Source organism: Cyprinus carpio, chromosome A20 (genome assembly GCF_018340385.1).
Source record: "Cyprinus carpio isolate SPL01 chromosome A20, ASM1834038v1, whole genome shotgun sequence".
NCBI classification, from domain to species: Eukaryota; Metazoa; Chordata; class Actinopteri; order Cypriniformes; family Cyprinidae; genus Cyprinus; species Cyprinus carpio.
The window spans coordinates 6,818,662-7,076,968 of NC_056591.1; the positions used below are offsets into that span (position 1 = coordinate 6,818,662).

The window sequence follows — 258,307 nt, forward strand, 5'->3', positions numbered from 1 at the left end:
CTGTCTTTTCTGAGTAAATCATAAAAACATTCATTCAACCGGATTTTTTCAAAACAATTATTGGTGTCTCATTTAGAAGGCAGTCATTATTTACTCACCCTGGTATTGTTCAAAAGATATATGGTGACTTTTCATTTTCACAACACAAAGACAAATAAAAATTCCCCGCTCGAGCTTGTCCACAATGTGAACGATGATCTTCAAACTTTTAAAACAGGATGGTATATTTTGCATTATTTTTTTAAAGCTTAAAGAAGGTGACCATTCACACATGTGCGAGCAAAACATTCAATGTTTAACTTTAATCTTCATCATAGGCTAACCTTTATATATATGTATGTATAAAAAATTATTTATATATGTATATATATATATATATATATATAAATTATACTGTGTGTGTGTGTGTGTGTGTGTGTTTACCCAGCAGCTATAGAAAAAATATGAGGATAGAGTAATTCTACATTTTTAGAAGATAAAACAAAAAAATCTTCTATATTTGCAAAATGATAAAACGGAATGTTCCTATAGCTTCATATAACCAATCATTTTTATTATTGTTATTTTTAAAATGCACAATTTGAACGTTCAGAGAACATTCAGAAATAATGTTTTCATAACTTAATAGGAGCTTATCAAAAGGTTCCTTGAACATATTTTTATTAGCCTTGTAACTGGACTTTTGACTCAAAATCCTGTAGCCCCGTCTCCTTTACACGGACGTCTCTACAGTGCTATACTATAGCCTACTATGTATATACTCTTCTAAACATTTAACCTTAAAAAGTGCGTCCACCTGTGTGCTCTATGAGCGCAGTGCACCTGTGTTGAAAGCTTTTAAGAGGTGTACGCGGGTATTTTTCCCCTCTGCAAATAGCAGGACACACAGACATTGTGTCAGACTCAGTGCAACAACCTCCCTCTCTTTCTCACTCACTCACTCACTCACAGCTGCAGAGAGAAGCAGCGCAACACACACCAGAGTGGAGCCGCCGTACAGCAGCACACACAGCGCAATGGTGCGTCTCAGGACCGCGTCGCGCAACTTAACTGCGTCAACGCCGAATGAAACTTATGGACTTGTGAGGAAAGTCAGTTCAAGCGTTTATCCTTGAACTAAGAAAAAATCACAACAAACTATTTTCACAACACCGCAACGAATGAACTCATGGTGATCTCCACAGAACGGACTAAAGACGCGCCAAGCACGGTCACCTTCGCTGTTGAGGAGACTTCCGAGAGGATCCCAAGAACAGCATCGGCTCAGTAACACCGAAACATTCCTGCCCAGAAGCAACGACCGATCCGGATCCCGCAGATCAATGAAGAATGCGCGAGCGCACTCACAGTCGATGAAGCCGGCGGCGGGATCATGCGTGTTCTGCCCGAGCCGAGCTTGCAGTCACTGCGGCTGGTGTTCCTCTTCGTCTTCGTCATGGATGTAGCTCCGTCCCCGGCTCTGACAGCCGGCTGCCCGGACCGCTGCGTGTGCGACGACCAGCTGGTGGTCCAGTGCGCGGGACAACAGTTAAGCGACTTCCCCGTGGACCTCCCGTTGGCCACCCGGCAGCTGATCATCTCCAATAACCGGATCGGCGACTTGCCGGCGCTGCAGCTCAACTACCTGTCGGACCTGGTGTACCTGGACTGCAGCAACAACTCGTTGACGGAGATCTCCGAGTCTACTTTTGGCAACCTGCGCAAGCTCGCCTACCTGGATCTGTCTTTCAACAGCCTGACGCAGATCGAGGACCGGACGTTTGGCCCGCTGGCCAGCCTGGTGATGCTGAGGATGACGGATAACCCGGGGCTGTCGGAGATCCACCCGGACGCGTTCGCGGAGAACGCGGCGCTGCAGGTGCTAGACGTGAGCCGCAACAACCTGACGGCGCTCAACATCAGCTCTTTGATCGCGCTGCCGGCGCTGCGCTCTCTGGGGCTCAGCGGGAACCCCTGGAGGTGCGACTGCGACACGGAGGACCTGTGCCTCTGGATCCAGATAGAGGGATTCAAGTTCCAAGGTCAGATGCGCTTCTTGTCTTTAACAGCTCTGAAAACTTTCCAAGTTCAATTAACGGCTTATAACCGGCAGCAGGGGTTGCCACAACTTTAGCGTATAAAACAGTCGATGTTACAGGCATTTTGAGAACTGTATGCGCCATTAAGCTATATAATGGCATAATAACAATATCTGAGCTATTAAAACCTGTTTGTTACTGTGAAAGCACATGTGGATTAATATAAGTTTTTAAAATGTGATCACAATGACTCCAGTAATTGCGTCATACAGTTATAAATAAAGACAGCAGAAATGTTATGGTTCGAGGGAATTCTTCCAGATTACAAGGTGATGTCTAATATATATATTATATATTATATTTATATTATATTGTTTTTTTCTTTAAAATGATTTCATTTCGTTAATTTCATTTCCTTTATCTGTGAAGCACTTTTCAACTGCTTTACAGCTCAAAGTGCTGAACAATCATGAAAAATTCAATGGACATAAAAAACATCAAACATAACACATCAAAACACAAATCAGCACCCCTAATTAAAAGCCAAATAATACAAAAAGATTTTTAGCCAAGCTTTAAAACTAGAAATACTAATGGCTACTTCATAAACCATTCCATAATTAAGCCCCAACAACAAAACTATGAACAAAGTTTTTACTGTGTATCATAGATCAATATAACAAAATTGCCAGTAAGTAGTTGTTTAATAATTAAATGACTTATAATGAGAAGTTACTCTCTATGTATAGAGTACACTCTATACATATAGAGTATAAACAGACAAGCACATTGGAGCAGGTTATATTCATCTCTTTCAGCTATTAGCCGAAGTCTTTAACCACTGCTATATTAACAAATGTTATTGCCTTTCCTCTAGGCATCATAATTGAACGTAATGGAAGTGCTGATCGTTAATTAGTCATTTAGCTGATGATTTTATACAAAATGTCCTTGTACACATATTATACAGTCTCCCAGGGGTAATTTGGAGTAATGTTACTCGATCAAGGGCACTGTGTGTCACCACTAACAAGCAATGAAGTAGCCACATTTTCAAGGTTGGATAATATAAATGTAATAATTAAAGATTCAACCATTTCAAATTAGTCAAGCACTAATCTGCAGTCAATCAACTGAAGTCTCACCAACAACCTGCCTAAATTAACCAACAGAATACATTACCAATGCTTTTTTCCTTTTCCTTTGAGCTACACTGCAGAATGTAGAAGTTCAATGTTAAATAATTGTCAGTGAAATCTAATTATTTAAAAAGTACATAGTTTGAGATGATTTCAATTCATTCCAGTCAGTGCCCAACAAATGACCTTACACTGAAGGAGAGAGAGGAAGCCAATGAAAGCCCAGCTAGTGATCTCCACCATCAGACCTCAAGAGTGAGAAGTTCTTTATCAGTCTTATCACCCCAGTTTGCGTTATCGAGTTATTCAGGCTGTTAATTTGATCTGAAGTCAGAGTCTCGGTGGAACAGAGGGCAAGTCTCAGGGAGACCCTGAGAACACTGTGGCTTTAGAGGGCAAACTCTGTTTACAGCATTACGACCAAAGACGTGAAAGATGTGGACTAAAACAATATGTTTGGTGAGAAAAACAAGCTGGTCGTTTGCTCATTTTAGAGAGGTTTTGGGTACTTTAATTTTTTAAGCTAAACCAGCAGAACAACTCATTGGCCAGGCTTGGAGACCAGCTAGGCTAAATTAAACCAGTTAAAGCCAGTTTAGTCTTAGGGCAAATGGACTTTAATGTTAATCTCTGCACAAATGTGACATTTTGAGCTGAATGCTCATCGTTATTTTTAGTCGAGCAGCTGTAATTGAACTTCAGATGTATATGCTTCACATGATCCATGTCACTGTGTGTGAATCATGCTTGCGTGTGCATAGGCTTATCCATTTTTTCCTGCCAGTTTAAAACCTCGCATTGGTGCAATGATTGATTGACAAGGGAGTAGGAGGAGTTTTGGTGTTGTCCCAAATGCATTAGGGCAGATTAGCATTTACATTACCGAATGGTTTTGAGTCATTTAAATTCTCAAAACTTTTTTGGATCTTTAGGACTCACTGTCCACACTGGCATTTTGAAAGTGACAAAATGTGTCAATATCTGTTTGATTAGCAATAACTGAGAGTTACAGTGTCCTTAACTATTAACATGTTCACTCATTCACTATTCACTACATAATGAAATCTATATCTTTAATTTGATACATATGCAAATTTTCTGGTTGAGAACCATTGGGTTGAATTTGATTTGAGTCTAAACAAAGCCTAATTTTTTTTTTTTTTTTTTTCAGAGCAGGTTTGTTCTTGGTGCTTTATCAGCTGTTACATCATAATGAAGCTGTTAAAGATAGAACATAGAAAGTATAGAAAGAATAACAATCTGCCCAATCCATCTTTCCAGAAATAAGTCAATATAGTCTGGGAACTTAATAGAGAAAATGGAGCTTTTCCATGAGATTGAACATAAGCTCTATGGCCTTTCCGTTATCAGGAAGCAAAACCCCAAGAATGCAAAAACCTCATATCTCTCAGTCTATTCAAAGACGCGGTGTCTGTCTGCTCATTGTCTCTCTCTTGATTAGACTCTCTGACGTTCTGGTGTTGCTGCGTCCACTGAGAGCAGATGGCTAATTATGTCTTTTTTTAAAGTGGATATGAGAATTCTTGTCCCATTATATAATCCTGTCCAAGCACTCCGGCTGCACCATCTTACAAGAGCACTGGTGCGTCTCTCTTAATCACCAAATATCACCGCTTCAGATGAGAATACTCATTCTAAAATGATAGTTCACCTTTAAAAATATATATATATTGTCAGCATTTACTCACGAGCATTATGTTGTTGCAAACCTGTATGACTTCAGTGGAACACAAACTGAAACATTTTAAAGGATGAGAATTGGAGCTTTCAAGCTTTAATTGGATGCAAGATCACCATAAAAGTATCATAAAAGTTATTAATATGACTTGTGTGCTATATTTCAAGTCTTCTAAAGTTATTCATCTTGACTTGAGAGAAGCGATTTCTGATTTATGAATGAATCGTTCAATGTTTCTCACATAAAGCCATTCTATAACTTATAACACTTAGTATGTAGCACAGAAGTTGTGTGAGCCATTTCTATGATATTTATTATGATGAAAACACCAGTCTACATTCATTGCAGTTTTTTACAACAACATAAAGGTAAGTAGTCTTCCCAGACCTGTGTGATTTTCTTTATTCTGTGGAACAAAAATAGAGGAATTCTAAAGGACATTGCACAGTTGAACTACTCTTTTAATGCACTCTCCTATGTCTACTTGTATCTACAAATGTAGAAAGGAATGCTTAAGTATGTAATAATACTCTTTTGTGTGTGTGTCGGTGTGTATAGAGTCTATTAAGTGTGTGTTTGGTGCAGACTGAGTGACCACTCTGTGTGATTCACACCACTTTAGCATCTGTGAGTCATTTCGCTTTCTCTGCCTCCCTCTTTCTCTCTCTCACCCTGAAATATTCGCAAACAGGCCTTCAAAATGCTTCTATTTAAATCAGCGTCTTAGTCCGGTGCAGTATGCTAATTACAATTCTCAGCGCAGGGTTCCCTAAGAAGAGAAAGGGCCGAAACCAATACTGTGGGATTGACGTCAGCCTGAGCTCTAAATGTAGGACGAAATCCTGATTCATCACCATTGTCCTTCAGCTTTGGATATTATTGATCTTCAAAGATCTCTCCTGCGGTTTATATGCACAGAGAGACATTTATGTGAGGTAAAGCAGTTTCTTTGGTTTCACACACATACCATCATTCTCGGCTTGTGCTGTCATAACCACCCCTTGAAATGATCTTATGAATGTAAATGGATGAATTTCATTCCCGTGTTGACATAATTACTGTTGAAACAAGAGGACATATTGAAGGGCTTGTCCTTTTCATCAAACAGCAGTAGCCTTTAGTTAACATTACAGCCTGGTAAAACTATGATTTGCTCACTAGTTAGTGGTGGTTTGTAATGGGTTGATGTTTGATTAGTTACCACAACCCAGTTAGCCACTATAACTACATCTTCTGGAGCTAAAAATTATATTTCTCTATTAAATGTCAAAATATTAGGCTGATTAAATGAAAAATAAGCAAGAAGCAACATATATCATGCTAATATTTCATTATAATACTGATTTTACTCTTGTTAACCTGCTGCTTTTCGCGTCACTCCAGCTCTAAATGTGAAAAGAATAAAAATCTATTTGCAACAATTTCATTTTACACAATTTACTTTATGTCTTGCAGTTGCAAATTTGTTTATTGTAATTTGCGACTTTTTAGATGTCAGTGTAATTTTTTCTTTCAGTGTCACATTGTCTCCCAATTGCAGCTTTGTTTCTGATATTTTTATTAGACTTTATTTTGTGTAATTGTGATTTAATATCATACAGCTGCGATTTACAACTTTGTTTCTCAAAATTGTGACTTAATATCTCACAATGTAATTTCATATCTCATAATTGCAGCTGTATATCTCACAATTGACTTTATTTCTCGCAGTTGCAGCTATATTTTTCATAATTATAATCACCTGGGTGTGATTTATGTCTTCCAATATGACTTTTTATATTTCACTCTGTGACTTTATTTCTCTCATTGTGACTTTATAAATCTCATAATTCTGACTTTTTATCTCTTAGTTTCACATTGTCTCCCATTTGCAACTGTTTCTGATGACTGACTTTATAACTCACAATCTCTACACAATTTCTCTTTATCTTGCGATGTCTCAGTTGCGACTTTGTTTTTAATAATTGACATTATAACTTGCAACTTTATTTTGCATAATTGTGACTTTATATCTTATAACTGCAATTTACAAACTCTGTTTCCCAAAACATTGACTTTAAACTTTCACAATTACCATTTTACCATATTTTAATCCCTACAATATATCACAGTGCAGGATAGTTGCTGACTCCCCAGTGAAGAGTTTGGGGCTGTGCGGCACATAATTTTTCAAGGTCTATAAAGTCTGCAATTCCATCTAGGCTTGGTCATTTCATTTCTTCTACAGCGACAACAAACACAGGCCAATAGCAGCTGTTTATGAAGTCCCAGGCTGCTATAATCAGCCTGTCAGCCAAAAATTATTGGTTGAATTTTCCCTTTGAAATCACAAGAAAACTAAAGAATATTAAGCAAGAATATTTTAGCTGTTTTAGGCCATACAATGAAAGACAAAGTGCTGCTACATTTTTGCAAAAATACAATAATGTATCTGGACATGACACTGTAGTTTCCAGCTGAAATGAAAAGTAAAACACTAAAAAACCTTTTTTCCTTTTCACACACAAATTGATAACAGTGGCAGACTGTTGATGAATAAAGACTAATTTTAGTGCGTTTCCCTGCAAAATACTGTGTTATGACCTCAAAACACTTTTAGTTCATGATTCATGATTTGTAAACTATTTGACATTTGAATCGCTTAATCATCTCCATATTTATGGTTTTTCTTTCATACTAAACTTACTTGATCGCATACCTGGTACATTTCATTGCACTTGCGATTCACAATTACCATTTTACCATATATTTATCCCTACCATATGTGACCTTGGACCACAAAATCAGTAATAAGGGTCAATTTTTCTAAATTGAGATTTATAAATCACGTGAAAGCTGAATAAATAAGCTTTCCATTGATGTATGGTTTGTTAGGATAGGACTACATTTGACCGAGATACAACTACTTGAAAATCTGGAATCTGAGGGTGCAAAAAAATCTAAATATTGAAAAAGTTGTCCAAATGAAGTTCTTAGCTAAGCATATTACTAATCAAAAATTAAGTTTTAATATTTTTACAGTATGTATGAAATATACAAAATATCTTTATTAGAACATGATCTTTACTTAATATCCTAATGATTTTTGGCATAAAAGAAAAATCAATAATTTTGACCCATACAATGTTTTTTTGGCTATTGCTAAAAATATACCCCACCGACTTAAGACTGGTTTTATGGTCCAGGGTCACATATATCACAGTGCAGGATAGTTGCTGACTCCCCAGTGAAGGGTTTGGGACTGTGCGGGACATAATTTTTCTAGGTCTATAAAGTCTGCAAATTCCATCTGGGCTTGGTCATTACATTTCTTCTACAGCAACAATAAACACAGACCAATAGCAGCTCTGTTATGATGTTTTATGTTTTCTGGCTTGATTCATTTTGTGTTTGTAGGTGTGCGTATGTGTTGTGTGTGTGTTTGTTCTCATATCTCTGTTCTCTATTTGTCCTGGGCCTCGGAGAGCCACCGTTTTTCATTAACTCACACACTGAAGGCTTCCTCCTTTGGGGATACCTCTGCTCCAGTTGTTTAGTGTGAGTTTGTGTGAAGTGTGTTGTCTTGTGCTGAGAAACTAAGTTTCACCAACTTTCAGAGTTCAGATGAAGTTTTACACCAAATAAACTTAGGCTTCATAACACAAACATTCAATTTGAGTTGAAAAGCAGTTTCATGCTGCTCTCTGCATCCGTGTTTTTGTTCTGTAACGTGCTGAAGTGTTGACACATGGATATGGGTGTTTGGATGATCAGATGTGAGAGGTAATTGTGAGTCCTCTGGCATAGTAAATGCAGCGTATGGGAGTGTGGGTGTTGCATACTGAGTGGATGCAGAGGCATGTGGCGACGCCAGATGCTTCTGCTAATAGGGTCTGATTTAAAGGCAAGCCTGGGGCGCACGGTGAGTTCGTTAAGTGCCGCCTCATTCTGTGGGCACTAAGCTCTGAAAAATGAATGCGACAATTGTCCGTAGTATGTTTAAAGACATCATTTACACTATTGAGTATGTGACAAATACACTTAACAAATACAGTTTATAAAATAGCAACTATTTGTCAGAGGATAGCCTAATATACCAGTAACAGTTTGTTTACACTTTATAGGGTTTCACTGGAATGGAGAGTGATCAGGTGAAGAATATTGAAATAGAGCTTGTTTCTGTGAAATGGGGCATCAAGTGCAACCTTAGAATTATACTACTGGTTAAAATTTGGACACTTTTAAATGTTTTTGAAAGAAATCAAGGAGAGCTGCATTTATTTATTTGAAAGAAAAAAAAGCAGTTAAACAGTCATGCAAAATATATATATATTTTTTTATTTTAATGTTTTAAAATGTCATTTATTCCTGTGATGCAAAGCTGAATGATCAGCATCATTGCCCCAGTCGTCAGTGTCACATGATCCTTCAGAAATCATTCTAATATGCTGCTCAAGAAACATTTCTGATTATTATCAATGTTAAAAACCATTGGGATGCTTAATATTTTTTGTGCAAACCATGATGTACTACCATTCAAAAGTTTGGGGATTTTCTTTTAAACAAAAATAAGTGAATACTTCAGAGGACCAAAAAAATACAAAAAACATCAAAATAAAAAAAAAAATCATACAATTTGAACTTTCTGTTCATCAAAGAATCCTTTTGAACTTTCTGTTCATCAAAGAAAACACAAAAAAACAAACACACACACAAACAGAAAAGATATAATAAAAACAGACACACACACACACACATTAAGATATAATAAAAACAGTTTTCAATATTGCTAAGAATCATTATAAATAATCAGCATATAAGAATGACTTCTGTAGGATCATGTAACACTGAAGACTGGAGTAATGATGCTGAAAATTCAGCTTATAATGTATTCAAATAAAAAAGTTATTTTAAATTATAATATTATATTTCACAGTTTTAATGTTTTTACTGTGTTTTTGATTAAATAAATGCAGCCTTGGTGAACATAAGAGACTTTTGACTGAATTAATTACCTGACACGAAATACAGTATTTCATGACAAATTGCAATTTCTTAAAGTATTTTGTACGAAAAGAAAAAGACAGTTGCATTTTGTCAGCACAAAAGTATAGGGTCAGCACTTCATTTAGTGCACAGAATTTGAAAGAAAAAACTGTAGTGCCTGCATTAATTCAAGTTCTTTTTAATTTGTGCACACAATGAATTCGCATTTCATTTAATAAAAACACTTTTTGGGAACAAAATGCACTCAGCAGGTCACAGTGGCTCCTTGACACATGTATTGCATTGACTCTTTATTAGAGGAATTTAGCAATTAAAATAACAAAATAAACACAGAATCCACCTATACAAACTATACACACAGTTCACTCAATAAACGACACAAAATATCAAATATCTCACCAATCCAAACATAACAATTTTTTTATTTTTTTGTTTGTTTGTTTGTTTGTTTGTTTTTTGAGAAAACAAAGTCATTTTTATAAAGTCCCAGGCTGCTAAAATCAGCATGTCAGCCAAAAACTATTTGTTGAATTTTCCCTTTGAGAAAGAAAACTAGAAGAAAACTAAGGAATATTAAACAAAGAATATTTTAGTTGTTTTTGACCATACAATGAAAGACAAAGTGCACGAGGGTACGAGTCCAATGAAATATGAGTCACAATTAAAGAGCTTAAAGACTTGTAGCTGAAATGCCATGGTTGCTTGGGTTTAGAGTAGGTAGACACGTTATTTTCAAACACAATAGAACATAACGTTTTTTCCCGTCACTTAACAGACATTTAATTTCTGGACTGGCGTGATACGTAAAACAAACAGTTTAATAATAAAACATAGCTATGTGTCGTAAATTATGCATAAAGCACGGTAATATCATTTTGCAGAAATGTTGCCATAGTCATGTTTTCCCAGTGAGCGCTTTATGTCAACCAGTGTCTCTTCCTGTCTAAGTGGGCGGCTCTTGGCTAGAATAAGCTGCGATGTGGAACAGACTTTATGCTGATAGTCAAAAGTGTGGCTACACAGGACTACTGACAAGCACAGAATAAAAATGCTCATTTTTTGACTGGTGAATTGTGGCAGTTCATTGTATACCTCTCACTGCTTAAGTCTATAGGGAGCAGAACTTGTAACCAAGGGTCTCATCAGGATATGAAAGATTACTGCTGGCTCATCATCTATTGCACCTCATAATAAATTAGCGCAGGCGATTTGATTGTGTATAATTGTGATGTAGTGTGTCAGAACGCATTATGATATTTCTTAGCGGCTCTATTGTTTGTGGATCATCTACTGGAGAGGTGACGGTTCTCCTCATTGTCAGCACTTTCACAGTGTTGACTAACAGAGCAAGAGAGGAAGAAACTGTGAGGGAGAAACAGGACCATCTGACAGAACAGCATTCTTCCTGATTGACACTCACCCAGAAGACTTTATTTCAGTCTGACGTCATCAAAATCACCTAATGTCTGAGACATATTAGCTCCGGTCCAAACTCTATAGTGAGCTGCCTACCTATGCAACATGTTAGACTTGGAATAGACAGAAAGACTATTCCAAACAGAAGGCTGTAAAATTGTGCTCACTTATATAATACCTTGTTTTGTCCAAATTCCAAGGCAGCACCGCACATAAACGTCATCGGTAAGGCAGTCCACTAGGGGGAGCCTATACTAGGATGCTTTTGGCAATTGTTTGTGTGACAATATTAAGAGGAAAAAATGTTACGAAGGAATACATGAGGACATTTTAAAGAAGGATTTACTCACCATTTGAAACATTTCAACTTAGCTGTTTTTTGCTCTGAATATTTAATAAAAGTATAAGTTCATTTTAGTTGTACTTCGTAAGAGTTCATTTATTGCTTGGTTTGTTAATTTTCTTCATTTTTGTCGAGCATATACAAAAGTCTGTAAGATTTAAGTCTCTTATACTTACCAAGGCTGCATTTATTTGATCAAAAATGTAGTAATGCTTTAAAATATTATTACAATTTGAAATAATTGTTTTCTACTTTGAAACATTTTATAGTCATTTTAATATGCTGATTTGGTGATCAAAAAGCATGTCTTGTTATTTTCAGTTGAAATATTTTTTTTTTTTTTTTGATGAAAAGAAAGAACAAAAGAAGATCAGTTTAATGCATCCTTGCTGAATAACAGTATTAATTTCTTTTCTTTTTTTAATGTACAGTAGTATATCTGATGGAGCTAAACTTACTTTTGGGCACTTCTGACATGAGACGTGAATTATGCTGTGAGTGAATGACAGGATTCGAAGACTAATTGTCTGAACAAATGAACGCCATTTAATAATATAAAAGATACACAAAACATGCTCGTAACTGAATTATTGTAGTATTTACTTAGATAATAATGACGTTGTATTCTGAACTGCAGCATATAGTCAGAAGATCTGTATTATACTAATCTCATAACCGGTATGCTTTGTACCGCATATTGCATATATGACTTAGAAGGACGATAGATTAGTCCCATGACCTCCATCCATACTGGAAAAAGTGACTGAATGCCCTTAACCTCACGTGTCCTCTGATAGCTGAAGTATATGTGTCTACGGTTGTGTATGTGTACGTGTGAGTTTTTTGAGGGGGCAGATCTGGAGAGAGTATTAGATTCATATCTGCAGCAGTGAGTGCGATGCCTTCCAGCAAGCGCTGTTTGAAGGGAAAGAGAGCAGCAGTTAATGTCACTGAATGCTTGTGTTGTTCTCTGCAGTACGGTATTGCTTTCCCTCTGTCCCAGTCCCTTGATTTTTAAACCCTGTTATTCGCTCTGTCTTGCCCTGGTGAAGTGCACTGATTGGCTGAAGGGTATCTGGTCCGGCCAGGCTCATAGGCACAGAGCCAAAGAAGTGGGCGGTCTCAGGATGAGAGTTAAATATTCATGAAGAACGGGATCAAAGCACAAAGAGAAAAAACGAGTCAGTAGCAATAGACAGAAATATAGATAAGGAAACAAATATACAGAAGTGGAACGTTATGGCTTTTAGAAGGTCTTATAAAGCTTAGATCATTTGTAGATACCTTCTGTTATTTTCTCTGCTAGTCATTCGTTGTCATGATGTAGATGTGGTTTTTAGATGTGACACAAGTGTGTGATGTGTTTGTCAATGACCTCAGCATACGCCGTAGTAGCTCATACTCTGCAGACTCAAAGGAGGGTCACCAGACAGATGCTGAATGTAATCTACCTCAGCTGTTGTCATTGGTAGGAGTGAATGATATGTTCTCAAGGGCTTGCTGTGTGTGTTCCTTTATTTAGTATACCTGCAGTTGACATTCAGGAGAGTTTTACACCACTGTTGTAGTCCAGTCTGAATTCTCCTTACCAAATTATAAAATATTGTCATTCTCCTCAAATAAAAAGCGACAAAAGTATCACATTTTGTACACGGCAGGTGTAGACATTCACACTGTACTACAAGGTCATTGGAGGACAAATGAAATACAGCACAGTATCACAAAACCATACACATCTGTGATTTACACCAAAAAAAAAAAAAAAAAAACACAACAGGGCTGAACCCACTTTATAAAGAGCTGCTGCATGAGCTAATTCCTGCACAATAATTTTCTCTCCACTACACACTTATCAGAAAGTCCATCCACAGTGAGATTCAGGATGAGAGTGGGAAAAAGTCTCCCACCTCCCAGCACTTCATCCTCTTAAAGATTAACATATGCAATTACATAATTAGTGGGCTTTAAAAATAGCAGGGTGCTCTCCTGAATGTATTTGAACTCACCCATGTTAGATTAATACATGCACTGTTGTTAGAGAACTTTATTAGGCATGTTTAGAAAATGCTGCCATTTAGGGAACATAAATGGGAAATTAGTCATTTTAGGTTAATGTGTGTCATTTTCTTAATATTCATTTATTTAATTGTTTTCTTCTATTAACTTTTAATGCATCATATAGTATTACTTTACTATAGTTACTTTAATTTATTAGTTTTTTTAATAGTTTCATTTATTAGTTTTTAGTTATTTTATTTATTTATTTTTTTAAGTTCTTCTAAAAGCATGGAAAGAACTTGAGTTGAATGCTTCCAAAAAGTGTGCCCAAGACATTTTATTAGTATCTTGGTATGGAAGAAGTAAATTCAAGGTTTAAACATCGTCAAGCCCAGGTCCTGAGCCACAAACAGGTGCATGTGAGTTCTGTTCTGTGTTTGGCAGGAAAGAACGCAGGCATCTGATATTTGACAGCCGTTACACATGCTGTGTGTTGATGCTCCCAAACATACTGACGTCCCTACCAGGCTTTTTAACTAGAAAGAATGTGCTTGCTCACCTGTATGTTTTTTTTTTTTTCTTTTTTTTTTTTTTGGTGAACAATATGCAAGAAACAACAACACCAACAGACTAGTAATAAACCAGACTGGACTAGCCTAGAAATTCATTCTATGCTGAAGTTGACTGCGCTGGTAACTGGTGGGCAGGCCATCGTGAGGATTTAGTCATGAAAGCCACGGAAACACAGAGATATTCATGAATCATGTTTTAGATGATGTCATTTTTCCCGAAGCACATTTTAATAAGCATTGAACTGCCAGCACACCTTTTATATTTTTGATATGTATTAAAAGAAACTGTAAATCCGAAGCACATTTTAAAGCTAAGCATTGAACTGTGTAGAACATCCCTGTTAGAAAATGCATTAGTGTAGAGCAGCATATACTGAAAAAAAAAAAATTATCAGAGGAACATCCCTGTTAGAAAATGCATTAGTGTAGAGCAGCATATACTGTATAGAAAAACAGTGCTGCTGATTCATCAAACAATATGTATTTTTCCAATCTATTATTACAAAACTATAAACATTAATTTAAAAAATATATAAATACAAAACATTAAAAATGCAGTTTATTCATACAATGACTTATATCTCTTCTATGATTAGCATTTTAGTTATTTATATTTTTCTGTTTCAAATAAATATTATATAATATCATAATGAGGAAAATTATAAGAATTCTTAATTTAGTTTGGCTTAATTTTTTTTTATAGATATAACATATACAAAACTGCTTCACAGCTTATTAGAATGAATGATTTGTACAGCGAATGAATGAGCTTATATTCATTCATTCTGATAAGCTGTGAAGCATAATAAAATTCGAACCCCTATTTGAGTCTGCCAAACAAAACCCTTATTAATATTTGAACTGTATAATAAAATTCGAACCCCTATTTGAGTCTGCCAAACCAAAGTCAATAATAATAAAATCTATAAATACACAAAAAAATAAAAAATTATTTTTTTTATACGTCATACTTCAATATTTAATATATAACAAACACACAAAACCCACAAAAAAAAATTTATAAAAATTAAAAAAAAAAAATTGTGATTAAAATATGTAAGGAGGTGTAAGGAAAATCTTACTTTATTTATTTATTTATTTATTTATAAATAAATTTATTTTTGCCACTTTAAAAAAGCAAAATTATTTCCTCAATACTTATTTATTTATTTATTTATTTATTTATACTTTTTATACCATGATATGATTTAGAATCAATTAAGTAAAACCTTTCTTGAAAATGGTTTCAAAGTTTCTCCATGAATAAAAAAAGCACATTTCTAATAATATATTTTAAAAATATAATATATTTTTAAAAGATTTTGCATTTTCTTCATAATGCACTCTTATATGTCATTGACAATCATACAAAGGCAATGAAAATTCATGAAGAAGTGAAAAAAAAGCATCACTTTTCCTCATCCTGAAACTAATTGGCGGTTAACTAACACTCCCTGAACCATTACCTAATCATTAGCTGTTTTCCAGTTTCTTTCAGAGACTGTAATCAGCAAATGCACCTTACGGGAGTTTGACAATAACCTGCATAAATATTGTAGCGGCTGAAGCAAGACTAATGATAAAGCCGCAGGGCGTTCTTTAATTGAGGGTGACAGGACAGTCTCTACCCTGCACACTCAGCATTATCGACACTAACCTTGAGCAAAAGTGTCACACAACAGTTAAATGAATAATTCACAGCCATTAACACCACTGTGGCACTTCAGTTAACTTATTGCTGAATAGAGAAATGTTTGTTTTTGTCTTTAAAGGTACAGTTCACCCCAAAATATCTGCTTTTGTGTTCCACAGAGGAAATAAAGTCAGGTTTGGGATGAGATGACAGTGAGTAAACTATGACAGATTGTTCATTTTTGGCTGAACGATCCTTTTAAGTGAACTTAACATTTGTCGAATGTATGATATTACATACAAGAGACCTTTCCAATCTTTTATTGTTTAAGTCCCTTGAAGAAACGTTTGAAAAACACTGATGAAAAGAACTTGAGTCATCAGTTCTCTGTCAGACAGATGGTTATGGATATCATTTCTCTCTGTCTGGTAGTCACCTGCTGTTCACATGTCTGCAAAATGAAATCTGCTCAAATAATTACACAGTCCCTTTCAAGACCTGCCACCTGCCACCTGCACCTTTCCAGAACTTTATGTCCGATAACAGTTAAAAACATCACGGCTCCAGAGACCTAAAATAATTAGCATCTTTGAAGGAAATGCTGATGATAAAACAAGACACTATAACAGCGTTTGTCTGACACACTTAATCAGGCTTTTGCAAATGGCAGCAGATGTTCCATTACATTTCTTCCATCATAGTAGCAGGTGTCTATAATAAAAATAATGAAAATAACGATATGATGAAAGCTTCCTGTAGACAGCACAGCATCTGTGGAGCGTTTCCTGTAAGGAACTGGCAGATACAGAGGATGTTGCTCTGATTCACTGTGGGTATGTGTGTGTGAAGGTATGTGACAGCTTTGACTGGAACATTAGCATCACTACGTCCTTCTGCTACTAATAATGAAGAACTAATGATCTAATTAGGCTGAGGGTACACTTTTTGGCCGTACCAATTAACGGTTCCAGCACCCTGAGGATCCGTTTTTTTTTTTTTTTTTTTTTTTTTTATGCGTGCATGTTTTAAAAAGTGAGATACTATACTATATTTATTCAGATTATACAATCAAAATTATAAAATTAAGTCCCTGCTGAAAAAAAACAACAACAACAACTAAAACCAGTGCTGGTTGGTTTTAGGGGGAATGCCTCATCAAAAAAAAAGTGAAATCATAAAAATCATTATAATAATACAAAAAATGGGACAGGAGGAAAAATTATATTTAAAATGCTTTTGCTTTTACACTCCGTAGGTCATCAATGTGCTAGTGTACTCCTATGACTCATCCTAATCCTATGACTCAATAATTTGTCTTTACTAATTTGTCCCTCCTTGCAATGCCACTAAAAATCTGATTTGCAGTGGCAAGTAAATCATGTTCAACAGCTTTGAAGTAAGCTAAAGGCTATTCTCTATTTGAAAAGGGAATTAGCCCTTCACTAGTTTCTGTGGGTGAAATGTCAGTAAAGGAAAGAAATCTACTTAAAGGTGAATTGTCTTATTTCTGTCAAGCATCACAAAACAGAACAATAGTTTTATTAGAACGTCTGCCATTAGTTAGAAAAACATATTGCTGAGTATTACAGAACACACAACACCTTTAAAGGGGTCATATGATGCAATTTAAATTTTTCCTTTCTCTTTGGAGTGTTACAAGCTCTTGGTGCATAAAGAAGATCTGTAAAGTTACAAACACTCAAGTCTCAAATCCAAAGAGATATTCTTTATAAAAGTTAAGAGTCAACCACACCCTCCTAAAATGGCTCGTTCAAACACGCCCCCACATATCTACGTCACTATGTGGAAATATTTGCGTAATGCCGCCCAAATATACATAAAAAAAAAAAAGACATAGATACAGAAACAGCAGTGTTTGAAGCAGTCATGTCAGGGAGATGCTGTGTGTATCTAGGCGAAAGCAAAAGCACTTTATTTGGCCATTAAAGCATGTCAGCATATTCTGTTATACCAAATACACAAAATAATGATCTTTAAAAAAGCATCATATGTCCCCTTTAAGTTAATAAATGTGTTTACTGTATAAAAGAATAAATCATGAATGTAGGGAAGAAAAATCACCATGAGATTGTGATTGTTTCTTCTAAACAGCAATGATATCAAATGAAGATGAAGCAATAGGAGGAAAAAAATGAGAGAAGAAAACAAAGATTTTTCCAAATGTATTTTAGGGCTATAAAAGTTAATGTATTAACTTAAAATTTGTATGAACATGTTTAACATATTGCCAAATTTGGTTATTTTAATTATTGCATTCTGCTTTCTAAAGACTGGTCAGAAAAAAAAATATTGTTTATGATTAGTGCTGTTGATTAATATATATACAGGTGCATCTCAATAAATTAGAATGTCGCGGAAAAGTTCATTTATTTCAGTAATTCGACTTAAATTGTGAAACTCGTGTATTAAATAAATTCAATGCACACAGACTGAAGTAGTTTAAGTCTTTGGTTCTTTTAATTGTGATGATTTTGGCTCACATTTAACAAAAACCCACCATTATTTTAATTTTTATTTTTTTGTGGAAAAACTCAATGTCTTATGATTAATAAGTTAAAGTGAAACATAAAATAAACAAACCAGAGTTTAATTTAATTAGCTATGAAAAGCAGATGTATGAAAAGGACCTCGGTAGAAATCGCTTCCTGGGAAGGGGGGTTCCCCCTCGGCTGAAATCGAGTTCGGGGGGTTGGGTGGTGTGCTTACCAGAGTTGAGGGGGCACATTGACCTAGGTGGCGCCGACGCAGGTATGCAGCTATATGAAGCGGGATGGATGGACAGACAGTCCCCTCACAAGGTGTTCAAACTCCAATTTGCAGCTCTATTTACCCTAGCGGTACCCAAGACATTTGAAGAAGGCATATCTGACAGGACTGTCCCCGGTGGCATTGCCGGGAGTGACCCCTTTCTGAGACCATAATTACTTCAGCTGACTGAAGCTGTATGAGTAGGCAGGATGTCACTCTCTGTTCAGGTTTATCTGGCTGCCATTAAACCCATGCAGGGTGTTCCATGAAAATAGTTCCCCCTCTGCCCAGTCTTCTCACAGGCTCATACTCAGTAGAGCAGTGCGTTTTGCTACCCTGTTAATTTTTAGTCAAAGAACCTAGTGGGACGTTAAAGAACAGGCTTCTAGGTTAATGTTGCATGCTGCTGATGCCCCTTGTTCATGTTTGATTATCTTTAAAAAATCCCTTAGATATTTTTTCAAGTACATAGTGCTTTCTAGAATGGTGCTTGGCATTGCAAAATTATCCGGCACAATGCTGGACTGTCACTAGACTTAGGTGTTACGAGTTTATAAGAATTGCTAGGATGTTCTTGGTGGTTGCTAGGCTGTTGTTAGGTGGTTTATAGGTTACTAGCCCAAGGCAAAAGAACCCATGCCCATTTCTCTATTATATTCTGTTTTTGCTTATAATTTGTAATCTGTTCTGTATTTCATTACTTATGGTTTACATTTTTATTTTTTGAAGAAATGTTTATGTGGAATGAAATTTCATGTGTGTGTGTGTGTGTGTGTGTGTGTGTGTGTAAACTGTGATGCTTTTTTTCATTTAGGAATCTATGATGACTAGAAGTTTCAAAACAACAGCATTTCTGTCATGACAACTCTCAGAGACTTTAGCAATATAAATGGCAATGTTAATGTGTTTGGTCTTGGCAGAACAGATCTGCTACGCTGCTGCTTCTGTGGCAAAACAAAGTACAGAGACTTGCTACTGGCAATACATCCACAGACATGCTGCTGTGAGCATGTGGAAAATACTGCTGCTGCACATATAACATATATGAAATAACCCCCATAAATAACATGAAATTAGCCGTAGCAGATCTATACAGGTGGAGCTGGGGAAGGTGGAGGGTTTCTGAAGCATACTGCAACTGCTACAGCAAGCACTAGCCAAGTATCTGAATGTTGAGCAGCTGATTGGCTGCTGATATGAAAAGAACCAATCAGCTGTGCCATGTGAATAATGATGTCATTATGTGAGATTGAGGTAGAACCTATCGACCTGCGCCATCTAGAGTTTCATGACAGAATTTTGTATTTATTTGAAATAAAAATCTATGTAACATTATAAATCTCTTTACTGTCACTTTTGATCAATTTAATGCATTCTTGATTAATAAAAGTATTAAAAACTATCTTACAGACCCCAAACTTTTGAACTATATAGACAAAAGTATAGGCTCAACTGACTATTACACTGAAAGGGACTTTAATGACATTGCATTCTAAATACAGACATTTTGATTGGAGAAAATGATATAGAGTTGTTCGCTCCTTTGCAGTGATAACAGCTTCCACTCTCCTGGGAAGGCTTTCCACAAGACTTTAGAGTGTTTCTTTGGGAATAGCTGCTCATTCATCCAGTAGAGCATTTGTGAGGTCAATCACTGATGTTGGATGAGTCCACACATACACTTAATGAAGTGTACAGGGCTTAGATTTTTACAGCTGTAATAATGTCCAATTTCGAACATCAAGAAAAATAGCTGTACCTCTGGGGTGAGGGAAAATGGTGACTTGTGGGTAATTTGACGGCGTGCACAGTGAGATTATCTCTGTAATGACACATTCTGAGCAATCTAATGAGCAATCAACCTCTTTCAGCGTGTGTGTGTCACAGATGATGACGCAAGAGACCGTGGTTTGAACTAATATGCCCTTGAGAAAAGAAGGATGGATGGAGAGAGGAAAAAAGAATAAGAAAGAGAGGCTAATTATAGAGGGAGGAGGACAGATTACACATAAATGACAGAGTTATGGTTATGGGACTTTAGATATTGAGAGCGAGTGATGTGTCCTCACACACAGAAACCCCTCTAGTCTGGGATGTAATGTAAGGTCATACTTTGGGCAAGGGTTTGAGAAATGTGTGTGTGTGTGTGTGTGTGTGTGTGTGTGTGTGTGTGTGTGTGTTGTCACATTCTATTTGCATCTTGGTTCGTTCATTGAAAATTCCTTTCTGTATTAATCTCATTCTATTTGCATCTTGGTTCGTTCATTGAAAATGCTTTCTGTATTAATCTCTGATTCATGCAGCGCTTCAATAACGACACTAAGAAACACATTCATTTCTGTCACCACAGTGCTTCCTTTCAGACCAAACCATATCAGCCCTAGTGCATGTGCCTGAAACACAGCCAAATATAGCTTGTGTGTGTACGCTCATGCAATCTAATGTCCTGTCAGTATGAACTCAAATAGTCTTATGAATGCTTAAATCGAAGCATGGATGTGCGTGACAGAAAAGAGACTTACAAGCTCCTTGTTCTGCCATGTGCTATTAGGAAAAGAGTTATGTTATAGAGCTAATTGGAAAACGTTATTGCCTTTAAGTCCTCATGCTTTTAACATGGCTATTTATTATGTGTTGCCAAATATACCTTAGATTTAGGGGTGTGCAATATATATTGTCTAAGATAATCAGGGGCGCCGCTATGGTTTCTGGGCCCACTGAACAACATATTGACTCAGGCCCCCTCCGTATCGGACCCCCCATCAACATCAAACACTCTCTTGTCAGGTCTCCCAGCCAGTTCTATCAAACCTCTGCAGCTAATCCAGAATGCAGCAGCAAGAGTAGTCTTTAACGAGGCGAAAAGAGCATGTCACACCTTTGGTCATTCATTTACACTGGCTACCAATAGCTGCGCGCACTAAATTCAAGGCATTGATGTGTGCCTACAAAACAACCACCGGCTCGGCACCCCTTTGCCTAAATTCACTACTGTAGACTTATGTGCCCTTCATAAGTTTTCATTCTGCCACCCTAAAGAGGCACAAAATCACTTTCACCGTCTTTTACCTTAACTGTTCCCTGCTGGTAGAATGACCTGCCCAACTCAATCTGATCGGCTGGGTCTCTAGCCATCTTCAAGAAAAGGCTAAAGACACATCTCATCTACACTTGACCCTCTAACACTAGAACTCTCCATTCTATTTCCATTCTATATACTTGTTTTCTTTTTAATTATTATGAAAAAAAAAAAATTAACTTGACCCCTCTAACCCACCAGCTCTATCTGTTCTATCTCTATATCTATATTGATAAAAAAAACATCACATAACATTTAAAACTCCTGCACAAAAAAAATTTGTTATTTAAGCTGTAGATTTGTCCAGAATTATCCTTCGCACCTTGATTGCATCTTGAAGGACACTGAAAGTTCAGACTTGATCTTTTTATGATCGGACTACTCTCTGTTATAAAAACCATACCTCCACAGAGCACTCATTTAAGATACCATGTGGCTAATATAAAAACACAGAGCACCTCAGATAGTTCCACATTTTCCTCATTTGTCCTGGTATTACCTCATGGCTCATATGACTGTAGTAGGAGACCAACTTGACAGCAAATAATGCACAGAGGTCGCAGTGTCTCTACTGGGGCAGGTGGTTGTTCCTGGCCCAGTTCACAGGGTACGGGACACACTAATCATCATAATGACTTGCATAATGTCTGTCTGCTATTTTTGCCTGTATGGGAGAAGATTAGTTACCTGTAATCCCTGTCTTTAGCACCAGGTGGTCTTTTCCACGCTTCTCCATTGAACATGGGTCAGATGTTGGGTTTTGTGTATGTACATGTTTCTAGGCAAACAAGCCTAATGGAAAGCTTGAGGGATTCTAATGTTTTTGTTATTTGGAACTAATTGCGAACTCACCCTATTGGAAAATATTTTCAAAATCTAGAAAATAGATATAGCAAGTACATAAAAAGTAATTCCATTAGTTCCTTTGTGATTTCATCAGTGACATTAAACAATTGTTAATTGCATTTCTTGAGACTATCCAACATATTTGAATGGACTAGAATGAGATTTGAAAGTGCTGAATGGAAAATTTTCAACAAATAGCAAATTAAAATTTATATACAGTCTGATTTTGTGGTTCTCAAACAGGGGAATTAGCAAACTTCCAAAGGGGCCACATGACTTAAAATTATATATATAAAATAATAAAACTTAAACACCTACATTCCTTATAACAACTGTTTTATTATTATTTCAGAATTCTGAAACTTATTTTAATATTAAAGGGCTCATATGATGCTATTTCAATTTTTCCTTTCTCTTTGGAGTGTTACAAGCTCTTGGCGTATAGAGAAGATCTGTAAAGTCGCAAAGACTCAAGTTTCAAATCCAAAGAGATATTCTTTATAAAAGTTAAGAGTCAACCATGTCCTCCTAAAATGTCTAATTCTAACACGCTCCACATGTCTACGCCATGATGTGGGAAGATTTGCATAATGCCACCCAAATGTTCACGCAAAGAAAGAACGCCTCTGGCATGTTGTGGAGACTCTGTGTGTTTTGTTGTGAAAGTGAAGCTATTTTGTTTGGCATTCCAAAGGAGGACACAACTAGAAATCAGTGGTTAAGTTGTATTTACAACACTGTTCCAGAACAGTTCAACCCAAATATGGAAGGCTTAAAATTCTTTTTAAGGGGTCACAGACTGACTGACTGCTCAAATTATGGATTGTGAACATTTTATTGCAGGGCTTAACAATAAGGATTTTTCTGCTTGCCCTGTCAGGCTGTAATTTTCACATTGACAAAAAACAATATAAATATTAATATAAATATTGATGAATAATAATAAATATTATAATATACATTAAACAATTCAAGTGTATTTGTATTGTGCTTTTTATTATACAATTGATGCAAAGCAACTTTACAGAAAATTAAGTTTCTACAATATTTAGTAGTAGCTTATCAGTGGTGACTGTCAGTTTATGTTAGGTGGGGCATAGAGGAGAAGCAATAATGTACAGTATGTGGAAAATAATGTTTTTTTTTGTTTGTTTTGTTTTTTTTTTTACCTTAAACCACATTAACGTCATTGCATTACACCAAATACACAAAATAATGTTATTTTTAGCAGCGTCATATGACACCTTTAAAACTTATTTTAATATGGACATTCCTAGTTTCTGTGAATTGTAAAACATTTTGAAACGCAAGCATGTGTTTGTCTCAGGTATCCAAACCACCTCAACTAAATCATCTGGCATTTTAAATACTTGGTTTAAAGGTCATCTGAGTTTGACGTGATTTTTAAAGAAACTTTATACATCATGCTTGACTGGTGCCTGCTTTGCGTGTGAGCCAGTTCTTTTTTTTGGGGGGGGGGGGGTTAATTTTAATTAAAACATAATGAAGTGTGCTGTCAACTCACTGAGTTTTGAAGTACATTTGGCTGGTCAAGGTGCTCATTAAATCTCTGCTGAATGCAGGACTCTTTCCAGGACAATCAAACCCAGTGATGACTTATTGCCACCACTATTCTCTCACAGTATCTTCTCTTCTTTGTAATGAAGGAATTGGTGGTTTTTGATTATAGGTGAAGCAGCATAATTTCTCCTAACAACTCACACTGCCAAACAACCAGACATCAGTTAATAAGACAAAAGAAACTGAGTGGAATGTTAAAAAGACAAATTAATTTTTTTCATTATTATTACATACCCACTGTATGTAATGATAAACTGAGGATCTCAGAAGTTGAGCTGTGGCCGGCCTCAGTCTCAATATGAGTGTGTTTGTGGGTCATTCTGTCAGGCTGATATGTTGAGCTGACAGGCTGATGCTCTGCTGGGCTCAGACTTAAAGATGGAGATGATGGTTACTGGCCTGTTTCTTCCTCAGGGCCACTACTGGTGGGATCAAGACACTGTATGTGTGTGTGCGTGTTTTTGTGACATATCAGGACACAACTTTGTATAATGACATGGGTATGACACAGGTATTACAAGGAGAGGGTGACTTATGAGGACATAACCCATGTCCCCATTTTTCAAAACGCTTACTGTATAAACAGTACAGAATGAGTTTTTTTGAGAAAGTTAAAATGCACAATGTTTCCTGTAAGGGGTAGGGTTAGGTGTAGGGTTGGTGTAGGGCAATAGCACATACAGTTTGTAAAGTATAAAAACCATTATGCCTATGGAATGTCCCCACAATTCACAAAAACAAACATGCATGTGTGTGTGTGTGTGTGTGTGTGTGTGTGTGTGTGTGTGTGTGTGTGTGTGTGTGTGTGTGTGTGTGTGTGTGTGACAGAGAGGATGAAATTGTGTCAGAATAAAAGACAAGAAACAAAACTTGAGCACGTTAAATAGCAAACATCTTGTTTTTTTAGGTTTTAGGACACTTGCTAACATGTATATGCATAAATAAACACTCATATTATGAATCATAAACATATCTGTATTTATTGGTAACAACTTTTCCAAAAGGTTCCGTTCAGACTGATGTTCCAGATCAGTGTTAATTTTGGCAGACGTTTTTGATTTAGTCTTAGTCTTAGTCTTGAGACGAAAATGCTTAATAGTCTTAGTCACATTTTAGGTCATTTGAGTCTTTCATAGTTTTAGTCTAGTTTTAGTCGACGAAAAGTCATTGCATTTTAGTCAACTTTTAGTCACTACTTTTAGTCAATAGTTTTAGCCAAACTGTAGTTACCAAAATTTATTTTGGAAGTGATTTTATATGTAGTTTTTCAAATTAAGATAATCATTAATTCTTCTCTCTTTAGACCAAATAAATTAAGCTTATGAGAAATTTGAATCAAGGACTGAATTTGGAAAATCTTGAATAAATTATGAAAATTTTCATTTTTGGGTGAACTTTCTCTTTAAGTGAAAAAGGAGCAACTTATAAAAATAGTATTTGTCTTATTGTGCTTCTTTAAATATATATATATATATATATATAAAGAAACACAATAAGACAAATACAATAGAGATACAAATTAAACTCATTTTTCAGATACTGTAGGTTTTACTTAACATGTATACATTTATTTAACATCTTTTGTTGGTTAACATTAATGACAGATAGGTATTTAATTTGGAATGCTGTCCTTTTAAGACGGAAGGCATGCATAAAATACTGACACACGTTCAGTTTTCACCCCACCTGTTCACGTTCACTTAATCCATAACCTATTGTATTTACGTTAGATACTCTACACGATAAACATTTAGACTGCTTTGTGTGTATTTGAGCACTGAGAACTGATCGCGCGCTGTATATGAGAACTGAGGAAGTGGAGCGTGACAGAGAGAACACTTCTATCAGCGTGATTCAGCCTATCCCGCCTTCACTAACTTTAAGTTAATCGACAACGAACTGTGCCTCCCGGGAAAAACGGGACGTCTGGTTACCTTATCCCTACCCCTTCAGGTGCTGAGGCCATTGTTTCAGATCGCTAGTTCGCGTTTTTGTAGTCTATCCATCCACTGCGGCTGCCTGCTATACTGACTAGATATTAAAACGGCCCTTATCCGATCGCAATCCAATGACAGGGGCGCACATTTTGAAAGACAAAAGCCTATAGGATGCATTTTGAATGTCCGGTAGTCCTCAAATAACATTATAGTCCGGTCTCGTCTAGTTAACGAAGACGCGGCATAAATTTCGTCATAATTTCTTCATCAGATATTATTTTTAGCTCGTCAACGTCTCGTCTTTGTCACAGAAAAAATGTTCGTTAACGAATATTTTTCGTCGTCGTCTTCGTTAACGAAATTAACACTGTTCCAGATCACTGCTCGTTTTATAAGAAAACAATGACGATTTTAATAATTTTTTATATTGGTACATTTATATAAATGTACTTACACATGAATCACAGTTGTGTGAAACAGACAGTGTACATACAAATTAGTAAGATATTTCTTTGTTCATAACACCATTCTAATTACAAAATCATAAACATCATCATGTTTCGTCATTCCCATCTAGCACCTATGAGTACATAATATATTAATATTCTTATATGCCTACGTTTTTTTCAGCATCATTATTCCAGTCTTCAGTGTCACATGATTCTTTATATATATATATATTTTCAGTGTCACATGATTCTTTAAAAGTCATTTTAATATTATGCTAATTTACAGTTCAAACCAGCATCATTATTCCAGTCTTCAGTGTCACATGATTCTTTAAAAGTCATTTTAATATTATGCTAATTTACAGTTCAAACGTAGTTAATGTAATTAGTAATGTTGACAACTGCTTAATATTTTTTTTTTTTTGTGGAAACTGTGATACTTTTTATTCAGGATTCTTTAGTGAATATAAAGTGAATATTTAAAAAGACTGCATTTGTTTAAAATATAAATTTTTGTCATATAATAAATGTCTTTACTGTCACGTCTGATCAACGTAATGCATTCTTATTGAATAAAAGTATTATATATATATTATAATATCTTGCAAAGCAAAAATCTTAGATTGTTGCTGTCCTACCCTCATTCTCACCCATCCACTCCTCTCACTTCCTGTCTAGATGAGGGGCAGACGGTGTGCCAGGGGCCGCCGGACATGCTAGGTCAGCGCCTGGCGGAGCTGGGCATGCAGCTGAGATCGGAATGCCACCAGGGCCTGGGTTACTGGGACTACCTGTTCTTCATCGCCATCGGCTTTGTCATCTTCAGTGCCGGGACAGTGTCGGCGTGGGTGATGGGCATACTCATGGTTCTGTACGAGCGCTACAGCAAGAGGAAGAGCGAGGAGTTTGACAGCGAGGACGAGGAGGAGACAGTCACCCGAGGGGCAGGAAGTGGAGGAGGAGGGGGTAACCATGGCAATGGGGACCTGAGAAAACCAGGCATGCAGGTGTGACCAGAGGACATAGGGATGCTAGGAAATCTTTGATGAAAAGAGAGCAAGCTGCGGACAGAGAAAAGGAGTTTCCTTCAAGAGGTTTTAAGTGCACTTTTTTTAGAATGTGTCAACATTAGTTTTAGTTTAAGAGAAGGGCAGGACAGACAGATTAGATTTATTTCTATTCTTATAGGTGGACTCAGACAGACAGACAGACAGAGAGACAATTTAGAGGGACACAGTGAACTTGCAGCTGGAAAATGTTGCTGTTTCTGACAGATCTGAGGGTGGATCTTGGTTAAATGCATAGAAATAATGCTCACACACACACACACACACACACACACACCAAAAAAACACTCTCCCCAGTGTTAGTAATGTAATTGGGGCAGGGTGATAACACTGTGTTTCACACTTAATAGAGAAACCATGAGAAGTAAAGAAAAGGAAAAAAAAGATAGGTAGAGAGGCTTGGAGACTTGTCCAGTAATCTCAGCTTTTATTTACTAGCTCGGTCAAAGAAAGTAATGTAAATGGAGGATATACAAGGCAGTCTCTCAAGACTCATGCAGTGTGAAATGAATGAATAGAAGATGGAAGACTTTTCTACACTGTCTACACTCCAACTCCATGGAAGGCTTAAAATTCTTTTTAAGGGGTCACAGACTGACTGACTGCTCAAATGATTGATTGAGAACATTTTATTGCAGGGCTTAACAATAAGGTTTTTTCTGCTTGCCCTGTCAGGCTGTTATTTGACAAAAAACAATATAAATATTAATATAAATATTTTACATTTTACATTATATTATTATAATTATAATTATAATACATTTAAAAAAATATAAAAAGTTTTTTTAAAGAATTAATTCAGCAAGGATGTATCATGATCCATCAATGTATCATGATTTCCACAAGAATATTAAGAAGCACAACTGTGTTCACCATTAAAAATAAAAATTGATAAGCATTAATAAGTAATCATATTATTATAGCAAATCATATTAAAATGATTTCTGAATGATCATGTGACACTGAAGACTGGAGTAAAGATGCTGAAAATTCAGCTTCGCATCGCAGGAATAAATTACATTTCAGACTCTTGTAATGAAAAAAACACTTATTTAAAATTGTATTAATATTTAACAGTATTGCTGTTTTCACTGTATTTTTTATCAAATAAATGCAGCCACAGTGAGCATAAAAGACTTATTTCAAAAACATTTTTTTTTAATCCAAATTTTCAATATATGGATCAGCACAATTTACTACATTATTCAGTATATATATTCACACAGTATTCACACAAATATTCAATATTCACACAAAACCAAATGTTCAAGTTTGCAAGGGATAAAACCATGTGTGTAACAGCACAGCACTGGCCCAACAGAGCAAGTAAACTGTCCAGAAACCTTCTCACTGGCCCCAGGCCATCGTACCATCCTTATTGTTGAGCCTTGTATCGGATTGGGACATTATTGATCTCAGTAAGCCTGTATGCACTGCACCGAAAAGCCTTACATACAAGATGTAACCAGTCCAGCAATAACACCTCCAATTTATGTGTGTGCTGATAGCAAAACACTAAAAGAGCATGGCACAGAATCAGAAACCATCTATCCAAACTGTGTGTGTGTGTGTGTGTGTGTGTGTGTGTGTGTGTGTGTGTGTGTGTGTGTGTGTGTGTGTGAGTGCATGTGGCTCGCCGCAGCAAAACTGCTATTGGTAGGGAAGAATTAAGTATGTCAGCATTCTGTAATTTTGGCAAGGCTTTAATTTTTATTTAATCAAATGTTATTCCTCCCGTGGCTACCACATGCCACTTAAGGGCAGAGCTAAAGTGACCATTCTCTCTTCACACTGCACCATCAGCACTGAAGAGGGAATTGCACCCACTGAGAGTGTTGTTTTAGTTGGTGTTTTAGTTGTTTAACACAATTCTATAAAGAAATTATGATAATGGCATGTTCTGAATTCAGCACAATTCCTTATACTTAGCAGACTACTACAATTTGGGATATAGTTTGAGATTTGGTATTCAGCAGAATACTACAATTTGGGATACTTAACAGTATGGCATTACTACTGCAATCCAGACACCTGAATTGGCTCTTTACAGTGCACTCAGCTGCACAGCATGTCTGAATTTATAGGTATTTTCCATTATTTGATCATCACTGGATGAATTACTGCTGCCATAATCATTAGAAAATGTACATAAAAACATCTTGTTTGAACAGCACAAATTTCTCACAATATACCAACACAGTTAGCACATGGTGATGCTGGATTGTTGATGATTAGTGAATTGAGCAGTTTCACTCCTGAATTACCAATGGAAAAGAAGATGACAAAACTCTTCTAGAAAATTTGGCCATTTGTCTTAGCATGTTTTATCCCTATATTCAAACTAAGACTAGAAGATTTATAGAGCAGTCAAGCATTGGTAGAAATCCTGGGGTGGATCGGGGACAGGACCACCCCATCTGAGGGTTGCCCCCCCCTCTAAAAATATGATTAAAAACCATGCTGTGCATTGTAAATAACAAAGCTTCATACTTTAAATAATTGTCTAAGTAGTAAAGCAACGCAAATGGGACAAAAATGCATTTTAAGTTTAGAATCATTTTGAGCCTCCCCATCCCTTTCCTCACTGCTTTGGTCTGACTCCAAATGCCTGCTTTCCTCTTTTACATCACCCACACAAATACAAGTCTGGTGAGAGAGAACAAAGCCAATAGTTGTGGAACTCCAGTAAGGCTGTCAAGGCTATTTTATTAACTTAAACACCAGATGAAGTGATTATTTTCTCTTTAATACAGATGATGCCAATGTATTTTTTTATGTGTTAGCATTAATAACGTTACCTGCTTGACAGACAGGGTTGCCAGCTTTCACACAGCAAAACCCACCCGATTGCTACTCAAAACTAGCCCAAACTAACCACGTTCCAAGGGCGTCTCCTGGTAAAATTGGCATTCCAGGGGCTAAAAATCACGTTATTGGGGTCATGTCAAACCTGCGGACATATAAAACAACCTGGTGGCAACAGTGATAAAGTAGCCCAATTCCACGGGAAAACTGCGGACTTGGCAACACTGTGACAGATAGTAATGTCTACAATGGACACTAGTGCTGTTGCGCGCAACCACAAGTGCTTGAAGTTGTCTAATTTGGCACGGTCTCCCTGCTGCACTAATAGTAGTAAGGCTTTCCTCTGTGTATACATATCCTTACAAGTACAATTTTAGCTGTATTATTTGTGTCCCCTTCAAAAATTGCTCTGGAGAAATTTTATGTTCATTGTCCCCCCGAACTGTTAGATGAAATTTACATCCCTGCAGTCATGTCCTCTCTTCTCTGGAGTTTTTAGCAGAGAGGGAAAGCTGGTTTTGGGGTGTTGTGTGATTGACCATTGCTAAATCTATCTGTAACGGGTTGAAGAGTTTAAGAGAATAATGCTTTTATAAATCTACAGATTTAATATTATATATACTTATATATTTCAGATATTTTATGTAATATATTAAACAGTTTTTTTCAATATATCTTTTCAATATATTAAAAATACTCTAAAATTAGCCCATTATATGTTACCCTTATGAGGTAGTGGCTTACAAAAAATGCACTCCTCTCGAGTCAAAATGATGCAGCTCCACTCCACTTCTCACATCTTACATACTGTCTCTAATGGTGCAGAAATTATACACTGTGTCTGTAAACCTGCACATACTCACTAAACCCTGTTTAAAATTGAATTTGAATTAAGAAGTCTAGAAAATCCAAAACCCAACAAGCTGGTCTTTTCAGCTGGGAAGTCTCAACTTCAGGTCACAACCCTGGACTGAATGTGTGTGTGTTGGCACATCCATCTCACATCCTTCTCAGCTTGTCATTCACTCTCTCTCTCTCTCTCTCTCTCTCTCTCTTATTCTGTCCTCTATCACCCTTTAGAAGGTGGGCCGTTTTAGATTACAGGTTACAATGGGATGTCACCATGTCAGCATTATTTCCAAAGTGTTAACCCCATCCTGAGAAAGACTAATAATACCATGTCTTCAGGGGAACAGGATTATGTGTGTACAGTTGAGCCAGGAAAAACCTGGAGAGACATCCTCAAAAACAAAAGAAAGATAAATACAGCTAAAAATTGTATGACAGAAACATACAGTAGAGGTCAAATGAATCAAGCTGATGTCAACATCATGGCAATATAAGGATGGACAGTAGAGGTGGTAAACTTTATAGCAACACACTGCAGTGTGAGCGCCATTTTCACCTGCTGTGAACTCTGAGAGTGATCATGTGTGACTATGTCATCACCCTTTAGAAGAAGAGAGAAATTAGGGAGGTGTCGTATTGGTATTTTATGCCTCTATGAATATTAATGTTTAACATAACAAGTGATAAAGGGTATGAGCCCTAGTGCTATCCAATAGTCAAGTTTAATGTAAGAGCAGGACTTTATCTAAGTCTCCAGGCACTAACAATGCTACAACACTGCAGTCTGCTCAGCTCCAAAACTGCAAGTACCATCACCAATGCAGCAGGGGTGGCCTGTGTCAGGAAGATCTGTTGAGATATTCACACACATATGCTCAACAGAACGCTAATGAACTAGCAGCACAACTCCTGCTATATCTTTGTGAATTTACAAACAAAACATCAGCTGCTAGCAATAAAACAGAAAATTAAAAATAGAGGCTGAAGTATATGTAGTATGCAACAAAACATTTTCAATCAGATGCAGCTAGAACCCCACAGTGGTCATTAGCGTAACCTTTTTTAGCATTAGCTTAATTGTTCATGCTTATCTGTGGCTAAAGCTAATGCTTCCTGGAAAGTTGGAAAGTTGAAAGGTGACACATCTACATTTAGATCCCGAAGGAGTTGAGTATGTGTGTAGAGTAAAAGGTAAGCTACCAAATTAATCAGCTAACAGTGTCTTAAGCTAGCACACTGAGTGATTGGGTTGCAAAACATATAACAAGAAATCTATATCTTTGGTTATATTCTATAATACCCTGTCATAAAAATGTGCAAACAATTGTACATTTAGCGATTTGACAACTTGTCACTCGGACAGTACTCTTTAAGGGACAACTTTGTACCTTATCTGCCCCTAAAAGGTGGATACCTTAGAGTAGTAATACGTATGTACCCTTAAGGTACTACTATGACTCCTTTAGGTGTAAATGAGGTGCAGAATTGTCCCTTTGAGATTACTGTCCTAGTGACAAGCTGTTGTGCCACTAAAAATAGTTTTCTGAGAGTGTATTTCTAATCAGGTAATGAATTGAGTACTCATTAAAAGTTCTTTTAGCCAACTTATCTAACAAATTGTTCAAATTTCCAAATTTCCAACTTGCATAAAGTCGGTGCTCTTGCAAACAACTGCTACTGCTGTGATTTTGTTTCATTATACATCACCTTCCTAGCAGAACATTTATGGTTGGAAAGCTGATGTTTGAAGTAGGAAAATCCCATGACAAATCTTGAATGGAACACTCTGCTTCTCTAGATAAAGAACTGGCAGTTTAGGCATCGCACACTCTCATAAATTTACAAAAGTTGTACCTTTATGGGTACAACAGCTTGTCCCTCAGCAACTTTGACAACTTTGTACCTTTTTTAACCATAAAATATTCATCAAGTCAAGTCAAGTCTGCTTTATTGTCAATTCTTCCACATGTACAGTACATACATACTGTACAGAGAATCGAAATTGCGTTACTCTCAGACCCCCGGTGCATACAGATAACACTAACAGTAGAGCCTAAAAATCTAGATCAAATATAAAATATAAGATAAAACTATACAATAAGGGAATGTAAAAAAAGACATAATAGAAAAAATAAAATAAAAATAAGGTTAAATAAAAGCAGCGCAACGCACGTGGCAGATAGAGTGCAAACCAGTGAACAAACCAGTGCAGATAAAAAGATTTTTAGTGCATAAAAAAATAGCTTATTCAGTCTGATTAAAAGTGACAAAGGGCTCAAGAGCAGTTATTTTATTAAACTGACTAATGAGGTGGTAGAATGATGTCAGTTCCATGGTGAATGATTGTGAATGAGGTAGTGAGCAGACCACTGCTGCACAAAGTGACTGGTGCATGACATCGTATGTTAGAGGGAGGGGGGGTGGAAGGACCTGGGGATGTGGGACCTGGGGGGGGGGGGTTTTCATATTTCAGTGGTGCCTGAGGCAGAAGAGGGACGGGGGGGCAAGTTCGGGAGCGAGTTAAGCTTCCTGACAGCCTGATGAATGAAGAGGTCCTTTAGTCTGCTGGTCCTGGCCTGGAGACTCCGCAGTCTCCTCCCTGATGGCAGCAGACTGAAGAAGCTGTGTGACGGGTGAGTGGGATCACCTGCAATGCAGAGGGCTTTTCGAGTGAGACGGGTTCCATAAATGTCCTGGAGGGAGGGGAGAGAGACACCAATGATCTTCTCAGCTGCTCTCACTATGCGTTGCAGAGTCTTCCGGCAGGACGCGTTGCAGGCGCCATCCCACACAGTGATGCAGCTGGTCAGAATGCTCTCGATGGTGCCTCTGTAGAAGGTGTACATGATGGAGGGTGGGGCTCTGGCTCTCCTCAGTTTGCGGAGGAAGTAGAAACGCTGCTGTGATTTCTTGGCCAGTGCTGCAGTGTTGTCGGTCCAGGAGAGGTCCTCTGTGATGTGCACACCCAGGAACTTGGTGCTGCTCACTCTCTCCACAGTCGCACCGTTGATGGTCAGAGGAACATGCTGAGTGTGCGCTCTCCTGAAGTCAACAACAATCTCCTTCGTTTTCTCCACGTTCAGAGAGAGATTGTTGTCACTGCACCACCCCGCCAGGCGCCTCACGTCGCTCCTGTAGTTTGTCTCATCTCTGTTGCTAATGAGACCCACCACAGTCGTATCATCCGCAAACTTAATGAAGAAGTTGGAGTTTTGTGACGGTGTGCAGTCGTGGGTCAGCAGAGTGAAGAGGAGGGGGCTCAGCACACATCCTTGGGGGGCCCCAGTGTTCAGTGTGATGGTGCTGGATGTGTTGCTGCCGACACGCACTGCCTGAGGTCTTCCAGTCAGAAAGTCCAACAGCCAGTTGCACAGCGAAGTGTTGAGCCCCAGCTCGACCAGTTTGTGAATGAGCTGTTGAGGGATGATTGTGTTGAATGCTGAACTGAAGTCTATGAACAGCATTCTGACGTATGAGTCTTTTTTCTCTAGATGTGTGAGTGCTGAGTGGAGGGTAGTTGAGATGGCATCATCGGTCGACCGGTTGGACCGATATGCAAACTGGAATGGGTCCAAGGAGGGGGGGAGGGCAGACTTGATGTGGTGCATGACTAGCCGTTCGAAGCCCTTCATGAGGATGGGAGTAAGTGCAACAGGACGGTAGTCATTGAAGCAGGATGGAGATGGCTTCTTCGGGACTGGAATGATGGTGGTAGCTTTGAAGCATGTGGGAACAACAGCCTGACTAAGTGAGAAATGTCTGTGAAGACATCAGTGAGTTCTGCTGCACAGTCTCTCAGTACACGCCCAGGAATGTTGTCAGGTCCCGGAGCTTTGCGTGCATTGATCCTGCTGAAGGATCTCCTAACGCTGTCCGGGGTCAGCGTCATCACCTGGTCCCTGGGAGGAGGTGGAGTCTTCTGTGCAGTAGAGCTGTTTTGTGCCTCAAAGCGAGCGAAGAAGGTGTTCAGCTCGTTCAGCAGAGAGATGTTGCTGTCACAGGTCCGCTGTGGGGGCTTGTAGTCCGTAATGGTCTGTATCCCCTGCCACAGGCTCCGAGTGTCTCTGCTGTCGCTGAAACGATGGGCTATCCTCCTGGAGTACTGTCTCTCAGCCTCTCTGATGCCGCGGGATAGGTTGGCCCTGGCTGTTCTCAGGCCCCCCTCATCTCCAGCTCTGAAGGCAGCGTTACGCGTCTCCAGGAGTCTGTAGACTTCCCCTGTCATCCACGGCTTCTGGTTGGCCCGGACAGTAATGGGTGATGTAGGCAGTGACAGTCTCCGAGTACTCCTGGAGGTCAGTGGAGTTATTGTAAGTGGCAGCCTGCTTAAACATATTCCAGTCAGTTGTATCAAAGCAGTCCTGAAGAGCGTCAGACGACCCTTCTGGCCACACTTGAATCTGTTTCTGAACTGGTTTTGGCGACTTTAACGAGCGGTCTGTATGCAGGCATTAGCATGACAGTGATGTGGTCTGAGGCACCGAGGTGGGGGAGGGGGAGGGCTTTGTAAGCTCCTCTCTGTGTGGTGTAAACAAAGTCTAAAATGTTATTACCTCGTGTTGGAAAGTTTAATGTGTTGGTGTATTTTTGGAAACACACTCTTTAAGTCAGCATGGTTTGAAATCCCCAGCTATGATGAGAAAAGCATCGTGGTGTGCTGTCTGCTGCTCACTGATGTGCTGGTACAGTTCATTTAGTGCATCGTTCCTGTTGCTGTTGTTGTTGTTCGGGGGAATGTAAACCGAAATGAGCAGTATGGCAGTATATTCCCTTGGCAGATAGAACAGCCGGCACTTAATAATCATGAACTCCACCAGGGGTGAGCAGTGTTTGCAGATCACAACAGCATCGCGGCACCACGCGTCATTGATGTAAACACAAAGCCAGCCGCCGCGGGTTTTTCCTCCCGCGACGCAAGCTCTGTCTGCTCGATAGCACGTCAGCTGGTCGAGCTGAATGGCGCAGTCCGGAACGCTGTCGCTGAGCCATGTTTCCGTGAATACAAACACACAACAGTCTCTTACAGTCCTCTGAGTTGAACGTAGTAATCGGATGTAGTCCAGTTTATTGTCCAAAGAGCGTACGTTAGCCAGTACGATGGTACTGGCTAATAGTAATTCATAGTAGTGCTTTACAAATTACTACTACTGCTATGCACCTTTTAGAGATAGATTTGGTGCAAGGTTGTCACTAAGGCAGTATCCTTAAAGGGCCAAGCTGTTGTGCCCCTTAAAGGGTCAGTTCACCCAAAAGGGAAAATTTGCCCATAAATTACTCACCCTCAAGGCATCCTAGGTGTAAATGACTTTCTTCTTTCAGATGAATCCAGTTGGAGTTATATTAAAAATTGTGTTAGATCTTTCAAGCTGTTTAATGGCACTCAGCGGGTGTTGCAGTGCATCAGTCCAAAAGAAGTGAAATAAAAAGCTCCCATCCATAATAAAAAGTGTCTGACACGGCTCCGGGGTGAACAAAGGCCTCCTGTAGCGAATTGATGCGTTTTTGTAAGAAAAATATCCATATTCAAAACGTAATAATCACATTAATGTAGCTTGTGCCAACAGTTGTACACGGAAGCAACTCCGGGCTGATGACGTATGAGGTCAGCACTGTGCATGCGCCGGTGAGTCTCGTGAAAATCAACTTTTGTTAACAGGAGCAATGGAAGCAAAGTTTCCTTACTTTAGCAAAGGAAAACCAGTCTCCTCTTGGCTTATATCTAAATCCTCAAACATTCTTCTTTACAAATCCTCACTTTGTACTTCAAATACATGACCATTGGTTTGTTTTGATATTCTGCGCTTCCGCGTTCGTCTCTTCTGAGCGGCGCATACACAAAGCACCCGCTGAGTGCCATTAAACAGCTTGAAAGATCAAAGACAATTTTTAATATAACTCCGACTGGATTCGTCTGAAAAAAAAAAAGTCATATACACCTACTGTGTGAGTAATTTATGGGATAATTTTCATCTTTGGTTGAACGAACCCTTTAATGTACAGTTTCATTCCTGTCAGTAGATGCATTCTAGTTAGGATTTGAGACATAGCAAAGCTTTTCTCTTTCATTCTCAATAACCAAAATGAAAGTGTGGGTGAAGGCTCAGTTGAGTTTCAAATTAGATTTGCGTACAGAGAGTAGCTGATATTAGGAGTGTTTGTTTCAGCTTTCAGTGCAAAGTCTAGGAAATAATATTGATTTGAGTTCTTCTTCTCTTTTACCCCCCTTTTTCCCTTTTGGTTTGGATTGGAGCTTTGGGACCAGAGGTTCTGCTGCAGACTTCAGGTGTTGCTGTTGTTTCAGCAGCACAAGACTGAAGTTGTTCTCTGTGAGACTTTAGATTTGCTGAATTGATTTGCTGTCTGCGGAGGTGTGTCTGTCATGCTCTGTCCATCATGCATGAAGCTCTGCAGAATTTCCCCAACTGAGAGTCGCTAACACTCTCTTCTCTCCTCTCCTCTCTTATTTGCCTGGTTACATCTAATCACTTCTCTTCATTGTTGTGGCTTGTCTCATCTCATCTCCTGTTGTGTCTTCTCCTCTTCATTGTGTCTCCTCTCTTCCTTATCTTGTCTTTTTTCTTTGTGTTTCTTTTCATCTGTTCTGTTCTCATCATTTGTCTTTTTAATTTGTCAACTCCTCATTTGTCTTGTCTCTTCTTTTATACTCTCCTTTTCCATCCTCTCTTCTTTGTCTCCTTGCACCTCTTCTCTTCTCTTCTCTTCTCTTCTCTTCTCTTCTCTTCTCTTCTCTTCTCTTCTCTTCTCTTCTCTTCTCTTGATTGTTGTGTCTTGTCCTATCTCATTTTGTGTCCTGTCCTATTTTCTCTTTGTCTTGTCTCTTGTTTTCTCAGTCTTGTTTATTCTCTTCTGTTCACATTTATCTTTTCTTTTCTTGTCATCTTGTCTCATCTTGTCTCATCCTTGTTTTCTGTTCTTGCCTCATCTTTTCTTGTTTCATCTCATCTTCTGTCCTCTCCTCATCCTTCTCTTTGTCTCATCCTCTCTCTTCCTTATTTTGTCTTATCTTGTCTCTTTTTTTCTTCTCCTGGTCTCATTTTATCTGTTCTCATCATTTTTGTTTCATCTCTTGTCTTCACCTCTCCTCCCCATCTTGTCTCCTCTACTTGTCTTATTTTTTCATTTCTTCTCTCCTCGTCTCATCTTCTCTTTTCCTCTATTCTCTTCTTGCCATTTGTCTTGTCTTATTTAGTCTTGTCTCTTGTCTTCTTTTTTTCCTCTCCCACCTTGTCTGGCCTTTTCTTGTCCCTTGTCTCATCTCATTTTGTCTTTTCCCATATTGTCTCTTCTCTCTTCTTGTCATTTTTCTTGTTTTGTCTCATTTTTGTATCTCGTCTTCTCCCCCTTTTCTAGTCTCTTCTTGTCTCTCATCTCATTTTGTCTAATCTCTTGTCTTACCATCTAGTTTCTTCTTGTCTCCTCTGCAGTTGGCTGCTCTGTTATACCTCTGTTTTGACTCCACATTCATATCTCTGCTGTGCTGGTTAAGTGAGGGTGATGGCATAAAGGCTGCTGTAAGACGTCTTTCTCTGTCTTAAGGAAGAGGAGGACTAAATCTGAGCGGATGACAGGTTTCCACTGGGGACCAAAGCTTAGAGACTTTCCTCTGCCTTGACTCACAATGCTTTCATCCACTTCAAGCTTTGTGTGGATTTTCCCATTAGCAGTAGGGTCAGTGTGGGTAGCTTAAAGATTTTAACTCTATTTTATATAATTACCTCATACAAAAATTTGAACAGTAGTGTAAATACAAAAAATATATATATATATATATATATATATATATATATATATATATATATATATATATATATATATATATACTGTATGTATTTATATGTCTGCTGCATACTTCTGAAGAGGAAGCTTGTCTTTCTGAGGATGATCACATCCTTTTATAACCCATTATCCATTATCCATTACAGAAGAAAGTATGACAGCTGCTCTCAGCACTATATGTTCTCATAATTCTAAGGTGACCTTGTATATGGTGCATCATCAAATGGCATCATAGCATCATTTGGGGAACATTCTTCGAGCCTGAAATAATATCTTCCACATTAGTCCAACACATATGGTCACTGATAATTTTTATGGGGTGTGTGACAGTTCACTGGGAAATTTAGTGAAGTCAGATCACCTCCCTTGCCAAACACTCGCTCAGTGTGTGTGAGAGGACCGCCGTTCTGATAACCCCTCTTGAGCTCTTGGCATCCTGTAACACAGCGGAGGCTCGACTGCAGTGTGACAACAGCTTAGAGCAAGAAGAGAACGCTGATGCTCACAAACACACACTACAGAGCCGGATTAGCCCTTTATCATCTCTGACAGACTGAAAACTTTTATTTATTAGTTATTGTCTTTTTCTCCCTCCCCTATATGTCTTTGTGCTATTGGTGCACATTCAGAATCAGAGTTTCAGAAGCTACTTTAAAACTGCAGCTCGTCAAGCTACAGACTAGTCTTGATTAGCATGACTAAAATACAGTCACTATTCCCTACAAAAAATATATTTTCAAGGATATAATTAGTTATCATTGGTTATCATAATATTATTTTCATTTAAACAGAATTTGAACAAATCAATTTACAATAAATATAATAAAAAAAGAACATTTTAAATCACTAAACTGGCAAAATTCAATTTAAGTATTTGTATAGCGCTTTTTACAAAACAAATCGTTGCAAAGCAACTTTACAGAAAATTAAGTTTCTACAATATTTAGTAGTAGCTTATCAGTGGTGACTCTCAGTTTATGTACATATGGCAGAAATGTACGGAAAAAATCAATTAAAGACGTAGTCAAACAGACGATGAACACTATTAACAACAATTATTATATGATGCAATCAAACTTATAGCAAAATTTGGTAGTTCTGTATATTGTTTCAGGGTTAGCATCATCTGAGGTCCTCTGAAGGGTTGGCATCATCTCTTCTCAGGTGTTCTGGATCCAGATTGGAGCTTGTGTAAATCCTAGTTACCACGGGATGTAAATCCCGTGGCAAAACAGAGAAACAAATAGAGACATAATTAGTGTAGCTGTTGTTCCAACCAAGTAAAATTCATTAGTTTAACCCAAGCTAAAGAATAATAATGCACATTTGATCAGATATAACTGCATTACAAGATTATGAGATGCATTATTTGAATGCTTGGCCAAAGAGATGTGTTTTTAATCTAGATTTAAACAGAGAGAGTGTGTTTGAACCCCGAACATTATCAAGAAGGCTATTCCAGAGTTTTGGAGCCAAATGTGAAAAAGCTCTACCTCATTTAGTGGACTTTGCTATCCTAGGTACTACCAAAAGTCCAGAGTTTTGTGACCTTAGGGAGCGTGATGGATTGTAGCGTGGTAGAAGACTAGTTAGGTACGTAGGAGCTAAACCATTAAGGCCCTTATAGGTCAGTAATAATATTTTGAAACTGATATGGAACTTAATAGGTAGCCAGTGCAAAGACTGTAGAATTGGGGTAATATGATCATATTTTCTTGACCTGGTAAGGACTCTAGCCGCTGCATTTTGGACTAGCTGTAGCTTGTTTATTGAAGATGAAGGACAGCCACCTAGCAGTGCATTATAATAGTCCAGTCTAGAGGTCATGAATGCATGAACTATATTTCTGCATCAGAAACAGGTAACATGTTTCATAGCTTGGCAAAGTTTCTAAGAGGGAAGAATGCTGTTTTTGTAACATGGGAAATATGGTTTTCAATAGACAAGTTGCTGTCTAATGTAACACACAGATTTTGACTGTAGAGGAAGTAACAGTACATCCGTCTAGTTGCAAATTGTAATCTACGAGATTCTGTGTACTGTATTTTGGTCTTATCCGAATTTAATAGGAGAAAATTATTGGTCATCCAATCTTTTACATTTTTAATGCACTCTGTTATCTTAGATAATTTAGAAGTTTCATCTGGTCTTGTTGAGATATATAGTTGAGTATCGTCATCTTAACAGTGGAAACTAATCCCATATTTTCTAATAATATTACCAAGGGGCAACATGTATATTGAAAATAGCAGAGGACCTAGGACAGATCCTTGTGGCACTCCATATTTTACTGATGATGAATGAGATGACTCTCCATTTAAATAAACAAAGTGGTAGCCATTGGACGGGTAGGATCTAACCAAAGTGAATCAAACTCAGATAAATTGCTGATTTTTATGATTCTTTTAAACATGCCATGTGAATGAACCAATAAATCAAATTTTCCAAATAATGCAAAATGTGTTTATCAACAAGTAGTGTAGGCAAAACCCCCATATCTCTATATAACAGCTGAAAATCACACTGCTGAAAAAATGTGGTTAATTAGTAGCCTCACCACTTATAGTTAGTTCCTCCTCAGCACTGCTCATAATACTGCAGTCAGGAGGGTTAAAGCAGAGGACGTCTCTCGGGAATATTCAAAGCATCTGATGTAATCAGTCAATAACTTCGTCACACACACACAGTCTACCAGGAGCAATATACAGGAGACTTTGAGGCCTCAGAAGATGTCAAAGTTGTTTTATGACAAGACAGAAAGTGAGGCTGGAGAGGGTTTTCGTTTGCAGTTGTTTTCAAGAGCAGAAAATATTCGCGAGCATTTAATCTCTACTTACTGACATTCACATGTGAGCAGATCATTCTATAAATGCAAGTGCTTGCATGTACATTGACAATTGCACATTCAGTAGGGATTTCATGTGAATCTTTCAGACAGCTGCCTGCTCGTTGTGTAAGGGGTGACACACAGGGGCCCAAGGGGACCCCTGACCTATTTACATCCCCTACCCCACTGGTCACACACAGCCACACACACAAACACTGAGTCTGTCACATTTCTACACAAAAACATACACAAATTAACCTTCCTGGGGATTTGTACCTAAAATAAGGGAAAATGTGTGAGAATGGCTGTGGAAGACTAAACTAAGATCATCACATTAGTAGTGGTCCACTATTAAGGAACAGAGAAAATGTTTAGTAGTTTAGTAGAGGGAAGTAACATTTAAGTTGAAATGGCCAAGTTTAAATGTTAATTAGGAATGGCAATAATCTCAAGGTGGCCAAATATAATTCAACTAGTTGTCCTAGTCAAGATATAAGTCTATCATGTGTTCCCTCTGTTGTTCTGCTTTTGGCACTTTCAAATGGCAATTTGACTTTCACATTCAAAAAGTACAAGAAACTTTAATATTCAGTAGGCAATGAGGCCCAATTTACTCTTAAAGGAATAGTTAAAAAAAAAAAAAAATCTGTCAGCATTTACTCACCATTGAGCTTTTCTAAACATGTATGACTTTATTTCTTCTGTGGAATTTTTTTTTTTAAAGAACTACTTTTTTTTTTTCATACAGTCAAAGGCAATATGGTCCAAACTGACATTGAATTGGACCCAACTGACTTTATTGTTTTGACATCTAAAAATTGGAGACATTCCTCAAAATGTTTTGTGTGTTTTCCACAGAAGAAAGAAAGTTCTACAGTACTGGTATGAATTGATACTTCTAATTTTTGAGTGAACTGTCATTTTAATTACCCATCATGCAATGCAGTATTCTTCAAAACAGATACATATACAGTATTCCCTAATGACAATGAAATCCCCACATCACTGCAGCTTCAGTGTTTAGATGGTACAAGTAATTCTTTAAAGTGTAATGGTTCTTGAATGCACCTCAATGCAGTAAATCAGATGCTGAATGTAAAGTCGCTGTTTTATGAATATGCTTCATGCTTTGGGCTTTATATGATTTGTCGTACTGGGATTCTGCTCTGTACTGGACTGGTGAAGTGATAAAGTACATATGCTTCACACAATTTGGTGTTTAGGAAACCAAGTCAAGAAACTCCTCACCATATGAACATTTAGGGCTCTTTCAGCTCTGTAATAAGTTATGTCTATTTAATAAAACTATAGTAACTTATATTAAGTAACATATACCTTTTACTAAAACAGGAAAAAATATGGATTGTTGTTGTTGTTGTTGTTTTGTTTTGCTGTTTTATTTTCTTACTCTGGTGTGAAACATCACCTGTATTAGCACAAATGAGGAAGACGCAGGCAGACAAGATCAACAGTTTTCTTCTGGCTGCCCCTTTTGCTTTGGTGCAGGGGCACTTAGACTGAACAAGTGAGCCGTGTGTGTGTGTGTGTGTGTGTGTGTGTGTGTGTGTGTGTGTGTGGGCATGTGTGCGCGTGCGCGTGGTGTGTGTGTGTGTGTGTGTGTGTGAGCGGACATGGCTTGTGTTTTGTGTGTGTGTGTGGCTCACGTGTCCATGCCTGCGCTTTGTATGGCCGGAACATTAAAGTCATATGAAGAAAGTAGCTCCTCCTTGTCTTATGCTTTTCATGTCAATGTGTCTTTTATAACACACACACAGTAACATTTATAAGGTCATTTGAGTGAAGGCTAAAACACTGTGTGATCCTTGTCTTATTGCTTTTCATTGTAAATGTTTTCTGTCAAATATTTTTCTTGCACCAAAAACAGTAATCACTCATTAAAAAACCATACCATGCACATTCTGAAGTTTTGAATTAAAAATAATAACCAAAAACAGTAATTTTGTAGTAAATGACCATTTTTCACTCTTTCTGAAGTTTGACCATGCAGAATTTTTGGATCTGAATTAAAAATAATAGTCTTTCTACTTCAAAATTCCACTTTTAATTAATTGTGTTACTTGCCATATCTTTGCAATTATTCATGAAATTTACTGGCACTTTCTGAGTGAAAATTGTTTCACCACCATTTTTTAAAAAAAAATTCCAGAGTAGAAAACTTTAAAAAAATATAGAAAATATTGTAGTGTAGAAAATATTTCTTTAATATATTTTGGTGGACATTTGTTTTGTGTGGATATATCCGTACAATCATTATTCATTTATTTTACCATGAAGAATAAGCGCAGGGTAATGGCTGGTTCACGATTAGCCAAATATCCATGCAACTCCCACTAGGGGGCAACATGCAACAATTGTACGTGAGACAGTGGAAATGCCGTTTTAGAATTCAACATGCTATTTTTGACACAGTACTTTTAAGACTTATATATGTAAATGATCTCTGTTATGACTGATTCACTCATTTGCATAATTAGACATTTATCAAGGTTGGTCAAGTTACTGGATAAACGTTACAATTTAAATGTGGAGAGTTACATGTTAAAGGGGACATTGGATGCCCATTTTCCACAAGTTGGTATCATTCTTTACGGTCTTCATGAAATGTCTGTAACATACTTTGTTTAAAATTCCTAAATAGTCGTGTCAAAAACAGCTCTGCTCACAGCGACCCGTTTCGGTGCATGTCTCTTTAAATGATAATGAGCTACTGCTCACCCCACCCCTGCATGAATTGCTGGCTTTGACTCCATATATGGCTCCATATATGGCTCATAGTTCATCTTATTGAAGTATCTAGCTGTCTACATAGAAACCGGCTGCAAATTGAAGCAGCTCGCTGGATGACAGTTTCAGACTCAGACAGCCCATAACAAACTGGCTGCGTGTTTTCTTTTCAGCTTTTCTGAGCTGACAGACACACCAGAAATCTAACTAAATGCAAAAAAAAAAAAAAAAAAAAAAAAAAAGTGAAAATTTCATCTGATGTCCCCTTTTATAAGCTTGTAGTTGTGATGTCATGACAATTTCTGAATGATGCTTTCATGCAGCTTAGTTCAATTCTATTTGGTACTTTAACAAAGTAAAAAAGGTCAAATTTTGATTCTGATGTTAATGAACCAAATTTTCCATTGGACAAAAAGTGGCGACCTAACACAGTACCACAGTTGTTTATGATACACATTTTTGATGGTTTTATGCTTTTGACTGAGGAGAACCTTTGTCTATATAGTATATCAAACATAGTAGATCGCATAAGAAGACACAAAAAAAATCCTGTTTCCAAACCTTTAAGCTTGCAGTTCAACTATGACCTTGTACAGTAAATAGTTTTTCTGTGGTTCCCATGTAAGTTTAGCACCCAGAGATAGAGGCCAGTGCTTTGGAGTTTAATATGTACGCATGCAGATCTCAGCTCCAATATGAGTCATAGTGGCAGATAAATGGGTCAGAGCACAGACACAAACAAATAACCACCCTGGAGGAAATAAATGTTATACCTTACTCATGGGCAGTGCAAAGCTCAAAACACATGGTTACTATCAGACAAATATTTGTTTAGGTGGACGGAGAAAGTGAGAAAGTGCAAACAGTCAGTAAGTTACATACCTGCAAATAAAAACACGATTTCTGTAATAAGTAGAATGTTTGACAGAACGTTCATCTTTTCCATTCAATCAATGCAAATATGACCGTGAGCTCACAAGTTCTATATTTCTACTCTTCAGAAGTAATACAATAGCTTTGTGTGAGGAAAATTCAAATTGAAGTCATTGTTCACTGAAAATCTCATTTGCAATTCTGCATATTCAATCTTGCAGGATTGTGATTGGTTATGTAACGGCTGGACAAATCAGACATTATTATTTGTTATATTTTGTTCCTGTGGCTCAGTGGTAGAGCATTGAGTTAGCAGTGCAAAAGGTCATTTCCCAAGTAACAAATGAAAATAAAAAAAATAAAAAAATGTTAGCCTGAATGCACTGTAAGTCGCTTTGGATAAAAGTGTCTGCTAAATGCATAAATGTAAATGTAAATTTAACAAATAATCCAACAGACCCCTCACACAACAACTGAACTGGGTGTTGGGATGCCTGTGAAGCCACACCTAACAACCAAAGGCAGAACAGGCCTCTGGTTACCATAGCAGAAAGGAAACATTAAAAGATAAGACAAGATAAGAAAGTTAATAACAGTTGATATATAATATTACACTGAATGTTTGCTGGACGAACAGGTTAGTCAATTTCAATATTAAATCTGCTATTGTTACTTCTGGCAGGTGAGATAAATCATTATAATAAACAATAATTAATTGTAATTACTTATATACATTTATCTTTTGAGCTAATTTGCTACAGTTACAAAAAGTGAGAACCAATGATGGTATCATTAACGTCAAACCTGGCAAGAAGGCTATGAATTTGCAAGACTGAAAGCACATTATTGAACAACATGAGGGTGGGTTAATGAATTTTCATTTTTGGCTGAGCTATTACTTAACCAGTACTCATACATATTATATGCACATATACCTGCCCCCGCATACTGGCCCTTGCATTTTTGTCTTTCCTGTCTTTCTCTTTCACTATTTCTTTGTCTCTCCTTATCTTCTAGAAATGCGTAACACGCAAACACAGGGGTATTCCAGGCCTTGTGTCGACTGCCAGTTCACTGGAAACACAATTGCAGCTGACAGTTATGTGTGTCATGAGGACAACGGCACAGTAGGGCAGAGATGGCAAACACACAAATCCACCATACAACACATAAACAGAAACGTCTTCATTCCCAGATTTATTTACACACACACAAAGACATTTAATTTGGAAAACTGAAATGTTTTGGAACCATTCACACCCACACAACGCTTACAGTCGAACAGAGGGCTAAACCAGTAAATCCTCAGAACGTCAAGCTGAACTGAGAGAGGTTATTAATACGAGACAGACGGCTGGCATAATGCCCCAAATGCTATTTAAAAGGGCCAAGTCCGGCTCTGAGTCTTTTGGACGGAGGGGAATATTACTAAATAATGAGAGGGAAAACAAAGAAAAATAATTCTACACTCATTCATGTGGAAAGTGCTTTCAAGATGTACTTTTTATCTAGACTTGTATTATGTGGGAATTAAACCCACAACCTTAGTATTGCTAGTGCAACACTACCAACTGAGCAACAGGAATAAAATACATAAAAAGCTTGAAAAACAGAACAACCTTGGCATCTACTCCTTTTGCCCCTGCATGATGGCAACACTCTGGTCTGACCTCCCCTCCACTCTCCTCTTCATGTACCTGGCTCTTTTTATAGCAGGCCATATTCATTAATAGAGAAGGTTCCTCCCTGGAGAACAAAGCTCATTAAAGAACTGCACATCCTTTGGGTGCTCTCTGGATCCACGTTTGGGATCTTTCTCTGGCAGGTCGGCACCTTTTCCCGATTTGGACAGCTTTGGCAAGAATTCCCCACCTCAATCTCCACTCTTTCCTAACTTAACTACTCCACAGAGAATGTAGGACAGAGAAACATCCGTCTCTTAATGAGTTTTGCTAATGCAAGCCATTTGCCATGTCATCTCTACAAACACAATGCAACGTTTCCTTCATTATGACATCAAGATATATTAAACTTTTCAATGCACAGTCGAAGATTGGATAAGCTCATATCTTTGTTTGCTTAATCATGGTAGATAATAAGACAAATTTTGAATTGACTGGGCACTTTTAAGAAAAAAGGTTTAAAGCTGTCACTGGGGCGGTACCTTTTCAAAAAGTACTAGTATTTACCATTTAGGTACTACATGTCATTTAATTTTAGGTACTAATATGTAACTTCAGGTACCAATATGTACTCATTTGTGCTAATAACTGTAGGTACTAATATGTGCCTTCAAAGTACTAATATACACCCTTTAGTGGTAAATAGGGTACAACGATGTACCTTTTAAAACTGTACTGTCCCAATGGCAGTGAAAGTGGAATTTTAAGATTCTTTAGCTTAACTGGCAGAACTTTGCATTAGCAATGCCAAGGCTGTGGGTTCAAATCCCAGGAAACACACAAATTGTATACTTTGAATGCACTGTAAAAGGCCATTCATACAGAATACATTTTGCACTGAATTTGAATTGTTAACAATATTGTTAACAATACCTGTCGATTAAAAACTGTATTTTAAAAGCTGTATTTGGCACAGATAATACCATGTTGCACTGAGCAGCCATATTGGATTCTGAAGTTAGAGTTGTTGCAATTTCTCCAAGATTCCAAGTCAGAACAACTTGGAGGGCGTTCCAATTAAAAGTTCCTACTGGGAACATGGAATTTCCAGCTTCTGAGTACAAATCGAATGCGCCTCAACTTCAGTGCATCAACAGAGAAGAAACAGTAGTAATAAATTTTTTATTAGCACTTATGTTTGTCTGTGTCACAATAAACTCAGTGGTGTCCACAGTACTATCCAGCCTCTATTTGTGGACATACTGTGGTGTTATCTGTGCATAACGCCACTTTTTATGTGTTTTTAATCAACTGGTATTGCTAACAATGGATGCGCCCTTCTTGGTTATCTGACTTCTCTACTAGAACACGATCCACTTGAGTGTGATTTCATTCCCAGCTCCAACCAACTTCTGAGGTAAATTAAACACAGCATCAGAAGGCATTCCAGTTAAAAGTTCCAACTTCCGAGTACAAATTTTATCTTGAATGTTGCATTTTTAGAACAACATGTTTCACGTGAGGCACTGCAGACACAAGCACAGCTGTCAAACTGGTGCATGTTTATATGGAAAGAAAATGGAAAAGTAGCACAGAATGCATGTGTTTTCATTTTGGAAAGCAAAGTACCTGTCAGTTGAATACATGTAAATGTAATCTCGAAGTACAGCAGCTGTATTGACATATTGACAAATTTAAACTCAGATCTATTACGCAGCATACAGGATTCCTTTGTGATGGCCTGTAACATGTTACTCTTTGAGCTGGTGTCAAATAATTGGCTGTACATTATGTGGTTGCAATTGCCAGCATGTCATCCTTGTGTGTGTTATTCACTGTGCGTTGAGGGATTTCTATCATTATCACTGAACAATTATATTCTAAATATAACTGTGACGCACACACATGCACAGTGACCCTCAGGCCTATAAAGTGTATTGCAGTGTATAGAGGAGCTAAAGTATGTAGATAACCCAAATTCATCAGCGTCAGTGCAAAAAAGACACATGATGTTTTAAAAACAGAAGACTGGGTGCCTTAAATAAAAACGTAAAAGGCCTCAACTATCTACCCTGTTTAAGCACACTCTATGCCACCCAGCTCTAAAACATAAACTAGTTTAAATAACTAAATTAATATTAAAATCATCCCACATAATTATATTTATTTATATCACCAGCTTAAACTTTGGGGTGAGTTGTAACACTGTGTTTAGTCAATTTTTAAATGGGCTATAGGAGTCAAATCACTATCATACATGACCACCACCCTCATGAACTTATAAGACTCTGTAAATATATATAAATGTAAAAGGATATACAGGGAAATTTTTTTTGGAAGAGTATTAGAAACTACATAGCACACATAGCACATCTTCCACCTAGTTAAAATAAAATGTCTTACTCCACTTACCGCCATAATTCTGATTGCTATATGGAGAGCATAGAGTATATTTTAATGGTTATATATATATATATATATATATATATATATATATATATATATATATATATAATATATATATATATATATATATATATATATATATAAGCAAAATAAATACAGTAAATTAATAATAATAATAAAAAAGTGAAGATGAGTAACAAGTCTTCAGTGTTGTTAATTCCTAAAACTAACTTTTAACTAAAACTAAAATGAAAAAAAAAATCCATTTTGTTAACTGAAATAAAGCTGAAATAAAATAAAATAAAATGAAAAACTTAAAATGGATGAAAAACTTAAACTTAAAAGATTAAACTTAAAAAAGAGAGAGAGAGAAATGATGCCCTGGCTAACTAACTAAAATGAAATTAAAGCTAAATAGAAATATAATAATAATAATAGTAATAATAACAAATAATAATTAGAATAAGAAATACATAAGAATTCATCCATCTATCTATCTATCTATCTATCTATCTATCTATCTATCTATCTATCTATCTATCTATCCTGAATGGACCTACAAGTAAACCATATCGTGTTCATAGCTGTGACAATTTAAAACTTCCTATTTCAACAGGAAATTCATGAACACAGGAAATAAAACTGTACTCGTCAAGGAATTGCACAGAAATTTTAAAAATGCATCAGATCAACCCAGTTTTTGTAGTCTATTTGGTTATTTAGCACACAAGCCCGTTTCAACCTAGTGCTTGGAATAATCTGTTTATCGAAGGCCTCTGGCGGAGATACTGTAATAGTGTATAAAAGCAGCTTGAATCTGTGCTCACATGAAAGCTTCTGGGGGTAGCCGAGCGAAAGAGAGAGAGGTGGGGTTAGAAAGCTCGCCCTGTGCTGCGGGCGTGTGCTAAAAACAGGCCTGTTGTTCCATGCTTTCAGGATCAATATGAGAACAGAGTGAGCTATGAAGAGCCAAAGATTAAAAGGCGTATATCCCACTGATGGGCCCATCACTCATTCTTGAGGGAATTACGTATTGATTTGGATGAAAATATAATTGTTTTTGTGGGCGAGGCTGCGTTTTTGTGTGTGAGCTCTGCAACTTTTTGGAAAAAGTAATAGTCTACAAGTATGAAATATTGCTATTCATGATCTTTACAAAACATGCAGGTTTTAACAGACCGATCTTTACAAAACTAATGTTTACTTTACCTAACAGATATGAGAATTACGAGCTCCTGTAAAAAAATGTTTAAATACATTTTAATTAATATATGGCCTATAACAGTGACTTTTTAGTGACTATTTTGTTAGTTTATCATTACGCCAGTAGATGGCGACAACTGTCGTTATTAGCTAGTCATTGAATAAACAACCATTATTCATTCAGGAACAAATGTGTTTCTGGGATACTCAAAACTTGCAAGGCTTGTTTGCGTTTCTGCAGTACTGGGACACAGACCTCCCATCCCAAAAATTTCCCCATATTTTGATAATATTATGTATAAAGACACATCTCTTCCATCCACACTCAACCCTCTAACACTTGGACGCTCTATTTTATTTCTATTCTATCCACTTGATAATCCAGTGCTCCAAGCTGGCTTTTTGATAAACACTTGTGCTTTCAGCTTTTCTTTATTGTGATTCTCAATGGGACTAGAGATTTGCCATTACAAGACATTCCAAATTGGTCAGATCCTATTAAAAGTTAGCTTGAGCCTGCTCATGTCTGAAAGAGAGAAGTGTCACGGGCCAAACTTAAACCCAGCTCACCGGGGAAAAACAAAACATGGTGTGTGTCAAACGGTAATATGGTCATTTATGGAGAAACATACCTTGAATTAAACATGAGGGATATTAGAAACTCTTCAGTTCATGAACCTCCACCAGCATTTGTGAGCTGGGTTTAAGTTTGGCCAGTGACACTTCTCTCTTTCAGACATGAGCAGGCTCAAGTTAACTTTTAATAGGATCTGACCAATTTGGGTAAGTCTTGTAATGGCAAATCTGCTGTTGAAAAACCCTCATATACCTGAGAATCAGAGGATTTTATCAAAAAAGGGCACATAAAAATTACAATTCCAGAGACAAAGACAACTGTCACTCTTTATAATAACTATTTTGTGCACTGTAAAAAAATGACAGTGATTTTAACAGTACAAAACTGTAAAAATGCTACAGCAAAAACCTGTTAAATGGTTAACGGTAAGTTCCCCTACTATATACGATGAAAAACTGTACTAGACATTGCATTTTACTGTAGTATACTGTTTTTGGAAGTGAAAAAGAATGTATAATTTACAGTGAATAACCATAAATTGACATTCAAAGAATTCCCTTTTACATTTAAAATTTGTTGTTTTTTGTTGTTGAAATAAATGTTTCTTCTTAGTTTTTTCTTATCAGTTTTGTACATTAGGGTTGTGTATTAATGTTTATTGCATTATTTAAGTTTCATGTGTGTTACCATGATGGTGTTTAGTGTTTGTGTGAATAACACTGTGCACCTTCTATATATGTTAATATTTAAAAGCTGCTTGTTATAGGCTTTGGTTGATCATGTGACTCTCATCGTCACCTGCTTTTGGTGGTGATCAGTGTATTACAAATGTACAAAGCAGATTTCAGTACTTCAGGAGGTTGGTATATTAACATTATATCAGAAATTACGGTATTTAAATGTAAATTCAAGTTAAAACAGTAAAGCCTAAAATGTTACTACCATATTTTTTACAGTAAAATTCTGGCAACCACAGCTGCCGGTGTTTTACTGTAAATTTTAATCTTTTTTCTTTTTTCTTTTTTTTTTTTACAGTGTATAGTAATAGAAGGAATTAAAAATGTGTATATGTTTATGCAAGTACATAAACATATCTATAGCAATACAGCTATAGCATCTATCTATATAAATCTATAGCAAAATTATTGGTCAAAATAATGTGTGTATACAGTATATATATATATATATATATATATATATATATATATATATATATATATATATATATATATATATAAGAATAAAATAAAAAAAAATAAATCAGTTCAAGGTAAACAAAGTAGTAAAAACTACAAAAGACTTTTAATGTTTTTGAAAAGTTCTTTTGTAGTTTTACTACTTTATAATATATTATATATATATATATATATATATATATATATATATATATATATATATATATTTATATGGTATTGACACATTAAAGAATAACTACTGTATTTCTTTTGTAACAACTGTAACTTTCACACTGCATTAAACACTCTGAGTTTGTTCTCATTACATCCAAGTAATAATTACCTCCCAAGGAATAAAGAGTCAGCGAGAGGGAACTCAACCAGATCAGGTTAGGTAGCTTTTGTTTTTCATCAAACCTTGAATGATAATTGCAAACAATGGGACTGCTTAGTCATGTTTACACCATTACATTATTACATTCTTTTAATGTCATTATTGTGGTAAAATTTATCAGATTACATAATGATAAGCACTTAAAGCAAATGAAATTGCAGAACATTATAACACACTTAGAGTACAATTTATAAGCTACTACCAGCATAAAAGCTTTGAATTACATCTGCTCTAAAGATGTATCGATTAAAAGAACAGGCTATAAACCTGCTTTGATCTTCCCCTCTTTATCCATGTCGGCCAATATAAATGTGTGCTGGTATCCATGGAGAGCTCGTCATTGTCATTGGTCACTGGTCATTATTTTGTCAAGAGCCCTAGTTACCCTTAGTAGCCATCTGGGTGACAGAGGAGTCTGAATAACAAACTAAAGAGAAGACATTGTGTGCATCTCTGAGTAACTACAGCCCTGAGGGCTCACACATGCTCTTCATTTAGTTAAAACTAAGATTACTTTGGATTATTCACTGTTTTTTCTCCGTATTGCATTACATTTAGGATCAAACTTTTTTCACTTTCTAGCACTGGAAGATGAATCCCATTTCTTAGTTTGAAATCTGTCACTTTTCAGGACTGGCATTAAGCCGGACAGACTTTACAGTAAGTTTTTTATGATTTTTTTACCATTATGAACTACTTATGCCTCAGACCTTATCATAATTTGTATGTAAAAAGGATTTTTGTTTAATGAGAGCACTTCAACAAATGCTGCTGTGTCTTAGTGGTGCGCACTAAAGCCTTTTTAATCCGAGACTGTCATTGAAGCTCTTGATGTGTGTGTGGGGGGGGGAAAGCAGTTTTTCCCATTAATGTGCCTTTGACCATTTAACGATTTGACTGAAGATGAGGAATTTATTTCAAATGGTCGTAATGATCGCTAATTAAAATAGGTATATTAAAATGATTTTCCTGTCCTTGCTGGTATCCATTTATGATAGAGACTAATTGCTCTTCATGGCCTCTTCAAACTTAATACAATCTGCTGGTGATATCTTAGCTGATGAGTAATATGCACTGCTGAAAAAAAAAACAGAATCATTATCATGTTTCATAATCCTTCATTTTTTTTAAATTGTTTTTGTTTTTAAAATTTTCATGCTTTAAGGTTCTTTATGGTTAATATTTATATATAATATTTTATAATATTATAGTTAACATGAAATCAGAATTGATCCTATTTGCTTGCGTCTGGTTTTATTGTGAATGATTCATCAGTGCACATTATTGCAAAAAAATAAATAAAATAAAATAAAAAAAATTCTCAGTTGATCAATTTTTTTTTTTTTTTTGTTAAATATCCTGTTTTGGTCAGAAATGCATTATAATGCAGAAGAAAAAAAAGATTGTGAAGGCGGTTGATTTTAATGTGTCACTGGTTATGTGAACACAGATCTGAACTTTTCTCTGAGATTAGAAAAACAAATATTAGCTTTGATAGCTCTGACTTAATCATTAATAGAGATTTCATATGTGATGTGCAAAGGCATGAATAAACTGGTCTAAAGTAAATATTACCACAGAGATCTGGTATATGAGCAGAAGGGAGATGATAGAGAGAAGGAGGAATATTTTACTGACAAAAACATATTAAGATCAGTACTTTGATTAAAGAGAGTTTAAGGGAAGATTTAGAAAATCAAAGAGTTGATATAGAGGTGTTCATTATTGATTATCAAGTGATTATGATAACATTTCACTTTACATGCACAATAATACCTGTGGAAGCTTGTTTTATAGTAAAACAGTGAAAAATAATAACACCACCTATCACACAAAAAATCTGTCTTTTTTTGCTCACAATTATGAGAAGTCAGAATTGTAATATAAAAAGTCACAATTACCTTTTTTATGACCAGCTTAGCAAGTCATCTTACTAATTGATATACACAATTTTTAAACCAAATTACAGTAGAATTCAGGCTTGCAAATACTTCAGTAATATTGTCTGATAGCAAAACCCCCTGTCCATAGAGTTAAACTGATCTGAGGATCTTTTCTGTGACTATATAAACTTATATAGGACAGTGAAAAATGCTTTACTTAATTTAGATTGGTTTATTATGTATCAGCAACCCTGATCAGTTACACCAAGGCCGACAAAATGTGATTAAAGACCAGACACCGATAGTTTATATGTAATCAATTACAAGCTAATAGGCCCGATGGAACAGAGAGATTAGAGTTTTATCGGGCAAGTGCTTCTATTTTGATTTATTCAAGTCCATTACTCATTCACAATGACCCAAACAGACTGAAAGCAGCTTCCTCATATACAGTATAACTGATGAACATCATCAAAGAATTGCATCACCAAACCTTGTATCTCTTATCCTGCTGTGGTCCTGTCTCTTTCTCTTGAATCCTTGATGTTGGAAAGGCCTGTTGCATAAAAGTGTTCTGCCCATGTTACATGTGTCTTTAAAAACTTTTTACAAATTATTGGGTGTGTAAGTAATGTAAGATTGCCATTCTGCTGAAGACCAAATTGTTTTAATTGTCAAATTTTCACAGAAGCCTGTCACTGGTTGTCCTTGGTAGTGTTTTCTATGTATGTATGTATTTATGTATGTTTGTATTTATTACACACTATTTTTAATTAGCTTTTATTTTTAAAGTTTTAGTTTGAGACATTTTGTTATGTGCTTTTGTCATTTTTAATAGTTTTGTTTATATATATATGTATATATGTTTATATATATAATATATATGTATATATGTTTATATATATAATATATAATATATATATATACATTTTTATTTAGGTTTATAGTAATTTTAGCAAGTTTTTATAGTAAGTTTACGTTTTTTCACAAATATCTATATTTTATTCGATTTCAGCTTTATTTAAATTAACAAAAACAATTTTAACAGATTTAGTTAACAATTGCAATGGAATAACAGACAGAAAAAGCTAAAGAAGTCTTTAATTTGATTAACTTTATCACATAACACTTTAATAATATATAAATATTAATTTCAATGTCTATGATAAGATAGGTCACTAGGTTTTGGAACAGAGCATTTATGTCCTTGAGTGACCTTGAAGAAACATGGGTCACTCTGGCAGCTGTCGATATAAAGGCTGAATTAATGATCAGACTCTAGATCAGATTTTTAGCAGAGAATGATAGTACAGTGTTCCCAACTATTCAGCCTTAAGAATCTCTTTAGCTGACCCAGTTGTCAAAAAGCAAATGGGGATTTGAGTGAATGAGATGCTTTGAATAATTATATTCTCTTGGCAAGTGGGATGGATGTGCTGAATATGGTTGTGCATAACAATAGAGTGAGTAACAAAGTCAAGCTTGACATCCCAGAGAGCCCATCGAGAGAATATACTCTATTTAATATGAGCGCTTCTGTATGTAGGTGGATGTGTTTTCCCCAGTACAGTGCTGGCCTACACATGGTTTATATTTTGGATTATGTATTTGAAAGACATTCTGCAAATAATGAATTTGTTGCTGATGTTTTGGTTTGAATGTGTGTTTTTTTGTTTGTTTTTTTGTATGTGCATGTGTACTGTACTGATGCATCTCATGAAAGACAGACCAGGGAAATATTTGAGAAACAGGAGAAACTGCAGAGACTGTAGGAATGAGCCAGTAACCTTTTTTGTATGCATATTAGCTGGGTCACCATGATTTGCACAATTTATGATTATTGGTACATTTGAACTTTATATACAACCGCTATAGTCGAGCGATATTGTCGCATGTTTCCGGTTTTGTCTTGTGTTTGAAGTTTTATGTTGTAGTCCTTGTTTTCTTGGTTTTCTGTGTAGTCCTTTTTTAGTTTAATTTTTGATTCCTTGCCCTTGATTGTGCCCCAAGTGTCCCTCGTTTCCTTGTTAACCCTTGTGTATTTAAGCCCTGGTTTCTCTGTGTTTGTTGTCAGTTGTTATACGAGTTTTGGTTCCCATGGATTCTGTTCCTGATTTGTTTTCTTTTGATTAATTTGCTTCCGCCCCTGAGTTCTCCTCCTCCGTGGTGGTCAACTGTTCTGCTGTAGTCTCTGGTTTCACTGTGGTTTCCTTTTCTGCCAGCTCCACCATGGCCTCCTGCCAGCTCCATTGTGGCTCTGCCGTGGTGGTCAACTGATCCCTAGTGGCCTTCAATGACTCTCAATGAGTGAGTCATTGAAACGATCACTCGACTGATTTCAAAACACTGTATCATTCAGATATGAAATAAGTGACTGAACTGAGTCACTCAAAAACAATGTGAAAGCACACACAGGTATAAGTTTTGTTTATGATGAAGCAAAAATGGGGAAAAGTAACAGACAATATTGTGTATAACATGCAAGTTAGTTAATAACTTCTTGTTCACTGAACTGTTGTATGAAAGCAATACTCATGCTGTTGGTCTGAATTTAGCTTGTTTTTTGTGTGTGTGTTTTGTTATGGTATTGCTTTTTATAATTTTTGTGATATCGGTTAAATATATTAATGAAATCATCATCAGGCATGCGTCGTGGAGACTGGTTGCCATGGCCCGGTGAGGTTCAGAGACGAGACGAAAGGAGGGCTGAAGCCAGATTGGCTGAGGGTCTGCAGAGACTCGACCACTAAAAAATAACAACCCAAAAACCTCAAAACAGAAAACAGCGCGCTACACAAAAAACACATCATCCACAAAAAAACATGCGCGAGAAAAAAAAAATCTCTAAAAAAAGAAATAGCATCAAATAATAGATTAAGCCATATCTGTTTCTTGTCAGGTAATCCCTGGAAAAGAGGACTCCATAGTTTGGGGCTGCGACCCTCAAACTATGATGTTGGTCACCCTGCTGCATCTTACAAGAAGACCCTATTACCCATCATCCCAATGGCAGGCAAGGAGACAGACAGTCACAGGTGAGACCAGGGTTTGGTTGTATTTTCTCACTATCTTCAAATTCAAAGTTTTAATAAGCAAAAACAGAGGAAGTGAGCATGAACAATTAAATATACAATGTTGACTGATACCAATAAACAAAAGAATCTCAAGTATATGGCAGAAACAATATAGTACAGATATTTTGTGCATCTCTAAATGGCATTTAAATATTACATTTCAGGTATTTTATCCAAAAAAACATACATAGCTGGATGCAACAACTCTGTATACCTCTGTCAGCCAAGCCTCTAATAATTCTTTTCAAAGAAAGTGTGATGTGCCAAGATGAAGCTAATCTCTTTAGTGCCTCATTATATAACATGGCTATCCAGCTCGTCTTCCCCTGTTTCCCAGCTACAGCTGTGGAACGTACCCCACTCTGCAGTTAGGCTGGGGTTGGCATGGATTTAAACAAGTAATGAGAGAATTTATTTCACTTAATACTTGACACAGCACAACTTCAAACAGAATGTGGAAAATGAATCCTTTGCAATTAAGATCTCTCCTTCAGGGTATGATCCTAAAAAGGAAGCTAGACGCCTCCCTCCTATTCTATAAATGTTTGATAAGAAACAGGGAATACGTTTACAGTTGAAGGAGCCCAAAGCAAAACGTCCCTACTATCACTGAAATACGTGTTCTTGGAAATCACATGTCTATGTTGTAAATGGTAAGTGTTTGCCATTTCAAAAAATTTGAGTTTGAGGCAGGGCATGAGGCATGTTTTTCTAAAATGTGTGGCAGATTGGACCACTGGTTAGCTAACATGATCAATGAGCAATACATTTGTTACAGTATTTATTAATTTTTGTTTAAGGTAATGAAAAAACAACTGTTCCTTGTTAGCTGAGGTCTATTAATTATATTAAGAGATTTTGGCTTTTTAACACTAAGATTAATTAGAAATAAATCATTTCATTTGTTAGTTTGTGATAACTAATGTAGTTAATTACAGTTAATAAATGGGACCTTATTGTAAAGTGTTACAAATAAAATGTGGGGTGAGCAAGAATATTTTGTCAAAAAATATTTTGTAAGGCTATCCGTTCGGCTGTACTTACAGTATCCACTAAGAGTTCATAACAAAAATTAAATATACTTTGGACTTAAAGGAATAGTTCACAAAATAATTAAATTTTGATGAAAATTCACTCATCATCAGGCTGTTTAAGATGTCGATGAGTTTATTTCTTCATCTGGACAGATTTAAAGAATTTTAGCACTACATTACTTGCACTACATTACCAGTGGATCCTCTTACAGTGAATGGGTGCCGTCAGAATGAGAGTCCAAACAGCTGATAAAAACATCACAATAATACACAAGCAATCCACACGACTCCAGTCCATCAATTAATGTCTTGCGAAGAGAAAAGCTGCATGTTTGCAAAAAAAAAAAAATTAATCATGAAGGCATTTTAACTTTAAATCATTGCTTCTGGACAAAAAATAAGCCCATAATCTTTTGTAACTCTTCCAGTGAAAATGTCCATCCCCTGTTGTTCTCACACATCAAAATCCACAGACAAATTTGTTTATAACTGTTAAATACCTGTTTTTGCTTGAAATCTCTGTTTTCTCTCCTGATTCAGACAAGACAAATATTCCCTGCAGAAAACAGCATTATGGACATTCAATGAATATATTAGCCACAATCAATCATCCTTTCACTTCACAAGACATTATGATGAATTTGTTTCTTATGCAGCTTGGGGTGGATTAATGGACTGAGTCATGTGGATTATTTGTGGATTATTGCTTTGTTTTTATCAGCTGTTTGGACTCTCATTTTGACGGCACCCATTTACTGCAGAGGCCACAGCTTTTAGACCTTCAGCTGAATAGTCCTGTTCTATACTAAGCAATGGATATATTATGAAAATATGTACATTAAATATTCAGTAAGTAGCATCTGAATCTGAACAGGCAAAATGTTAGGATTGTGTGAGAAGATCAAATTATGTTTTAGCATAATAGGATGATGGCGAGCATGTGTGTGTGTGCATATGTGTGCTGTATGAATGTGAATGTGGAGATTATCCCCCCTAATAAAAAAAGAATCAAACATTGTGTGTGTGTGTGTGTGTGTGTGTGTCAGTGTGTGTGTGTGTGTGTGTGTGTGTGTGCGTGCTGTGCGTGCGTGCGTGCGTGCGTGCGTGCGTGCGTGCGTGCGTGTGTGTGCACGCGTGTGTGTGTGTGTGTGTGTGTGTGTGTGTGTGTGTGTGTGTGCAGTGATGGACATCTCAGTTAACCGCACCAGTGAATCTGATGATGGGATAATCACATACACACACAGAGCCATCCATCCTCAAACACATACAAATGACTTAGTAAAAGATTTATTAGGTTTTAGCCCCCTACATTGATATGTTCATCTATTAATATATATTTACAATGTCTTCTTCTCAGATTTTCCTTTCTCAGATTTTCGAATAAAACATTTAAAGAGATGAATAAATGAGAGTGAAGGAGGAGGGCACTATAAGATTTAAAATGCAATGTAGTCAGTGTACCAAAGAAATTGTGAAAGGCGCGGTCATCTAACAGTTAAAGAGATCTGCTAATGAGACTGCAAGAGAAATCTCTCTCCTGCCTGTGCCCTTAAGCAAGACACATCTCAGGTATAGCTCCACTGGAACTGTCCATTCAATTAGTGAACTCAATGTTGCTTTGGATGACAAGCATCTGCTAAATAGCAAGGAAGAAACAAGAGAGACAGAAATAGACAGTGTTTTGACCGTCTCCCTCTCCCACAGTGCACCGTCTGCACTTCCTGTAACATCTACTGCAGCCTCCTTCTGTCTGTCTTTTCTGTCTCTCTGTGGACCTGAAGGGAGGTTGGTGGTTCTTCGTCTTTATGCTTGTTAGGCAGACAGCCTGTAGGCAACCAACTAGTGCCTACTTCACTTTACTTCCCCTTATTTCCTGATTTCCTTCTCTCTTTCTTTCTTTTCTGTATCACTCTTTGACAGAGACACTCTGTCTTTTATGTTTGTTTCCTCTTCTCATTCTTCTTTCCTCTTGTCTCCCATCTCCTCTTTCATTCTGTGAAACAGGAAGTTTTGAGCTGCCCATTGTAACATGTAATATATATATTACATAAAGGGTCACTATGACATATGATAAAAGAGTATATAAAACAATAAAAACAAAAAAAACCATAAAAAACCTTAAAAAAAAAAACTTAAAACAAAAAAAAAAAAATGTAATCCAAGTTGTTAGAAATGTAATCTTTGTTTTCTTTATGGATTGTAAATCATTTTTGAAATAACTTTCAAGAAAATATCTGGTGTTAATTAAAAAGTAACATATTTTCCTTACTTCATGTGCAGATGTTAATTACTACTTTCAAGGTACCACTTTATAAATAACATGAATTATTTATTCACAAATATCAATGAGTTTTTGGGGAGCCACACAACATGTTATTTTTCAACCTGAACTAACCTTGACTCATCATAAAAAGGTCAAATTATCTGATATTTTAAGAGATTTATTGACCTGGACAAACATTTCCTGTTGGTTGCACCACATGACATTTTCAAATAGGTTTTCTCATATATATATTTATTTTTATAATATGTAAATACATTTTATTTTCATTAATTTAATAAATTTAATTAACATTAAATTAATCATTATAATCAAAATACATTTTATTTTCATTAATTTAATTATTTTAATGAAGTTTTTATGATTCGTTATTTTCAGAAGTTGTATCATCCTGATTTTTTGTTTGCTCCCTCACAAAATATCAAAATTAATTTTATTCAGAAATGACATTACTCATGATGTATTCTCAGGTGTTTTCAAATCATTGTAGATATTAATTGCTTTAAAAAAAAATATTTGGTAATACAGCAAGTTTCCATTTGTAAATATAAGTTAATTGCATTAGTTAACATGAATTAACAACTAAACTTTTAAATTTAAATTAATATAATTAAAATATAATAATAAATAAATAAAAAATAAAAATCAAAAACAGTTCCCGTTTATATTAATTAACATAAACACAGATTAAAAAAAACAACAAAAAAAATTATCTAAGATTAATAAATACTTTAACAAATGTACCACTCATTTATTAATGTTAGTAAATGCTTAAACTAACATTAGTTATTGAGATACACTGAACAAAATTAGATACAGACAAAAAAAAAAAAAAAAAAAAAAACAGCATCATATCACCTAAGCAGTAGCGGTATCTCATTTCACCTTCTTCTTACAAACTTCTTCTCAACTCATTTTCTTTTACAACATACCACCCTTTGCCAACCTCAAACTAATTTACAGTCTCTTTCTGAGCATTTGAAACTGCTGTCTAGTGCGGTAGGTTGAAGAGATGAGGAGGGGTGTAAGATTTACTGTTTACCTCAGCACTGTCCTGACATGACCGTAGACAGCCAATCAGTGCTTGCTGGATATGGACAGCAAACTGCCGCACAAGACTGCCATGAAGCCAGCGTGCCTGTCTGAGCACTTTCTCAGCTGATCAAAACATCTGACCTCATGCTTTGACTGTCCTACTGTCACAGGAAACCAAAGTGATTTGGGGCATCTTTTGTCATGTGTATAAGGACTCACAAAGATGTGAAAACTTTGCAGTTGGCAATATGCCGTGACTTTTACGGCATTCATTTTTTCTCCCATTCACGTTGGGTCCGAGTCCACCTTGTTGACACAACTTTAACTTATCTTAATTTTACGTCTATGTCAAATTGGAGTACAACAGATTTGCCTACTATACAGTAGGAAAGTAAGCATATTTGGATGTGGCAGCCCCTGTGTGTCAAACCACTTATAAATGGCTGTAACAATAGATAAGGGAACACATACAGTACTCCTTATTAACTTAGAGTTTACACCTCAGGTAAACCTCCTAACTGATAGTAAGGTAGCTGTTGTAGTAGTTATGTTTGGATATTGGGTAGGGTTAAGGGATCTAGACTATGGGTCATGCATATTTGCTTTATAAGTACTAATAAACAGCCAATGTGCATGTTAATAAGCAACTAGTCAGTAGTGAATAGTGTTCCCTAATCTAAAGTGTTACCTGAATAACTTATTTGGAAACTCATCAACTCTGCACTGCACAAATAGCATTTTTCATGTGAAGCAAACGAGACATGCAGCCCACAATTGATTCCAGTTGAATCAGACATTAGCATGTTGCCAAAGCTCACAGTATATAAACTCTAGTGAGCATAAAAACAAGCTCTTACAGGTGCTACATTATACAACGCGCATGACAAAGGGGTAATCCAATAAACAGTCTTTAATAATAAATCCACAGAGCAAATAACCAGGAGAAACGCAGGAGCAGATGTAGCACACACAAAACATTACAATAACCAGAAAAGGACTGAACAGAACAGGGAGTATTATAAGGAGATTAATGAATTAATTAAATGAACACTGGTGAACAGAATGACAAAATCAAGACATGGGAAAACTAGGTCAACAGAACTAAACAGGCTCGCAAGTTCCATCGTTACCAACATAGTTCAACGATTCGATGTTTTCTTGAAACCATAGTTCAAAACAAACATTCATAGGTTGGAAATACAGCTTGTCAAATAAGAACATATGGACTTAAATAAATTGTGCTCTTGGGCACAATAAGCAAGCTAACATGCAGTACAATCTATATTTTCTATTCTATCTAAATATATATACATTTTAATCTATATATATTTGCGCACCCTCAATAAGTGTCGTTTTTTTAGGAGTGCGCATGTGCATATAAGGGGACCCCGTAGTATGACATAAGAGGGAACCCACGATGAATCAAACATCAAAAAAAGCAAAATGACAGGCAACAAGAAATAGTAAATTAGTTATCAGGTGCCATGTTGAACACAACAGCATCTCAGAGATCTCGAATCAGTTAATTAGCATAAGTTATTACTCCACCACATGCGTGTGACGTCATTAACTATGGCCCTATATTGTTGAACTAATGTGGTTCAAACGACGGAGATGCGACCGTGTTCGGGAAAGAGTCATGACTAGCTAGTTAGTTGCCACAACAATGCATCGTACTATGGTAATTAATCAGCGAGTTTCATTGTTGTACGGGAAACACATCCTGGACATGAGAACAGGAACAGGGAAAAAACACAACTAAAAGTTCATATCTGTTACCGTTTGCCCCCTCCTGGGAAGGCATGTCCTCATGCCACACAGAGTCCAACTGAGGAGGGAGGGCAGGAGGAGCCAGGTGTTGGTCCAGAGCAAGTCAATCAGACCCCAACAAGGTAGTCCAAGGGAAGCTATCTATTGTATACATACTTCACACAAAACACCAAGGACAAGCAATGAAGACAGAGCTGCTGAAGGTGGACACCCAGGTGGAGCGGAGCAGACAGATGGAGACACAGTGACAACACCGAACACAAGCAAGACAGCCAAAGAGAAACAGACAGCTCATTACAAGAAATTCCCTTAAAGACCCAGAACAGTGGAGTTCGAGAGCTTCCCTTCAAGCCCTTGAACTCCACAAGCACTCCCTCAGGCATGTACAGTGTAGCTGGCTCAAACACCTGGGCAGACATCTCTTGAGGCTCAGGGGCGATGATCGGCTCAGTCACAGGTTCTCACACTGACTCTTGTATCGTGGCTAGTCACACTGACTCTCCATCTGCGTTGCACTCCAGCGATTGCTCCGTGCAGCGTGCTGACGGCTGGCTGGTCTCTGGTTCGGAAGTGGGACTGGAGATGCCCTCCTCAGCAGGGCAGACAGAGAAATACAGTCCATTATTCTCCAGCACCCACTCCACGAAAGCAGTGTAACTCCCTTGAGGACCATCCCCAGACAGCTTTGCCTTGGATGAGGTGTTCAGTCCGATGTAATAAAATGTACACATGCAGCTGTCTGGGTAATGAGTAAGATACACAAAATCTAAAAAATCCCTCATGTGGTCCTCGAGGGAGCAACAATTCCCCTTGCTCCAGGCAGAGGAGCATTACAACAGGGGTTGTCCATGGTGGGGTACAACCAAAAGGCAAGGGGAAAATGCCACTAACCTTTTGTAGGCCGGATATTCTGTTACAGGTGCTACATTATACAAAGTGCATGACGAAGGGGTAATCCAATAAAAAGTCTAATAAATCCACAGAGCAACCAGGAGAAACACAGAAGCAGATGTAGCACACACCAAATATAAAAATATAACAAAACAATAACTGGAAAAAGACTGAACAGAACAGGTAGTATAAATAAAGAGACTAAAAAGTTCATTACATGAACACAGATGAACAGAATGACATAATCAAGACAGGACAGGAGAACAGGAACAGGGAAAAACACAACTAAAAGTCCATAACCGTTACACAGTTCATCCGATTTTAATTAGATTGAACTGTTTTTATCAATATCCTTCACTATAAGAACTTTACCTGGAGGACCAGACATGAAATCTGCTGAACACTACCTTAAAATTTGGCTAAACCAAGGAGTCAAGGATTAGCTTATTAGCATGGCCCAGTTAATCTCTTCATGTAGATGCCATAAACTTTGTCTTATGGAACTAAAAGCAACTTCAACAATTTAAAAAAATAATAAGTAAAAACCTTAAAAAGCAAAACATAAATATAAAAAATAACAAAATTAACAGAGTACGTCATTATGAAGTCAATAAGCATTGTCAGGATGTCATTTTATGCATTCTGACTGCTGACTTTTACACTTAAATTTTTTTCTCTATGTCTTCTCAGTGTCTCCAGGTCCTCTACTCTGCAGGCTCGTGTTCAGGAGTTTATCAGCAATGGAGAGAAAAGGGCAGAACACTCCTCTGAGACGCTCTGTCTGCCGGACCTAAAACGGCAGCCCGTCATCTCTCTAACCAGTACAAGAGCAAATACAGAAAGAGAGGAGAGCAAGGAGAGAGAGATGGATGGAGAACAGGACAGAGAAAGAGGGGCACACACGGAGGTAGGGGAGGTAGTGAAGGACAGAGAAAAAGACAGCCAGAAAGAGAGGGAATGGATGCTATTAAGGGAACGAGAGAAAGATAATGAAAGAGAAGCTGAGATAAATGGGAATAGGTGTTCATCTTCTTCTGTTTCATTCCCCTCTGAGATGCTGGCTCCAGATGGACATTTAAGAACAGTACACACATTACCAAACTTTGCCCATGCACTGGCCGAAGCCCGAAAAGCAAGATACATCAGACACAGAGGACAACCGCTGTGTGAGCGAGAACTCACCATACGAGAGATATTTGCTCGGAATTCAAGAGCTCCTGCTCACTGAGGCGCTAAAACAGTGGTTCTTGACTGGTTTTGCTTCAGGTCCAGATTTTCCAGAGCAGCAAGTTGCCATCAAACACAGTGCCCAAAGTTATACGTACTGTGCTATGTAAAAATGTATTGAAAAATTGAAACAAGTTGTATTTTTGGAGCATTCACACCATGTTGTAATTACCATAATTACTAGATAACAAGCTGTCCTGGATGTTCTTCTCAGAGTTGTTCACATCCTCAGACTTAAAGCCCAAAGATTACTTCAGTTTTGACGCAAATGCTTGCCATATTCATACAGCCGAATGCAAAGCCTTTCAATATATACTTTGTTGTGCAGAAATACAAGAGCGATACATGCGCAAACTGAGCAAACAGAATAGGCTACACACAATCTGTCAGCTGTCTAATTTCCTAAAAGTAACCATTATAAAATTGTCTTATTTAATTTCCTAACTTCTTTCTTACTTTGCAATATAATGGTTATTTTCCTAAACGGGGCAGCCTTATGTGGCCAACAGTGCGAGGCTGTAGCCTTGGAAATGAGACGCAGCTACGTTTAGAAAAAATCTGACAGCATGCTATGCGAGCATACTATGCTATAACCTGGTCTACACATAAAAACTGAAGTATACTTTGGGTTTAATATTATGCTTTTTATGCGAGTGCTTCTGTGCCAGCAAAAATAACGGCAAATTAAAACAAGTACCAGTCATTATAAAAATGCATTATTAATAAACTTTTGTTTGCTTATCTTAGCAGGACATTAGGGATTAGTTATCCAAGACTGTGCTGGCTATTTTAAACTGTATTATGTCCTTACAGTAAATAATTACGGTAATTCATATTGTGAATGACATTTTTATTATTTGCATTTACTGTCATTCAGTACAAGCACCTTATAATATATTTGTTTATGATTAATATCCAAATGAAACAAACCAGTTTAGGCTGTTTTAACCATGTTTTTATCGGTAAGCAATTATGCAAATAAAAAAATTTAAAAACACAACAACAAAGCTGCATTGTTTTGCATCTTCTGTCACTTCTCTCTCCTGCATTTCCATAATGATTGCACTTCATTTTTGTCAGTAGAGCTCTGCTGTAGTTATGAGACTGACCCTCATATCACATTACCGCCCTCTGCTGATGGTCCTCACCTTTACGCAGTGTTGTGGTCTACAAAAACATCTCATTTTACGCTTAAAGGGGCGCGTCGCGTCAGACGCGTGAACTGAGTATTTGATTCCTCGTTGCATTGTAGTCGAGCGGTTTTCGCTGTACGCGTCGAGTTAATAAGAAACTTATTAGAAGTGTTTGGTATGCTACAGGCGAACGTTAAATGTGAATGTACACATAAAATACACATTAGACTGTCTGTCTGTAAGCGTCCAGTTGAAATTTGTAAGTTTATTCGAGGAAGTGAGAAGTGTAGAACAAAAAGAGAGAAACTTGTGGCGATGGCGTTTCGCAAAACGTTATAATCTCCCACAGGGCTTATTATTAACGGCGGCGAAACCACTGATTTAAATCCGGGTTATACGGTTTCAGTGTTGGTTTTTAAGCCAGCAAGGGCAGTTTTACAATACAACTTGCGAAAAGACCTTATGTTATCAATGAGTGTAGTGCGCAGAGCTGTAATGAGGGACTGGGAGGATCGTCGTTCAGCCCTGTGTGGAGGTGAGGTCAGCGCGCGGTGTGTGTGCGGGGCCGATCAAGCGTCTTTTCCCTCTGGTTAGTTTTACACAGACCCGCTCGTGGTGCTCTGATGGACCAGTTTGTTGATCGGGCTGAAGCACGGCTGAACCGGCTCGATGGTGAAGACAAAGGTAAGTGCAATCGTCTAAATCATGTAATACTGTACCTGTCTGCTGACGCGTACAGAACACCTGACTACACCTTACAGGCGTGCGGTAGAGTTGGTGTATTAAGTGGAAAAAACATTCATACATAGGTTAATAGTACCTCCAGCATTTTCTTTTTACTGGTAGAAACAGGTGTTGTTATGGCACCTGTATTATATTCAGTAACGCACAACATACACGACTTGGATTTTAGAAAAGTCATTCTGTGAAGTTTTAATTCTTTTTTTCTTTTTTTTTCTTTTTTTGAAATATGCAAATCTATAAAATGTCCTGGTCATGTGACCTCTTATTGCTACACCCACTGTATTATATTCACAAACCGTTTTCTCAAACACCTCTCATGCAGTTGTTTGTGGAAATATGTCTTTGGTTAACTTATTTTTAAAATAGTTATTTATTCTCATTATTTTGTATATATAGCTATACACACACACACACACACACACACACACATATATATATATATATATATATATATATATATATATATATATATAAACATCTCCCATGCATGCTTTATTTTAGGGAAATAAGATTTTGTATTGTACCACAATGTTCTCAGTACATGAACATTTTTTAATCAATTATATTCGAATGGTCATGTGATCTAATAATGTAATTTTGCCTGTAATATCTCTGTAAAAAATGGCAAATCGTCAGCTTGGATATGAATAATCAAAAAAAATCAAATGTTTTAGCAGAAAAGGTTAACTAAGCAAAAAAAAATAGATTTTGTACAGATCCATTAATGTGTAGTGGAGCTTTCCCTTTGAAAGTTGTCCATGGCTTGTAGTATTTTGAAAATCTCGTGAAATTATACATATATTGAGCAGAATTTCACCTGATGTGGGCATGAATGTAGGGTCCCTAAACTTATGTTTCATCACACAAACAAAAATATGACACCACCTGAACATTGTAACTTACATTTTGAATTATTAATAGATAAATTTGAGAAAGCCTTACAGACAAAGCAGAGTTAATAGTTGTAGGAATGAATGGTACAGTGGATTGTGCACTAGTTGAGGCTTGTTGGCTCAGGGGGACCCAGGTTCAAGACTGATAGGAATTATGTCCTGATTTTATTCTCCCACTGTTGTTCCTGCATACACTGCACCCTTCTAAAAATAAAGAAGAACCCTAACCAAATTATGATTGTTCTAACTTTTTCTACATAAATTTTCTATTTTTGCATTTCTCAGAAAAATGCCATTGAGACATGGACCCACCAAATTACACAAGGACTTACAGTACAAAAAACACTATATTACTACTTCAATAAATGTTTGATAGGCACATAATATTGCAATGTAAATATTTTTGTATGAGACATTTTTGTGAGTATGAATGAACCAGCCTTGTGTAACAATATCAGGTCACATGAACAAGAAGTAAAAAGGTTTTCAATAATTCAAATAATTGTCTAAAACAACAACTATATTTTCAAAAGAAAAAAATATGAATGTACATTGTGTGAAAGATGTTTATAAAAATGAAACAGTGGGTGTGACACCATGGGGTCCCATGATCAGAGAGTTATTTAGATTTGAATATTTCAAAAATTCACCAAAAATACACAAAATCATATTTCCAAAGTCATGTATAATGTGGTGTCGGACTATTATATATTATATATATATATATATATATATATATATATATATATTTTTAACTATATATTATGATATGTCTATTTATATTGAAACAACCACAAAGATAAATAGATTTAAATGACGGGAACAAACAAACACACTCGTGAAACTCCATTGCTGTCACAGAAAAACAAACTGCATCCATTGTTCCCTTAACGCTGGTTTCTTTGGAAACAGGGTCATCTTTTCCTCACATCCAAAAACACACTTCTTTTAAAACAATCTTCAAATCTGCAGCACTGCCGATGACTTCTGTAACCTGAATGAAACATGTAGATGGGTGTGCTCTTGCTCTCCCTCTGTTTGCTGTGCGCGCATGCTCTTCTGGGAGAAATGCCCAGACAAGGAATTTCGCACTTCATGACGACATGAAGGGCCATGGACTATAGACAAGATACAATTTGGCACAGTATGAGGGCAAGGTGGATTCAATCTCTGAGCTCCCCTCAGGAACTTAATGACCAGGGCGTTTCTCTGCCGACTGACTGGCCAGCCCACGAGAGAAGGTTAGCAGGACTGGTCACACTCGTCGGGAGCTGCAAAGGCTAATAAAACTGCCAAATAAAACGTTTCACTTGCAAAGAAGGTCCTTCCTCAATGGTATTGGCCAAGGGGCTGCTAATAGCATCTGAATCAACTAAGGGAACCATATCTGATTCCTCCAGAGTGGGGCCACGAGGAGGACTGAGCATTCCCATCTGTCTCAGAGGGGGAAGAGCCGTGTCTATTCACGTAAAAGTGCGTGGGGCCAGAGACAATCTGAATGGCAGGAGTGTGTACTGAATGGGTCTGAGCCCGCCATCTTTGGAAGTAACAGCTGTCAAAGCCTAACTCCCTGTTTGTGGGTCCACTATCACAGCAGTAGTTTGCTTGGGCACGCTGAACAAGACCAGCTAGACTAGAGCTTCCATTGCTTAGTGTTGAATGGAAGGATGGAGAGTGAACACGTGCTTTCTTCGAGGGAGTTTTGGCCTCAGCGAGAATTGACACTCTCCTCTTCCTCTCTGCATGCAGATCAGGACGGCTTCTGAGGCTCAGGGTCTGGCATCACTCTGAGGCATCACTTCGGAAACAGGTAGCATTTCGCCATCTGAAGCCCGGGTTCATGTTTTGGCTGGGGCAGAGGCGGGGTTCCCTTTGCTCTTTTAAGCACCGTATGGGCACAGCAAAAAGCTTCTCGCGTCTTCCTCTGCCGGGGCTTCTTCTACGGCAGCAAGCAGCAGGCTGAGCAGAGCTTCTTCTTCAGCTTCTTGATTGCAGAGTCAGCGAAGAGATGATCTCGTCTTGTAACTTCACAAATTTTTGATGAAATGAAAGGGAATTCTGTTTTTTATTTTAGACTTCAGGTTTTTCATACTGTAAGTTGCATAGATGATCCACACCATCATGAAAAAATGCTATAGAATTTAAATTGTTAATTATAAAAAAATCTTGGAAATTAATAGAAGAAATTTAACACAACACACATACACATACACACACACACACACACACATACACACACACACACACACACACACACACACATAGAAGGTTCCCAAAGCTAATGGGAAATTGTTATGGGAAAGTCCTGGAAATTGATACAAACTTTATGGCAGTTCATATATTTATCATTTAAATGTTACATTATTCATTTATATACTGCGCTGATGGCGACCCGGGTTCGAGTCCCAGCTCGTGGTCCTTTGCCGATCCCGCTCCCCTCTCTCTTCACCAAAAACACTTTCCTGTCTACTCTACACTGTCCTTTTCTAAATAAAGGCATAAAAAGCCCATAAATAAATCTTTAAAAAAAATAATAATAATTATATATTTATAATTTAAATATTAAAATAAATAACAAATATTACAATTACATCAAGTAAATTATACATATTATGCATATTAGTATGACAAACCTGATTCCAAAAAAGTTGGGACACTGTACAAATTGTAAATAAATAAAAAACAGAATGCAATGATGTGGAAGTTTCAAATTTCAATATTTTATTCAGAATAAAACATAGATATCAAATGTTTAAACTGAGAAAATGTATCATTTTAAGGGGAAAAAAAGTTGATTTTAAATTTCATGGCATCAACACATCTCAAAAAAGTTGGGACAAGGCCATGTTCACCACTGTGTTGGCATTCCCTCTTCTTTTTATAACAGTCTGCAAAAACGTCTGGGGACTGAGGAGACAAGTTGCTCAAGTTTAGGAATAGGAATGTTGTCCCATTCTTGTCTAAAACAGGCTTCTGGTTGCTCAAATGTCTTAGGTCTTCTTTGTTGCATCTTCCTCTTTATGATGCGCCAAATGTTTTCTATGGGTGAAAGATCTGGACTGCAGGCTGGCCATTTCAGTACCCGGACCCTTCTTCTACGCAGCCATGATGTTGTAAAATTGATGCAGTATTTGGTCTGGCATTGTCATGTTGGAAAATGCCTCTTCCCTGAAAGAGCCGACGTCTGGATGGGAGCATATGTTGTTCTAGAACTTGGATATACCTTTCAGCATTGATGGTGCCTTTCCAGATGTGTAAGCTGCCCATGCCACACGCACTCATGCAAACCCCATACCATCAGAGATGCAGGCTTCTGAAACTGAGCGCTGATAACAAACTTGGGTCCTTGGGATCCTCTTTAGTTCGGATGACATGGCGTCCCAGTTTTCCAAAAAAGAACTTCAAATTTTGATTCGTCTGAACAGAACAGTTTTCCACTTTGCCACAGTCCATTTTAAATGAGCCTTGGCCCAGAGAAAACGCCTGCGCTTCTGGATCATGTTTAGATATGGCTTCTTTTGTGACCAATAGAGTTTTAGCTGGCAACGGTGAATGGCACGGTGGATTGTGTTCTGCGACAATGTTTTCTGGAAGTATTCCTGAGCACATGCATCCATTACCATTACATTACCATTACACAAAGAGATGCAGTGCCGTATAAGGGCCCGAAGATCACGGGCATCCAGTATGGTTCCTTGACCCTTACACACAGAGATTGTTCCAGATTCTCTGAATCTTTGGATGAAATTATGCACTGTAGATGATGATAACTTCAAACTCTTTGCAATTTTTCTCTGAGAAACTCCTTTCTGATATTGCTCCAATATTTTTCGCCCCAGCATTGGGGGAACTGGTGATCCTTGACTTCTGAGAGACACCGCCACTCTGAGAGGCTCTTTTTATTCACAATCATGTTGCCAGTTGACCTAATAAGTTGCAAACTGGTCCTCCAGCTGTTCCTTATATGTACATTTAACTTTTCCGGCCTCTTATTGCTACCTGTCCGAACTTTTTTGGAATGTGTAGCTCTCATGAAATCCAAAATGAGTCAATATTTGGCATGACATTTCAAAATGTCAAAATCTATATTCTATTGTGAATAAAATATAAGTTTATGAGATTTGTAAATTATTCCATTCCCTTTTTACTCACAAAGTGTCCCAACTTTTTTGGAATCGGGTTTGTATTTGTTATTTTGCCTTTAATTTGGGGAAGTGAAGCAATGTGACAAACAACGTTTAAGGGAACAAAGGCCAAGGAGAGATAATGTGTCTTTTATCACACTAGCACACTGGTTTTCAAACCTGTCCTCTAGGACCCCCAACCCTGCACATTTTGTATGTCTCCCTTATCAGACACACCCAATTTAGTTCTTGCAGTCTTTACTAACGAGCTGATGAGTTGAATCAGTTGTGTTAGATGAAGGAGACATACAAAATGTTTAGGGCTGGGAGCCCTACAAGACTACAAGGACTATATCATATAACTGCATGTCAGTATGATACACAATGCATTAACACCGGTGTGCTGCTTAATCACCTTTCATCCATTATTTCTTACACTTGCAACCTGTTTTATAAGGACCCATGAAGGGTAGTTTAGTTTACACAATGAAAGTTTGGTCTTATTTCAGTCACTCAAGGATTTCGCAAGGGTGAAATGCTAACCCCAGGCAGATTTTGCAAAAAAGTTGTCACATGTTGACCAACAGAAAGTTGCTTGTTTGGAAAGTGACTTCTTTGTGAGCTGCACTCGTCACTAGACTATTGACAGTAGACAATGCACTTGTTTTTACAACAAAATTTCATTGACATGAAAGTACAAAAAACAAAAGAATTTTCAACCATAATTTAATATCCCATGTGAAAAGTTTAGCCATAGTCATGCCATAAGAGTAATTACTTATTTAATTTAGCATCATTTTTCCATGCTGTCTGTGATCGCATCACATCAGACTTGTCACCCATATTTGGGTCACAGCCCACCAGTTAGAACCACAACCATAGCTACAGCTCCGGTTTCTCTTTTCTCTTGTCTGGTTAGGTATAGTGGAAGTGCTGATGTGTCGTGAAAGGGCGAGGAGGAAACTCTCTGGGACGTGTGTTTGTGGGTCAGGTGAGTGTGCAGAAAACCCCCCGTCCTACCAGCATCAAGCTCAAAAACATGCGGGAAGCAGAAGATCTAAGCATGAACTTTCTATCTGCCCTCTTTTCTGATTTTCATCATAATAATTCAGCCCTATACTGGTGTGTTAGATTTCCACCACATGTCACAAGGAATCATTCTTTTTGTGCTCTTTAGAGATAAAAGATTCATGTAAATAAATAATAAATACGTTTTAAAGAATGTATGGTATGACTGTGTATATAGCCTTTAACTGTTCATCATGCAACCAATCGCTGGTCCATTTTTTTTTTAAATATTAACTTAATTCACTTGAGCAACAGATGGTCCATTTCTGTCTATTTTCTTCTTTTTGTTTCCACAAAGTAGTATAAGGGCTTTTTTTTTTACATTTGTATTTGATCAGTTTATCCAAAGAAAGTTTGGTAAAAGTGTGTCAGGCTTTATATAAATAACAGCGTACAAAGACAAAAAATAAATCGGGCATATCTCTCCCAGAATTCTGCCTCAAATCAATATTTCCTGTTTTTATCTTTCTATGTCTATATATGCATCTTTCTCTTTGTAGATGAGAGAGCTGGTGTCATCGTTGCATCATGATGCAGCGGTTCGTGTGGTGGTCTTCAGGAGTTTGATACCCGGAGTCTTTTGTGCAGGTTTGTAAAGGATTCTGTCACATAAAACCAAAGACAGCATTGCCAGTATACTTTAAAGATGATGTCATTTTTAAAATACTTTCTCTTGCTCATATATTAGTATAATAAAGAAGAGCTGAAGCAGATATTTGCAAACGTCATAAATAGTCTTTTTGTGTGTTAACAGGGGCAGATCTTAAGGAGAGAGCTCAGATGAGTAACCCTGAGGCAGAGCTGTTTGTACATGGCCTACGATCACTAATGAATGACATCGGTGAGGCACGAGGATGGTGTTTCTCATGAATATTGCAAAATGACTATAATCCTGCTCAGAAAGTGATGATAACACTGAATTCAGATAGTGTTGCACTGAAAAGGTAATTGTTTCCCAGCTGCAAATGCGATTATGGCTGGAGGTGAGAATGATTGGATATGCATAATAATAAACTCACAGTAGGTGAATTTTCTCTGTGCCCTCAATTTTTGCATAAGTTTGCAAATAACTTTTAGGAAAATGCTACTGTTTTGTGAGCAGAAGGTTGAGAAAGAATCTTCTCTATACAATTTTCTACTAGCATTTATGAGTGTCTATACACAGTGGGAGTGAAATGCTTCTAATTTTAAACATTTTATATATATATCTATATATATATATATATATATATATATAATATATATATATATATATATATTAAAAAAGTTTAATTTTAATAAAAACTAATTTTAATTACTAACTTATTTTAATAGCCAAAAACATATAAGTAAAAAAGTTTCATTTTAATAAAAACTAATTTTAATTACTAACTTATTTTAATAGCCAAAAACATATGTATCTGTGTACCACAAATGCATGCAATCCAGTTACAATCCAGTTTTCCATTCCGTAAAAAATTGCATCACCCAGGAAGTGACATCATTTGGACCCTTTCTACAACATGACAGGAAGACAAGTAAATAGTTACTCAATTTTTACACTGATGGTTTTATGACAGCGTTTGACAAGCTTAAAAAAAGTTTTCAACATTGATAATAATAAAAGAAATGTTTCTTGAGCACCAAGATCAGTGTTTTTCAATGATTTCTGAAGGATTGTGTGACACTGGAGTAATGATGCTGAAAATTCAGCTTTGCCATCACAGGAATAAATTACATTTTAAAACTTATTCAAATAGAAAACAGTTGTTTTGAATTGTATTATTAGTTGAGACGCAAAATGAAGTTTTCTGAGAGATTGAAAACTATTCATTGAAATTCACTATTCATTTAATTAATATATTAAAACATATACAAACTCCCATGAATGTGATCTATGACCTGTCCATTATGTGCCAGCTGCGCTGCCCATGCCAACCATCGCAGCAGTGGACGGCTTTGCTCTCGGGGGCGGTTTGGAATTGGCACTAGCGTGTGACCTTCGCACAGCAGGTGAGTGGCTGCTTTGACCTTCTGGGGGTAGATCACGACAGGTATCACAACTGTGGGTGTGGGTTTGCGTGATTTGTAGTCATTCTGTCTGGGACGTCATGGAGTGGGGAATCTCTGCGGTCACAGCATGCAGAGGCTGGGTCCTTCAACTGACCTTTTTCTGTGGTTGTGTGTGTGTGTGTGTGTGTGTGTGTGTGTGCGTGTGTGTGTGCGTGCGTGTGTGCATTTTTGTGTGTGTGTGTGTGTGTGTGTGTTGGTTGTGTGTGTGTGTGAAAAAAAAGAGCACATTCTGCACAGATGGGCCTGATTGAAACCACGCGAGGATTACTCCCAGGGGCTGGTGAGAAATATTAATGAATAGATAGAGCGACTGAATTAATAAAACAACAGACAGCTAGATGGCAGTCCCATTACAGAAGAGAGAGAGACAAACAGGAAGTAACAGGACAGATAGAATTAACCGGAAGAGTGAAACAACACTTTTTGAAAAGCTTATACAATCCCTGTACTTTTTTAATTTCATGACATGTTAGGAAATTATACTTAACACAATAATAAATATATATATAATATTTCAGCTTGCTACCAAGGTGACATTTCTCAATTTTTGTCACATCATTTTTAGTAATATTTGTATTTATTTTATACTTTATTTTTTATATACATATGTATTATATATATATAATACATATGTATTATATATATATATATATATATATAGATATATATATATATATATATATATATATATATATATAACTAAATCATCAATCAAATCTTTCTGTATATATGTGTATCAGGAAAGTCAAAGGTTATTATACTTTATATATACTTTTTTTTAATATAATATGTAGTATATATATATATATATATATATATATATATAATATTTATATAATATATATATATGATATATATATATATATAAAACTAAATCATCAATCAAATCATTTCTGTATATGTGTATCAGGAGGCAGTCAAAGGTTGCCCCGGACGGTCGGCTTTGCCATCGCGAAGGAGCTGATTTTTACAGGCCGGCGTGTCGGGGGAGAACGAGCTGCAGAGTTGGGGCTGGTCAACCGCTCCGTGCCACAGAACCAGACGGGAGACGCGGCCCACAAAGAGGCTCTTAGTCTCGCACGAGAGATCCTGCCTCAGGTGAGTCTGTAGGACATTTACTTCTTCACTCACTCTCAGACACTTTCTTGCCTCTGCTACTGTCTCACTGAATTATACTCTCTTCTGTTGTGAGCACACTCCAAAACTATAGGTACACTCTGATAGTGTCCTGTGAAGTGGGCTCCAGAGGGTATTCAGACATTGTCTCAGATTGTCGGGAGTGTATATGCTTAGGCCAAAGGGTGCTGCACACTGCATAGAAAACCACTGTACATCAGTATAGACAGGGAAATTTACCCATCAGTCATTGCACACCACCGCATTGTGACTGTTACAATACCATTATCATGAACAGTTAAGAAAAATGTGTTTATTCCACTGATCTATAATATAGAACATATATAGATCAGTGGTTTATTCTAATATCAATAATATAATAATGTTTTTGGGGAATTTTTTTTTTTTGTGTGCTCAACAAGACTATTTATTTGATCAAAAATACTGTAAAATACCAAAAAAAACAGTAATACTGTGAAATATTATTATTAGTATAAAAAATAACGTTTTTCTATTTGAATATATATTTCAAATGTAATTTTATTTCTTTTTTGTATCTTATAAAAGCCTTAATGGTCATTTTTGGTTAATTTAATGCTACCTTGCTTAAAAATTGTAGATTTGTGTGTGTGTATATATATATATATATATATATAGTAATTTATATATATATATATATATATAATTTTGTGAAGTAAACATCTACAGAGGCTGTATAGGGACCCTGTTTATGTGTGTGTGGTTAATTTAGCAGGGTTTCTCATCATTTGATAAGTGTAGCTCATAGATATGATTTTTATGCATCTATGATTATATTTACGTTTGTATGTTTCTGTGGTTACGGAATTGTTTGCATACTAGTTCAGCTGTAGCCACAGGCATTTCATTGTGTACTTGAGTGCTTTAATCTCATTTGCGTCATGTGACACTGTACTGTCACATAGATCGTCTCACATCATGACTCAAGACGACAGGCTGGCCATGAATATGTATATCCTCAAGACAGACCTGGCTCAAATGTGCCAGTACAGTCTTCCCTCAGGCCCACTAGTGTCCAGAGCACACCATTAACGCGATAAACAATGTAATGGTACAAAAGACACGTGCGTAATCGAGGGCATGACCTTGTTATTCATCGCCTTTGGCATGATCCTGAACATGTGTCATATCGTCGTCATTATATGACTTTGCACGTGGATTTGTGGAACTGGAATGTTCTGTACTGTACTTAATTGTCACGTGACAACGAGAACATCCTGCTTTTCTGGTTTCCCCCATGATCGCCAAGTCATTATTTTAGATTAAAATGAAGATGGCCTATTTCGGTGTGGGAACATGCAGATTTTACAGTTGCAGTGAATAAACAGACAGAATAAACATTATTGGCAGACTTACACTTCCATTGAAGAAAAAATACTTCTATTCAGCAAGGATGCGTTTTATTGATTGACAGTAAAGATGTTTACATTGATACAAATTATTTCTGTTTTAAATAAATGCTCTTATTTTGAACTTTTTATTCATCAGAGAATCCTGAGAAAATGTATGTTTCAGAAATGTATCACAAATCAGCATATTATAATGATTTCCTAAGGAATCATGACACTAAAGACTAAATAACCATCACAGGAATAAATTACATTTTGAAATAAACAAAAATAATAATAAAAAAAAGAGTTCTTTTATATTGTAATATTTATTATTTAAATATTTTTTATGAACAATAGTAATAGGAATGTTGGCAAGAAGTACACAAATAATTATATTTTTAATTTATTAGTTTTTAATTTATTTAAAAAAAATAATGTAATTTTACAATATTACTGTTTTTACTGTATTTTTGATCAAATAAAACAGCCTTTGTGAGCATAAGATACTTCTTTGAGAAACATTATAAAAGTATTATTTTTAATTTATATTTAAAATGAGTTATTTTTGTACTTCCGGCCAATTTTAATATTGTTCATCAACACTGTTAAAAAAAAAAAAATAATAATAATAATAATAAAAAAAAGTGAAACAACAAATAAACAGAATATAACAATATAACAGGTGGAAATAAATGTTTTAATTTTGTTTTCAAGTGTTTGAACAGATTTATTTTTGTTTTCTTCTCTCCTCAGGCCCCGATTGCCGTGCGAATGGCTAAAGTAGCCATGAATCGAGGCTCTGAGGTGGACATCTCTTCAGGAATGGCTATTGAGGGAATGTGTTACGCCAGGGTGAGTGTTATATATAAACCATATAAATAAAAACATCTGCACAATTTCATTTTGTTGCAGTATTTTGTGTCCTTGGTTTGACTTTGAATATTTTGTGGTTTCTCAGCTCATTCCTACACGGGACAGACAGGAGGGCATGGCTGCGTTTATAGAAAAGAGGCCTCCAAGGTACACTGGAGAGTGAAAGTCTGACTCTGCAAAACACGTTTCAAATCCACATGGTACTACACTGGGTTACATGGCGTTACTGCATTGTACCCAGTGTTGGGTTTCAATTTCCTTTAAAATCTGAGCTTTGTAATGCCTAAAAATTACTACCACAAATAATTTCAAAAGGACTTTATCATGTTGTACCTTTTTCATTTGTAAAAAAATGAAAACCAATGTAAAATTTTGAGCTTGGATATTCTTCAAATTTTAATGATACTTTAATTTGAAAAAGTACTTTAAAATGAATGTATTAATAAAGATTAACAGCAGACCGAAGCAGCAGGGGTTTTACATTCTTTATTCCCCAAACATAACTTGCATAAATCTGAATCTGAGCAGCAGTATGACACTAGTTTACTCTTGTTTTGCTGCTCAATCCACATATGTGAGGAAGTGAGGAAGAGAACAGTAGTGTGGCACAAAACCAAAAATGGAAGGCCACATACATGATGAGGGTCTCCACGCTCGGCCTGTAGAGTCCAGTGAACTCGTTTGGTCCATTTACACAGCGGCAGATTCAATTTAACGTCAGTATTTGTTAATGTTGAAGCTGAATCCAAAAACGGGCATTGTTGTGATGTATTTCAGGTGTATAAACCTGGCCAAAGATTTACAGTACAAATTTTAACAAATACTTACAGTATATATTTCATGCAATCTGCAAGAACAGCTGCATGACACAATAAGATTTTCTGGAACAAAGCACATTTGCTGGAGCATCTATCTCATCATAAAACATGGCCCAGTTACAAACAGAAAACCAAATCCATGCTGCAAAAAAGAATCATACCCATCCATGGAAATGAAACATTTATATACAAAAACGCTTAAGTTCACTGGAACAAATGGAGTATAATTTTTTTAATTGCAATTTCAAACAAGACAAGTTGAACCTGCTGCAGCTTCATTGGTGTTAAGTTAAAAGTTCAATGCAAGTATGTTTCGCAAAAAGGCAAATTCAGTGATTTTTGGCAAATCACCAGCGCTCCAAAGATGCCACGATCAAAACAAAGTTCTTCCTCTTGACTTTTTTACAAGGTGCTGTTTATCTGCGTCCGTTTTTACGTCTACGTGCTTGATTTCTCAACGTGGTTTATGAGGCAACAATCCATTTATTGACATAATCCTGCAAAGGCAAAAGCTTTGATTTTATTAATCTCCACCAGTTTCGTTTGCTTCTGAAGAGCTCCAGGTTCTCGAGGAATCTTTCATCTGAGCTTACATGTTCAGTCCACTTAGTACCATTTTTTGAAACAAACTCAAACCTGGATCATATGGAAGCCTGTTTCCGCCACTAAATAAAAAATAAAACAAGGTAATTGCGACTTTTTATCTCACAATTCTGAGGTTTTTTTCTCGCAGATGCGAGTTAATATCTCGCAATTCTGACTTTCTTTTTTTCTCAGAATTGCGAGATATAAAGTCAGAATTGCGTGATACAAATTTGAATCCTGACTTTTTTTCTTGGAATTTGCAAGTTTATATCTCATTCTGACTTTATAACTCACAATTCTGAGAAAAAAAGAAAGTCAGAATTGCAAGTTATAAACTCGCAATTCCGAGAAAAAGTATTTGCGAAAATTGTTATTAATTTGTATTTGTAAAGAATTGCGAGATAAAAAGTCGCAATTACCTTGTTTTATTTTTTTATTCAGTGGCAGAAACGGGCTTCCATAGGATCATAATACTTTGCGTGCAACACAACATCATAAACACTGTCATCTGCAACCATTTTTATACAGTCTATAAAAATATATTTCATCCCTAAAGCTCTCATGCTGTTCAGTGCGTTGACAAGCGGTTGTCTCTCGTTTGTACACACAGATCACACACTTTTTTTTTCTCTCTCACACATGCAGTTTAACATATTCCACACTGAACATTACTAAACCGTCCATGTATTTCCATGTAACACAACTGTATCTGTTGTGTCTTTATATTATTGCATTTTATGCCCATCAAGACAGAAATCTCTCAAATAAAGGGAATTTCCTAAGGATTTGCATCCAAAATCTGAATATGCATACATAACAATCTGATGCACATGCTCTTAATACACACATGCACACACATATAAACTCTCACATACGTCCCACGTTTTAACATAAACACTCTCTTAGCTGCTGCCCGTCTAAATAAACATTTCCTCAGATCACGGAGACTTATGTCAAATAAATAATGGATTCCGTCGTGTGCAAACATATGCAAAGTAACTCATCCGCACGTTCCTCCTAACAGAAGAGCAGCAGAGCCTCAATGTCATACGGATGGGCACGAGTGAACACATACACATACAAAAAGCTTCCGGAGACCACGGAGCTTGTCATGGAACGTTTTTCTCTGGAAAACAAAGAGAAATATAGAATCAATTTTTTTTTAAAGAAACTGATTTCAAACCCATTTGACTTTGGTTGTTCTGTGGACACGTACCTCTATGTGTGTGTGTTTTGGGCGGTCCTGTGTATCCTGTGCGTGCTCGGTGGCGATGTAAACTGTCAAGGATGCTTTCAGCCAATCGCAGCACGTCGCCGTGGGTTTGGGGATGTGACATCACATCCTCTAGATGCTGCAGTCCTCCTTCCTCCAGTAGCATGCTGCAGTACCGGCCCGCTGCATTCATGAAAGCAGAAGGGGAAAATAAAATTTAACACAGAAAGTCTTTGGGCTCAGGAGCGTTGGGTTTATGGTGCTGATCTCACCATTTTTGCTGCAGACGTGCTGCATGGCCCATGCGGCCCACAGCTGGACTCCTGGGGCCTGGAAGCACTCCAGTAAAGGAAAGAAAGGGTTGAACGACCTGAAAAAGACACACAGATGTGTACACTAAACACTTGATCCCTTTATAATACTAGAAATCATTTTCATTCTAGTGCATAGTAGAAGAGAGCTTGAAAGAGGTCTGCACAAGCATTAAACTGAAGCCTGAACCCAACGAGTCTCCTAGAAGCACTAGTGTCATGTCAAGTGTTATTGTTAATGAAAACTATTAAAAGTTTGTATTTTTATTTTAATGGAAATAAAGCACAAATATTAGATGAAAAAAATAAATGAAAATTGGAAATGTTGCCTTGGCGAAAAAAAAAAAAAACTAAGTGTAATAACAGAAAAAAATGAAAATAAAACTAAATAGAAATAATAATTATAAAAAAAGGGGAAAGGCACAAAAAAATTAAAATTCAATTTTAGAAACTAAATTTAAATTAGGAAATTAAAAAGAAATTAAAAAAATTGTTCATAATTCAAATACAGAAATAATTTAAATATTAATAAATACTGTAATAGTATATTAAAAATACAAAAATAACACTGCTCAAAGCCAGTGCTGTCAATGTTTTAGTTAATAATTTAATTTTGGATGAGCAAAATTATTGTTGTGACCTTTTTGCCATTTTTTTGTATTCTTAATGGACATTTTATGCATTTTACAAATTTATCAGCATATATTAAATTTTTATTGATAAATAATACAAATCTGGACCTTAAATTTTATTTATACACTTAGTCGCACAGGAAGTTGTAAGTACATTGTTATAAAATAAATGTAAAAAGTACTGTATTTTTCATTCCTGTGGTACAAGTAACATTTACTGAATGTTGTCTTTCACTTCACTCACCTTAAAAAAAAACAAAAAAAAAAATCATATTTATCTTATAATATATATTTTTATTGAATTTCAAGCCCAAACTCATCACAAGTTCGAGGATATAAGAGCCTTATGATTAAATCCATTTTATATGTTCCCCAAATTCTTAGAATATTGTATTAATGGTTTAAATAATATTACTAATTAAAATGGATTCAAAACTTTAGTCATTTATTGAAATTTGAACAATAATAGTGCTCTATGAAATGCCTTAAAAAAAATGACCAAAACTTTACTCAACCAGAGACCAGACCTGGCAAACTCTGTTGTTGAGTAGCAGACGCCTTTAGTACTCGACACTGTCCATGCTTTACATTCAGTGAAGCATGTTTTTCATGATGTGGGTTTGTCATATTTTCTCACCTGTACGCTACCATCTCACATTCCGGCGTCGGCCACTTCAGAATCGCAGAATGCTGCGAGAGATACATAATAATTAAACCATTTACTCAGGCCTCTGGTGCAATAATAAAAAATTTGTGCTTCTATTTGTGCAAGCACACACCAGTTGCTCCAGCAGCGTGGTCCTGAGTGACAGGTCGAGGGTCCACACCTTCTCGCCCCGTGAGGTGAGGTGGGCCAAGATGCCTGCGGCAAAATAACTGACCTCCACCTCTGGACTGTTCAGCAGAGAGCGAATGTGATCCAGAAAACTTTGAACCATCAGCTCAACGTGCAACTCCCCCACCTCGGCGATATTATTCTGAATACAAGCGCAACAAACAAACAAAACATTCAGAACTAGACAAGATAGAGAAAGGACAATAGCACAGGGGACCACAGCTCCAAAAATACAACTGAATGCAAAGTGAAAGAGTCTCATTATACTTTCTAACTAAGGGAAGCTATTTGCATAATCCCTCAGCACGGCTTCCTTTGACACGAGAAGGCGTTTTATCAGTGCTGCCCACAGCTCCAGAATCGCTCACCTCAATTCAATTTCACCAGAGCAAAACACTGCAATATGTATTTCCCTCTCCAGTGCATATCCGGCACAGAACTACTGGAGGCTCAATACAGAAAAAGGCTTCTATTTGATATGTTATATATGCTTCTAAATAATAATATGCATGCACAAACGCAACAGTTCAAAAGTTTGGGGATTTTAAAAGAAGTCTCTCATGCTCACCAAGGCTACATATAACTGATCAAAAAAATTCAAATAACTGTTTTATATTTAAATATATTTTAAAATGGAATTTATTCCTTTGATAGTAAAGGTGAATTTACAGCATCATTACTCCAGTCTTCAGTGTCACATGATCCTTTAGAAATCATTCTAACATTCTGATTTGCTGCTCAAGAAACATGTCTGATTATTATCAATGTTGAAAACAGTTGTGCTACTTTCTTTGTGGAATTTTTGTGGAATATTTTTGTGGAAAAGGTGATGCAATTCTTTGAGGAGTACGAAATTTCAGTAGAAAGGCATTTATTTGAAATATAATTTTTAAGGAAAGTCTTTGTCACTTTTGGTAGATTTAATGAATCCTTGCTGAATAAAAGTATAATTTCTTAAAAAAAAAATAGTGATTATGCAATTTTATATATATATATATATATATATATATATATATATATATATATATATATATATATATATATATATATATATATATATATAAATTATGTGCTTCAATAAAAATGCTAAAATAAAAACTAATTAAAATAACATTTTAAAATTTAAATCAGTTTTTGGATCCCACATTTTCAGTGTGAACTTTTGACCCCCCCACTGTTCCTTACCAGTAAGCCCAGGACCTTCTGTTGAATGGACGATTCTGATGGAAAGGACTGGAAAAATTCAGATATTTTCAGATGAGAACTTCAAGGCAGGTTTTTAAACAAAGCACAGTTATGTTCTTCCGAAAATTCTTTAAAAAGGGTTTGAAGTGTTTACCTCGAGTACTTTGATGAAGAGCTCTAGTCCCTGGTTCTCTATGAAGTGTCTGCAGGTGGTAGGAGACTCATCTGTGAGGTTCCACAGAGCACTGAGTGTGAACTTCAGCGTGGCGTCCACGATACCCTGACACGTTTTCTGCCGCACAATGTGCAGGAGTTGCTATGATGTAAAGAGTGTGAAAGATAAGAATCACTACTACTTCCATTCAAGCATTACAAATGTAAAAAAAAAACAAAGGCGTACCTTTACGATAAACAGTTCAGCTCCTAATTGTGCAGTTTGCTCAGTGGACAACTATTAAAGAAACACACAAAGAGTCAACTGTGATGTCACAATCGTGTTGCACTGTAGTACATGGAGCTGCTTGAAGTGTACATATGAGTCAACTCACTCCTTCAGTCAGAATTGAGAGATCAAGTGTCTGTCTATATAAACTTCCCTTATCCACTTGACGAAGTGGATTGCATTTTTAGAATGGTGGCTGGATTCCCCCGAGGGGAAGTGCTGGCGTACGTGACACTGGGAGAATGTCACTGTCTCGGTTCTGTCACTCTGACACTGCATTTTATGATGCGTCACTGCGATAGAATGTTCTGAATCTTTTCTGGAAGCCTCCCAACTTCTGTTTACTCTCTACGGTTAAACATGTTCTCGAGTGGAGACTGCACCTGCTCACCTTGGCAGCAAGGATGGAGATAATAGCCACAGCCATCCTCTGCATGTTCTGATCCTCGTGGTTACACAGCCACTGCATGACCAGCTTAGCAGCTTCGAACCTGAACAAACATCATATTTGATCCACATAAATTGGTGGGACATTTAAATAGGTCAACAAGACAACACACTACCAGTTTGAACTGAAAGCATTTATCTGATAACCTTTTCATCGAAAATGTTACTGCATTTTAGAAATGTTGTAAACAGTCATGAGTAGGTGTGCAAATTGTAGACTTTTAGTGTATTTGCACAACAGAACTGCTGAATTCTACGTTCTGATTGGCTGATACTGAAACAGATCCTAATAAACTCTTACTTTTGAATGGTAGTTTCAAAAAGCAACATAGTCAAACACAGCAAAAGACCAACAGAGGACACTTCGCATGTAAAACAGATGAAAAAAGCATGCACATTTACATTTCTTTTTCTAAATTACTTTAATATGTATTGATATTACTTCAGTATTATTAGCAGCTTGACAAAAACTGAAGAGAGTGATTATCAAATTTTTAAGCAGAAAATGAAAAGTGTTACCTGTTGAAGGGAACCTCCTGCAAGATTCGATCACTGCATAGAGACAGCAAGCAGTTCTTCTGCAGCTGAAAAAAAACAAAGAAAAAAAAAAAAAAAAACCTGTAAAACCTTTTCCTCATTCTTGAAATGATGTATCATCATGGGGAACTGGATGATCGTGTACAATGAGAATGTTAAATGTTTTCAGGAAGAACAAATGCTTATTGTGTGAAGCTGAGTATGTGAGTGGAGTGGCAAGAATTTCTCCTGCGCACTCAAAGCATTCAATAATCACTCCGCTCCGGGTTCAGTATTTCCTGCTCCTCACTCCACTGAGCAGAACCGCTGCTCCGCCTTCACTCATCACGAAATTTGTGGCTAGAGTATTTCTATACACTTTCAAATATCACAAAGTTCTGTTTAGAACTTCTATTAAACTAAAAATAAATACACTATACTAGAAGAATAGTTTTAACACACACCACATTAACACCAAAACTATATCAATTCAAAATAAAATAACTTTTAAACAAATTTTCTTTTCAGAATCTCTCCACCATCTCAACTGTGGTGAAGCTGAGCATTGTAGTTACTTCAGAAACAGAATGAATATGCTGTAACTTTTCCGTTCTTAAGCTGATAAATCCCAGGACAGCGTTGACAATAATTCACTGCACTCCTGAATGTTTCTATGTGCGAGCTTGTGTGTTGTGTAGCAGCTAGGGATGCACCGATACTGGCATTGGTATCAACCCGATACTGCGCTCCTGTACTTGTACTTGTAAAAATGCCCCGATACCAAAAGCCGATACTACACAGCGTGTGAACAGAGCTGTGTCCAGAAAAAGAAATACTGACAACAGAACAACAGAGAGTAGAATGGAGTTATTAGAGATTAAGGATGTCTATGAAGAACAAGTAATTAATATAATGTTAAACATTCAATAGTCACGCCTGTATAGCGGATGTGCGCAGGCTGATAAGCAGAGCGCTCTGAGTGGATTGAGCGCGCAGTGGCACAGATGCACGAGCTTGTCGGGTGAATATCTCACAGACATCACTGGAAAGTCTGTAGTTCGGTCGGATGTGTCAAAAGCAAGCAAGCAAAACAGTGCACAAGTTACTAAAGTTATTTGGACGGTAAGGAGAGCGAGAGCGTGCACTTCTGTTGAATGATCTTAATTGCTGTTCGCTTCATTAGCACGATTAAAGCAAAAGTGAAACTAGCAGACTGTGTGAAATGCGCTAGGCTATAAGTGTCTCTCTCATTCTGCACCAATGCAAACATGTTTAGCTTGTTTTAAAATTATGGATTTTAGTCGTACGTGAGGGGCCTCAACAGTGCGTGTGGCGCAAATAAAAAAAAAAATACAAATACTGTGAAAATACAGGTATCGGTGAGTACCAAAAATGAAAGTATCGGTATCGGACTTGTTCTGAAAACAGTAGTATCGGTGCATCCCTAGTAGCAGCACATTAGTGTAGAGTGGAGATTAACTTCCTGTACAATAAACTGTTTAAAATTTTAAATCCACACAAAAAACAATCAAAATACTACAAACATGCTTGAGATATAACCTCCCGCACTCCACATATCTGTCAAACTAGCTAATAATGTTTAAAGCGTGAATTCTTGATAAAATGCAGTTATATTATGGGCTGTTGGCATTAATTGTGCTTGTGATGGAGCGCTAGTGGAGAACTTTAAGAGTGAGTGAAAACCACCAAGCTCCAATTTTCAAAAAATCTACTCCTCGCTGCAGTCAAAAATTACGCCGCTCCACTTCCACCTCACTCACATACTTTGGTGTGAAAAGTCTACTTCCTTTGTCAAGTGTCAAGTGTTGACACAATCATGCTGACAAGTGAAAGTGACCTGACTACATAATACATTCATCATACCATACAATCTAACTTATGTATCCACTGAGCCGAATAATATTAGGAAATATTGAAAATATACTAGTGGTGATTTTGCTTTTGATGTAAAAGCAACATAGTTAACATTGCAGTGATTTTAATCCATTTTTTCCTAAATGCCTTTAAACTAGTGTCATGTTAAGATGCTTAATTCAATAGAAAAAAAGAGCATGTGAGTCAGTGTTCTTTTAGTATTATTAATATAATATTATGACAAAATGACAAATGCTGTGAAAATACTGGTATAAGTATCGGCGAGTACCAAAAATAAAAAGTATCGGTACCGGGCTTGTTCTGAAAAAAGTGGTATCGGTGCTAGTGGTCAACTGATATTGTTTTTTTGACAGCCGATGCCGATATCTTGGAAAGCAGGAGGGGCGATATAATATATATATATATATTAAGAAATTTGAAATCATTTGACAATGGATTAAAAAATAAATGTGTAAAATAAACATACTTTAGATGACAAAGTATTTTTTACAAATAAATAAATATTTAATAAAAAATATAATTAAAAAGGAAGTAAACACTGTACCCAACAGGGCATTCAGTATTCTGGGAAGTTTGTGTGCTTTGGAAATCATATTTTTCAAATAAAGCAAGGGTAACACTCATTTTACATACAGCACACAGAGAGAATGACATGAATATGACAGTGGGTAAATGCATAAACACAGCATCATTTGAAATCACGAGTTTAAAGTTTAAATTCAATTCACACGGACCGACCCTCACACAGAGAACACGCGATAATGGTGGATAAAAATGCACACTTCACAAGATCTCACAGCTGGATTCGACAAAGTTTGCAAGGTTTGTGAAATTAAATGTTCATTAGCCATTCAAAGATTTGTTTAAGTTATAAAATGCGTATTTGCTTAATGCTAACGGCAAACGAGAAAGTACTATAATGTTTGACTTTCTATTACTAATAATATAAAAGCAATCGTTATCATACTTTTTGTATACATAAATTCCTTTGTTTAACCGTTCTATCTGATTATTAGACAGACTTCTATCCATATTAGACAGAACTGTAACTGCCTTTCTCAGTGCCATCAAAATAAAAGTCCCGCCTCGAACACATCGGCCAAGCAGAAAAACCTATCGGCCGATGCCGATATTTGAAAAGTGCCAAATATATCGGCCTTGGCGATATATCGGTCGACCACTAATCGGTGCATCCCTAATGCATAGTAAATGATATACTTCTTTGTGTTGATTTAGTGAAATACATGTTTTGCTTATTATAAACTAGATTTATAGTGCATATAACATTTTGCAATAAGCATTTAATGTATTTGGCAAAATAAAAAAAAAGACGACTTTTTTTTTTATCCCTTCAAACTTTAAGCCATCTCACAGAAACTACATTTAATATTCTAAGATATAATTTTATTTCGGGTTTTCAGGTTTTCTACATCATAGTTTTCACCTGATGGTTTAGTCAGATTTTTTATGTACCTGCTGGTGGTTGGGGAAGGTCTTCATGGCTTCGAGAAGCAGCTGTGTGACGTTCCCCAGGAGTCGCACAGGGATTCCAAAGGCAAGTTCCTGTTTGGTGAGGTTGAACACACAGGCACTGGCTGCCAGCTGCACGTTCAGTGTGGCCGGATGATTCTTCATCCCTAATGCTACCAACTGCAGATCGAGAACAAAAGAAAAGTGATGAGCAGGGACATGAGGACTGATATGGAGAAATGCAGTGACCTTTGATTCATCACTCAATCTTTGTGAGTATGCATACCTTCAGGATGTCAGGTCGTGGTTTCTCAATGGCGTGAGTGAGGCTGAAGAGGTGGAAGAGAGCTTCTCTGACAAACCCCTCTCTCTCACTGTATCTTCTCAATGCCTCACAGATCTGAGTCTCATTGGCCTCTCCAGTCACCTGCAAAAACAGAAAAATAATCATGATCTTACAATCATTTACAATATCTAAGAATAAGCAGCAGGTAATGAGGATAATGTTGCATTTTTCAAAACATCTTGGTGTTGTGTCCGTGCACCTACCTTTAAGCTGCCCTCTCCAGACAGGAAGTCAGAGAATCCGGCATCGGTGGCAAGCAGACCAACGAAGGTCATGCCCGGTCTCGCCTCCACGAAAGCCCTGACCGCTGTATCAGTCACCTGCTTACGGCCCGAAACATCCAGAGACACCAGCTGGGGCAGGATGCCAGGAGTCTCTAGGAGCTGCCGCGCCACGTCGGATGTGAACTGCTTATCGTCTGAGATATCAAGATGCTGTAAACCCTCCAGCTGGAGAAACAGAGAAATAATTAAAAACAATGCCAAACTTCCTAGCCTGAGAGACAAGTTTCTTGAAAGCCAACAAATTAATTTTGTACCAACAAACTCAAAAATACATTTACATACAAATACACATCTACAAATCACACTCCAGCAACAGACGCCAACAAACGGCAGCAGACACATTTGTCAGGTTTTGTCTGATTAGTTTATTACTCCTGTCACTCCTGTTCCCTGGTTTGTCAGCCTGGGAACATCTGAGAAGTGATGTACTGTACTCTATCAGCTGTCAGTGCAGTGTGAATTGGCTTTATGATGAGTGCTTTTTTCATTTCTGTATTAAAATTCATTTTGATTTCTTTAGTATGAAGTCCAAAATATCAGGGTGATAAAACTGTCCTGATATAATAAAGAAAAACAAAAGAACAAAAAAAGCAAGAAAACATTAAGAAGTCTGGCATGATCTATCATTATTATTATTATTTCATCATATAGGTTATTTTTATTGTACAATTAATTGTTTTTATAATTTCAAATTAGAAAAATGTGTGTGTGTGTGTTTAATATTTATCTTAATTTAATATTAATAAGCAGAGAAGCAGTTTTGTTAAATATTAAATATAGATATAAAGGTGTGTGTGTGTGTGTGTGTGTATATATATATATATATATATATACACACACACATACAGATTAAGATAAATTAAGATAAATATTTAACAGCTTGATTTTTTTTAATCTCTGAAAATAAATTAAGACAAATTACTAATGTCATTTTACAGTTAAACTATAACATTTATTAAATATTCAGTTTTACAGAATAATAGTATTATTGACAAATTATATTAACATTTTTATTAAATAAAATCTAAAATATTTATTATTATTATTATTATTATTATATTGAATGGGTCAAAAACTGTGGGAATGTGGCCTATGATAACACAAATTCATAGTCACCGAAAGATGTGAGTTTTTTTATGAGTATAACCATTTTTTCCCAATTTAATTAGCCCTTTTTTCTAATATCATGCAGCCTGCAGACCCTCTTGACTGTGTCCATGTAAATATTTTAGATAATTTGGCTTAAGTTGTAAAATGTCATGTGGTGCAACTCTCTAAAAACATGATATTGATAATTTAATAATTCATGTCATTTGCAAAAAAAAAAAAAATACAATAAAAAATTTAATTGAAAATATATTTAAAGATATAAGGAAAATGTCATTTTTACTTGAAGGTTACATCACATTATTTTTTTTTAGATTTTAAGAGACATTAAATTATGCCTTTGTTTCTTGAATGACACAAAAAGGGAGCCACCTCATTGGCCTCAGCATTAAAACACATGGATAGCTGACCTGACTGAGCACAGCTAGCAGTTGAGCGGTGGTCATCTCCAGCCTCTTGAGCTGGTGCATGGTGAGGTAGCGTAGCCTGCTTCTCAAGCCCAGGAGCGGGGTCAGGTTCGTCACTGAGGTGTTGGAGATATCCAAACTCTCCAGGCGAGGCAGCGTGCACACGTCCATCAAGCCAGAGTCGTAGAAGTCCACACTGGACACACTGAGTGCACGCAACCCCTGCATGGCACTGAAACAGCGACGGCTGGGCTCCTCCAGAGAAGACATGGTCAGGCCGCTCAGTACGAGCCGCTGCAGACTCTCCTGCAAGGTTTTATTGGATGATAAACCTCGAAGGATGTCAGCAATGGTGAGGTCGGCATTGACCCGTGAAGCATCTAGCTCCACGAGGCGGTGCTGGCAGAGGGCACGGTTGAAGGCCTCGGCGGAGATTCGGGCAGTGCGGATGCTGGCGTGACGCAACCGGAACTGCTGGCAGCTTCGGAAGATTCCCACTGTGCTGTCATTCAACAGGCCTGTAAGAGAATCATCATGTTTTGAACATAGATTCATTCATTTCATCTGAGCCGAAATTCCAGCTCACGGTCCTTTGCAGAACCTATTCCCCTCTCTCCGCCCCATGCTCTTCTGTCTGATCTGTACCGTCCTATCCAACAGAGGCATAAAAAGGCCAAAAATATAACTTTAATAACTAAAAAAACAAAAAAACAAGTTAGTTTCATTTAATTAAACTCACTATGATAGGGCCTGATTTACCCCAAACTTTTACACTGTTTTAAACTCTTGCTCATGTACCAGTAGGTGGCAGCAAGTAACTGTCTTAATGAGTGAGTCATTGAGTTGTTCATTCAAACGATTTGTTCAGATGGCTGACTCATTCAAGAATGAAGCAAGTGACTGTATTTACAGTCAAAATTGACAATATTGTTGGGGGACATGATAAATCGCATGCGATATTTAATACACATCTTGTCAGTAAAGCCGGTTCTGTAATCAGCTGTAAATCTCCATCCCATGCTTGCTTTCACATGGAGCAGCATTTACTACACAGAGCCGTTGTTCACTGACAAGATGTGCATTAAATATCGCATGCGATTTATCATGCAGCCCTACAATATTGTACTAAAATTTAAGTCACTTGATAATAACTACTTGTTTGAAGTCTTGTATAAAATCTGTGTCAAATATGCAATCGTGGTTTTCAGGGAAAACTGCACTCTCTTGGTCGTGTCATGTATCTTATATGAAAACAACATATTGTTTCTGTGTGCAGTTGTGTTCGTTTAGATTTCTACACGAGATTGTCTCAAACACAGACAGGCAGCGCGAGCATCAACATGTCCACCATCAATAACAGTTTACACAAAATGTAATAAAAATCAGAAGCATTCTTGCTAAAAATTGGGTGCTTCCCTAAGTAGATGTTTTAAATCACATCAGTTGTCCGGTCGGGGAAGTAAAAAAAAGATTTGGTTTGCTCCTCACACTTTTTAAATAAATTGATAAACAAAATTAAGTGTGATAATACTATTATAATTCAAAATAAAAAGGGAGTGTTAAATAAAAATACAATTATTTTATAGTAAACTTAAATAAAATGCTAATATTTACTTTTCTATATTAATTTTCATCAATTTCAAACTTAAAATCAGCATGCTTTTATTTTGGCAGGTTGTCAGCAAGTAAGTATATGCGCTGCCGACTGAAGAGCGTCAGTGAAGAGCATCAGTGAATGAAATATCACAGTATTGCATTGTGCTTTGAAAACTGCAGCAGATAGATTTCTAGTTCGGATAGAAATCTTATACAGTATTACAGTTTGTCAATCTAAAATTGTAATTGTGCGTTAAGAGCTGTCAACCATGTCGGTATGCAAATGAGCGGTCTGAACTTATTTACATAACGCCGTTTCTATTTTGGTCAAGCATGCACACCAGTTATGTGCACCCTTGTGTGTATGTGTGTATATATATGGTGCGCATGCTTGACCACAATAAAAACTGCGTTGTGTGAGGTGTTGTAGCAAATGTGTCATATGAATTACTTTCATGCTGCTTCTTCTACTTTTTAAAGTATAAGGGGTAATACTTGATTAACTATTCCTTAAAGGGGTAGTTCAACCAAAAATGAAAATCAGACATGTGGAGTAGTTTTTTAGGATTTTTTATGCTTCAAAAACAGGGATACCATTCACTGACATTATACAGCTTGGAAGAGCCAGGACATTTTTAAATATAACTGCGATTGTGTTCGACTGAAAGAGGAATGTCAGATACGCCTAGGATGACCTGAGGGTGAGTAAATCATGGGCTAATTTTCATTTTTGGGTGAACTATCCCTTTTAACACAAAAAATATTTAGAGAAATGTCTGGGGGGTTTTTTGTTGTTGTTGTTGTTTTTTTACAAACATTCTTTAAAATGTTCTTCTTTTCTGATCCACAGAAGAATGTCCTACAAGTCTGGAGTGACATGAAAGTGTCTTTATCAGAAATATCGAACACAATCATTGTTCCATGTGCAGGAATGTCATCTTAAGTTGTGCTCACCCTCGGTGGACATCTTGCAGAGGAGTTGGTCGGCCAGCTCCTGCGGGAAGACCAGCGGTTCACGGAAGGAGAGCGAGCCGTCATCACGCATCTCACAGAAGAGCTCCAGCCTGGAGCTCACCAGAGTCAAGCACAGATCAGTCAGAGACGGCGGGGATGCCTCGTCCTGCAACAACAACATCAAATCAGACACACCCTCATGATCTCATCCCTTATACGCCTTTCCTTTCCAAGGCTACTGGTTTGAGAGGTTTTCTTTCATTAGAGTGGCTGTGAAAAGCTCTTTGATGTGTCAGATTGTAAGTAATGACTAAGCTGGTGGTTTTACTTGTACAGACAGCTAAGTGTACAACCAGTCTCTTAACGGGATGATAGATCGTTTCATATCAACTAGTCCAGGGGTTTTCAAACCCTGGAATGCCAGAGACACGTGGAAAAGATTAGTGAAATACAGTGTAAAACGGGGTGCACGATAAATATCGGCCGATAATTAATGCGCATCTCGTCAGTAAAGCCGGTTCTCTAATCAGTGTATTTATATATATATCTCCCACTCTTACACCAAATATATATATATATATATATATATTTTAGGGATGCACCAATAGGATTATTTGGTGCCGATACAGATTTTCACAAACACTTATTGGCCGATTCCGATACCGATATTTGTCACTTCCTCTTTTACTTGAAATTTTGGCATCAAAATAGATAGTATTTTAAACATGTTTTAAATCTGCAAAGTTCAAAGACACCTGCATTAAATTATACTAGCAGTTTTGTTCCTGCATTATCAAATAATTTCTAATAAACATGGATTGGATACATTTAACATTCAGCAAGCCTACATAAATACAACAGAACAAAGATACATCTTAAATAATCAGTGCTTTTTAGGTAGGTTTAACAGTTTTCAGGTACAGAAATAAAGCAAACAAATGTAAAATAACACTTTACTGTATAAATTAAATACACATTAAACCTTTTTTTATTGTAACACTTTATTTTGATTAATCTTCTAATTTGTTTTTGTATACATTTTAATATTTTTTTATTTTAAGTTTAAATATGTATAGATCTCCTTTAATCTTATTTTGACGGGTTTTCTAGTCTACGGAGCTACATGTGTAATGAAAGACCGCAGTTCTTCAGATTAAAAGTGTGTCGGTTTATTAAGCACCCCCCAAATTAATAGGATGATTTATGATTTCTTTTTAATTTATTTTTTGATTTATTTTTAAATTAAATTAAGTCATAGGACTAAATACTTAATTTGTGGTCACAATTAAACTAAAACAAGGGAATGGAATAATAACAAATTCTTTAATTTCAGTATTGCACAATACAGTACATTTTATTTTGCAAATGTAGTTTTTGGCTACTAATAAGATCATGTATAGTTATTATATTTGAGACCGCAAAAGACATTTATTTCTAAGTTACATATTAGTTATTAATAATTTAATGTATATTTAGTATTTTAAGTACATTTTATACCCATAAAAGCTATTTTATACACTTTTTAGATATAAAAAAAAAAAAAAAAAAATTTCATCAACAACAATACAAAATACTATTTAACTATAGTCTCCGCTGGAGAAAGTGTTGGTTTTGCTCAAGGAGCCAGTGGTTCCTGATCATGGATCACCAACCCTTGAAGGTCCGACCCTATGACCTTTCGGTAGTTACAACTTCCTTGTGATCATCCCTAACGCAACACAGTTTATGAGCACCAACATGTTACTGCAAACCGCTTGATTTAGAGTTCTTCTCCATCTGAAGGATGATCTGGTGAACGGCACACGTTACATACAGTAGTAGTGTGAGATGTAAAGCCTTACCATGGTCTCAGAGAGATGGATCATAACGGCCTCAAAACGAAAGAAACGCTCGTGTTCTGCGGATAATGGCCGGTGGGTTGAGGTGGAGATCAAATACAACCCGACTGAAATGCTCTTAGCTTCTTTACTTAGCCTGTTAGTTAGCCTTCACACATCTGTCTTCAAACATTCGCGGATCCTGCTTGTTGGTGATTAAAAGTACACGGGCCGCTATAAATCCACTGTAGCTTCTGTTCCTCGTTTGCATTGTTGTTTAAGAGATCATACGTGCTCCGGTCACAGCGTGCTGTCAGTCATTCTGACGGCTCTTTTATATCGGGAGGAACGCGCAGCGACGTCTTGACAAGTAAACAAGGTCGTCACACGGGAAACGGAACTGCATCAGAGGGGGCGGGGCTGTGGGCGGCAGCGACGGGAGAAACGAACCTTTTCGAAGCTTCGGTTCAATTGAACCAATTGTTTCGCAAAGTGATTCACTGTTTCGAAGCGCTCGAAACACCACACGCCAGTGACGCCTGCTGGTCAAAACTGTGTGAATGCAACAAAAACTCAGGCCAAGACATGCCAAAAAACTGCTTTAAAGGGATACTCCACCCCAAAATGAAAATTTTGTCATTAATCACTTACCCCCATGTCGTACTAAACAGGTCTTTGGAACACAATTTAAGATATTTTGGATGAAAACCGAGAGGCTTGTGACTGTCCCATAGACTGTCAAGTAAATAACAGTGTCAAGGTCCATAAAAGGTATGAAAGTCATCGTCAGAATACTCCATCTGCCATCAGAGGTGCATTCCGTTTTATATGAAGCGACGGGAACACTTTTTGTAAGCGAAGAAAACAAAAACAACGACTTTATTCAACAATTCCTTGTGTCGCGGATGACACAGAAGAGCATATCTAGCGTGTCAAAATTATGATTTTCTGAATTCAGCCAAAGCAAGATAGTAGCTTACAGTGGGCGAGACCTATGAAAGATAAACTTTATTTGTGTACATGCATTAGTACAAAAACATAAAAACGGCTAGAGTAAATATGTATTTGTAACAATAATGTAATATGATTAACGACAGTACACTTATAAATAAGTCAGTTACATAGATTTTTGAACACAAAGACCATAAATTTTTCGTAGTTTTATGGTTTCCTAAGTTTAAGGTGCAATTTAAAATTGAAGTTTTAGAAATATTTCTATTCGAGTTTTAAGTTTTTCTTTTTATAAGGTTTCAGTTTTTATTTAAGTTTTTATATTTTCGATAACTCAGTATCGCGACATACAGTATACAGCCGCGGCCAACAGTTTTGAGAATGACACAAATATTAATTTTCACAAAGTCTGCTGCTTCAGTGTTTTTAGATCTTTTTGTCAGATGTTACTATGCTATACTGATTACAAGAATTTCATAAGTGTCAAAGGTTTTTATTGACAATTACAATACGTTTATGCAAAGACTCAGTATTTGCAGCGTTAACCCTTTTTTTTCCGGACCTCTGTAATTCGCCCTGGCATGCTGTCAATCAACTTCTGGGCCACATCCTGACTGATGGCAGCCCATCCTTGCATATTCATTGCTTAGAGTTTGTCAAAATTTGTGGGTTTTTGTTTGTCCACCTGCCTCTTGAGGATTGACCACAAGTTCTCAGTGGGATCAGGTCTGGGGAGTTTCCTGGCCATGGACCCAAAGTTTCGATGTTTTGTTCCCCGAGCCACTTTATTATCACTTTTGCCTTATGTCAAGGTGCTCCAGCATGCTGGAAAAGGAATTGTATTACCAAACTGTTCTTGGATGGTTGGGAGTAGTTGCTCTCAGAGGATGTTTTTGTACCATTCTTTGTTTATGGCTGTGTTCTTAGGCAAAATTGTGATTGAGCCCACTCCCTTGGCTGAGAAGCAACCCCATACATGCATAGTTTCGGGATACTTTACTGTTGGCATGACACAGGACTAATGGTAGCGCTTTATTCCGGAAACCCCAAACAATCAGAAAGGGGCATTCTTCAGAGAAAATGACTTTACCCCAGTCCTCAGCAATCCAATCCCTGTACCTTTTGGACAATATCAGTCTGTCCCTGATGTTATTCCTGGAGAGAAGTGGGTTCTTTGCTGCACTTCTTGACAACTTTAGGAGACGGTCCTGGTGCTTGCTGGACTTTCTTGGGTGCCCTGAAGCCTTCTTCACAGCAATTTAACCTCTCCCTTGAAGTTCTTGATGATCTGATAAATGATTGATTTAGGTGCAATCTTACTAGCAGCATTATCCTTGCCTGTGAATCCCTTTTTTTTTGTGCAAAGCAATGATAACTTGCAGGTAACCGTAGTTAACAGAGGAAGAACAATGATTTCAAGCACCACCCTCCTTTTAAAGCTTCCAGTCTGTTATTCTAACTTAATCAGTATGACTGAGTGATCTCTAGCCTTTTCCTCGTCAACACTCTCACCTGTGTTAATGAGAGAATCACTGACATGATGTCAGCTGGTCCTTATGTGGCAGGGCTGAATGCAGTGGATATGTTTTTGGGATTAAGTTAAAGGGATAGTCCACCCAAAAATGAAAATTTGATGTTTATCTGCTTACCCCCAGGGCATCCAAGATGTAGGTGACTTTGTTACTTCAGTAGAACACAAACTAAAATTTTTAACTCAAACCGTTGCAGTCTGTCAGTCATATAATGTAAGTGGATGGGAATCACGGAAAAAAGAGCAATTTTAATATTTCTTCCTTTTTTTTTTATTCATGCCAAGTGACTAACATAAAATTGTAATTGAAAAATTGCATTTGTGTATGAAAATTTGCCAAGTATAATAAAAAAGATTAACAATGAGTATGTTTACATGGAAATCAGTAATCGAATTATTTACCTTATTATGAATAAGAAAATATTATGATGAAGGTGTTTACATGAGTTGCTTTTAGAATATTCCTTTCATGTTCCCGCTTTACGTTACAGTACATAGATCGATTAATGGCACACGTCATTACGTTCCCACATGACGCCATCTGTTCCCCTTTCGCAAAGAGCTTGACTGACAGGCGATCTGACCAATCATAATGCATTTTGTCCGACAAACAAATCAGACAGGAGAGTAGGTTAATATGGGGGTAGAATCGTTGCATAATTCCAAATAAATAGATTGTGATCCACAAATAAATGCAAAGCGATTAACAAAAATGAAACGTATTGATAAATAAATAGAATAAGATCCACAAATAAATCTTAGAGCTTCACAAACAATAATTAAATTCACGCAAAAATAAAATAAAATGAGATTTGCAAATAAAAAATATATTCACAAATATCTTTTTATGTCACAAACACAACTTTGCCTGGCATTCATTTGTGAATCGCATCCTGTGCATTTGTAGATTGCTGCATTTTGTGAATTGGTCGCTGCTGTGCATATGTGGATCATTGTGAGCATTTGTGCATTTTGAAACAGTTCTAGCGTCAAGAAGCTCACGATCCACAAATGCGTGGACTCCACCCACCATCTACTCAAGCCAATCAGATAACAGCCTCCCTTCGCTGACTAATCATAGCACAGTTCTCGCTATAACCAATCACGTTTCGCTTTACAATCAGGGCGTGAGCAGATTCATTTTGCAGCCCTGTGAGGAACTGCATGCTATGGACACTTCGTTCAAATAGAGTTGAAGAAGTTTGGGTGCTTAAAAAAATCCTGTTTCCAAAAGACTGTTGGAGTGTAAAGCTTCTTTCTATTTCCATCAGGATCATTCATAGATCCCAAACATCATCAGTCATACCCTCATGATACGTCCAAAGCAAATAGAAATCGTTATAATCAGCGATACTGTCTGGACGAGGCAGGACTCGATGAAGGACAAATTATTAGCACATCTGCTTTGATGCGTCCAGTTGCAGTTACAGCTGTTGCAGCGCAACGAGACAATGAGCAGAGTAGACATGGCCTTTTAAAGCACAATCAAATATAGGGCATAACACGTATAATATTAAATATGGGCCCAAATGACCATCTGGGCTGTACTGCCTTTATTTGTGAGTGGATGATGTAACTGAAAGCCATGAATTTACTTTGGATGCTGTTAGTAACTGTTACAATCAAAACTAGTAAGCCTGATTTCTTATGAAATATTATTTGCGTGATCAGGTGTTTTAACCAATAAATATTGTCTTATGTTTATATTCATTTATATTCAACACACCTGCACCAAACTTAAAAAAAAGAAAAAAAATGTCCTCCCCAAACAATGGCAACTTTGTAATACTTTTAATTAATTTTTGAAAATATTATTTATAATGCTTTATACAACGTTAGATCCACATAGCTGCTCCTTTGTGTGTACATGTCTGTACTGCACTTCAATAATGCGACTAAAAAAAGGAATACTCCACGTCTTGTGTTTACTTCGAGTATGTCTTTAGCCGGACTAATTTAATCAAAAATCTGTTTACATGGTAGATTCTTAATCAGAGTATTGTCTTAATCGTGTTAATATCAGATTATTGTTGTCTATGTAAACGTACTCAGTGTTGCAAAAATAATATTAAAAGTATTTAGACTTATTCTGAATTTTTTTTTTTTTTAAGATAAATAGGTACATAACTCGCTCCAAAAAGCTTCAACACAAAAACATTCACAAAAACAGGTGGGCGGGGCTTACGGAAGCCCGTTGGTGACTTTGAGCGAAGCAGGAAGTGATCTCCGGCTTCTCTGCATGTGTAGTGTTTGCACGCTGTTCAGTAACTGTTTTGTAATTGTGAATATTTGATAACACGTCTAAATTCAGCTAAACGAATCTCTATGCTTTGAACGGATGCTTTTATTATTCCTTTTTTGATTAACTAATCAGTGACCAAGGTCAAAAGTGGTGGACGTGAGACCTTCAGCCGGTGAATGCACGTGATCAGAAATCTGTTACCACATGGCCGGGTTGATTAACTTTGAGGACGAACAGGAGGTGAAGCAGTTTCTGGATAATTTAGGAGTGGAGTACAGTTATCAGTGTCACCGGGAGAAGGATCCTGAAGGTCGGTGAGCGCTGTCCCTCTCGCGGGTGCTGAACGGCGCTCAGAGCGGCTTCATCTGATCCCGCTCTTCTGTTTCTTGTGTTTCTCGTGTTTGTTAGGGTGTCAGAGGTTGGCAGATTATTTGGAGGGTGTGAAGAAGAACTATGAGTCCACAGCTCAGGTTCTCAAGCACAACTGCGAGGTGAATGGCCACGGAGAGAGCTGCTATAAGCTCGGCGCTTACCATGTCACCGGCAAAGGTAAAGACAGTATTTATTAGAATTTAGAATAATGCAAATCTTAAAATATTGTTCCCATTGTCAGAATCCTAGTAATCACTTTTAGAATTCTAATCACATAATTGTCTTTCATTACTAATATAATTCATAATTTATATTGGCCTGCATAATTGATTGATATGCATGCAAACACAGTTACTATCCACACACACACACACACACACACACACACACACACACACATACACACACACACACACATACTGAATATTTAATAAATACTTATTAATACTTAATTAACATACAAGAGTATTAATATCTAAAAAAATAAATAAACAAATAACAATAAATAAATAAATAAATAACAATAGAAATTGTATAATTGTCTTTCTGTTATTTCACTTCATCCTTATGGGATCAAAGAACTTTCTGTTTCTTTATTCCTGTTTCTTAGAATTTCAGATGATGCAGTAGGTTTGATAAAAATAGGATTTAGTCCAAAATTAAGACATTAAATTATTATTCCTTTATGATTTTTAAAAAACGCAAATCTGTAGTCGATTCCTATGATTTTAACTTGCCTGCATATGATTTTTAATTCATATTACTTTCATTTTAATTGTAATATAAATCACATTTTGGACTGAAAAAAAAAGAACAAAATTCATATGTATGCAATGAAAACGACAAATAATTTGCTACATATATGCAAGAATTTTTTTTATAATTAGAAATAAAAAAGTTATATATTTTAATAATAATTAATATTCCAGTAAGTTAAACCTCATTCAATATATAATAGCTGAATTTTAGAGTATTAATATTCAAAATATATATTAATAAATATTTGTAAATGTATTATATGTTATAAATATATTGTAAATATGTTATATTTTAATATCTGACTGCTTTTTTTGACATCAGGTGGTGTGACGGAGTGTTTAAAGACTGCTTACTCCTGTTTTATGAAGGCGTGTAACAGCAAAGGGAAGAAGTCAGTGGATGCTTGTCACAACATAGCTCTGCTTGCTCATGACGGGCGAGCCATGGAGGGGGGAGCTGATGCGAAGGTGGCTCGGCAGTACTATGAGAAGGCCTGCGAGGGAGGCTTCGCCCCCAGCTGTTTCAACCTGAGTGCTCTTTTAATCCAGGGATCTCCAGGGCTGGACAAAAACATGCCTCTGGCTCTACAGTATGCCCTGCGAGCCTGCGAGTTGGGACACGTGTGGGGCTGCGCTAATGCCAGTCGCATGTACAAACTGGGTGACGGGACAGATAAGGATGATCAGAAAGCAGAGGAGCTGAAGAACAGGGCCAGAGAACTCCACGGACAGCAGAAAGAACGGCAGCTGAAATTTGGCGAGTGAGATAATGTGCCATAGCAATGACAGTTTATTTGGCCTTCCTGTTTTGATATCACTTATTAAATTAGTTGAATAAATTAGTTCTTTGCCACTTTTCTGTCATAACTGTGATTTCACGTCTGAGAGTGATGGTGTTAATATAAGCTAATATTGACAAAAACCGTTGCCACTGGATAACATAGACTGTTGAAGTTAGAATAGATTTTAGAGAATAATGAAACGATTCTACAGTTTTCTAGTGGTCTGAATTGGGATTGAGCCCTTGTAAATCAATAGTTTTTATTTATTTTACCAGGAGCTGTGCGTTAAATTGCCACTAGATGGAAGCATACTCCGACTAAATGTCTCTGTTGCAAGTTGCAATGAGCATTTCTTCTGAGACAGACTTGAATATTTTGATGTTTCAAAATGTCCACTTCAATCATTTGAATTTACTAAACATAAATGGGATAATGCAAATAAATGGCTTTGAATTATTTAAACTTCCAATTTTAGTTTTTAGTTTGGCCCTCAATGCATCCGTTTAACAGTGACATGTATGATAGAAACATGTCCATGACGCCAGATGATCTGATGGTGACCTCCATGACCCGGTGTGAAAAGTTCAGTAGCTGCTGTTAGTGATGGGAACCAAAAATCTTCCATTTAAATACCGGAACCAAATGATTCTCATGATGCTCTCTGTTAACTGAACGAACCCACATTCTTTCGCCAGAACAAAAACCGAACACCGTTTATCATTGTTAACGGTGTAACTTTTGAGTGTTAACCACTTCCCGAACGAATAATGACCCTTATAAGACGGTACTTTCAAATGAATCAGAAACCAGCAAGCAATGTAATCTGATTCACAAACAAATGACTCTTAAGAACCGATTATTTTCAGTGAATCAAAAACACAGAGCGACCAGTATAGTCTGATTTCCTTTCAGTGAATCAGAAACATACATAGAGACCTAGTCTAGTTGCCAAAATGATTCTTTTTAACCTGTTCTTTTTGGTGAACCGTTTTTATTTTCAGTCAATCAAAACCGCATTCAGAACAAACAATTCTTACTCACACACAAACGAATGAACCGGTTCACTGCGTTGAATAAACAACACACAGCATATCATTTAATGAATCGACAGCCTCTCAGCTAATCTTAAACGTGTTTTACACTAAACAGTAGTTTTGGATTGAACTATTTTTAGAGTTTACACCGGGAAAAAAGTCGTTATATAGGAGAAGTCACAGACTTTTTGCAACTCACTTACTAAACCCAAATTATTTTCATGTCCGACTCAAAATGAACTTGACTGATTTGTCACCCATTATGAGTTTTAATCAGGGGTAAAGTATAAAAATGAACAAATGACTGAATTAGTGTTACTACAGTTTTGTTCAATATTTTTATTTAAAATATATAAATGTACCAATTATTGCTGTTGAGGTCTGAAAACTAAAGCAGCCGATTGAGCCAGTAGCCCCGCCCCCCATTCGCTCTCCTCCAATAACATTGCAGCAGTATCAGACTGAGCCCGTAGCCCCGCCCACTGTCGGATCAACAGATACACACACACATACGCCGCTCCTGCTGGAACGTTATGAGCTCGCGGCTGTTGTTGTTTTATATTGTTTATATTAGTTTGCCGGAGCGTCGCGTGCGGGACGGAGTAACGGTCGCAGCATCCCCGCGCAGGAGTTGAGCACGGATCGTGAAGCGGTGAGTTTGACGCTGTGTTTAGTTGCTTGTGATGCCCAGTGTGCTGTTATGAGCGGGATGTTAGCTAACAGGCTACAGTAGCAGCACGCCTCTGATGGGATTAATAGCGACGAGAACCGCTCCGACCGGCGACACCCTGTTACCGAACTGAAGATGCGACTGTTTAGGAGGGAATTCACGTGTATGTGTGTGTGTGTCATGCGCTGGCCGCGTGCAGTTCTGCGTGATCACGGCTCGGTTCTGCTGATGATAAACCAGGCTTTTCCGGCTGGTGTGTGCAATAGTCTGCAGGATTAAGTTTATTCTCGTATTTGATGGAAAGGGATCAATGCTGGATAACCGTTGTTTGTCTGGAGGGGGTTTCACGTGCCCCCCTACCCCAGTCTGAATCGGGGTGTGACACACACACACATACACACACACACACACGCACACACACCCTCATTTCTTTCAAAACTGACCATATTTTCTGCAAACATACCATAGTAGCCACATTTACTGCTGTTGAGGTGGTTTTGGACACTGCTGTCATCGCAAAAAAGATATTAAACAAAATTCTGGAACTGTTTGAAATAGTTATCTTATTAATATATTATGATTTTACAGTATGATAACTAGTACCTGTTCTGTTTTGGCTGCAACTATGTTATCATTATAAATTTTAATGAAGTATGTGTTTAAAAGGATTTATTTTTGTGCGTATTTTTGTGCAGATAAACTTTTTTTGTGAATCAAATTGGTTATTGTTGAACATTTGGACTGTATTTATGTCTTGATCCTTACATTGTCATTATTATTTTTTTGTTATGATTGTGTTGCGCCGCATTAAAGAGCGACAAAATGACATTTATTGTTTGAATTGTGTGATTAAATTGACAGAATTGAAAAGTTTTTGAAATAGTTTGTATAAAAATTTGCCAGTCAATAGAACTGAATCCATTCAGAGTCTTTCTGCCGTAAACTCAAGCTAAAAGACATTAATTATGTCTGCCTCAGCACTTATTGATCATATATGGACATGGGACAGGCTTCCAGGATCCTTCTGTCTGAATAGAGCACTGTTGTGTGATGAAATCACCCTAAACTAGAAACATGTTAAGTACCCTGATACTACAGTGATCAAAAGAGGAAACTGGCCACTGCATACTCTGATAACTGGGCAGTCAAGTTTTGTGAGGATTTTGAAATGATGTGCTCATGATATGCTGATTTATTATAAACTAAGGCTCATAATCAAATGTGTCAGTACAGGTGTGTTTTCAACCTTGAATTGTTCTCTTTGAAGTATGTACAGAATGAACTGCTGTGTATGGTTGAGGTTCTTGATGCATAGTACAAAGTTAAAGGGTAAAATACATAATGACAAATGTTTTACTCTGTTAAAACACCATGATACTGTCAGAAACGGCACAATTCAGGTACGTTTACACCAAGCGGCAACCTCCCGCACTTTCTCGTGAAGCCCATACGGAAGGGACTAAAACTGCAATTCATCGACTGGCTGCTTGAGGCTGGCTGCAGAAGGAGTCAGTCCTATAGACTCCCCATGTTAAAATGCCCAAATTTACAGCAGAAAAAACATGTTTACAGCCTGGTTCAAAAAAAGATTTTGGTCTATATAGCTAATTTTGCCCTTCATGACAACTGTGAGGGGAGTGAATTATTTTATAACTCATCCGTTTAAATTATATTAAGCATTAAAGTTCTGCATTATTAAGGACGCGGCCACTTGAGTGACAGGTGGATTGCCGCTGCTGTCACCGTCGTCGAGCTAGGTGGGCGTGGTTTCAGCAACCAGCTCCTGCCTTTTTACCCATTTTCGATTATACGGGAGTGACATGCGGTGACGTGCTGCCAAGATGGCGATGGCTGGCTCCGCCTACTTTTGGCTTAAAAATGCTCTTCAGAGACCTATGGGTGATGTCACGGACACTTCGTTCTTGTTTTTTTTATATAGTCTATGGTTTACACGACTACAGTGTACTAAAAATGGGATTTTTCCCCCCTTTGTTTTTGAAAAGTTTCGTGTACAGATGACAACATTCACATGGATCTGTGAAAAATGACTAAAAACGCTGTATTATGCATGCCAGGTCAGTAGTTGGCATGTTTCAAAAGTTTGCATTTTCAGGCCCCCAAAGCACCATTGGTGTGTAAATAAAAGACCAAAACGTATAAAAAAAAGTTTATATTTGAAAATGGTGTTGTGTAAACACCCTACAATTCCAAATAATAGTGCGACTTTCTCAGCGCTGCCTCTGGGGGCGCTGTCACATTTATTAGCTTATTAAATTCTTCTTTTACTGTCAGTTTTTTTCATTATAGTGGAGCAATAATTTGAATAATGAAGTTGAAGTTACCTGGTACCTGATTAATAACATTTTAGGTTATTGGCACAGACTGGCCTGTTCACACCATGGACATTAACTAGTTTTACTAAAGATAACACCAATCACAATACAACTGTCTTTAAAGAGTTTGAGCATTTAAAGCGACAGACAACATAATCAAAGTGCATGCTTATAAAGATCAGAACATTATTGTGCTTTGGTGTGGTTGGTAATCTGGTTATTGTTATTGTTAACGCTCTTAGCATGAACTGAGTGACCTTTGCCCTCTCGAGCACTGAGGTTTGTTGCCGCCACTAGAACGCACACTAAGTACATATCATTTGACCATGTGTTTGCAATGCATCAGCCAAGCTTTTGCACACCTGCGTAGGGTATTATTCTGTTAATCAAATGCAAAGATTCAGTTTCCTTTGTTAAATTTAGCTTCTGGTTTTACGGGCAGGCTCTGATGAGTGTTAGCAGTGTTATTGTATTATTTGTCTGGATTGTTTATAGTTGAAGCCAGCATCTGGCATTGCTTTAATCCCCATAAACACTCTCGCTTCTTCACTCTCTTGCTTTGCTTCTCTCTTTCTGTCTGTCTGAGCGCTTCCTGTCTTAAATAAGAAAGCTTTGTCCTTTTCAAACTACTGCTAGGCAGATCCTGGTGTTGTTTAGAGCTGGAACGCTGCTCCAGTGCAGCTGTTTCTTAGATGGCTGCACAGGTGGGATTCCTTTTCCTTTCTGTTTGTTAATCTCTGCCTTATCTACTGAGTTCACTGTGTTTTTAGGGTTGTACTATAAGATTATATCCTGACCTCACGCAGTGTGAGTGAGTTTTGTATGCACAATAAATAAACCAACCCCATCCATCATTAATAATAATAATAATAATAATAATCACATTTTTTTTGGTAATGTATAGAATATTTGTAGTCAGTATATTTGTAGTTTTACATAAAATTGTACCATTATTTAGCACTAAATAAAGAATCAATGTATTAAAGATATAATGGTAGTATACCTAGTTAGAAAAATATTATTTTGGCCAGATGTACTCCTAATTGAACACAGTCTGCATTGATGTGCCTTGTGTGGATGTGAGACCCATCTGGCCTTGTGCTCTCTGCTTTTACAAAAGAAATGTGATTATCCACAGATTACATTTGTGAAACGGGACCCCTGCTCCACAAGGGCCTACCATTCCTCTTTGTGAGTGTGAGTGTTTGTGAGGATTGCAGGTCTGGTTCTGCTCAAATGACAGGGGTTTTCTGAAACACAAGATGAGCCTCGCAGGATGGGTGTGTGTGCGATCGCTCACTTGAATGAGGCCTCACATTTACATCCATTGGTGATCCCATAATGTGTGTAAATCACTCTTTTTTGCATGTGTCTCATGTTCAGACGGCACGTAATGGTGTGTGCTGTAGGGAGAACCAGAAAGGATGTATATTTTAAGCTATGGGGTCATTTGAAGCCTTTTTCCTAACATCTGTTGAAGGCCGTGTATTTGTGGGCATGTGCGTATGTCTCTGTGCTATTTGTGTTTCTGCTGTCGGGCATATAGGCTGTGAGGTTAAGCAGGGAGACTCTTTTATTAGTCTAATGATCAGGGTATCTCTCACTAGACATTACGGCAGCTGTTTGATTAGCCTGTTGTGCCCCGTTGACTCCTTGCAACAAGAATGGACTGGTATTTTCACAGGACGTTGTTCATTGCATTACTGCAGTGATTACTAAGTTGTCCACGAACGGTTGTTGTTTCCATTTTCATCTGTCAGTAGAATTGGCTTTCATGCGCTGTGCCATCACTGCAGCTGTGTAATTTTCAGTACTGTTCAGAGACCTGTAGTTACAGTGAGGCTAACAGTGCGTTTGCTTTAAAAAGATTATAGAAGTTCCTTCATGAGTGCTTTTTACAGCTGTTTCAAAGGAAACATGCTTGCTGTGGTGACTTCTCTTTTTATGGTATTTTGTAGTTACACTGTGCTCACACTCCGCTTTTTTTGCGAAAATGTGTATATAACAGAGCAAACTAAGAGGAGTAATATATCCCACAATGCAATGTGACCTTTCCTTAACTTTGAAAAAATATGTACTACTATTGTTGGAAAATTTGAGGTTGGAAAGTTTTTTTTTGAAAGAAGTCTCTAATGAGCACTAAGGCTGCATTGAATTGTTTAAAAATACAGTAAGCATTAAAGATTGTGAAATATTACAATTTAAGTAGTAGTAGTGTTGTTGGATGTTATATGTGCTATATGTAAACCTATAAGCAAATGTATTTCTATGATAGTAGTAGGGCTGGACTAGAATATTAAATTTTTCCAATAATCGTTCGGTGGATTGGCATTCGATTCGAATATTCGTTTTTTTTTTTTTTCTCCAGGGCTTGAATTTCAGTGCGGAATAGCAGTGGTTGCGTATTATTCTACTGATTCCCGCTTGTAACGCGGGAAATTCCCGCAAATATTTCAACATGAAAGACACTCGCGACACGATGGAATGTATCATTTGCACGTGCTTTTGAGTCTTACAAATGTAAACAGTTGAGAAACAAACCTTATGTGTAACAGATAGATCGTGCATGAGGTCTTAAAGAGACAGCAACCTAAATAAGCCTGCTGCTGTCTGTCATTAATGTTCATTTATACATTAAAGACTAACCAGTGTTATTTTAAAAGTTAAATAGATTATTCTGTTTCTGTCGAATTTCTGTACCTGAGTATTACTGTTAAACCTACCTGAAAACTTAAAGCACAGTTAATTTCAGTTGTATCTTGTTATTGTATTTGTTTGTGCCATTGCTTGTCATTAATCTATTATTATTTTATTATTGACTGTTTACTTGTCTTTTTTTATTTAAAATAAATTCAATTCAGAGTTTGAAAGTTTTTTTTTTTAAGTATCTTCCTCAAAATATAAATATGAATCAACAACATTATAAACTGTAAAACACAAATACACTGGGTGATGAAACATTTAGTTTGAATGATTGTAGTGTAAAAATGTCTAAAAAAAATGTCTAAAAAAAGTCCCCTAACTCCCCCCCATGTATTTTGTGCGCCGCAGCGCTCACATCCGATGAGAGAAGAATATGTTCAGCCCCCTCCGTCCGAATTGATTACTACCGAAGCTTCGAAGCTCCAAAAAATGGTATTCGTACCAGCCCCAGATAGTAGAAACTGTAAAGGGACAATTGTAATAGAATAAATATAGGCTAAATAAATGTGTTCCTTTTACTACATTTAGTCAGTATTTTTTTTTTTTTAATAAATAAATCAATAGCATTTTTTTTAACCAAATAGAAAATCTTTGAAAATACCAAGATATGTATTGTATATCAGCCTTAAAATTCTAAGATATGATATTGTCCAGCCCTATTAAAAATAACTGTTTTATATATTAATATATTATAAAATATATTTCATTCCTTGTGCTTTTGTTCATGATTTTTGAAGGTGAAGCATTTATTTTAAATGGGAATCTTTTGTAACATTATAAATATTTTTACTGCCACTTTGGATCAATTCAATGCTGTATTAATTTATTTAAAAAATAATGATTCGTCAGTGTGATTGAAACCGGTAAATCCTAAAGGGCCATTCACAAATTTCGCAAAAATTGAATTTACTATAAAAAACAACTGTATAATTTCTGTTGCCATGGCACTGTAGATATGTAATCACCTTTTTTTTTTTTTGATAATAAATGGACACCACTCACTAAATTGAACTTAATAATAACATAATAATATCATGTGACAACATTTATTGTTGTATACAGCATATTTTCACTTACTATAAAAAAATGTGGCATCCCATTTCGCCTACTTAGCCTATACTATATATTATGTAATTGTAAAAGAGGAAGGTACAGACTTGAATGACCACACTTGCATAGTTGCACCCCGTCACTGTGAAATCACCTGTCAGTCATCTTGTCTTATTGATTATTGGGATGCAGCAACAGATTACTGGTCTGTTGATCTGTTTCACACTGTTCAGTCTGCAGTTTTCAGTGCTAATTTAGACATGGACTTGTTTTTTGGGAAGCAGTCACGACCGCCTGTTGTATAACAGCTGATTTTTTATTTTTTTTGTAACAGAACCCTCTGAAACACGCAGGCTTTCACTCTTGTTCCCGACTGATGTGCTGTAAGTAGTTTCCAGGGTAACGTGAGTGCCAGTCATGGATTAGGCCCACAGAGGAAGCGCGAGTTGATGAAGACTATCAAGAATGTCTTGTCTGTCTGTCACTAGCAGCTAGGGGCCCATATGACCTCACAAAACACCTTCACGCTGATCTCAGAGCTCCCTTGACACATTAATTACAAAAAATCTAAACAAACTAAAATCCAAAACATCCACAAAGGGATAGTTCACCCAAAAATCAAAATTATGTCATTAATGACTCACCCTCATGTCGTTCCAAACCCGTAAGACCTCCGTTCATCTTCGGAACACAGTATAAGATATTTTAGATTTAGTCCGAGAGCTTTCTGTCCCTCCATTGAGAATGTATGTACGGTATACTGTCCACGTCCAGAAAGGTAATAAAAACATCTTCAAAGTAGTCCATGTGACATCAGAGGGTCCGATAGAATTTTTTGAAGCATCGAAAATACATTTTGGTCCAAAAATATCAAAAACTACGACTTTATTCAGCATTGACTTCACTCCCGGGTCTGTTATCAGCGCGTTCACAGCACATCCGGTTCGCGAACGAATCACTCGATGTAACCGGATCTTCTTGAACCAGTTCACCAAATCGAACTGAATCGTTTGAAACACTTCGCGTCAACAATAAGCATTAATCCACAAATGACTTAAGCTGTTAGCTTTTTTAACATGGCTGACACTCCCTCTGAGTTCAAATAAATCAATATCCCGGAGTAATTCATTTACTCAAAACAGTACACTGACTGAACCGAGCCAGATAACGAACGAAACATTGACTCGTTCTCGAGTCAAGAACTGGTTGCATCGGTTTTCGGATCACCGGTAGTGATGGGAAGTTCTGTTCTTCTCCGCGAACCGGTTCTTTCGGACAGTTTGATTCAATAAACCGGTTGCCGAAAACCGGTTCACCAGTTCTTTTGCGCTCGACGTAATGACTTCATTGGCGGATGATTGCCCTTGATTTCAAGCCTTCAGTTTACCCGCGCTCATAACATTAGCGCAGAATCAGTTCAGAATCAATCACCAAAAGAACCAGTTCGGTTCAGACGCGCTGTGTGTCAGTCTGCTTCACGCATACGCAGTATCATCAGCTCCTCGGTTCTCGAATCGCACGCGTCCGACAGAAACGGTTCTTGACTCGAGAACGAGTCAATGTTTCGTTCGTTATCTGGCTCGGTCATCATTTCAGTCAGTGTACTGTTTGAGTAAATGAATTACTCCGGGATATTGGTTTATTTGAACTCAGAGGGAGTGTCAGCCATGTTAAAAAAGCTAACAGCTTAAGTCATTTGTGGATTAATGCTTATTGTTGACGCGAACCCGTTTCAAACGATTCAGTTCTGATTTGGTGAACTGGTTCAAGAAGATCCGGTTACATCGAGTGATTCGTTCGCGAACCGGATGTGCTGTGAACGCACTCATAACAGACCCGGGAGAGAAGTCAATGCTGAATAAAGTCGTAGTTTTTGCTATTTTTGGACCAAAATGTATTTTCGATGCTTCAAAAAATTCTAACGGACCCTCTGATGTCACATGGACTACTTTGAAGATGTTTTTATTACCTTTCTGGACGTGGAACCGTATACCGTACATACATTCTCAATGGACGATACGGGTTTGGAACGACATGAGGGTGAGTCATTAATGACATAATTTTGATTTTTGGGTGAACTATCCCTTTAAGGCCTGGCAGAGCTTGAGTATGACAGAGCGAATCACACGAAAGTGCAAACTGTTCACATACCATTCACCTTTTCTGAGGATATTAAACTCAAAACAAGTGTTAGCATGCCGCTAAGCTAAGGGTACTCTAATAAGCATAACGTGCGACAGGGATATTGTGTAAAATTATGTTTTTCTGTGATACTTTTCAAATGTTAGCATGTTGTTAAGCTAATGGCAGTGTAATAAGCATAAAATGCACAGCATAAAGACTGTGTAAAATGCTTCAAAAATAAAAAATAAAATAAGGGATTTTTACCATTTACAGGGGGTAGTTGGTGATTTTAAAACCTCCTGTGGTGGTTTTTCTCTCACCACTTATGAATAGTTTTGTCAAATTGTTTTTGAAATTTTGGATCTCCCAACACTGATATTAAAGTTAGGTTCCTTGTCGCCATGTTAAACATCTGACTGAGCACGTCAGTGATCATGTGACTGACTACTAGGGCCGTCAAAATGGCTGAAAAACTACATTCAAATTTTTTACTTAAATATTATCAAAGTTCGAATTATATTCGAATTTAAAATCCAGAATTTCAGTTAGGGTGAAGAAAAGCTTTTGGCTTCTCTCCTGAGGCCACAAGAGGATGCATCGAGCAAAATATTACTGCACGTTTATTCAAAGCAAAAGATAGCATGACTATCTATGAAAAAAGTGCACAATGTTTAAAATAATGTTTATAAACCAATTATAATTAAGTTGCTTAAACAACTATAAACAAAACAGCATCATGCATGTATGCATAGTTTAATACAAAGGGCGGAAAGCCAATCAGACAGAGTGCATTTTTCATTTAAAGACACGAGTTGCAGTGGGATGAGTGTTAAAAACCCGCCATAAAGTCTCGATAAGTTTTTTTTAAAGTTGAACTTGCATTAATTTTACATGGCTTTCTAAAAATGTGGCTCTTTTGTGCGAGACGCGAGTGCAGCGGTGATAGATGTCCCTCTAGAAAATGCACAAAATATGCGTTCTGTGTGAATGGCTTGGTTTCAGTTTTGATTTAAACAAGATCTTCTCCGCATTGATGTTCTCTTGTCCTGCCACATTTGTACTGAACAACGCAGCAGCGCCACATCTAGTGGCTTCAAATGGATAGGCTAACAAAAACATTCAAATCTCATGCGCCACTGATAAGGCTTCCTGCCTCCTTAACACACACCTAAAATCTGAATGCACCGTTTTTGCATTCGAATGTGAATTTTTATTTTAAATTCAACGAATATTTGAAATTCGAATAGTTTTTTTGACAGCCCTACTGACTACGTAAGACACGTAGTTCCAGGTTCAGACGTCCACCGCAAATTTATCTTAATCCAAAAGCATGTGTTTAATCACTGAGGAGCTATGGAGATTTATTTTTTACATACATTCCCATGAGAAACAATTACCATCCGAATAGGGCTTAAGTCATTGATTGACATTTCTCTCACTTCGTCCATCATAAGCATTTACATTTCATTAAGAAGACATTTTTAAAAAGCTTACATATGGGGAATATCACAAACAATTTGTCAAAGAGCTAACAATATTTATAGAATACAAGTTTATTAGAAAGCTAGATTAAGAAACAAACAAGAGCAGAAGGAAAAATGCAGAAAGGAAGAGAAATATCAATTGGATTAATTTTTAATTTGGGCTTGCTGTAATTCATTCTTTGCTTCTTCATGAAGAAAACATAAAATCCTGCATTTAGAATTTGTATTTAACAAATTATTTTACAGTGTTTATGTCAGGAGAGCGCTTATACATCTTAAAATGCTGGGTGTATGCAGCTCACTATGTTTTGGAACAGTGCAAGAGTGAATGGTTTTCACTGTATATCAGTGGATTAGTTAGACAGTGTTTTGTTCTAATGCAAACTGAGTAAATTATGACACATGGACTGATGACGGCATCACTCAACGGCACATTCACACGGTACCCTGAGACTGACCTCAGGCATTAGTTGGCTGTACCTTTCATTTGTTTGTTCATTCAAGAGAGCACTTAAAGTGGCATGTGTGGGTGCAATTTATCTATAACCTTTTATCTAGTTTTTGGTCACCTTGTATGGTCAGTTGCATGCATGTGAGAGAGAGAGGAAGAGCGTGTACCCGTGATCCTTGTTTGGTTATGTGTGGGGTCTTGGATTTCTCATATCATCCTCTCTCAGGATGGTTTTGATCAGTGGCTCTTAACTGATTTTATTTCTGGATCCAGATTTTCCAGAACCCTGTTAAGACCTGTAAACCTCTAGCTGTAGCTGAGAACCATTGGGTTTGATATACCATGGTTTTCAGTTTTGTGTGTGTGTGTGTGTGTGTGTGTGTGTCTGGGAATGAGAAGAGAGGGGCTATGATGTTGAATGGCTGTCAGCTGAAGAAGGTGATTGTGTGCAGATGTTGCATTACAATTTGTCAGTGGCAAATAAGATGTCCACGATAAAGAAAAGGAAGAATCTTTTGAAAATCTAGTTTCACATGTGCCAAGTTCTTAGAAAAGGTCTGTCCATTGTCTGTAGTAGAGATGTTTGAAGCACACTTCATACACGTCACCTGTGTGTCAGTGCTAGGAATTTACATGAGCAATTTGAACATCTTGAAAATCTTTTAGAAATCTGTGTGAATTTTTTTTGCCCTAAATTTCTCTGAGAAACGGTAAATGTGAGGTGCCTTAAGAAGTGTACTCTACTAAAATATGTTTTAGAAATGTACAAAGTTTTTAGTCATGTTGGATTGTATGTGGTTTGATTTTTTTTTTATATACCATTTCTAAGAATATTTTGAAAGTACAAGATATTAATATTAAAAATGTTTCTTCTTGTTATTATTATTATTTTTTGTTTGCTTTTTGTTTACAAATATCATGTATTTTTAAAATATATATTTGTATTTTTATTATTAAATATAATTATGTTTTTGGGAAGTCACACCACATTTACATGTCAGGGCTCCAAACAAAAAAATCGAGTAAGAAGCCATTGGCTCCTATAAGAAAAAAACTTAGGAGCCAAATAATTTTTTTAGGTGCCACAGAATAAACGTGTTTTATTTATTTTACGATTATTATTATTTATTTATTTACATTTTAACTTTTCAATCATACTGTCATGTGTTTATGTCTCATCTTTTCTTGACTTTATCAGCATTTTAATCCATCTTGTAGATGACCTGGGAACTAAGGTTCACTTAAAGTGGGAACTAAATGTCTTTTCCAGCTTGAAATCTACAGTCACAAAGAATTGTTCATTACACAGAATCTGTACCAGTATCATGGAGCATAAGCATCACTTGGCCACTGAGTGTAGCTTGGGCTCCTCCTACATGAGACATTTCAGTAAGTTGTACTGTAGGATCTCTTATAAAATATCCTACCTTTTGATGTTAATCCATGTTCATTATGTACTATATTAGGAAAGAGAAAGATTAAATGGGTTCACTTGCCCTTGAACTGAGGCGCTAAAGCGACTGCGTCTGCCGCATTAAGGAGCGCCAAAACTGTATTGTTTGAATTTCGTTATGAATTCGGAATAATTTTAAAGCTGGTACTTTTTATTAAAAAGTGAAAAAGCATTAAAAGAACACAGAACAAGATCTTGTTTAGAAGAAGCCATATTAGTAATTATTATAAACGAGAATTGTTAACGATATTGCCAATATCCACACAGCTGACAGCTTTACCTGTTCTAGTTTGTTCAAGTTGTGCACGAAATAGACGCTGTATTTTCTGCACTTTCCCTTCTGACGTCTTTGTCATTTCTCTCTCGCTGCACAGCGGAGCTGCGTTTATCAGACTGTGTGCGTCAGCACTGATGTGCGGCAGAGAAGAGGACTGTCTGAAACTCTCTTTTTCCACTAAAACTTTGATGCGCATCGTCTCAGTTTAATACGTGAACATAACAAAATATTTGATCGCAAAACAATTAGGAAAAAGGCATTACATTCAAATTTTTAACTTATAACATGTAAATATATACCCAGATAGCATTAACACTCCAGCTGATTCTGGCTGAAATGCGTCTCTGTCGGTTAAGTCTCGGCATCGGTGAGAAGATAATGGGCCAGAGCCGCACCGACTCTACAAAACACTTCTGGCTGACAGACGGCTTTTTCCCTCTGGGCCGATCTCGGCTGAAAGCTGCTGTACACGCGGCAGGTCCACACTCGGTGTAGTTGTGTGTATTAACCTTCGGCCCGAGTTCGTTTTATCACAGACAGGGCGCTGCTAGAATGAAGCAAATCGTCCGCCTGAGAAAACTTTTTTAGCGGTTAAATCCTGAGGAGCTTTCGGCGGGTAGTCGCCAGTGGCGACCTCAGCAAAAACATCACTCGCAAATTAAAAAAAAAGATAGAAAGATAAACTGTTTTAGTCGCAGTTTGGAGCCCTGCATGTACAACCTAAACTAAACTTGCCATGTCATGAAAGGGTCAAATTATCTGATATTTTAAAAGACTTATTGACACATATTTTGTTCATTTATTTCAATTAAATAATTAATAATAATTATATATTATATATATATATATATATATATATATATATATATATATATATATATATATATATATAATATTTTTGGTCGCACCAAATGACTGATTTGTATGACAAAGCGGAAAGCAGTTTTGTTAAAATTAATTAATTTTTTTGTAAGTGTAAATATTTTTATGAATCCCCCCCCCACCAAAAAAAAACAACAACCTTTAATTCAGAAAATAAAAACATGCTAATCATATAAAAGGTGTTTTCAAGTCTTTCTATGTATGAATTGCATTTGTAATGTGTTTTTATTTATTTATTGATACATAAATAGATATGGACAATAGATATCAGTGGATATCAACCGTCTATGTGTGTGTATAAAAATATGCGACTGAACAGAATGCGGTTTGTTGACCTATATCTGAAGGACCAGGTGAAAGAGATGGATGAAAAGAAAGCAGTGAACAGCTATTTACATGAAGGCTGTGCTGAATTTCACTAATATAGGTCAAGGCCACTAAAACTGGTACTTGATGACTGCAGAGATTGCTCACAGTCACGGCAAACATCAACATCAAAATGCAAGTTTCTCTCTCACCTCTCAAACAAGATGTTTAGGGAGAGATCACATGACTTAACACTTGAGCACAAGCCATGTCACAGTTGAGCAAGCTTGTGAGAGCTAACTTCCCCTCTCTCACCGCAAACTCAAACACACACACACACACTCGCTCGCTCACAGCTGCGTGGAGTGTGTGTTTTGGTGTGCACTTCAGAAGAATGGGAGTGCCTGTGAGGGTTGCTCTTTCTTGTTCATACTCACACACACAGAGGCATGTCAACTTTGGCCTGCTGTCGTCTGTCCTACATGAAAATAAACATCTTGTATTGGACTTCTGCATTGGGGAAATGTCAGTCCATAGCCTTTGTTTTTTTAGCAGAAGTAGGTATCCTCTGGTGTGTAGAATGATATGGATAGTCCCAGGTGACAAACCAGAAGCACATGGACCAACATGAACCATTTGGTGCAAATTGTGCATAAAAAAGGTTGAAACTTCAGACTTCAGTCTGATTGCTTGACTTGGATATTGGTGCTCACTGCTCATTATTAAAGTGCTCATTTTCATCACTCCACTGATACCCCTTTTACACCGAGGCAGTTTGAGTGCTGGTTCGGAGTAGGGCTGGGCAGATAAACGATATCATATCAAATCGCGATAACGCTGATAAGCTCTGGAGCATTTTTACTCGATATGGATTAATCTAACAGCCAATTACACAGCAGAAATAAACGTGACAACAGCCAGTCAGCATGCAGCATTTAGCTTGCACGTCAAAAGGAAATTCTCCCACCAGTTAATCGATGTGTGATAACACCGGTAATACCAGTATCACCGTTGGGGTAGGGGGTGTTAGTTCATTTGAGTTTCCTTCTTTTCTTCGACTTTCAAATAGCTTGTGAAAGTGCCGTGTGCATTTTACTTTCATTTTCAAATTAGCTGCAATTAAATTGCTGCAATTCGGCGTCAAGCAATTGATAGTTTGAGTTTTCCCTCTTTTCCTCACATTTCTTGGCTTTAAATAGCTTGAAAAAGCGCAGTGCGCATTTTACTTTCACTTTCAAATTAGCAGCAATTTAGCGTTGATTAATTTCAAACAACGTCAGACTGAAACTTTTATTAGCAAAACGAATAAAAATACACTACATATGCCTAATAAAATAACAAATTACTTAGGCTACACAAAGTTTAAATAGGTAAATAATACTGAAAATCAGCAAACACTGTGTAACCAGATAAATAAGAAACAGAACGTTTATTAGCAAAACAAATAAGAAAGCTGGAGGTAAAATAAAATAAATAAAATTCACAATGTTTAAATAAAGTAATCAGCAAACACTGTGGAACCAAATAAATAAAAAACGAATGTTTTTCAAAATCTAAAATATTGCCAAACAGGCGCCTTTGCATTTCCTTTCTAAACAATCTTCTGCCATCGTCTTGTCTTACTCACCTCACTGTCAGTCAGCTCGACTCACTTTCCTCACATGATAAATAAAATCTGACAACGTTCGCACGCTTGATTGAGTGTTTAGTTTTTAAGTGTCTGTTCTCTAACTGAACTAGGCTAAATGATTTTTGTTACTATATATATAGGCTACTCATTTGAAGTGAGTCACAAGGACCATTTATCCGCTTGGCTCCAAGTCCAAACAGCAGTGCAGCAGAGCAGATGCATTTATTTGATCACCTCAGTCACGCGACCACTAAACAGCATCCAGGGAGAAGTGCTTGCAATTTTCCCTCCGCGCTCTGAGCATTTCCGCTCCCAGTAAATGTAAATGCCGCTCCGGGAGCAGCATTTACAACACAGAGCCGTAGTTCACTGACAAGCTACACAAAATCGCAATCTAAATCGCTACGGAGCGATCACACTAATCAAACGAACTGGGCTTTGGGGTTCAAACGCGCTAGGGCACGGTTCAGATCACCTAGTGTGAGTACACCCATATTCATTAATTGCAAAAAACACTTGAATGTTACCGAATAGAATTCTCTTTAGCTTCTTCATGTGCTTGAATGGTTTAAAACGCTTGAATGTTTAAACTGGCAAGACTTGGAAGTTGTGACGTCAAAGGCAGCAGACAGGCAACAATAAATTAAGTCCATTTGACACATTTTTAAAGCCTCCAAATATGCATGGCTGGCTTATTTAATTCTGTTTATTTCTCCAAACATATATGTAGTATGTGACCCTGGACCACAAAACCAGTCTTAAGTCGCTGGGGTATATTTTTAGCACTAGCCAAAAAAACATTCTATGGTTTCTTCTGGTTTTGTGGTCCAGGGTCACATATTTATCTGAATGATATACAGTTATGCCAGTGTAAAGCTGTGTAGTGCAGAGTGTCAGACAGTAGTGCGTTTGCCTGTGGGTAAGTCAAAGCTCTCTCCCATGAGCCTCTGCTGTCCGCCATATGGAGATGATGAACTTGGACTGTCCTTGTGCTCTCGTTTCTTTTTCTCTGTCTTTCGTCTCCATTCTTCTCTTTTGCTGTTTCATAGGCTTCGTTTTAATCTACTTTTCTAGTGGTTCTGATATGTACTGTTTATGTGATTTAGCTTGTATACTATGTTTAAATCTCTCTCTCTTTTTCTTTCTGAGGCGATTATCTTCCAATCTGTTCACCTGTGTTTAGTCCACTGCACTTAATGCACTCAACAGCTCTCTCTGTGTGTGTGCGCATGTGTGAAATTAGTCTTCTCTGTGTTGGGTTCTTCACACATTGCCATTAGAGAAACATGCAGTTCATTAGGCCACCACAGTTCACTGCCAGAACACACACACACACACACACACACACACAGGTTTGCAATGCAGGATTGTGAGTAACGGCCAGTGTAATTTCTCAGATCTCAGTGAGATTAAATTTCCTCTGTGTTCCTCATAACAGTCACATCGTCTCTACAGCCCTCACATCTAGTGGTCGACCGATATATCGGCCTTGACGATTTGGCATTTTTCAAATATCGGCATTGGCCGTTAAGTTTGTCTGCTTGGCCGATGTGTTTGAGGCGGGACTTTTATTTTGACGGCGCTGTGAACTGCAGCGTCTGAGCACACAGTGCTCACATCTCCTTCTTGTTTACTGTGATTGTTAACAGTTCTGTCTAATACGGATAGAAGTCTGTCCAATAATCAGATAGAACGGTTAAACAAAGGAATTAATGTATACGAAAATTATTATAACGATTGCTTTTATATTATTAGTAATAGAAAGTCAAACATTATAATACTTTCTCGTTTGCCATCAGTATTGAGCAAAAACACATTTATATAATTTAAACAAATATTTGAATGACTAATGAACATTTAATGTCACAAACCTTGCAAACTTAGAATCCAGCTGTGAGATCTTGTGAAGTGTGCATTTTTATCCACCATTATCACGTGTTCTCTGTGTGACGGTCAGTCTGTGTGAATTGAATTTAAACTTTAAACTCGTGATTTCAAATGATGCTGCGCTTTATGGATTTGCCCACTGTCATATTCATGTCATTCTCTCTGTGTGCTGTATGTAAAATGAGTGTTACCTTGGTTTTATTTGAAAAATATGATTCCCAATGCACACAAACTTTCTAGATTACTGAGTGCCCTGTTGGTTACAGTGTTTACTTCCTTTTTAATTATATTTTTATTAAATATTTATTTGCGAAAATTACTTTGTCATCTAAAGTATATAAGTATGTTTATTATACACATTTATTTTTTAATCCATTGTCAAATGATTTCATAAATATTAATTAAAATAAAATATTATATCGGCTTTATATCAGCTATCTGGCCGATATCAGTAACCACTATCGGTTGACCACTACTCACGACACTCACATCTTCATATACCACAGACCTTCTTGTCACATACTGTTTGTGTTGAATTGTTAAGTGAATTGTGACACAGCCTAAGTGTGGACGAAACCACATACTGTCTGAGTAGCTCCTACATTTGATAAGGAATTTTGGGACCGTTAAAAAAGTATGTTCTATACAATGCTGCTTGAAAGTTTGTGAACCCTTCAGAATTTTCTATATTTTTGAATAAATATGACCCAAAAGGTCATCAGATTTTCACAAAAGTCATGAAAGTTGACAAAGAGAATCCAATCAAACAAATGAGACCGAAATATTCTTTGTAATTTGTTCTGGAAAATGATCCAATATTACATATCTGTGAGAGGCAAAATTATGTGGATCTCAAGGATTAGCAGTTAATTTGAAGGTGAAATTAGAGTCCATCTGTTCAGAGGTGATTCCAATTAATAGGATGACTATCAGGTGTCAGTGTGTGCCTTGTTTTATTTAAAAAGTCTGATCATGTTAAGTGAATTTATGGCACGAGCAAAGGAGATCTCTGAGGACCTCAGAAAAAATAGTTGAAAACCATCTCTAAAGAGTTTGGACTCCACAAATCCACAGTTAGACAGATTGTGTACAAATGGAGGAAATTCAAGACTATTGGTACCCTCCCTAGGAGTGCTCCACCAACAAAGATCACTCCAAAAACAAGATGTGTAATAGTCCACGAGGTTGCAGAGGACCCCAGGGTAACTTCTAAGCAACTAAAGGCCTTTCTCACATTGGCTAATGTTAGTGTTCATGAGTCCACCATCAGGAACACTGAACACTGAACAACCATCGTGTGCATGGCAGAGTTGCAAGAAGAAAGCCCCTGATCTCCAAAAAGAACATTGCTGCCCATCTGCAGTTTGCTTAAAATCATGTGGACAAGCCAGAGGGGTATTGGAGAAATGTTTTGTGGACTGATGAGACCAAAATATAACCTTTTGGTTTAAATGAGAAGCGTTATGTTTGAAGAAAGGAAAACACTGCATTCCAGCATAAGAACCTTATCCTATCTGTGAAACATGATGGTGGTAGTATCATGGTTTGGGCCTGATTGCTGCATCTGTGCCAGGAAGGCTTGCCCTCATTGATGGAACAATGAATTCTAAATTACACCAGCAAATTCTGAAGGAAAAATGTCAACTGTCTGAGAACTGAATCTCAAGAGAAAGTGGGTCATGCAGCAAGACAACAACTCCATGCACACAATTCGTTCTACCAAAGAATGGTTAAAGAAGAACAAAATGTAATGTTTTATAATGGCGGAGTAAAAGTCCGGACCTTAATCCAAATGAAATGTTGTGGAAGGACCTGAAGCAAGCAAATTTGCAAAAATTTCCAAATTTGTGAATTTGGACATACTAGTTATACGATACATACTTATTTTATGTATTGTTTTTCACCTGTTATATTGTAGTGATGTAGGTATACAGACACAAGGACTGTGTGATTTCTTGTTGTGTTGCATTATTTAATGTCGTCTCTTGCTCTGCTGCTTTAAAGTCCACATGACATCAAAATTCATTTCAAGCACAAACACACTCACAGCGACTGTTTTTTCCCCTTGTGGGAAGAGCTATATTTTGGGAAATGAGTAAAAAAGTCTCCCTCTGTCTTTCTCTCCCTGCTTGAGTCTGATTTTGTGTGTCAGTAACAACTTCACATCCTGCATTGGTCGCGTGCATTTGGCGCTGAAGGGATAGGAAGATGGGAAGTGTATCCGTCTTTCTCTCCTTTATCTTCTTAACCTCATAATGGCCTTTCATGTCCGCTGTCTTCTGCAGTCAGGCGTTTTCCGGTTGTTCCTCTGTGGCCTTTAGTTAGCTTCTGCCTGGACACGTCGCTCCGAGGCTCGGGCGTCTGCCTAAACAAGTCCCACACGGTGAGGGGGTGTGGGGTGGACCTGAGGTTACCCATTATCTGTCCTGTCAAGAGATTCAAAAGCTGTGAGCGAGTCTTTGTCTTGTGTGGGCTTGGACGGGGTGTGAACATGCACACACAAGCAGAGAACAATGTCTTTTCTATATTTAGGGAGTTCAAATGTTTTGAGGCTGTAATGCATCCTGTCATGCAGTTGTCTGATGGTAGTGTTGGGTTTTGGTTTTTTTATCTGTGTTGTTTGTGTGACACGTGCACGGCGCGGTTTGAAAATGTAGGCGCAAGTGCTCTCAAGGGGAGCTGGGAGAACGAGAACAAGAGAAGAGGAGAACTGGGCGAAGGGATACAACTGTTTGTTTAACCACAGCTGTTGCTTTTCTTCAAGTAGCACACGCTTACGGACAATGAAATATTGTTCTGTGATGGTCAGATTCAGAGGGAAAAAACAAAAAGATTGAAGAGTGAAATTATAATTGTGGCTTTCAGGACTGGAGTACATCACAGATGTTGCAGAACAGTCAACTGCATAGCAGTGCTCTAACACACATCCTTTGCCCTGGTAACCTCTGAGAGAACAAACAGATTTGGGTCACTGAGAGTTTGCGTTCCTCTTCACTGAACTACATTTGTTGGGGAATTCGCAAGTGGAGACGACAAGATCCATACTTCCCGAGGAAACCCTTCACTTCAGAAAAACTCATTGAAAACCCAAGGACAGTAATGTAATGCCAAGTGCAATTTCATGTAAAATAGTTTTTTTTTGTTTGTTTTTTTCTGTCCACACATAGTGTAAAACATATTGTTGACTTCAGTGAAAGGCCAGTGAAAGTGTTGTCAGGGCAAGTAAAAATTTTAACCACTAACCCAACTGGGCCAGTAGAAAAATTTCATTAAGCACCAAGTGCTAAAGTGTGCAATTTCTAACACAACTAATAATACTTGTTTTCTAATAGGCTTCTCCACATGCCCCCATCTGTCATTGGTCAGCCAAACAGATTGTCTTCACCAAACTCACATCATTGGTAGAACCAGACGCAATGCGATAAGATTCCACTGAAAAGCAAATTGTCTTTTGATTTTAACATTATTCAAAACAGATACTCTCTCACTAGGGCTGGGCAGTATAATGGTATATATCATTATCATAAAGATTATAACAAGTCTGTGAGATTTTTCTATATCGTTTATTTCGCATAAATATATCCACATAGCAGTACTACTAGTACATCTTATGGTGCGTTCACACCAGACGCAAATGATGCGTTAAGCGCTAGTGATTTACATGTTAAGTCAATGCAAAGACGCGAATAGACATCCTGCGGCACGAATGAGGTGGCGCGAAAGACGCGATTTGCGCGATAAATGCGGCACGAATTGAGCTTTTTGGACATTTTGACAAGATGAAAAATCTGAACTTTGGCGAAATTTTGCGCTGCAAAATTTTGCGCGTTAACCAATCAAGAGCTTGCTCTAGTAGTGACATGATTACGACGTAGTGAGCGGAGGGAAAATCCGAAAGAACAATGGAGGACAAAGTCATCGTCGCTGTATGTGGATACCCGGAGCTGTATGATACTACTTCATACTTTTACAGAAACAGGAATAAAAAGGATCTTGCTTGTAAGAAATAGATTAATTGAATAAAGACCAAAGATTACCTGTTAGATTTACCCAAAACAAATTATATTTTATGTTTAACCACTAAAGAGACATCAGAGCCAGCGGCAAATGTCAGAAGGACAAGCCGAGTTGAGAGTGCTCTAGGCGGATACATGAACACTGAGCCCCCGCTGATCCCGTGGAGCTGATCGTCTCCGAAACCGGCAAAACACATTTTTAAATAGGCGCTGTCTTTATAAATAAACCGCAGATTTTAGTTTAAAACATCTACATTGTTGCTTGAAAAACTTTTAAAACTTGACATTTCATGACACGACAACAGTAATATTTTAAAAAATTATCTGAAAAAACAATGCTCTAAAAAACAAACCTGCATAAACCCATCCCACAAAATCAAAAACAAATCAATTCAATTCGCATCTGTTAATTTAATGCGCGAATGAAGGGAATTTCATGCACGAATGAAGCGAATAAACTCAAAATGTTCAAGCTTCCAACTACGTGTGTATAGCGCGATTTATTCACACAAGTCGCGTCTGCTGTGAACGCACTGTAAGAGTGAAACAAGCATAAATGAGAACATAGAGTGGGACATGCTAGATGATAGATAGAGTTATTAACCGCAATATGCAGTGAAAAACTCATAGCCGAAGCATGCGCACAGAAAGTCACTTCTCTTAGACAGCATGCGATCATGAATTTGGTATGTGCATAATATTTAATAAAGTTAGTGAGCACAATAAGCAGTGAAAAAGAACTCAATGCAGTGTTCATGACTGTTCATAAAACTGTTCAGAATTCGAATTCAGATCTTTTTCACGTCTTATTGCCCTTTAATGGTCAAATACACACAATTATGTCAAAATGGCCTTCATGTAGAGTGTTCATGTAAACACAGTCAGTTATGTGTTAAATTTTCTTAAACAATTGGGTGACAAACCAGATGTGTTTCTTTATATCGGATCCGTGCAGTTGCTCTTAAAGGGACAGAAGCCTATAAACCTGCTGCTGTCTGTGTCATTAATGTTAATTCAAACCACAAAAGACAAAGAATAAATCACTCACTGCTCTTGACTGAATCACTTTTTCTTATCTTTAATAAGAATCTATTCATATTTCATTCATACAGTAAAAACTGTGTTTTAGTTATACTCTTGGTTATTCAATTTCTGTAGTATATCTTACTACTTGTTAAATAAACCTATTGTTGCCCCGAAAAAAAAATTGTGTATTTGCATTTGTTATTTGCTTCTTTGTTTTTATTTTAAATAACTAGAATAAAATAAAAATAGCTATATTGAGATACTGTATATATAGTTATCGTGAAATAAAATTTCTTACACTTGTACACTTACACTTACACTTGTTTGTATACAGGAACATTCTGAGGTTATTTACCCATTGGCGCTCAAAAGTCATGGAAAAATTATATTCAAACTTGAATAATTTTGATATTGTACAAGAATTCAATGTTTTTATTTTTAGTTTATTTTTCTTGTATCATACGTCATCTTAGATTGTAAAGTTTGTAACCTTTTGAAACAGCTTTGACGTAGGCAGGTATTGGAACAGATAAACGGTCTTTTAGACTAGCTCTTTTCTGGGCATTGTTTCTGTGATTGTGTCGAGTGTGTGTTTGCTCAGGTTCTAGCATGCCTCTCGTCTCTCCCTCAAAACCCTGAGGGCCAACTGGAATTATCTCAAGGGAGAGATGGAAAGAACCAGAAAGACGCCGTGAGGGAGCAAGTCAAGGAACAAATGAAAGCGTGTGGACAGGAGTGAAGTGTACGTGATTGATTTATATGCAGCAAGTGTGACGTATGGTCTCATCTTCACCCCAGCTGTGAGACGTCTTTCTGTGACGGAGGGATTGAGAAAAGAGACGTGGAGTGAAAATATAATGATGACTCATGGAATTAATGTTGATGAAAAATACCGTTGAGTTGTGCAGAGGGAGGAGTGTCAGTGACACACATGCGTTCTCTTAGGAAATAGTACTGCAGAGTAATCTAGTGTTCTCGTGATGCCAACATTTCAGAAGTCAGTACCAGTAAAATAGATTTTTTCTTTTCTTTTATTGTTTGATTAACATTGAGACAGAAGGCCTATATAGTAAGACCTATCGGGGTATATCACGTGCTGTCTGAAAGGCTTCTTCATGCGCACACATTGGATGTGTCCATCAGTGCGAGTAAGATCCTTTTCATGGCTTACCGCTCTCATAGCTTTTTTAGCAAGTCCCACACTTTATATCCTCATTCCTGCATGTTCCTTTCAAACCCTAAACCAAAACGTCACATGCAAAAGCGGTTTGTCAGAAAATGGGGCAATGCAATCCTCTAGCCATGTGTTCATCTGAAGCCTCTACTGATTTCCTTCTAATCATACTCAGCTGGTGGACGGCTTCACAGAGCAGCATGATGGTTTATCAGACCGAAGGCCAGTATGGGGTCCATATGCCATAGGTTTAGCCAAAATGTAATTTGTTTAACTTTTTTTGTTGTTGTTTAATTTATTATTTCATTTTATTTTTCACAATTGTAGGGTCCTATGAATTTTTCAGAAATTCTGAGTTGTATATTTATTAATTTACTCATTCATTTATTTATTTTAATAATCAAATGAAGGCATAAAACATTAAATTAATTTATCTTTTAATGTTTTTTGGCAAACAAAATGCTGCACAACATTTACTGTTAAAATGAAAATGAAAGAAAAATGTGATTATTCCTTAAAAGAAGTTTTTTTTTTTTTATTTAACATGTAAAATGCACATGAAGTGTCATTCAGAACATATATATATATATATATATATATATATATATATATATATATATATATATATATATATATATATATATGTATATATATATATACAATATTTTTTTTTTTTTTTTATTTAACATGTAAAATGCACATGAAGTGTCATTCAGAGCAGTCATTCCCCTTTATAGTGTTCAATAAAAAAATTGTGTTAAAACACTAGCTGGACTACTATATTTCTCTGATAAAAACAAAAAACAAAATAAAAACATAACAAAAAACAATTATCTAGATGTTGTTTGCACCATGCACAAATCATGTAGGTTTGTGGACCACTATAGTTGAATAGTTGACGATCCTGACCAGTCCTCAGTCAAGTAAGTGTGTGTGTGTGTGTGTGTTTTCTGTCCCATTATTACACTCAAAACCTCAACCTCAAAAGTGGTATGATTCAAAATTGTGGTGTAATGATGTCAGTTGATTAATGCCACAGATTTCCTGCTTATCTGATCTGCTCCACACTCAAAACCTCAACTATAAACGCCAACACAAGATAACAAACTCAGCCGTTTCCTCTAGTGCCACTGTGCTGTTTATTTAAGAGAGTGAATGTGTGCTTGTGTGGCATGACCGTGTGTCAGTCATTATAACTTTAATCCTTTTCCTATTGCTGCCGGCCGGCACAGCATTTGCCGCTTCCGCTCAGAATCCTTTGTTTCCTGTGGAGTTTCCTGCTGGCTCCTGAATCTCGCTCATAGAGAGACAGGAATGGGGCATTCGGCCAAGCAAGTGCATTAAATCATGCGAGAGGGCGCAGAGAAAAACTAAAGGCATGCTAGATGAGGGAGTGGAAGAGAGAGAGAAGAGAGAAAGAGGGGAAAGAAACCATGCAAGCAGTGGATCTGGGCTCAGGCCAGCTGCTCTCGTCTCACGGGGGTCTTCAATCATCACACACACACTCGCCGCCTGCTGCTGCCCATTTACTGGACTGCTGACTCCGTCAACCTCAAGCACATGCACACTTATTGATCTTTACAAAAAAGGACAGTGAGCACAGGTTACTGTCATCTATTCTTTTTTTTCTTTGTCCATGTGACATGAAAATTGTCCAGTCAGCAGATGTTGTGACAGCTGTGACCCAGGATGCCAAGATACTGTTTGTGACTTTACGGTTTTGTGAATGTTTGATGCATTTGAATTGGTTTCATACAGGATGCAAACTTAAAACTAAATTAAACTGAATGGAAATCAAAACTTCAATCAACTGCTGTAAGTTTTAATACTTTTTCCCCCATATTTATTGCATATTTTGTGGTGCTGAATGGAAAACTAAAACTTTAATGTAATGTGAATTTTTATTAGTTTTTTAAGTTTGATTGCAGTGTGATTTACACAGCTGTTCAAAAGTTTGGGGTCAGAGTTAAAATATCATTTTTTTATTTTAATGTTTTAAAATGTGATTTATTCCTCTAGTGTCATTTTTATTGATAAAATAGTTTTGGTATGATTTTGTTAGGCTAAGTAGATAGAATAAAAATAACTACACTTTACAAACTAAAAGTAATTGAAATTCAGATTCCAGTTGAACATCAGTTATATGTGCCACACACTGTTTTTGGTAAGTTCTGTGTTCCTCAGCCGGACGGCCTGTAAACACACGCAGACACACTCATCAGCCATCAACATCACACTCAACTCTATTTGTCAAATTCCTCTGCTTCTGATCAGCACTTTGCCATAGCGTGTGCTGTGACCTTGGCTTTTTATAGTCTGTCTCTCTTTGGATGATAATTAGAGTGCTGACAGGCTGGTCGTTTCTCAAGTCCTTTTTACACACACACACACACACACACACACACACACACACACACACACACACACACACACAGACACAGTCTGCTGTTAAACAAGCTACCCGCTACAGTCTCTTCAGGACAAGCATCAGCTTCCTTTTCCTCCAAAATTGCATGCAGGATTGTGTTTCATGTGCAGTAGCTGTTGGACCTGTCACTCTATTTCTGTCTCTCCTAACATCCTTAACTTTAAGCCCGCATTACTGCAGAATTCTGGCAGACACTGTTTGCTTTCCGTCAGACAGACAGCCACATGCAGACATACACAAACTGTTTGGCTCATCCATCTGCTATTAATCAGGCCTGTGAGATGCTTCAGTGCAGCATGAATTTCGTTGTCATTTCATACAGTTTTTTCAAGCCTGAATGGTTCTCTTTTGATTTCACTTCAAGGCGCATGCAGGTACAGCGCATGTTTCTCACTGACTGTCTAAATTAAGTCACACTCGATCACATACAACTGGATGACATTTAAGCAAGAGAACCTGTGGCAAGAAATCTTAGCATTGACTTGAAAGCCATTCAGTTGTGCTGCACTTGTCTCTTGACTACTGATTGGTGAAGGGGTTACACATTTAGGGCTGCATGATTTTTCAAAACAAAATCAAAATCATAGCAAGGTTTGCATTTTAATTTAATGCACTGTGGGTTTTAGAAAGAAGCGCGGCATTTACACACGAGCAGGTCATGATTCTGTCTTTTCAGTGACTCAAGAGCGAGCCCGGTTCACAGTAAATGCTGTTCCACATGTACTACATCTCTGCATGTTCTCTGGGTTGCTTATACCATGCATTTGGGAATGTACGATGCACCAACTATCATCACAAAAAAGAAAATAGCAAAAAAATAAATAACAATAAACAAAATAAATCTTAAAACAATAATAAAAAAAATAAAAAAAATAAATAATAAAAATAATAATAATAAAATATATATATAATTCTTATACTCATTTTTATTTATTTCACTTTATTTTAGTAATTTCTTATTTTGTTACTCATGTAGGATTCATAATAATAATAATAATAATAATTAATTAATTATTATTATTATTATTACTTTGTAAAAATGTATTTATTTTATAATCAATAATTCAATAAATTAATAAATTATTATAACAATTCACTAAATTAATTACTATTATAATTCTCTCTCTCTCTCTCTCTGTGTATATATTTATGTGTATGCATATAGATGGATAGATAGATAGATAGATAGATAGATAGATAGATAGATAGATAGATGTTATTGGATGGTCTCTTGATCAGTCCTGCGAAAGCGATTACACACTTTTACATCTACACAATGGCTCACATAGTGGGAGGGACACATCATGCCACATTGGGCACTTACATTGTGAACCACTTCATTTATTATTATCTGAACTATATGTTTTGTCTGTTGCAGTATTGTCTGTTTTTGTGTTCCTGTTGCAGTATGTTGATATTTCCCTGTGTTTGTGAGTAGCTGTCATTGTTCTCTGTTGGAGACGTGCTTACATGAACGTTACACAGAGATGGTACAGTAACACACTTGTTCTTATTCATTCGTACTCACTGGTCCACAAAAGATCATATTTTCCATTTTAACGGTCTTCTCTTATCGTCTCCCTCAAGGCTTATTCCATAGGGTGTTTTCTTTTTCTTTCCCTCTGAATGTCAAATGAAATATGGATGAATAGGGCTCAGAGGGGCCCCAGAACAAAGTCCCATTCATTTCCAATGCGATCATTTGTGACTGCAAACAGTACAAGCATGACTTTTTTTTTCAGGACCATTTAACCTTTTCAAATCATGTCCATGATTTCCCTTTGTGTGTTATTTGTGTGCGTTTGACAAAACCTTTACTGAGTTTGTACCACTCAGATGCAGTAAAAAAAAAAAAAAAAAAAAAAAAAAAGCTAAAATTTAAGTACACCAAAAAATAAATTACTCGTGTGTGTGTGTGTGTGTGTGTATATATATACTGTATATATCTCGCGAACGATTTCTTCAATTTCGTCTGCGATTTAACTACGGCTCTGTGTAGTAAATGCTGCTCCACCTGAAAGCACGTGATGATGATTTACTGCTGATTACAGAACCGGCTTTACTAAAAAATGTGCATGAAAATCGTATTCGATTAATCGTGCAGCCCCTAGATTTACCTTCCAATTACAACAAAGCAGATTGACATTTACATGTCCATTTTGACTTAAGTTATAGGACTAACAGGAATAATAATAACATCAATAACATCAAAGGTCATTCATTTTTAGTTTGCGAGTTTTTGTAAATAAAGTGTTTACAACGGTTTAACATGCGTGCGTGCACACACACACTAAAAGCAAAAACTATAGGGAGCTGAAAGATTAATGAACGCGTTTTATGGGACACATCGAGGGGAAACACATGTAAATGAAGGTAGGAAAAACTGAGCTGTTCAGCTGCTTGAACTCGTTCCTTCAGGCTCAGTGTGTCTGTTCTGTTACACTGTTTCCCCGGCAGGTTGTGACAAGACAGCGACACCTCCTACGCGCTTTCTCATCCGGATCTATCCCTCGCTCCATTCCGTGCTTCTGAGCGTCTTTCAACAACCTTCCGAGATCTCACACATTAATAATTCCCGTCACACCATCAGGCTCACCACGCAAACATTCCCTCGTAAGACAGACACATGTGAAGGTGATTGGTGTTGCCCTTCTGACAGGTGCAGTGGTTACAAATATGCACATGCATCTTTACCGTCAACTGAGCATGACATCATGAAGTCGTCAGTCATGGAGCCACAGTTGCCTAAACATTCATAGTCTTTACATACAGTTTCACTCTCTTATTCATCTGTCTACAGATTGATCAAACAAGGTTATATCATAAACAGACAAGGTTGCAGAAAGCAAAATAGATTCACTTGTCACTCATAATCTTACAAATCCACCGCTCATTATGTTTATTAAATATTTTAGCTAATGTGATTGTTGTCAGCTACTCGGGGTATATTAGTTTTAGATTCTCTTAAGGCATTTTGTCATCTTTCAATCCATTCTTTAGAAGGTTTCACAAATTTCTTCTTAAAATTGACTTAAACATGGTGAAATATGTTAAATTACCTTAAATTATTAATTATATTTCAACAGTACTACAGTCTTGTAGGTGCCCTAAAAGCTTTTTTAAATTAATCCACAAAGCATTTAAATGTTCATCTCTTTCAGGAATGCAATTATAAGGAATAATTAAAAGCTGTTGTAATAATGCATATTTATGTTCATACTGAATATTAAAATGAATGATTATAATTATAATAATAATAAATAATTTAGCTATATGTATACTACAGAAAAGTCTCTTATGCTCAACAAGGCTGCATTTATTGACCAAAAATACAGTAAAACAGAAATATTGTTTTTCCACAGGAAAGGAGTGAGCTCCTTTTGGGCAGATATGTATATTAATAAATGAGTACATAAGTGGTAGAGGATATGGTTTGAAATCTGCAGAGCTCTGTGGGCGACGGTTTTGTGTGGGCCTGTTTATGAGACCGTTTGGACTCCTTAACATTTTTCTTTCTGTGGAGTCATCCTCTTATTGCCATGGTAACATCATGGAAACAAAAGCTATAGCTGTATATATTGAGAATTGAATATTTATTGTCTGTAGAAGTTGTCTTTTTTTTTTTTTGTGGAAACTTTTTGGATCATCACACTTACTAGTCAGATGGCGATTGGGCTACTTCTCTGAGATCGGTGGTTTATCATCACTCTAAACCACTGAAGCGTGTCAAGTTTTTGCATGTTTGTGACATGCCAGAGCGAATGGTTTCAGTTCAGCTTTCAGTCTATAGACTGAAGAAGCTTGTTCTCCTTTATATGCAGCGAATGGTTTGCTGGCTTCAGACATGTGATGTTTTTAAAGCCTATTTTTACGTACGTCAGGGAAAGAAAGCATGACATCACGCTTTGCATTTAGCTCGTCCCACAATGCCATGTGGCGGGTGGCGTCTGTAGTGTCTGAAACAATCCTCTCTGATGACCCAAGACTGAACTCTCTGAAACTTCAGCCGCAGCCCATTTCCACAAACATGGCAGCTGCTGTTGTTTTCAGTCCTGTTTTCCGGATGCACATCACCACCTAGTGGCTTTCTCACTGATACACACAGTTTGTCTGTCAGGTTTATGAGCGTTTCGTCAAACTATGGCCTCTTTGGGTCTTCCTGAGAAAGAACATTTCCTTAAAACACACCTTTCACCCTCTCACGACTTGTCCACTAACAATGTCCAGCATGCATGTCAGTTACATGCTGTGTTACACACTTTCTGCTGTGGAACCAAAAAGAAGATAGTTTGAGAAATGTTGTATGCATTTTAAGTCAGTAGTAACCAAACTATTTGGTTATTCTCGTTCTTCAGTATAATAGTCATATAGGTTTGTAATGACATGAGGATGAGTAAATGATGAATTAATTTTCATTTCAACTATCCCATTAAATAATATTTTTACACTTTTTGTATATTTTGACAATTTTAGTTAGTTTATTAATTATCGTCATTTGTATCAAGTTAGTAGTTTGTGAAACCTATTTCAATTAGTTACCAATTAAACACCACTCAAACTACTTCTCATCATTGTCTTTTTCATGTAATATTTATTCAATAACAATAACTCAACTTTTTTTTTTCAGATTTATTTAATTTCAAATTAAAATTAATTTCTTTAAAAAAATCTTATTTTATATATTTCATTTAACAGTTAACATTTTTGTTTATATATTTTTTGTTTTAGCTTACAATAACTCCACTTTGTAGGTAAATATAATAACTTTTGGGGGGAAAGCTCTTGGAAAATGTTGGAAATGATGCCACAGATTCATAAAACAAATAAAAAAATAAATATTTTATAGGTTTATTTTAAAAAAAAAAATAAAAGTAGCAAAAATAAATTTAAAATATGTGATTATTAATATTCTTTGCGTTAAAATATGAAAAAAATTAAAAAAAACATAAAAGAAAAAAACCAAAAAAAAAAAAAACCAAACACAACCCCTAACTGCATCTGAAAACTCCATATAGACTAACAGCTGATGATCTTTCTCACAAACTCCATATAGACTCCTCTAGTCGTGAGATAAAAGGTATGTTCTGCTTGCTAACGTGTCTTTCTTCTTCTCTCTCCCCTCCTCTTGATCTTTCTCACAGCAGGTTTAGTTCAGCGGAGGATTTCGAGTGAATACAGCCGAGCGAGCGCAGCGGAGGACGTAGCAGAGCCGTCACCATGTGCATTTGACAAATAACCGGTAATTGTAATCTGTGTGTGTCTGATCTCTTGTGCTGCAGCCTTTTGGCAAATGAAAGCATTTGTGCTGCTGTTATTTGCTGTATTTGTGTGTGATGGCTGAATTCGAGCTGTGATTAGGATTAGTCTGCAGTTTGGCAGTGCTGTAAAGTCAGTCAAACACCTGTTACAAACTCTAAACCACACACACACACACACACACACACACAGATGCTAATGGCTCCGTAGCACCTGTTCACTCTCAGAGCAAAACACACACACACACACACACACATGCTGTCATTGTCAGTCCCATTACTGTCTGAACACCTGCTTTTGTTTCACGTGTAACCAAATGTTTACGGCAGTGTTTTGATAGTGAGGTCAACAGGCGTAGTGTTTATTGACGTCACTGTGCACTTTGTTCTTTGGAAGTGGTGTACGGTTTTATCACTTCACTAAAACTTTAGATTAACAACACACCCAGAACTTAACACCTGTGTGTGTGTGTTTCAGAGGTAAGGAATATGTTAAGCATTACGTTCATTTTAAATCATTCTATGGTGTGACAAACAGCTTAACAGCGCTTGTGGAATTATTGTTGACAAAAATCTATTTTGATTTAAAAAAGCTAAAATCTGGATTACAGTGCACTTATAATGGAAGAGATTGGGGTCAATCTATAAACATAAAATACTCACTGTTTCAATAGTGTAGCTGTGACACATAAACAATAAGTTGAAATGCCTAAAACCTTGCAATAACCATAAGAATGATGAAAATAAATTACAAATAATTAAATAATGCTCTAGTTTGAAAATTAAATGTTGCCACAAATTGATATAAATAATTTTCACACAAATTGATATGAATAAATTGTTGAATTAGTTATTTATTTACTGTTATGTTTTTTTTTTAATTAATATTTTAAATTGGCTTTTATTTTTTTATATTTTCAGTTTCCATTTTTAATTGAATTTTAATATGCTTTTGTCATTTTGAAGTATTGCTGTTTAGATTTAATTTATTTTTCATTTAATTTTGAGTTTTTTATTTATTTGTATGAAACTTTTTTTTAAATCCTTTTTTAAACCTTCATCAAATCAATCAAATCAATAATCATCAAAATGACAAGAAGAATTGTAAAAAACCAAAAATTAGCAGAAAAAAAAAACATGTTTTTATATAACAATATTTTCAACATTTCTGTTCTTAAACACTTCAAAAAATGTCCCCATTTATGATGATTAATTTGTACTGGACCTGGGGGGGAAAAATTGCAAATGTTCCATGTAATTATAAAAGCTGCATGCATAGTAAGCAAATACAATCTGTTTAAAATAATTTTAGATGGAGTTTAGAATGTCATCTGTCTGAAAAAGTAAATTATCTGTGAGTTTGATGCTAATTGACTTTAAAACACATGGGACTCTTGACCCGAGTCGCCTCAGAGCATTATAAATCATTTTTCCCATCCAAAATCCCTGTCCAAAACGACTCTGAGAGGCTCCAAGACGAGGATTTGCTGATGCACTTGACTGGAAAGCATTGCTAAAACCGCTATAAACCCACAGTCAGGAGCTTCATACAAATAAAGAAAGATCATAACTGCCTGTCCTATGAGAGGTGGTGTAACTAAAATCACTGCAGGACTCTAGACAACAGAGAAAGTCAGTGTAACACTAGTATCCTCTCAGTATAATAAAAACAATGAACTGTTGTTTTGTATGTAGAGTTGTACGTGTGTGTGTGTGTGTGTGTGTGTGTTTGTGTGTGTGTGTGTGTGTGTGTGCAATTGGAACTGTTTTCTTTTGAAAAACCTGAATCCTTTTGGAAACACTGCCAAGGAGAACATAGAGGTTCCTTCCAAAAAGATAATTCAAGAAGGAAAAGAGCATTTTCCAAAAACACGTGTTACAGAAACAACTGTTGGATGAATGAGAGAGGAGGCTAAACTGGACCTTTCTGCCATAAATGAGAATCATTATGTTTGATGATAATGAAAAACTATCTTTTCCAAGCACTGAAGTGGGAGTACTATAGTTTTGGGTAGGTTTATGGAGCCCTAACAAGTTGTTTTAGAAAACACCAGTTTTGTGTATTTAGGAATCATCAAAGCCAAAATCCAGGCCTGAATGTGTGTGTGTTTGTGTGTGTGTGTGTGTGTGTGTGTGTGCAGGGGGCCATACAGGCGAGCTGATGAGGATGACGATGGTGAGTGAGCTCTTACCATAGTGTCTGATGGTTTGGTAATAATGGACGTCCCCAGTGGCCAGCTCAGCGTCTCCACCTTCACGACCCCGGCCTCAGAGGTCAGGAAACACACAAGTGAAACACGTGCTGCTTGCCTGCTTCACCCATGCATGTTTTATAAAGTAATCAACTGATAAAAACCTCCTTTCATTTGTTTGTGTGTTTTCATCTTTCCCCTGTGCTGTCACTGTGTCCTCCAGAGGAGCAGCAGTTCTGAGTCCCTCAGTGAGAAGGGCCCCTCAGAGCTCAAGAGTTTTGACGCTGTGGTGTTCGACGTGCTGAAGGTCACGCCAGAGGAATATGCAGTAAGTCAAACTTCCCTCTTTGTACGTTTTCATTTTTCATCCTCCCAGATTCTGCAGGCATACTGAATGGGGGAAAAACAGGTTTTCCTTATTTTCTTGCCCACAGCTGATCACATGCCTGTTTCTAAAAGATAACAACATAACGATTTGGAAATGCAACACAAGGCAGTTTTTTTTTCCTTTACTGAATTTGTGATGCAAATCATTTATAATTCTGTTGTCGCCAAGAGAAGATTAAAGCTCTAGATGCTGTTTCTCATCAGTATAAAATCTGTATAGTTTAGTTCAAGGTTCACCAAACTCAGTCTTAAAGGGCCGGTGTCCTGCAGAGTTTAGCTCCAACCCCAATCAAACACACCTGACCAGCTAACCAAGCTCTTACTAGGCATACTAGAAACTTCCAGGCAGGTGTGTTGAAGCTAAACTCTGCAGCACACCGGCCCTCCTGGTGACTCCTGGTTTAGTTTAACCTTTAATGCAAAGAAATAAGACAGCCATAAATACTGGTATTGTAAATTAGCTTTTTGTTGTGTAAACAAATATTATTATTGTGGTTGTCGTTATTGTTATAAAGAAATATATTACTATTGCAATAATACTATTGCACTGTTAAGTAATTAATAATAATAATAATTTGTATTGTTGTTATTATGAATAAATACCTTTTATTTTACAGTACAGTGATATTATTGCCAAATTAATATTTATTTACTGATTTTTTTTTTTTTAAAGTTATAATTTAAATAAAAGTAAAATATTATTTGTAATAATTATTATTTATTATTATTAGAAGTAGAAGTAGTAGTAATAGTATTAATTGTTTTTATTTTACAGGACAATATTACTGCTATTATTATTATTATAATGCTATTATTGTTATTATTATTATTATATATTTTATGGTCATACTGAAGGTGGAAACAACTGATTTTTCTTTTTTGTCCTTCGCTGCTCACATGCTTGAACAACTTACTATAACAAATAATGACATAATTAAAATTTTTGTTTTTGGTAAATTATTCATTTAACATCCTCAGGTTGTCCAAACACAAGTAGACACCACCAGATATGATTTTTGATCTAATCACTGAATCCATCCCAGACACTGTGATGAAGGGTCACAGTAAAGTCCTTGATGATATAAACTGCCTAAAAGAGATGAAGGAGGGTCCCTGTCTCTTGTGATTTGTAGCAGTGGCTCTGGTACCAGGTGTAAATGGAGCCAAAGAAACCTTAGAAAAGCACATGGAAAACAAAGAGATATGAGCTGAGAGAGAGAGAGAGAGTAGTGAATACTTCAGTACAGTTTCAGTAATAATTAATGATTATTTGGCAGACGATTGTGCAGGCAGCGATGCTCTCTAGGGTTTAAATTAAACACTAGAATCTGAGCAGGGCTATCAAGCTCTCCTTTCTCCGGTAATACAAGGACTCTGTTTCAAATAAAACTCTTCTGAACTTGAGGAAAAGATGCACAGCTGCTTGTTGACTCATGCGTGCTTTAATTCAGTTCAATTCAGTTCAAGTTTATTAGAAAGCTTCTATTAGCTAGGAAACGGTGTAATAAATATGTGACATATCTGATAGTGTCACCAGTGGACGCTCTCTGTGTTTCTAACCCCAGTATGCCTGACTTAATGCGCTGACCTGATTCTGCACACGCCTGCCTGTAAGTGTCTTTATCTGGGCTACAGAGTTTCTTTCTGTGCTTTATTTATTTATGGCCCAACCCATTAACCTATATACGGTACATCATCCCAGTCCCAGTCTCAAGCCTGTGCTGAAGTGTGTTTTATTTATACACACACATACTCTCCGAGGTGACCCCACATGCACAACATTCATGCATCTGTGGAAAATGTCTTGTGAATGGCAACTGAGCAGTGGACAAAAGATGATATATTATTCATGTGTCTGTTAGAGTGTGTAGACCATTCACACGCTCTCATGTGAGGCTGGATAGTGAAGTCGACACAGAGTCTGGTTTCAAATAAGCTCATAAATACAGAAACTCTCCTGTCATAAATGCTTATCTCAAAGAAAACATCTACGTCACCTCTAGTAAAAACAGTAAAAAAAAAATCCTAAGTGGAATACTTTCCTCTTAAAATTCAAAATGGGTGCCAACAGTGTCTTCCATCATGTGACATGTATAAAGTTATATTTTGTGTGCTGATCTGTCATCTGTGCTGTCCTGCAGGGTCAGATCACTCTCATGGATGCTCCAGTGTTCAAAGCCATCCAGCCTGAGGTAAGTCTATTGTTCATTATAGCACTGTGCTAACTTATGCAAAGTGTACAAATATTACACTTTGCCACTCCTTCCAGTTGCAGGTGAAGAAAAAAAATATGCTGTGCATGGGAAAAAAAAATTAGACCATGAAATGATAGTTTGCATTGTTTTTATTAATATCATTGTTATTGTTGTTTTATTATTATCATTGTTTATATATATATATATATATAGCATGTGTATATATAGTATGTTTCTGATTATGATGGAGTTATTTTTGGTATGTGTGTGTGTGTGTGTATATATATATGGTCATATATATATATATATATATATATATATATATATATATATATATATATATATATATATATATATATATATATATATATATATATATATATACGTTGTAATTACAATGATTTGTATATTTTAATTTTATTATTTATTTTAGCGCTGGGCAACGACTAATCACGAGTAATCGCATCCAAAATAAAAGTTTTCGTTCATATAGTATATGTGTGTACTGTGTATATTTATTATGAATATATAAATACACACACATACAGTATACATTTGAAAATGTTGACCTTCTATATATTTATGTTCATATAATTTATATTATATATATAAATATATTTAATATATAAACATAATATATTTTCCTTAAAATATGCATGCATATGTGTGTATTTCTATATTCATAATAAATATGCACAGTGCACACATATATATCATGTAAACAAAAACTTTTATTTTGGATGCGATTATTCGCGATTAATCGTTGCCCAGCACTAATTTATTTGTTTATTTATTTCTAAATACATTTGCTCTCCTACAATTACTGTACAGTCAGTTCCCGATGGATAAAATCATGGACAAAAACTCTTCTTTTTTTCTCTCTCGTTCAATAGACTTTCTCACTCTAATATAGAAAAAAAGCTGTTCACAGTTTCTATTTCATGTTGACTTTAAAGTGTTGTCACTTTAGAGACAGAAAAAAGATAAACCTCTGATGGTAAAACTGTTTGCTTAGGGAAAGTAGTTGGAACATAGAAGATGTGCAAGTTTCAGCAGATGCCTTTTTTGTTTTTTGGTAGCTAGTAATTTCAATGATTTGAATTGCTCACTTCATAAAGGTGAGGTCAGACTGCTTAAAACATGATGTTGCTATTACTAACACAGTTAGCAGCCAACTGGTGAGTAACTTTTTATTTACATGCCAAAGGCAGTTTTTTCTCTTTTAGTGCAGAATGTTTATTTTGGTCAGGGTTTCATGAAGTTTGGATCCCAAACCAAATGTGTTCGCAAATGTTTCCTTGGTTAAACTAGCTGAAATGCTTTGTGTGATTCCCGTGTGACTGACTCACAGCGCTGTCACTGACTCAAATGTCATAATCGCACTGTCAGCCATACCTAGTGTGTTTAATTTGGACAAGTCCAATGAAACCAGCCACTAATAACAAACTAACCTGTGATATTTAGAGCTGGTTTATGTGTGGTCATTGCTGTTTGCCAGCAGAGGGCAGTAAGAGCACAGTGAAATCATTCTGTTCTTTAGGCCCTTCATCTGCAGCTTTCATTGGACTGAGTAAAACACCCGCACACACACCAGATTAAATATTACACGGAAATATTTTTTTCTTAACATTATTTCGCCATTTTTTTATTATTGAAATATTAGTGACAAACAGCACATTTCATTACGGCAGAAGCATTATTTCACTAGCACCATTATACTCAAGATGAGTCAGCCTCTCAATAAAATGGCATCTGCCACAAAAACATAAAAATTCATAATTTTGCTTCAAATATGTTTGCCTTAGTGGATAAATAGATTGTTCCCCCTGAAAATAAAAACACTCATCATTTACTGACCTTAATGACTTTCTTCTGTGGAACATAAAAGAAGATACTCTAAAAAATATTTGTGTTTTTTGTTTTGTGTCTTGCTTTTGTTTTACTTTTTGTGTAATGTGTTTGTTTGTTTTTTTGTTTTATTTTGTAAAATGCAAAATAAAGGCGACCAAAGCGGTTTGATTATCAACATTCTACAAACTCTCTTACTTAAATGATGATGAGTAAATAATGACAGACTTTTAATTTTTGGGTGAACTATCCTTTCGAATGTGAAGAATATTACACATGTGATGGCACATGGAGGGGGAAAAACTCAGACCTGGCGACCGAACCTTAGAGGCGCTGCGTCTGTAGAAGAAACCCACAGCTATATAGAGTACCAAATATATGACTGTGCTTATTTTGCTTATTGACATCTGGGCCTTGGTCTCCACTCACTGTCCTCCATGTTGTCCTCCCTCTCTCTGCTCTTTGAATGATTTATTAGCGCAGGCATGTTTTATCCACCATCTGTAAGGTTGGGCTTTCAGCCGCACAGACTGTGATTTATAAAGCATTTGATGAGGCTACCACACATTGAATATTAATGTAGCGTTCTGGGCTTTTTATTCTGACTGTAAGAGACAAAATCATGACGACTGAGGGGGAACTAAATGTTATGTGATTTGTTTAATGCATTTGTGGGAAATTATTGTGTCTGGCATACATTTTTTAGTCATTATTTATGGTAATTACAGTAAATTATGTGATTAGGTCTACCGTTTTCTATCGTTGAACGGTTTGATTATGCAGCCATGTTATTTGGCTTTGGCAGCAGTTTTTTGGATGCTTGCTTGGCGAGGAGAGGGTGAAGCTGCAGGTCACCTCTTTGGAAAGATGAGGGTCTGGTTCTCTGGAAGTCGATACAGAACTAACCTCGATTTTCAAAATGTCTGGGATTGATTTAGCCAAGATGCGGATCAGTCGACAAATTATGTGTATAGATGATGGTTCTTTCTAGATTTTCTGGATCAGATCTGGCTTTCTGTCTAGTTTTGTGTGTATCTGGCTGTTGGCAGTTTTAGTATTTTGGGGAAGGGATTTGTTGAAGGATTATTTGCGCTTTCTCTTCAGCACATCCATTTGTGTCGATGTGTAACATGAGAGTAAAAGGCATGTGAATGTCAGGCTTAGTTGTTAGGATAGAAGGTAGTGTAGATATATTCTTATTTTGACAAAAAATATGTTTTTGTTCTGGCGAAGGTTGTATATTCAAAAGTTTGAATTATAAAGTTTTATACCTGTAGTCAAAAGTGTGCCTCTGCAAGATGTTCACGCTAATAATGTCCAGATTGAGCGTACAGAAAACCCATCCATATGCAGCATGATCCTGTATGGCAGCAATATGAGCTCCTGGCTGTAATGCAGACCAGAGGCTTTTGTACATGCCTTAAAACACTAAAACTTCATGAAATGTCTTTTAGAGTGATGCGTAAAATTACGTAACTTTTTCCAGCCTACATGCATGCAGACATCTCCGCTCTGTTCTCTGTACCACCCCATTACCCTTTTTTTACAGGCGCTTATAAGCACGCTGTGACCCAGAGTGCCCTGGGAGGAATGGAGAGGTTTGTTTGATTTGAGTGAAATAGTGCAGTGATATCAGTGAACTGGCAGTCCTGGCTGTTTTTCTATTTTTTTATTGGTTTGCTTTAGTTAATGGCGGTTTTTATCAGCTCTGCAAATGTTGCTAAATATTTTTCGATGAAGTAGCTGTATTAAAGCAGCTCATGTCACAATAGATTTTTAAAAACACATCAAAACAAAAGTCTACACAACATCACATAGATTTCTCTTTCCCCTGTGTTTTTTTGACAAAGTGAGTGTTTCTTTCTTTGCAGGGGAAGATAATTCTATATGAAGCTAAGTAAACAGAAGAGATTTCGAGTTTTTTGTTATTCAGTAGCATCTTCAATCTGAAGGTCACTTGGCCACCTCACTGTCTGTGTGCAAAAATGAGAAATGTTTTAACCAAAACACTGTTTTTTTCTTTCTGTGTAAATGGTTCACCCAGCAAATGTTTAAAACATTTGTTGTTCCAAACCAGGGTTTTTTTCTTTCTGTGGAACTGAAGCATAGATATTTTCAAGAATTCACAGGCTGCTCTTTTCAATAGAATAAAAGCATAGAGGCTCTAAATAGGCATCACAAAAACAATAAAGTGCTTCATATGACTCATGCACTATATTGCACATATTCTGAAGCCATATTTGCTCTAGCTGTGTGAGTAATGGTGTTATTTTTGGATTATATATACAATAAGTATATATACTCTGTCATTGTTAATCAGTATTTTGCTCATAATACACAATACCAAAATATAAAATATTTAAAATATATTTTATATTATTAAATAATAACAACAACACTGATGAACAAACATGCAAGTGACTAAAAGAGTAGAAAACTGCATATTGCATATATTCTGAAGTTTGTAAACCCTACAGAATTTTCTATATTTCTAAAACAATATGACCCAAAAGAACATCAGATTTTCACACAAGTCCTGAAAGTAGACAAAGAATTCAGTCAAAACAAATGAGACAAAAATATATACTTTGTCATTTATTGATTGAGAAAAATGATCTAGTGTTACATATCTGTCAGTGGCAAAAGTATGTGAATTTTTGCTTTCAGTATCTGGTGTGACCCCCTTTTGCTGCAGCTAAACATTTCTTCTATATAAAATTCAATTTAACTAAAAATCTCCAACTTTCTAAACTCATTTAATTCAAATATTATTTAATATTATCTGGTTATCAGCCATAACATAAAAATGTTTATCAGCATTCCTAATGAAAACTTGCTGGATGAAGACATGTAGAGCCTGGTTTCAATATTAATTATATACAGAAATACTTTTATGGAGGTTTTTGTCATTTTTATATTACCTTTATTCTATGAAAAAGAGCAGCTTGGACACCTTGTCCTTTTTGTGTTCCACTGAAATAAAGTCATCTGGGTTTGGAATGACATGAGGGTGCATGAGTAACCGATGACACAACTATCCCTTTAACTTTGATGTGGTAGAGATGCTGATTTTAATTTAGTCTTTGATAACCTCTGGTTTCCTTTTCTGGGATTGCCTCAGGAGACGATTTCATTGGCTTTGAAGGATAATAGATCAGCATCTTTAATCAGTTTAGTTGCACAGAGCCACATGAATGGTGCACATGTATGTTCAATTGTAAAAGTGTCCCCGTTAGTTGTAATGCGTCTGTAAGCATTAACAGAGGAACCAGTGGGTTTCTCTGGCCTTCATGGCTTTGAGGCACATTGTCGTTCAGTCTGACCTGTTTTGGCTGCGACGGAGCAACATGTTGCATACGTACTATCATGAAGAATGCTGTTAGGGTTTTGGAAAAGACCACTGTAGACAAACTTGTGCCAATTATAAACTAGCTGCACAGATCACATGGCATTTAGCCCGACACATGAATATGATACATAACATGAGAGATTATGTTAAAACCAGCACTCTGTCTTCATGTTCTGCTATAAAGGAAATGCAAAAAACATGGTCATGGGCCCAGCAATCCTGAAAACCATAAGGTTTCACATTAGAAGTAATGGATGTTTGTCTGTGATATGCTACACGTTTTCATATACATTCCTGCTAAGACACTCTTTTTTTTGCTTACATGCACCTGCTCTGTTGTTTTAATGACCAATTCACTACTGGATAATTAGTTTGTTTATATATAAGTTTATATTCAATACTATTCTTTTATGATGTATTTTTATAATAGGCCTAATTTGCTTGGGATGTTTATCCTGACGAATAATGAGAATAAAATTAATTTGAAATTTGCTGAAAATGTATGCCAGTAAAAAAAAAAAAATAAAATAGGTTGTTTCATTATCTGAACAGATTTGGAGAAATGTGGCATTCCATCACTTGCTCACCAGTGGATCCTCTGCAGTGAATGGGTGCCGTCAGAATGAGAGTCCAAACAGAGGATAAAAACATCAAAATAATCAAATGAAAAAGTAATCTCGTCTGAATCAGGAGAGAAATAAATATGCACCGATCAAGCAACATTTACATTCGAAAACTATCTAAAACAGTTAACTAATATGTTTGTGGATTTTGGTGTGAGAGAACTCAGTTCATAAGTCATTAATTGATGGACTGGAGTGGTGTGGATTATTGTGATGTTTTTATCAGCCGTTTGGACTCTCATTCTGACGGCACCCATTTACTGCAGAGGATCCACTGGTGAGCAAGTGATGGAATGCTACATTTCTCGGTTTTGGCCATAATCGAGCAGCCCTAGGTTAAACTCTGTTGTGTGGTTCTGCACAGCATATTTGCACTTAAATATAGCGTGCTAAAGTGGTGCAACCATTTAGTTAAGTCCCCACTGTTGTGTATCTCTATTTCCCAACAGAGAGTTTGGCCCAGAGATGTTTTTCCCAGTGAAGTTCCTCATCTTCACCCATTTTGAACACATTTGTGCCATTTGTGTAGTAGTATTTGCCTGGCAGGACGCTGTCTGATCCAAGCTCTGTAGAGCAGTTGAGAATAATGGACAGTACATATGGCATGTTCACTTTCTCTCTTATGCTGTTTTTACAAGGCAAAACTCTTGCAGGTGAAAGAGGGAGAATAACTGGAACACTGTTTCTAGGAAAACTGTCCTATTTTAGATTTATAATCTTCAGGTGAGGCTCTGTTTCAGACACACATGCCGAAATTGTTTGATTTTCTAGATGTGCAAATGATGTTCTTACTAGTTATCTGGCTTGAGCTTGTAGAATTTGTGGTGCCAGTTAACTTTTTTAAAGAAACAGTCTATTCCACAATAAATTCTATCATTATTTATATCTTGATGTCTTCACAATCCTGTATGCTGTTAGATTTTCTGAGGAACATGAAAGGACTTTTTTTTTCCCTCCACAAACTGCTCTTTAATGCATAAGTGAGCCACAATCTGAGAACCTCTCGGGGTAAATCAAGGTGGGCTATTGTGAGTTCACTTTGCTTTAGATGGGTTTGTTTGGAGCACTCACAAATTCTAGTAAAACATTCCAAAAATCTTTTAGTATTATTATTATATTACAAATGTAAAATTATTAAAGAAATGATTGGATTTTAGCACTGATGACATTAAATGCCATGATGGAAAATCTCTGCTCTTGCCCACCCATTCTGTGAGCGTTAGTATTTAATGTATGTATTTTTATAGAGACATCCACATCCTTGTCAACTGTAATTCTTTCTTTGATTCCCAGCTCCCCTGTTTGTGTCTGATTTTGAGCTGTGGTTATGAGTGAGCTCCAGGTTTCCAGACTAGGTGATGATATTAAGGTTCAGCTAATGCAAAGTGACTTAATGTCATATAAGGAATCCGACACAAGGCCAGTGTTTGACATAGAGTTTTTCATTGCCATCCCTGCCAAGCACTGGTTCCATTACTCTTCATCTCCCATTATCTTATTCATGATTCCCAGCTGGTTAACTGAATACATCCTGAAATGGTATTAGAACTGCCTTGTTTTGTTGTTTAAATTAGGTAAAATGTGGTTGAATATGCAATTAAATCCTTTTACAGCTATAAAGTTGCCAATTGAGTTTGTTTTTTCAAGGCTTGACAGGTTGTCCTGATGTGTTTTAGTGAGCATCTGTGCAAATGCACTCACTTAGATGCATCAGTGCTGCTACATCTTAGAATTATGTTGCATTTTAGAGACAGTAAAGGCCTTTTCATGAGACATGAAAGAAAGGGAACATAAAACACAGCTATGATCCCCTTTCCATTGACTTCCCGCTGCTTTAAAGACTTTTGTGCGATAGCAGTGCTCCCTGTGAAGAGAACTGACTTCCTCCTGTTTTTTGTTTGAAGGTTTGAAATCTATGAAACTGAGAATCACAAAAGTGGATTTTTATTTTTCCCCCATCAAACTACTTATCTTTTAGCTTACCTTATTTCCTCCATGAGTCTCCCAGGGTTCATTGCTTTGTACGTTATTCAATCTGTCACTGCCAGAATAAGACAGACGCAGTATTTGATGTCAGCCCACTGGTGCTTTAGCCGGCTTTCTCTTCTTTTTTTTCTAGTTTATGGTCCTGAAAATACTCTTCCAACTGCAGATTCTAATGCTTGGTTATTGCATATTGCATGGACAATTTTTTGTGTATACAGTATGTTTTGATTTGTTTTTGTGTTTTGTGTCTTGTATTTTGTTTTGGGTCTTTTTTGTAATTTTTGTTTGTCTTGTGTTTTGTATGTTGTTTTGTCTCATTTTGTTTGGTGTCTTGTGTTTTGCATGTTGTGTTTTTGTTTGGTTTTGTGTTTTGTCTTGTTTTATTTAGTTTGTCGACTTGTGTTTTATTTTTGTGTTGTGCTTTTTGTTTTATCGTGTGTTTTACTTTTGATTGGTCTCTTGTGTTTTGTTTTTGCATGTTGTGTTTTTGGTTTGGTTTCATGTTTTCTTGATTTGAGCAAAACAACTCCAAATGAGACAGGAAGAGACCGTCTGACTAATCGACCACAGTTATTTATTTATTTATTTATTTTAGAAATAGGTCAGTGTAAAATGGGACAACTCAAACATAGCAGAAAATGCAGATGTGCCTAAGAATCTTCCTTATGTTTTCGTAAATCCAGCCGATTAGATTTGAGGCAGTTCTTGACATTTTAGTGTACAATATGATTTAGGTAACACATGGACAGCGTTGTTTGTGGATGAGATCCCTTTTTAGGGTTTCTAGCCTGCATCTTTTTGGTTACCAGTCCAAATATTACTTAAGCAGCTACCCTTTGGAGCATTCAGTTAAATGTATAAAGTCATTGTTCAGTCATTGTTAGTCTCAGAAATGCATTACATAGCAGAAGAAGAACGGGAATCTGCCTTTAACCTTTTATTTTATTCTCAGAGTGGGTAGTGATTGGTTTCACTGTATCTCAATAGGTGATTTCCTCATCACAGATTATGAACTCTATACTAGGAGCTCGGATTTGTTACACATGGAGAATTTGATTCAGCAGAAGTGATTTCATTGGCACATCTTGGTGGTCGTTGGTGCTGGAGACACAATGCAGAAAGCACACTTAGTTCTGTGTGTGTTGGCTCCGAATATCCACATCTGTGTTTGTGTATGTTGCTAAGCTGCTACCTCCACAGGTTGCTGACTCATTAAGTCACTGTCTGCCAGTGTGACCACAATAGAGATTGCGCTTGTGTTGGTGCCGGGTTTACAGTAGGTACATTCCCAATGAACAATCGTGATGAATATGTTTGATGGTTAATTTCATTGTTCTTGCTGTCCTATCATGGAATCAGGATTTAAATCTCTCTCTGTGGTTGAATGCATATCAGAGTTTGTTTTTGTGTTTTAATGGTGCTAACAGCTCGTTTGTAACCGTTTTTCTACTGGAAAATGTCTGAGCGCTTGGTGTAATTATGTAACGCATGGTTGCATGATTATGGTCGGGAGTTTCCAAACGTGAATTTCCAAGCGTGGCCGATATGTCGTATATGAAACTGTCACGGCAGCTTTAACGCGTAGATGTTTCTTAGATGACCGAACAGGTGGAGTTGAGTTGTCATGTTCATGTTTTGGAGATTTAGCATGTCAGATTGATGCCAAATACACATTGTTAAATATTATTTTAAAAGCTTTTCCATTCTTGTTCAGTCAATCAGTCACACCATGCGAGCGAGACAGAGGATCAACACAATTTTTAGACGATTGGCAACGGAGTCTGAGAAGACTTCTGTTTTTGGATGCAAAATCAAGTGTACAAAGCATGAGGGACTGGGAAAGATTCAAACTTCTGCTGTCAGAGGCCCCATTAATGATGTTTTCTAGGGTCACTACTCATGAGTGACGCTCACCTTATTTCAGGTGTCCTGAGTTGATTTGTTTTTGGCATTGTAGACCATTCGCCGCCTCCTGCTGTGCTTGGTTGACTAGTTTTTTGTCCAGTTTCTCAATCTTAAACCAACTAGACTGTGATTTATTTATTTATTTATTTTTTGTTATTTTTTTCAGGAGCTCTCTAGTTGTGGCTGGAACAAGAAACACAAAGCACACTTCACAACACACATTAAAATGAACAACACATTAAACTTCATTCTGATGACCCAGTGATAGGTAACAGACATTGCCCATAAATAAAAACATGAAGAAAAATTAAGGGTCAGTGGAGTGTCAGGGGCATGGCGGTCATATTGTTGGCAAGTTAAAAAAAAAAAACATGAAGAGCGTTTAAGTAATTTTTTTTATTATTTTTTATGACAGCAACTTATAAAACAACACACATTAAAAAAAACCAAAAAAAAAAAATTAAAACAAATATTCACATTTTCTCACCTTCATTAACTGCATCAGGTCACGTGTCATGCATTTTCAGTTGTGTAGTGTGGAACGAAAACTTATCTAAAAAACAGCAAAAGTAGAAAATGAACACTATCATCTTAAAAATCACAAAAAGCACACTAGTGTAAACGTAGCCTGAGTTTGTTGTGATCGGAGCAACTTTACAGGCTGATATAGTGTGTGATCCTCAGTCGTTTAGTGTAGAATGGCCAGTTTTTCCTCTCTGACTATTACAAAGTTTGGTAAATGATGCCCAGTGTTTTAAAGTCGTGTAGTGTATTGCAGCCTTTAGTGCATCCTTTTCTTTTTAAATTTTACAGACCCAAAACTTTTGAGCAGTATAGTTTATTTTCTGATAGTAGTGCATTACATTTTTATTTTCACAAATATAAAACATGCTTTTCAATAAAAAAAAGCTAAATTGGAGAAACATAATTTGAGCATTACATTTTCAAACATTATAATCAGTAGCTTTAAATTTTAATTCATAACAATACTCAAATAGGTGTGTGGTCAGCCAGTTTACTATGGTAGGAAGCTTGTTTATTGTTTCTGTGGCTACATGTATTTCGAGAGTTGGTTTGTTTTAAATAAAAACCTCAAATTTTAAAAAGCGGAAAAAATAAGGTTTCCAAGTGGTTTGTGTTAGGGATTGGGCATCAAAGTGTAGAAAAGCGTTGGTGCAGGTAAATGTTTGGGTCACGAGGGGTGGAGGCCTCTCTAGTAGCTCAGCTTCCAAAGGGCTGGCATGCTTGTAATGCGCTGGCTGAGCATCTTTGGGAGTGAGTATGTTTCTGGCCTAAATCTCTTGGCTTTATTGCCTTGGATTGGCTGGGTTAGAAAATGACGTCGCCATCAAGGTTCTTGTTAACAGAATTTGGACTCTATGCACACACTGTGATTGTATGTCACTCCAGGTCAATGAGACAAGTGGGAAACTAAACTTGTGAGCAGGTAATGGGGATGTTTGAAAACCTTATCGCTCCACTGAGGCCTGAGCAAAGATGTTGGCTTGATCCAGTTGGCCTTTAAAGAAATATGTGGCCCCCTCTGAGTGTGTACATGTTTCTGTGTGCAGTCGTTGCTTCATAATTGGCAGACGCTGACAGTGTGTAACCAGAAGGGAATGATAGTTGAATAAAGCTTATATCTAATGCAGAAGTTGTTTTTGCACCCCAAAATCTCCACTTTAAGACTTGAACACACCTTCATAGACAGACGTTCTCCCCTGATAATATGGCTAGCTCTCTGTAATAAATATGAGAATATCAGTCAGGAATTTGTGTTCTGTGGAAACTTTTCTCAATGTACATCCTGAAAACGGCTGTTCAGCAACCCGCATGCACTCGCCTGCCAACACAAATGTACTTTCTGAAGGGTGATGCTTGGAAAGTCGAGAACAAAACGTTCTAAAAGGATTGGAACCTAATGTCTCTCTCTCTCTGTCATGCACAGATATGGATTTAAACCAAAAGTCTCTCTCTCTCTGGCTAGACCTTTAAGCTCCCCACTTCAAAGACTCACACAAACATTTTGAGCCAATGAATTGGCCTGTCATGCACAGATATGGATTTACTCTTATGTACTCAATGCAGGAAACAATGGAAGCAAAACTCGGGTATAAAAGCACACTTATGCAAACACACGCATACAGACAGACCCTACAGGTTACCCACTGACAGATGTTAAAAATTAGGCACATAAGGGTATCTTTTACTGAGGGAAATTTGCATAAGGTCTGTGGTGTGTGTGTTGTTTCAGTCCTTCCCTCTACTTCAGTTTGTTCTTTTTATTTTTTGTCATGTTTTCCCTGACGTAGATGAAATGAGAGGAGCACGGAGTTGAAATATTCTCTAATGGAGTGTGTGGGGAAAAGTTCTGCATGACTAGAGGCTCAAAATCAGGCTAAAAAAAAATGGATTTCCTCTTTGTGTTTAATGCAGGTGTGTGTGTACCACAGCAGCTGTTGTGAATATGTGCTCACGCATGTTTTTTGTGCTGTGTGTTTGTGTTCGAGTATAAATGTCTGCAGTACCATGCTGCCTTTTCTCTTCATTAGTCATTACGTCCTTTCCACTGGTTTGAGGAGTTCCAGCTTTATCCAGAGGTTCTGTAATCCAGTCTCACAACAACAAACAGGAACACACAGTAGGGGAGATGGTGAAACAATGACCTCACCGTGTGTGCGTCCCAGCATGGGACATGTGGGAAGGAATGGAGAGGGAGGGATCGCGGAAAAGAAGAGTCTGGAAAATCAACAGGAGAAATGGAAATGGGGGGCTGAGGTTGGCAGGGGCTGGGGGAGATGAAGAGTGATGTTTCAACAATCCATGTCTGCAGTTACATAACGTCTGGAGCTTAAAATACAATGTTTCTTCTTGTCTCTTGGCTTCTCATCTCCTCTCATTCTCTATTTTCTTCACTTCTTGTTTTATTCTGGTCATGTCTTATTTAGTCTTTTCCCCTTTTTGTCTCCTCAGTTTTGTCTCCTGCTCTCCTCTGGTCAGTTTTGTCTCATCTTTTCTCATCTCAGTTCTTCTCACCCTCTTGTTTCCTCCCTCCGTCTTATCTTTTTTTTTGTACCCTCCTATTTTATTTTATTCTTATCTAGTCTTTTTTTTTCTTTTTTTCTTTTTCCAGTCTCATCTCTCTTTTCTTCTCGTCTCTTCTTGTCTTGTGTTTTGTACCTTGTCTTTTCTCTTTCTGTGTACTACACAAAGTCAAAGCTATTTATGATCAGGCGTGCATCTGGTGCAGTGTCTCTGCACTTGTGACTAATGGGTTTCCATGTACATCTGTCCAGCCCAAACATGTTTAAGTTTAACGATAATGAAAAACAATAAACAATATGTTGACTATGGCAGTATCGATCAGCTATCAATGTCAGTCTTATGGTTTTGTCTAACGTTAGGTGAGTTTCTGGGTGGTGAGGGAGATTCTTCATGCTCAGACTCTGAAGATCAGAGCAGAAGTGTTGAGCCTCTATATCAGAACAGCAAAGGTAAAAACACTCCATACTGCACATTTGTACTACTGTACTTAAGTGACTATACTAGTTGCTAACCTTCTGTCTGTCTTCCTGCAGAAACTGTGTGACATGAACAGTCTCCATGCAGTGATGGCGGTAGTATCTGCTTTACAGAGCGCTCCCATCTTCAGGCTCAACAAGACCTGGGCTGTGAGTTATTTAAAACACACCTTATTAACATTTTGCATGTTAGTTTTTCAATTACTTGCTAAAACATACTTGGTAATTATTTTTGCACATTTTTGCATTGTTTTTTCTTATAAAATGGCTTTGTCATACACCAGCAGAGTCTAGCGTCAAGACATTTTATTTTATTTTTAATACTTTCTTTTCTTTCTTTCTTTTTTATTTGTATTTTTTCAAAGCACCTTGTGCTACTGCATGCGTCCAAGCTTCTTTAGACTTGGTTTCCATGTGTGTTTTTAGGTTGTGAAATTATCCAGGCCTCCGACACACTCTCAGTTAGTTACTGATGCGGGCTGGAAGCAGCAAACAAATGAATCACTATGAAACCTTGAGCTGTTTCTTTCCAATATTTTGATTGATGAACAACAAGGAACCAATATTTTGATTGATGAACAACAAGGAACTCTGTTTAGTTTTTTTCCCCCTTTCAGTCTTTACTGGAATTAAATCATGCATCTCAGTTCCCATGATACATGATACCCTCCATTTGGACACACTCAACAGTGGTGGTGATTTTTGTACCCCTATAATTTATTAAACTAGCATAAAATGATGGTGCTTGAGTGAACGTTTACTTTCTTTCTAATGATGGAAAACTAGTTGTTAATGACATCCTTATAAACGAACCACCTCAGTTTCTTGAAAGATCAATAGACTGCACTAAACCTAAAGCTAATAGCAGGGTTTCCCAAACACTCGTGTGTTTCTACTCTAAAATAGGGCAACTATCATAAAACAGACACCTGTTCTCCAGGTTTTTCATAACTTCAAAACATGTTTGCTCACAAATCATTCTGTAGACGAGTGTGCTGCACTTGGATTTTTGGACATTTATTAGCATTAGCAGCTCCAGGTTTCCTTTGTAAAATCCTGGAAGACTTTTAAATGTAAACACTTGAAAATGTTACATTTTGATGTATAGAAGTCTGCAACTTAAATGAGAAGTGTGTCACACTTTCAGTGTTTAAAAAGTACTCTTTCTATTTTAGTTTTAGTTTTGCTCTCTTGGGCCAGTACAAAACCACCAAAGAACCACCTGGAACACTCAAGCAACCTTATAGAATGCACTAAAACCGCTCAGAACACCTTAAACCTGGCAACCCCCCAGAACACCCTAGCAACACACATGCAATTCTGAACGTTTTAGGAGCCACAAGACAATGCTTTGGCAGCCACCAACAACATCCTCACACTTTGGCACTGAATTTTGCATGTGCAAACAGTATTTATTTGTATTTTGAGAGGAACTATGGTTACCGTGGTATACTTTTCTAAGGATCGTGCTATCCAGCAGCTTGGTGTATCGGTCTTTTCTTTGGAAATATTGTCTTGTCTTGTCTTGTCTTCAGTCACAGCCAACATCCTCCTCCTCGATTGTGTCTCTAGTGTACCATTTTCAGTCTTTTACATAACTGGAATATTCCTCTCCCCCGCTTTTTCTGTCAGATCTGTGATCTCCAAGCCTTCTCAGACTAGCTTTCCTCAGACACGGCCAAACACAATCCAATATAGTGGGCTCTGAACGTACTTTTATTTGGTGTTTTTGTAATTTAATAAAACATTTTACATTATAAATTGTGTTATTCTGCATGATTTGCTTCAGTGGAAGGAAATTTGACTTTTTGTTCAAAAATGATTTTACATGATCAGTCGCCCAAAGATAATCCAAAGATTTTTTTTGGGTGAAAAAAAAAAGGTTTAATATAGGTAACACTTTATTTTGATAGTCCAACTCTAGGCCTAACCTAATAGTCTACTAATGATCTAATGAGAATTACTTAACATGTAGTTGCAAAGTTACTTGTAGTTAGTAGAATATTGTAGTTAGCCATTTACAAACTTCCTGCTAAAAAGTTTTTGCTATTCTTCTGGGGACATTTGCAAAAATTTCATCTCCACACAGACCTGCAGACAGTATGATTTTGGAGAACTGGAGTGTGTGTGTGTGTGTGTCTCTTAATTTGGTTAGGTTTGTTTGAATATACTGTGTGGTACACTGGATTTCATTTCATCACTATCATCTTTTCATTTGTTTGCAGAGCTCTTATTTAATCTAAAGTTTGCTGCCTTTGTTTCACCCGCTTTTGTTTTTGCTGAGAACATTACTAAACACTAAATATTAGTTTTCCATTTTTTTTCTTCTCTTGTTTTGGTCAGGTGGAGATATTTTACACCGTCCTAAATGCGATCATGTTTAGGATTGCTCTGCCAAATGGTTGATAAATGGAAAACAAACAAAAGTCACATTAACTGTGTATGATTACTGGAGTATGATAGAGATGCTGAGCACAGACACTAAAAATCAGCGCTCTTGAGATCTGTTGTTAGAGCCTGGATTGTTTACAGCTGAGTCCATTTAGATGATTATTTAGAGCCTGATTTATTAAAGGTTTTTCTGTTTAGAAACACATGCTGACTTTATAAAACATACAGAAAATATTGATGTATGTCTGAATGTTATCTGCTGAGGGTTGCTGCACTTCTGCATGTCACAGATGCTGGTAATAAAGCTTTCCTTTTTCTCCTTTCCCATAGCTTTTGAGTCGAAAGGACAAGGCCACGTTTGAGAGGCTGGAGTATTTGATGTCTAAAGAAGACAACTATAAACGCTTGAGAGATTACATCAGCAGCCAGAGCATGACATCCTGCATCCCGTATCTGGGTATTTTTTCTTTGCTCTCTTGTTTGCAGTTTTGCACACGCACAAAACATAACCTTTTAGGGAGGCCTTTTTCCAGTCTGCTATACATCCTCACACACCACATGTCTTGCAGACATTTTAATCAATTTCGGTTTTTAATTAAATTGTCCCATTTCAGGCTTTTTTTTCTTGTTTAGATGTCCTCAAAGTTCTAGGGATGCCTTGTGGATGATTTGTACTAAACAGCAGACTGTTTCATTGTTTGTGTTTATTATTTCTGTGTAAATTAGAGCTGTCAAAATTAGCACATTGACACATGCGATTAATTATGTGAGTGTAATTAAATTTTCTCAGCACCATTATTTGTTGACATTGTGCAAAGTGATTGACTAGCTGAGAAATCACTGGCTGCTCCCCAAGGCAGTTACAAGGACAGTTGCGATTTGTCATGAAACCTGTTTCAATCATATCTCACATATCCAACCACCCATTTTATACCAATAATAACAAAATAAAAAATAATAATAATGAATAAATAATGGTTTATAAAAAAAAAATTGTAAAACAAATTTGACATTTCTCAAAAACACCTTCTTATGAAGTCTCGAAAAGAAAGAAAATAATACAAGTATGAAAGAGCAAATAATTACAGAAAATTAATACAAATCCTAATTATAAATTAAAACAAACAAAATTATCATTAAAAACAGAAAAATGATTACAGAATATTCATGTTTGGTCGAATTATCCATTTAAGCGAATGCAATCTTGTTTATAACTGAACTTTATACGAACAGAACCAAATTTATCACTCCAAACAGGACCAACGGTTTGGTGCTTTATGTATGTCATGATTACGTGTGTTTGCCCTGGTGTGTTTGGTACGGGGCTGGAGGAATTTGAGGCAGAGAACTGGAGGATCTCTTGTGTTTTCAGATTTGGCCGTAATGCTGAAACAGTTTCTTTTTTCCTGCTGGATGTTCTTTTCACCCCCTCCCTTTATCTGTCTGTCTGTCCACCTGTCTTGCTTTTTATGGATTAAGTGTATTTTCCATAGATGATTGCAGAACCTGCCTTTCACCTGACAGCAGTATAATTTAGGAGAGCGCGGTATGACTGAAATCTTTTATTTTATTTTATTTATTTTTTTATATATTTTGTTACAGTAGCCATATATATTGCAGTGTAGCTATTATTAACAACCCAGCAGTGTTGTATGTGTTATATTTCATAATCATTACATCGTAATCCCCCCTTTTCAATAATCTAGTTTCTTCTTAAATCCTACATAAGGTTTGGGGATTTTGGAGCCTATGCTTGTTTTGTTTTGTTTTGCTTAGTTTTACTTTGTTTCTCTTGTTTTGTTTTGTTTTGTTTTGTTTTGTTTTGTTTTGTTTTGCTTTGTTTTGCTTCACTTGCTTTGCTACGGTTTGTTTTGCTTTACATTGCTTTGCTTTGTTTTGCTTTGTTTAGTTTTGCTTTGCTTCAAGTTGTTTTGCTTTGCTTGGCTTTCTTTTGCTTTGCTTTATTTAGTTTACTTCGATTTTTTGGGTTAGTTTTGCTTTGTTTTCTTGTGTTTTATCTTGTCTTGGTTTTGTTTGGTTTTGATGTATTGTGTTGGGTTGCGTTTTGTTTTATTATGTCTTAGTTTTCTTTTGTTTTGTTTTATTGTGATGTTGTATAGCCCTAGAAAAGTATGCCAGGCTGTAGTAGTCTTCTGCATCTTTCACAAGCTAGCACTCAGGTTGGCTTGCAAGATGTATCATTGTCCCAGGCAAATGATGTGCCTGATCTTCATAATTCTTTTAGTGAGTCTGGAGCTAAAGCTACACAGACTATGCATATAAATGACCCTAACTTGTTGTCTGTGAATTCTCCCTTTAGTTTTTTCACTTCTGCTTTTGCAATCAGTGATGGTCTGATTGTAATAAGACGGTGATTTGTGGTGTGTTATGAAAGCGTTCAGGTGGGGGGTGGGCTCTGAGTACATCCAGACGGCTTCATCACAGTCTGAATGTGAGAAAAACTGGCTGGAAGTCTATTGAGAGGAAGATGAGATAAAGGATCGGGTCAGTGTCCAAATGGTTTGTCTGTTTTGTAATAACAGGATTTCCCTACTGAAAACACTAGGTTAGACTAAAGCTTCCAGCTGGATGCACATAGGTGTGTGTGTGTGTGTGTGTGTGTGTGTGTGTGTGTGTGTGTGTGTGTGTGTGTGTGTGTGCTTTTTAGGAAGAAATAATTTGTGATATCTTTGTTTTCCATTGGATTGGATGCTGACAGGAGCTCAGTTCTCCCACCAGCCGCCAACAACCACGACACACACACGTAATCCCAAACCCCCTGCAGAGACACTATCTGGAACTCCCATCAACCCACACAAGTTCAAAGTTCACATGGGGTCAGCTGATACAGTTGGAGACATTTTAACACATTGATCTAAAACGAAACTTGCATCAAATACACAATTTAAGAAATAATTATAATTGCTATAGTGATACCCTTTCATAATATTTGCACATTCCTGTTTTATCCAAGACTTATTTCTGAACCTATTTTCAGTAAAATGTTCAATCATGGTGAATCACAAATTTTAACATCTCAACTAAATATAATGTAATTGTGAGTAATTACATCAAAATAATAGAATTTGTTTTGCATTGTTTTAGCATTATTTATATACTATGTGTTTTAAGATAACATTAAAGGGGTCATGAACTGCCTTTTTTATTATTTTGTATTCTCTGAGGTCCACTTATAATGTTTTCAAGATTTGTACATCAAAAAACATCATAATTTAGAAGTAATAGGCTATTTTCTGTGCTGTTTTGACCCTCTCATCGGAATGCTCTGTTTGAACAGGCATGGCAGATTGTAGACTCAGAAGTAAACACTGACTTTGATAGCCTACATCCTTCACAAATGGACGTTGCTGTGATTTAGGTAAAAATTGCATAAATAGTACATATCAAACAATCTGTGAAACAGTTACTCTCACTTGTGTGGTGCAACATTACTGTCAGATCCAATACAGTCGCACAGCATCAAGTTCTTACTGACGCGGTCTGGATCTTCATTAAAAATAAAGTTCATCCACTTTATCCTAATGTTGGGATCAGAAGGAAGGCAATGCAAAGATTGTGTTTTCCACAACTTGGGATTGCACAGTGTCTTGTTGTCTTTGGAGCATCTTAATCGTTTGATTTCTTCACAGACATGAGTTTGCTTCTCTCGTTATTATTCTCATTTTCGTTGAGTTTAAGTTTTTCCATCTAATGTTTTTATTTAATCTATCTTCATTTTAATGAAAAAAAATGTTTTTAATAGTTTTAATGAAACCCCTGAATAGGATCAAGCCTACAATGACTTTTCAGAAGCTAACAGTGTGTGACGTGCCAAAACTTAAATTGACCACTTTCACAGCTGATGATTTTAGTGGTCTTCAGTCTCTATCCAACAAAAGCTTTTATGGCTGGATTGTGACTGCACTTGTTGTCTAAGTGTTAGTATTTACTCTGGTGTGCCATGTGCGCGAAAGTGTAAAGCCTGTGATCTGTGTCCCATGGAGAGATGCATGCTGGGAAACAGACAGAAGCTCTTTAGAACGTGTTAGAGCGCAGGCCGCTCACAAAACTTCATCTGCCAGTGTCTTTCTCTCCTCTCTGAGTGTGTGTGTGTACTGTATGTGTTTTCCCGATAGAATTAGATGCTTGGCTGTGAGTGATCAAGGACATTTTGAAAGATAGTCCCGCTGGGGAAGCCGGGAACAGGGAGGCATAACTTTTATGAAATACACTTTTGTGGAGCTGTAACCTAAGCACTTTATATGGAAGGAATGTCTTGCTCTTTTGTCTTCATCTCTCTCTCTTTCTCTCTCGTCTCGGTCTATCTCGCCTCGATTCGTGACTGGACGGCAGAAATGTGTTTTTCATTGTCTCTATGTGCTGTAGTCCTCCCATTTTCACATGTCTGCACTCATACACACACACTCACACACTCTTCTGCTCACATTACAGAAAAATCAATTGTGTAATTGAAAAACCTGCCGTGACTCCATATATATTATGCAAAAAAAGGTTCACTCAGACTTTTGGACGCTGTTTTATTCAGAGTGGATTCGGAGATCATTTACACACAAATTTTGTTCGTACCAAAATTACATTCAGGTATAAGTGTGTCCACCAGAGACTACAGAGACGAGTGTGTCTGTGTCTGTATTTGTGTATGTTTATGAGGGAAGTCTAGCATAAATTCTACAGTACTGCGAAGTTCAAAGGTTTTTTTGTTTGTTTGGTTTCTGGCATTGCATATGTGTTTGTGAGCCAGTCAGTGGTGTAACCAAATACTGAATATTGAGCGACCAAATGAAAAATCAAAACTGACCCCTTTTACATTCATTATTATCGTTCATGGTCTTATTGTGACCAATTCATCGTTGCACATTATTCAAATGTATAATAATATATGTAGTATAATCTGTTCATCTTGCTCCTTACTTCTGACATCACATCACAAACAGGATGCAGAATTGCTATTCAAATTAAAATTTTAGGAAGTAGAATTAAAATGAATTGTAGTTCAAAGAAATTCATATATTATAAGTACAAGTGCCTCAAAGTTTCATCAAGACTTTGTAAAGCCATGTCTGAAAGTTATAAGAGTCTAGGCCTTCAATGCATTTTTATACCCTTACAGACAAATATTAATAAGTAATTAAATCAATAAAATCTGCTTCCTTTAATTCCAATTCCACTTCCTGTTTGGCACAACCAATTCACTTTCGATTTATACTCATTCATTAAAACGAGGCCAATGATAAAATAAATTCAGAATCTTTCATTTAAAATGTAATGATTTGCTCATTTTGCTCTGAAACAAACAAACTGACATCATTTAGGCTGCACTGGCTATTGTATAATCTTGACCAACCGTTTTAACAAATGAACAGTTGGTTTGGCTCTTTTATGGTATTTAACGTCCACTTTAGACAATCCACTCAACTCCCAGCAAATGAAATCTAGGTCAGCCCTGCATTTTTGTCTGAATATCTTGTTTGAATTGAAGATATGTCATACTATGAAGAACATATCACTGATTTTAAGATTTAGTTCCTCTAGAGTTTAAGATTTAGACCTCTAAGATAGATGTTGGGGGACATGTCCCTTTCAGTTTCCACGGTGATTACAACCCTAGAGTCGAATGTGATATTCTTTCTCTGTTGGTAAAACTATACAAAAGTTTGTCAAAAGTGCACCATAATTGGGGATAAGCAGATGATTGGAGTAGTATAATGATGCTTTTCCACTCGGCACGGCTCGGTTCGGCTTGGAACGGTTTGCGTTTCCACTGCAGTTTAGTATCGCTTTAGAGTGGGTGGGATTATTCACACTGCCACGACTCCTGAAAAAACTTTTTCATTCCACGTCGCCCCATCAAGCTCTTACTGGATCCGCTCATCTGCAATCAGCAAAAGGAATGTCTGTACTTCCGCAACAGACAACAAAACTTTTTGGTTGTTAAAAAAAGGTGCGCTCGTTCAAAACATTTGCATTCGATCCTACGCTAGCTGTGCTGATTTAAATCTAGCAGTTCTTTTGTGTTTGTGTCACAAGTTCAGCGACGCAGGTAGTGACGATTCTCTCCGGCCAAACCGTTTTGGTTCACATGGAACCTCAACCGAGGTGGTACTAAAAAAGTACCAGGTACTGTACCCAGTGGAAAACCCCCCAAAAGTGAACCGTACCATGCCGTACCATGCAGTGGAAAAGCGCCATAACTGTCATAAATACAGATCACTGATATATAAATAACAAATGAATACTGCGGATTGGTGGTGTGTCCTTAAATTAACTCTTAAAACAAAGAACAAATATAAAACATGAAGTATATTTACAGACCAACATTAGCCCCCGAATGCAGACGGGGCCTGGCGAACAGTTCAGCCCAGTGCCAGTCCTTATTGTTACAGACACACCTAAATTTGCTTAGTTGCGAAGATCTTTGATTAAAAAGCTGTGATGGAGGCTTTGATGTCATCAGTCCAAGCAATAATGAAGAATTAGAAGGAACGGACAGCAGTGGAGAAGAATGTAAGAACGACAGTAAAGGAAAAGTGAGAGCTGGAGATGCTGAAGTCGACTGTGTTGTCGTCCAACTCCAACTTGTAGTTCTTACTAGATCATCCTCTCTCCATTTGGATGGACCAGAGGTCTGGATAAACGCATGTCCTTCCACTCCTCCTTTGCATGATTTTTATTGGTGCTGTACCAATGACGACTGTACTGTGCTATACATGTCAGTCCTCATAAACATGAATGTGTGATTATAAATAAGTGCTGGAGTGAATTATGAGTACATTCAAGCAATTTAGACTCAAGTGGGTCTGATATGAGGGTGAGGTCCTGGGGTGAACCTCAGTCTATTGGCCGGATCATCATGCGGACTGATTTGAGTGAGTAGAACCCGCCTCCATACTCTGCCCAGAAGATCCCATCCTGGAACTTGCTTCGATACACACCGCCGGAGTACCACACACCGTTCAGATTCGTTTGACCACACGCGTTGTACCACCAGCCACCTTTGTGGAAATGAGCGCAGTTGCCTGGGATAAAAGAAGATGGGGAAGAGAACGCAATGAGTTGGAATGACAGAACACTTTAGAAGCTATTGATCATGTCGGAACTGATTCGATTATGCATTCGATTACACCCCTTTTGATTTGCTTTCTCTTAGTGGTTTCACACCCCAATATTTTTCATGCTTTTGTCATCAGTGTGAGTACTACTAAATTGTTTATCACCGAAAATATGTAATAATCAGTAACAAATTTTACTTTCAGATTGTAAACACATCGTTTGAACATCAGTCAACCCTTATCAACTGAATTCAAGTGCAGTTTTTTGCTGGATGTTTACATCTGGCACAACATAGTGAAGTTGGAATTGATTGTTTTGGTGCACTTAAAACACATTGCATAACACTTACATGTTAGGTCAGTATTTTGTAACGCATTCAACCACATACAGTAAGCGTCTAGGTGCTGGCACAGTGGTTAACCAGAAAAATTCAAAATGGCACATCATGCCAAAAAGGTTGCCGACCCCTGGTCTATACTAATTAGCTGGAAGTGGACAAGCTCACTTTAGACCCCATTTACACTTGTATTTTAATGCTGTCCACTTGTGATTGGAACAAAGAAAATGCATCTTAATACCTGGGGCCAGTTGTATAAACTATGTTAAGACTTCATTTTAAGAACTAGTCTGACCAACTAGCAATTAGTCAAGGGGTAATTAGTCTTATTTTTTTTTTGGATTCAGATTAGACCAATCTACATTTTTATGTAACCGGCTTAAAGTTCTGACCAGTCTTAAAGAAAAAATAAAAACTAGATGACTAACTTGTAAGACAAGTCTAAGCCTTTTATGCAAGGTTTAAACCAGACCTCTGAAATAAACCAAGCGTCACCAGCAATCAAATCTATAGTGACATTAATAGCTTTGGAGCTATCAGGGTTGTGTGACCATCATAATTGAATTGCAAATGCTTTTTATATCCCAGTTCAATTACTGAGTTTGATTTGGAAGCAAACAGGATGCAGAATTTCAGTTTGAATTTAAGGATTTGGTCAATTAAATTTAAGTTCCATCTCATGAATTGAAAAGAAGCAAATTCTTACATTCCATTCTACCCAACCCTTGTGGCTAAGGCCTTTTTTTTATTGTCCCGTTTTAACTGGCTGTTAGCATCTAACCTGTAAAGACGTCTTTATCCCGGTCAAGCGTTGTGAAGGGTTTTCCATTGTGGCTTGTGAGGGAGTCTCCGGCATTGCCCTGGTAGGTGCCCAGTCTCAGCCTGAAGGCCTCACTCTCAGACTCCAGATGGAAGCTGCTGTACTCTGCATACACCTTCTTTCCAACCCAGTCCTCCAGCTCTACCAGCAATTTGTAGTCCCCCTGCTTGGCTAGATTATAAATGTTCTCCAAGCCCAGCCAGTGCTCTCCATCTATGTTCCCAAAGCCTTTCTGTGTGGGAGAAGGAGAGAAACCGTAATAGAGACCGAGTGTGTGACAGAGAAGTTTGATCTGTTCTTCAATGGAAATAGTTAATCTAAGTCTTAAGCGTGTTTAGTGGATTTATGTGTGCTTCCCCAACTGTGTGCAATTATTTTACTTATTTTCATTTAATTTGTGTCAGTGAGGAGGTTTTGAGGTATATTTTTGTAGTAGGCCTTCAGCTCTGGAGTTACAATTCACTCATCTGGCACTCTGGCTAAATCGGTGAAGTCACACTCCCAGGACAGACCTTGAGAGCTACTTTATAAAGCCATAACCGGATATTTCCACTGATTTCAGCAGTGTAAAGGGAGGAAACGTTCATTTTCGGTCCATTGCTCTTGGAAAAGGATTGAATTATGTGCTTTGTTTCTACAAGCCTCCTATATATCACAGCTATAGTTATATTGTTTCCCCGGACTAAAGGTGAAATGTCTTTTTCTGTTCAGCCCTGATTTTTTCATAATATATCTTTGTATTATGTAGTACAGTGGTATATAGTAGTAGGAGCATGAAAAACTATAACTTATATCTTATGATCTATTGCCATGCACCAATATTTTCAAATGTCTGGCTAATATTGAATAAACCAGTAACTATTTTCATGTTACTTTGTTAAAGAAAAACAAAATTAATAAAAGGAAAAACAATTTAAACAAATGTAAAGCTGTAAAAAAATGATTGTCTTAGTTTTGCATGTCTGCTGGTCTGCAGCATGCTCTGGCCCTTTACCTTATAGTTCTCCCAGTTCCTGAAGAAGTTGACAGAGCCATCTTTCCTTCGCTGAAAAACGGTCCAGCCTCCATTGTCTAATTTATGTTCACACCAGGCCTGAATCAGTCTATCACTGCCCTCTGCCTTCAACAGATACATCCCACTGGTGCTGTGTCCCGCCTGCCGCACCTGGAAACAGTCTCTGAATGGGCCTGAGGAAGACGGGAGAAAAGAGAACTGGGTTTCTCATTTCAGTATATCATATCTGGACCAATGCAGTGACATTGATAATGACAGTTTCTGACTAGCACATAAATTAGGTTCTCTTGTACATTTGCGTCATTTTGTGCAGATGTGAGTTGTAATGTTGTTTATGTTGTGTTTACTGTATGTCTGATTAAACTTATGCAGCTCAAGTGAAAAGTTGAAACTATTGTTCTTTAGATTTTTCTTCAAAAATGCTTGTACATTAACATCTTGCCCTTTTTGTCATATTTTCCTCAGCAGTATTTTTAATTAATATATTTTAATTATCATCCTGGTGCTCATTTCTATTTTTTTTTTTGTTATTAACGATATCAAAAAACCCTTTGTTAGCTGCATTTTCTTTAGTGATGCTAACTAGATTAAAGGCCCGTTCACACCAAGGACAGTAACTTAATGAAAAAGTTTTAATCCATTATTTAATTCTATGAGAATAAGTCCACACCACAGCTATAATGATAACGTCACAGAGGAACAATAATGTTGGACTTTCAGAAGCTTTTCCAGCTGATGAACAATTAAAACAATGAAAAGCTCATTATAATGGCTTAAAATGAACATAGCCTTATCATCTGTTGTTGTGTACATCACTCTTGGTATCACTATTAAAGGGATACTCCACTCCAAAATGAAAATTTTGTCATTAATCACTTACCCCCATGTCGTTCCAAACACGCAAAAGCTCCGTTCGTCTTCAGAACACAATTTAAGATATTTTGGATGAAAACCTGGAGGCTTGTGACTGTCCCATAGACTGCCAAGTAAATAACAGTGTCAAGGTCCATAAAAGGTATGAAAGTCGTTGTCAGAATACTCCATCTGCCATCAGATGTGCAGTCTGGGTTATATCAAGCGATAGGAACACTTATATGAAGCGAAGAAAACACAATCACTGTATGCTGTGTATGCTCTTCTGTGTCATCCACGCCACAAGGATGCACTGTTTTATTTCAAATCAAAGCTAAATACACATAGAAACAGTACATCCTTGTGGCGCGGATGACACAGAAGAGCATACGCAGCATACGGTGATATGGAGAGACCCAGAGTAGACAGTTGACAAAGGAATTATTGAATCAAGTCGTTATTTTTGTTGTCTTCGCTTACAAAAAGTGTTCCCGTCACTTCATATAACCCAGATTGCACGTCTGATGGCAGTATTCCGATGATTACTTTCATACATTTTATGGACCTTGACACTGTTATTTACTTGGCAGTCTATGGGACAGTCTCAAGCCTCCGGGTTTTCATCCAAAATATCTAAAATTGTGTTCCGAAGACGTACTGAGCTTTTACGAGTTTGGAACTACATGGGGGTAAGTGATTAATAACAAAATTTTCATTTTGGGGTGGAGTATCCCTTTAAGGTTGCCTTAATTGTGGTCTGAACCTTCAGTCTTTTTAACATATAACATAGAAGTCGCAAATCAGTATACGGAATTTTCCTGACCATAGAGAGACACTGTTGTCTTGACTGAAAGCTTTCCCTGCAGGGTCTTCTGTGCTCTGGGCTGGTTGTCCCTGCCCCGGAGAACAAGATCTCCAAGCAGTCCAGATTTGGCTTAAAGATAAATACCCTGCTCTGTCCTGATGAAGTTACCATGCTCAGACACCAGCTCAGGCCTTGTGCGACTCCCTGTTCCTTTGGTTATTTTCCGCTCATTTTTCTTTTTCCTCTTTACTTTGAGCTTAAGCTAAAGTCATTATCAGTCATATAGGGGTGAGCCAGAGATGTAGAGAGGACGAAAAAGAAAGAGTGATTCCCTTCAGCCAAAGGCTCTTTTGGGCACTATGGTTGGTGTGTTGTATAAGAGGAGTTTTCCTGTGTTGAGAGGAAGTCCTTCAGTAGTTCTAGCTGTACTGAAACAGCTGCATTAACCAGCCAGGTCCCAGTGTGGCCCTGACCGCCTGTCTATGAATGACAGCCATTGAGCTCCTACAGACAGGCATTGTGCCGGTTGGCTTCGAGCGGCAGTCATCTGCAAAGTGTGGGAGTAGGCGTTTTCTCTGCTTTAATCCAGGAGGACCCTCAAACAGAACTGCATCTTAGAATCATCGTTTTTTTTCAGTAATGATACATCTTCATCTGCCAAAAAGTAGTACTGTACAACCCCAGAGGTATAAGAGTGTTTTGCTTTGGTCAGCTGTGGTTGTAATTCCCCGTGTACTGGGTGAAGTGGGCTACACTGAGCTGTCATTAGCGGTCAGTCGCGAGAGAATCTGACCCTATTGAGTTGCCTTGGCCGCATGAGAGTCTGGACTCTGGAGCCATTTGCTTCAAGAACTGAGAGATTTTATCATTGTTTTAGTCTTGGGTTGAGACTGGAGATCTGCTGGATAAGCAGTGGGGATTGTTTATTATGAAGTGCGGGTATGTGAGAGAGAAGGGGAATTGGAGAAAGCTACCAATGGAAGTTGTGTTTGAAGAGGTTGGTGGTTGTGATATTTATACACCTACTCAAGACTTTATCACTAAAGGCTGTAGTCCAAAACCACCATATTTGGCCGGCCAAGTGTGAGGTTTTACAAAGTGCAAGTGCTACTCCTGACAAAGTCAAAATTGGAAAATTGTTAATTTCTAAAACCAAGTAAGCTGCACAGTTTCACAATCATTTCAAATCAGTCATTTATGAGGCTAAACCATTGGCTACAGTTTCACAAACCATTTCAAATCTGTCACAGTTTACAATCATTGTCAAATCGAAATTTATGAGGCTACCTTAGAATGTAACTCCCTATGTAGGCGGTTATAAAGCCAGGTAGCTCACTAAGTTTTGGAGCAGGGCTGCTGACCTTGTGCCTTTGTAACTTGACACATAATAAGCATGGATTCGACTCTCCCTCAGATTACAAAATGTATGATTTTCTTTTAATTGATATACTTACATTTTTCATTTCCAATGCAGACACACATCATTCCCCCTCTGTATTTCATGTGTAGTCCAGTGTGTGTGCAGTAAAGTTTTGTTTTATGGTATTGCCTTTTACTGACAGTTACATGGCTGTAAAACTTTGCAGGGATGTGGTCTTGAAATTGACTGCATGAATGTGGACCTTATAGTGCTAAGAATGGCAGAACAGAGAGAGGGAGAAAACAAACTTATACAAACCTGGATTTCTAAGTGAATAAAATGGAATTGTAACAGAATCTACTTAATATGCAGTGCTGAGTGCTGTATAATAGAAGTACAGTATTTTCTTGCGTAGGTTTATGCTATTAAGTTAAACATAAAGTGCTGTCACAATGCTGCACCTGGTGTGCCTTATTTTCTTTGTACACTTTAAACTCTCAGAATGAACATTTCATATGTGCTCTCACAGTATGCTTCTCGTTCACTGTCTTTTAGTAGTCACAGATAATTGCAGAATTATTGCACTTCGTGGGATTCATTTTCAGTGGGTACAGAAAAGAATCCCCCCCTTTAAAATAATCACATATTGTTGTTTTGCAGCCTGAAATGAAGACAGACAGTTTTTGTTTTCATCCAGCTGTATTTACTCTGTCTTCATTTCAAGCGGCTAAGCAACAAATGTGATTATTTTAAGTGGGGGTGATTCTTTTCTATACCCACTGTATGTGACTTACAAAAAAAACAAAAAAATCCCCCCTCCTTCCTTATTACTAATAATTATATTGACTAACAAAAAAAACAACTGCTTGCTCCATTTTTATTGATTTTTTTGCCAGAACACATTATTATGGAAACTGCTTTCAAGTTTAGATTTATTGGCAGAGGCAGCATCGCTATTCTGCATGTGTGTGAAAGAAGAAAAATGTTTTTGCTGGTTAAGTGCTTGAAAAGGGTATCTTGTAGATTTTGTTGCATATTCTTGTTCTTATGTGTGACTTTACTCCTTACTGGACAGATGCATGCATTAATGGAGAAGACATTCAGAAACCCAGTTCAAGCTTTGACTAACAGTTCATCCATCTCTCTCTTCTCTGACCCTCTTTAATCGACTTCAGATTTTTCCGGGAAGATTGTGTGGGTGCATGTTTTCATTTTTGCACTCAGGAATCCATGAGCTCATATTTTTTTTTCATGGGCTGCCAGAGAGGATTCTGCAGGAGCGGAATGGAGGATTCTGAGATTTGTCTCAGTAACTTTTGGCATTACAACACTGTGCAGTCTGTTCTTGGCTGTGTGGTCATGCCCCATAACAGATTGCTATTTAACAATCTATGAGGCAGTATGTCACCAAGATGTGGAAAAAGAGAAGGACTTTGTCAGCATTTTGGACAACGTCATTGAGACAGTTGTGAGAATAGGAAGTGGGATCTGAACAAGACATGAGCTGTCAAATTTGCGCCCTCCACATAGTTTACTTCTCTACATATATTGGAGCATGTACAGAAACTGCTGGGTCGTTACCACAACATTTTGTGCTGCATGGTAGCATAGAGCGATACCACATCTCCCCTGAAAGCCTGACATTGTAACTCCCTTAAAACTATTAATCCATAGAAGCTGTCAAAGTCAAAACATGTAATTTCTGTGATAAGATTTTGAAAACCAACACGAAAACTTGATAGGTCTACACTTGTTATGTTCTTCTACAATTCATTCGCCATCCCCGCCCCCTTGTCCCTGGTCACTTACCATCTGAGGTAAGGGTGCCCTGTGGGAGTGGTGGGATTCCCAGTGGGTCAGGTGTTGGGGCATCCATTCGTGATCCTCTAGGAAAAGCTCTGTTGTTGTCTCTCTGAATCTCATTGGTGAAGCGATTGTTGTTTGCGGGAATGCTCTCTGGCACCACCTGCACCAGCGGCGGAACTGCAGGAAGATCTTGACGTCCATATCCACGAAGACAACGATCCTCCAGGGCGGCAATAAGCACAGATTGGTTGTTAACTGTGCCAGCAAGGCCTGCAAAACGTAGCTCCAGCTCTTTGTAACGGGAGGCCAGTCGGAGCATCTCTGTGGTGACGTTCAGCACCCGGTTCTCCAGTTGTGCCAGTTCTAGGGAGTTGTCCCTCTTGCGGATAATTTCATGAAGCAACTGCATGTAGAGTTGTGTCACTCTGGAATTCATGTTACGAGATTCTTTTCGCAGAAGCTTCATCTCATTTACCAAGTTCCCGTCTATGTCCACCACTAGTTGCAGCATCTCAATCTCCCGCCGTTGCTTGGATAGGACCTCCCGCACATCAGCAATGTCCATACGTGTCACCCGGTCTTTGTCTGGCTCGGGCCCGGTGGCAGAGGCACAGATCGGACCTGTGATCCTCTGCTGGGGCACCAGGAAAGTGTAGGAGCACTTCTTGGAGTCATCAACAGGTGCTCGCCGTGGTCGAGATTGTATGAGTGCGTTTCCTGAGTGGCTCTTGCCAAACAAGCAGATGGAGAGGCAGAGCAAGATGCCCATGCACCATGTTTTGTCTCTCATGGTTGCTTCTGTTATCACCTCACCTATTTTTTGTTGGTTATCCTTCTCTTCCTCCACCTCCACGAAGTGAAAAATCCAGTGCTTCTCCTATAAGGATAAAGAAAAGCAGCTGTCAATCAGCAGTAACGTACATCATCAGATTATCTTTAAAAGTTTCATTATGTTTGTCTTATGCAAGCTCCAGTAACATTTAGCAATTAGTTCTACTTTTCTAGACACCACCTTGCAGGTGATTTAATGTCTTTAAAATTTAAACTTAAAAAGAAGGGCCATTTAGAAGTCAACCAGAGCCATGGAATGAATTAACCTCAACACGAATTTCCAGTTTATTAAGCCAAAGGGGCTGTGACAATCTACATTGCTGACAACTACAAATGAGGAGTGAGAAATAGTTAAAGAAGGAAAAAGAATGGGCTTTCTTTTGCCAAGCATGTTCAAGTATGGACTCCACAGCAGACCTTTACCCAGCAGCTCATGTGGCACTACCACAAGGGCTGTCATTAGGCCACACAAGACCAGTTAAGTTTCCATCAATGCTTTAATGAAATGCTGCCATGAAAAGTATGTGTATTAGCAGTTCAACATGGTGTACAACCTTTACACCTTCTGTTCTCACAGACAACCTGCTGTGCTATTCTGTCTTGTCTCAGACACTTAAATCAAACACACATTGGATGCTCCACATCCTCCACTAACACATGCCTATATCCAGATGCTTCACATCCTCCCCTAACAGTTCATCTCTCCTCGGATGTCATCACTATGGCATTTTATACACAAACCTATCTTTAGCTAGGACTATAACCATTCTCCCACCTTTGTACCTTCTGCTCTGTAGCTTACCACCCCCTTCACCACCTCTCCAGGGTTCAGGGGATCAAATTCCTACGTGCTCTAACATCCTGCTGTGTAGACCTCTCTACAGGGTTCAGTATTTAACAATCTCCCACTCTGAGTACCCCAGCATGTCTTCAGTATTTGTCTTAGCAGCACTCTCCGGGAGCTGCGTTAGGCTTCTCTGATCCCAGTATTACTTTCCCTCCATGCTGAGCTCTGCCTTTCATCAACACCTAGATGTGCTCTCTCAGGTCCCCCTCCCTGTTTATACAGACACATTTTTCAGTCAGCAATTCTGCCATCTGTGCTGCGAGCCCAAAGATGTGTCTGCAGATCCAGTACAGTTCTACATACACCACACAGTGAATAACAAAGGTGAAACTTTCTCTTTGCTTCAGCTCCATTGGAACACCAAATTGCCTCTATATGAGTGATACTGTAAAGATAAAATATTGTTTTGCCTTGTTTGTTTTTTTTAACTCTTCAAATGAACCTGTTTGCTAAAATCATACTTCTCAGTGCTATTCAGGGACCTTATATGTCAGTGGTTTAGCATGCTATACCCAAACTTGTTTAACTTAGCCAGGTCAGTAGCCTCTATGAAGTTTTTACTCCGCTCTCCTCCAGTTTCTTTATATTATAACTTTATATTTGTTAGCTTGAAGGTCCTACTGTCTGATTCTGTCCGGATGTAGTCAGTAATCTAAAGCTAACCTGAAATGCTTAGGGGTGGGTTTCAAAATGACTGACTCTTGATTTCAAACCGTAAAGTGAAATGAAAGCTGCAGTCAAATGTAGCCTAATGGGGGCTGAACTAATCATACACGGTGGAGCAATTTGACACTGCAGGCTACAGATTTTGAGAAGCAAGCTGTGTGGTGTGAAGAGACTAGAAAGTGAGAAGAGTGTAAGATGAGGTTTTAAGGAAAATCTGGGCTATGGTGCAGAAAGTGGGTCACATACATAATCGTCCTTCTGGCTGGTCTGCCAAATGAGACACCTGGCCTTGAACCTGACTTCATGGGAAAAGAAGATCTTGCGCAGTCCAGAAACCTGCTGATTTGTCTCCATTTGGGTCTATCTCTATTTTCATCACTTTCTCCTGCTCTCTCTTTCAGGGACCTGACTTACTCAACCTAATTATCTTTAACTATCAACAGACACTAAGTCAACTGGATTCCCTCCTGTCATTTTTCACAATCACACAGGAAAAAACATTCAAAATATTTTGGCTTGTGCGTACTAATGGGCAGCTAACATATCCAGAACAGATGTGGGAATGTCGGCCCAAGCCAACAAAGAACGGTTCAGGACATAGTGGTTCAGAGTGCTATAACCTGAGGGATTGAGAGGAAAACTCTTGCCTTTTAATTTGCTTATTTTTCTCTCCCTCCCTTCAGCCATAAAATGGACGTCTGCGTTTGTCTCCATTACACAGTCTCTCAACCTTTCACCATCACTAATGAATAGTAATAGACAGCTAAGGTATTCGTTTGCTCATGGATACACACAAGAGAATGTGCGCCTCACTATATAAATCAATAATCTAACACTTTTGTTTCTCAGCTCATGAGTAACAAACTGTGCTCTTCTTTAACAACATTTTCGTGGCCCAAAATCTCATGTAATAGTTTTCAGTTCCTGTAGCTCAGCTGGTAGAGCGCTGCACTACCAATGCCAAGGTCATGGGTTCGATTCCCAGGAAACGCATGATCTGTGTGTATTTTGAAGTGTATACTTAAATAATACTTTGGATAAGTAAGAGTCTGTCAAATAAATACATGTAAATATTACATTTTGTCAGCTGTTATAACAATTTTCAGTATCATTGTAATAACTTACAAAAACACTCTATTTTCAACTAAGCCTCACACTCTTGACTGGCACACGCACTGGAGTTGTTAGTAGCTGGGACAATCAGCTAGCAAGCTTAGGTTAATGTAATTAGTTATTAAAAGTGGCTTTTGTCAACTTTTGACAACTGTGCTCTTGATTTGGTTGGGGCTTAGTAGCAGCACTGCTCTGTGGTGATCCCAGTGACTAACTATCCTTTCCCCACCCATCTGAGTCATACTTCTCCACACTCTATACAATCAACTCACAGTCCCCATGATTCATTTTATCATCCTCTTTAGCTTTGATGTGCTGTATGGACAGCTGTGACCCTCTTCTGTTCCAGCCAATTGGCTCTTCATGTGGTGTTCGTAGCCATAATTCACAGAGCTTCCAGACTGTTCTGATACCCTTGGGTTTCTCGGGTGTTTTTACGAAGTCAGTATCACTGTCATGATGTCACTGGCCAGTGTAGCACATGAACAATTAATCTGCGTTCTTGTTTTCATTGGGTTTGACTCTGCTAACATCAGTCATGGTGGCTCTCAAAGACTAAATCCCAGTGGTACCTCTGAATTAGGCAGAATTAAAAAATTTGATCAACGAACATGTTCTTGCGTTTAAAAATGCGAAGCACAGAAGTTATCAGTGGAAAGATCTGGAGCCGTGTTTTAAAAGATTTATATTAGGCACATCAAGGTCAGCTCAGTAGGGCCGTTTGGGTCCTACGGCGCCACAGGTTGCTACTACAGTTAACTGTTGCTACGTTCAGACAAGCAGGATTGCATGCAGTGAAGAGAGCAGAAAGCAGCTCGCAGACAGATGAAACTTTCAGTGAGTGAAAAACAATGGCATTCTCAAAAATGTCGTTCCAAACCCGTAAAAGCTTAGTTCGTCTTCGGAACACAATTTAAGATATTTTGGATTAAAACAGGGAGGCTTGTGACTGTCCCATTGACTGCCAAGTAAAATATTCAACAATTCGTATCCTCTGTCTCTCTCTGCATCACTGTTGTGCCATTTTGGAGAATATCCGCTGGACCGAAGCAGTGTACGCTCTTCTGTGTCAGCCACGCTGCACGGATGCGCTGTTTCCGTTCAAATCAAAGCGTAAATACATGTAGAAAACGTATCCTTGTGTCGCGGCTGACACAAAATAGCGTACGCAGTTTACTTTTGACTTAAAAAAAATGGTTTAAAGGCAGAAATGCTGAAGTTTATCATTTTGTAAAACTTTTTGTTTTTGTGAAAACCTGTGTCTGATCTATAAATCATGCTTTTTACAGTCATTTTTGTTATATTTGTGCAGGTCTTAAAAAAGGTTTTAAAGTCTTAAATTTGAGCTTAAATATCCTGCAGACACCCTGGTAGCCCTTCATGTTTTTAGGTACTATATATTATTGTCCTGACCTCAGCTGGTGAGGAGGGTTCATTGCTGGACCTCAAGCAATTTTAGTTGAAGACCCCTGTTCTAAAAGTCTTACAACTTTTCAGCATCCTACACCATCAGTGCCTAGTTTAAGACTGTTAAAAGATTTAACAAACTTTTAAATGTACATTTCCAGTCAAAAGATGACGTGTCAAGGTTAAAGTTTAACTTTTAAAAGTACACTGCCAATCAAGTTTGAAATAATTAAGTTTTTAAAATGTTTTCCAAAGTCTCTTACACTCACCAAGGCCACATTTGTTTGATGGAAAATACAGTAAAACAGTACTATTGTGAACTTTATAAAATAAACAATATAAAATAAAATTTTTCAAAATTAGTTATTATTAAATGTCATTATTCCTGTGATGGCAAAGGTGAACTTTCAACATTTCAGTGTCACGTGATTATTGTTGGGCATTAACTGTAATAATGTCTCACAATATGACGTTTTACTGTATTTTTCATCCTTGGAGAGCTGAAGAGACTTCTTTAAAAAAAAAAAATTATAAATTATTTTTCCAAACTTTTGACCTGTAATGTATATCTCTCCACTGCATTCGGTTCCATTGCACTCTTATGCCTTTAGACCACAATAATGTACTGTGTAAACAACTCTATAGAATATTATGATAACTGCTGCACAAACAAAACTCAGTTGAACAAGCTCCCTGGGTTCATTTTTTAGTTCATCAAAGAAATCATCTTTTCTTCAGTCCTGTTTTTGTCTTCTTGGTTATCCATCTTGAAAATACCCAGAAGAGGGGTATTTGCCTGCACACATTTGTTTTAGTAATAAAGTCTCACTTATTCCGTATTTTTACAGTGCGCTGCCAAAATCCTTTATTCCTCAAGAGTATTTTTGTGAGGCTCAGCTTCGAGAGAGGGATTGCAACTGAGTTTTGTTTATACTTGTGTCTTGGAAGCCAGCTTTGCCAATTCTCTCTCACACTCTCTTTTTATTGCTCCTTCTTTATAATTTATACATGATCACTATCTCATCTAATGTACTCAGTGTCTTTACAGTAAGTGTTATTTGTAGTTCCAGCATGTACACCTGAAGAGTCCAGCATGGCCCCTTCTCGTCTGGCCTTTTTAACAACACAACATAGGGCTGATGCTGACATCAGCATCTCTTCTGATGCATTTATAGCTTTGGCTTTATAAAACCTTCTGAATATGGGTGTAGATGATGAAAAAACTCTTTAAGAGCCAAACTGTCCCTGGTCAATTCATCTAATCATCCAGTCAGTCAATTAAAGTTATATGTGGATAATTTTACAATGGCAAACGCTGCTCTCTGGCTGGCCTGCTTGTGTGCAGTGTGCTTTAGTGGGCCACCAGGTGTGTTTTTTCTCTTCTCTTTGCCAGGGTTGGATCTCAGCTCAATCATTAGCTCACTGCCTCTCTTCGCTTAGTGCCCAGCTCTTCATTTTAGCCTGTGGTGTCTGGCATGACATTGTTGTGACTTCCTCTGAAGTGAGTAAAAGAGTTTGATCTCTTGTTTTTGTGGGATCTATGCCCAAGTGTCTTTGATTTCAGCATTTACTTTTTTTAGGATTTGGTCAGCTGTTTCATGTCAAACTTTGACTGGGCAGTTGAGAGCTATTTAAACGGTTAACTAGAACCAGTGGGTAATATAGAGTGTTTTGTTAAAGGTGTTTGCACTCTTGTTGAGAGAGCTTTGATATGAGACCATAAAGTCCTATGTTTTTCTTGCAGAGTTTATTAGTCAGAAAGCTGAGTGTCAGTTTGAGCAGTTTTATAAAAGAGAATGTTATTGCTGGAAAGTTTAAACAAGGATACGAAGCGTCTAAAAACTCGGTTCTCCACGGGGATTAACAAGGCAGCGGGGAAGTCTTAGACCGAGAAATGCTTGTAAAGATTTTCATTTTATTTATAAAGCAAATAAATCCCAAGACAAATAGAATGGTTTTTAAATACAGCACGTTGTGACTGATTTTATCTATATCTCTAATCACGTTTACGTCCTAATGAATGAGGTTGTTTGTGCAAGACAGCCAATTTTAAGTTTATATGCTTAGTCACCAAACTATGAAAGAAATGAGATCTGAGCTAGTCAACCCAACAACTAGCTCCAATAATTTTTTAGAGATGAGTCTGTGGTTGCATGATTCAACAAGATGTAACATTCAAACTCTGCTGTGACATTGGCCGAATAGTGGTCCACAACAAATCCAGACTCTGACCAAGCATTCGTGTTATATTGTAAAGAAGACTCATTAAAGACTATCTCAGAAGCTAGACAGCTCCTGTTCAGCTCCTTTTATTCCCATCAGCCATTGCTGCAGTTTTACTACATACATGTACACACACAAATTCTATATATATAAAATGAGGAAATAAAAAAGAGAAAGAGGAACAACATGAGAAATGGGCTGAAGGGAACAGACAGCAGTAATCGGTGACAGAGGGACAAATGAGGGACCATACTGAATTTGTTAGGATGCAGAAGGCAGAACAGCTGGAATCAGAAGCTGAAGAGAATTCTCGTTCTGCTGTTGTTCCTGAAATTTCTACTATTGGTACAACATGAGAGAACGATGAATAGACAAACAGCAGCTTTATGTTATTATCTTGAGTCTGCACAATAAATACGTCACATGGGCACCGGTTTTCAGCATGGTAGTAATTTATAATGTTGCTTAACATTTTGAGATAAGAAAACCAGGATGCATATTGCTCAACATATTGCTCAATCTAGAGGAAGAAAAATGGGAAGAGAGCATAAGACCAAGGTAGGAGGAAAAGAGGTCAAAAGAGATTGGAAAACATTCCTTACATTGCATTTTGTAACTTCATCCTTCCATCTCATGAGTGCAGATGGAAATGAATGTTGGCAGAATGGAGACCAACAGGGCATGATGTAATGAATTTATGAAGTGAGATCTATGGACATATGGGAACTTTAATTGATTTTGTTTGCACAGCTAAAGAAAAGAGAAAGCAGGAAAAAGACGCAGTTCTGTTTGAGAGAATGCAGTTTTTGACTGAACGTGGTTTGGAAGCCTTAGGCCTTGTCCCATTCGCCACACACAAGCCTTTTTTAGAGCCTCTCAGAAGCTTCTTTCCTCTCAAAACTTGCTAAAAGTGTGGGAACACATACGTCATGTGAGACAGAGCAGAACTTTTTCTCCAGTTTGCTTGTATAAAGCTAAATCTGCCATGAGGTATGATCACACTGACAAAGCAACTAGAAAGTCAATCACTCACAGTGTGGGATTTTGATTTGAGGTGACATGAGCATCAGAGACAACTTGCATTGGAACAAAGTTGAGTCGGTGACGGATATGAATGTTCACATAAAGGAAAGAAAGAAGCCTAGTTTAAAACGGTTTGCTTTTAAAAATGTTCATACCATTTACAAGAAAATTTGACTTTTGAAGACTGAAATGTCATGTGGTGTAACCACCAAAGTAAAAGTAACAACAGAGTTTCCCTAAAACATAAATGCATGTAATTTTACACATAATAAAAATACATAAAAAAAACAAACAATCATTTTAAAAGGTTAAAAATATTTTTTAAATACCATTTTTTTGTGAGTCGCACCACATGACATTTAACTTATCCTTTACTAACCTTGTCTTATCATTAAAAGGTCAAATTATCGAATATTTGAAAAGACTTATGGTGCTTTCACACCAGACGCGAATAAAGTGTTAAGCGTGAGTGATTTACATGTTAGGCTGGGCAAATTGAATCGCGGGAGTTGAAAAATCTGAACTTTGGTGAAAATTCGCACTGCTTAAACCAATCAGGAGCGTGCTCTAGAAGTGACGTGATTATGACGTAGCGAGCAGTGTTGCCAACTTAGCGACTTTGTCGCTAGATTTAGCGACTTTTCAGACCCCCTTAGCGACATTTTTCGGAAAAAGCGACTAGCGACAAATCTAGCGACTTTCTTGGACAAACCTTATTTAGTCTCTGAGACTCTCTGGTACTGCCGCACGAGCGCACGAGCCTCTCTCTCTGCATCTGCTCTGTTCAGTGAGCACAGAGAGGGGCAGCACTTTCAGTAAAAAAAAATATATTCTGTAGCTTCTAACTCTATTTTACATGCGAGTATAGCCGAAATCACAGCACAACCATTGTCTTAATCGTATGTGTATTTCATTTCATTAGACAATGTCGTGAATAGGATTTAGTGCAGATTAATATCTTTGAGAGCTGGTTATGTATTCTTAATGGAGCGCGTTTCAGTCATTATAATATTCATTCCGTTGTTTTTCAACAGAAACATTAAAATATAATAATAAAAACGGTTTTATTGCGAATTTGGCTGCATTAAAATGCAGTATGTAAGCACAGGGAGGCAAGAAAATACGACGCACTTACGTCATGAATATGCTAATAAACGTATGATGTCATCTAGCGACATTTAGCGACTTTTCAGGCGGGGTTTAGCTACTTTCCATTGAAAGAAGTTGGCAACACTGGTAGCGAGGCGAGGCAGAAATTCGAAACAACATCCATTAAGAAACATCAGAGCCAGCGGCAAATGTCAGAAGGACTAGATGAGTCGAGTTTGCTCTCGTTGGTAAACATGAGCACTGAGCTCCCGCTGATCGCATGGAGCTGATCGTCTCCAAAATCGGTGAAACACATTTTTAAATAGGCGCTGTCTTTATAAATAAACTGCATATTTGAGTTTTAAACAACTACATTCTCGCCTGAAATACTTTTGAAACTACATTTCATGACACTATAACAGTAATATTTTGAAAATTATCTGAATAAATGGTGCTTGAAATCACAATGCTGCGTGAACTCAACTGGCAGAAGTCCCTCCCATGACGTGAATTTGCGTCTGTTGTGAAGTGAATTTCACGTGCGAATGAAGCGAAGTTCACGCACCAATGAAGCAAGTCAACTCAAAATGTTCAAGCGTCCAACTACGCGTGAATAGCGTGATTTATTTGCGCAAGTCGCGTCTGGTGTGAATGCACAGTTAATGACCTTTTTTCTGCATGTTTTTTGCACTACACGACTTTTATCAAAATGCCTTTTAATTTTGATGGACCCTTAGTTGGACACAGCAGTCAAGTTGGAACATCTACTAGCAACCAAATCTATTGCATCTCTGTGCGTGCATGTAATCCTCCATATTACCAAAGAAACTGTGGCAGATGCTAGAAAATCATTACCTGTTCCAGCCTGAAGAGAGAGCTACTGCAGCTGAACAGATTAATGGGTGCTTTTTCCTGCAAAGCTTTATGGGAAAGCCAATGCAAATTCACTTTATTCCCAAATCTCTAAATCTCTCTCTCTCTCGTTTAGCTTGGAATTTCTATTGGGCTCTGTTTTAGTGAATAAGTCAATAAGACCGAATTAGTTGCAGATGAACTTGTTGGTCAGTCTGGGCTTAGATATCGAGAGAACATAATTTTTGGAAAACTTTTCAGATTGTGGCTTCTAAAATAACAGACAACAGGAAAAGAATGAAGCCTTAAATCCTGAAACTGTGTGTGTGTGTGCAAAATGCCAGAAGTCATCTCCACATGTTTCTAATTACCTTAGTGGCACAGATGAGAACAAACAATGCTTGTATTCTTCTGTTTTAACCTGTTGATAGGAAAACGATAAACAGAGCACTTTCAGAAAGAGAAGCAATGACATTGCTGGAATGTTTGCACACTGTAATATTTCCTTCATGAAATGCAAAAGGCTTACCAAAGGTTCTGCAGCCAGAAATGATGTGGAAAAAAATGTGTCGGAATTCAAATGTGTCGTATTTGCCATTTGATGTTTTTAAATGAATGATCTAACAGCCACAAATATGTATCTGTATTTGTTTATAGACACTCACGACATGCAAACATCACGAAACATCATGAAATTCATTACTATTGCCCACATGAATTGACCGTTGAATATGAACAATGCCAGTCTTAGGTCCTTATTTACTCAGCATCACATTAGACTGTCAAATATTTCATACACTTTCCAGCATCACAAATATCTTTCTGGTATTAATGCATCGAGTGCCTTTGAGTGTGAAAGACAAAAAGAAACTGAAGACGCTTCACATGTGCTGCAGGTAAACCATACGCCAACACTTAAGCACGGAATGTTCTCTGAAGAGTAATGACATGGAAATTCGTCCAGGAGCAGCTTCCTTTTCTGTGAGCGGATTTTAGTGAGCTTTGTGACTCTCAGAGAAAGCATTTCACATTTCATCCATTTGGCTTGGTTTCGCTATTATTTATATCCACAAAATGTTCACACACAACACGCGCCACACCTCAAAATTATACTCTTTGCCTACAACACAATGTGTGTCAAGTTTAAAACATCACGTCCTCTGTGTGGACATTTATTGTAAAAACATTTGGTTTTGTTCAGCTTGCATCTACTGGTGCTGTTTCTTGTGCGTCTGACAGCAGCAGGGCCCCATGGGTAATGGTGCTACAACACACACTAAGTTTGTGATTAGCATTCTGTCAAACCAGTGTGAGAATGTAGAAGTTTCTACATGAGGAAGTGGTTAGTGTAAAACGACCTTCTGTCTTGGTAGGTTTGTTTTCTTTAAAACCATTTTTTATGAATAGAGTCCATAATCTCCTACAGAACAGTACATAGACGCTCAGTGGACCAAATTCCCAAGAGCTTTAGCCAGAGGAACTGTGAGGAGCATCAGGCTATCACAAAACCTCTACAACATGCTACAATAGAATCTACAGACCACAGTCCTCAAAATAACACAGAATCCACAAAATACAGCCTTCATAGTACAAGAAAACCCACAAGTCACAACCCTCAGAGTGGTCGACACTGTTTTAGATAGCACAGTGGAAATCTCTGTGAGAGTATCGGGCTCAGAACGTAACCAAGCAAGCAAACACACCCATCCTGATGCATATTGCCTCCTACTGCATGACCTTGAAGTGGACCAGAAAACACCCATCTCTTTTTTCTGAAAAGCAAACAAACAGAATAAGAGGAAACATTCTGGGTAATTCTCTGCCTTTGATGTCTGTCCTACGGCTTTGTATTGGATTGTGAAGGAAGACTGAAGCAATCCAATGCAAATCTCAGAACGACCCTTGACCTGACCATTTGGCCCACCCATACTCTGGCTGAGCGCATGGGCACCAGCTGGAGAATTAGCTCAGAAAAACAAAAACAGAGCAGTGAACTACAGGTAGAGGCTTGTGCCAAACAAAGATGAAGAAGAACTTCCAGCTGCTGACAGATTAAGGGGTGAAGAGTGAAATGTCAGAGAAATTATATGAAGACAAAACACAACAAGTGAAGAAATGAGTGAAGAACCTGTAACATTTACCTAGATGTCTTCTGACCTTTGTTTTCTGTTGAGATCCTTGTGCTCCACCAGTTCTTGGTGTCTTCCGTGATTCCTTATTCTCCCAGTGGCTCCCTAAAAGTCCTTAAAGCTGCACACATCTCTTGTTATCCCTCTTGTATCAAGGCCTCCTCCAGTGGTTTTGGATCCCCAGTGTCCAGGACCCTGCTCAGCCCAGTAGCGAGCTCCTGTCCAAGGGTTCACGGGATCTGGGGCAGTGGCATGGCTCTGGAAGCCTTCAGCTGCTTTCTGGAGACTGGGGAACTCTCGGACAGCAACTCTAGTTTTTCACGAAGGATGGGGGGAGGGAGGGTTGAATGGAGGGGATTGGGACCTGATTTTATTTTCTCTCTCTCTTCCTTTTCTCTTTCTCTTTTATGGAGGGAAGGGCCTAACCCCTCCTCTGATGTAACGGGTGCTAAAATAGAGACAGAATAACTCAACCCCGTCTAAAATTTCACCTCCCATCAAATCTCTCGTTCTGCAGGGAAGGAGGAGGAGGAGACAGCAAGCGGTGGAGAGGGATCTCTCTGAACTCAGGGAGAATAGGCTTGCGATCTGTGTGGAGACGGAGAGGACTGCTTTCACTTAAAGCACAGCAGCACGCGACTCCGTTCCTCCCTGTGGTCTGCACTCGGTCTCGCTAAACGCACATGCTTTCAGCAGACCTGAGAGGACGCCACAAGTTGTATAGATGATGATCTTCCCATGCATGTCTCTCAGTTGTTTGTTTAAAATAGAAAAAAGAAACTGAGGATCATTTGGACAAAGTGTGGAGCACTTGTTTGCCCTGTTTTCTTGTATAAATTCATAGCTGAAGTGCTGTTTGGGTGCAGTCACGAATGTTTGTTTGTTTGGCTCTTATCTGATTTTCAGAAAGCATGATATCCTTATAGGGATAGTTTGCTTAAAATTGAAAATTCATCATTTACTTAACCTCATGTTGTTTCAAACTCGTATGACCAACTGACTTCTATGCAAATATTCAAATATTTTGAAGAATGTTTTCCACACACTGAAACTCAGTGGGGTCCAGTGTTTGTTTGTGTGTTTGGACTCCGTTGATGTTTGGGTGAACTGTACCTTTAAGGACAGCAGGTTTTCTTGAGGATTTGTTTTCTGCAGCTAAACGAATAGAGGTCTATGGGGCGAGCCACTGCACTGGAATAAATGTTCAAATAGACATGGTTTTGATTGTACAGCCACAAAATTTAAACACATTATATGTGTTTACATGAGACTAGTGTGATAAAATCACTTTCTGACCTTGTCTATGTAACATTATATACAGGCGTTTAATGACCCGTCATGACCGTGTAATGGCAGCGAACCCTCTTTTCCATATAATACAGGCAATTTTTCCAGAAAGAGACTGTTTATATAAAATCCACTCGCAGGAATTATGTCAGTAACACATTAAACAGAAGTTGATCCTTGAGCAGTAGTGATACAGGACAATTTATAAGTTTACAGGGTAAATATGCTCCACATTTCTGCTTTCAATGCCCCTTGACTTTCATTGTAAATTATTTTAAACACTATTTTTATTTGCTTTTACAAACTGATGGACAAGTCAAATGTTTTTTTTCTGTAATTATTGCCTGTAAGGAAGAATTGATTATTTATGTGTCAACCATTTCATACTGCAAGAAATGTTTCCCCCGCAACTGTGTCAGTTTTTCCCTTATTTTTATGTTTTTCTATCGGGTTGTTTGTTTGAGCTCTGATCAGTAGTATTAGCTGGAGTAGGAGTTATGTGTTCAGGTTTTATGTTGAGTTTCCCACAATAATATTTAGCCTGTGCCTGAGCTTTGTCTGACATTTGCAAAGCAGCCGTCTCTCTTCAAGATCTCTTTCACTTTGTATTGAACTCATTGCATGGATGGTACAATTACTTACACTACTGTTAAATACATTTGGGGTCAGTACCATTTTTGAAAGAAATTAATATTATTATTCAGCAAGGATTCATTCAGTTGCTCAGAAGTTACAGAAAAGACATTTACACTGTTAAACAAGGTATCTGTTTCATATAAATACAGTTTTATTATTATTATTATTATTTCTATTCACAACGTTTACAATAATAAGAAATACTTATGCTTCATATTATAGCTTATTAGAATGATTTCTGAAGGATTGAGTGACACTAAAGAAAGGAGAAATGATTCTTAAAAAATTCAGCTTTGCATCACAGGAATAAATTATGTTTTAAAATATATTAAAATAGAAAACAGCTAATTTTAATTGTAATACAATTTCAGAATATTACTGCTTTTACCGAATTTTTTGATCAAATAAATGCAGCCTTGGTGAGCATAGATTGGAAAGAAAACAACAACAACAAAAAAAAAATTACCAGCCCCAAACTTTTGAACTAATATATATAATGGGTCCAAATGTGTATGCTTATTATTTATTTATTTATTTATTTAGAAAAAATTATATTGTATGGGTTAGCAGTTTTGTCGATTGTGGAATTCTTCTGTTTAGATTTCGAGATCTAAGGCTGTCAATCACTTGATCGACTTGATCCACGCACTGCACTTTGAATCCCAGCTCTCAGTGTCCCCTACACTACAGCACAGTTTTTCTGTGTTATTTATCTAATCGTTATGTCGTCATAAGTTACTGTGGGTTTCTGTCTGCTTTTATGGCGGTGTTGCTTTGCAATGTGTCTGCTAAGTTGTGTGTGCTGCAGGCTGTCTGGCACAGGGCTGTAATTATTATCTTAACCCCGATTTGCTGAGAGATGCAGAGTAATGATAATTAAGACAATGCTTACGATGTGCTCTCTCGTCCGTTGTCTGTTTTAAATCAGTCTGGATTCTGGGATTGATTTGTCTCTATAATTGTTTTCTGAATCTTTCATTCGTCATGCAGTCATGCATGTTGTGTTTTGATGATCATCACAGATGTGATACTCTAATATAATGTCTGTAATGGACCGGTGCTTGTTTGCAGTCCCCTAGCTAATATCCCTAAGAAACACGCTGTCACAAACACATATCATCAATATTCACACATGGTCTATTACATGCTGCCAAATGTTTCTCCAGAAACTGCACATCTTTCTTCTAAATGCAGATACTTCCTGCACACAATGGTCCTCCCTAATCCAAATATTTAGTTTAGTTTAGATTAGTTTAGTTTAGTTTATTTATTTATAAAGCACATTTTAAAACAACAGGAGTTGCAACCAAAGTGCTGAACAACAAATATAAAACAAAGTAAAAACATACCCAATCAAGACAGACAAAGGGACAAATAAAATGTTACACCCACAAACAGAATTAAAACATACAGAGTAAAAATGGGGTTTCAAAGAAAATTTAAACGTAGAAATAGAAGGGGAAGATCTTAAGTGGAGGTAGAAGACTGTTCCAGAGCCTAGGAGCTGCCACAGCAAAAGCCCAGTCGCCTTTAGTTTAAAAAAGTGAATGAGTGACTCAGAGGAGAAATTGGCTAGATGACCGACGAGATCTACAGGTGGAATGCGGAGGACCAACGTAGGATCAAAAACAATGCCAAGGTTTCTATCACAGTCGTGTGCATTTGATGACAGGGGGCCAAGCTGCTTGACAATGCCAGAAGACACAGCTTTTGGACAAAAAAACATTATTTCAATTTTATCATTATTTAACTGTAATAAAATTTAAGTCCATCCAGCATTTAATGTCCTGAAGACATGCAAACAGATTAGACATAGAAAAGTTATTGTTTTTAACAGGAAAATAAAGTTGAGTGTCATTGGCAAAGAGATGATATCATAAATTATGTTTCTGAAAAATAGAACCGAGTGGAAGCATATATAAGGAGAAAAGGAGAGGACCCAAAATAGAGCCCTGCGGAACACCATAGGAGATTTGCGCCTAAGATGACAAACAATTCCCCAAATTCAGAGAAAATGATCTGTCCTTAGGTAGGAAGCAAACCAGTTCAGTACAGATCCCTGGAAACCAGCTACCTGATCAAGTTTTTGAAGAAGGGCCTGATACACTCGACCTTATGGATAAAATGTTTTAAAAACTGTTCACACAAATCAGTGGAGAATTCTAATGAGGCACTTGGAGTAGGATTTAAAAAGAAATGAATTGTATTAAAAATAATCTTCGGCCTATATGCATTTTGTGCAATTAAATCTGACATGCATTTCTTCTGAGCAGTACTCTGATACCGTTTAAAACATTCTCTGAAAATTTTGTTATGATATCTGAAGTTTATCTTTCTTCCAACTGCGCTCAGCAGTTTATACTATATTTGTGGTGAGGGGAAGCAGCAGTCATCAAGAAGCGAGCAGAGTAGTGGGATCACTAGATGAGGGCTTAATTAACTAATTTTTGTGAAAACCTCAAACTAGAACAAAGTTGACATTTTAAATTTTTTTTTTTTTTTTTTCCGTAGCTCAAAATTAGTCTGTGCACTTTCCAACTCATTTTGCCGGCACGGGTTACATTTAAAGCTACAAACCAATTGCTATTTTGCTATAGATTTTGTGGCCAAAAATGTACTTTTTTTTTTACATTCTTGTATATTTGCAGGTATATATCTGTCTGATCTGACCTACATCGATTCGGCGTATCCATCCACCGGCAGCATTCTGGAAAACGAACAGCGTTCCAACCTCATGAACAACATTCTGAGAATCATCTCAGACCTGCAGAGATCCGTTGAATATGGTGCGTATCACATTTGTGTGTTTGTTTACTTTGGCAAATGAACAGAAGTAACTGGGAATTCATTTCTCCCTCTGTCTCAGATATCCCAGTATTGCCGCATGTCCAGAAGTATCTTAACTCGGACATCTACAATTAACAGAAACATAAGTATGACGACAACTACAATTAAAAATGAGCAGTATATATTACATAAAACACAAAAAACAAAAACATTCAAAAGTTAGCAATATTTTGAAATATTTCACACCAATACTAAATAAATCACACCAAGAAAAAATCAATAAAATCAAAAATACAATAAAAAATCATTAAAATAATAAAATATTATTGCAATATTAATTATCAAATAAATTATATAAAAAATTATATTTGAATATAAATTAAAATGTAATTTATTCCTGTGATGCAAATCTGATTTTTTTATTTTTATTTTTTTTTACTTGAATTATATTCATGGTTTATACAAAAATATCAAGCAGCACAACTGTTATCAACATTGATAATAACAAGAAATGTTTCTTGAGCAGCAAATCAGCATGTTAGAATGATTTCTGAAGGATCCTGTGACACTGAAACTGGAGCAATGGCTGCTGAAAATTCAGCTTTGCATCACAGGAATAAATTAAATTTTAAAATATATTAAAATTTAAAAGAGCTATTTTAAATAGTAATAATATTTGACAATATTACTGTATTTTCAATCAAATAAATGCAGCCTTGGTGAGTTTAAGAGACTAAAAAAATAAATCTTTTTAAAATTCCAAACTTCTCATAGGTAGTATATATTATACTTGTTGTGTTAGTGTTTGAATTTGTAAATAATACTCATGTTTGTATACGTATCAGGTTGTCCCTAAAGATTGAGCCACCAGCTACCAGCACACCTCGCACCACTGCCTCTAGAGAAGACCTCACAGGTGAGAAATGCATGCAGCCCACACACACTGAAGCTAACCAGCCGTCATGGCATACTTCTCTTCTGAGTTGTTATCCTAACCAGATGCAGCCATGACATGTGACAACATTTCGTTGGACGTTTGGATTTTATTTATGTTGCATCATGCTGGGTTTGCTCTGGCCACAGTGAAGTTCCATTGGTTCAGATTTGCTCTCCCCAAAGCTCAACACCTTCAGTGTCACACGTTCTTATTAATGATTATTATGTCTGCTGTTTTTGTGACACAGGTCCAGATACATCTGCGTCACCGTTATGTGGTCGTCGTGGTAATGTTGCTGAAGGTGCCCTGCCTAAAATCCCGCCGACACCACCCTCACCCCGGAACCTCATCACCTACGGACACAGGAAGTGCCACAGCCTCGGCTACAAGTGAGCTTGATTCATATTCTACGTTCGTTTGTTTACATCACCCACTCTTTTGTGTGTAGCTTAGTACAATTCATTGAAACTCTCTGTAGCATAAAGCAGAAACTTCCCTGAAGAAGAATCTGCCTTATACTTAGTTTCTACAAGCTCTTGCCAGATTTGTCACTACTGATTAAGAAAACATTTCAATCTAGACTTCATCTCTTTCCTGTGTGTGCTGCAGTTTTATCCACAAAACAAACACGGTGGAGTTTAAAAGCGCTACTTTCCCCAACGCCGGGTCCAGACACCTGTTGGACGACAGCGTGCTGGAAAGTCACACACCCACACGAGGACAGGCAGAAAGCTCAACACTGTCTAGCGGCATTTCACTGGGTATAACACACAAACACACGCACAGAGCTACTGGAGAATGGACTGGATCATTCTTTTTATTCTTTATATCGTTTGATTCCAGGAAGCAGTGAAGGGTCGGAGCTCAGTGAGGAGATGTCATGGCCTGCCTTTGAGAGGTGAGTCTTCTAAAACATTCACACTTGCAAACGCTGTCAAGGACAGTTACACGTTTCCATACATGACCACATGCGTGAGTACATATGGACACAGCATGTCATCATGGAACATGCTGGCATCTATCCTAACCCTCACACCTCCCCACCAACCCTCCTGAACAGAGACTCTTCAAATGCTTCTCTTCATCATCATCATCATCAATCACTTTTTTTCCAATACAGCTTTTGATTATTTGTGTAATCTGTAATTCATTGTTTATAATGCATTGACAATATCAGGTGTGACATAAACCAGCTTTGAGACTTTAGTTTTCCATAACTGAACACTTGGGCTAAAATGAGCTTCAGCATGTGATTGTAAAAGGACCTTTGCACTAGAAAGTGTTTTTTGGCACAGAAGAGTATGTTCTGTGACTCTCAGTTGCCTGTGCATTCTCATTAGTGCTCTATCTCTATTGTAGCTAATGAGATAAACTTCCTGTAACAGGAACAGAGTATAAGAAAGTCATTTGTGATGGACGCTGCCTACCGTGCTGCTTCAGGTGTACACAAACGCATCAGTGTACCCTAAATGCATGTCAAAGCCCGCTTTTCTTTGTCTCCTTCTGTGTTCTAAAAAGGTAGTCTGTTTTATATGTATATATGTATATATAGACAAGATAGTATATGTGTATAGATAGATAGATAGATAGATATGAATTTAATAAATTATAAATGATTATAAAAAAAAATCACAATTAACTGCTAGTCTGGCCGGGTAATAGAAGTGTCAATTCCAAAAGCCAATAGCTTTATTAATGGATAATGCACAATTTCTGTTTTTAAATATTTAAAATAAAAAAAGCAGCGTTTGTGTATATTTATTTATTTAACTTAGTTCTTGGTTCTGTGGAATACATGAATTTGAAATAATCACAAAAATTTAAATATCATTCAAAAATTAAAAATAATTCTCAAAAATTCTTCTTGCAAACAAACAAACAAAAAAAAAAAACAATACTTATATTTTTTTTTTTTTTTTTTTATAAAAATACTGTAAAAGCATTTTCAGCAGTCAGTATTCCAGCCTTCAGTATAAAATGAAAATTACCTGTTTTGTGTTATAATACTTAAAGGTTTTATTTATTCCTGTGATACAATGCTGCATTTTCAGCAGTCAGTATTCCAGCCTTCAGTGTGAAATGAACCATCAAAAATAAAAAAAGAACAGTTGTTTAATATATTTAATTGTTTTTAATATATCTGTGTTTAATTTTTTAGGATTTTTTGATGGATTTTATTTTTATTTGGGATGCACCAAAATGAAAATACTGGGCCGAAACCAAAATTTCTGGATGCACTTGGTCGAAAAACTGAAACCGAAACCGAAAATGCTTTTTAAAAATTATTTTTTTAAATAATGCAAAATAATTTTGTAGGACTTTTTAATTTAATGTTACTGAAAAATACAAGCCAATGACATAACCACAATTTTATTGAAAGCAACAAAATAAAATTGGACAGAAAATATATTAATATTAAATATCAATCAGATTTAACTTGTTTTTTTGTTGTTGTTGTTGTTTTTTACTAGTTATCCAAATAATGTTTAGCTATTATTATCAGAGCATGTGAGCAGAGCATAGCGGGAGCAGATCATGAGATGGTACCATCATTTTACCAACGTTGTCATTTTCACAAAATAAACTCTTGGCATCTTGTTACTTAATAGCTTAATTAGACTGTATACTCTCCATTAGTTATATTAAATATATTGACACTATACTGGTCATTGTCCATCCTGCTTTCTTGGTATCACATGGGTTTTTAAAAACCTTTATCGGTTGACCACATGTTGTGTGCCAACCACTGACCACAGAAGGAGACAAAGAAAAAAGGTGCAGAGCTCTAGCACAGCCTGTACTGTGTGTTGTGTGTGAGGGCTGTGACTGACCACTGCCCCGCTATGACTGACACTCTACAGGACTCGATTCTACCACTCTCTGGGCCCCGTCAGCAGGGTGGGCCGCATTTCCTGCAGAGGAGCGCTCAGGTCCAGCAGGTAACTCAACAACCCTCCGACCCCCGCCGGGTCTCTCCACGCCTGACTTACCCTGTACCACTGGGGAATTATCGGCATCACAGTGTGTAGTGTGTGTTTTCTTGCTGTGGAATCAGGTGGTGGGCTTTTCTGAATCACGTGTGTGATGTTGACTCTTCTGCTGCAGTCGTGGCTTGTTGCTCCTAATCAAAACCTGCAAAAGCCACTGAAGCATCTCTTCTGATTGCTCCTGCTTTCTGTTCTCCAAACACACACAGCTCCTCTCACCTCTGCTGTAATAACGCCGCTTGCTGCAATGTTATAAAGAAACGTATCATGGGAAAACGAAAAGTTCCTGTTTTGAAATAAGGGTTTGAATGACTAATGTTGATTTACTCCTCACAATACAGCCAATTGGTGACCTTTAGTGCCAAAAGAACCATCACTGTGAATGACCTGAAGGAATTCTGTGCTAAAAGTTCATTAAAAAAACTCTTTCAACTCAGAATGTGTGATAATTCGCTAGTTATTAGATAGTCTAATTTAATAATGAACTAGTCATCCTCAAAAAGTAGATTGCCTAAAATGAAAATTTGCTGAAAATCCACGCCAATCCTAGATGTAAATGAGTTTGTTTCTTCATCAGAACAGATTTGGAGAAATTTAGCATAACATCACTTGCTCACCAATGGATCCTCAGCAGTGAATGGGTGCCGTCAGACTGAGAGTCCAAACAGCTGATAAAAACATTACAGTAATTCACAAGCAATCCACACAACTCCAGACCATTAATTAATGACTTGTGAAGCAAAAAGCTGCATTTTGTAAGAAAGGAATCCATCAAGGTGACTTTAAACCATCGCTTATGGTAAAAATACTAGTTCATAATCCATAATAACACTTCCTCCAGTGAAAATGTTCATCCCCTGTTGTGCTCTCACATCAAAATCCACCGACAAGATACGTTTTTTAAAACTGGTTTTGCTTGTAAACAATGCTGATCTGTGTATATTTCTCCCCTGATTCATACAAGACAACTTTTTTCATTGGAGAAAACAATATTATGAATAGAGGACTGAAAGCAATGGTTTGAAGTTTGAAATATCTTAATGATAGATGTTTTTTTTACAAACACACATCTTATGGATTACTTGCATGTGGATTGTTGTGATGTTTTTATCAGCTGTTTGGACTCTCATTCTGACGGCACCCATTCACTGCAAGTGAGCAATCATCTTCATCTCGTTCGGCCTGAGGGTGAGTAAATTTAAACCAAAAAAAAAAAAAAAAAAGCATCTTGGATGGCCTGAGGATGAGTAAAGGAATAGTTCACAAAAAATTGAAAATGTGCTAATAATTTAATGTCGATATGAAGTGGAAGTTGAGATTGATTTGTGACACCTGTATTGTAACTATTTCCGAGTGAAGCAGCTCATCAAAAAATAATAACATGTAGGACAAAAAAATAAGTGTTTGCATACAGTAGATTCAGATATGAATGTGATTGGCTAAACTGCATTGTGGCCTTGCATACCTCTGCTGGAAGTTATGGCATTTTGATGACAAGATCAGTAGATGGGTCAGTAAAATGCAGTTTTTAGAGGCCGTTCACATTGGATGGGGCCCTGTGCTTAAAAACAACTAAATTGTAATGGAAAAATGGAAAAGAGGCCTCTTGAGTTTTTAAAAAGGTGCACATGTGAACATGAACGGTTAAAAAACTGAATAGTGCAGGATAACTGCCAGATGTTCAACAAATAAATAGACTAAAAAGCTATACAAGCTTAGATGCAGACCTTCAAATTATGTAAATAATAAAGGGAACATTGCTCACAGCAGATGATTTGAAGTCTGACAGTAATTGTCTTGAAATTTATTGTTGAATGTGGTGAATTTGTTACACAAGCTGTGCTCTGTAGGCCCCAGCGGTGCTTTGAAAAGGGTCAATTTAATTTTGAGGCTCAACCTCTCAGACGGGTTTACCATGCTGAGAGTACTGCACGTCAAAGCACAGCACGCTCAAACCTTCACAGAGAGCGTTTCAGTGTGGCTAAATTCATCCCCTTTTAAACACTGCAACAACAAAAAAGCAATCAAATAAATAAATAAACATAGATAAACTAGTTCAGAAATGAAACACATATGGTGCTCATAGTTAACGAATGACCACCCACTTTTGCATATCAACAATTTTTCGGTATTGTTATGCAGTTCAAGTCTAGAGAGATTACCCAGTCATACATATAAAAGTCTTAAAGGTGCAGTAGTAAAAAAACAGGGTGTTTACAATATGAGAAAATGTAGGAAATGGTCATGGAAACAGCATTAAGGCTGTGTTGTTTTTTATCCAGCTGAAAATGCCTAGCTCTGAGCAATTGAGAGCAGTTCTGCAGTACAGCGGGGTTTTTTCTTTTTGGTTACTATGATAAAGAATATCCAGAGAAGAAATGTGGCAGACGCAATGTGAATTAAATGTTGCAAGCATTATTTTTCATATCAATATTCATAATAGTCCGGGAATCCCATCTTATACAGACATGAATACTCTGAAACAAGCAATATTAACATCTCCTCTATTGTTGTTTAGTCATAGTACAAGCAGAATGTGACATTTGGTCAGTGTGGTATTAGTCCCGCCCCTCCTCCACTGTGATTGGCCGGCTGACTAACACATGACCGCGCTGCATTTTACTTAAAATTGAACTCTTGGCACAGAGAAAAAAAACACCTGAGCGCTCGGTGTGAAAAAGACACTCCGCGCTCGGCAGGCTCCTGGCGTTTTAAAAAACACAGAACTTCCTTTGAATACAACTGAAAAAATATGATAGCCTCGGGAAAAAGCTTTGGTGGACACGCAGCCTAAGAAAACCTTCACTAAGTAGACTTTAAAAATGCCACAAATGTGTATTTATGAGCAGCAGGCTGGTATACAGTAGTGTTAATGTCATACGTTAGAGGTTTGGTTTTTTTTTTTTTTTTAAATCCTACTGTAAATGAAACGAAACCAAAGCCAATTCAGAAAGTTGCTTTGTTTCTGTACTTGTTAAAAGAGAAAATGTTTTTGGTAGTATGCAGTAGTGGCGGAAAAATAAGAGATAAACAAAAAAAAAATTAATAGAAGTAAACAAATAGTTCACCTAAAACAGAAAATTATGTAATGATTTACTCACCCACAATTCAAATCAGTGACTTTCCTTACTGATGCAAAAACAAAACAACAAAAAAAAGTGTATTGTATTATAAGTCTTCTGAAGTCACGCAGTAGCTTTGTGTAAGGAAAAGATTGAAATTAAAGTTGATATTCAGTTCTGCTTGGCAGGTTCATAAGTGAACCACTGTTTTGAGTCAGATATTTGTTCAGTTCAGTCTAAATGAGCAAATCAAAGGTCTTGAATTCATATCATTTAATATATGCACGAGTGACATGAGGTTGAACAAATGATGACAGAATTTATTTTTGGGCAGACTACCCCTTTAAGAAAGATATTAGTCAATATTACCTTTTCAGGTTTTCACAGTTTACTCATTTGCTTTCTTTTTCTCTCAAACACCCTCACTTTCTTCACATCATAACTCTGGGGTGTGGCTTTTAAAATATGTTCACGTATGATATATACGTTTATGTGTGTCTTTTTAAAAAGTGTTGCATGTCCCATGTGTCAGTTAAACCTGTGTGTGTGTAGCTCTGCAGAGTCGGAGGAGCTGGCGGTGCATCTGTACCCAGGAGCCGTCACAGTTCAGGGGGTCTTACGCAGGAAAACAGTCCTCAAGGAGGGCAAGAAACCCACGGTGAGATCTGTCTCCTGCCCAGAAAATCTCCCTGATCTCACCCTCTTCTCCTTTCTTTTTAAATAGTGCATTATTAGCAAACCAAAATAAAAAAGGATCTTTAAAAAAACAAAAAAAAAAGACAGAAAGAAAAATAGTTTCCTATATTTATTTATTGTTGACAAATGCAGTGTATCCAATAAAACTCTATTTTGATACACGTGGAATAGTACACCATATTACATTAATATTACATTGTTATTGAAAGAAGTCTCTTACACTCACGTTTTGATTAAAAATGTAAAAACAGTCATTTTGTGAAATAGTGTTTTAAATGAAAATATTATGTTTTTGCCGTCAGAGTCTAGTAAAGGTCTCTTGTGATGCATATTCATCTGATACTTGGTAAAAGCTAGCATGGAGAGTTTGTGTATTTTCGTAGTAATATTATTAAGTTATCATTAATATATGCATGTTTCATTATATTATTTTATAACGTTACCATTCTAAAGTCAGAGGTCTGTAAGATTTTTAAAATGTTTTTAAAAGAAGTCTCCAGTGCCCACTGCATTTATTTGATGAGAAACAGTAATAGTGTGAAATTCTATTAAAATTTCAAATTACTGATTGAATATATATTTCTATTTGAATGTATTTTAAAATGTAATTTATTCCTGTGATTTAAAACTGACATTTAAAGCAATATTACTCCAGTCTTCAGTGACACACGATCCTTCAGAAATCATTCTAATATGCTGACTTGCCACTCAAGAAACTTTTCTTATTATTATTATCAATGTTGAAAACTGTATCTGTGATGCATTTTTTTTTCAGGATTGTTTGGTGAATAGAAAGTTCAAAAGAACAATTTATTTGAAATATATATACTTTTTGTGACATTATACATGTTTTTACTGTCACTTTTGCTTAGTGTCAGTTTCTTAAAAAACAACAACTATGAATCATATTCATCCCTAACTTAATACTTGATGTCCAGTTTAAAATCAAAACCAGTTGGGATCCTTTGCTCAAGCACGTTTCTCTGTCTGCACTCCTCCATCTCTGTTGTTATGTCTCTTCCCCTCTGCCCTCTCATCATAATCTGCTCTTTTATCTTTTGCTCTACAGTCTCTCTTAACTGTCAGTCATTTCTCCATTAGCCTCATCAAACGCAGCGGTTTCCTCAGATAGGAGTGTGTGAAGGGAGCCAAGGCAGTAAAAGATACTGTGTTGAAGTCCAGTAATGGAAGCTGAGAGGCCTTTTAAAACCCATCTCCTGCACATATTTGTCCTGCTTCTAAATCTGCCCGGCTCTGTATTTCTAGACCTTTTCTTTGCACGTACATACACTGGATAACTACATTTTTTGGCTGTTTTCTTGCATAAACGTATAATTAAGTGTATCATTCGGTTAATCTTGATTGATATGTTCAGATTTCTTCTTGGCCTTCTGTTTGGTTTTGTGCTTGCTCAGGAAATGTGTCTCACACAAAAGCTTGATATATTATGCGTAGCTGACATTGTGGGGATTTTGTACTTATAATAGTTAGTTTTATATTTCAGCCATGAAAAGAAAGCACACTTATAGGCTGTGTACAGTATATGTGTGTGCCAGTGGTGTGTATGAAATTAAATCTGATTGTTACACATTTACGTTGGAGTACATTTCATTTAATTATTGTATGTTTATTGTGAGTTAAGTGGTTATTAAATGTCTGTGGTCAGTAGTTTGTTGATTTATTTCTCTGCACTGCCTCTGAGGAAGCTCTTCTGCTGTGGCTCTGTAAGCTTCAGTGTTTGGACTAATGTTTTGTTTCTCTCGGTGTCTCTTGTATTGTCTGTAGGTGGCAGCGTGGACTAAGTATTGGGTGGCTCTTTGTGGTACTCAGCTTTACTATTATACTGCGAAGTCCCTCAAGGCCACAGAGAGGAAGCATGTGAGTCTTTCCACACGATTACAGATGCCAGCACACATTAGCCTCACATACTATACAGTTGCTTATTCTTGCAACAACAAAAAAAAGGCTACATTTAAGAAGCTTAAAGAAGATTTGACCTATTTTTAAGAAATTAACATTAGTGTAATGTGACTTTTTATTTCTATTATTAATAATAAGTTTATAATAATAAAGCTTTTTCTACTTTTTATTTCCCCTTTTCACTTTGGACCAATAAAAACCTGAGTGCCCTCATTCCCACAATTTTCATAGTGTGGCATGTATGAGATTAGAACTGGCAGGTTTTACCAGGGTTAGCGTACAGTATGCTTTAAACAGTCCATGGGTGGTCCATCTGAAGCTGATGAAATGATGACACTCATCATGTGAGAGGAAGAGAGCATCCCCGTGTCCTGCAGCCTGATGCGTCATCACATAATCACTACAGTATGACACTGATGGGAGAGAGCTTATTCTAATACCATCCAGCAGGAGAGTTTGGGAGAGCCAGGAACAGTCACGCTGAACGGACTCAGTCAGACAGAAAGCCTTGGGTGGCGTTTGTAGAGATGTGATGCTGTCCCGGAGGTGTAGAGAGGGGAGGAAGAGTTGCTGGAGCTAGGGAGGATGCTAAGAACAGCATGCCGGATGAGTGAATAATCAGGCTTCAGTGCTGAATGAGGGCAGCTGTTCGCAGTCACTGGATAAAGAGATGGATGACATCACACATTATCAGTGTTAATGAGAAGCACATGTCGCTATCAAATCCACGTACACTAACAGACGTTTACACACACAAAACAGCTAAATTGATGTTAATCTTTCAATAATAATAATAATTATTATTATTTTTTAATTATTAATAATAATAATAACAATAACAACAACAACAATAGGTCGTAGTATTACTAGTATTACTAGTACATTTTCAATATAAATTCATTTCTATAAGAATTGTAATGCCATTTAATATGATTGGTATTTAAATGTTTATATTAAATGAAAATTAGATTAGAAACATTTAATGTTTGGACCCTAATTTATAGTTATTTTATTTTCAGAATAGTAATAATAATAATAATAATAATAATACATTAATATAATTTCAGATTAAATACATTTCTAAAAAAATTAAAACCACAAAAAATAAAATTATAATAAAAAAATTTTTAATAATAATAATAATAATAATAATTCAAATTAAATTATTTTATACAAATTGTAATGCCATTGATATAATTATAATAAAAATGTATATACAAAAAATAATTTTGGCACTTTTTTATATTTTGACTGTAATTTTCATTTTCAATGGTAATAATAATAGTTGTAGTAGTATTTCAAGTGAATTGAATTTCTTTACAAATTGCAATGCCATTAATATGAATTGTAATTAAAATTTGTTTATATTTGAAACATTTTAAAGCATTTTAATATTTTGACTGCAATGTTCAGTTTTTAATACAAATAACAATACCAGTATTTCAAATTAATTAATTTCTATACAAATTGTAAAGCCATTAATATAAATTGTAATTAAAATGTTTATATTGAATAAAAAAAATAATAAAGCATTTTAATATTTTGACTATTTTCCATAGTTCAAGTCTACTGCCAGCAAAAGCGTTTCTGTTTTGGGCTTAATGGCCATGATGGCAGATGACCCGGAGCACCCTGACGTCTTCCTGCTGACCGACTCTGAGCACGGTAAGACAGCCAATCACAAGCCTTGTACTCTGACTGTAACCAATCGCAAGCCTCAATCAAAGAGAGGTGACCTATCACAGATATAAAGCCTATTGCAAAACATCTATTCAGTCGATACTGAGAAAAGATTGACTATTTATCAGTATATGATAATATGCAATTTTCTGCATTTATTTGTTTGTGTGCCTTCAGGAAACTCATATAAGTTCCAAGCAGGGAACAGAATGAACGCTCTGCTGTGGTTTAAACACTTGAGTGCAGCTTGTCAAAGCAACAGGCAACAGGTGAGTGTGTGTGTGTATGTGTGTGTGTGTTGCTTTATTCAGCTTAGAGTGTTATTAAACTCACTTTCCTTTGTAGAGAAAATGCACCTCATAAAGCCATTTAGTGCCCTTCGGTGTGTACTCAGTGTTCAGAGCGTTTCCATGCAAAGGCTGTATTTTAAGCTAAACTGTAGATGTTAAATGCTCTGCGGGAGATGCTATTGTGTTGAAATCCTTCGAGTTCAATAAATCTGGGAACATTTTGCTCTAAACTTTCTTTCTGAAGCAGCAAATCATTAACACTGTTTCAGTGGGAGCTATTAAATTAACAGCCTTTCACATACTGGCTTTTTAAAAGCTGTTGTTTCCAAGTGCACCGGTCAGACTGACCTACAAAACCTTGTTCTGTCTGCAGGTGTTTAGGTCTTGATTAAACTGAGCAATGACACTGCCCTCTAGTGCTTGATCTTAACGACACACTTCCTGTCAAGTGCAGTGTTGGAGAAGCTAGTTTAAAAGGAGCTCTTCATTGTGTGCATTATTTTTCTAATAATTCAACGGCCAGTTGTCAATTATTCCTTACGTATTATTTACATTTTACAATAAACAAGTATTTTATTTTTTAATTATTATATTTGCAGACACTAGTTGGTGCATATTTTGATTCCACTCAAACTGTGAATGACTTATGCATTAATTATAATCATAAAAAAATAACCTTCTTTTGCGTTTGTGAAATATTTTAAGATGTTTGATTGGATCTTGTGGAATCATACACATGTGATATTTTAGAGATTTTTTCATTGTCACTTTCTCTTTTTCCTTTTCAGGTCCCAGCGAACCTAATGTCCTTTGAATGAGTGAAACCAGGGTGAATCAAACACGGCTGGATGACAGGAGAGCAGAGGAATATGAAGATCGCTGGGAAAGGAGGAGAGGCCAGGGACGAATAAAAGAGCGAATGACTCGTGTTTTGTGTGCGTTGGAGCTTTTCCACTGCCATCACCCAGCCTGAACCCCACGGCAAACTCCTTGAGCACCACTGCCTTAACAAGCAGAGAGTGTGTGTGTGTGTGTGTGTGTGTGTGTGTGTGTGTGTGTGTGTGTGTGTGTGTGTGTGTGTGTGTGTGTGTGTGTGTGTGTGTGTGTGTGTGTGTGTGTGTGTGTGTGAAAGAGAGAGCGGCGTGACGCCCCCAGCAGCAATGGTGTCCCTTCTGCTGGTTTGACCCGAAAGGACCTGATCCCTTCTTCCTTTTACATTTTATTTACACTTCCTGCATCTTCCATCCAATTCCCAGCAAGCGAGGAACTTGGAATCTTCTTGGGCTCTTCTTGAAGGACTCTTCATGGACCTGTAGAATTTGTTTACACCTTCTTTAACTTGTTTGTTGCTTGAGTTTTATGTTGTAAATCTAATCAGCGCTCCTTCTTCTTTGACTAAACTCACGCAGGAAACTCTCCGACTCTGCAGATCGATCCTCAAACACTCACACAAGACGCTGATTGCGTCTTCAGACACTCGAGTTAGGCTGATGCAAGCCAGACACAAGATTTTCCACAAACAGGTTTCAACTGCAGGAAATGGAAGTCCCTCATTTATTAAAACACAACTCCGAAAGGGCTCCGATACTCCATGAATTCCAGATTATCTTCTGAATGTCTGCTTCAGTCTTTTTAGCTCGTATCAACACAAACACACACACAAACCTGTCTGTTTTGCTCGAAGGCACCTAAGATGTTTTAAAAGAAGGGTAGGAAGAAAAGATTGAGAACGGAAGAGCTCATCAAGCAGGAACAACGAGATGTTTGAAGCCACTCCTTTATGGTAAGACTCGTACAGCTGCAATAAGCACACCGGTTTACACAAGTTCAGTCAAACAGTAAAAGAATCGTTTGTTCGCTTCTTCGAGGTCACTCCTACATAAACACACTTTTCAAGCTGTGAATGTTAGTGGGCGCAGATGTTAGTTGGTTTACATCTTCAAACTTGTATTTAGCCCCATTATATTTAGTTTTTTTCTTCCCAGTCTACCCATGGCTTTCCAATGGAATAGTGGGAAACGGAGCAGGAGATAAGGCGCTTGTGTGCTTGTGTTTTCGGCAGCATCAGTGGCCTACCGCTATTTTTATGTTTTGTGGTTGTATTTTATTATTTTATTTCAGTATTACTGGGATAGTTGCACATGTCATGTTTTAATTGTCTGTTACATTAGCATGTTTTGTCATTTTCATTTTGAAAGTAACGCCACATTGACTTGGTTTTCGTGGGATGTTTACTTCTCGTTGAGCCATTAAGATTAGAGAACAGATTTCTCAGTTTCTGTTGGGAACAAGAGATGTCTGTAAAGCTCAGAACAAATGATTAGCCTTATCCGCTGGACCAGGATTCGATGGGTCCATCTTTATCTTTCCATTTCACTTGATCCTGTTCTTCTGTATTTCATGGACCAGTGTATTTTTCCAGGCTCGGCTCTACTGTTTCCAGTCGGGTGGAACATCGTACTGAGATTCAAAGTCTTGTTTCAAACACTCTGAGAGGAGGAGGAGGGAAGATCTTGGGTAATAAAGGACATGAATCCAACTTTGCTTGGATGATGATTGATGAAGAGACTTCTTCAAGAGTGGCGAAGTGCTGTGGCGACAATGATAAACCAAATTGACATGAATAAATGGTAACTGAGGAACTGGTTTATACTCGGCCTGAGTTAACAAGTTTTTGCCGTTTGCTTTGTGGTGGTTTTGTATGGGATTTGAGTGGAGATGATTGGATGCTGAGGTCGAGGGTGGGAAACTGGCCACCTTGCATTGCTTGTCTTCTTAAAACAATATTTTTGTAAGCTATCCTCAACCCAAAAGGGAGGATTTTATAGGAAATGGGGCATTCAGCACAGGCAATACCGGGACATTTGAGAAATGCTGGTTGTGCCTGGTTAGCTGATCTGGGGTGGTTTTTGTTTACATGCGTTTGTACCGTTCTGAGCCTTTAATATCAGGGATTGGCACTTTGGGTTGTGAAAAGCTCTGAGATATCTGAAGCTCTGCCACATAAATGATGAGGGGAAAATCGCTGTGGAAGTCAATCAGCAAAATAAGACATTCGAGAAGCTGTCGATAAAGTGTTTACATGATAAATGAACGTGAATGTTGTTTTGATTCAAGCTGTGAAAGCCCCGTGAGGCTGGATTGTCAATTTTGAGCTGTCGTGAAGCACAGGCGGAGCAGTTTCGGGCGATCTTGACCAGCCACGTGAACTTGGCATCAAGAATTAAAGGAGAAAGGTGTTGAAATGTTTTTTTTTTTTTCTTTATAAACGTAGTGGAACATCACACCAGACATTTTACTGATATGAGTTATGCATCTTGACAAGTCTCCAGCCTTTTCCAGCAGGGACTTGGACCAAAGTAAATTATGATACTGTTGTTTCTGTGGCATTTTCTAGCTTTATTTCTCGAAAATGTCATGGATGACGGTTGACGTTATGGAATAGTAAGAGCAAGAAACTGCGTGTGGTTAAGAAATGGAGACAGAAGAATGGTGGGAAACGTGACTAAGCTGCTTCTGTTATCTACTACATATCTACTTTTCTGGATTGTTTTTGTTCCAGTTGTTTATTTCACACTACATCTCTTTCTCTCTCTGACTCCCTTTTTTCGTGAACGATAATGAAATTGATGAAATTGTCCATGACATTTATTTCATGGATGTTGTTTTTGTTTTTGTTTTTTTTTTTACCCCCTAACTGCAGTTATGTTAAATGTCATTTGTGTTGCTGGTTTGTCCTTTTTTTATTTTTACTTTACATTTATTGTTATGTTCAGTCTTTTCATTGAAATTCTCTATATTTTTGCATACTTTGTACTATTCGGCTTCTCTGTCTTTATATTTACAGTGCGTATGATATCATACTGTACACACATGTGATATTGACAGATGCACGTGATATTTCTTTGGCTGTTTGGACTTGTATTACAACGGACTAATACAGACTTGTAGTGAGTTGTTTAAGAAATGAATTTGCTTGTGTGTGTGCGTGTCTCACTCTGTGTGATCTCCTCCCTGTCTGCTCCCACGCCGGCTGGGACCCATGACCCAGGGGAGCACTATGACCTTTGAGCTGGGAGATGTGCTCCTGGGTTCCAGACAGGACAAAACTAATAAAAACTTTTGGTTGTATGTTTTTTAATCCAGCGGTCCCGGTGTCTTCTTTTGGCTGAGGATGTGTTTTTAATCAGAATTGCATACGGATGTAATTAAATTGCAATGAAGTAATCATCAGCCATGATTTTTAATATCTCTTTGCCAAGTCAATATTTGATCCGAGTTAATGTGGTTTTCAATTTGATATAATGATATATAATATTCAATTTTAATTTACTATACTGGGCATCTAGGTTTAATTTTTTATTTCTTATATCAAAATAATTTTTTTTTTTAGTTTTCATTAATGATTGCAGCACTAGAACCAGAGTTAAGACAACTGGTCACAGTCTCTAATGCATTCACTGAATTAAGTGTAACAATAAGGTCATGTGACTGCAATGTACCATATTACTAATATGTATTGTTGCTTACTGTATACAGTTTCACATAGTAAGGGAAGTAACCAGTGTATATACTACAAGCAGCATGCTATATTTCATTCTGAACGCACCGATAGCTAGTGGTAAAAATCAGTAGTCTCTACTGTTAAAGTGATTCTTTATAAATCTGCTGCTCCACTTTTAAATGCATGATCCTTTGTCTTTGAGTGATGTATTTTTAGCTGCATTTACAGTGTACAGCAAACTGTACTGCTTAAGGAATATACATGGGGAGGTGGAGGAGGACAGTGATTTTGTGTGAAAAATTTACATTTCACCCAGAAAGGGCTTTACTAGAAAGGTTTTGGTTTGCAGTAAACACTGCAGATGTTTTTGTTAAAACACAAAGGGAGTTTTGCTATAATTCCCCGAGCTGTTGCTTGGACAGAGGGTGGGGTGAACAGCTGTCAAGCTCTAAGAAGGACAATGAAGTCATATGAGAGGTTTTTGTGAGGATTCGACTAATTAGTCTTTCACAAAATATTCTTCCAAAAAAAAAAAAAATTATATTCTATCTTGATGGCGGCATTCAGTTTTGTTACATTTCAGACAATTATGTAGGAAGAAAGAAATTAATGAATGTTTGGAAGAGCATGACTCACAAGTGTGAGTAATTGATGACAGAAATTTTGTTTTTGGATAAAGAAGGGTTAGTGATAGTTTACCCGAAAATGAAATTCCTGTCACCATTTACTCACCCTCAGGTTTTCCCAAACCTATATGAACTACTACAAAACACAAAAGATATTTTGAATAATGTGTATATCCAAACAGTTGCTGGTAGCCATTGACTTACATAGTCTTTTTTTTTTTTCAGAATTCAGTGGCTACCAGCAACTGTTTGGAAACCTACAACTTTATATTCTTGTGTTCAGCAGAGGAGGCTTGGAGTGATGTTTGGGTGAGGATGTATATATATATATATATATATATATATATATATATATATATATATATTGTAAATTATCCCTTTAAAGGGGTAGTTTACCCAAAAAATGTAATCCTACCATGTACTCAACCTCATGTCCTTTTAGGAAAAAAAAAGTCTCAATGTCTGTTTTTTCTTCTTTTCTTTCTTTGTTCTTTATTTCCTTCTTTATATAATGGAAGTCATTGAAAGCCAAAACTGTTTGGTTATGAAAATTATTTGAAATAACTTTTGTGTTCCGCAGAAAGCCGAATAGGTTTGGGACGACATGAAGGGTGAGTAGACTTTACATTTTTCGGTGAAATGTCCCTTTAAGTTTTTTTCTCTTATATGCATGCCATATGACACAGTAACATAAAGACTGTTATGGATCGATGTTATTAATTATATATTCACAAATAGACGTTTAGTGACAGTAATAGAGCTCTAGGTAGACATTTGAGACACGTGTACAGTTAGTCGGAACACCTTAACCACAAGCCGTGATTTTTGCTCGACACCCGTCTAACCTTATGGGAACATTTTTAAGCGCCCTGTGAGGAAACAAACTTTTAATTCATACAGATGTAAAAATGCAGAAGGTTTCGAGTAATGGGTAGATTTAGGGGTAGGGTAATACGTCTACCCTGCTGTGTGATGCTCCCCCCTGCTGTTAAAAGACAGTCAAAATGCGTTCGAGTTAAACATGAATCGGCTATAGAAATGTTATTGCGTTTATTCGAGATTTGTCACATTTGAAACATCAGGCGAAATTCTTACTGTGTCAAAACAATTCGCTGTGACGACAGCTGTAATTGGATATTTATTTTTAATTCTTCTATGTGCCCCACGCACACGCCCGGACACCAACAGCGTGTGTTCACTTTAAGACGCGAAGGGTTTGCGGGAGTGAACGCGAGTCTGAGCGCGTTCACGCGGGCAGGAAGAGCCGCGCTGAGAGTCAGACGCACTGTTAATGAATGGAGCCTGGCCCACAGGCGGCTGGATATTGATGATAAACGTGTCTTGAGCGCTGGCGACTGGCCGTGGGGGGGTTTTCCTGTTAAAAGGTTTCGTTAGTAGCGCAAGGGTGAGTCGATGCCTTTAAATGTCACGGTTTTACTGTTAGCCTGTTAGCCGTGCGGATGTGCTGTGACTAAAAACTAGGACTTCAGCTCACTAACAGCAACTGCAGCCACTCATATATAGAGGTACACCTACGGTGAGGTCACAAATGTGTTGTTGGATTATGTCTGTGGTTATTTCTTCGCTGTAATATGAAGAAAACGAGGGAATTATGAGCTAGCTGTGGCTAACCGCCGTTAGCACTCTCGCCTATAAAATACAGAGAGTGAGGCGAGCGCTTGGATTTGACACATTTCTATTCATTTTTAGTTGTTGAACAAACTGTTTTCATGTCAGCCGGTTTCTTAAATTTGTGTAAATGTCATAGAAATCAGTATTGGGTGTGTTTAAAAGAATGACTGCAGCGGTCCAGTCTGACCGTCTTAAATGTAACAGCTGGTCTTTTTGCGTGTAGCACTGTACACTCGGAGCTGTTTGTTTAGGAGATGTGATAGATGTGTGTTGCGTGTAACTTAGCTGGGGTTCATATGAATGGCTGATTGTGTATCGTTAGTGCCTGCGTGGACCGGATGTGATGCGGGCGGTCCAGCCAGTCTCACGATGAATGTGCACTTGCTCATCTGCGTGTGTCTGATAAGAGATGCGTGTCTTCAGACCGATCACTTGACGAAAGATCAGATATCTGGAATGATCGGGGCTGGTGTGTGACTCAGGGCTGCTTGTATGGTGATAATGCATGTTTTGTGTGTGACTGCTCTTCTCGTTTAGAGACTCATGTTAGAAGAAGAGCACCGTGCTCCTCGTGGGAGGCGTGAGATCTCTGGAGTCCTGTGCTTCTGCACTGCAACTTCTGTAGTGGTGAACGGAAGCTACCACTGATATCACTGTTACATTCCCGTGTACTCCAATAGCGAAAGAAAGAAAGAAGATGGTGTTTCTGTGACTTTCTAAAAGAGAAAAAAATACAGAGAGATTGATTACACAAAGATATTGCTGTCACTCCCTCAGCCGCTGTATTAGAAGCACTAATGCAGCAGTGTTAACTAGTTTACTGCAATTTAATGCCTAGGGTTTATAATACAAAGTATAGTGTTAAAAGTATATTATAAAAAAAAAAAAACCTGATTTACACTGTTAAATGAGTCATCACATTCTGCGGAATACATTTTTATTAAGTTAACATTTTCTTGTTTTATTTATTTATCAACATCACAACATCAGTTAAAAAATTGGATTCAGTATTTTTTTATATTTTTAAGAAATTAATATTTTATTCAACAAGGATCATTTAATTGAGCAAAAAAAAAAACAGTAGACTTTTTTTTTTGTTACAAAATTTATGCTGATCTTTTGTACTTTATCGAATCTTCAATAAATGTGTCACGGTTTCCATAAAAAACAGTTCTTAACAAGTTCTTAGCTTTGATAATAATAAGAAATTCTTAATAATAATAATAATAAAGAATTTAGAAAAATAATTTCTTGAGCAGTAAGTTGAGTAATGATGCTGAAAATTCAGCTTTGACATCAGGAATAAATTATATTGTAAAATATATTGAAATAGAAAACGGTTATTTGAAATTGTAATAATATTTAACAATTTTACTGTATATTTGATCAAATAAATACAGCCTTGGTGAGCATAAAAGAGCACAAATGTTCAGCTTCTACTTCTCCCTGCTCAAATACTCTGGTCCAGAATGGCATGAGCTCTAACAGTGAAATGTTCAGTTGGATGAAATCTTGTCAGTCTTGGAATACCACTTGACCAAACCAATTCAACAAGCAGAACTGCAATAATAGCTGGAAATTATACAGCTATAATGAAACTCCATGACAGATAACTTGACCTTGGTGACGTGTTTAAATAAACAGAATTTGCATTGTTCAGTGCAGCACACAAAACCCATTTATATGTTTTCAATGTATAAAAGTGCATGCACATAAACAACGAATATAAGATTTAGCCTAGTGGCCTGAAACTCTCAAACTGACTCCATCAGAACATCCTTATTATTAAACCCTGGATGAGCACTTGTCATGTGACTCCAGTCTAAAGAAATGTATGTTTTTCTCTTCACAAAGGCACCAGAGAGAATCGAAGCAGATCAATATAGCATTAGGTGGGGTGGGGTCGGGGTGCGGGGTTATGTTCCGTAATCAAAGCAATGTATTTTGTGGATGTCTGCCAAAAGTCTGCCTTTATGCCATTGTCATGAGTGGGCTGATCTTGCATGCTAGAGCACAGTAGTAAATGTGTATGTGTGTCTAGTAGAAGTCTTTGGAGTGGCAGCGCTCTCAAACACAGATAAGCCCCAGGCTGAGATCAGGAAGTGTTGAGCTGTGTATGCCAGGGCTCAGTACCGCAGTGTGTTTGAGCCGAGATTCTGCTGCTTCTGCTCTTTCACTTCAGTTTAGATCCTGAGATCCATCAGGAACGTTGCATTTGTTCGAGGCTGTTCATATTGATTGCTGGCATTTGTTGTATTTTTATTGCGTTTTTCCTTTTGTGAGCAGTGGAGCTAAAGATTTTGATGTTTGCAATCTTTTTGGTGTATGTTTAAATAAATATTTAATTTATACTGAAATGTAGTTATGGCCTCTGTTTGTTTTTATAAGACAGATTGTCACTACAAATTGTCATTGTATCAACACGAAAAAACAGATTTGTGATTGTTAAAATATACCTCAAATGTTTGTATTTGAAAAATGTGTGTGAATCCTGAAATTAAATGCATCTTGATTTCCACAAAAATATTAAGCAGCACAAAATTCAGCTTTGCCATCTCAGGAATAAATTACATTTTAAAATATTTTAAAATATAGAACAGTTACTTTAAATAATATTAATAAAATTTAACATTATTAAAGTTCTTTACTGTATTTTTGATCAAACATTTAACTTAAAAAAAACAAAAAACTTTTGAACGTTAGTGTATGTAGCAGGTTCAGTGACAAGTAAAAGTATCTATGATAAAGGAAAGGACAAATCTAGTTTAAAACACATGTGCCAGTTTATTAAAAATGTACTTTTTGTGTTCATATTAAAATATTTAAAATAAATAAATAAATAAATAAATAAATAAATAAATTGTGAATTAAAGCTGAATGACAATTTAATAAATATAATGTGAGTGCACATGTTTTAATCATTAAAATTCTTACACAGTTTTTTAAAACAGATAATTTTTTTTATAGCTTGTTGAAATTGCCACTTTTAGGGTTTGAGCCAAAATGTGTTGTTTTTGTGTTTGACCCTTTAAATGCAAATAATCTTGTGCTCCCAGCTCCCTTTTCAGAAGAGGGCGGAGCTTCAGTAAAACAGGACAATAGGCCCTTTTCACATGACGTAACACAACGTTCTGACGCGAAGCAGGGTATTCTTACTTCCGCCAGCATAGTAAAACAGTATCGCTACTAGCATGGAGTTCACTCAGACACTTGTACAACTGCCACGAATACGATTAGAGGATGACTGCTGCTGTCTATTCTCGTCCTCATTCAGGGAGAGGCGTCTGGCATCTCAAACGAACTTACCGAATACTGATCGGCGAGGTTTGCCGCTTACAGTCGAGGGAGGAGCACTGCAGTCACTGATTCCCACGTCTCTCACACACTGTTTGCTGTCTTTATTGCAGTTAGATGAAGTTGGTTAGATCTATTTCTCAAATAAACAAACGTTTTAGACATTCACATGTGGTAAAAGAAAGACTTTTCATTCAGTAATTTATGTCCTGCTTAATACAGTGCCTGTATGTACAAGAATAGTTCAACACAACAAGCTTGTACTATTTAAATGTCAATAAAATGGGGTCTACAATTATCCATTTTATTATTTAATGTAATTCAGAAATAAATATTAAATATATTAAGTTTATATAAAAAGCATTTATTTAAAAACAGATGTCAGCATTTGTCTAAATAAATATAAAACGTTGGTCATAGCTGTTTTTTTTTAAAGATCACATTGCATATAGCCTGTAACGAAAATAAAATACGATCGATCATAATCAATAATAATTCACGAAGTAAAAATACAGTATACATGTAGTTAAAGTGAAATTGAATGGAAGACTTCAAGTAATGTAGAAGTCCAAAGTTCTGTAGAACTACGCGGCTGTCCTTTTTGTATTGTTTCAATATTAAGCCGTTTTATTCTTGAACTGGATAATGAGTTTCTTTTCAGACCACTTGCCTTTATGGATGTGAAATTTGCCATCTAGTACTTGACTTGTTTCCATGTCATTTTCCCATAATAAATAAAAACAAAATCACATTGTTTGTCTTTTTATTGCAGAACTACACGTGGAATTTAATTTACTCCGTGTACTCACAAATTATCCAAGGAATGACATAAACCGAAATATCAAGTGAAAAGGTTCAAATATGTATTTTGTGTGGACACGTAATCATTGTCATACAAATCTGAAAGCAAGCCACCCATCTAAAGCAGATGCAGAAAAACATTCGCAAAACTTAACTCATGAAAGTAGATTAACATTATTTGTCCTAACTCTTAATTTATGCATTTAATATTTTAAGTTTTTCCCACATTCTCCCGAGAAGTCACATGTAAAGGTGTAATGGAAGTACAGATACACTGCTTTGCTGGAAAGTGGAAGTTAGCTGAAGTCACTGTGAAAAGGGCCTATGTACTGTGCATAGTAAATGCACGTTTATGAATTACACAGACGGGGAGCAGGGCACGACAAAAATAAAGACACAGTTGGTCTCATGGTGCCTTCGCATGCAATCACATTATGAGCTCGACAAATTCAAGCGGTCGACTTCACATTGCTTACATATGCAATTTTTAACTGCGACATTCCTGTTTACGATCATTCAGGTAGCACGTGAAGGCAGCATCAGTGAAAACAGGCAGAGACAGTGGTAGCTTTAGCAACATTAGCCTTACAGAGAGCCAAGTAGCTCTTTTGGAAAACAAAATATGACGCTCGATGCTTACTTCGTCAGGAGCTGACGTTCGCGCACGAAGCGTTGGTATCGATCCCTCTTTCAGAAGCAATCTTTGCACAACTCCAGCGCTGAACTGAACCTCGTTTGTGAGGTAGTCCGGCGTAAAATGATTAGCACAAACATATAGGACTTTTACGTTTATTTTTTTACGTTTAATATTTGCTGCTCAGTAACCATTTCTGTTCATTATCAATGTTGTAAAAAGTTGTGTTGCTTGATATTTTTTAAGCCAGCTATTTTTTTTTACGATTCTCTTACGAATATTTGAAATGGTGTTTGTGTCAGAGTTATTTAACTCAGATTAATATTTTGCGTTCAATTATATCACCCTGCAAAGGTTTCTTTTGCAAAATAATCTGCTGTCTGTACACTATCCCTCAGTTTGGGAATGACTAGAGTAGGTGATTTGTGCTCTATTAATTTTATCTGTTACAATGCTCTGTGTTTGATTACTATTGCCTGCGTTGCGCACAGAGGACAAAAACGTTCAGCCTCTACTCTTTATCGTCATTTGTGGTAAAATTTGCAAAGTGTACCAAAATGAAAAAAACTACATAAATGCAAAATCTGAATTTGTGAATATGTAATGGTATCCACCATGGAACAACAAAATACATATAGACACTTTCATACCGGTATAGCGCCCATCCATAAGAAGAGGTTTATTCAAATTATTGTATGTGAATTGTATTTTGAATGTGTTTAAAAAAAAAAAAACAGATCTAGTTTAGCTGGAATTATTGATGTGCCTGAAGCTTTTAGTTTAGCTGGAAATATTGATGTGCCTGAAGCTTTGTGTTCTTATTGTTGTCTTTTTTTCTACCTTAGGGAGTTAAAGATTGTGCTGAGATGCCACAGAAACCAGACTGGCCCAGACAGTAACAGACTAGACACACCTGAGCAGACAGGTGGCTGCCCACCCTCTACATAACACCAGGCTGGACTCCAAATCATATATCAGCAGGATTTGATTGTTTCATTAAACACTAACGCAGACACAACCGGGAGCGTCTTATATAAGTGAGGAAGCTCTCCCGCATCAGTGAGTGCTCTTATGTGAAGTGCTCTGAATGTTTTCTACTTCTATCAGTGTCATGCCTGTCTGTGTATAATATAAATATCAGTGATGGGTCATCATAGATCTGTTGAGTCAGATTGTTCAGTAAAGGAATAGTTCGCCCAAAAATAAAAATTTACTGAAAATTAGCTCTGAGCCCATCCAAGATGTAGATTAGTTAGTTTCTTCATTGGAGAAATTTAGCATTACATCACTTGTTAACCAGTGGATCCTCTGCAGTGAATGGCTGCCGCCAGAATGAGAGACCAAGCTGCTGATAAACACATCTCAATAATCCACACGACCATCAGTCCGTGTTTTTCATAAACAAATCCATCATAAGATGGTTTAATGTTGAACCATCACTTCTTGCCAGAATACCAGTCCATAATAACAGATTCTCCAGTGAAAAAGTCCATCCCCTGTTGTCCTTTCACATTAAAATCCACAAACATATTTGTTTACAACTGATTTGGACTATTCTCACTTGTAAACAGTGCTTGATCTGTGCAAATTTCTCAGCTGATTCGGACAAGTCGACTTTTTCACAAGAGAAAGCTATATTATTATGGATAGAGGACTCGTATTTTAGCTGGAAGCAATGGTTTGAAGTGTTTGAAAAAATGTCTTGTTGGATTTGTTTTCATACAAACATGCAGCTTTTTTGCTTCACAAGATGTTAATTGATGCACTGGAGTCATGTGGATTAGTTGTGGATTATTGTGATGTTTTAATCAGCTGTGTGTACTTTCATTCTGACGGCACCCATTCACTGCAAGAGGATCCATTAGTAAGCTAGTGATGTAATGCTAAATTTCTCCAAATCTTTTCCGATAAAGAAGCAAACGCATATTCATTTGAGGCTGAATAAATTTTCAGCAATTTTTCAACTATTCCTTTGAAATAACAAACACTGTCGCTCTTCTCACAGGAAGTGTCGTCCGTCCTCACTTATTCACATTCTGGTTGTTCAACCCGCTCCTGTCCTGCCTGACAGGTGGTGGTGTTGGCCAGACAGCGGGCAGTGCCATGCCCCAGGCGTAAGTGTGTGTCTCCTGGCAGACTCGGGCGTGGTGGGCCGCCGGTTGGCGTCTGGCTGCAGGAGGTGATGAAGCTGAAGCAGCGTGTGGTGGTGCTGTGTGCTGTGCTCTTTCTCCTCGGCCTGGCCAAGGTCTTCCTGCTGGATGGAGGGGAGGGATCGGCCACCAGCCGCCGTGACCTCCGGGCCTTCCGCAAGATGGAGGCCAGCCTGGCCCTGGCCAAAGGAGCTCGCCTCACGCACACCTTGCAGTCACCCTGGGAAGTGGCCGCCCAGTGGGTGGGTCCACGAGAGGTGTACCCAGACGAAACGCCCGAGCTAGCCGCCGTGCTGAACGCCCTGGCCACCGCTCGTGTGGAGAGGGCCGACGTGGGCTATAAAGGCACCCAGCTGAAAGCCCTGCTGGTGCTCGATGGAGGACAGAAAGTGGTATTCAAACCCAAGAGGTGAGGAGAAGGATGATTAAGATGGGGAATGAAAGAGAGAGAAAGTAATGAGAATGTGAATGAGGTTAAAATGAAAGGAGTGAGTGATTTAGAAAGAGGGAGAGTGAGGGGAAGAGTGAGTGAGTGAATTAGAGAATGAAAAAGCCGGTGAGTGAAATGGAAAAAGAAATGAATCAATAAGAGATGTAATAATCATTTTTATTTATCCAGTGCCTTTTAGAGATCACAATGTGTAGCAAAGAGTGAGCGTAACAACAGTAGTGACAGAATACACAAACAAACAAAAATACAAACAGGAAGCGATAGAAATTGACACAAACTATTCATTACAAAACAAATGTCAGCCGTGAAATAACAATGAACAAAAGTTCTGTAGTGTATACTTTTTTTTTTACATTTCAAGTTGTATTAAAACTGTTATTAATGTACACAAGCATTAATTAAGACGAATCAGTATATTTATGAATTAACATTAATCTATATTAAGAAATGTTGTAGACGATGTTTAATGCATTAGGTGTCATTAAATAATACTAATGTTAACCAAGGTGTCACCGGAATATCTCTGGAATAAAAATAAAAAATGAATTAAAAAAACCTGATTTGTCATTACTTCAGGTGAATTCAGCTATCTGCTCTTATCTGATCCTATTAGAGTTATCATGGATCTACAGGGACTCTAGATAAGTGAGGAAGCTCGACTTGTGTCCTTAATATCTAAGGTCATTGATCAAACACACCTTATCTCTGAGGATGTCACTTCCATCTGAACTTTTACAATCCATCTGCTCTGAACATTTTGGTTCCATACATCAGAATCGGTCGTGTCACATTAAGTTGTGTACCATTCTAAATGGAATGTGGGATATCTTCCAAAAATAGGGGTTAGAAAGTAACACTTCTTGAGTGGAATGCAGTGTTAGTGTTTAATGCATGTTTGCACTGCACAGAAACAAGATTGAAAAATAAAAGTATAATATAGCCTTTTAAGCAGTTTTGTTTTTACTTAAAATAAGCTATAGTGTCAGAAGTTTCAAAATGACTTGAAATGTACAATGCACATTTACCTAGGTAAAAAGTGTTGCAGCACTCTCAACCTCAATAACTTGTTATTTCAGGTTTCCGAGCAGTGAACTCGGCTTGACCGCAGTATTCATGTTTTGTGTGGGTGTAATAGTCACTTTATTTTGTGTAGGTTTTATATATAGAATTTTATATCTCGTGTTAAAGGGAACATAACACACAGTTTCTGCCAATTTCATGTTAATCTTGACTACCTGTAGAGTAGTATTGCATCCTTCATATCTCCAAAGAGTCTTTAGTTTTATCAGATTTATAAAAGACAGATACAGCTTTACGCTTCTCTCTGAAAACTGTCGAGCTCCTGGAGGCGTGCCATGGGCGGAGCTAAAGACTCACAAGCATGCAAAGCTTTTGTGTAGTGATCACCTGCAAGCTGTGACACATTCATAAATAAAACGGGAACAAAAATTGAATTGGCTTAAATTTTAATTCATTTCTAAAACTTTCATCACTGAAATGCTGAGAACAAACAAACACACTTGCACAGCTCCATTGCTGCAGCGCGTTGATGGGTGTGCACCGTGTGCTCTCGCTCTGGTTTATGTGTGTGTGCTTTTCTGGGAGTGTCCATATAAGGAATTCTTCCCTTTATGATGTCATACAGGGCCATACTCGGAGGAAAAAAAAAAACTTTCCGAAACTTATACAAACCCTTATCTGTATTTGGCACAGACATATTCCATAGGTTCAACTTGTTTTTTTTTTTTTAAACTTTGGCCATGTTTAACATGAGAATCCATCTCTTTAACAGTGTAAATAAGTCAGAATGCATGAAATAGCATTAGACCTTGAGTGTGTTGGATACTGACAAGGTATCAGGTCTGGTTTATATTGGATGATGCACATAATTTGATACTTGCTCACTAAATCCTGCTGTTTAAGGAACAAGGAAGCAGTACGGGAGTGTGTGTGCATTTATGTTAGGAGTGGATTGACTAGTTAAGCTAATTACTCTAATACAGTGTCCACACTAATTGTGAAAATGCTGTGGGACACCACACAATCACAGCCAGTCAGAAAATATCTGATGTTCAATGTACTGTAATTTGGACCAATGAAAATCCACTTTAGCTCTGTACACTAAATGTGATTTGTGACCAAGAGAAAGCTTTAATTGCATACACAGTATGTTTTGCTTGAATTCATTATGACATGGATAACAAAATGTTTTTGTTTTCATCTTTGTGTCATCTTTTGCTTATGTCTGTGTCTTTTTTATCTCATTGTTAGGTACACTAGAGATTATGTGGTTGAAGGAGAGCCGTACGCAGGGTACGATCGGCATAATGCAGAAATCGCTGCTTTCCACTTGGACAGGTAATAATGTGCACATGCACACACACACGATAATAACAAATATCTCAATAGTGCATTTCTCCAACTGTGGGCAGTGTTTTAGGGTAATAATTACCTTGTTTTACATAGTTTTCAAGCTCTTGATTAAAAAAACAAAAAAAAAAAAAAATAATTAAAAATTTATATAAACATGTAAAAAATCAGGAAAAAACAGGATCCGCACTCACTTCTGAACTTATCAATGTTTTTTATTGTACTAAAAGCACAAATGGATCATTGAATGTTTTAAGCACTAGGTCTTCCTCAGTGAATTTTTTAACAATACTTTCACAAAGAGTGCATTTTAAAAGGAAGAACTGGGACTAATTATCATCAGGTGGAACCTGTCATTATAGGTGTTTCCTGTTACAAGCATTTAACAGACTAAAAATCACCAAATTCCCTATCAATAAATCCAAACGGGGCAGTCTCCCCGGGTGCTGCAGCACAAGGCTGCCCACTGCTCCGGACTCTCTTCCACCTTCAATACCACGACTGAGGTGAGACCCTTGAGCAAGACACTGAACCCCCAACTGCTCCCCGGGTGCTGCAGCACATGGCTGCCCACTGCTCCGGGTGTGTGTTCACGGTGTGTGTGTTCACTACTGTGTGTGTGCACTTGGTTGAGTTAAATACAAGAGCACAAATTCCAAATATGGTCACCATACTTGGCCACACGTCACTTCACAAATAAACTCCACAAAATCATCCACATTACAAAAGTCTCAATACATTAATAAACACAATCCACAAACAGCAAAACATTCATATATAAATAATTTTTTTCAGAAATTTTCAGTTGGAAAAAAGATTGGAGGGCGATACAGAACAAAATAGAGAGAAGTGTTTTTACAACCTGAACGATTATACATATACAAATCATAATTAAAGAAAGCAAGAAAGATCAAAATCTTCATTAAGGCCTAAAGGGGACAGATTTTAATCTATATATCCAGTAAGCTTCAAGCTTCAAAAGTTTTTTTCAATACTATGCAAGTTATGTTTACTTTCATGATTAAGTAATTACATTTTTTTTTTTACTTGTCTATACACCCAAAATATTGGCTGAGCGCAGTGCTTTCACTATCACTATGAACGATTTTTGTAGTAGTTAATGAAGGAATAGTAAAGAAAATGTGTCCTGTAACACCAAAATAAATCAATATTTCAACATACTTTCTCCAAACTCTAATTTTAACCATTAGCATTACTATTTAGCATAACTATATTGTTTTGCTTTTCACTAAAGCTTTTTGTCAGGTGATGTTTTCCATGGGCTACTGTGAACTCATTCTCATGTCATTTCAAACCCATATGCAGTTTTTTTTGTTTTTCGTGGGACACAAAGTTGTTCACTCGGCTCTTTTGAGACATTAATTGCCATTGCTGGTAAGCTCCAAAAATGAGAAAACAAACACTATTGGTTGATTTTGATTCTCTCTTGAACTTTCTATTCATTAAAGAATCAGAAAGTTCAAAAAAAAAAAAAATCAGATTGACCATTTTCAACTTTTATTTAAAAATAAATAAATAAAATATATACAGTGGGTACGGAAAGTATTCAGACCCCCTTAAATTTTTCACTCTTTGTTATATTGCAGCCATTTGCTAAAATCATTTAAGTTAATTTTTTTCCTCATTAATGTACACACAGCACCCCATATTGACAGAAAAACACAGAATTGTTGACATTTTTGCAGATTTATTAAAAAGGAAAAACTGAAATATCACATGGTCCTGCAATATAACAAAGAGTGACAAATTTAAGGGGGTCTGAATACTTTCCGTACCCACTGTATATATAAATAAAATATATATATATAATTTTTTTTTTTCCTCCCTGAACACTCGCAGCCAACTGGTGGTCCCCGCCCCAAGTTCAAAAACCCCTGCTCTAGTTGACATTGTCCACAATTAGTTCACTAAAAATTCCTAATCGTAATCTTGATCAGTGTATGATTCATTATGTCATCAAAACACTAACACATGCAGTCCTTTACTGGTCCCGTTTGGTAAACTCGCACCTGCTGTTCTTCTTTTAAGTTATTGTTTGGCTTTTATGCATTTTTATATGGCTAGGACAGTAGAGTGATGACAGGAAAGCATTGGGTGAAGAGAGGGAAGCAGGATCGGCAAAGGACTTTGAGACGGGAATCGAACTCGGGTCGCCATGAGCGCAGTTGCACTGTATGTCGACGCACTAGCCATGTGGCTGTTGTAGGGCACTATGAAATCTGTTTTATTTTTTCCTAAATTCCGTTTTATTTTTTTCTAAATCTCATTTTAATTTTTCTGGATTCAGTTTTTTCCGTTTTTATTTTTCTCGACTCCTTTTTAATGGTTAAATTAAATTGTATTAATCAAAAACCATGTTTAATTCATTTAAAATCATGAAACTTATACATTTTCACATCAATTTATTAAAAGTTTAACAAAAATTACATTTAGGGCCCTATGAAATGTTTTATTTTTTCTTACCATATTTTTTTATTGTTACCAAATTCTGTTTTAGCATGTATAATTATTTGAATGCATAAAAATACTTAATTTATTAATTTTATTTCTTAAAGTAGCCTTATGATTTTTTTTTTTTTCCCCTCAGAAATTCTGTGTTGTGTATTTACATTTTTCAGGTTATCAATTGAAGGCATAAAACATTAATTTCATTTATCCTTTAATTATTGAAAATTAAGCTTTATTATTTGGCAAACAAAGGGGATTTACTATTAAAATTAAAACCTGAAGAAGAAATGCTGTGTGATTATTCATAAAAAAAAATAATGTTTGTTTCATTTTAGTAGTAGTAGTAGTAGGCTATGTACATTCTACTGAAAAACAGACTTCAAATCAAACCAGACATTTATTTTGACGGGTTGCCGTGAATACATTTACAGTTCTGTGTATGTGATATGGGGCTAGTTCTGGAGATGTTGTTCATGTCTTCACATCCTCATTTAGAGAGAAAGCAGGTGCTGAATACACCGCGAGCGTCACCACACTTCACTATGTGTGTAATAAATGAAACCGTGCAGCGCCATCTGTTGCTATGGTTATCACTATGTCAGTCATCGGAGGGTGACTCTCAGAACGATATTTTAGCAGATTCACTCTGCATTTTAAACTCAGTTGTTTCTTGTGAAACTGCAGTGTATACATGGCCGTTGGTCCCAATAGCAGCATGAAAAATTACACTTTTTATTTGAATTGTGAATAGATTATATACAGAAAGCAAGTAAAGAGCGCTCCCTTTATAATCAAGATGTCAGTCACTACAGGTGCAGTGCAGTTGTCTACAATGTTTAATACAGTCTTCAGACTACAGAGCATGAGCACAAATAAGCACAAAACCATTTGAAAGCAGCTGCCTATCAGTGGGTACCGAATTGAGTCGAAATAGTTTTGGCTCAGGTCTACAGTCCACACGTGCCTATTGATTCCCAACCCGCACCGCAAATGACAATTAAATATTATTCCAGCCATTGTATCAAATATTAGCGGTTTACCCAATGGGTACCCACAGTATTCACCCGCGTGCAGGGCTCTCATGTTGTGCTCAAAGAAATCTGTTGATATTAATTGCCATTCATACCTGTGTTGATAACCAACTGTGCATTGATGTGTCATGAGTTTCTCAATCTCTTCCTGCAGGATCCTGGGTTTTAGAAGAGCGCCCCTGGTGGTGGGGAGGTTTATGAATCTGCGTACAGAAATTAAGCCAATAGCTACAGATCAGCTGCTGAGCACTTTCCTGATGCACGGTCAGTTTCACCCTGTCATTCTTCTATTATGATTTCTGTCTGTTGAGATGATCCCTCCCTTTTCCTTTTCTGGGCCAAAACTGGCCACTCAGACAAGAGACCAACATACCAACATCCTGACAGTCTTAACTTATTAATATTTTTTCAACACATCCACACAGCAGAGCTGAACATAAATTGTGATCTTACGAGGGTAAATAAAGAACTGGTTGTTTCAATAAGTCCAGCATTTTCTTTACTTTTTTCTTTAAAAGATATATATATATATATATATATATATATATATATCAAAATAAAAGTTTTATTAAAAAAATATATATATATATATATGTTTAAATAATTATTAGGGCTGTCAAATGATTAATCACGATTAATCACATTCAAAATAAAAGTTTTGTTTACATAATATATGTATGTGTACAGGGTATATTTATTATGTATATATAAATACACACACATAAATTATATATTTAGAAAATATTTACATGTATATACATTTATATATTTATATTCTTATATTTTATATTATATACAAATATATTTAATATATAAACATAACATATTCTTCTTAAATATATACATGCATGTGTGTGTTTTTATATATACATAATAAATATACACAGTATACACACATATATTATGTAAACAAAACTTTTATTTTGGATGTGATTAATCGTGATTAATCATTTGACAGCCCTAATATATATATATATATATATATATATACACACACACACACACACACACACACACACACACACACACACACACACACACACACTAAGGGGCAAGCATTGCGTTCTAATCAGCCAATTATTGTCTTAAATAGCCTGTTTATTATAAAAGATAAAGTGAGAGAATAGAAGCGCTACCAGAGAAAATTCTGTACCACACAGAGCAAGCTCACTATTCGCAATGCTCAAAAAATTTAAAGAAATTTCAAAATATTGAATTGAGGGTGGAGGTTTACATGAATGCACTGACTGGGAACTGACTGTTTTCAAATCATTTCTGATGGCATTTTCTTTTCATTTTACCTGTGTTTAATGCATATTAAAGTAGTGTTTATTAAGCACAATGCTGCTTTCTTTACAGCGGTATCCAAGGAAAGGCTATATTGCTGCTGTTCCAGAAGCGCCATCTACTGGCAGAGAGTGAATTTGCATTTTTAACATAACTCAGACCATTCTTTTTGCCTTATATCTTGAAATTATGCAATTTAATTTAAATAAAAAATAAAAGCTCATGCTACATATATGTAGCATCTTTTTTGGAATGTGATTTAAAAGCAGTGGCTGCATCAAATTTCAAATTGCTACAGGTGTTTTTTTAAAGCCAGTTCAGCCTGTAATAGAGCAAATACACATTTTGTTCATGTATTCTTTCATTCTTTCTTGTCTCTTACTTAAAGGAAAAAAATCAGTATCAGAATCGGCCCGTTTGCTTGTAAAAAATTGCCTAGATCATTCTTAGTTTTTGTAGATACTTGTTTCCTAAAACAGTCATAATTTTGACTGACTATTAAGATAAGTCAGTGAGTACACTGGTCCACTTAAACTGGTAGACACAGTAGGAATACACACACACATTAACAGTTAATTTTGAATGACAACGTATATATATGGGTGAAGTCCAACTGGACCGATTCTGATAGGGCCTCTTGGACCAAGAAAGCCAGGGCTGGTTTTTGTTTTAGTTTTTTGTTTTTGTCCCAGTCCAGCTCTACATGTGAAGCAAATATCTTTTGCCCCAGACCCCCTAGTTGTGGCAGGTTTTCTCTATGCATCCAGTGTTCTCACCATTTTTACCCCTGACTTGTTTGCGTCTCTGATCATGTAAACAATAAAAAGTATCAGTATTTGTATGTATGTATGTTCTTAGACAAATATTATAGAACAGGGAAATTGCTCCAGAAGTTCTCTTGTCTTTCCTGCATTCAAGACAGGTGATGAGGGCCCTCACTGACACTGTCTTCACTACTATTGGTTGTCTCTCCCAAAAGTCACTCTACATTTCATAGACTGTAGTAAAAAAAAAAGATGGACATCACCACACTCCCTTCCACTGTAGAAAAATGAAGCCAAAATGTCCCAAGTATGGCCGCTGTCAACTTGGCCAAAGGCATCATTTGGAGCCCAAGTCTGCACAGAAGTGATCATGAGCTAAAGCCGCAGTATCAAAGTCCCGCCCAAACACCCACAGACCCAATCACAAGCTCACAATCATGACTTCAAAAAAAAAAAACTTACTAGAAAAACAAACACATGAAAATACATTGGTATGATAAGAACTACCTAAAATGATGGAAACCATCTTTGGAAAAACAATATTTAAAGTTTAATATAAATATATTCCCATTCCTTTAAATGAAGCAGGCGGGATTGATTAAAATACTGCCGTCAGCCACTGGGGGCGATTAAAATGTTTTGGCTTCACTTTTCAGGACCTGTAAGGCACACTTGCGTCATTTAGCATAAAGTTGCTTCATGTCAGTGATGTGAACGGGGCTTAAGGGAAGTAAAACCCAATGCATTAACTGTTTCCATCACTCCTGTTCCACTTTGTGAAAATTTACACGTAACGTGCTACATCTGTATTGTTGAACAGTATTGCATCAGTCAAGCAGTATTTTTGAGTTCGCATGGGCCTGTGCTCTTCTGCAGCATAAAAAGATTCATACCATCTGTCGTCTCTTCAAAATAACCCTTTAATGAAGTACAGTTCCTTCCAGACATCGTTTTAATAATAGTTAAGTGATGATAATGTCTCTCTTCTTGTAGGAAATAATACATGTTTCTATGGGAAGTGTTATTACTGTCGTGAGACTGAGCCTGCGTGTGCAGAGGGAGATGTAATGGAGGGATCAGTTACCCTGTGGCTTCCTGATGTCTGGCCCTTACAGAAACACAGACACCCATGGGGACGGACATACCGAGAAGGCAAACTCGCAAGGTATTGTATTTCTCTCTCTCTCCCTGGTTTTCTCACTTCGACAGCTATTTTTCATGTTTTGACTAGAATGAGTGTACAGGTACACATTGATATATTTTGCATCAGAGCAGTTTCAGTCTGAGATTGTGGTTGGGCTGATCTGGGTGTTAGTAACTATTGGGCAGCGGGGGCTTTCACTAAAAAATACTAAACTCTTGGCCTTTGAGTTAGCCAAGGATGGGAGGGTTCAGCATTTAGAATATATTTTCAGATCTTTCACACGCTTGGTGGCACAGAAACTGCTGATTAAAATGTAAGCACAGTACAGAGCACTGAAATTCAGCATAAAGACTGTAGGGTTTTTTGGTACAAGATTTCCCACCACCTAAGACACATTTCCTGAAATGATCATTCTTTCTAAATGTGATTTATACGGTGACTACAAATAAACAGAAACAGACTTGACTGAATAAGCAGGTAGGCTATGTTCATACTGCTTTATTTCTGTGTGACTAATTTTCAATCCTGATAAATTCATTCATTATGATCAGTGTGTCACGTATTATTGTAAAAAATCAATGCTTTTGGATTTAAATATTTAACCAAGCATGCAAACAAATGGTTGCTTTTATCATATTTATAATATGGACAAAGGCATCAAGCTATCACTGTTTCGAAATGCTGTGGTGTTCTAGACATCTCAGGTAATTTCATAATAATATAGTCTATATTCATAAGAATAAAGTCTATTTATAATGCAATGATCGGCATGGCATATTTTACCATATAGAATACTATTAATTATTCTATGATAAGCTAAATCAGATCACAAAAGGAAGTTATTTCAAACTCTTGTTTGATGTTATGAAGTGAGTTAAGAGTAAAAAAAATATGTTATTAAATGTGTATTTAGTTGGACAATAGCTTTGCTTCTCATTACACTGCGGTGTGCATGAACTCGCTCCCAGAAGAGAGAAAGAGAAAGTGCAGCTGGTGTTATCGATACTGTGAAAAATAGAGTATTGAAACCATTTTAGATGTTTTCACTTTTGACCCCGATTAAAGAGCTCTCGGAGTATATTGAGGGCATTTCTTCTGTTTACTGCCAATGCGTGCTGCAGATGTGCATAAAATGCATGAAACCTTTTTTTTTTTTTTTTTACAGGTCATTAACCTTATCGTCTCTATCTCTGTCACATTACTGGAAACCGTTGGTTTTATGCCACTTAATGAAACATTAGTCTAGTTTGGCTATTACTAATCAGCTCATATTGTGACTATTTAAAATGTAGTAAGGCATGAATTATTTTGGTCTGAAGTTCTCAAAAACTCTCACATCTCCAAAAACACATATATAAAACACAATATATATCTTTTCACAAAAAATATGACACCCTACAACAAAAAAACACTCAAAACACACTGGTATATATTTATCAACAACAAAACAAAAAAACATTATATGGGTCAAAATGATCGATTTTTCTTTTATTCCAAAAATTAATAGGATATTAAGTAAAGATCATGTTCCATGATGATATTTTGTAAATTTCCATAATATATCAAAACTTTATTTTTGATTAGTAATATGCATTGCTAAGAACTTCATTTGGACAACTCAGATTCCAGATTTTCAAATAGTTGTATCTTGGCCAAATATTGTCCTATCCTAACAAACCATACATCAATGGAAAGCTTATTTATTCAGAAAATTCGAATTTAAAAAGTCCTTAAATTTGAGTTTTCATTTAGCATTTATGGTTCCATTGTCACAAAGTCACTGGGTGTTTTAATTGGTTTTTGGTAAAATGCCTGAAATAATGTCTGTGGTTAACACAAGTTCAAGATATTTAATGTTTTATTCTGTGACATAAAATAGGAATACCCCACTTGGAAATTCTTTTTTTTTTTTTTTTTTTGGCTTTTATGTGTTTTGAAAAAGGTGATTGCTAATAAGTGGCAAAATTTATCTTAAAAACATATCTACCCACTACTTTTTTTTTTTTTATCCCCATCGTGTTTATACTCACACACTTGCAAACTATTCTAACTCAAACTTTCCAACTTGTAGATTTTGATTAAAGGTTTTATTCTGAAAAGCATTATCAAGAAATGATCTTACATGATTTCAAAACGCTAATCCCTGTGTATATAAGCTAGGATAATTTAACGCAAGTGTTTCGAGTGAAGATGGTGGTTAAAAGCAATATTTTATTAAAATGAGCAAATGAACAAAGAAAGTCGAGAGCACCAAGAGCCCCCTAAAATTTAGGAAACAAAGCGTAAGGAAAACACATGCACCTAACAATTACAAAATCCACAGATAAGAATGGTGAAACTGCAGTAAACAAATCTGAACGGAAAGAACGAACAAAATCAAACTACATCTCACAACGGCGTGACGAGGCCTAGAACAGTAGCGCCATTGGATAAAGTCAAGAGGCCTCATTTATAAAGCGTGCATGCACACACTGTGAGATCAAATTTGTGCGTATGCACGCTTTATAAATGAGGCCTCTTGACTTTATCCAACGGCGCTACTTAAAGCCACGGGAACGTTCATATTTATAAACAGTCTTCGCATGGAAAAGTGTTTAGAGCCATGTCAGGGTCTGAGCAGATGTACACAATTTACCTTGTCAAATTGGAGTGCTGCATATATTTAGAAATATAAGCAGCAGCCATGAAGATGATGATGATGATAATAATAGTAGTATTAGGGATGTGCATTTCAGATAATTTTACTGACATATTAGACGCTGGATAATTGATTAACTGTTAACAGACCAGATTAGAATGTTAATTAAAAACTAATTTAGATTTAAATGTGTGTGTATATATACAATGCCATAAATGTGAAAATATCACCATAAATATAACATGAGTTTTGACATTTCATCCTGCATCTCCTGTACCTTTTTTGACAGGAAAAACAATAAAATTGTATATAATTAAATAAATAAGCTTTCACAGAATATGTTTAATTTAAATAAAACGAAATAAAAAAAACTGTGAGACTAGTAAGCTATGCTGAGTTTTGTATTTGTTCTTGTTTTCCTATGAACACTCACTGCAAGTTTGACCAAACTGTACAAAAACAATGAACAAGGTATACAGCATCATCAAGTAATTAAAGCTTTAACAGTAGTTTAGAAGAGAGGGTTTTAGTATTATGTATTCATTATAGCCGAATGACTCCTTTCTTACACTGTTACATATTTCTGATGTAAATTATCCAAACATGTTTCCTGTATAAGCCTATGTCTATAACCTTTTCAAGGGCATGTAGTGTAATGTTATAGTTCTTAATTGTAATCACATTACAAGAAGGTAGCATAGTCCTTCTAGCAAATCTGCCTAAAGCAGACAAAACGGAAAAAAAAAAAAAATAGCATGCAGTAGATGCTTATGACCAGAGTTGGGTATAACGGGTTACTGTAATCTAATTACTTTTCCTGGTAACACAGTAAAGTAATGCGTTACATTTTAAATTTATGTTATTCGATTACAGTTACTTATGTCAATAAAATTGTTACTTTTAAGTTACAAATGCAGTGTTAAAAATTATGATAAAAAAAAAACGTTTTGCAGTTCAGTATGCCCTTTTAATAAATCACCCGACAATGTGAGCTAAAATTCCTACAACATTTAGATGCAATGAAAGGTCGTATTTCAATTCGTATGAATCATATTTCAAAATGTTGCAATCAAAATATTTTAGGCATTATAGTTTGGGAAAAGTTCAACAAGTGAATGTGTACAAGTTTGTCACAGTAACACTAATAAGTAAAAATAAATGACTCATCAGAATGAGATCATCCGCTGCATTAAGCCACGTCAGCATCACAATTGCTTATTCCTTAAGAAGCGCGTCGTCTTCCAAAAATGAAAAGTAGCCGAGATGAACTTGAATCTTTCATTGTATACATACATTTACATGTTTGCGCTTCTCAAGCCTGGTTTCGTGTGGATGATGATCTTATAGCGCGCCATGTGCGTGGGTGTGATATAGGTGAGCTCAGCCGGGAGAGACTGTACCTCACGTTGGTTTCATACGGATTATTTTATCAGAGAATATTTGTTTTCGACATGACTTACTTCATTTAATAAACGACACTTAAAGTTTTCTTTAGATATAGCCTACTGTATTTCTCATGTCATTTTCGTTCATTTTAGTGACTGGTATCAGCAAGATATTCACGGAGACTGAGAATGCAGAAAGCGCACCCAATTTGTTTTCTTTATTTTACAAAAAAAAAAAAACATAATTTTGTTGATATTGGGAGTGTAGGATATAAAAATAATGCTTATGTATTTTTTTTCTGTCAATATTAAATTAATGAAAGAACTATGAGTTTCTCTTTGTAGTGCATTTTTTTAGGTTTGAACTTGAAAAGTAAACTTGAAAGTAACTTGAAAGTAAAGTAATTAGTAATGTGATTACTTTTTAAATGCAGTAATCAGTAATGTAATCAAATTACAATTTTAAAGAAGTAATTAGTAATTTGTAGTGGATTACTTTAAGTAACTTACCCAACACTGCTAATGACCAATGACAAGTACACATACTGTAGGCCTACGCTTTAATGTCAAGTGGAAATGTTGAAAAAAAACAAAGGCGTTGGTTGGACAAATAAAATGTGGGATTCGTCATCAGCTATCTTGAACAAGAGATCTAAATCTAGTGGTGTTAGAAAAAGTCATTTACAATACAACGTTTACAAAAATATACGCAAATGATCCCAAGCAGAAATTTCTGTACTCAAATGGTAATTTTCTTTGTGATTTGGTCTCTCGAGGTACATAGGTGTTTTGCTTTCACAAATTTCCTTTATATTTTGTGTCTGTAGCCTTTTCAAGAGCGTGGAACTTTTAGCTCTTTAGCTTTGTGTAGCTTTCAGTGCAACAGTTAGATGTCTTTCAGATGTAATAGTGTAAAACAGCAAGACTGACTTTATGCATTGACGGTTCATTGTAGAGATGGATAATTGCACTAAAGGAAATATCAGTTTTAGTCAAACACTCAAGTAGAAATGTTCTTAATTGTCATTTATTTTTATTAACACTATACGTTGACGCCTCTCAGAGAGGAGATCTCACCTAAAGATATATACAGTCCAACAAACAAAATGTGAACAGCGTCGTTCGTAATCCTTATATTATGACTGAAGGTAAAATGCCAGTCACAATAGATCAAGAGGGGTTTTTCTGTATTCAGAATGTGATATTGTTTTCTTATATGATGTAAACACTAGGCCTCTTGAAATTACAATTGTGCCCACAAAGATCTTGTTTGGATATTATCTTTGGGATCTGTAGGGGAAAAGCATGGACCATAAGGTTTATTCTATATCTATTCTATATTTATTTATGTGAGTCAAAAAAAAATAATAACCTTAGAAAATGGTAATAAACAGCTGAAACAGGCTCAGCGGATACAACTATTTAATTGCATGTTGGATGCTGAAAAATCCACTTTCTGATACATCTAAAGCATTAGAAAAGCCTTTTAAAAAACAAAATAAAAAAGCATGAAACCATGATACTCATGCAAAAATATAAAATAAAATATGTTGAATGAATGTAAAATAAATTTAGGTTTGTCAAAAACAGAATAATTTGTCCTCTGGTTTAGTTTTATTTATTAAAAAAAAAAAAAAACCTTTTTTTAAAAACATTGTGTCAAACTTATTTGGTAGCATAATTCTCATTTCATCATGTATTGACCACATATTTATCAGACTGATAAAAGTAGCATAGACATAATAAAAGTAAAATCATATACATACAGACATGCCATATACATGAGACATTGAAATGTAACATTGTATACTACAGTGGTGTGAAAAATTGTTGGCTTCCTTCCTGATTTCTTATTTTTTTGCATGTTTGTCACACTTTAATGTTTCAGATCATCAAACAAATTTAAATATTAGTAAAAGATAACACAAGTGAACACAACATGCAATTTCTAAATGAAGGTTTTTATTATTAAGGGAAAACAAAATCCAAAACTACATGGCCCTGTGTGAAAAATTGTTTGCCCCCTAAACCTAATAACTGGTTGGGCCACCCTTAGCAGCAACAGCTGCAATCAAGCATTTGTGATAACTTGCAATGAGTCTGTTACAGCGCTGTGATCCCCAAGACTTTTGGGAAAATACTATGTGGACTGACGAGACGAAAGTTGAACTGTTTGGAAGGTGTGTTTCCCATTACTTCTGGCGCAAAAGTAACACCGCATTTCAGAAAAAGAACATCATACCAACAGTAAGATATGGTGGTGGTAGTGTGATGGTCTGGGGCTGTTTTGCTGCTTCAGGACCTGGAAGATTGCTGTGATAAATGGGACCATGAATTCTGCTGTTTACCAAAAAATCCTGAAGGAGAATGTCCGGCCATCTGTTTGTGACCTCAAGCTGAAGCGGACTTGGGTTCTGCAGCAGGACAATGATCCAAAACACACCAGCAAGTCCACCTCTGAATGGCTGAAGAAAAACAAAATGAAGACTTTGGAGTGGCCTAGTCAAAGTCCTGACCTGAATCCTATTGAGATGCTGTGGCATGACCTTAAAAAGGGGGTTCATGCTCGAAAACCCTCCAATGTGGCTGAATTACAATAATACTGCATAGATGAGTCATAGATGAGTGGACCAACATTCCTCCACAGCGCTGTAACAGACTCATTGCAAGTTATCACAAACGCTTGATTGCAGCTGTTGCTGCTAAGGGTGGCCCAATCAGTTATTAGGTTTAGGGGGCAAACACTTCTTCACACAGACCCATGTAGTTTTGGATTTTGTTTTCCCTTAATAATAAAAACCTTCATTTAAAAACTGCATGTTGTGTTAACTTGTGATATCTTTGACTAATATTTAAATTTGTTTGATGATCTGAAACATTAAAGTGTGACAAACATGCAACAAAATAAGAAATCAGGAAGAGGTTTTAACAGTGTAGGTATTTTCTGTCTGATGTGGTTGAGAGATGTGTATGCTTTTACATTTAGTTGAATCTTTGATTTTTAAGTGCAATTAAATATTAAGACCTCACATGTGTGTATCACGGTGACAGGGGCCGCATTTGGAAAGTCTTTTCTCATATGTGTAGTTGACTCATTTTGACATTGTGTCTCCCTGATCTACTATGCTAACATCCCTTCAGCACTTTATTAACTCTTTCCCCGCCCTTGACGAGTTATCTCGTCATTTAGAAGACACATTTCCCCGCCATTGATGAGTTTTTACGGCTTTTCGTGTGTTCGCTGTATACACTCGGGTCCGCTATTACACATCATCTGAACGAGTACATACCCTCCCAAACATAAACAGGATGGAAAAACTAGTGATCTCTTATGTAAACAGATGCATATGATAAACAATGCGATATTCAAATATCAAATATATGACAAATGACAAATATTCATACAGCAAAATATATTGTAGGCCATCAAATTTTAGTGTAAATCATCAAAATCGCTGGCGGTGGCTGGCAACTTTTTTCAAAAATGCTGGCGTGGAAAGTTAAAGGAAAAGTAGTGTCAATCCACAGATTTTCTGTTTTATCCATCTTCCTTCTACTCGAAGTTGCTTTAACTTGAGTATTTTCTGATTTAAAAAAAAGAGAAACAAGATGTTATCACCAAAAAAAAGAAAATTTTAATTTCGCTGGGGTGGCACCTAAAAACTTTCCAATTTTAGTAACTGCTGCAGCAAAATTCAGCAAGCAGTTTTTCAAAAAGTTTAATGTTTTTTCCCTAAATGCTGTTTTGAAAATTTTCCTTTTCTCATGGACTGCATGGAATCTTTATCTGTGTATTTATTGCATAAATGTCCTGCATCAGTTTACACACTGACAGAATGCTGAGCTCTGAAATGTCCCATCATCTCCCTGCAGAGCGCAGCGGTCATTGTTCTGTTTTTTGAGCGGCTGCGTAGGTTACCTGACACCCGGAACACAGTGAGAATGAGATTTCTCAGAGACTCTGAAGAGAAATTCACATTAATCCAGAGTTGCAGTCAATGAATGAACACATTCAAGAGGATGTGTCTGTTTTTACTGATTGTGTTCATCAGTGATTCTGTGTGTGTGTGTGTTCGTCAGGTGGGAGTATGATGAGAGCTACTGCGAGGCCGTGAAGAAAATGCCTCCATACGATGCAGGTCCACGGCTCCTGGATGTTATCGACACAGCTATCTTTGATTACCTTATCGGCAATGCTGATCGCCATCACTATGAGAGTTTCCAGGATGATGGAGGAGCCAGTATGCTCATCCTTCTGGACAACGCCAAAAGGTAGAAAGAAAGAAATCTGGAGATCTAGTCACCTACGAGATGATAGATCCAAGTAGTTTCAGTTGTGCACATAAGTTTTCATACCCCTTGCAGAATATGCAAAATGTTCATAATTTTATCATGAAAATTGCATGTTATTTTTTTAGTACTGTCTTGAATAAGCTATTTCACGTGACATATGTTTATATATACTCCACAAGACAACATAATAATAATAATAACTGAATTTATAAAAATGAAAAGTTCAAAAGTTTACATACCCTTGAATATTTATACTGTTTGTTTTGTTTTGTGATAGTTGTTCATGAGTCCTGCATTGGTTTTGAGCAGGTCAACTGCGCATTCTTTGGTTTTCCAGCATCTTCTGCATATCTGAACCCTTTCCAGCAGTGACTGTATGATTTTGAGATCCATCTTTTCAAACTGAGGTCAACTGAGGGACTCTTACTCAGAACTCATACTCATCGCAACAGACTGAGGAAAAGAGCTCACAGTCCTCCTCTGCCGAGTATTCTGCTCGCCAATGTCCAGTCTCTGGAGAATAAGATGGATGATCTCAGAGCCAGGAAAAGTTTCCAACTGGACATTAGGGACTGTAACAGCCTTTGTTTGTCTGAAACATGGCTCACGACCCCGTTCCTGGACGCTGCTGTAACGCCGTCTGAAAACTCTGTTTTACAGATGGACAGGACAGCCGAGGCCGGTAAATCCAAAGGGGGAGGAGTGTGTTTCATGATCTAAAAGAAATGGTGTGACCCCAGGAATATCTCCACTCTGTTGCGCTCCTGCTAGCCTCATCTGGAACATCTATCCATTATTTGCCGCCCAGTTTTCATCGATTATTGTTACTGCTGTTTACATCCCACCACAAGCTGACACAAGATTGCCTTTGTCTGAGCTTCACGATGCACTCAGCGGCAACATCAACAAACATCCTGATGCTGCTATTATCATTGTTGGGGACTTTAACGAAGCCAACCTCAGGCAAGTTATGCGTAATTTTTATCAACATGTATCCTGTCCAACCAGAGGACCGAATACAGTCGTGGCCAAAAGTTTTGAGAATTACATAAATATTAGTTTTCAAAAAGTTTGCTGCTAAACTGCTTTTAGATCTTTGTTTCAGTTGTTTCTGTGACGTACTGAAATATAATTACAAGCACTTCATACGTTTCAAAGGCTTTTATCGACAATTACATGACATTTATGCAAAGAGTCAGTATTTGCAGTGTTGGCCCTTCTTTTTCAGGACCTCTGCAATTCGACTGGGCATGCTCTCAATCAACTTCTGGGCCAAATCCTGACTGATAGCAACCCATTTTTTTATAATAACTTCTTGGAGTTTGTCAGAATTAGTGGGTTTTTGTTTATCCACCTGCCTCTTGAGGATTGACCACAAGTTCTCAATGGGATTAAGATCTGGGGAGTTTCCAGACCATGGACCCAAAATTTCAACATTCTGGTCCCTGAGCCACTTAGTTATCACTTTTGCCTTATGGCACGGTGCTCCATCATGCTGGAAAATGCATTGTTCTTCACCAAACTGTTGTTGGATTGTTGGAAGAAGTTGCTGTTGGAGGGTGTTTTGGTACCATTCTTTATTCATGGCTGTATTTTTGGGCAGAATTGTGAGTGAGCCCACTCCCTTGGATGAGAAGGAACCCCACATATGAATGGTGTCAGGATGCTTTACTGTTGGCATGACACAGGACTGATGGTAGCGCTCACCTTTTCTTCTCCGGACAAGCCTTTTTCTAGATGCCCCAAACAATCGGAAAGGGGCTTCATTGGAGAATATGACTTTGCCACAGTCTTCAGCAGTCCATTCACTATACTTTCTGCAGAAGATCAATCTGTCCCTGATGTTTTTTTTTTGGAGAGAAGTGGCTTCTTTGCTGCCCTTCTTGACACCAGGCCATCTTCCAAAAGTCTTCGCCTCACTGTGTGTGCAGATGCGCTCACACCTGCCTGCTGCCATTCCTGAGCAAGCTCTGCACTGGTGGCACGCCGATCCCGCAGCTGAATCCTCTTTAGGAGACGATCCTGGCGCTTGCTGGACTTTCTTGGATGCCCTGAAGCCTTCTTTACAAGAATTGAACCTCTTTCCTTGAAGTTCTTGATGAACCTATAAATTGTTGATTTAGGTACAATCTTAGTAGCCACAATATCCTTGCCTGTGAAGCCATTTTTATGCAACACAATGATGGCTGCACGCGTTTCTTTGCAGGTCACCATGGTTAACAATGGAAGAACAATGATTTCTAGCATCACCCTCCTTTTAACATGTCAAGTCTGCCATTCTAACCCAATCAGCCTGACATAATGATCTCCAGCCTTGTGCTCGTCAACATTCTCACCTGAGTTAACAAGATGATCACTGAAATGATCTCAGCAGGTCCTTTAATGACAGCAATGTAATGCAGTGGAAAGGTTTTTTTTTGGGATTAAGTTAATTTTCATGGCAAAGAAGGACTATGCAATTCATCTGATCACTCTTCATAACATTCTGGAGTATATGCAAATTGCTATTATAAAAACTTAAGCAGCAACTTTTCCAATTTCCAATATTTATGTAATTCTCAAAACTTTTGGCCACGACTGTACACTGGATCATTGCTACACTCAGTTTAAGAATGCCTACCAAGCTCGTTCACTATCGGCTTTTGGCAAATTGGACCATGCCGCCATTTTCCTCACACCGGAATATAAACAAAGGCTCGTTCAAGATCCCCCAGTGCAGAGGGTGGTGACGCGATGGTCCGCCCACTCAGAAGCCATGCTACAGGCGGCTCTTGATGACATAGACTGGGACATGTTTCGGGCAAGTTCAACTAATGTCAGCGAGTTCACAGATGTAGCATTAAGCTTTGTTAACACGCTAGCCGAGCAAGCAACTGAAACAATAACTATAAGGACCTTCTCAAATCAGAAACCGTGGGTGGACAGAACAATCCGTGCAGCAGTAAACAAACGCACTGCTGCTTACAGCGCCAATCTTTTGTCAGGAAACATGAGCGAGTACAAAGCATCATGCTATGCTCTCCGACGTGCAGTAAGAGCCGCCAAACACCAATACAGGGAACTATCTCATTTCCAGCTCAATGACTCCCGACGCATGTGGCAGGGACTAAGGACCATCTGTGCCTTTGGAAATAAATCCTCTGCAGAGCTGAGAGCAGATCTTTCTATGGACGCTTTGAAAGCAATCTAAGCAGCGCGAGTCTGCCGATCAGCGCGTCTGAAAGCAGTAGTTAGAGCATCAATAATCATGTGATCGCCGTGTCAGAGGACGAGGTTCGGAGGGCTCTAAAGCGAGTGAACATCAGGAAAGCAGCCGGACCTGATGGGATTTCTGGCCATGTTCTGAGGTCCTGCGCTGATCAGCTCGCTGGTTTGTTTACATCCATTTTTAATGAGTCTCTTGCTACCTCGGTGGTTCCCACCTCCTTCAAAAAATCTGTCATCCATGTGCCTAAGAACAATAAACCCTCTTGTCTGAATGACTATCGTCCAGTATACCTCACACAAAAATCAAAAAAATGTCATTAATGACTCACCAAAAACTACATCTGCTCCTCCATCCCGGATACTTTGGACCCTCTTCAGTTTGCCATTCGCCCCAACAGATCCACTGAAGATGCCATCTCTCACATCCTGCACTCTTCTCTCACGCACATTGACAGCAATAACAGGAACTATGTAAGGCTGCTATTTATCGACTATAGCTCAGATTTCAATACTATAGTCCCCATAAAGCTAGCTTCTAAACTCATGGACCTCGGCCTGAATTCTTCACTCTGCAACTGGATTTCTTGATTTCCTCACCGGCAGACCTCAAGTGGTGAAAGTAGGCCAGTACATCTCCAACTCCACCACCCTGAACGTAGGAGCCCCACAAGGCTGTGTCCTGAGTCCCCTGCTCTACTCTCTCTACACACATGACTGCGTGTCTTCCCACAGCTCCACAGCTATAATCAAATTTACTGATGATACTGTGGTTCTGGGCCTCATTCACAACAATAATAAGACCGCATACTTGGATGAGGTAGAGAAACTTACATCATGGTGCCAGGACAATTGTCTCTCTCTGAATGTGAGCAAAACTAAAGAGCTGATTGTGGACTTCAGGAAGAGACAGCAGTAGCCCTATACTCCTCTTATGATCACCGTGACCCCTGTGGAGAGTGTGAGCAGCTTCAAGTACCTTGGTGTAAACATCTCCGAGGACCTGACTTGGACTACACACATTCAAACACAGGTTAATAAAGCCAGGCAAAGACTGTACCATCTACGACAGCTCAGGAAATTCAGGGTCTCACCAGCAATCCTGAAAACTTTCTATTCAGGGGCCATAGAAAGTGTATTGACTCAGTGTATATCAGTGTGGTATGGGAACAGCTCCAGTCAAGACTGCAAAGCCCTGCAGAGAGTTGTGCGCTTAGCTGAGCGCATCTCAGGGTCTGCTCTCCCCTCTCTGCTTGACATCTACCTCAAACACTTCAAAAGCAGAGCTGTTAAAATCATCAAGGACCCCATCCACCCCAGTAACCATCTTTTCACTTTGCTGCCATCTGGTAAGCGCTTCCGTAGCCTGATGGCAAAAACCGAGAGACTTAGGAGGAGTTTCTTCCCCGAGGCCATCAGGCTCCTAAACTCAAAACCAGCCTCTTAACATCTTCTTGTCTCCACTTAATATTCACTTCATCAGTAAGATATTCATCATTCTCTACCTCACATTGACATACTGACAGTGTCAACCTGTTTGCACATTTGCCTCTTGTACATCCCTGTGAATCCTAATATTTAAGACTACAGAATAATACACACAATCACATTGCCTCTTGTACATTCCTGTGTATCTTAATATTTAAGACTACAGTGTACTTTCATGCACATTATTTTCCATTCTATATTTAATTCTACAGTATACATCTTTTATATTTTATTCTTATATTTTTATTGTTTACTTGTATTTCATTCTTTCATAGCTATATTTATGTATATTTTCATCTGTGTTGTATTCTTTAATAATTGCACTGTCCATGGAGCGGACCTGACTCACATTTCACTGCTGGTTATATATGCTCTATATAATTGTGTATGTGACAAATAAAAATCTTGAATCTTGAATCATACATAAGTTACAAAAGGTGAAAACATTGACTGATGCTCTAGAGGGCAACACGATGCATTAAGAGCCAAGGAGTTTAAACTTTTGATTAAAGGTCATAAGTTTTTCATTTAGTACTGCCCTTCAGAAGCTACATAAATACATACATGTTTCCCAGAAGACAAAATAAGGACAATTCACCCTGATCATCCAATTTAAAAAGTTTACACCCCCTGGCTCTTAATGCATCGTGTTGCCTTCTAGAGCATCAGTCAATGTTTTCACCTTTTTTTTTTAATTATCTATGAGTCCCTCAATTGACCTCAGTTTGAAAAGATGGATCTCAAAATCATACAGTCACTGTTGAGATATGCAGAAGATGCTGAAAAACCAAAGAATGCGCAGGAGCTGGAGGATCTTTCAGAAGAACCTGCTCGGGACCAACGCAGGACTCATGAACAGCTGTCACAAAACATAAAAACAGTCCTGGATCATCCAGGAAATGACACACAGTATTAAGATTTAAGGGTTTGTGAACTTTTGAACGAAGTCATTTGTGTTATTTTGTCTTGTGGAGTATATATAAACATCTTTTATGTGAAACTGCTTATTGAAGAAAGTACTAAATAAAAAAAATAAATAAAAAAATAACATGCAATTTTCATGATCCCTCTTATTTTGTGAAAATTATGAACATTTTGCATATTCTGCAAGGGGTATGTAAACTTATGTGCACAACTGTATATAAAAATATAAATAAAAAATTATTAAATATCATTAAGTACTGGGGCTTCACCATTTGAAATGATTTGAATTTTTGTGTTTCTCCTGCAGTTTTGGGAACCCAGCTCTGGACGAGAGGAGTATTCTTGCTCCTCTTTATCAGTGTTGCATGTGAGTAACACAATGTTCATTGACTTCCTCTCACGACCCGCTTTGGGTTCCTAAAAATGGCAAGCCTCTAGCAGTCCCTGAATTCTTCCATATTTCGTCTGCTGGCTGTGGTGATGAATGCTTCCCCCGCTCTGTTCTTTAAAAATAAACACAGGTCTGTCCTCTGATATGCTGTTAACCTTCAATTAGACAAGCTTTTGAGTGGTTTTGCCTCGATGAGTGTGAGTCCAGGTTTCTACTGAAACATTTAAATTTAATGAATTTATTTAATTTTAAATCAAGTTTTAGGTTAAAAATTGACACAGTGCTGTGCTGCAGACTTCTGTAAATAGAAAGGAAAGTATTGCAGGGTTTTTTTTCCCTCAAATATAAATGTGTTTGTTTCCATTTCCTTTGATTTCCGAGTTCATCTTGAACAGCATTCAGCATCAAGCAACCAGTGCTGTATTTATATTGTAATAAATATGGAAATTTTACTACATAAAACCAGTCACAAATTGATTTTAGGCAGTTTTACAGTACATTGCTTCAAAAAGAATATACTGTATACAGCGCTGTTTAAATCTTTAATCACCTTTTTAAGTGTTCCTAATGTGTGACATACAGACATTTTAGGAAATGAGTCATCCTGTGGGGCTTTTCAATACTTGTTTAGCCTCTAGAGTGCTTTAGGTCTCCACATAGCTCATTATCTCCTTAATGAGATATTGATTGACTAACAGATGAAAAGCCATATGCAGCTTTAACTGAACATGTGCATTCAAGACTTCCTGCCTGAATATCCGAATAAAAGGCCACTCTCACTGACAGTGATTTCAAGCAACAAATCAATCGGAAGTCATTCATTTTCAGTCAGAGGTGGCGATTTGAGGTGTCTGAGCAACAGTGTCTGTTAAAGGATGTGACAAAGTTGAGCCGAGTTCAGCATTGTGCAAATGTGCATTTAACATCTGTGGTTTAGTTGCTTCCTGTCGTTTCATTGTTGCTCTTGAATGAGCCAGACAAATGATTTGGTTTGTTAATTCCGTCCCTTTTTCATTATATCCAAAAGGTCCGGGTTTCCACCTGGAACAGGCTAAACCTGCTGAAAGGTGGAGTGTTGAGTTCAGCGATGCGACAGGCCACGGCCCACGATCCCGCGTATCCGGTGCTGACGGGGCCACATCTCGCCGCGCTCGACCGCCGTCTCAACGGAGTGCTGGCCACGGTGCGGCAGTGCATGGAGACGCAGGGCGCTGACAACACGCTGATCGAGGACCGCATGAACCTGCCTCATCCTTAAACACACTGGAGAAACAAGGGAAGTGAAGATGTGTTTGACTCTTAATGCACAGGTTCCTTTCGCCTTCCTGCTATGGAGCCAGAGAACCGGAGGCCACAGGAAGCCTTAAGAGCCGACCTGGTGGAGTTTGTTTTTCACTGGATTCATTCAAGTCCGACCACAGAGGCCAAGAAGACTCTCCATACTGTTTTTTTTGTTTGTTTCTTGCTCTCTGGATGGAGTGAGGAGGCTTTGACAACATGTAGGTGGTGTAAACTTCACCTGTTTCCAGTGATTGGTTTTCCTTCTGGTTCACGCTGTCTTTTTTTCTTTTTTCCACCTAAGCCTGTTTGCAGGAAGATGGATGAACAGTCTTTCAGAGTTACAAATGTGGAACTTGGAATGAGATCTTTGGAGTTATTAGACTCAGGAAGTTGGAAAGAGACCAGGATGGATCCAGAAGACTATTAACAGACTTTTGGAGAGGATCTCCCACATTGTACATACAGAACAAGCTTTCGAATAATACAGAGTAATAATAATATTGATCTAAAGATAAAATGAATTATGATAGACTCACTTTGTTCTGTATCCAGGATGAATACAGTGTGTTGTACAAGAGCTGGACAGCTGTTGCTGCTGATGTTCAGAGAAGATGATTCAGACGACAGCATTGTAAGATTGCTGTGAGACATTTTCAACATTAAAAATTAATATTTAAACTTACAGAAGTTTGCTTTTGTTTTGACTACACACAATGTAGAATACACACAGAATCTGTCCAAATATGGGGCTTGGCCAGTATTCATGTAGACATTGTTGATTTTGTCTTAGTTGGGAAATATATTGAATGTGCAATAGCATATTGGATCTGGGAAGTGACAGCAGCCTAATGAACCTGCAGCTGTCTGTGTTAGTAATGTTTATCAAACAGAAACAGAAAAAGAGAAGAAGCACTCACTGCTCTTGACTCAATGACTTTTGTAGCTTAAAAGCAGGGTTGTCCAAACCTGTTCCTGGAGGGCCACTGTCCTGCGGAGTTTAGCTCCAACCCTAATTAAACACACCTGAACCAAAGTAATCAAGGTCTTCAGACTCACTATAAGGCTACGTCCACACGAAGCCAGAGCTTTCCCTTTCCAATCTTTTTATTCCCCTCGTCTCAAGAAATATCTGCGTCCTCATGAAACCACGAAACTGACACAAAACGATGTGGTATACATGCCAGACCAGTATGTGGCGCTGTAATTCCACCACAGAGATACACTAAAAACGGAGAATAAGACTTGGACTATGCACATAAACCCTGTGCACGGTTTACAAACAAACATGGAACAATACATTTATTAATCTGTGTTAATGTTAGTTAATAAAATGACAATTGTCAGTGTTTGTTCGTGGTTTTGTTGCTGTTACGTGACGTAGCAGTGTCTGACTAGGGGCGAGACATGGGCTGATGACGTCATTGTTTCAGAAAATAAACGGATTCGCTGTCCACACAAAAACGTATGGGTGCCGTTTTCAGATTTATCCACTCTGGGAACGGGTTTCAAAAAAATATTGGTTTCGCTTCAAAAATGCTCCGTGTGGACGAAATGCCTATACGATACAAAATGTGCCGCTAAACGTCATCTCCATGTGGACGGGGCCTAAACGAAGTTAAACTGCAGGGACAGTGGCCTTCCAGGACTATACATAAAGCTGTCTATGTTTTTTTTTTTTGTTGTATAGCATGTACAGCTAAACGAATCTCTTGCAGTGAATGGGGTGCCGTCGGAATAAGAGTCCTAAACTTCTATAGGCACAAGTAATCCACACGACTCAATCCATCATTAATGCCTTGTGAGTTAAACTGTGTGTTTGTAAGAAGCTCCATCAATAAACATTTTTTTAATTATATATATAATATATATATATAGACGTGACCAAAAAATATGACCAAAACAACACACCCAACACAGCACTAAAATAACGGGTCGTGTTTCTCTCTAAACTGCACACTTTCAGTTTTTGACAAGACGTGACCAAAAAATATGACCAAATTAATTTGGCCGCTTTAGGGATGTCAAAAGTTCAAGTTTATCTGTACAGTGCTTTTCAAAATACTTCAGCTTTACAGAATATTCTTAATGTCATGGGATCATTTTCAAATTTAAAGGGATTTATGTCATCCCTTTAATTCTATCATCATTTACTCGCCTTCATGTCCTTCCAAACCATTTAAAAAACTAAAAAGTGAAGTTATTTGTGTGGTTTAATACTTTGTTATTAATGGAATGGAATTTGTTGTGCGTCGTCTAAATGTCCAAAAAAATGTTTTGGGGCCACTGTATCACCAACATCATCTCTCTCTGTTGGTTTACTGGAAACTTTTGGTATAAAGTGCAAAAGCAGACTCGTGTTTCGTGATGTGTGCATATCATTAATCATTTCATATCGTCACTGACTAACAGTGAAACCGTGGAGAGTTTTGATTGAAAGGTTTTTGGATATTCCTGATGAGCGAGTATGTCACTTCATTGTTACAAAAACTCCTCTCTGCCATCTAAACTCATTATCAGATTTTTGATTGTTTGTTGGCGAACGCTGTCCTTTAGCTTGGCGATGGGATTTCCAGCGTGCCTGTGATGCTGCACGTGTGGCAGGCGTCGTTATTGCAGTCGCTGCAGTCTCAGTCTTATCTCTCCCTCCAGTCAGCTCTGAACTTGACTGGCTGTCCTAAATATGTGAAGCTTAAACATGCTTGCTCATCTCAGGCTGTCGCCTTGACCACCCACCACCCTGTGGCTTGAGGGAAGGGGGCTTCGTCTGAGATAACGGCTGATATTGACTAATGAGGTCATTCTCTCAGTATAGGTGGAGACGTACACACTGAATGGGGAAATCCCCGGGGTCTGCTGAGAGCCCTCTGATGGGAAGTTATTGCAGAACACAAAACATTTCAGTGCAATAAAAGTGTCACCCACAGGAAAGAGAAAACAGATAACAGATGGCCGTTTAAAACACGCTACCTAATGACAAAATCAGATGTGAATGCAGACTTTTTAAATAATTATTATTTTGGAGAATTTCATATAATAGCATGAATATTTCAAATAACTATAACATATTTGTAAAAATTATCAATTGTTTTTGAATAATTATTTGTACTTACTTTTTGATGAATATTTAATCATAAATATTTTAAACAGCATTGGTTTGTATATTTTTTTATAATAATGCAGAATACCTTTGGAACAAATAATTAATATTTGTTTTTTATTTTATTATAATTTTCGATAATAATTTTTGAAATACTTCAAATAATTTTTTGAATAATTCAAAATTTTGAAATTAGATTTTTTTTAATTGTTTTAATACTTGGTTTTGTTTTAAGTTATTAATTATTTATCATTATTTAAAATAACAGTTTTTGATATTTGAATAAATGTAGTGTTTTTTATTTTCAATAAATTATTTTTGAAAGGTTTAAAATGTGATATTTTAAAATGTATTTTAAAAAATAATTATTGATATTTCTATTTTAAAAATCCTTTGTAAAAATGTTTTTAATAATGTCAAATTTGTGAATAATTATTTCAATCATTAGTTTTGAAATATTAAAAAAATATTTTTTTTTATTTTTGAATGTGTTAATAATAATTCATATTTATATATTATATTCATATTTAAACATTTTAAGTAATCATTGATTATTTATAAATATTTAAAATAACTCTTTTTATATATATTTGAATAAATGTAGTTTATTTTATTTTCAATAAATTATTTCTGAATTGTTTCAAATTGAATATTTTGAAATTATTTTGTATTTTTTATATTTATATTTTAGAATTTAAATAATTATTTTTGAAATAGTTTGAATGTTTTAAATAAGATTAAGAATTTTGAAAGATTATTCAAAAATATTTAAAATCACTGTTTTGTCACTGAATAATTTTGGATTTTTTTTTTAAATATTAATTTCTTATTCTTAAAGATATGTTATTTTTAATTTTTATATGTATTATTTTCTTATTATTGTCTCATATATATATATATATATATATATAATATATATATATATATATATATATATATATATATATACACACACACACATATATTGTATACACACACACATATATTGTATAGACACACACATACTTAACTGAATCCTGAAAGAAAACTAAGTGAAACCATTCGTCATTTCATCAGTGTTTATTGATACTGATGTGAATCAGTTCATTAAAAGTGGGACGTATTCCCATGGGTTAGGATCAAGCTTTGATATGACATCTGTCTCGCATGTGGCCATGTAACAAAAGGTTGTGGGGCGGAAGTGAGTGAATGTGTCTAAAACAAATTCATTACCGCAACTGTTTTATCTATTTAATGAGATAAAGTTATTGTTTAATGAAGTAGCAGCACAGAGAGAATGTTTCGGAGACAGCCTAAGTAATGATTCACAGCTCTCCCTTCAGCTGCTTATTCCCAGAAATGTGCTTGTTACAGTAAGGATAGCTGAAGCGAAGGAATCAAGTTCAGATTTAGAGCATCTGAGTCATGCGAGTCTCCCTTCAGAAGCAAACGCGTTTGTTCTACCCTAAAAACTATATAATCCAGACCACCTCTTAAGCGGGTCTAAAAGGTCATGTTTTCAGTAAAAAAAAAGAAAAAAAGCTTGAGAAAGTCAATTATTAGTTGTGGGAAAACCCCCCGCTGAGCCTCTACGGTATTGAATATGAAAAGAAAAAAAATGGCAATCTTATTCTGCGGTGGTTGTTGTTGTTATGTTTTGTTTTTACTTGCACTCGCTGCAGCTGGTCTGCAATCTGTTTATGATTCACGGCTGAAACAAAAATGGAGAGTCTGTGCAGACTGTTTAATATTTTCAACAGCTATGTGTTTAACATGGTATTAACAATTGCACTTTTATATTTATTTGAATATATTTAAGTGATATGCAACAAGCCATCAGACTTTGAACAATTAAATGGTAACATATTGGCTATCAGCTGATATGAGATACACACTGGGTACAGAAAAGAATCACCCCCTTTAAAAATAATCACATTTTGTTGATTTGCAGCCTGAAATGAAGACAGACACAGTTTTTGTTTTATCCAGCTGTATTTACTCAGTGCAACTTATAACATCCAAGTGAAAGATAAAACACCAACATGTCAGAAAAAAATTATAATATAAAAAAAAACACAGAATCACTGAGTTGGAAAAGGGATCAGCCCCCTCCTAAAAATCACTTGTGAAGTCAATTATTAAATATTAAATGAAATATTAATTTTGTGATATTTAGTTTAAATTGAATATCCATTTTTCATACTGTACATTATAATGTTATGATCCCCAAATTCATTTGAAGCATTTAAAAGAAAAGCCTTTTTAAAAAAATAGTATTTATAGTATAGTATTGAGTTTTACTTTTACTTTTGTTTGTTTGTTTGTTTGTTTGCATGCTTCAGTTCTGGCCATTTATCAGTTTATTTATCTATTTATTTACAAAATAGTACAGTTTTACTCTGGGCCATTTATCATTTTGTTTTTATTTTGATTTATTTTTCCATTACAGTTTAACTTTCGATTATTGGACATAACGTGGAATTTGTAATGGGTGACTTAAGGTTACTAAAAGGCCACTTCCCTTTGCTCCCCTTGCATTTTGCAAGTTAATTAAAACCTCTTGTGTTTTGTATTTGTGTGATTTTAGAGAGCCTTGGTTGTGGGATTGTCCCTTTATTGACAGGTGCCAAGATAATATATTTTGCTTTTAGTATCCTTCTGTTTTTAGGTGAATTTAAGCAGTGAAAATCAGCTTAATGCAAATCAAACAAATCAGATCGAACTATAGGATCATCAGAAGTGTAACTTACCTTTTATTTAAACTCCCAGTGAAATATATTTCATAGATATGGCAGTATTTTCTTTTAGATGAATAGTAAGCATTTCAAAGCTGCATGACTTTCTTCAGTGGATCACAAAAGGAGAAGTTCTGAATAATGGTTGTGCTTTTCCCAACCATCATGAAAGTGGCCTTTAAAGTAATAAACACACACACACACACATACACACACACACACACACACACACACACACACACACATACACACACACAGGATATCATGAATCATACACATCAGTGTAAGAGCATCATAAAAGTAATCCATAAATATAATGTACATTATTTAAAATCTTTAGACTGAAATTTGAGTTTTGACATTCTGCTATAAACGACTCAATTTGTGTTTCAGAAAATAAAAGTTATTCAGTCATTCATGCTTGGCTATTAAGTGTACTTAACAGTTTATTAGTCCCAGAGCTCTCAAGTCAAGTGGGAAGCATGATCTGTCTTTATTATTAGTCAAAAAAAAATGTAAAAAAAAAGTCAAACCACAGTAAACTCATCTGCTTCTTATTTTAGCTGTAATATATCCAGGTTACAGGTTGGAGATGTTGTTTCAGTTTAACATCAGCTGTGATCTGGAGTCTTACATGGTGAGAAAAATGAGAAAATAGTGATTTTTTTCACATTTATATTTATCAAATATACTAAAACAGAAAATCTCTACTTTTAAAAGTACAATTACAATCACTCTTAGAAGAAAAGGTTCAGAACTGAAACTTTTGAGGTTCCTGGAGATTGCAACTGTGGGGGAACCTTAAAGGTTCATTTTTTAACCTTTTTGAAAAGGTTCTAATTGGAACCTTCACTTAAAGGTGCATTAATGACCCTCATTGGTTCCCTTTTGAACCTTTTTCTAGATAGCAATAACATTATTATTGTTGTTGTTATTGTTATTATACATTACTAAAATAATTTCACTATATAGACAGAACACTATGATTGTTCATAAACTGTTTAATACATAAATATGTATTACAAACAAACCAGCAAACACAAATAAATAAACAACAATCAAACATAAATATGTATTATAAACAAACCAGCAAACACAAATAAATAAACAACAATCAAACAAAAAAACATATTACAAACAAACCAACAAACACATAAATAAATAAACAACGATCAATATCATACATTTATATTATTATACATATGCATTTATTTAATAATAATAATAATAATAATAATAAACTGGCCATTGTGGGTGCATATTGTTTTTAGCATTATGGTACATTAAACAGTTTTCAGTGAATGTCAGGGTGTCTCTCAACTTGAGGTGTCTTCCTCAAGTGGGAAGTCGTGGCCTAGTGGTTAGAGAGTTTAACTCCTAACCCTAAGGTTGTGGGTTCGAGTCTCGGGCTGGCAATACCACGACTGAGGTGCCCTTGAGCAAGGCACTGAACCCCCAACTGCTCCCCGGGCGCCGCAGCATAAATGGCTGCCCACTGCTCCGAGTGTGTGTTCACGGTGTGTGTGTGTGTGTGTGTGTTCACTGCTGTGTGTGTGCACTTTGGATGGGTTAAATGCAGAGCACGAATTCTGAGTATGGGTCACCATACTTGGCTGTCACTTCACTTCACTTCAACTTTGAAGCATATTCAGTGTTGAAGATGAAGTGTAGAGCTGCGTATGCATCATCTACTTAACTCCTCCTCCCCTTCCATCATTATTTCTAAAAGAGACTCTGCATCCAAGGCATGTTTTGTGGGTGTATGTGGTTCCTAAACGAGGAGAAAATAATGTTATATTATAACAATATTTAGTAGTTAATGTGAAATTTGTTATTATTATTTAAGATTAAGGTTCACTTTAAATAACTTTTTAAAATGAGCCAGACTTTTTTGAACCTGTCACAATGTAATAGAGGCATTGAAAAGAAAGATGACGCAGTGTAAACTATAATAGAGAGGGTGGCAAGTAGTCATGAAAAACTAAATTATGAGCATTTTGGTTGCAAGAATCCCTTACTAATACTTACCTTACTTGACATCACTGAGAAAAATTGAATTATGAATATAACAAATTGTAATCAAAAGTATATGACCCCATTAAAGGGATATTTTGTTATCATTTACACTCCCTGATGTTGTTCCAAACCTGTAGAACTTTTTTCTTCTGCAGAACACAAAATAAGATATTGTTAAGAATAAGAATGCTAAAGAACGTCCATATGATGAAAATCACTGGGGTCCAGAACAACATGTCAGTGATTTTCAGTGACATTCCTGAACATAATTTCTTTCACAAAACAAAAGAAAGTCATACAAGTCTGAAACGACATGAAGGTGAGAAAAAGATGACAGAATTTTAATTTGTGTTTGAATATTCCCTTTATTAATTCTAACTCCTTTTCCTCTGTAACCTTCAAACACACAAACACACAAACAGAACAACAGAATAACCACATAAACAAATGTTTAGAAGAATTCATAACCAAGAGAAGGGGTTGAAAATGAAAAAAATGTAAGATTTAGATATGGATACAAATACACTCACCTCACTGATGACATAGAGATCTCAGACTCTCCTTTAATAGAAGTGGAAACACCAGGCCTGCAACAACCACTGAGACCTTTCATTTAAAATTTGTTCAATTGAATATGGCATTCTATATTTCTGATCATTGTGATTCTAAGCTTTACTGTTCATGCAAATCAGTGATTTTATTAGCTTTGTGTGCCAAATCAATGCATATTTGTTTTTCTTCATCCAACTCAGTAACAATATCTCGCCAGCTGCTTTTCTTTGGCGCTCGCTGATCACTGTTTGTGCCACCAGACTCTGTCTGTGACTCTTACCACAACTGACCTTCGCCTCTTTTGATACAAATCTTGGCCAGATAGATCCTCCATCTGCAAACTAAATAAATAATAATAAAAAATTAACATATACATGACACATTCTCACAGGATTATAGAAATTTAAGTATTGAAGTGTCACTTTATTGTAGCAAACCTACCTCTACAATGGTTGCCATATTTTTAATGGACTTTAATGGATTTAAAAATCTTTTTGTTTTCTTACTTTGCTGAACCTGAAAACAAATTTCATTTATTTCTTTAACATTAATCAAAGGTGATCTTTCTTTTTTTCTTGAATTTGTTTTATGCACATCCTCTGCCAGTCTTTTCTCTCAAGAACTGGTATTTGGTAACAAGGGCTGAAGACAACTTGTGTTCACCTGTTGCATACCTGAACATAGAGAAAAACATTTTTACCCTCATCATTCTCTAAAATTATAAACTTACTGCAATGTGGAAATTACCATGTATATGCGCACATTTAATCAAACAGACCTTGAATTATTTTTGATCTTGTTTGCTTTGCCCTGTCAAAAAAAAAAAAAAAAAAAAAAAAAAAAAAAAATGTCAGTCTTTAGGTTTTCTTGTAATCTTATGAATTTGACTTAAACCTTCATTTTTGGGAATATTTAAGCTTTCGTAGGCTCAGTTAGGTTCATTAAAGTGTCTCCATCAATTTCAGTCTCTGTTAAATCAACAGGAGTCATAAAATTATAATTATAAATTCAGAGTTATTAAGGCAGTCTTTAAGTACATACAAGTATTATTTTAATTCAACATATTACCTCTATAGGGACAATGGTGTCTCTTTTGAGGACTGATGATAATAGCGCCCTGCTGTCGTCCAGGTTCAGTTCTATTAAAGGGATACTCCATCCCAAAATGAAAATTTTGTCATTAATCACTTACCCCCATGTCGTTCCAAACCCGTAAAAGCTTCGTTCATCTTCGGAACACAATTTAAGATATTTTGGATGAAAACAGGGAGGCTTGAGACTATCCCATTGACTGCCAAGTAAATAACAGTGTGAAGGTCCAGAAAAGTATGAAAAGCATCGTCAGAATAGTCCATCTGTCATCAGTGGTTCAACTGTAACGTTATGAAGTGACGAGAATACTTTTTGTACACAAAGAAAACAAAAATGACTTTATTCGACAATTCCTCTCCTCTGTATCTCTCCAAATCAGCGCAGCGTCATTTTGGCAAATCTGAGCAGTACGCAGGCGACTTACGCTCTTCTGTATCAGCCGCGCCACAAGGGTAAGTTTTTTACGTGTATTTACGCTTTGGTTAGAAAGCAAACAACGCATCATAACAATATAATAATAGTAGTAGACATAATAATGATAATAATAATAATAATAATAAAACAATTACTAATAAAGAAAGAAAGAAAAATAATATTGCTGATGAAACCTTTCACAACACATAGATATGCTTCACATTTGAAGGAGTGTTACAGAAGGATATAATGGTGTTCCTCCATAATATAAAAATGTGCCCAACCTGATCATGTCTAAAAGGTGTTTTGCCAACCAGATTCATTATAAAATAATTTACTTTTGTCACTTGTCATGTTCTGAGCTGAATTAGAATCTGAGATTTGAAGGTTGAATGTGGTATGGGGAAAATTTAAAGGATGTGCAGCTTTCTATTTTTAGGGGTTTAAATTTAAAACCCTAGGAAGATAGCCTATTGAACGAAGTCTATTTTTAGGGGCCCTAAGAATTTAAAACCCTCTTCATTTAACACAGAATAGCTTAAAAATATCTGTGATTTTTAATTTGTGTTCTAAAAATTGACAACAACATGCTGCACTAAAGGTTACTGTGCAATATAGAGATATGTGAGGTGGTCATGGGTGCAGACCAAACACATTGTATCAACTCAAGGACAACATTTTCATACATTCAAACTCAGATACAGTACATCTTAGAAACGGTTCATGAAAGAATCTTAAATATGCTAGGTTCTAATATGAGCCTTTTACAACAAAAAAGGTTTTGCAGAAAGTACTAAAATAACTGCCAAATAACCAGTGGATCATTATAGAACCTTTAAGTTCAACTTTGAACCTTTTTTAATAGCTAGAAGTTCATATTTGAGTGTAAAAATACAATTAAATGTGAATACTTTTTTACTTTGTAATGAATTGTGAAGTTGTTACCCAATGTCTCCCTCCCATCCCACAACATATACATACACACGCACACATGATTCACAATGACATTCTCCAATTTTTAAACATGAATTCAAACATCTGTCATTTAGCAGCTTTGTCATTCTTTCTTAATATGACAATATTATACATTTGTTACAGGGACAGTCCCTCTGAAGCGATCAGAGATTTGGTGAACACCTTTCAGTCATGATCTTCAGGAAGCTCCATCTGCCCACAGATGTTTAAATGCAGCCCAAAGTTTAGGTGTAACGCCTTGTAAATGGATGGATCATTCTGAGCACATAGATTTGGTTTCTCTTTCGTGTTTGCTTGCGTTCAGTTTCTCAGTCTGGTACTTCAGTTGTTTACCTGAGTCACAAAGTTCCAGTGATTCTTTTAAAGAAGTTAGAAACATGAAACAAACTTTAAATTTAAAAACAAGCATGAAACTTCGAAATTACAGCATAACCTTTTTGATGAGCTAGAATTTCATAAGAATACAAAAGATTAGGATAATATATAATACTAAAAAAAAAAAAAATAACCACAACATTAGATGTTAGATAAAACCCTAGTGTACACAACTGATAAGAAGAAACTATGAAGAAATATAGTTATTTCAAAGGTTTATTTAAAAAACATCAAATATGAAACATGTTTTAATTTAAAAACAAAGCATGCAGGGAATTCTGGGAAACTTGGTTTTTCACTGTAAATTATCCAATGACTATTTATCCCCCCCCCCCCCCCCCCCAAAAAAAAAACAAACAAACGTGAAAATGGTTGCAGAAAACTGACAGCATCTCACAGAAAAGTTGAAAGAATGACTTTGTTTACTGATGTCAGTCATTACGCATGAGATTGTGCTGAGTGTAATGATGTGAAACATTATGGATCTATCCAACATGCCTGTGTCACTGACTAACTGGGACCATTAGATAATATAATGACGAGCCTATCCAGGAAGAGGTCAGCTGATGATCCTTTCATTGGAAAACCATGTCAAACAATGTCTCCAGAGAAATGTTTGGAAACTTGCAAGTGTCTTGGCTAAAGAGTGGAGTAATATCTAACAGCAAGAACTGCCGAATCTTTCTCGGTCCATTAAAATGAGATCTGTAGTACTCAAAGCAACAGGTGAACAATAAGAGTGAAGAGAAGTGAACAGAAGTGAAGCAATCAGTCAAGCTTACAGAAGTTAGTAAACTGATTTCCACTCTAATTAAAAAAGATATAACAAACATGATTAATGTATTTGTTTTAAAGAAAAAAGGATGTTTTGTTATCGGTTTTGGAGCAAGAGCGCCGCCATCTTGCAATTCCACAGCGTGTGACGTCACGGGGCTTGGTTCACTCTGTAAGTAATATAAGCATTTCTTTTCCTTTTGAACACACAAATGTTATTTTAATACACACGTTTGGTTTTCACCAGAGTTGCATGAATATCCAACACTAAACTGTCTAAATCACAAAGTTTTGATTGTGGTATACCATTTTCATAACGTGAGGTGCAACGTGATGTAAACAATCATTTAGCATCTTTATTGATATGGCAGACCTTTCAGACATATTTGCATTACACTGGCTCTTTCACCAGTAGTGGTATGTAAGATATTTTATTTTTACCTGCGAATACAATATGCTTACTAGGGGTTGCACGACTACTGATTTCTGCTAGTTGATTACTTACTTAAAAAATACTCGAGTTACTCGACTAACGTTACTCGTGGTTCATGCTACTAATGAATAGACATTAAATAGTTAATTAATAAACGTTTACTGATAAAAACAAATTAATTAATAGCCTAATGCAACAATTACATAACATAGGCTACGTAAACTCAAAACTTTATAATTATGACATTACATATTTTAATTTTCATGTAACCAGTATTTGTATCTGTAACATTCACAAAATTATTAGTATCTGTTTTCGGATAAAACCAGGTGTCGTACAGTTACTTGATAAGACCGTTATGACTATCGTTTTTTTCCTGTAGTTATCACTAAACAAATATGCTGCGTTAAAGTAAAATAATTATTAATTTCAAAAAATAAATTAATCATATAAGCAGAGATGTCACGACAAACGTTTAGTGATCATTTGAACGCGACGCAATGAATTTAAGGCGCACTTTTCATTACGCAGAATTCTCTAAGCCTTTTTGAACTTACTAAACAAATATGCGTGTGCCACGCAAACCAGCAAAAGATAAAGAAGCAAACATAGAAAATGTATCTGCATCTAAGCTGATTATTAGCCTACTTTTAAGAGAGAGAACTGGTTTGGTTTTTGAGAGACTGTCGACGCGCAAACGCGGCTGTTTGATTGGTGAGCGCGCTGTTTATTCCATTGATTCATGTATCATTTCGCAGCCTGGTTTAAATTATTGCCTTTTAAATATATACAAATAATAGACCGTGTACGATGTACTATTATGGGTGATATTACTCTCGCCAAGCTCTGATTTCTGAGAGATGCACGGAGAGGTAACGTCAATGCGGTATTTGATTTGTGCCCTTTTCATTCATAAAGTTTATATTCATTCACTTCACACACTCTATTGCGTGACTTTAGAGGTCTGTGTATAATATTGCGCTGATCCCCTGGCTCAATTGTTATCTAGCAAACAGCAGAGTGTGCCAGCCTCAGCCGAATATTCAGGCAGAATTATTCCTTATCCGATATTCGTTTTTTTAAGCCATTATCCGTGCCATTTGGGGTTCGGGCACACCCCTAATTATTAAATTACATATTTTAATTTTACATGTAACAGAGAGAAAGTGATAGAAAGTAACAGCTACAAGCAATATTGTAATCCTATAATTTGCGTTGTAGGCAAACTGTGCATGCATTATGGCTAATGCACGCTCGAGTAGTCGATTGTTTCCGATAGCGCCGACTAGTGGTTAAAGTAGTCGATCACTCGACTACTCGACTAACCCCTAATGCTTACAGTACCTGCTGTTAACAGGACGCTCCACTGTTTAACTGGCCTCCTATCTGAACGATCGGTTTCCTCAAGTTTATCATTCTAACATTATTCATTTGTTTTAAGTCTTGCCTGCTTAAACATTAAAGTGGTATATGCCAGTACCAATTTGAGTTCTCTTTCTTGTCTTCTTGAGCAAATACACACAAAATTATGTCAGAATGGTTGTCTTGATGAGTATCCACAGAAACATTTGTTTTGTTCCCAATCCAGCAGGTTCATGACTTCTTCCACCTGTAACAGAAGTACTCGATCCCCTCGCCGTATCGGCTCAAATGCATAAGCAATTGTACTTATTATGGGCTCATTTGAAATTTGTCTTCCTCAATTTCAGAACCATATGATTCCTCTGCACAATCTGACTTTGCTGCAGCATGGGTCAACCTGCTGGTTCGTCTGGACAGAGAAGAACTGGCCCCCGACTGAGCCTGGTTTCTCAAAAGGTTTTTTTTTTCTCCATTCTGTCACCGATGGAGTTTTGGTTCCTTGCCTCTGGCTTGCTTAGTTGGGGACATTTAATTTCCAGCGATATCGTCGACTTGATTGCACAGATACTATTTAAACTGAACTGAGCTGGATGATGACATCACTGAATTCAGTGATGAACTGCTTTTAACTGAAAATTGAATGTTTTCTGTTGTCCTTTTGCATTGACACACTATTTTCCTTTTAGATACTGTAAAGTATGACACAGTGACACAGCATTTCACAGAAAAGTTGAAACAATGACTTTGTTTGCTGACGTGAATCATTATGCATGTGATTATGATTTCTTCAAAATCGTGCTGAGTGTATTTATGTGAAACATTATGGAACTATCCAACATGCCTGTGTCACTGACTAACTGGGATTTGAAGCAGCAAGGCATCTGTTTTAGTTATACAGTCTGTATCTGTATTAAGATAAAATTATAAAGAGCATTTATTTGATTTGCTTTTCCATTAGCTGGTTTGAATGTTTTTATTATATGAGGTTGTTATAGCCAGTGGCGCAAAAAGTGGGTATGCGCTATATGCGGCGAATACGGGCGCCGCACCATGGGGGGCGCCAAAGCGATGGCTAATTTTTTTTTTTAAATAATAAAAGTTATATAAATTTATATAAAAGTTATATATAAAAAAAGTTATATACATTTTAGAGGACTAACAGACTAGAGTAGGCGCCGGTGCCCTCATAAGATTCATCATAGAATTTAGACATAGAAGGGTAATATCGCGAGTGGGCGGGGCGCCGTGAGCGCTGAGTGAGCAGCAGTAACGTTAGTGAGTTGTTGAAACTCGAAAAAGATGGATAAAGCAAAAAAAAGCTATCGGGGGCTAAAAATAGAAAAAAGAAAGAGGGAAAAAGGATGATGGCATGTCAGGTGATGCAACAGCAGCTAAATAAGTGGATGGTGAAAGGCAACAGGTAGGATTTAAAATGTGACGTCTATGCTTGGAGGCTTGCAAATACGTTTATTCATTTTAACAGACTAGCTAGCGTTTGCTAACACTGGGAATGTAGCAGACTACGGAGCCCTGCACGTCACCTGTAGATAAAAAAAATCAATCCGTGCCCACAAATTCATAATCCGTGCGCAGCTTTCGCAATCCATTCCCTCGGATTTGTAAACTGTACTCACGGATTCATGCAGCAAGCCATTCCCTCGAAGGTAAACTGTACTCACGGATGTCATGCTACTCGTTGTTAACATACAGTTTTTATGGACTATTATTATGTGGAATAGGCCTACAGCAAATTTAATAATAAGAAGATGTGGCATCAAAATCTTGTTTAATTTGTGATAATCTTAGCACTTGATTATTATTGTATAATAAACCTGGCATTGTTACTGACTCTGGAGTAATTTGTTCCTCCTTTGTAAGTCGTTTTGGATAAAAGTTTCTTATGCATAACCTGCATAATAATATGTAATAATAATAATAAAAATAACTATTATTTTTATTATTATTATTTTAATTTATAGGCTAAATAAATTCAGTGCACTTAAGACAGTAAAAATGTTTGTCATAAAATAATTAATGAATGCTTTATTTTTAAATAACCTCTTACAGTTTTGGAAATGTGTTTTTGTGTACTATTTTTTCTTAACATGAAGAATTATTTTGGTGATTTTATTATACTAGTTTTTCCCCCAGAGTTAGATGCACGCTTCACTGTTAATTTTATTATTAAATAATTAGGCCTATTATAACATTGTATTTTACCTTTTTTTAAAATTTTTTTAAATTTTATTTTTTTTGAAAATTCAGGGAATTTTCTATTCTTCTTTTTAGCGTTTATTTTAGGCTATAAAACACAGGCAGCGGTGTCTTATCCTATTGGTGATTAATGTAAAATAAACGCTAAAAAGAAGACTATTTTGTGAGTGCGGGTCATGGTCTCATAGGATACTATGAAAAATAATGTTTAATAAACAGAATTTAATCTGCCGGTGGGGGCGGAGCCACAAATCCGTGAGTTTATAAATCCGAGGGAACGGATTGCGAAAGCGTGCACACGGATTATGAATTTGTGGGTACGGATTCAAAAACCGAGGGTACGGTTTACAAAATCTGAACGCACGGATTGGAAATTCGTGGGTACAGTTTATTAATCCGTGGGCATGATTTACTAAACCGGGGGAACAGTTTAAGAATTCGTGAGCACGGTTTATAAACTGAGGGGACGGATTGCAAAACCGTCGCCACGGATTGATTTTTTTTCTCCTACAGGTGACGTGCAGGGCTCCGTAGCAGACAGAATATGTAGCTAGTTTAGAATATGCAAAACCGAGGCTGCTGAGCTGAAAACTGAAAAATATAAGGTAGCATTTACAATAAATGACAAGAATCTGGAAAACAACTTTAATATCTCTGGTTTACCGTGGAATCATGCATAGATTTGCTACCAAACTTGGAGGCTTGCAAATATTAATGTTGACTGGCAAGTGTTTTTTTACTAATTTACTGCAAAATAATGTTGCTGATATCTACATTTAGATTTTGGTTAAACCCTATGGTACCAATCCCATGCATGACATATCTCAATTTTATTAAAGTAAAAAAACAACTGGTAAATATAAGGTAGCATGCACAATACATGACTAGAAGCTGGAAAACATTACTTATGCAATAAGGCTGGTTTATTATGGAAACAAATAGAATTTTATTTTATTTTTAATTTTTTTTTTTTTTGCCATTAGCTGCTCATGTTAGCTGTGCTGTCAGATATACAGGCTACAGTTACATCTGCTCGGTGACATGTAAGCTGTAATTAGGGTCACATGTGTGTGTGTGTGTGAGTGTGTGTGTATATATATATATATAATATATATATATATATATATATATATGTATATGTGTGTGTGTGAGATGTGTGTATATATATATATATATATAATATATATATATATATATATATATATATATATATATATGTGTGTGTGTGTGTGTGTGTGTGTGTGTACATATACCATAGGCTTACAGTGGCTGTCTGATATACTTTAAAATAAACATTTATTATTTTAAGCACATGATGATGTCTGGCACACTTATTTAATTAAATGTGGGGGTGGGGGTGGGGGGGGGATAGTTGCACCCCTGGTTATAGCCAATACATTTTATAAGAGCAATATGTAGGCAGGTCTTTTAGCGTGGTTGAGGGGCTTTTAGGCATTTTGCGTCACTCTTATGACCTATTTCCTTATTCAAAGACAGTGTTTTTTACGGTTCACACATGTTGGCTATGAGAACACTAAAAAAACACACTAACCCTTCACATAGTGACTCATTTGCTGGCATGTAACCACCAGCAGCCCTCAATCACGCATATAGGCCTATTTTTGACAAATTAGCCTACAGCAAAAGCCTATCGCGGACAATCACACTTCTGTTCAGCAGTCATAGGGAGACATGAGGACACAGGGGAAGCCCACCTGGGACAGGAAGGCAGTGGTCAAGGTAATTTCACCAAGAAGGGAATCAAAAACTGATTGTTTGAAAATTGGACTGCATGAGCAAGTCAGCCACAGAAAGTGTGTAAGAGTGTGATTCTCATCTGATAAAATGAGACCGATAACAGATAAGGGGCAAAAGCAAGGCATTGGGACTTCTCTCTTCTCTCACCTTATCTCACTACACTACCTGAATCATCACATACATATACAATCAAAACAAAACAGGAAACATACTTAAAGTAGAAGTGAAGCAGTCAGTCAAGTTTACATTATTTAGTAAACTGTTTCTACTTTAATTAAAAAAGACATAACAAACACAATTAATGCAACCATTTTAAAGAAAAAAGGATGTTTTGTTACGGCTTTTGTTGCAAGAGCACCTCCAATTCCACAGTTTGTGACGTCACGGGGTTGGTTCGCGCCATTGGCCAGTGAAGTAATATAAGCTTTTCTTTTCTTTTTGAACAAACACTTTTTCTGAAATCGCGGAAGACAAACTTAAAAGGAGCCCATAATAAGTGCAAGTGCTTATGCATTTGAGCCGATACGGCGAGGGGATCAAGTACTACTGTTACGGATGGAAGAAGTCATGAACTTGCTGGTTTGGGGTGAAGAGTGGGTCGGAAACAATACATGTTTACATGGATACTTATCGAGACATAATTTTGTGTGCATTTGTTCAAGAAGACAAGAAAGAGAACTCAAATTTGTACTTGCATATGCTGTCCAAGCTGCGGCTTTTTGCGTACGTTCGTGTGCACAGAAATGATCTATCACAGTGCCCCGAGTCTCTTTAGCACTGTCTTTGCGCTTGAATGGCTTAAAACACATTAATGTTTAAGCATGCAAGGCTTAAAACAACAACAAAAAAATAATGTTAGAATGATAAACTTGAGGAAGCCGATTGTTCAGATAGGAGGCCAGTTAAACAGTGGAGCGTCCTGTTAACAGCAGGTACTGTAAGCATATTGTATTCACAGGTGAACATAAAATATCTTGCATACCACTACTGGTGAAAGAGCTAGTGTAATGCAAATATGTCTGAAAGGTCTGCCATATCAATAAAGATGCCACATGAATGATATTATAGCCTATTAAGTGTTGTTTGTTTACATCACGTTGCGCCTCACGTTATGAAAACAATGTTTGGTATACCACGATAAATCTTTGTGATTTAGACAGTTTATTGTTGTATATTCATGCAGTTATGGTGAAAGCCAAACGTGTGCGTTAAAATAACATTTGGGTGTTCAAAAAGTAAAGAAATGCTTATATTACTGCACTAGCCAATTGAGCGAACCAACCCTCGTGACGTCACACGCTGTGGAATTGCAAGATGGCGGCGCTCTTGCTCCAAAACCGATAACAAAACATCCTTTTTTTCTGTTAAAATGAATACATTAATCATGTTTGTTATATCTTTTTTAATTAGAGTGGAAATCAGTATACTAAATGTAACTGAGCGATAGCCAAAGATCAAACCTGATTCCGACTACGCCACCGGGGTTTGATTCCACCAGAAAAAATTAAAAACAGCAACACAAGTTCTGTAGTTAGTGAATGAAGAACACAGATGTGACCTTCAAGTACAACACTTTTATTAACAATCAGTAGTGAAATCTCTAAGCAGTCAACTTCACATTTATAATCATCTAAAAAGAGAGAATCACAATTTTAAGATGTCTAGACTTTAAAATCATAACCCACAATTCCTGAATGCAAGATCAACCAAGCCTGCAGGAAGAAGAGAAAAAGTCACTCGGCCAAGGACCCACAACCTCAAGAGTTCACACCACCTCAAGAGTTCACACCACACGTAAACTAACGTGCACCAACCAGCAAATTTAAAAAGGTGTAGTCATAGTGAATAATGCAAAAAAACTCTACACTCTCAAATCAATACCCATGCAGTGCTGAAAAATTCACGCCACATGCAGTAAAGGAATGCCCAGATGAAAACTCTCCTTTTCTACAAACATCATATAGACCCTTAGTGGTTGGTACAAACAGGACTTAACGAACATAATCAATAATACGGATAAGAAATAACTTCAAAAAACAAACAAATGACCATCAGCTTAAAACTTAGATAAAAATAAATAAATAAATAAATCATAAGCAAAACAGCAGGGCCTAGACATCAGAAGTCCATATGCATAGAACTCCACAAAGGAAGATCTCTGCCGTAATCCAAGAGTGGAATAGAAACACTGCGCAATACAACACTGGGTCCACAACTTGCATAATATTACATACAGCCCATGCGCTCGCAATTCTTGCATCGGGGGTTATCTCTCTCGCTATGACCTTTCAGGGTCACAACACCGGAAGGAGACGGAAAAGATCAAAACGTCAAGAAATTACGCAGCCTGCAAACCTTTGTGCTATTTATAGGGCAAAATAAATACATATGCCCCCACCCCCGTACACCATCCTTATTATCCACTCGGTCACATTAATACTGTAAACTTAGCTGATTGCTTCACTTTTACTTTAATGATTTTTTTGGTCACCTGCTGCTTTAAGTACTACAGATCCCGAGTGGCAACCTCCCGCTCTCTCTCGTGAAGCCCACACGAAAGTGACTAAAACTGCAATTTGTGGACTGGCCGCTTTAGGCTGGCTGCAAAAGGAGTCAGTCCCATAGACTTCCCATGTTACAATGCCCAACTTTACAGCAGAAAAATACACATTTACAGCCTGGTTAAAAAAAAACTAATTTTGCCCTTCATGACAACTGTTAGCCCTTCATAACAACTTTGAAAACTTATAATTTTTAAATAAAATTAAACCTTAAAATTATATTAAACCTTAAAGTTCTGCATAATTAAGGGCGCGGCCACTTGAGTGACAGGTGGATTGCCGCTGCAGACACTGCTGTTGAGCTTGGTGGGCGTGGCAACCAACTCCCGCCTTTTTGCCCATTTTCGTTTATCCGGGAGAGTCGCGCGGTGACGCGCTGCCAAGATGGTGACGGCTGCCTCCACCCACTTTGTGCTTCAAATACGCTCTTCAGAAATCTGCGGGTGACATCACGGACACTACGTCCGTTTTTTTTTATACAGTCTATGTATAGGTCTCATTTTAATGTGCCTGAATTGAGAAATGAACATCCACAATGCGATTATATCACGCAGTTTACAACGTGCGAATGCGTCATCTTTGGACATACAGTCATAGGGTGAACGGGTGTTAGGCCTATAACGCAGGGTAAAAGCAACTCAAATCCGTCGTTCTTCCGTCGTTCCAACGGTGGAAAAGCAGCTATAGGCTTACATACACCACCATACACGTTCAGTAGTTCAAACAGACACCTGCTGTACTGCTGCCGCACGTGCACTGTTAGTGTCATGCGACGGTGAACGTGATTACACCAAGTACAACATGTTCCTGGATAAACATCCTTGTTGATCCTGGAACAACATTCCAATCAACCAATCAGAACTGAGATATAACTTTTCAGGAAATATCTGTTTTAGGCTTAAAATCGGGGTTAGGTGCTTCTACACTCTTGTTAATCAGCTATCAAGGAATAAACTATGGGTAGGGTTAGGTTCAGGGGTAGGGATTGGGTTAAGTCTATATTTTTGGACAATAATGTTGATCCAGGATCAACAAAATATTTCGATCCAGGAACATGTCTTACTTGGCAAAATCACGGCAACCGTCATGCGACTACTGTATGGAACATTATGCATCCAGTCCAGCACCCAATTATGTGCATAAATGAGTGGGAACTTAAGCTGAAGTCTGATGATTCTATGCAAATTAACTCATACATTCATATTCCTTGCTACTTTTTCAGTGCATCAAA

At 37.0% G+C, this 258,307-nt stretch overlaps 8 protein-coding genes across 14 annotated transcripts; 6 read left to right on the forward strand and 2 right to left on the reverse strand.

Moving 5' to 3' along the window:
• Window positions 1–434: 434 nt before the first annotated feature.
• On the forward strand, window positions 435–28,580 carry LOC109060238 (leucine-rich repeat-containing protein 52-like). Its single transcript, XM_042777500.1, has 2 exons — window positions 435–2,021; window positions 27,144–28,580. The coding sequence occupies exons 1-2, from the start codon at window positions 1,373–1,375 to the stop codon at window positions 27,476–27,478; spliced, it is 984 nt and encodes a 327-aa protein (XP_042633434.1). The 5' UTR covers window positions 435–1,372; the 3' UTR covers window positions 27,479–28,580.
• A 29,003-nt stretch (window positions 28,581–57,583) lies between these two features.
• On the forward strand, window positions 57,584–66,402 carry LOC109088125 (splicing regulatory glutamine/lysine-rich protein 1-like). The gene is made up of 2 exons (XM_019102282.2): window positions 57,584–57,723; window positions 65,464–66,402. The coding sequence occupies exons 1-2, from the start codon at window positions 57,695–57,697 to the stop codon at window positions 65,999–66,001; spliced, it is 567 nt and encodes a 188-aa protein (XP_018957827.2). The 5' UTR covers window positions 57,584–57,694; the 3' UTR covers window positions 66,002–66,402.
• Window positions 66,403–67,741: 1,339 nt separating this feature from the next.
• LOC109110652 (enoyl-CoA hydratase domain-containing protein 2, mitochondrial-like) lies at window positions 67,742–80,327 on the forward strand. Its single transcript, XM_042777503.1, is given in 10 exon segments — window positions 67,742–67,817; window positions 73,814–73,851; window positions 73,853–73,885; window positions 74,463–74,550; window positions 74,717–74,803; window positions 75,862–75,954; window positions 76,238–76,294; window positions 76,925–77,112; window positions 79,254–79,352; window positions 79,459–80,327. Coding segments are annotated over 10 exon segments (822 nt in total). The 5' UTR covers window positions 67,742–67,756; the 3' UTR covers window positions 79,537–80,327.
• On the reverse strand, window positions 79,845–96,626 carry LOC109103934 (protein zyg-11 homolog). The gene is made up of 16 exons (XM_042777501.1): window positions 96,259–96,626; window positions 94,418–94,583; window positions 91,871–92,385; window positions 90,273–90,518; window positions 90,010–90,150; window positions 89,727–89,903; window positions 86,361–86,425; window positions 85,786–85,885; window positions 85,353–85,403; window positions 85,107–85,268; window positions 84,953–85,000; window positions 83,712–83,909; window positions 83,570–83,622; window positions 82,262–82,359; window positions 81,993–82,172; window positions 79,845–81,902 (listed from the first exon to the last, which is right to left on the reverse strand). The coding sequence occupies exons 1-16, from the start codon at window positions 96,280–96,282 to the stop codon at window positions 81,886–81,888; spliced, it is 2,241 nt and encodes a 746-aa protein (XP_042633435.1). The 5' UTR covers window positions 96,283–96,626; the 3' UTR covers window positions 79,845–81,885.
• A 4,252-nt stretch (window positions 96,627–100,878) lies between these two features.
• On the forward strand, window positions 100,879–102,941 carry LOC109053953 (cytochrome c oxidase assembly factor 7). Of its 2 annotated transcripts, XM_042777504.1 has the most exons (4): window positions 100,879–100,997; window positions 101,091–101,268; window positions 101,367–101,507; window positions 102,411–102,941. In XM_042777504.1, exons 2-4 carry the CDS (start codon window positions 101,163–101,165, stop codon window positions 102,851–102,853), a joined length of 690 nt encoding a protein of 229 aa, XP_042633438.1. In that variant the 5' UTR covers window positions 100,879–100,997; window positions 101,091–101,162; the 3' UTR covers window positions 102,854–102,941. The 2 variants fall into 2 exon arrangements, with proteins under 2 accessions (XP_042633438.1, XP_018926801.1); XM_019071256.2 differs by having other exon boundaries at window positions 100,897–101,268.
• A 1,307-nt stretch (window positions 102,942–104,248) lies between these two features.
• On the forward strand, window positions 104,249–199,051 carry LOC109056478 (ras-specific guanine nucleotide-releasing factor RalGPS2-like). The gene is given in 22 exon segments (XM_042777227.1): window positions 104,249–104,556; window positions 134,940–135,037; window positions 137,195–137,327; window positions 137,469–137,573; window positions 139,774–139,824; window positions 149,705–149,799; window positions 152,512–152,533; window positions 152,943–153,032; window positions 153,117–153,209; window positions 155,781–155,907; window positions 186,268–186,405; window positions 186,486–186,570; window positions 187,252–187,322; window positions 187,591–187,732; window positions 187,953–188,104; window positions 188,187–188,241; window positions 190,205–190,282; window positions 193,945–194,050; window positions 195,874–195,966; window positions 197,568–197,673; window positions 197,866–197,957; window positions 198,767–199,051. Coding segments are annotated over 20 exon segments (1,788 nt in total). The 5' UTR covers window positions 104,249–104,556; window positions 134,940–135,037; window positions 137,195–137,270; the 3' UTR covers window positions 198,797–199,051.
• Window positions 161,537–182,078, reverse strand: LOC109056489 (angiopoietin-related protein 1-like). 2 transcript variants are annotated; one of them, XM_042777507.1, is made up of 5 exons: window positions 181,725–182,078; window positions 169,520–170,393; window positions 164,673–164,866; window positions 163,640–163,910; window positions 161,537–162,487 (listed from the first exon to the last, which is right to left on the reverse strand). In XM_042777507.1, the coding sequence occupies exons 2-5, from the start codon at window positions 170,304–170,306 to the stop codon at window positions 162,300–162,302; spliced, it is 1,440 nt and encodes a 479-aa protein (XP_042633441.1). In that variant the 5' UTR covers window positions 170,307–170,393; window positions 181,725–182,078; the 3' UTR covers window positions 161,537–162,299. The 2 variants fall into 2 exon arrangements, with proteins under 2 accessions (XP_042633441.1, XP_042633439.1); XM_042777505.1 differs by having other exon boundaries at window positions 181,709–182,078.
• A 5,257-nt stretch (window positions 199,052–204,308) lies between the features above and the next one.
• Window positions 204,309–237,421, forward strand: LOC109071914 (glycosaminoglycan xylosylkinase). Of its 5 annotated transcripts, XR_006162726.1 has the most exons (10): window positions 204,309–204,513; window positions 210,315–210,528; window positions 211,475–212,028; window positions 214,342–214,428; window positions 218,095–218,204; window positions 220,985–221,156; window positions 229,239–229,430; window positions 235,375–235,434; window positions 236,485–236,957; window positions 237,041–237,421. XR_006162726.1 is itself a non-coding variant. In XM_042777510.1 (9 exons), exons 3-9 carry the CDS (start codon window positions 211,652–211,654, stop codon window positions 236,714–236,716), a joined length of 1,230 nt encoding a protein of 409 aa, XP_042633444.1. In that variant the 5' UTR covers window positions 204,309–204,634; window positions 210,315–210,528; window positions 211,475–211,651; the 3' UTR covers window positions 236,717–237,421. The 5 variants fall into 5 exon arrangements, 4 of the variants coding, with proteins under 4 accessions (XP_042633444.1, XP_042633442.1, XP_042633443.1 ...); XM_042777510.1 differs by having other exon boundaries at window positions 204,309–204,634; window positions 236,485–237,421; XM_042777508.1 differs by having other exon boundaries at window positions 236,485–237,421.
• The last annotated feature ends 20,886 nt before the right edge of the window (window positions 237,422–258,307 follow it).

Excerpts from the sequence above, each read along its gene's own strand:
- LOC109056489 (XM_042777507.1), bottom strand. The coding sequence starts at position 170,306 with ATGAGAGACAAAACATGGTGCATGGGCATCTTGCTCTGCCTCTCCATC. Across the intron at positions 164,867-169,519 it reads GGGCACCCTTACCTCAGATG|GCCCATTCAGAGACTGTTTC; the intron begins GTAAGTGACCAG and ends CGTCTTCCTCAG. Across the intron at positions 163,911-164,672 it reads GGAACTGGGAGAACTATAAG|AAAGGCTTTGGGAACATAGA; the intron begins GTAAAGGGCCAG and ends TCTCCCACACAG.
- LOC109053953 (XM_042777504.1), top strand. The coding sequence starts at position 101,163 with ATGGCCGGGTTGATTAACTTTGAGGACGAACAGGAGGTGAAGCAGTTT. Across the intron at positions 101,269-101,366 it reads CCGGGAGAAGGATCCTGAAG|GGTGTCAGAGGTTGGCAGAT; the intron begins GTCGGTGAGCGC and ends CGTGTTTGTTAG. Across the intron at positions 101,508-102,410 it reads TTACCATGTCACCGGCAAAG|GTGGTGTGACGGAGTGTTTA; the intron begins GTAAAGACAGTA and ends TTTTGACATCAG.
- LOC109071914 (XM_042777510.1), top strand. The coding sequence starts at position 211,652 with ATGAAGCTGAAGCAGCGTGTGGTGGTGCTGTGTGCTGTGCTCTTTCTC. Across the intron at positions 229,431-235,374 it reads CTTCTGGACAACGCCAAAAG|TTTTGGGAACCCAGCTCTGG; the intron begins GTAGAAAGAAAG and ends TTTCTCCTGCAG. Across the intron at positions 235,435-236,484 it reads CCTCTTTATCAGTGTTGCAT|GGTCCGGGTTTCCACCTGGA; the intron begins GTGAGTAACACA and ends TTATATCCAAAA.
- LOC109060238 (XM_042777500.1), top strand. The coding sequence starts at position 1,373 with ATGCGTGTTCTGCCCGAGCCGAGCTTGCAGTCACTGCGGCTGGTGTTC. Across the intron at positions 2,022-27,143 it reads AGAGGGATTCAAGTTCCAAG|ATGAGGGGCAGACGGTGTGC; the intron begins GTCAGATGCGCT and ends CTTCCTGTCTAG.
- LOC109103934 (XM_042777501.1), bottom strand. The coding sequence starts at position 96,282 with ATGATCCATCTCTCTGAGACCATG. Across the intron at positions 90,519-91,870 it reads TGCTAGCTGTGCTCAGTCAG|CTGGAGGGTTTACAGCATCT; the intron begins GTCAGCTATCCA and ends CTGTTTCTCCAG. Across the intron at positions 83,910-84,952 it reads AGAAGGTCCTGGGCTTACTG|AATAATATCGCCGAGGTGGG; the intron begins GTAAGGAACAGT and ends GCTTGTATTCAG.
- LOC109088125 (XM_019102282.2), top strand. The coding sequence starts at position 57,695 with ATGGCAGGCAAGGAGACAGACAGTCACAG. Across the intron at positions 57,724-65,463 it reads AAGGAGACAGACAGTCACAG|TGTCTCCAGGTCCTCTACTC; the intron begins GTGAGACCAGGG and ends ATGTCTTCTCAG.